The sequence below is a fragment of the Pangasianodon hypophthalmus genome, chromosome 15 (genome assembly GCF_027358585.1).
Source record: "Pangasianodon hypophthalmus isolate fPanHyp1 chromosome 15, fPanHyp1.pri, whole genome shotgun sequence".
NCBI classification, from domain to species: domain Eukaryota; kingdom Metazoa; phylum Chordata; class Actinopteri; order Siluriformes; family Pangasiidae; genus Pangasianodon; species Pangasianodon hypophthalmus.
In genome coordinates this window covers 18,506,357-18,774,027 of record NC_069724.1, presented here as the reverse complement: position 1 = coordinate 18,774,027, position 267,671 = coordinate 18,506,357, and the positions used below count along the sequence as shown (strand labels likewise).

The following is a 267,671-nucleotide window of genomic DNA, read 5'->3' as shown; positions in this document are numbered from 1 at the left end:
CTGTGATGGCATTTTGGTAACCTTGAAGCTGGCCAGCTTCTTCTAATACACACACACACACACACACACACTATCTCTCTCTTTGTTAGGTATCTTGTATTTTACTGTAGCAAATTAATACTAGGCCTACACTAAACCTATAAACCCAACCTCTTTAGTCAAAACAAAATCTTTTGGCTTTTACTTTTTTCTCTTTCTTTTAAATAGTTGTAGTATGTTAAATTTTAATGATGTCAAGAAAGAAAAATCCTCCAAAATAATGTCCCTAAGCTGCTGTGAGTCATCCTGGCCAGCCTGTAATAGTAATTTACAGTATGTGCTCACGTCAGGTTTGCCATAATTTTTGGATACATGCATCATTTCAGATATGCCATCTCAGATAGTAAAAGAAATGGCGAATACAGATCAGGTAATTAAGTGCACATACCAGTCGTGTGATTTCATACTCCCCTGATTTTTAGCTAGCTAGCTAAATTTGGCCGACTAGTTGCCAACGGCCTCAGAGCTGTGCATTGCCCTGTGGAGAGCCGGGACCCTGCTTGTACATTTGTGTGAGGATCAGGGCAAAAGGAACATCTTGTTTTTGCTAGCTAGCTACTGTTTTCTGGCTAACTCAGTCTGCTGGCTTTGTGGTGCTCTGATCCTGAAGAACAAGCTGTGTTTATCCATCAAATCACCAATTTCATTTCTGAAAGCTGCATTTTATTAGTTGAGGGGGTTGTGTTTTTTTTTTTCTTACTTTGAGAAGTCAAGGGAAAAAAGGCTTTGCTTGCCTCACTGCTTCTGGAGGAGTCAGACAGGAAAGGATTAATTCATAATCACCGGAGCAGACAAAAGGTGGATAAACTGAAGTAAGAAAATTTGTGGCACTAGTATTATAAGGCTGCTGTTTTGACATTTCTGTCAGCAAAACTTTAAAATACTGCAATCTATATTTATAGCTCGACAAGGGCTACATATTAAGGTACTTAAAATTTACACTATCAACAATCTGTGACATTCACAAGTGGATTTTTAAACACTGTTCATTTACAGATAAAGCTTTATGATTCTGTATCAAACTCTTGCTTTGATAAGCTTCTCTCTGGCTCTTTCTAAATAATAAAACTTTCAATCTTGATAAATAGTAACTAGTAAATGGTATAAACTTGGCCAGAAGACATTTTAAGCCTATTAACACATCTTTATGAATATATACACTTTTCAATGAGCTTAATGTTTATGAATATATGAATATAGTATGTGTCCAGTCTGCAGACCCGTGGTTGAGAATATATGCTTTAGCACCTAAGCTGTAAATGGCTAAACCAGGTTAATTTGCTGACATTGTCGTCAACACATGCAGTATAAAGCCAGCATTTATGGCGTAACTGCAATACTGCAAAATTAAATTCCCCACATTCACATGTCTAATGTTCAAACTTCAACATAGACACCTGCAACATAACATACTGTCCTCTAACACATTTTGGATAATGGTAACATTACAATAACTGGTACTATGAATTTAACACAGCTTTTGGGTACCCATGACACACCAAAATGTGATATAAGACACACTGATAGAATATACAGTAAAAGCGGCCCATGGTCTGTGCACTTCTTTTGGACAATTTGCAAGATTATTAGAAATAGTGTCTTATGCTAAAGGTACAGTTAACTATGGTGTGCTTGCTAACACAGTTATAGCAGGTGATTCTTGAATGTATTCAAGGTACAGATGATCTTTTGGCTCACATAAGAATTGTCAGGGACATTTTATGTGGATAGTCCAGTGTAGACACAAATATCTATAGACCATCAGCAACCTGGAAGATGACTGTCATCAACTAATTTTATACAATATGTCAACAGTTTATGGTTGTTAATGTTTAGTAGATATTCTATACACTCTGTCAACTTGTACGTTTTGTTCTTTCACTTTATTTGCATGGGCCTTATGGTTGTTGACGTTCAGTAGGTCATCTATAGACTATCGGTTAATGTGGACAAACTTTAAAAGTGATCCAATGTGATGCCCATATTTTTTGAGAAAAAAAATTGCATATGACTATTATACTTTCATTTTATTTTATTTTTTTGCAAATCATTAACATTGATGAAATGGAATGAGCTCAGAAAGAACCTGGTATGTAGTATGGTATCTCTTTGAACAGGTTGAAGAAAAACAAGCAAAATGCTTCATCTGCCAGCAACATCTGTCTTACTGAAGTAATACAGCAACAATGTGATGACACTGCTGTTCAAAGCATCCAGAATTTTCGAGTGCCAGCACAGCATCTGATGTTGGAGGATGCTCAATATATGGTATATTTTATATAACACCATATTTCTTTTTGGATTTAATTTATCTATCTATCTGCTCAACATTGTTTTCTACATGCAAGTATATCAACATTATTATATTACTGTTCAGCTAGACAAGGCTCTTTCTCGACTTCTAAGTAGATATCACCTTAAGACAATGGATATTCTTATCCAGAATAAGACCAAAGTGATGGCAGAAGTTATAAAAGACCTAATATCTGCAACTCAGCAGACATGCATGCCTACCGAGCAGTGACATGCCATTAGAGCAATGAGCAGAACAAACTCTCTACCATTCTCATGGGGGTGTCATAATTTCCTGAGAGACTCACAGAGACATCAACAAAGGAGGCCAAGACAGCACTTCTAGATACATGGGGAATAAAGGATGAAATCATGTCTTGGCGCTTTACGAGTTTCATTGCAAAATTCAGATTCTTTTTTTTTTTTGCTCAGATTGGTTCTGTTTATCTTAATAGTTCATAGTGGTAACTATAATTGACCAATATTCAATTTCAATTTTATTTATATAGTACTTTTAACAATGGACAGTGTGACAAAGCAGCTTTACAGAAATCCTGGCGATGATGGCAAGGCGATGGTGGCAAGAAAAACTCCCTGAGGCGACAAGAGGAAGAAATCTTGAGAAGAACCAGAATCAGAAGGGAACCCGTCCTCATCTGACACCAGATAGTGCAATTATAAATAATTTCTCTTCTATAACTGTCAAAAAGTGCTCATTGTGTTAACAGCAACTTGAGTTCCTATCATATCAAACTGAATATCTGTCTCAGTATTTGTCTTTATTCTTTACATTCACAATAGCTGTATTTATCATGAATGTCCCCTGAAACTCTCAGGATACACACATAGATATCAGTTTTACATCATTTACATGCATCACAAAGAACAAACAAAAAACCTCATAGGGAGATAATCCAATAAATGAATGCACTAGCAGGCCAAGCCTGTATCACAACTTACTCTGGAGGTCAGAAAACAGCTTGTCAGCAGTACAGTACATGATCAGGTTGAGAAGATGGAAAAAAGGCCAGATGGCTATTGCTGCCACCAAGTGATGTGTGGGTATGGAAGAGGAGCCAGGAACCGTGGGAGCACAGTATGAAGGGGCTCACGGGATAGTATTTCGTTGACATTGTAGCCATGTTCATTTCTGGCCATTTCGCTTTGCTAATTTTTGGGCAAATTGTTCGAACATTACTCAGTTTTGGTAGCAATCAATTCATTTCCTTAAAGATCAAGTAAATTACCAATTTCCCCATTCTTCCACTGCATATAGTCATTGCTGTTTCTGTTCTCCATTGTTGTTTTGCAGTGGTGAGAACACTGGATGAAGACGACGACAATGATTTGCACATGCACATTGGCCACATTCATTTTGATCTGACCATTCTCATTAATGTCGCATGGCCACCCCTACAAAAGTGGCTTACGTCTTATTTGAAAAGAGGATTTGTGTCAGTTCAACCTGATAATGTGAACGTAGCCTACGAATGCTGCTCATATGGTTGATTGTGCACATATTTTACATGTATGGCATGTAGCTGAAAAAAAAAAGGCTATAGATCTTTGTGATTCAATCACAACCCTGAAACATTGTTGGATACTTTAGGTCTAGTGCCACCACAAAGGAGAAGCTCTCAAACATCCAGGAACAGATAGGCAAACCCAAAATGAATCTTGTTCAAGAGAATGAGACCTGGTAGAACAGCACGTTTTCAATATTGCAGCATTTATTTGAGCAGCACGAGTTTCCGTAGTCTTGGCCTCTCTCAACACCTGTGTAACTCCAGTGGACATGAAATAGTCAGCCAATGGCTTCAGGTTCTTGCTCCTTTCAATCAACCCACTATTGAACTGTCAGCAGGAGAGAGTTTCCACATCTAAAATAAGTCCAATAGTACAAATGCTCGATGAGAAAGTTCAAGAGAAAAGCCAAAAGTTTACAACTGCATTACAGTTATTTCAAAAACTTCACAATAATTTGAGGGTCACTGCAGGGTTGAATCTGTGAGAGTCCTTGTAGTAGCAACTCTACTCGATGTCAGATTCAATGTTCTGGCTTTTGGACGTTTGGAAAATGCAACCATAGCAGAGAGAACTTGACATGAGCTCTGTACAGTCATTTGTTCAACATCCTAAGCACAAAACAGCCTGTGATTTATCTGACAGCATAGTGGGCAATTCTACCCAGGGTCAGAGTGTCACTGCTGATACCACTGTTGAGGGCCATATCTCTCAGGTCCATATCTGCTCAGAGGAGAGGATGCTCTGGATTACTGAACCAGACATTGTCCCATTTTCCCTCATTTGGTCCAGTTAACAAATCTCAGTGTCTTGTTAGAAAGTATTCTCCAAAGCAGGAGAGATTTTTGAGAAAGAAGAACCATCTCAGCCCAAGCACAGTGGAACAGATCATAATCAGTAAAAATCATAATCAATAAAAATAATTCAGTTGTAACAAGGTTGTTGACTCCCAGGCCCAGTTAAGCACTCACGCACAAATCATAACGCATAATAATGTATAATTAAAAAATAACAACACACTGACGGAAAGCATGAAATACAAGTAAAATATCAAATGGGATATAAGAGACACTACACAATTATGGAAGCAAGTAACTGTTTATTTACTTTTTATTTTTTGCTTTTGACAAAAAATACATCATCACTTTTGACAATCTTACATCATATTTTATGAATATGGACATTTATAAATGCATGACCTATATTTTAAAATAAAATAATTTGATGTTTGGCATCTCTTTGAATTATAAGTTGTTGTACTCATAATATTTGTCAAATGTACTCACTAGATATACTTTATATATACAATCACCATCCACTTTAATAGAAACACCTGTATACCTGATCATTTATGCACTTATCCAATCAGCCAATCATGAGGCAGCAGGACAATGCATAAAATCATGCAGATACAGGTCAAGAGCTTCAGTTAATGTTCACATCAAAGATGAGAATGGGGAAAAGTTGTGATCTCTGTGACCTTAACTGTGGCATGGTTGTTGGTGCCAGATAGGCTCATTTGAGTGGTTCAGAAACTGCTAATATCCTGGGATTTTCACACACACAGAATGATGTGAAGAACAAAAAACACTGAGAGAGTGACAGTTCTGTGGGTGGAAATGCCTAGTTGATGAAAATTGCCATATTTTCCTCGAACTGGCAGGAAGGTTATAAACTCATATAATCACTCTTTACAACCGTGGTGAGCGGAAAAACATCTCAGCATGCACAAAACATTGAACCTTGAGGTTGATGGGCTACAACAGCAGAAGACCATATTGGTTTCTATTCCTGTCAGCCAAGAACAAGATTGTGAGGCTATCATGGAGACGGACTCACCCAAACTGGACAGTTGAAGAATAGAAAAAAAAATCACCTGGTCTTTTTCAAGTCTTCAGTTATCCAATTTGGGTGAGCCTGTGTCCGTGATAGCCTCAGATTCCTGTTCTTGGCTAAGAGGAGTGGAACCTGATGTGGTCTTCTGCTGTTGTTGGATTTAATTTCTGTTTAATAGACACATGCTAATGTAGCTAGCCTCTTCAGTAAACCTTCCTGAGAACTGCATGTGCAGTGTTTTAAGCACTTTGTAAAACTAAGGAACATTTATAATTTGATGATTTTTCTCTCTTGTGAATCTTTTGGTGGTCGATGATCCAAAGATGTGGCATTTCAATGGGCTTAATTCCCAAGACGTCAACCATTTCCTCAACGTTCCTATAAACCCTGTGTGCTGATTTCTTCTGCTTGGGAATGTGGTTCTGACACATCCTACAGCATTATTCATCCCTGCGACTGTTTATGTTTGTGTTAGTAGTGTCCTACCTCACCACTCTAGTTCCCCTGTCACCTCAGGTACCAAAAAAGAGTCCCAAGACAGCTTTCTCTTGCTGTAATCTGTCTCGCAAAGCATTGACCTTTGTGCCTCTCAGATAGTATTGAAGACATTTCATCCAAGCTGGTAAACACAGCAGAATACTGATTCAGAACACTGTGAATAGGGTTGTCTCTGATTAACTGTCTTGTGGGACAGAGAGCTTTCAATTGTGAATTTAGTAAGCTTTAAAAAATCGATTGCATGCTCTTACCAGAAAGTGGGTTTTGGAGAAATAATGTCCCACAGACTAGACTGCTGTACACATACACAGACACACACGTAGAAAATAAAAAGTAAACATTAACCTGTCATGACATATTCAATATACACTAGTGTGCACATTAAACCATTTTAACATATGCATTTATCTGTTTCAGACATGATTGGTCGATTACATTAGCTAATACTAGCCAGGCCAGTGTTTTTAAAAAAAAGAAGTTCACCTCAGGCTTATTGTATCAGTGGGAAGTAAGTGTTGTACCATAAATCAAAGAGACAAGACAGCAGATTTGTCATTTTGATGCAAATGGTTTAAAAAAGGTAGGAAAAGAGGCTTGTTTTTGGAGAATTATCCGCACCTTCTCCAAGACCATGCTGCCACTTCAACACATACCTCTATTCTTCTTTAATTCATTCATTTTCAGTAACCACTTTATCCTGATCAGGGTTGAGGTGCACCTAGAGCCTATCACGAGAACGCTAGATGGGATGCCATACACACATTTTTGGGAGTTGGAAGAACACCAGAGAACTTGGAGGAAACCGATAAGGACACAGGGAGAATGTTTCCTTACAAACTGTAATGTTAGTTCAGGATTGTACCAAGGATTCTGGAGCTGTGAGGCAGACATGCTACCTGCTGCACCATATTCTATTTTTGCTCAAGACTGATTACTGGTTCAGTATTTAAATGCCTTCTCTTCACTCTGTTAGGATTGAGACAGTAGACGATAGTATTGGGAATCGCTGACAGATTCATCAGTCGCAATGGCTGTCAAGTTGGACCGTGTAGATGTCAGTCGGAAAATGTGGTGTCTGCAGCATTAAGACTGACAAAAACAAAGTATTTTGTATCTCATAATATGCATTTCCTTTTAGGTTATTTTGTAGTCGTGTCTGAATTTTAACAGTCTATTTTGTCTGACTTATGAGCACGGCAACAAAACATCTTTCTCTAATTCATCTTAGCTTCCCTTGTACAGGCTTGCCAAACAGATAAAGTCATGATAGGCTTCCATGCATGTAATGTCTGCTCGCAAAACATGAACCGGACTTAAATTAAGAAAAACAAGTTGTTGTTTATCAGGGCTATTTTGCTCCAAAAGTACTTCTACTGCTGTTCAACATAGAGCACATGCACATGCAGTTTACATAATTTACTTCAATTTTGTAGGGAACTTATTTACAGGTAGTAACTTGTTAGGCTTATTTACTGTCTCAACTTCAGTTTTGCAACATGTACACGTATTACATATTTCCTGACCTTGTTAACGGTTATTTGTGAGTGGTCCAAAAACTTGTAACCATCCATCCATCCATCCATTTTCCATACCACTTATCCTACACAGGGTCGTGGGGAGCCTGGAGCCTATCCCAGGGTCCTCAGGACACAAGGAGGGGGACACCCTGGACGGGCTGCCAACCCATCACAGGAACTTGTATCCAGCTTCTGGTGTTTTTTCTTTCCCTCTTATAACATAACATGTACACGAATTACATATTTCTGGCCACACCCACTTTTTGCCCCTGAGTCAGCACCATTGTAGCAATACTCTCCTCCAAAACAATCTCACAAGCGTACACTCTATACTGTAGATCTAAAAGGTATTCATTTTCCCTATCATTCATTTCCCATCTGTTTCAAAAGGATTTCAAAACTTCAAAAAGAACTTCAGTCAGTTATATATTATTCTACACAGTTGTACACCAGTTCACATAGGCACAGAACCATGTGTGAATTGGATGTCAACCATTTCAGTGCAACTTTCCACAGAAGATAAAGGAGATGCTCACTTCACCTCGCTTGGCACTAGTTCCTCGATGTTGACTTGGTGTGTCACAGCCCTCACACGACATATCCAGCTCATGTGGAATTTTATACCACGCACACATCTTTCAGTAGGGTGTCAGACACATATCACCCTCCTCCCAGCTGTTCCTCACCCACACACTTCCAAATTTGCATCCTCCTTGGTTGGAGCAAAGTTAAACACTTATTAAGCACAAAACAATTCCCATACGACACACACACAAACACACACACACAATGTTGCTGGAGGTGCCGGTCTCCACAGGATCCTACAGTTTCTGCTCTCACATCTATCCCAAGTTTTATATCTTAATAACTGTGTACAAATTCAATACACGGTGCCTTCAGCCTTCTCCACATTTACACACTTACACTCTCACACACGCACATACACACACAAATAGGCTCATGCTCTGTTGAGCAGGAAAATGACTGCAGCTTTTTTTGTCTCCAGCTAAATGATGACTCCTTTATCTGACTCTAAGCAAGAGTGAGTCCTATTCATGGGCCGATTAGAAGAAGGCAAGAGATACAGAGAGAGAGACAGAGAGAGAGAGAGAAAGAGATGTCTGTTGGAAGAAGAGCAGAAAAACGTACTGCATATAATTATGTATGTCAATTGGTATTTCATATAAGATCAGAACAATTTCAATGATGTAATTTTCAAAATTTTCTAAATTTGTGTGTGTGTGTGTGTGTGTGTGTGTGTGTTTGCATGTTTTCTGGCTCCACAATCATGATTGTTATTCAGCAAGACATTCAGCTAGAAACATAACACAGCAGCATTACATAATATAATATAATATGTATTAACTAGAGAGCTGTTTGAAAAAAAATTAACTGACACTCCACCAAACATTATGTCTGTTGTCACTGTGTGTATATATGTATGGATAACAGAAATATGACATTGTTATATCATGGGAAACAAATTGTCATGACAACTCATGAAAGCCTATGATATCTGTCACGATGTGTTTATAATATAATGTCAGTCTTATGTGGCTGCTCATAAGTGCTATCAGAATTTGCATGAAAAGTTGAGAAGTTAGAATTTCAGTTGCACTCCCAGGTGCATCTTTTTTCACCTTCATCACAGCTTTCTTCTGATATTCATCACACAGATGTTCAGCTTTGTGTCTCGAAAATGTGAGAAAAATTATTGCAATGATACAGAAGTGATAGAGGCATCAGGATTAATGAATATTAAATGTTTTGATCCTTTTAACAGAGATAGGAAAAATACTTTAGTTAAACGGTTATGCTTTAATAAAGTCCTCAATACAGTTTGATGTCACTCTCATAATGAACTCCACTGAGTTTGCTCTTTGCTCATGCCATGAATCAACACACCACATACTGCCACATGATCTCTCTCTCTCTCTCTCTCTCTCTCTCTCTCTGACAAAAAAAGCTGGCTGTATTTCAGTGACTCAACACATGAACCATCTCATCTTCTGTAGCAGAACCAATCATGGACCAGAGAGCAGCTACAGCACTAGAGACTTTCAGTCAGTGTCTGTTCAGAGTCTGTGACATTAGTCAAAATTGCTAATATGAAATGTGACCACTATGAAATAAAACATAATCAGTTCACATTAACCTATCCACAAAATTCGGTTCAAATTTCAATACTAAAGGTCCATCCACAGTCCACTCTCTTAAAGCCCAAGAACTGGTTAATTATATCCAAACATAAGAAGCCATTCACCGAGGCAAAGATGACAGAATGCATGGGAGAAGTGGCCAATACATTGCTAGATATGAAACAAAAAGATATCCAGCTACATAAATGTCCAGTTACATACAATTCCTTGGGTCCAGTTAAGCGAAAAATAGATACCATTTAATGCTTGACCATAAATAATTATTCTACAAATTTGAACCCAATTCAAAGTGGTTATGTTTTATTTTGTAGTGGTGCTTCATGGTGCCACTTGTGACTAGTGCTATATACTCTGAACAGATGAGACATATCTGTTTTATATTTGATGTGGGGGAAAATAAATCTTTACTTGTCCATTCTCCTTTAAACGTTCAATTTTCATCATCGAAATCTAAAAAATCATTGAAAACATTCCTGTTTCTGACCAAATCTTGAGCCCTATAGCTCTATAGTCTCTAGTCCAATGAGCTGTATACATGTGATTGACCGCAAAAGAGGATCTACTATAGAAGCTGCACTGGTTCACGCTGGTTCGAGTTTAGAAAACTAGAGTCAGTGAATGATGGCCAGGTTTTTTTTATGTTTATCAGTTCTTCTACAATATTTTTTTATGTACTCAGTTCAGTCCACTGAAATTCTTTGCTGGGTCTGCACAGGGATCACAGTCTGCCAGTGGACGACCCCTGCTCTATGGCATTTCAGCAGGTAACACCCAAAAACAGATATCAGTCATCAAGCTCATAGTGCAAATTAGCTAACATTTTCATTACGTAGTCAACTATTTGCATTAACTTTAGTAAATTAAAGTTGTGTGGCTTTGGCCAAGTGAGAAAATGAATAGGCAAAACAAGAGCAAGAACTAGTAGTTAAATATACTGTATAAAACAGCTGCCATTCCAGACAGATGTAGTCTACTAGTTAACTAGTAATGAGTGTAAATTTTCAGAATACAAGAATCGATATGCAATTAGCCTATTGATATTTATACCGTGTAGCATTGCATGAGGACAGAGAGAAGGCAGGATGGAGACCCCTCATATAAATTCAATGGATAATTTGTCTTTAACCCTCTGAAGTGTTAGGCTATTTTTGCCACTTTTTTGATACCTTGCGTTGACAGTGAATATTAAACAGTCAAAATGTCATGTGCTTGTGATAGTACAAACACAGAGCGGAGGAGGGAGGATGTGAAATGAGAGAGGGCTGGATGGAGAAATGTAGATAGAGAGAAAGAAAAAGCTGAGCCAAGCACCAGGTGAGAAGCAGTCAGGACAAAATAGCTCTAAGAGGAAGTTCATAAGTAGTGAGTAGATGGAAAGAGATGTGATATATTGCACAAACCCTTTTGCATTCAGCTCCAGAGGTGTTTCTAGTTCCTCACTGATTGCACTTCATACTTAAGAGTTAACTCTAGAATCGACCTTGCAGTGTGTGTGTGTGTGTGTGTGTGTGTGTGTGTGTGTGTGTGTGTGTGTCATATCCTATCTACGTATGTGCTTGTTGGAGATATTCTTTGCCTTTACACAGATTTTAATGTCAAGTGTCACCTTTAGTCCATGTCTGTGAAAAGAAGGGGTGTGTGTGTGTGTGTGTGCGTGTGTGTGTGTGGCGGCACAGTCTTGGAGCTTGTGTGTTAAAGCCTCTGTTTGTGTGAGTGCACAGAGTGTGTGTTAGAGCCTATATATAGTGTGACAAGCTGTGTTATGGAGTGCACAGTGTCTTAGAATAGAGTATTTGCAGTTTTTTTCTTGGCTATTTTAGGAATTTAGAATCTAGCAAAACAGATCAATCCTAATTTATCATGAGAAAAAATGCATTTCAGTCAAAAATGCAATTTCTCTATTAATCTACTCTGTTGTTAATGTGTGAGATGGAGGCTGTGTGTGTATGGGTATTCTAACGTCAGCTGATATGGATATCTTTCTCGATTTGCGCATATGTGTGTATGTGTGTGTGTGCATGCAATTTGAACCATTGTAAATGCCTTTAAGGCTGAGAGCCTCCATTTCCTCTATTAAAACACATTGCAGATGATTGGCAGGTATTCTAACATATCAACTGATATGGATATCTTTCTCGATTTGCGCGTATGTGTGTGTATGTGTGTGTCTGTGTGTGTGTGTGTGCACGCACTCATCCTGAGCAACAAACCTTATAAATGCTTTTGAGGTGATTTAACCTTCATTTCCTCCATTAACACACACTGCAGCTGATTGGTGAGTAACATCTCTTTCTTGATTTCTGTGTGTGTGTGTGTGTGTGTGTGTGTGTGTGCACCTGTGCTAGAGGAGTTCCTCTCTTTTTCATCATGAAATCCAATCTACATGTGCCATTGTCTCGCTCTGGAAACCCAAGGACAACTTTCATTAGTTCACTTTCACTTGGTGTTAGTGAGAGAGAGAGATTTTTTCATTCATCTGGATAATGATAGAGAGAGCGATTAAAGGAGGCAGATGTCTACCTACCGGTCTGTCAATTATCATTTCCCTTCTGTCTTTCTGCTTCTCTTTTTGTCCAGCTTTTCCAATTTCTCATTCCTCGCTTTGTGTATGTCTCATGCTTTCCCATTTGTCCACAGCCTTTTTCCTCTCTCTGTTTGTTTGTTTTGCTATATATATATATATATATATATATATATATATATATATATATATATATATTCGACATGTTTTGTGTTCTGAGATAATTTCCTGCTTTTTTACCCTGGATTGTGAATGTTTGTCTAATGTGTTTTGTATAGAGAAGAAGTCCCTTGTATGTTTTATTATGTGATATATGTGATATAGTGAAATTGATGCAGAAATCCAGATAATTTATATATATATGTATATAGACAAACATTCCACACATTAGACAAACATTCACAATCCAGGGTAAAAAAGCAGGAAATTATCTCAGAACACAAAACATGTCGAATCTTGAGGTGGATGGGCTGCAACAGCAGATGATCACATCAGGATCCACTCCTTCCAGCCAGGAACCAGAATCTGAGGCTACAGTAGGCAAAACTGGACAGCTGAAGACTGGAAAAAGACTAGGCAAGTTTTGTCCAGTTTCATTGAGGAAAAAAAATCATGTGCGACCTAGAATTTGTGACACTGGAGCAAATTTCCTAATTGCTAACATATTGGATACTGTTTTATTTATTTATTTATTTATAATATGTCACACTTCTGGCACATGTCAACGTTTGGGAAAAATGGAACACAGAATATTATTGACTGCTAAAAAATTAAGTTTGATATTGGAAATGACATTACACAAAACAGAATAAAAATGAAAAAGTGACTCCTTAGGGCTTCTGTACAAAAGGGAACCATTGCAGTCCGAGCACTGCTGACAAAGGATCAGCACCATGGCAGGTGACCCCAAATCACTGAGAGCAAAAATATGTGCACCTGAGGAAGGGTAAGACCCAATTGCCCACAGCTGGGAGACAATGATTACCCCAAACACGGCTTGCTGAGAGAAAAGAACTAACACACTCTCTTAGCACACCAGCGATAGATAATAAACTATTATATTACGATGTTACATAGAAATAATGCTATGTATTAAAGTAAAAAGATTTCACATGTAATTTCACTTAAAATATTATGTAAATGTACGGTTTTGTTTCAGAGATTAGTTTGCATTGTTCTTGCAACAATGATACTATTTAATCTCTTGAAGTTTCAGTTTACTCATCTTATAGCGTATTATTTTGTAACTGCTTTGAATTACTCAGTAACTTTGAAACTAATAGGAAGGGTATGTAGTTACAAGAATGAGGAATGTCTGGACCTGCCAATGAGTCCTAGGAGTTAAAGGGGTTAAGAAGATTGAGGTGGAACCAGAGCCTATCCAGCCTGCCATGCTTTTGGGAGGTGGGAGGAAACAGGAGAACCCTGAGGAAACCCACATGAACAATTGTGGATCATGCAAAACCCTGTGCAGGCAGTAATAAAAGGTCAGGATCGAACCGGAGACCAGTGCTGCACCACTTTTATCAAGGTTATTATATGAATTTTTATAGTTATGAATCTATTTGACTGGTCACTGGAATTGAATGGGTTTAATCCATACCTCAATAACTCAAAAAACACACCTATGAATGATGTAACCTTGAATCTAAAGATAAAATATTTAAATTTTATTAAAATAGTGTTCTGAATGTTCAGTAATTAAAAAAGCTCCAATATAATAGCTAAATATTATTAAAAATGTAAATAATGTGTCCGATAATTGAATATTTGGATTATGTTTGTAAAATAAATCTGTATTTCAGTGGTTCTAAAGTTTTTTTTTTTTTTTTTTTACTAAAGTCTATATGTTTTAGTGTGTTAGAGCTACTAAGACAAGGAGTTCAAAAATGGCAGTAAGTGTCTTCAAGTGTATTAATGTTGTTTCCTCCCTTGTTGTGAGAGTTCAGAGTAAGTTTCACAGCATGATAATAATTAGGTTACTCGATTCAGGTAACAACAGGCTTTGTTTTGGTTTCATTCCATGTGTTCCTGCTGACTACCTCCTAGTTGACATGTTTAATTAGCCAGGCACTCTTATAGTAGTTGTTAACAATCTGCCACAAAATAATTAGGAAGCCACCATGCTGACATGTAAGAATCAGGCCTCATATGTGAACAAGATAGGCATGCACATGAATTGTTCTCCATTTTCAATACCCACATCATTCCAAAAAAATGTTTGCCTCAGCCTTTGCTATAAGGTTGGTGATCATCAGCAGGCAGGTCTTCTCCCCACCTTTTTTTATACACACTAATCCACTATGTTCATTCCTCTCTCCCACAGAGCCATCATCTGATCAAATCCCGTCACATACAGTCACCTCCCCAGCACTCCTCGCTGCAATAACACACATCATCAACGAATTAATCATGAAAAGAAAATTCCCAACTATACTCAAACAAGCTAGAATAAAAAGATGCAAACATTAAATCTGTTAAAAGTTGACCACTAAGACCTATCTCACTTCCATTTCTATCAAGAACAATGGAACATATATTCTTTTCTTTTCCCAATTAATCAAGATTGTTGTATTTACTGTCAAGGGCACCCTTTGATCTGAAAGTGCTCATGGAAAATTGTCAGTTCTTATAATGTTGGGTTTATCTGTAAATTTTTATTCTTCTGGTCAATCTCTCCAACTTTTTGTTCAAAATGACTGAAGCTTCTGAATGGTCTTGGAGGGCAACCATTATATTCCACAATGACAAAAGTTAAATCCAGTGTGGCTTCAGATAGAAGCTCAATGATGCATTCACACAGTAAGGGTAGCTCATGAAATGGCTTTTGACTTACTGAATAGATCTGTAGTGGTCCTGTTACTGCAGAGGAATAGACTGAAGATTGGGAACTAGTGGGCTTTCAAAAGAGGAAGAGAACAGTGAAGCATGAAACCTTTGCAATCACTAAGATTAGTGTCATAATGCTCTGGTCTGGACACCAGGGAGTTCCAGATATTCCATAAGAAACAAAAAATATATAATCCCCAAGTTCTCAAAATTATAACTTGTGCAGGACATTGAACTGTTACTTTTCCAGTTAATGGCTACAGGCTTCCAGATGCAAGATATCAATGTGTGTATCTGTATTGTACCTTTAAATTGGACAGAAAACCATCAGCACTTCCTTAGAATCTTGATGTCCAATAAGTCTTAAAAGTTAAAGGTGCAAAATCACCAAACTGATTTGAAATAATTGTTCTTATAGTAAGTCAAAGTCAGTACCAGAGATACTTCAATATGCAGACAAATCCAAATCGCAATCCCAAACATAGTCAGAATACAGGGCAGGGTCAAAATACCAGAAATTTGAAATATCATCAAAACCACAGGGGGCAGGCAAAAGCAGTGACAAGACAAGGCAAAGGAAGGTCATACACAGAATAAAAATCCGTCATATTCACAACTCAGAACTCATGAGAATGCCTGGCAAGCTGTAAGGCTTTGCAATGAAAGGTCAATTTTATGGGGAACAAACAGGAAATGAGTGGAGTAACCAAAGAAGTGAAGCAAAATTTGAGGGAGGGCAAATGGTACAGATGTTACAGCCCCCCACTGACGGGTGGCTCCCAAAGCCAAACTGTTCCTCTGGGTCTAGGTGTTGGACAGTCAGGATGTCCTCAGTTGTCAGTGAAAGATCTAAGGCAGGGACCCATGAAGGTCCATAACCTTCCCAATGCACCAGGTAATGATGTTACCCCATCACTTGGAGTTGAGGTGTGTCTTGAAGCAGAATGCAAGTGTGCTCTCGATCTCCAGACAGGGAGGTGGTTCAGCTGGTGGTATGGCTTTCAGAGGCATCCACCTCAATAAGGAATTGCAGATCAGACTCTAAGTGGCGCTAGCAGTTGTGAACCTCTGTTTCAAGGTGTCGAATACATCTCGTGCTTCCAGGTTCCACTCGAGGGTTTTAGGTTTCCCTTTTAACAGGGGGGTCAAGGTGGAAGCCACAGAGTTGAAACCTCTGATGAAATGTCAATAGAAGTTGGCAAAGCCTTTGGCATTGGTCAAGAGGTGACTGCTTCTACCTTTCCCCCATCCATCTCCCTTGCACCTTGCTCCCCTCACCTGCTCGAAAGAAGTTGGAAGCAAGGTAAGGGATAATGATATTTAACTGTAACAGTGTTCAGGCCTTGATAACCAATGCAAGGCATTGCAGAATAAGATTCCAAGATATACGTGGCTCAGAACTCACAGGAGTGACAGGTAAACTGTAAGGCTTCGTGATGACTGAAAGGTCCATTTGGGGAACAAACAGGAAATCAGTGGAGTAACCAAAGAAATGATTCAAAATTCAGGTGAGGGCACCATCTGGATGTCTGGAAGCAAAGTATCTGGGCTAGATGTTACACAATGAACGTTCTGTAAGGAATAACACAAGACAAACCATGTAATATGACAATAATCTATGTAGAGTGGTGTGACATGATGCCTGAAGTGGATTTTTTTCATACAAAAGTACGGCCCAAAGTGTATGATTCCATTATACACCAGCCAATGATTACAATGTTTAATTTATTTATGAATGACAAATCATGCTTTTTAACTGTTTAAAGATGTTAAGACATCTCTGAAACGAGCTAGTTCCTGTTACTGCTTACGTTATGCTAGCTACAGTATAAACAGTTGTTCCTTCAGCAGCTTCTCCTCTCTGCACTAAAGACGTTCCATTGTTGAACAACTTACTGACTGTAACAAAGCACAGACTACTTCCATACATTTTACATAAATGTCTTCTAACAGAAAATTTCTCCACATCAATGATATGTTTTTCTTTGTTACACAACAACACAGTGTTTTTAAAAAATATGCTTAATATAGCCTTGGATTATCTAGAGTGTGCTTGTGTATGTGCTGTTTCTATAGAAATGGTAGAGCACATTAATATAAACCTATATTAAACCTAGCAAATGTATCTACACTTTCTGAATTTTTAATTAAAAACAGTATAGTATAAAATAATATAAGCATCATCAGCAACTACAGAAATGACAACATTAATACCTCTGTATTTTGGAATATTTGCATGGCATTTCTTGTGTTGTTTATTGAAATTTGATTAGTTTAATTGGCTGTTTGGTGAGGAATCTTCTTTAATCTAGTACAAGGGGCCCGTTCATTTAATTTAAAATGCATGCTGAGAATGTGCGAATGGCTTTGAAGTCAATTGAATATTGAATATTTTGAAATACTTTTGAATATTTTTGAAGTTTGGTAAGGAACAGTAAACTGCGTTATTATAACACTGGTGCATATGCGAGTTTTAATATGACCTCAGAGTGAATTTGGATTCTTCCAGCTAATCAATGATTTATTTTTCAGAAAATGTGGCATATTGCAAAAGCATCGGTTTAGGTTGAGAGGAAATATTTGCATATGATATTCTTCTTCTCTGGATTTTAAGTTGAGTGTGTGGACATATGAGGCTACAGAGTATTTAAAGGTTTTAGGAATATTTGAGGCTTATAATATAAATACGTGAAGCTAGTGCATTTAAGGCATTTAAAAAGTCTCTCACTATGTGTTTTTCTCTCTCACTCTCAAGTTAACAACTTTGATTTTTTTTTAGCACTGATGGCTGTTCTGTCAACATAGCTGTAATCAGCAGTGACAGATATCTCAATACCTCTCGTACACACGCTCACGCATGCATAATACATAAAAACGGTGGTGACAGAAAACTCTCATAGCCAATCCCACAACTGTCACTTTCACCTACAAGCGTCATTTGACACAAGGAAAATGGAAATCCATTTGATTATTTATTTATTACTCATTCATTCTTTCATTCATTTCCTGTTCAGGGTCGTGTTGATCCGGAGGAGGGAATACACCCTGGATGGGACTCATTTACATACATTCACACTCTCATTCCCTACAAGGACAAAACTGTCAGATACACCGCATTCAGAAAGTATTCAGACCCCTTCATTTTTTTCACATTTTGTTATGTTACAGCCTTAATGCTTTAAATTATTATTATTATTTTTTTTACATAAGATTGGCCAGACGGAAACCTCTCCTCAGTGCAAGACACATGAAAGCCTGCTTGGAATTTGCAAAAAAAAATTCAAATCATGTTTTCATGCTTTCATGTGTCTTGCATTGAGGAGAGGCTTGGCTAACCCTAGTTTGGCCACTCTGCCATCATGCCATGCTGCAGTGATGTTTGACCATCTGTAAGTTTCTCCCATCTCCACACATGATCTCTGGAGCTCAACCAGAGTGACCATCGGGTTCTTGGTCACCTCTCTACCCAAGGCCCTTCTCCCTGATTGCTCAGTTTGGCTGGGAGGCCAGCTCTAGGAAGAGTCCTTGTTGTTCCAAACTTCTTCCATTTAAGAATTACGAAGGCCACTGTGTTCTTGGGAAGCTTTAATGCAACAGAAATATTTTGTAGCCTTCCCCACAATCCTGTCTCTGAGTCCTGCAGGCAGTTTGTTTGACCTCATGGCTTGGTTTTTGCTCTGATATGCATTTTCAGCTGTTAGACCTTATATAGACAGGTGTGTGCCTTTCCAAATCATGTCCAATTGAAAAGAAAAATATTGAAATACTGAAATTGGACTCAAATTAATTGTGGAAACATCTCAAAGAAGATCCAGAGAAATGGGATTCATTCACCTGAGCTAAATTTCAAGTGTCTTAGCAAAGGGTCTGAATACTTAGGTCGATGTGATATTTCAGTATTTTTCTCTTCGATACATCTGCAAAGTTATCACAAATCTGGTTTTTGCTTTGTCATTATAGGTTATGGAGTGTGGACCGATGTGAAATTTTTTTTAAGCATTTTAGCATATGGCTGCATCATAACAAAATGTGGGGAAAAAAATACTTTTGAATTGGTCTGAATACTTTTTGAATGCACTGTATTCCTGTCCCTGTGGGGACATTTGGTTTTCAACAAGATATAGAAACATGACAGGGACAGGTGGCGTGATATTTGATTATTTTTCAATAACAGAACATATCAAAGCATTTTTTCCTCTTACAGCACAGGAATTTACCAATGATTACATTTTCTCATTAAATAAAGAGTAACGTCATACCTTTTTTATCAGTAGTTACATGCCATAGTTGATTTTTTATTATTATTATTTTTTTTTTTTTTACAAAAATATCTGCTATCATAAAAAAAAAAAAAAAAAGCCAAATGGATTCCTTTTGGTTTCTGAGGTTAGGTTTATGGTTAGGTTTAATTCTAGGCATAGCATTAATTAACTTCATTAATAATTCTGTCAGTGGAAGGTGAGACGTGTGAGTGTGTGTATGTGTGTGTGCGTGTTTATGAACTCAGCATTCTGTTGGGTATTCCCACTAAATATTTTTGCTTCTTGTGATTAATTTACAAAGCCATGGAAACACACTTCTGTTATTCACCCCTCAGACATACACAAATGCTCCTGTATTGCTTTTTCTAAGCATACTGTATTGAACTACAGTGCAGCCCATTAATCATCAGACAAGGGCACCAATTTTTTTATCCAGTATAATGGGTTTTTAATAAAACATTGACTATGAAGATAAAAAGCAGCTTTAATTTATGTACTTTCAGTGTGTGCTTAACCTAAACTATGCAACAGATCTTTTCTTCTGATAACTTTCTTCTCTTTGTCTTGTACTCATTTATTTGTATTATTTTACTTTTGCTTTAGTATTTGTTGGTGTGCATTGTTTTATAAAAAATCATTATATTATGATTAGATATCGTTACATTATGATAAATGCTTGTGCTTCTGTGAGTGTGCATTGTTGAAAGTTGAATAATGAACTTCAGATTTAGACAAATTGGAGGATATTTATGTCTGTCTTAGGTGAACTATAGAGCAATTACTGCTTTTTACTGCGTTCTTCTACACAGCCCTTCCATTTTGTTGGGTAAAAGTAATTGGACACTTTGCTTCTGTTCTAGCTGTTTGTTCATGCATCTTTAATTAATGCACAGAAAATGTAACAAAAATGTTGATTCAGGATGGTACTTGTATCTGGAATCTGACTTCTCTCAAGATGAGAACAACAACAACAACAAAAAAACGTGTCTACAGCAGCAAGCAGGCAAAAAAACAAACAAACACATGGAACGTTTTAATGGAAGCAAGTATGCACTGCTTATTTTAGAAAATAGACTGGTAGAACATTGGAGACTAAAGTAATGGAAGCTTGAATAAGAAAGACTATTATTCATTTGTGTTTATGCACAGGACAGCAACCTGGGAGCACAGGAGAGGTACTATAATTTGATATAAATCATGCCACAGAATAATGGTGATAACAATTTGGATGCAATACAGATTCACAGAAATACTTTTTTTCAAAAATTATTGAAAGAATTTAATTCTTTTGTATAGCACTGTCATGTCTGGGGGCATGTAGGCTGATAGGCCTTTACGAATTGCCCGTAGTGTGTGAATGTGTGTGCAGTTGTGCCCTGTGATGGGTTGGCACTCTGTCTGGGGTGTCCCCCGGCTTGTTCGTGGGGTGTCCTGGTTACACCACCACCCTGTGTAGGATAAGCGGTACAGAGAATGGATGGGTGGATTGTCATGTCTATGCCAGAATCTGCAAGGAACTCCTGCAAGGAACTTCCCAGACTGCTCCCTGAACTACAAATATGGCTGCCATGATGTCCAGTTCTCAGCGCACACACTCATTGAGTGCATCTCAGTCAGCTCCCTAGCTCCCTAGGTCATGAATCAGTATATTGTGTACACAAGTTCAGGCACTGGTAAGGAGCCTGGCTCACTACACATTGGCTCAATTTCCGGCAACATCACTACGTACTCTCATTGTAAAACATCACCTCTGGCATTTATCCTCAACAGGCAGGACCGATATCTTTCTGACATTATACGTCATATAAATTTGTTAGCTTAATCACATGCATTTTTGTCATGGTACTTCAAGCAGGATTGTAGACTAGCTAGTGGATTTTTTAAAACCATTAAACACTTAAAAGTCCTTAGACTCAAACAAACCATATATAGAACAACAAATAATGTTAAAAATTGCCAACATAAGTAATCATTTGAGAGCTACAGCAATGACAACAAGCTACTTACATTTGTTGACAAAGTTGCCTGAGAGTTCATCTGCCATTTTTCAAGCTGAGAGGCTTCAGAAAATATGACGTCATTTCCAGTAAGGGAACATAGTGAGCATCGATGCTCCCTGGTTTGTGCGGTGTGTTGTGGGATTTTTTAGGGAGCAAATGTTCAAGTGCACTGGAAGGATTTTGCGATTGAGACAGCCCTTAAAATGGCCGACTCCCTGATCAGTGCCCTGACTACTGAACTATGGAGCTGATTGAGACGCACCCATTGTCATGTTCACAGTCACCCAACTACTTATTACACACACGTGGACTTAATCACCAATCACCACGCACCTCTACATGTACAAGCAACAAACAGCACTCTGACACAAAGCATTGTTCAGTGTTTTTGTTCCTGTCATGCCAAGCCTTATTCACAGTGTTCTGATATCCTGGTTATTCAGATTTTACTACTGTCCTTCAGTTTTGAGATTCTGGTTTTCCTAGGCTGTTCCGTATGCTTATCGCCTGATCTCCGCACGTTTTTGACCACTGTTTTTGTCCCATATTTCTGGATTGTGTGCTACCTGCATATTGTTTAATAAGCACATATTTTTGCTTATTAAACAATAACTTCTGCTGCATGACAAGGACACGTTTGATCGTTACAGCAAAATATGTCCATTTCCTTAGTTTAGGCTTTACTATATCAGGTCCTGGTGGCCTGGGGCAAAGCCTCCTTTGCGCTCACTGCTGCAGCCCAGGTTTAATTCCCGGGGAGGGAACCAACCCTTTATCAGAAAAGAATCTTAAGATATTTTGATGCCAAAACTGATAAATGTAAGCTCTGAACACCCAACTGTAGTGGAATTTATTAGAAATATGTTATAATCATATTTCTATAATGTCAATGTTGAGAACTCCATATAATAACACGTAAATTGTATATTTCTATTCCCACAAGGGGCTTCATTTTTCCTTCTTTTAGTAGAGTTGTGTGTAAATGGTTTCACACAAGTTTAGGTAATGCTGATCTTCATGTGTGTATGTTAATAAATGCCAATCAATGCTGTAAATTACCAAGCATGTTCATGTCACAGCTGATTTACATTTAGCCTTTCCCACAGAACTGCATATAAGTCAAAGCTCACAGAGAAAATGGTGACTAAAGAATGAAATAATGCACTGCAGTGTGAAAACTACCAGAGAAATACATATAAAAGGTGTCTCCTTTTATGTAAATTTACACAAAATCAGGAGCAAAGGTTTTTCCAAATTAACTGTTTTTTTTTTTTTTATGTATACCACATTCCTTCTGTACAGTAAAAGTGCCTGCGGAAAATTTTGCAATTAAATTTGTTCGTATCGAGCTTGCTAGGGGTAGGGCTCTCCCCTTCCTAAATCCCAATTTAACCCGACAATAACCAAAACCACACTGCTAAAGCAGCCATGTCATTTTCAGGGGACGAAATTAAATCTTTTTGACTGGCTGCTGAACTGCATTTCAATTCCTGAAGATAAGACTGAAGGCAGAAGACAAACAATTATCAAAAATGGATCCATTATGGATCTGGCAGCATATCACCAGAAAAGATAGCCAGCATCTGGAAATGAATACGAGTCACAAACAACAACAAATAGCACATATGTAAACATGGTACACACCCAGGCAGAGCTTCTCTAGGGAAAATATTCAACATCTGGTGATGAATATGGCTCATAGCGTTCAGGCAGTCAAAAGTTGCACCTATGACACATTACAAACTTATTTATGAATATATTGACTTGTTCCCTTGTTCAAAGTCTCCTGAAGTGTGGATGATGTTTAAAATAGACTGTTATTTCCATATTTGATTAACCTAAAAACTAGAGAAAAAGAAATTAGTGTGGCATGTGCAAAAATCTGGATACTCTACTAAGTTAGTATTTAGTAACATCCCCTTTGGCAGATATCACTGCTTGTGCTTCTAGCCAGCTAGGTTTACTGAAATCTATTCTTTCATCTTTCTATGCAATGTTTCCCATGTCACTGGCTGCCACACAACCCCAAAGCATAACAGATGCTGCTCTTTTTTCTCCAAACATACCTTTGTTGATTGTGAGTTCCATTTTTACTTCATCAATCCACAGCACTTGTTTCCAAAATGCCTCTGGCTTATCTAGATGTTGTTTTGCATACATCAGATGTTGAATTTCGTGATTAGTTCGCAGATAAGATTTCCTCCTGATGACTCTTCCATGCAGATCATGTTTGTGCAAGGAGTGCTGCAGAGTAGAGTGGTGCACCACTACTCCTGGGTCAGGTGAACCTTCCTGTTGGTCCTTAGTGTCATATGAGGGAATTGCTTTGCATTTCTGCTGAGTAGAAGGGTTTTCTTGGTCTTGCTTGATCTTGCTTGACTTCCACATTTCTCATTAACTGCCATTTCTTAATGATATTTCAAACAGTGGAAATTGTGAGCTGGAAGCGATTTGATATCTTTTTATAGCCTTCCGCTTTGTAGACATCAATTAGCTTCATTTTCTGATCCTCAGTCAGCTGTATAGAGTAGCCCATGGTTGTTGAATGTTAGAGCAAGGTTTAAAGAATTGCCTAACGAGTCTTAATGGGTCAATTAAGGCCTAACAAGTTAATTAAGTTCTGAGGCTTTACTTTTGCACATGCCAATTACTATTTTATTTATTTATTTTCAATTTTTAAATTTCATCTAGTATAAAGTAATTGTGAATTTGCAGAAAATTTTTATTTAAAAAAAAGCTTGCTACAGAGGTTGTGTTTATTTCTTTTCACATCAAAAATCAATAAAATATGTATCTGGCCTGGGTTGCCCAAACCTTTGCATACAACTGTATATTTCCTCCTCTAACACACCACACAAACCTACCGGTAATTAGCTGATGAGATAAATCAAGAGGGCTAAATGAGGTAGAAGGCTAAACTCTGCAGTGCGGTGGCCTCCCAGGACTAGAGCTTGACAGCCTAGTAATAAGATCTCAGGAAATTATTAGCATGCCTTTCATTTCACATTCTTTTTGGCTCCTGTGTAAAAAGGACATTTTATATCTGCATAATCTAATTGCATAGTTATAATGTACATTTATGCATGTTATACTTTGATAATTTCAATTTTATTAACAAATTCACACTCTGCTTGCAGAAACAAGCCAAGTAAATCTCTTGAAATTGCAAATTCTACCTTTTCACTTAATCCCATGATTCTATTTGCAAGTAGATATTATTTTATTACTGTTTAGACATAACAAGAACAAAACTTTTACTAATTATTTTATTTATTACTAAGAGCTTGTTGAAACAAGCAAACTTAACAAACCTGCAAATGATTCTATGCTTATCAAATTATTATGGAATATTGTAAATATATTTTAAGCTTGTTTTGCCAAAAATTGAAACAATTAAAAAAAAAATTCTAAATCCAAACTCCCAGAGAGAGTTTATTCATCAGAGAATAATGCTGCATTTGTGGTGACTTGTAAGTGGTATTTTGCAAGTTGTAATAATGTCATTTCCCACCTCGGCATGTTCAACGTGTGAAGTGGAAGAAAAACATGTACGCCTCTACAAAAACGTGTCTTTTGTTTGTTCTGTCAGAGCATGTAAAACTACTCATAAAAAGCTATTGAACCACACTTTTACAGTTACAGGCCTGAGTGGCTACTGGCACTGTTCTACTATAGACTTCAAACATTCATGTAATATTTGGAACTGAAATTGCAATACAACAACAGAGCGTGTAGCTTAGCAACAAGCTAGCTGGCTAATGTTAGTAATAATTCTAATGCTGATGATTACCTTTTCAAAATAGAGATTGGTATGGTCAGTGTTATAGATTCAACCAAGTACTGTGTCTGTATATTAATTGATCTAAAGTGAATACTGCTATAAATTAATTTAAAAAGAGAAGGGGGACTTTACACTGTTCACAATGTGAGCGGCCATGTTGATTTGATGTCACTCTGTAAACGAGGAAGGAACTGGCAGTTGAGAAGCCTATTCCACACTGACAAGTTGCAGTTTCATGTCGAGGCGGTGTTTTCTGTGGTTTTTACCAGTTAGAGGCAAGGAATTACAAGTAGCTTACTAAACAAGTCAATTTCTGGAAAAGCTTTTGGCATTTAGCCGCTAGCTATGGAGTCACTGAGGTGAAATTGTGTGTAATTTAAGGAATGACCATTAATGAATACATTGAGGTCACAAGTAAATATTATTAAATTATGCTGTGGCAACGAGATACCAAAATCATGGCCACTTAAACCCACAACTTCATATGTTCTTGGAATGTCACACTAAATACATGGCCACCAGTGATTATCTGGTGGAATGAAAAAGCCTCTTCATTTTGAGAATTCGCTTAAGGTGGCTTGGGCGAATGATACCCATGTTGCAACACCAGTGACTCTAGTATGGCGTCATTCCAAGAGTGAAATTTACAGTATATTATCAGTCAACTCAATGTTTAGGTTCCTGTAGCCAAAATGTCTACTTCAATTGGTTTCTCTGTATATCACTCATTTTAAAATACAACAATTGCTAAGTTAAGCATTTTCTGGCCACAAAATAAATCTCAACAAACTTACGTTGTGTCCTTAATATATTAATTTGTGGTCACCAAATAACCACCATATCACCTCAGACCTATGTTCATACTAGCAAGCAACAAGTAGCTCAAAATGAGAAATAGTAGTAGCTATATAAAGGTAGCTAAAGCTAACTATTTGAGCACAAATTAAATAATGCATTAATCTGTGCGAAAACTGTTTTTTTGATTTATGTTATGTGCAGATTAGCCAACAGCCAACTAGCTAATGTGCGTACACTCACCAGAGGAACCAATCATTTCCGCTGCATCTTTCCAAGCTTTAAATGGTAATGTCACTGTACACATTTAATAAGAGGCTGTATATTACAGGAAAAGATGATCTTAATTGAGAAAATCTCAATTCAAGTAACTCTGGTCCCACTGTTGTGCAGGTTCATCTGTTGCTGTGTCACCTACTAGTGTGAACTTAGGATTAGTGGTTCGTTAGTTGGCAGCTAAAAAAAATTATTATTTTTGAATAAGGCACTTAGATTTATAGCTGAAATGGTTTGTACTGAAAAGATACTACAATGCTTTTGGAGTCAAGAGAGGAAGTCATACATGCACAGATATGGAGAGTGTGGCCAGTATTGCTAGAGAGAGTTGTGTTTACTGAATGTGAACGTGTGTCACAATATGCTTAATTATGCTAAATTGCTCTGCTCTGTAATTATCTGCTTCAGCTTGGGGGAAAAAAATGCACATTTGTGGGTGAATCAATAACAGCACAGTGATTCTGCATTCCCCAGTCCTGCCCTTACAGTATTCTCTCTCTCTCTCTCTCTCTCTCTCTGTGTGTGTGTGTGTGTGTGAGTGAGTGGCTGGAGGCAAGTTAGAAAGAGGAGCACTTTCTTGGAATACATCAAATACAGGTGAATAAAATATGGATCAGTATGTGGCCTGGCTGCTCGGACAGTACAGAATCTGCATGTTCGTGTGCAGGTGTGTCCTAAAATGTGTTCATGTATTTTTCACTTTTACAACCTTGAAATAATAATAATAATAATAATAATAATAATTACATTATTCACATGTGAAATTTACACCTGTGTTTTTTTTGACACTTGACATTTTCCACATGTGGACTTTTCACATGTAGGGCATGTTTTTTTTTTTCACATGATTTTTCAAAAAGATTCACTTACTTACACGTGCTAATTTCTCAGATGTAGGGCATATGGTTTTATTTTTCATTTGATCACATATTCACATGATGTCACACGTATACTTGAATTCACATACATATGTTTCAGTTGAATGCATCTTCATTATTTTCACAGTTATGTTATTATGTTCACAGTTTTTCACAAGTGATCATATTACTCACATAATTCCAAGTGAAAAACATATTAGCACATGGAATATATTCTTAGAACATAAGAACATTTTGTACAAATATATGATGTTCATATAATGTTCATATAATGTTCAAACAGCCTAAACTATCCTTCATATCTACTATCACTTTAACGTGAGCTCTTTATTAAACACGTCTGGAGCTTTACGTCATAGTTTGTAGCATAGCCAGTGAGAGTAAGCTAGATGGTAGTCTAAAATCTAAAAATCTTTTTTTGGTGGTTTCTTGTCCACACAATGTCTCAAAGGAGTTCTGGGACTGATTACAACAACTCCACAGTAGTCATTATAGCTGAATGAAATTAAACTTGTGGCTGAAACAAGAATTTTGTGACAATCAGCTGCTCAAGTAAGCATAGGGTCACTATCTAATGAGATACAGAATGTTTGAGCGCCATGTCTACATATTCAGAGCAAACACTCTGCTGGGTATGAGCAATTATAATTACAGACTATTTTTATATTTTTTGGGTTGCAAGTTTACTACAGAGTGGTGTCTTGGTTTAATCCTGAGCTACATTCTATCTAACTGACAATATAATAACCTGTATTTTTTAAACGTTTGTTTGCAAGTCAGTGCATTAAACGATTCTGCAATATTGTCTATTCTTCTCACTTTCTGTTTGCGTATTAATATACGTGTAAATCTATGCTGTTTTGTAATCCCCTTTTTTCATGCCTAAAATCATATTATCAAGTTCTGCATTGGCTTAATAAAAGCTCAGCACCTCCAAACAAAACCGCACGAGCCTCAAATATTCAGATATTCAAAAATATTCAGATAGCACTTCTCTGCAGTAATCTCTCCACAATGCATATGAGCACTGCATCAGGTTTTCTTTCATCCACACAAGGAATAAAATAAGATATTCATAAGCCACAGTCAATAAAACAATATAAACAGGAGATCTCATTTTAGATGCATTTACTTTCCAGGAATTGTTTATATTACCTATATAACATGCGATGTGGCATTCATAATTATAAACACTCCTGAAGACTTGGAAAAGCTGAATCAGATGTGTTAGATTAGCAAGGAATCACTTTGTTTAACTAGTAAGGAAAATCGTAAGAGATCACATAACATCCATAGTAACATCCATATTAACACCATATTAACAACACATAAAATCCATATGTCCATATAACATCCAAACGCTACTAATATGAGTTTCATAAAAGTCTTGTTCACATTCTTGTCATTCCTTGACTTTTTAATACAATTCATATTATTTATAGGTGAAATAGACATATAAAAAATATACTAGTACAAAAATAGGTTAATATGTAGAACCTGAGAAAAAATAATTGCGTAAGCCATGGCCTCAGCACATGTGCATTATGTGGCTGAGAAAACCCATTTGCAAAACTGTGCTCTGGGTCAGACTTCTTGTTTGTGTTTACATTAGCCTCTTGTCAGTCTTTTTATAGGCACTCTCCAAAGCCCTTTGACTCCACCCCATCTCAGTCTGTTTGGAAAGAAAGAAAAAAAAGGGGCCATTTAATCCTCAGACCAACTGTTTAACTGTGACGCCTGGGCTTCCTTGTCGAAACAGAAATTGGCCCACTGAGTTGTGGACATTGTGACCATGGACGCCTGACTCCGACTTTAACATGCCACTGTAAAAGGAGTGTTTACACATTAAGGGCATTACCCTATATTCACATTAGCGAGTGACAAAGCGGCAGACGACTGCTCATCTTGTATCTGCATGCATGACATGGAGCCAAGATTACAGCAACAGCGACAAGTGGCAAAGTGCCAAGCGACATTTAAATTGAGATTTGCTCAATTCTATGCAAATTAGGTATGGAGCAACAAATTCAAATGATTGGCTGGAATGATTCCTCAAACCTATCCTTTGGTGTGTCTGGTCCACCGTCGCTACCCCAAATATTCGTTTATACCTGCAATTATTTCCCATTTACTGTGATTTCATCTCATTCTCTCATTAGATGTTTACAGAGAAATTAATGTAGCAGTGAGGGCATGGTCAAGTGCCAGTTCTCTTGTTCAGGCTTTTTAGCGCTTTACTTCAAAACACACAACATAAAAATAGCTCACCATTAATCACGCATAGGTGACAGTGTTCATTTATTAGGTCACTCGTTCTCTATGTCTCCTTCCCCCATTCACAGTAGGAACACTGCCATGCCCTCGCCGCCACAATTACGAAGAAAAACAACACTTGGAAGAAAGTAGCAGCAATCATTGATGCCTCCTGTGAGTGTATGTAGTTAATACAGTTTGCTTGCAATTCTATAGGTTCTATAGATTCTAACCTGCCAACAAGCACCCGATTTTCACACTGATTAGCACATTATTTAACTGGTGTTTAACTAGATAGCTTTAAAAGGTATATATACATATATAGGTCACTCGTTCTCTACGTCTCTTCTTCTTATTCATGCTCCTCCCATTCCACTATGCCCTCACTGCCACAATTATGTATATATGCTATGTATGTAGCTAGCACAGTTTGCTTGCACTTCTAATCTGCCAACAAGCACCCGATTTTAGCACATTATTTAATTAGTGTTTAACTAGATAGCTTTAAAAGGTATATATATATACATAGCTTTAGTTCTCATCGGAATTAAAAAAAAAAACAGGCTGGACAGGCCACAGCCACAAAAGACAACAGTAACAGTCTCTCCATGATGAAAAGAGACAAGTAAAAGTGATATGCGTGCAAATGCTGCATCATACATGGCTTCGATGTGTTTCAGCATGCATCTGCACTCACACAAAAAGGTATCCATTTGCTTCTTATGGCTTTCCTGACAGATATCTGGGGTTTATAGGACCACAGTTGCATACATAACTAACTTTCTGGAATCCCACTAAGGTGAAGTACAAACTCGAATTTTGTGAAATCCCCCAAAATTTCCTTTTCCTGACATTACACTACAGTTATTGTTGTAGTGATGCTCACCTGAGTGCAGATAAAGTTCAGAAATGAAGAGACTTCTCATCCAAAGGGACTCCTGAAGCAATAGTCTGCCTGATCCATAACCTATAAAAATGTCTTGCTGTCTTGCAAAATGTCATGCCAATATTACCATTTTTCTAAAATCATGTTTCTGAAATCGATCAGGAAACGGAAAAGGTGTTTGTCGTTCAAATTATTTCAGCAGCCATTTGGACGCTAATTATTCTTCTTAAGTAGTGATAATGGTGCAGTCAAAAAACTGGGGTAGGATCTTCATGACTTTTTTTTTTACCAAAACAGACATTGCATTTATTCTTTTGTTTTGGTTCCAAATGTCTACTAATTTCCATGAAAATTATGTTATCCCAATAATAATAAAAAAAATTAATGTTGGAATACTAGGGTTAGGGTTAGGATTAGGGGTTAGGGTTAGGGCTAGGGTTAAAGTTGGAATTAAAGTTGGAATACTCACAGATATGAAAGACAGGAAGAATGCCAAGGCTAAAATCATGTTGTTTTTGTTCTTTCTTTGCAATGGGTGGCCTATATCTGATTTTAAATCAAACATGAATCATTGATTCATTGGTCCGGCTTTGAGTGAAAAACAACTGATCTGCTCAAAATGAGCTCCTTTGAAGACACTGAGTGTGTTTTATTGCCCTTGATGGTGTGTGTTCTCATTAGGGACATGTGTTCATGATGGGGTAATGAGGGGAACAGTGCAGCAGGTCTTAATTAGCTAAACTAGGATGAATTACGGAAACAGTGAACAACAGATCACAGACTTTGGACAGTATTGATCTCACACGATATGATTCAGCTTGCCACTGTGTGTGTGTGTGTGTGGCAATGCCAAGTGAAAACTGTTAAGTAAAGGCAAGATCAAAATCCGTACTGCACCAGTTGCTAATTTCTAATCTCTATGTTCATTCTTATGTAAACTGCTCTTGTTGAAGTTTTCTTTTCTTTTCTTTTTTTCAATTTTTCAGTTTTATTGAGTTTTGGCTTACATTAATGAATGTCTCTTTATGTGTGTGCTGGTCCTCATTTTTTTACTACCATGCTTCTCACTGATTACTGAAAAAGCATACATTAATAATGCTTATGTATGTTGAATACATCAGCTAAGGCTGCAGTCAAGACCATTGCCAAGTCCGAGACCAAGGCTACCCGAGAATGATTCAAGAATGAATCTTATTTGAGTTGAGGCCAAGTCACGATCAAGTCCAAAAATCAAATCCTTTTCCATGGCCAAGTCTTTACTTGAACTAGTTGGCTTCATTTGTACAGTACACCAGTGATTAGGCTGTGTTTTCTAAAAGCAGGAATTGCTTCTTGTCAAAGTCGTGGGGAACTACTCATCCTCACTGTTCTTTATTTATAACAACAGTGCTCTTTGGGGACTAAACTCTAAATGCCTGTTTTATTGTTTTGACACAAAACACATTTAGTTAACACAGTTTTTAAAATTCTTGCATATGCTTTTCACCCATTTACTACCATCCATTACTACCACTACCAACATTTGCAAATGTTTACATACTTTGTTTCAAAATGGCATCACACCTTGTGCAGTCACAGAGTGATTCACTGTCAATGAAAAAATCCTGTCACTTTCCTCCTGCATATTCACTATTGCTTAAGCACCCAGAAGATTTTTTTTTCTCTTGTATTTTTCTCTTCTTTTGCAATATTTTTGTGCCATTGTGATCATAAAAGGTTTAAAATAGTGCTTAAACTACCATCTAAAGAAGAAAAAAAAAAGCAAGGCAAGTCAAGTTTATTTCTATAGCACATTTCATACACAACGTCAATTCAAAGTGCCTTACAACATAAGCACAATCAAAATTAAGATAAAGAGCATTAAAGGATTAAAGAGAAATATAAAGATATAAGCAAAAAGTTAAAATTAAAATGCAAAAGATAATAAAAAAAAAGAATAGAAATTAAAGCTTGATTACAAAACAAACTAAACAAAAAATAGTGTCATTAATACACTCACTATCACTTTATTAGGAACACATGTATACCTGCTTATTGATGTGATGATCCAATCAGCCAATCATGTGGCAGCAGCACAATGCATAAAATCATGCAGATACGGCTAAAGAGCTTAATGTTCACATCAAACAACACAATGTGGAAAAATCTCCGTGATCTCAATGAATTTTACTGTGGCATGGTTGTTAGTGCCAGATGGGCTGGTTTGAGTATTTTTAGATACTTCTGATGTCCTGGGATTTTCACAGAATGGACAGGGTGATTTGAGCTGACAGGAAGTCTATGGTAACTCAAATAACAACTCTTCACAACCATGGTGAGCAGAAAAGCATCTCAGAATGCACAAAATATCAAACTGTGTTGCAGGTGGGCTACAATAGCAGAAGACCACATCAGGTTCCAGTCATGATGGTAAGATCAGATGCTGTGTCAACAGTTCAGGCTGGTGGTGTTGGTATTTGGTGTGGGGAATGTCTTCTTGGCACACATCTGACCCCTTAATACCAATCGAGCATTGTTTGAATGCCACAGCCTATCTGAGTATTGATAGTGCTGATTACGTTCATTCCATTATGGTCACAATTTATCCATCTTATAATGGCTACTTCCAACGTCACCAAGTACAAGTCATCTTTGCGATGTGTTAGAAGGGCTTTTGCAGCATAAAACACACCCACCTACACACACACATACACCTACTGTAATTCCATCAGTTAGTGCTTTCTTGGTCATTGTTCTCTGTTTGACAAAGTGTTCTTGTTAGAAGTCATCTTTGTGTTTTGCTAAAAGAGTCTATTATGAGATGTATTCATGGGGGCAGTCGTGGCCTAATGGTGAACCTGAAGGTCGTGGGTTTGAGTCTCAGGTCCGGCAGGGATTGTAGGTGGGGGGAGTGAATGGTCCCTGGAGATTCATTTGAGAAACAAACATAGCAGGTATTAATAGCTATGCATCTAGTTAAGTCAAGTGGGTTTTTACTGTCATTCCTCTATATGGCTAATATACATTGGAACGAAAAGTCGTTTCTCCAGGACCATGGTGCAACACATAACAGTCTGTGAGACTACACAGAGTGCAAATACACAACAGTGTGAGACAAGTGCAGGACAAAGAATACACAGAACAGAACAATAAATACACAGAACATAGGCTGTAAACTGTAAACTAATTAGTAACTAGTAGTGTAGCAGCAATAAGTATAGTGCTCCATAATTATAAAGTGTCTGATGCAGTGTGCAGAGTGTTGTGGTACTGAGGGAGGGGATCTAGACTAAGCAGATGGCTGTTAATACCATGTCTTAACAGTGGGGGTAAAAGTGGCATGATAAGTAAGATAAGATGTCTCGAGCAGTGAGAAATGATATATGTGAGAAAACAGGAATCCCTGCTAACCACTGTGGAGGGGCATGATCTGCAAAGCTCTAAGAAGCTCTCCATCTGACAGAGGATTATAATAAGAAATCCAACATACACAGTTTCAAGCCTCCTCTGCTCTTCTGCAATCCAAGCTGAGAGGAGTTACTGGTTAGCAGATAGAAAGCACAAACTGTACACTGCACTCTGCCTGTCTGCCTGTATATACATTACATATACATTAAGGATGTAACCAAATACAGATGCATTATTCTGAATGAACAGATAATGTGTTCTAAACTGATACAAAGGATGGTGTGCACTATTCACTGATTATTTTTTTTTGTTTTTTGCCAGAAATTTTCGTAAAGTATCTGGTTGAGTCTAGAGGTGTGCATCGAGGTTGGGATCCCATGGGATGCAACAAAAACGTCGTGTGATTGGAAGGTTTTTATTTTCATACAGATGTGAGCAAGAGGAAAGGCAGACTCATTTACAGCACACTTTGTAACTGTCTGGTCAGGGTTGTGGTGGTTTAAATTAGGGTACAAGTTTGTCTGTAGTTTGAGAAATAGAACCAAGTAAATTTGTTAGAAAATACTGCAAACAGGTACAACTAAAAATAATAACTGCTTGAACAGCCGGTGCTCTTATTGTAACATGTCTGTTTTCACTTCCTGGTCTTGTCTCCACCCTTGTCTTCTTTGTGTTTTCCAATTGTGTCCAGCTGTTTTGTTTTAGTTCATAATTAGTTTGTCTATTTATACCATGCTGTCCTAGTGCCAGGTCTTATGCTGTGTTTACGTCGATTAAATTCCTGGGCCGTGCTTCTTTGTTCCCTTGTATTCCTGTTATTTGGGTAGTACTTCCTGGTTTAGATCCTTGTCCATTTTCTTGTGTTTGAATATGGAATATTCATGTCGGTTTCTGCCTGCCCTCTGCTACAGATTCTACTCAACTCAAGTTACAAGGAGCACATCTCCAGTTGAGCAAATTATGAACTCAAGTGATGTAGCTGAGGTTGAGGAACTGTCAGAGCCACAATTTAGCCATTTTTGTCCAGTGTTTCCAGGGTGCATAGGGGTAGGGTTCAAAAAAAAGCTTTAAAATTCCAGTTTAGGCCATGCCCACTTTTAAATCTTAATACAGATACAGATATGAATATTTGGAGAACAAAACAGATACAGATACACACCAATATACACTCTATGTCTTTGGTTGTGATCATACAGTATGTCTAATAAAGACAGGGACCAATGAATAATAAAGCTTGGAAAGAGTGTTATAATAAAAGAATACTGTACTTTCTGTCTCTTCTCCTCTCTTCCTGCATTTTCTCTTCCAAAATGTTCATCAGCGTTACATCACCCACATACTACTTCTTCTTCTGTCTGCTTCTATGGCATGAATGAGTTCATTAATTCCTCTCTCTTCTCTTACACTCTTATTTTCTCTTCCCTTCTTTTATCAGTTCTACAGCACTCTTCATCTCAACTCATTTAATTTGGGATCTTCTCTTTCCTTCTTTGCTTTTCTGTTCTCTTTTTAACTGATGGCATATCGGCTTTTGCTTCCCTTGTTCTCAGCAATTGTTTCGCTTATGCTAATTTCTTATCACTTCACTTATATCACAAATCCCATGAATTCATTTTCATTCTCATTTTCTGCTCTCGTTTTCTGAATCTTCTCACCTATGTTCTCTTCTCTTTTGTTCTTCTGCTCTGCTTCTTTTCTTCGTCTCCACTTGTGATTTTGTCATTACACTCTAAATCAACGCTTCTCAACTTTTCTCTTTGTTGTTTTATCGTTTCCGTCTGTTTCTTTTCCTAGTGAAGTGATGATAAAAACACACTCTTGGGATTCAACTCAATCTCCATCTGCCTGTGTTGTTTCCCTGAAGAGTAACTAGGAACTCGTGATCCTTGAGTTGTGTTACTTAACCGTGTTATTCAAACATGACCCAAACATCAGTGTAACAAAGCTGTGTGTCTGAACCGTTTACTGCGTGTATTTGGAGATATTTAGGAATGAGGTGCATAGGATTAGTGCATTAGTCATGCAACTTGTCAGTATGAATGCAACACTCCAGCATAGTTTGTTAGAGGTTTTTTTTTTGTATTTCTTTCTCTTTCTCTTGGTTTTTGAGATCGTTCCCTAGTGTGAGTGTAAAAAAAAACAAAAAAACAAACCTTGACCCAGTGCCACACACACACACACACACACACACTGTCAGAATCAGTACCAGGGAGCAGTCAGTGAAGGTCAGATGTTACCAGGTACTAGTGCTGTCACTCTGTGTGTGTGTGTGTGTGTCTGTGTGTGTGTGAAGAGAGAGAGAGAGAGACAGGTGAAAAGCAGCATGTGAGATTCCCAGGGGGCTCGTTACCTCCAAGGTCTCAGAGATCGCTTAGTGGTCAGGGCTAAGGTCAGTGCTGGAGCTGACACACACACACAGACACACACACACAATCCTTATCCTAGCTCTTATATTACTATATATACTGCCAGTCAAAACCTGCTGTTTATGTTTTATTACAATGTAATAAATCTGTTACGTTTTAAAGTTTTTTTTGTTCTTAGTTGTAAATGGTCTAACAGTGTATACATACACAACAATAGCTACATGAAGTATCATTTATATTTAAATATTTGTTATTTAAAAAGTTGATAAGCAAATCATTAGTTAATCAGTGTTTAATGATTAGTGAATATTGTATATACTCATTGAAACCGACATGAAGTATCATTTAATAATAAACATTTTAATTGCCAAACCTATTGATTTGTTTATATCTGTTAACACTGTATTAATGAAAGCTATATAAGTGTCATAGTGCTAGTATTAACTGTAAAACATAAACATGTGCTGGGCATCAAGCTACAATGCAATAAAGATTTTGGCTTGGATCTAGATTGTTCCAATAAAATAAATCATTCCTAAAATGTATCAATTCATGAAACATTTATTAATAAATGCTTCTCAATTCACTTCACTCGTACGCAAGTCTTTATTTAATAGGAACATCATTATTAACGTATTATCTTTGTTCCTGTACTTAATTCTTATTCCTCAGCTTTTTTGACAGTTGATCATTATTTGAATGGCTTCTACACAACAATTTACACAATTTGACAGAGACGTAATGAGCGTCTGTCCCAAAGGCATTGTGTGTCTGTCCCAAAGGCATAAATGATAGCTAGTAAAAATATCATGCAAGTATATTTTGTGACACTTGGAGACATTTGTACAGGATATTGTCCCAGTCCTCGATGCAGAACTTTCCAGGATCTTTTATATTGTTAGGTTTGCATGTCTGCACTGCCTTTTTCTATTCCACAACTCTTTCAACAGCATTTAAATTGAGGCATTGATGCTTGTGATCAAAAGCATCAATGGAATTAATTCAGCATTAATATAGAGGTTAAGCAAAGGTTGTAGGAAGTTGAAGAGTCTTTTTAATTAGGTTTTCCCATCAAACAAGATCTCTAATCAAGATCAGAAAAGGCAGAGTGGTACAATACACTGATATCTATCATTATGGCCATTATCATAAACCACAATCAGGCACGTATTAGATTCAAGAAACAAGCAAAGTGGAAACTACAAACTAGACATTACAAAATGAAGAGACAGGAAACTGTAGTGAGGAAAATAGAAAAAGAGGAACTCAGAAACTGCTAACAGGATTTACCCACCTCTAGCATGTGTGTCTCAAAGCCTAGCATTTCTACTTACTTCTGGTTCTGGCTATGATGACTGTGTTTGTCATGCAGACACTGATTCACTCTAAAACACTCATCATAGCCAGAACCAGAAATGACCAGAAATCTCAGGAATAAGGGAACAGACAACCAAAGATACTGGAAATTACATCACAGCTTAGGATTGCTAAATCACTGGACACACTGAATGAGAAGATGCTAAGAATGTGTGATGCTGTTATTATGATTACTCTTGCATAAAGTTGTCATGTAATTCAAATTGCCATTTGAATGTTTATATCCTGTGACACAGGAAGTTAAAAGGGATCAGGAAGTTAAATGCTGTTGTTAAGCTTATTTTTGGGTGGCATTATGCATATGTATCAACATATTTTGTCTTTATATTTAGATACACTTTTTCTTGTCATTTATCTGTTCATCCATCCATCCATTTTCCTTCACATGGTTGCAGGGGAGCATGAACCCTATCCCAGGAAACCAGGGGAACAAGGCAGGGGACACCCTGGACGGGGTGCCAATCCATCGCAGGACACAATCGCACACACACTCACACACCATGGACAATTTGCCAATCAGCCTATAGCGCATGTCTTTGGACTGGGGGAGGAAACTGACGTACCTCAGGGAGGAAGGGATGGCATACTCTCTCTCTCCTCTATCAATCACAGCAAAACTAGCCAATCATGGGTGTCTACGAGCTCATTCATGTGGAAGTGGGTGAATAGTGCTTTAGTCTGCGTGTGTTACGCTGTCGCTTGATGTTGCATGTGCAGCAATTTGTTTGGCTTCATGTGCTTCAGAGGAAGCATGTGATAAATCGGAGGGGGAAATAAAGGAAGGTCCTGAAGTTGGTCTGAATTGAAAGTTTATGGTTTCATTTAAGATCATTTATAATAATAAGCTGTGTGTTTAATTTATCTGTGTAGCAGCCAGGGTCATGGTCTAGCATTGGAGTGAGCTGACAGCATGAGTGTGAGTGTGTAAGTGAGTAACCAGTTTACATTATGGTTTTAGTAAAAAAAAAAAAAAAAAAGCTCACGAGCACTTTTACCCTGGGTCTGCTGTGTTCCCTATCAGTAAGCCTGTGAATGAACAGGAAAAAGCAGGAGTCCATGAAAATGTTAGAACTCGAAGATCTGGTTTATGATGGAGAAAGGCTGATTATTTGACAATCATATCACAAATCACAAATTATATTTAAAATCAAATTTATGGCTCTTCGTATACAAACAATTGTCTTTCAGTCTACATTCTTAGAAAAAGGGTTTAATAGATTTGCTGGTAAAGGATTCATTCATTACAGGGATCTCATATAGGGATGAGCTGTATAAGCATTAAGGGTTTTAGATTGTTTTTCTCTAAGACAGTACTATCACAGCCATGATTCTTTCTCTATCAGCTTTTTTATTTATTTATTTTTTTACATTAATGTGTCTAGCAGTTTTCCTCTTTATTTGTTCTTTTAGATTTTTATATATGTGTAAGTGAGGTGGAGGTAGACAAAATGAGAGAGAGTAAAAGGTTGAAGGAACAAGGTCAGCTTGTTTCCTTCACATTCCAAAGAATGAGATTATGCTCACTCCAAATCACTGGCTTGAAATGGAATAAACAAAAGTATATCTGCACATTGCAGATTGAAATAAATTGAAAACAGCAATTTTATTTTCCCGAAAATTTTCTCATGGAGAGAGTTTAAAAAAAAAAAAAAAAAGATGTGGAAACAGGTGCTGCAATAGATATCTCACAGTAAACAGGTGGTTTACACAGATACACACATGCACACACACACACATAGAGGGAGAGAGAGAGAGAGAGAGAGAGTGAGAGAGAGAGAGAGAGAAAGAGAGAGATTTAAAAAAAATATCTTTTAGGTTTAAAAAATGTGGCAAAATCTCAAATCAAGCGTAAGATTGAAGTTTACACTCACACTTTGAAGTGGCACGTTCAAAGCTGCCAGATGTGATGCTCTGTGTGTGTGTGTGTGTGTGTGTGTTTGTGTGTGTATGTGCACTAGTGTGCATGTTTAATTTTTTTAAAAACCTATTTTGAAGAACATTATGAATATTGACGATTTCTAGTTATCCTTCCTGTGTTTTGCATCACAATCGTTTGTCTACTGTATATTAAAAATTAATTAGGAAATACTGATTATTTTGCACTGTATGTGGCATTATGATTATGTATCAACTTTACAAAAAAAAAGATTGTCCTCTTGTATGCTGTTCATAAAAACTCTTTAACAATCTTTAACAAACACGTTTATCGTCTCATATTTTTCAGTTACTTTCAATGACACCTTGTTTTCATGAGTGCCAGAGTGAGCTCATCTGCCTTGATGTTCCTGAACCCAAAAATGTTAATCACGTCCTTACATTTTAGTCAGGATATCATGTGACTCTCAGAAGAAAAGGTACTAAACTATACTACTCAGTGTATATACACTTGTCCCTGGGTGTGGCAGCTTAGCGGATGTAATGTACTTGTAAAACTCTTTTAAGATACATGATTTAAAAACTGCTGATGTACATTTAAGGGTATATTTACATTAACTAAATTTCTGTCTCATTTATTTCTGACTAGTTTATTTATATAGCACCTTAAAAGCAACGAGTGCTGACCAAGGTGCTGCACAGCCAAAACATCAGAAATATCAAGTAACAAAAGCAAAATTTAACAAAATTTTATATGTTTTAAATATAAAATTAAAAATTTTTAAATAATACAATACAATAAGTAATGCAAAACATCACCAAACAAAAGAAACAAACAGAAACAAAGCAAAACGTGTTTTCAAGTTAAGCAAAAGCCTGAGAAAAAAATGTTTTAAGAGATGATTTAAAAGAAGATAATGTAGGGGATGATCTGATGGATAAAGGCAAAGAGTTCCAGAGCGTAAAGACTGAAAAGGCCCTGTTCCCTTTAGATTTAAAACGAGATTTTGGGACAATCAATAACTTCTGAGAAGATGATCTAAGCGTTCTCACAGGAGAATAAAAAAATGGAGAAGATCTGAAATGTAAATAAGGGCAAGACCATGAAGTGCTTTAAATACAAAAACTAAAACCTTCAAATCAACTCTGAATTTAACAGGTAACCAGTGAAGTGAAACTAACAAAGGGGTAATATGATCTCTCTTTTTTTGTCCCTGTCAAAAAGCGAGCAACAGCATTCTGTACTAATGGTAAACGCGATAGTAAAGACTGATTAATTCCAGCGTAAAGAGCGTTACAGTAATCCGGCCTGGTTGAAATGAATGCATGAATAACAACCTCTAAATCATTCAAACTGAGAAAACGTTTCAGCTTGCGAAGCCCCTTAAGCTGCAAAAAACGGGCTCTGACTACAGAGTTAATTTGTTTGTCAAATTTTAATTCAGGATCAAAAATAACTCCCAGATTTTTAACCTTTTCACTGATGTTTTCTTCAAAAGGGCCTGGATCTTTTTTTGATTCAACTGTAGGAAATTATTTTCCATCCAGTTCTTGATGTCCTGGTCCTGATGTTATGGACCTTTGTGGTACATAATGATGTTATATCCTGCAGAAGATGTATTGCAAAAAAAAAAAAAAAGAAAAAAACCTCTTCCCTAATCTACTGATGATAGCAATGGACAGAATATACAGACAACTAATTAATACTGGTCAGTTTCTAATATGTATTTCTTATATTTCAAATGTTTTCCAAAGTAAACAGAACTCACTCAAATGATACACAACAATCACTCAAATGATATGCCTGCAAGAAATTGTTCTTTCATAGCGGCGCAGTCCGCATGTATGGGAAAGAGTGCACTTCTGAACATTTTAGGAGGTTGTTGTTTAGAATGATTTTACAGAAAGCCTCTGGCTACATTTGAGAATGTCAGATTCTGTGTAGTAGCAATTTGTTGGACCAATAGGCAACTTGAAAGTGTGTTGCAGTAGCGATGTACAAATTGGCCACTTGCATCTAGTGCAAAGCTGTGACGAGACATTAGTACTCAGGTTGTTGTTAGTAAGACGACTGTGCACTGCTGTGTTTACTTGGTGTTTACAGACAGAGAATGAGAACAGGATTGCGTACTGCCACACCCTATGCCATCGGTGCTGTGATGTGGCCTGAAGTTGGTTAGTTTCCTATAAATACAAGTGTTTTATTCCTCTTATTCCACAGCAATTTGCCAACAAGTACATTTTCATTACAAGAATGACATACGTATCATACTTTTTATCTGTTTACAGTTACATTTGTGTTATAGTGTTGTGGAAGGTCCACAAACAAGTTCCTGTTATCACTTACAGTGCACTTACTGTGCAAAAGTCTTAGGCACCTATTTTTTAGTACAAACTTAATTATAGATTTTTATATTGTACTGACTTCTACATTATCGAGTCAGTACAAAAACATTTTAGATTTCCAAACATTAGTTTTCCAGCACAAAATTAAATGTTACACAATAACGTTCTTACTGTATGTCAGTAAAGAAAGCAGCATATTACATAAGAGACCAGTTTTCAGACAAAAAACATAATGCAGCTTGCTGCAAAAATTGCAAAAAAAAAAAAAAAACAAACAAACAAAAAAACCTATGGCTGGTTCTGCAAGTTGCTCAGTAACACTTACAGCTCATTTCCTTATAAAACTGCACACATTGTACCTGAGACTACTAATTTTTTTAAGCAAAGGGTTGTCACACCAGTTATTGACTTTGTTTCATTGATTTCTGTTTACTGCTCTTTATAGTATTTTTTAAAATGTACAAACTGTTAAATTCTTCATTTTTAAAGGCATCTTTGCTCTTCAGCATTTCTTGGCATGTTGCATGCTTAAGACTTTTGCACAGTACTGTTCATTATAGCAGCTATAAACTATAAACAATGCCGTTCCTCACCAGCCAGTTAAAGAGAACTGCCTTACCAAAGCACTAACACTGGAGACTCCTTTCATAAATCCTGTCCTCTGTCCTGAAGACTTTCCGTGTTGAAAATCCTAAAGGAACAGCTTCAACTCTGACTGTTACAAGGTGCCGACACTGGAGACTCCTTCCAAAAAATGCGAAATAAATCTCTTCTTATAGAAAACTTCTCCATATTCATAATTACCCACATTTTTATATCTGTTTACATGGAGTGTCAACCTTAAAAGTCCCTGTGAAAGAGCTTACTATAGAAACAGTAGCGTATAATCAAAGGAGTGCATTGATATAAACCTGTGATTTGCCTTCTACTGTCAGATCTGCTGTTACAGAAAATCAATCAACACCTGCTGACCAATCAGATTCGAGAATTCAACGGTGCTGTGGTACATTAATTAAAGAGCTATAGCATCTTTAGAGAGAGAAAATGGAAGTGACTGCATGTTTTGAAAGCTCCATAAATAACTGTTTGACAGGCAAGATTTCAGCCTACTCAATATGCTGAACTAAAAGCATGTTTAACAGTTAACATTTGAAGTAATGATGATTCATTTGCTTTTATGGACATCTGTATAAAGCAAAAGTCTAGTTTGCTCCTTACATGGATTTTTTCCTTATTTTATAATTTCTTATTTTTTACCACAGGCACAGTGAGACACATGCTCATGATACAGTTGATATGAAGGAAGTCCAAGTGCCTCTGCTAGTAGCTGGTGATCCAGCCTATCAAGTATGTATCTGAATATGAATACATTATTCTGAATGAAAAGATAATGTGTGCAAATGGATACAAATATAGATATGAATCGGAGTTTGTGGGTTTTTTTCCCCTTATTTTCTATTTGACAGTTGATTATTGTTGCAGAGCTCCAGATGCAAGTTTGAGCAGAAGATTTTTCTTGGCCTTGATCATCCATGTGCAAAGTGTGTGCGCTGGCCGTGGACTGAATGCAGTGGCGTGTGTGTTGCTTTTGTCAATAGCAGGGAAAGTTGCTCTGCTCTGCTAGTTTAACTGCCTGTTTGATGCCATAGTTCTTGGGGGTATGGTGGCTTAGTGGTTAGCGCTGTTGCCTCGTACCTCCTGCGGTGGGGGTTCAAATCCCACCCCTGCCCTCTGTGTGCAGAGTTTGCATGTTCTCCCTGTGCTTTGGGGGTTTCCTCCGGGTACTCCGGTTTCCTCCCTCAGTCCAAAGACATGTGCTGTAGGCTGATTGGCATTTCCAAATCGTCTGTAGTATGTGAATGGGTGTGTGTGTGTGATTGTGACCTGCTATGGGGTTCCCCTGGGATAGGCTCCCTGCAAATCTGTGTAGGATAAGCGGTATAGAGAATGGATGGATGCCATAATTCTCAGTGGTCATGGGAGCTGCTCAGCCTTCGGTGCTCATTTTGTGTGGTGACTGTGCAAATACGATTTCAGGTTCAAAAAAGTCTTTTTAGACTTTTTATACATATAGCCAACGCAGACCACACACTGTGCACAGGGCAACCTATCTCTGCTGGTGTCTGCAAAACATGTCATTTAATTAATCTAAAAATGTTAAAATGTTCGTTGGTATGAAACATATGATTATTAAATGAAAATGTAACTGGGAAATCCTCTTTCCCACTATATTTATAGGCACTATATTTATATACTATATATATAATATACTGTTATATACTGTGTTAATCCAAAATGACTTCTTTTTCAAGCAGCCCTGTTTTTTTCATGCTTTCCAGTTCATATTTAATCAAAAAAGAGGGAAAGGGGGATTATGGAATGTATAATATCATGTGCACTATGGTGACCTTTGTTTCCCCATACAAAAACTGAGAAAAAGAAGAAAAATGTGTCTCCTTTGTCCAGTGCCTGAATTTTCTGGTCTAGTTTCAGCTATTTCGTGTGTGTGTTTAGTTGGGCTGGAAAACACACCTGCTGTATTCAACTCAGTTGAACAAAGATATGTCTAAATTTGCTCAAAATGAGCTGCTAGGCTGTATACTGGATGACATACTGTATGTTATCCAGGCTGCCTATTATGGCATTACTCAAAAAATTCACAAAATAGTAGCTTATAGCATAAGTCTCTCAACTTAATTTAGATTAAGGCTATGTCGTTATTAATGTTGTCCTGCACGACCAAAATCTATGGTCATGAGCCAAAGCTGGTGAAAACAAAAACAGCCTGGACCAATAAAAAGCCATGTTTATGCTCAAATTACAACATGCCTACTGTTACCATTATTAAATGCATACTGTGGTTGGATAAAAAAACATTCTGTATATTAAGCCTCTTTGAAAAACCCACAGTGAACACAGTTCAGTGAGTGACTCAGAGACTCAAAAGAATGTGCATGCAAGAGAAAGAAAGCATGATCAAACCTGAGAGATATTAAACTCGTGTGTGTCTATAAGCTTAGATTGTACAATCTTGTGTATTCTTTAGTATTGTATCAAACCTCATTTTACCTCATTTGAATCAGCCAATGTGCATGTATGAGACTTAACCATCCTGATATAGATCTAAGAGAGCAATTATATTTTATTGTATAGTTAAGCTTCTTTATAATAGTGATATTGATGGGAAGCAAACCCCAAAAGTCTTTCTAATGCTTGGGCATGTTGCATGTTGGGAAAAAAAGAATCATGACATCCAAGTAATAAATTTATAATGTTGGTGTTTAGACCATCTAGACCTCGTGATTGACGTAATTGAAGTTTCATAACCCTTTAAATTCCATCTTTAGACGACAAAAGGTTGTGTGACACTACTATTAAAGGTCAAGCATTTACTGTAGAACTTCTTTTGTCATTCAGCTTTTCTTTGGAAGAATATAGCCAACATACTCCAACCCCTCCTCCCTCTTTCTCTGTCTGACCACACATCGACTCTCTTTTATTTGTGGAGGATTTATTTCAGAAGCCCAATAGCCTTGGACTGCACTGCTGTTATTGTAATCGTTGCAAAACCCATTGGTGGCCTTGAGTGCTTTTTAATGGACTCCTAAGTGGCTGAACCTGCAGCGCCAATGAATCGCGGTGGTTATACACTCGTTTGTTTAGGGCATTAAATGCAAGCTCATGTTCTTTATCCACATTTCAGACAGTGGAGAGAAAAAAATGAAAGAAAAGACCAATTAAGGCAAAAATGGCCCTTCAGTGTGAATGGAGCCTAAAACCTTTGGAGTCCATGTGAACAGATGTGGAGTTATTATGTTCTTCCCCTGAAAAAAAAACAGACTGCAAAAATATATTCATCCAAAACATTATACTATTACCTGTTCTACTAATTAGTACTACAATATTATAATAATTAATATTGCTAATCATGTATGACCTTAGTATTATAAGGTTCTACCTCCCATAATACAAGTGCATAAACTCAGTGTGTTCTTTATTATGGAATCATAGTCAGAGGTCCAAGCAGGGGTCATAGGCAGACAAGGTTATCAGTTCATAGATCAAATTAAAGAAACTAGTCAAAAACAAGATAAACAAGAACTCAAAGACAAAGCGGAGAAATGGACAATTGACAATACTTTGCAATAAGACAGACACACCAGGGTATAAATACGAACGAGCTTAACCGTGTAAATACAATCAGGGAAGAAACCAGTCGACGTGACAGGGCAGAGATAGAACCAAAACCAAAACAAAAGCACATGAAGGACTAAAGAAGTGCAAGCAGCACCTGTGGAGCAGAGAACCACACCATGCACTGAAAGAGGGGAATTTGTGACATATTGTAATTACAGCATGTATTATATCAGGACCTGTTCTTCATACATGGTTTGGAAGTGATTTATGATAATGCAATTTTTTTTCCTGATCTTTGAAGCTGTCATCAGAGTCTGTAAGCTCAAACCTACTCAGCACATTCATATATATATATATATATATATATATATATATATATATATATATATGTATATATATATATATATATATATATATATATATATAATACTGTGTGAAAGTCTTGGCACATGCAAATTAATGCTGTTGAGGATAGATGTTTTCAAAAATAAGTAAATTAAATATTTCTACAGTTAAAAAAATACTATAAAAAGCAATAAACAGTAATCAGTGAAACAAAGTCAATTTTTAGTGTGATTAAAAAAAAATAGTAGTCTCAGGTACAGTGTGTGCAGTTTTATAAGGAAATGAGCTGTAAGTGTTACTGAGCATCTTGCAGAAGCAGCCACAGTTCTTCTGGAGACTTTGACTGTCACACTTTCTTCTTATTTTTGCAGCAAAACCCAGCAGCCTTCATTATGTCTTTTGTCTGAAAAGTGTCTCTTATGTAATCTGCTGCTTTCTTTACTGACATACAAACATTTTTCTGTAGCATTTAATTTTGTGCTGGAAAACTAATGTTTGGAAATCTAAACTGTTTTTGTACTGACTCGATAAAGTCATAAAATAAAAATCTATAACAAAGTTTGTAAAAAAAAAAATAAATAAAAAAAATAGTGTGCCCAAAACTTTTGCACAGTACTGTATATATATATGTATGTATATATAAATATTATAAAGCTTTCAAATCATTGTGGTATAAAAGGAATAAAACACTTCAGAATGTGAGAATGGGTTGCTATAGGAAAATAATCTGGTTGTGGATCATTTTCTTAGAACAGCATGTCCATTGTGTTCTATTCCTTTATTTGAATTTTCAAAAACATCTTCATGCTGTATACAGTGTTTTGGAAAAGAACCATTCCTGTTGCTTTTTTCAAAATGCAATATAATGATTTCTCAAAGAAAGAAACATGGACTTTCTTTATTTTAAATAATATAATCTTAAAGAATGAGTTCTAAAAGAAATCATTGAATAAGATGTTGTATGTGTTGTTAACTTTTGAAGTAGTAACAGTTGTTGGTAGTGGACTCGGACTTCTGGACGCTGCTGTAGATTATCATTCTTGTACAGACCGCAGACAGCATGCTGGGATTTCAGACTCGTCTGTATGTGTAGTGTTTTGCACTGATGTACCACTCTGTATTGTAGGGTTCCCTTTTTTTCAACCCTGTGGAATGAACGAGGGATCAAACAGAGCAGTACAAAGCTTTTTTTTCTGTCTTCTCTCCTATGGGAAGAATGAAGAACAAGTTCTTTGAGACTTTGAGCCATTGGACCAAAAAAAAAAAAAAAAAGAAAGAAAGAAAGAAGTATCTCCCTGTTTTTCTGGCTGACTAAAATTTTTCTTCTTTCTCTTACTTCTTTATCATTTTACGAAGTTTTTTCTTTGTTGTCTCGCTTGCTCACTTCTCTAACTGCCTTTCTGTGTTCTTTATTTCTCTCATGCAGCTACTGTAGATTAATAATGTAGTATGCATATAATTATAAAATGTAATACTAGTATTAATACAGCAATAGTAGATTTGCACCAATTTGATTTGTATTAATACAAAAAACTAAAATAATATAAAAAATATTAGTGTAAAATATTAGTGCAGTGGCCCGTATGTGCAAAACACATTAACAAACCTAAAACGCAACAGCAAATCAGAAAACACAACACAAACACAACAAAACTAAAACAACAGCAACAAATTCGAAAATATGACCACAAAACCAAAAACACAATAACAAAACAAAAAACAGCAAATTTGGAAACATGACAGCAAAACCAAAAACAAACAAATTGTCCCTATTGAACGTCTCATGCTCTTTGCTGATTGGCTACAGAGCACGTCATGGAAAATAGAGAGCTGAGGAATGATTACATTAAGAGAAAATATGACCTTAACAAGTCTACTGATGCTTTTATTCAGTTTTAAGGGCATTCACATGCTTTTATTTTAGATAGGCTGTCAATGGATTTTAATACGAGTATGCGAAAGCATATGCTAACTAGATAACGAACCAAAAAAGTGCAGTTCCTTTTTCTTATGATAGACAAACACTGTGTCCAATCAGCCATGAGCATGTCATGCTCAGTAACGATTAATCCTTTCTGTTTTGTGTTAATGTTAACGTATTTCTGAATTTGCTGTCATATTTTCGAATTTGTTGTTGTATTTTTGGTTTTGTTGTGTTTTTTGGTTTTGCTATCATATTTCCGAATGTGCTATTGTGTTGTTGGTTTTGTTGTGTTTCCTGATTTGTTGTTGCATTTTTGTGTTTAGGTTAATGTGTTTTAAAATGAGATGCAATATTCTTTTTTTTTTTTTTTTGGTAATGAGAAAGCTTTATATCAGCCCATGTCCATAGCTGCACTGTGCTCATTCAGTGTGTACAGTTTGTGTGGTTAGGGCCTAATTGAGATAGAAATAATATTGGGCTTTTTTTGTTTGGTTGTTTTTTTTTTAAACAATTTTAGAGACAATTAATTTTGTATTTTAGGGCCCGGCAGCTGGGACTGTTTTTTAATTGCCCAATGTGTTAGTTGTGTGGGTGGCACTGTAGCACAGCGGATAGCTCAAGGGTTCCAGGTTTGATCACGAACTCGTGTTGCTCTATGTGGAGTTTTGCATGTTCTCTTTGTATACATGTGGGTTTTCTCTGAGTTGGCTGGTTTTACTAAATTGCTCCTAGTGTGTTTCCCATATACAGGGTGTATTCCCGCCTCAGGCCCAGCGTTTCCGGACTGGCACTGGATCCACCTGACCAGGATAAAGCAGTTACTGAAGCTGAAGTCTATTTAGTTTAAAGTACTGAAACCATAGTCTGGTACAGCGCTCAAGCCTTTGAGTTAGTCTATTAATCCTCTCTCTCTCTCCCTGTCTCTCTGCTTCTCTTTCTCTCGCTCTCTCTTGCTCTGTCTCTGTCTTGTAATGTCCTCTCTGGTGAGGTTTAACATTCATGTCTGGTACAACATTTCCCTCCAGGATGTTTTAACAAAAAATGTTATAACAAAATAGATTTTTGGCTTCCATGTCCATGTAAGTGTCAATGTCAATGTGTGTGTGTGTGTGTGTGCACAGTGTGTGTGCTTCAATTTCACTCCTCTTTCCCTTGAACATGTTCACCTACCTTGTTTTTCACCCTGCATTCTCTCCAGAGATCGGCCTCTCCTTACTTTTTTAATTGAAGATGACTAGAGCACCATTAAAGTCTGCTCTAAGTGCCCGTCTGCTTTAAGTGTGTCACTCTGCACAATTTTATATCATCCTTCTCTAACACTATGTACATATATGTATATATATATATATATATATATATATATATACCCAGTTCACATACAGTTTACAACATACATTTTCCATACTGCTTATCCCACACAGGGTTGCAGGGGAGCCTGGAGCCTATCCCAGGGAACTTGGGGCACAAGGTAGGGGACACCCTGGACAGGGTGCCAACCTATCACAGAGCACAATTACACACACATTCACACACTACAGACATTTTGGAAGTGCCAATCAGCCCACAATGCATGTGTTTGGACTGGGGGAGGAAACTCCCAAAGCATAAGGAATTGAACCCCTGACACTGGAGGTCCGAGTCAAACATGCAAACCACTAAGCCACCGTGCCCCCTTTTACAACATACAACTGCACCAATATCAAACTTTCAGTAGACTGCTCTGTAGGTCATGCTTTGTATGGACGTAATTTGGCCATGCCTACACCTCCACTACACTATTTAAATAAGATCAATATGTATTACATGTACTTACCTTGTTTTGATACATATTTAAATATAAATATATATTAAGACTTAGAAGGCTCATAAAATAAGACTAATCTGTGCTCTTCTCAGTGCTAAAGGTCATACTGTAACATGGTATGTTTATTTTCAGAATTCAGTACTCTTTTTTGTAACCATAGTCTAATGTCAAAAGATCGTGGAGGTGCCCAATCCAAGAAAAAAGTTTTGAAAGTCAGGTTGCAAATCCAAGAGGTGCCTGAGGCCAGCAGAGGCCACGTCGATAAATGAGCCCACAGTATCATTGTTTTATTATGCGTTTGCAGTCGTTGAATAGTAAAAAAAAAAATAAAAAATCTTGCCAAATATAGGCTTGATACATATCACAGTGATATTGTGGGTGTGACAAATTTACCTCATTTATCAACCTGGTCATTGACATTTCTATCTGGTTGTCATCAACCTGTAGCTGCTCATGGCTGAGCATTTCTCTACACCGATTTGAGGCAGACATTTCATTGTATGTCATTCCATCATCAAACATTTCAACTACAACGTTTGTATATGGCTGCAATGATGCCATCTTTCCGACGTCTTTTAGTTATTTTTCATATGTCTTTCCTGGTCAAATCATCTCCTATTGTGTGGATGAAGCGTGTTTAGAATTTCAGGATTTTAATACCTCTTTAATATGAAACAGTCCGTGTTTGTTTTCAGAATTAAAATGGAACTCAAGAAAAGGTTTTTTTCATTTTTTTAAAATTTTTTTTTATTTTTTTAAATTTCAAAAGAGTTATAGATTGAAGGGATGTTACATAGAGTCACTTTTCTGTGATTTTTGTATGGACAGATTGTCATTAAAAGAATTATATAATTAATAATCTACTTAGCAAACTTGTTCTATAATTAGAGCCCTTTCTGTGTTTTTTTTTTTTTTTAAAGAAAAGCCAAAGCGTCTCCCTCTTTTAAACTTTCAGGTTTGTAATCTCTGTTCAGTTCTGCTGAAAGGTGATGGGTTTCTGCATCGGTAGACTGGGAAAATAAGCACTTGCATTTGAAAATTACAGCTCCATTGGATGAATCACGTTGTAGAACCTCGGTGTGAGAAAATGCAGGTCAGTTTGTTTACCCTAGTGAGTGGTTGTATTTCAGGGAGGAGAAAATACAGAAATATGTTCCAGTTCAATCTCAGTCAAGTCACGTACCGCCTAAAAGAAAGTGCTGGGAGATGAAAAAGCAAATGCGCTGAACATTTACGGGAGGAAAACTGATTGGTTGAGTTTGCACACATTGCTTATTCAGGATGAGTCATCTGAGTCACTTAATTTGACTCTTATCTCCCCGTTAAAACCCTAGCTTTTTTTTTTTTTTTAACTTTTTTTTCACCCATACATATCATATACTATTTTACCCCAAACCATTCTACACCCATTCCCACCATTCATCAATAAAATATAAATAAAATAAAATGACATGTCTATAAAATTTCTATAAAACATCTATAAAACATGGACGGTAGCAATGCCTAGCTCTGTTTTTACAATCCTGCTGTCCACAATCCACCTGTCTTTTTTTTTCTGGGACCCACATCATTTTAAGGCATAAAGCTTATGACAGCAAAATAACAAAATAAATAATAAAATATTGTAGAACATGAAAACTACTGACTCATGAAGTGATCTAATTTAACTCATTTTAATGAAATCGTTTTAGTAAGCCAATTTACTGTGATTAATTCCAGTAGACTCATCTGCTAGTGAGTGTAGCTGACTCATGAACATTATATATTATATATTAGAATAGACTCGTCTGAGTCAGGCCAAGTGATTCATACATGTTGACTCATCTGAACAATTTATCCCCTTCAACTCCTAAGGTCTGTTGGTGGATCCAAACTTAAATTCGTCACTCTGGTAACTTTCCTACTAATTTCATTATAGTTAATGATTAATTCATGAACATGTATGGATGAATAACTGGAATTTACTTATTCCATCCATACCGATTATCCTACACAGGGTCACGGGGGAGCCTGGAGCCCATCCCCGGGAACTTGGGGCACAAGGCGGGGGACAACCTGGACAGAGTGCCAACCCATCACAGGGCACAATCACACACCACGGACAATTTGGAAATGCCAACCAGCCTATAACACATGTCTTCAGACTGGAGGAAGAAACCCCTAAATCAAGGGCAGAACATACCAACACCACACACACAGGGTGGAGGCGGGACTCAAAACCCCAACCCCCGAGGTGTGAGGCAAACATCCTAGTTATAGCTCCCTTTTATATTATCTACTTTAATTCTTAATTGTCATTACCTTAATATTATTTAATTGAAAGTCTTTTTAATTCCTTTAAAAAATAATAAACAAAATACCTTATTTTTCACATTTAGGACATTTGTGCTGCTACAGTCAAGCTACCTGGGACTCATAAACAAGTATTCTTAGTATAAAATAAATAATCTTACATCTACAATCTATTGTAGCAGCTGATTTTTTCAGCAATAATTGAGCATTCCACTTATTGCTCCGATCAGTCTTTTACTTTTTTAGGCTGACGTGCTGTAATTATTGCTGGAGCGCAAGTATTAATCCGGGTATGAGCACCAGACAGGGTGCTGAGATGCTGTGCTTTTTTATTCACCTATTAAAAGCAACAGAAGCTGAGATGTGCAAAAGAATCACTGACACTCCATTCATCTCAGGCCTTGCATAATTAGTTCAGCCTCGTTTTTTGGAGGTTTGATGCAGCGCAGCAGGGAGTTCATTTTTACACTCGTCTGCCAGATGTTTACACAGCCAATTGATTTGAAACGTGCTACTTGTCTTCGCTAAATGTTGCTACCTAGTTCCAAACTGCAGGGGATGCAAATTAGTTTGGAAGGAGGGGTGTGTGTGTATAAGGAACTTATTAAAACTAGCTTATTAAAATGCTTCTCTGACCTTTTTGCTTAAACAAATTCAGTTATTGATATTATATGAGTGCTAGCTAGAGTTTCTTCATACTCACACTAATATGGGCATGTACTGTATGTTCAAATAAAGATGTACACTTCTTAAAAAAGCATAGCATGAGTTGTAAATGATTTAACAGAACAACACGTAGTGAATTAGTGCTGATTTGAACACCAGGTAGATGTGAAAAACGGACTTGGGTTAATTGGGTGCAAAGAAGCGTACAAGTCCTGCCATAATGTTTGGTTTTTGCAGGAGTAAACAAATTTAGCCCTAAAGCAGATTATCTACACAGACAGCAAGATTCCAGTATGTTCCTAAAATGATAAATTCAAGAAAAAAATCATTATATTTGAAAGTAAAGCAAGTGTAACTTGACATAATCTAATGCATGTGCAGTACAGTCCACAGCTTGTGTTGTGTCAGATGCATAGTAACTTATATGAAATATGAGCTCATGTGGTGCAAACGTGCCGTTTTTATGGCTTCATGCCAGCTCCCTTCTGAAACTTGTCATCTTTTTTTTTGTGTGTGGCTACACCATTCTTTATGGAGTGTAAAGTGTTTATCTCAATGGGTTGCATGCATTAAGGGGCACTAAGCAGCTATGACAAGCTGCTGTCACCCACTTTAAGGCTGAAGTCACACTGAGAGAGAGAAAAGGAGAAGGCAAGAGTGATTTGTTCCTTTTCTTACCTTCATTAATGTGTGTGTGTGTGTGAGTATATGTGTTAAAGAACAGCAGTGAGCAAAAAAGGACATTTTAACAGATGTGTCCACCATAATTATTACTGCACTGAACTGAAAAAAAGAGAAAATGAGAGCGAGAAAGAGCTGTATTTGCATGAGAGAAACAGAGTATGCATGCAGGCTTGCAGGCTTTTGTGATGAAAAAAAGATGAATCCTGTCAGATCTTTTTCCACCTTTAATGTGATATAGCATCCAACCAAAAAAGAAGAAGAAGAAGAAGAAAATAGAAATGTTTTGGTGAAAGAAAAAGAAAAAAAATATTTTGTTAAAGCCCATTTTGCTTATGATACAGCACATAGTCTTTTTGGGAGTTGATCTTGATTTGGCGATTTTATTCCACTCTATCCTTGCAAAAAATTATTTTTGCATACGTTTCATTGTTATTGCCATTGCTGTGCTGGAAGGTAAAATTTTTCTTCGCCTTCAGCTGTCTAACAGAGGTCTGCAGGTTTTGTGCCAAAATAAATTGGTATTTGGAGCTATCCATCATTCCTTCTATCTTGACTAGAGTCCCAGTCCCAGCTGAAGAGAAGCAGTTTCTTAGCATGATGCTGCCACCACCATGCTTCACCATGAGTATGGTGTTCTTTGGATGATAAGTATGAGTGTCTTGTTTTTGTGCCAAGCATATCTTTTAGAATTATACCCAAAAAGTTCTATCTTGGTCTCATCAGACCATAACACACGTTGCCACATGGTTTAGAGCAGGGGTGTCCAATCTTATCCACCAAGGGCCAGTGTGGGTGCAGGTTATCATTCCAATCAATCATGAGCCACACCTGATTCCACCTGTTTAATCACTTGACCTTGGTCCTTTCCGGATAAGACTGGACACCCCTGGTTTAGGGTCATTTAGGCAGGCTTAGACGTTATTTATTGGGAGAAATGGCTTCTGTCTAGCCATCTTACCCCAAAGCTGATCTATGTAAAGAATACGAGAGATTGTTGCCGTATGCAGGGAGTGACCAGTACTTGCCAGATATCTCTGTAGCTCCTTTAATATTGCCGTAGGTCTTTTGGCGGCCTCCCTGATGAGTTTTTTTCATCTTGTCCTTTCGCCAATGTTGGAGGGACAGCCTGTTCTTGGTAATGTCACTGTGGTGCCCTATTTTCACCACATTTTGTGCTTTTGTACATCTCCCCTGATGATACTTTTTGACAATGAGATCCCATAAATGCATTGTAAGCTCTCTGTGGACCATGACTTCAGCAAATGGATGCAACCAAAAAGATGTCAAGAAGATCCTACAGAAACAGCTGATCTTTATTTGGAGTTAATCAGAATCACTTCATCGAAGACTGGTGTATGAGTATTACTTTTAAACATGAGATTGAATGTGATTGGTTCATTCTGAGCACAGTCACATGCCCTGTTATAAAAGGGTGTGCACATTTACGCAACCAGTTTATTGTAATTTGTTTATTTTTCATCTTTTCTCTTTAAAAGAAATTCTATTTGTTTTCACTTGAATTTTGTTGGTTGCTACATTACATTAAAAATGATTAGACATGATTTATCTTGGTTATCACAAAAACCTGAAATTTTAACAGGATTGTATTGACTTTTTAAATCCATTGTATATGTGTGTGATGTGTATGTGTGTGAAGAATAGTTCAATTGCCTTTATTGTCATTGCAGAAGTACAATGAAATTGAGTTACACTGCTTTCCTCTATCAGTGCGAAATGTTCTATAAAATATTATGTTTTGGTAGGTGGATTTAGGGAGATGGTTACTCTATATTTGAGTGTGAATGAGTGTGTGAATGTGTGTGTGTTCATGATACCACTGTGCCATGGACTGGCATACCATCTGGGGTGTATTACTGCCTCACTCCCAGTGATCCATCGTGTCCCAGAACAGGATAAAGTGCTTACTCAAGTTAAATGAATGAACTTTAAAACAACTGATTTAAAAAGAGGTGGTAACAATTTGCATGCATCTTTTAAATCACAACCCAAAGGGAAAGAAAACATGGATGTTACAAAGCACTGTCACTGGAGACTCCTTCAAAAAATGCTAAAAAAAAAAGTCTGCTCACAGAAAACTGGCATAAAACTCAACGTGTAATTTGTTACTATAGAAACAATACTGTATTAAAATGAGCTCATTAATATATACCTTGTAGCTGGCAATACTGTCAGAGTTGTGCTGTTATAGAAAATTAATCAACACCTTATAATAAAAGTATAAAGTAAGATTGAACAATTCATTTACATCAATTAAAACACATTTCCTGTTTGGCTGAACCTACTACTTCAAATAAATGTATCAATAATTACCTTATTCTGAATGCAGAATCTGGATAAGTGTTAATGTCTAATTGTTATTTTCAGGATTCACAAAGGCAATCAGTTTTATTTCTAAATTAGGACAATTATTAACATGCATGCATAAGTTTAAGCCTTGTTCTTTCTGACAAATTGTAGCAGGGATGGCTATGGGCATTCTGGGATATTTAGAGCATCATTTTAAACATTAACCTTATCAGACATGGTCTAACTCACACTGCAGCAAACAAACACTCAACAAGCTAATCAAGCGTAATCAGGTCAGGCTGGGGTAAATTACTCAGGATATTAAGCAGGGCTTTGGCTGTATAATTCGTTTCCATCAGGGAAGTGTGCACCAGAGTATGTAGGTACTGAGGTCGAGTGTTTTTAATGATCTGAGGAGAAGCTGGATATCCTCCTGTTCTTCTCAGACAGCTAGACTTTGATTGCAAAATGAGCTTAAAGGCACATGATAAGTCCTAGCTATCAAAATTACCTAAAATATGTACTGCAGCAGAAATATGAAAGTTGATCTCACTGGACTAATTGAGAGCAGCGGGAAGTAATTTAAGCTTTAATCAGAACAATTTCTTGTTATTAAAGATTTTCCAAAAATAGTAGTAGAGTAGATTATGTACTTGTATTTTCATTTCTGGATTTCAGAACATATTTGACCATCAAAAATCGAATAAATAAACCTATCTGTATCTATATTCGGATTTAAATCCGAAGTGGGTATGGTTTATGGAAGGGTGTTTTTTTGTTGTTGTTGTTGTTGGTTGTTTTCTTTGAATTAAATATGAACTCCAACACGACGCACTGGAAAACACACACAAAAAAAAAAAAAAAAAAAAAAAAAAAAGAGGTAGAAATGCCATCATTGTGAATTCTGGATCTCACTTGAGTTCATAATTAGTCTTAGCTAGAGATATGAGTGAGACTGTTTTTTTTTTTGTTTTGTTTTTTTACCTTGGTTCTTTTCAACAAAATATACCAAAGTAGTAGCATAATGTAAACTGTACCACAAACCACCACACAGTTACTAAGGATGCTGTTAAAGCATCATATATTGTTGCACGTTCATGTTCATGGGATCCCAGTCCTGGTGCACACCTTTAGTTTCAGCCAGTTGCTCTGTGATCCTTTCGGGCAAGCTTTCAGGAAAAAAAACTAAATATATAAATAAATAATAAAAAAACCTAATAGTGCACCTCCTATTCATATATGTATTTGTATTCTTAACACATTAGCTGTTCATTTCTGAATAATGTATTTGTATTCAGTTACATCCCTAGTCTGTACAAAGGCTCTACAAACCTAGTCAATGATTACATGCAACGTAATATTTTTCGCTCTTTTATTCTCAATTTGTAGCTCTTCAAAGGGCATTTTGTTAGCAATCATTGCATTGCAGTTGACGGAATCGCTTTGGTCTGTTCCAAAGAGTGTGATGTGTTGATTATTTATGCTATGGCATGCTGACACCTTTTGAGGCCACTGACTCAATAACAGAAGGAAAAGCCTAAGGTCAATAAAGAAGAAGCAGAAGAAGAAGAAGAAGAGGATAAATGTCTGAAAATATGGAGTGTTATATTTCAGCAGTCTGCATGCATCCTGGTAAAATACTGTTTGAAGTTAGTTTAAATGACACAAACCTGATCATTAGCAGGAGATGATTTTAATTCATTTTTTAAAATCATCTTCAAATCCTCCAAACTGTTCATTTCTCTTTGTTGAAATGGTGGTAATCAACTTGAATTGCTTACGCACGTGGAGATAAAAATGACCTCAAGCCCGCCTCCTGTTTCTTGGTTCCAGATCAGCAGGATTTTGTGCCAAAAGGGAGCTAATTTTTCTTGTGGTGGATAAGAGCTAATTGGTTTGAGATTAGACACTGACTCTGACACAGAGTCAGAAGAAAAGCATGTTCTATAAAATATGGAAGCCAATGTCAGTTTTTAAAGCTAGGTTTTTGGATTAATTATTAGTTTTTTTTAAATTATACCGTATGTTGTCTGTTAGTATGGTGGTTAATCGAGTGATCTAGTATGGTGGTTGATAGCAAACCCAAAACGTCAGCTCTTTGTTCAGTGAATTCATGTCCAGTGTCTGTTTCTGCAGTCAGAACATGTGTTATTGATATTAGAAGTTCGATCATTAGCTGCTTAGCTTTTAGCTGCTAGTTAGATTACATTTATATATCCATGCTAATAGTTCCTACTTGTAAACATCACATTTGTCACTGAAAACCTGATTTTAATTAACAATATGGCTTCAACCTTCGTTATTCAAGCGCTTACAAAATAGCACTTGATCCAGCACATCCTATTATTTAAAATTTTATATTTTTTTGTTCTTTGACAGTTACTTGTGTGCACAACAACCTTTTCGTGGACTTTAAAGGGCTATTAATTAATTGTGTCATAATTATGTATTTAATATTGACATAAAATTCCATAATTTTTTTAAGTGTAAAATTTTTTTCAGAATGATTGTTTGTGGTTACATCAAACTATCAAACAGTGGCGCTGGAATTTATACTGCAAGCCAATATAGGCAAGAAAAATGGACTTAATTTCAAGTTAAAATTGTTTGCTACTGAGACATGCCTTTGTTTTATACAAACTCCACCCTGAAAGTCTCAAGCAACTTCTGAATGGCGCTTATGTTGGGAATTATGTTGTCTGAGATCTGAATTCTGATGTGCGCAATTTCAGTTTTAAATCCTCACTGTGCAAGCTTAATTCAACTCTTAATGCAACCCTCAGTGAGAAGCAAATAGCGAAAAGAGGAATAAGTAAACCAAATATAATAAATTTGGCAAGAGGGTGATTCTTTATCCAGCCTTCAGTTCCGTTTTAAATTAAATTATCTTTAAAGAACTTGTTTTGATGCACTGTCATATTCTCTAAACAAAGGCAGTGGTTCATGCATTGTATATCCTTTTAATTAAGAATCTAAGACTAAGACTAGGAGAACTACGAAACAGAAGCACAAAGACTGGAACACAGAATTCCTATGATCTAATGAAGTAACATATAGATCTAATGAAATAACATATATTAGCAAACAAATCTTCCAATTCTCCCAGCATGGGATGTATTACCATGTATCTCTCATATTTTTAATGGTTAGGTTAAATTCAGTCTAATAGTGATAGACGTGATAGAAAAAAACCTGAATATACCTGTCATGCAAACCCTGCAATCCTGACCTGTTTAATTCCACAATCATTTAGCGACGTCCACAAGTGCTGTCCCAATTATTTCACATACCCTTTCAATTAAATCTTCAAAATGATGTCCAGATGAATTCCCCAAGCCATTTTCTCTATTTCCTCACAATCAAATAATGACATTAATATAAGATTAGTTTATTTTTAGCTCAGTGAAAAGGAGATCGTTGGCTAAACAGGAATAGGAAATTACAGTTTAATTAACCCTAGAATGTATTCTGTTTGGGGCTTTGATTGGTCATTTCAGTGTGAAGACTTGGTACTAGAATACCAACGTACCAAGTAAGTGTTGAAATAATAACCACTATTTGTGAATTTGCAAATGTGAGATTCTATTATTTGGCTTATCATATATATATATATATATATATATATACACTATATTACCAAAAGTATTCGGTCACCTGCCTTGACTCACATATGAACTTAAGTGCCATCCCATTCCTAACCCATAGGGTTCAATATGATGTCGGTCCACCTTTTGCAGCTATTACAGCTTCAACTCTTCTGGGAAGGCTGTCCACAATGTTGAGGAGTGTGTTTATAGGAATTTTTGACCATTCTTCCAAAAGCGCATTGGTGAGGTCACACACTGATGTTGGTCGAGAAGGCCTGGCTCTCAGTCTCCGCTCTAATTCATCCCAAAGGTGTTCTATCGGGTTCAGGTCAGGACTCTGTGCAGGCCAGTCAAGTTCATCCACACCAGACTCTGTCATCCATGTCTTTATGGCCCTTGCTTTGTGCACTGGTGCACAGTCATGTTGGAAGAGGAAGGGGCCCGCTCCAAACTGTTCCCACAAGGTTGGGAGCATGGAATTGTCCAAAATGTTTTGGTATTCTGAAGCATTCAAAGTTCCTTTCACTGGAACTAAGGGGCCAAGCCCAACTCCTGAAAAACAACCCCACACCATAATTCCTCCTCCACCAAATTTCACACTCGGCACAATGCAGTCCGAAATGTACCGTTCTCCTGGCAACCTCCAAACCCAGACTCGTCCATCAGATTGCCAGAAGGAAAAGCGTGATTCATCACTCCAAAGAACGCGTCTCCACTGCTCTAGAGTCCAGTGGCGGCGTGCTTTACACCACTGCATCCGACGCTTTGCATTGCACTTGGTGATGTGTGGCTTGGATGCAGCTGCTCGGCCATGGAAACCCATTCCATGAAGCTCTCTACGCACTGTTCTTGGGCTAATCTGAAGGTCACATGAAGTTTGGAGCTCTGTAGTAATTGACTGTGAAGAAAGTCGACGACCTCTTTGCACTATGCGCTTCAGCATCCGCTGACCCCTCTCCGTCAGTTTCCGTGGCCTACCACTTCGTGGCTGAGTTGCTGTTGTTCCCAAACTCTTCCATTTTGTTATGATAAAGCTGACAGTTGACTGTGGAATATTTAGGAGCGAGGAAATTTCACGACTGGATTCGTTGCACAGGTGGCATCCTATGACAGTTCCACGCTGGAATTCACTGAGCTCCTGAGAGCGGCCCATTCTTTCACAAATGTTTGTAAAAACAGTCTGCATGCCTAAGTGCTTGATTTTATACACCGGTGGCCAGGCCAAGTGATTAGGACACCTGATTCTGATCATTTGGATGGGTGACCAAATACTTTTGGTAATATAGTGTATATATATATATATATGATAAGATATAAATAATTCAAAGTTGAACACATTACGGGATTATAAATCCAACATTACATCAAATCTCATAACAAATTTATTAAAATTAGATGTTAGCTCACATTAGTAACCAGTTAGATGGTGATCAGGTAAACATCCATAAATACAAGGAACATGCAAAAAAATGCATTAGTGTTGCATAAAATATACATTAATGTCCTTCTCAACTCTCATCTGCAGCCTGCTGTAACTGAATGAGATGCTGACCTCTTGCTAAATAGTTGTCACCAGTGTTTAAGTGTTGTATGAGGTCATTTATCTGCTTCTCTTTCAGGCAGTTTTACTGAAAAGAAAATTATGCATGGTTAACTTAGTATTTCTGCATGGTGCTGTGTGGTGTTGTGGGCCAGTGTTTTTGCAGGGAAAGTCTTAATACAGATTTAACAATGGTTCTCTTAGACTAAGCAGTGTTATACTTTTACTTAATTTTAAAAATACTTTTATTTAATTTTATACTTTTATTTAATTTTAAAAATCTCACTCACATCTCTAGCTAAAAAATAATTTTTACTTATTTAGTTTATACCTTCTAATAATACTCTTTAATTTTAGAGAACGCTTGGATCCCTTTCTGCTGCAATTTTTTTGTAATGAAAGTTTTTTTATATCATACTATACTTCAAATAGTGATGGAGACACATCCCCTGATTCCATAAACTAGAAAAGTTAAATGACTATGTCTACAGACTGAACTATGTAGAGCTATGTGCATCCACGCACAAATAACCTTGCTGCAGAAATAGTGGTTGGATTGGGTTTAAACTATGGGGATACAATCTCACTGGCAAGAAAAACCTTGCTAACACTGCCTAATTAACTCTGAATGTCTTTCACTGCTGTTATCATGTTTTTTTTTTTTTTATCAGCCGCTTACATCTTCAATTTGCACAGCACCATAACGCTGCTCTGTGCTGCAGATGAAAAGAGCACACTTCTACATCACCACCTCATCAGAAGCAGCTTTGCATTGGTCTAATTTGTTGATATAAAGAGCTCTGAATATGTCCAACGCTACTTGATGATCATATAGTGACATTAATCAGAGAGGAATGGCAAAGAGGCGTAGCAATTTTTTGTCATTATTTTTAAGCCTGTTGGAACTGCATCCCTTTGGACCCCTAAAATATTGCATTGCATAATAATAAGAGTGTGTAAAAATCAAATCCAAATCAAAGTTTGCTTGTTCAGCACCAAATATAGCCATTCTGATTAGGAACCACTAATTCCTAATCCATTATGTTTTTAGATTTAATATTAAAATGAGACTACACAAACATGCTCACGATGCCGAGAAGAGCTCCTTAATGAATGAATGTGAGTGAACATGCGACTGGAGGGCAGAGATATTTCCCATCAGAAATGTCATGCCAAATAAAACCAACCAGGATAATCATCATAATAAGAGGAAGAGGAAGTGCAGCTGTGTTTCTTTCAAATAAATATTTGAATCCATTTCACAATGTAGCAATATACAGTTTACAGGATTTAACTTGACATTTTAACAGATATCTATATCTTACTTTCCCCCTCCCCTCATTTTCTTCCCAGTTTTGTCCGACCCACCAGCCAGATTCCCACATTACATGACAGCTTCCAACCAAGGAGTGTGAAGATTAACATGCTTCCTCAGAGACGCGTGACGCCTGCCAACCACATCTTTTCAAATTGCTTCTCATGCCGCATCACAGAGCAGCGCAAGACGCTCAGAGGAAAACACTTTCTGCCCTATTGACAGGAAAGAGAGAGTATGCCACCCCTCCCACCCACAGAGCACAGCCAATTTTGTTCTCTTGGCTCCTGGCCATGGATGGCTGTGGCTTCGTTGGGATTCAAACTTACAATCTCCCTACCATAGGGCGAACACGCAAGGGCTAAATCCCACTACCTGCTTATAGTGGCGCCAGTGGGATTTAGCCCTTGCTTTATTTGGGCCTGTGAGTTTGAGAACACAATCCTATTAAAGCTATTTTCAATTTAGCTAAACCTAACAACAAAATACGTATTTATTATTGTAATACCAGGACAATTGACTTTGTTACCTAATTCACTCTTTAGGCTTCTTCCCTCACAACTCTAACTAACCTCTCCGGTCCAGGGTTGGAAAAAGTCCAGAGGAACTGTACTTAAGTAAAATTATGGGTATTGTGTAAATTTAAAGTAGACGTATGGCGGCAATGACCCACTTGAGTAAACGTCAAAAGTGTATACATTTGAACATAATCAAGTATTCATGAGTAAAAAGTAAATATTTTAAAGGATGAAAATAACTGGCCACAAGTTCACTCTACCCTAACCTGCATGACTAGCTAGTTCACTAACCAAACATTCACAAGGAATTTATTCCAGATATTAAAAAGTTATTTTTATTGTTTATCCAGACAATGTTTAATAATCTGGAAGGACTATTAGCAACAGAAACAAAACCTAACCAGCTAGTTAATTTAACATGCTAATTTACAGAGCTTAACTAGCTAGTTAATTTAACTAGCTAAATTTCAAATCCTAACTAGCTAATTTACCAAACTTTAGGTTAACTTTACTCAATGTAAAGGATGAGATTTCATTTTTACATGAGGCAAAGGAGACATCTCATTCTGAATGAATTGGTAAGTACAACAAAACATCAAAACACGACATCTTACTAAGAAAAAAAAAAAAAAAGAAAATTAAAACGGTATTTCCACAAAATCCAAAAAACAACTGGTTGACCCGTATTTAAGTATTAAGATCACATGCTTAAGTATAGAACAGCCTTATACATCCTTTTTTCTTAGCAATCAGTGGAACTGGACACACACCCAAAACACTCTTTACTTCTATCACTGTATTTACTTTAACAAGCTATTTCTACACTTTCTTTTTAAATGAGAAAATTAACATAAATATGTGTCTTCGTACAGTCTTTTCTTCGCACAAAAACAGTGATGCACTTCTTAAAACCCCAGATAAGCTCTTAACAGCTTTTTCACTAACTGAACCAGGCACCATCTCTGATCTTATCTCTAAACCTAATGCATCTTCCTGCCTGCTTGATCATGGTCCACTCTTCTCTCCTCAAGAAGTGCATCTCTTCACCTATCTGTCATCTCATTAACATGGCCCTTTCTTTCAGGTTCACGCCCATTCTTAAGAAACCTGACCTTCCTGGAAAACTATCAGTTCACTTCAATTACCTTTCCTAGCGGAAGTGCTGAAGAACCTTTTTGCTTCACAATTACAAATATATACATACATACATATCTATATATATATATATATATATATATATATATATATAGATAGATAGATAGTATGCATAGCAATGAGACTGCTCTTTTGCATGTCTTAAATGATTGTCTTCTTTCCGCTGACTCTGGGCCATCAACTTTCTTTTCTTTCTTGGTCTCAGTGCTGTCTTTGATTCGGCAAATCATGACTCTTTTCCTGTCTATTATCAGGATTTCAGGAGTCACTCAAGAGTTCAAATATTAACACTACTCTCGTGCAATCTGCAATCACAAATCCACCCCTGCTACCGTCACTCAGCATGTTCTCAGAGGATCAGTTCTTGTCCACCTCCTTTTCATTATTTACCTGTTAAACCTGGGTCACATTATACAGTGTCACCAATCTCAGTTTCCACCGTTATGCTGATAATACACAGATTTATGTATTATTTGTCTAACCATGCACTTCATCATCTTTCATTTTAAACTCTCTTCTTGGCTATGTTTTCAAGGGATAAAAGCAAGTTCATAGTTCAAGGTCATTCATAACCATTTCCTTCATAACCACTACCATTTTCCAGCGACTTACTCTCACTGCTCGTTTTTATCTACATTTTTGATAGTCATGATAGAACTAACACCCTGAATGGGACACCGGTGCATCTCGGGGCACCATGCACACACAGATTCACACAGATTCACACACTCGTTCACAACCACAGGTAATTTATCACACCCAGTCCACTACATGCATGATTTTTGGGAGGGTGAAGGAACCCAGAGAACCTGAAAGAAACCTACGTGGACGTGTGGAGAACATGTGGAACTCTGCACAGGCAGTATTCCGAACTCAGGGACTCTGGATCTGTGAAGTGAGAATGCCATTCTACTCTGATAAAGCTCTATTCTTTTCTATTTTATTGTGACTTCCTTCTTCACGCAATGCGTTTTGATATGCAAATAATCATGACGAAACAATTAGTATGCAAATTAGATTATGAGGTCACTGGGTGACTTCTAGTGACCTTTGAAGCATTGACAACACTGGGCCTGTTGCACCCAGGTGACCACGCCCCTGTGTGTGTGTGTGTGTGTGTGTGTGTGTGTTAGATTGAAGTATTCAATTGTTTAATAAAACTCAAGCGGCGCGTGACTGTAGAGCTCTGCTCTATTAATGCACAAAGCTGTTGCTCAGTCTCTCTCTCTCTCCCTCTCTCTTTCTCTCCCTCTCTCTCTCTCTCTCTCTCTCTGCTGAAGTGCCCCTGCGCAGCCCGAGTCGCAGCAGTGAAACCTCTCCCAGCTGTTCGCGTCTCATCCTGAGTTTCGGAGAGCTGTGATACACGCGGGCGGCTCTTTCTGCGACTCAGCAAGCTCGTAGCTGAAGGAAAGCACGCAGCACTCTTTCTCTCTCTTTCTCTCTCTTTCTCTCTCTCTCTCTCTCTCTCTCTGTGTGTGTGTGTGTCTCCTTGTCTTAATATATTTCCTCTCGTGCGAAGAAGCATCGCACTCCCGCACTCCTGCTCTGGTCCCGGTGCACTCCCGTGGAGGACTTTTTTTTTTTTTTTTTTTCTATTACAAGGCCCCACGCAGAGCTTCTAGCTTCTACACTACATCGGAACGGCGCGAGCGACCCGTCAAGGCGGCGCGCGCATACAGATGCATGCGTGCGCAGGGAACGGAGGCGCGAGCTGAGCAGTGATGGCGCGCTCGTGGAGCGCACACTGTCTGTGCTGGAGCCTCGTGGCAGCCTGCAGCGTGTTTCTGCCGCCCGTGGGGGCCAGAGGTGAGACACACACACACACACACGCACCACACTTACACAGAGGCGCGCGCGCGCGTGCATGGTCCTGAGGCTGTCCATGAGCGCGCTAGAGTTATTAGCGCGTGATGCGCACAAAAAGTTATTGCATCGTTTAAGACTGTGTGTGTGTGTGTGTGTGTGTTTGTGTGTTTGATCCAGTGCATCTAAGTGCTCTGTGTGTTTGAATGATATGCCACAGTGGCGTGATGGATATTTCTCAAGCTCTGTTTTAAAAATCTTACTATTTTTTGCTTGTCCTTTAATTTCATTTCTATGATGCATGTCTTGGAACATGAGCGTTGCTGAGAGTTGCAGTGTTGAATGAACACATCCAATGCTTAAGAGTTATTTCAGTGATGTAGGTGTGTATCCTGGTTGTATTAGAGTGGTTTGGGAGCCAGAATCAAGCTGTGCAGCCAAATGCTGTGCATTAATTCTGTTAAGTGAAATGGTAATGCTTAAAGGTGTGTGTCTGTGTGTGTCTGTGAGTGTATTTCACATCTTCCCTCAGGCTAAAAAATCACAATGGGTGTCATGAGATGCACACTGTGCAACAGGTTTTACACTTCCTTCATGCTGTTCATGCCTGCTCCCTCTCTGTCTCTCAGCCGCTTTAACTGTGTCTGTCTCCGTTTTGTTTTGTTTTTCCAGATATCTTGCATTTATCTGTCTTTAAATATACCAGGCTGGTAATGTTTGACACTAGATTCTCTTCTTGGAACATATCAGTTGGAAAGCAATCTAAATTTGACATGGTGTGTGTGAGAGTGTGTGTGTGTGTGTGTGTGTGTGTGTGTGTTGGGGGGGGGGGTCGGTGGTTCAGTAACCGCTTTATCCTGGTCAAAGTTGCAGGATCCAGAGCCTGAGCTAGGAACACTAGGCGTGAGTTGGGAATACACCCTGAATGGGAGAACAGAGCACCATACACACACACACACACACATTCACATCTAGGGGCAATTTAGAAAAACAGGTGGGAGGAAACCTGAGTACATGGAGGAAACCCATGAGGACACAGTAAGAACACGCACAGAACTAGACAGACTGTAACCGGAGCTCACGATTGAACCAGGGACCCTGGACCTGTGAGGTGGCAGAATATTTGTGGAAAATTCATAACTATATGTTTGTAACCATAAAATTCGTTTTTGAACTTTGTTAGAGTTTGGCACGGTGTGTAATTATAATGGCTCAGGCCCAGAATTGCAAATGTAAGATAACCTCATTTCAGACCTCTTTGACTCACGCCAGGCCAAAACCAGGTGTGTGTGTATATGTGTGTGTGTGTGTGTGTGTGTGTTTGTATGCTCTTACATTGTGCTCCCTGAGTTATACTTTCAATCACAGCCAACTTACAGAAGTGCGAAATGTGAAGGAGCCCACACAGAAAACTTACTTATGTGCCCTCAGTGCAGAAAATAAATGCCCCTTCAGTCAGTTGGTGAGTCGGCGGTGTCACTATTACATTTGCAAAATTACAAATAAGGCAGAAGTAGGCTTGTTACATAAACATGTTAGCACATGTAGTCCTTAAACTAGTACTATTGGAGTGTGTATTCACTTACACTGATTACAGCTGATTTATACTTCCATAAATATTTGTGTCACACGTACTGTAGATTGTAGACTTGTACACAGCGAGGACCAAACCAGAATATACAGAAAATAAAATGGTATCAAAATGTTATCAAAAACTGAAAGGCCCCTATTTCACCACAGTCCAATAAATAAATGAATGAATGAATGAATGAATGAATAAATAAGATTGTTTACATTAGCCACAGTTCAGTTTTCACTCGTTCCCTCCAATAACCTTTTTTTTTTGTAATATCTTGAAGTTGAGTTTTTTTTTGTAATATCTTGAACTCCTCATGAAATCCTCATCGATGTAGCCTTTCTTCCCTGCATAACCAGTGGGCGGTATGAAGCGATATCCTGGTTGGAAATTCTTTTAAGCTTTAGCTTTTGTCCATACTGTTATACTGGTACTTCACTGTAAGAAGTAAACAATAAAACACAATTGGACTTTCTGTTATATGGAAATAATCACTGACAGGGTGGTGTGATGTGGAGAAATAAAATTGATTATTTTCCAATAACAGCATGACATAAAGTATTTAATGCCTCTTATACCACAGCAATTTGCCAAAACAATAATAATGTACTATTAATTAAAAAATGACACTTTGTACATTTCATTTGTTTATAGTTATGTTTAATATTGTCGAACGTCCATGAAACAAGTTTGTTAATACTTACCTTAGGAGAATTACCTTCTCTCTGTCACCTCAAGTTAATAAGAAAACAAAAGTGAAGCTTCCCATGAAACCTCAAAGACATCCATCCTAAAGATGTTCCCGTGTCCGAAATTCTAAAGGAGAAGCTGCATCTCCGACTGTTACAAAGTGTTGACACTGGAGACTCCTTTCAAAAATGTTAAAATAAACATCTCCTCACAGAAAACTTCATCATGTAAACAGTAAATCTGTTTATGTGACAGGTCCTCCATACAATTCCCTGTGAATGAGCTCTTACTATAGAAATATCAACGTATTAGAAAGACCACATTACCTCTAAGGCCAAAAAATGGAATTTCCAGCTGTTTTGGGTGTGTGTGTGTTCAGCATTGAAATTATTTGTGACGTTACACTCCATAGTAGTGGTTAATGGCTCACATGAAAGTAGACACTCTTTAAGAATTTGCAGTTTTTCACAAGTGTCTCTAAGTATTACAATTTTAGCCTACTAGGTTACAGTGTTATAGTTGTAATGTGGCAGTTGTATACAGTGTTTTACTATCAAAAAAGCTTTAGTTGTGCTGTCCATTTGATCTCTATACCAGTGTTATTGTGGAGAGGTGTGAATTGTTTGCCCAGCAGTGTGCTCACAGTCCTACTGAGCAGCAGCTAAACACAGGCTACGTTTACACGACGACAATGTAGTCAAAAACGGAAAAGTTTTTCTCTTGCGTTTTAAAAAGTTTCCCGCATACACGACAACGTTTTCAAAACGATTCGCGTTTACACATATCCACGATAACAGCCACGCCAGTAGTTGGCGATGTCACCTTGTTAGTTGGTTATAATATTGGTGAAGTAAATCCACACTTTGCTGAAGAAGCGTTAGCAAACTCTTGAGCAGCAACAACACTACCATGTACTCCGCCATTGTTGTGTATGTTTGTTCGCGCTTGCCTTTACAATAGACACGTACTGCGCATGTCTACATACCTAACACGTACTACGCACGCGCATGACGTCACCGTTTTCAAACGTTCCCGTATTGAGTGTTTACATGGAGATGATAATGGCGGCGTTTTCAAAAACTTGCACTTTGAAACCCGTTTTCAAAAATATGCGTTTTCATTCCCCAAAACGCCGTTGTCGTGTAAACGAACAGGCAAAACGCATAAAAAGTTTCCCGTTTTTGGCTGAAAACGTTGTTGTGTAAACGGCCGCTCAGAGTCATGATATTTTACACACAAACCCAAGAGTGTCCTGATTAATCTTATAACAGACTTGCGGCGATAAAATAATTCATTTGTTTATACTGATTGAATGTTTCTGATAAGTCGATTTGAATGCCAGGGGACTAAAAAAAAAAAAAAAAAAAAAGTTCACATGCAACTTATTTGCAGCACCTTGTATACACTGAATATCAATGTTCTGGCACAAGCATACAATGCATAAATAAATGATTTATTACATATTGATCTTATTGAAATAGTATAGTAGTAGAGGTGGGCTTTGTTAAAATATGTTCATTTGAGTGAAAGTTTGAAACGTTGGTAATGAACACATTTTAATCAAAGCCCACCTCTACCACTATGCTATTTCAGTAAGATCAATATGTAATAAATCATTTTATTTATGCAACGTATGCTTGTGCCAGAACGTTAATATTCAATGTATACAAGGTGCTGCAGAAAGGTTGCATATGAATGTTTTATTTTTCTGTGTGACTAAGTTGAATATAAATGCTATCAGAGCTGCTGCTATAGAAAATTCATCAACATCCAACAGTGTTATGGTATTAAAAAGGAGTCTTACACATATTCTACATACAGTCTGATGTGACAGCGAAAGACTAAACCACATGAGAAAACCTGAGAAAACATACAACAGGGTTTCTGCTCTGGTTATGTGTGACAGCGAACACTCAGAAACTCAAATTAGCTTGCGGTGTGTCTCTATTTCAGCGAACTTTCACTCATCTGCCATCAGTAATCAGATTCATGTGTTGCAGTGTAATATGACAAAATACTGTCAAAATATAATTCTATTGATTGTGTAGTCCGTGCTCTCCATTACTGCACTGAATAAAAAGTGGCTGCACTGCTTAACAACGATGCTCCTTTCCATTTATGAAATGATATGAGCAGTATCGGAGCTACCTGCTGGGTAGTAATTGGCTCACACACTTTTTTTTGCTATTAAAAAAATGGAACAGGAGCATGTATGGTGTGAGGTTGGCACTTACTCGCAGCATGTGTGGAGCAGGTATGTATGTTAGTTACAAGTCACTAATGATGAAGCAGTGGTCATTTGATTTTATATTCAGCCTAACATTTAGTGTCCAGGTTGTTAAGGTTTATCTATTTAATGTTTGGTTCAATAAAAATATATTCCTACTGCCAATAAATATGGTCCTTGTGAAAATGAAAAGACATCCAATTACACTCTCTGAGCACTTTATTAGGAACACTGTAGTAATACTAGGTAGGGCCTGTGACTTTGCTCTCAAATCGGCCTCAATTCCTTGTAGCATGGATTCCACAAGATGTTGGAAACATCCCTTTGAGAGACGACTTTTCCTTTGGGACATGGTGCGTTATCATGCTTGAAGTAGCCTTTAGAAGATATGGAAATTGTAGCCATGAAGGGATGGACATGTTCAGCAACAATACTCAATAGGCTGTGGCTTTCAAGCCATGGTTGATTGGTATTAACAGGCTCAAAGTGTGCCAAGAGAACATTCCCCACACCATTACACCACCTCCACCAGCCTGGACTGCTGACACAAGGCAGGTTGGGTCCATGGATTCATGCTGTTGGCTCCAAATTCTGACCCTATCATCTGCGTGGCTCAGCAGAAATCGAGATTAATCAGACCAGGCTACGTTTTTTTCCAGTTTTGGTGAGCCTGTGCCCACTCAGTTTCCTCTTATTCATCTGACTAAAGAGTTTAACCCGATGAGGTCCTCTGTTGTGCATTCTGAGATGCTTTTCTGCTCGGCACAGTTGTAAAGAGTGGTTATTTGAATTACAAAATCCAATTAATTGCACTTTACCAAAAGTTTTCATGTGATTCAGTGAAAAAAGAAACACCTCCATGTTTACTATTAGCTGTGTTCACTACGGTTAGGCTTCCATTATAAGTCAGAATTATGTAAGTAAACATTTTGCCTGTTCTATTCTCAGGCCCGGGAAACAAAATTATTGTTTGTGGTAACTATGTATATGCTGGAGATGTGATAGATTGAGAGGTGTGGTCTTCTGCTGTTGTAGCCCATCCCCCTCAAGGTTTGATGTGTTCTGCATTTTGAGATGCTTTTCTGCTCACCACAGTTGTACAGAGTGATTATCTGAGTTACTGAACCAGTCTTTTCCTTTGACCTCTCTCACCAGCAAGGCATTTCTGTCCACAGAACTGCTGCTCGCTGGATGTTTTTTCTTTATTGTATCATTCTGAGTACATTCTATAGACTGTTGTGCGTGAAAATCCCAGCAGATCGGCGGTTATAGAAATACGCAAACCAGCAGTCTGGCATCAGCAATCATGCCACGGTAAAAATCATTGGCAGAACTTAGGCAGAAACTTAAATGGCTTCTTGAATGGTTTGCACATTACTTTTTTTTTTTTTTTAAAGATGAAAGTATTAGCACAGTTGGCTTCATTTGTGTTCTCAGTGTTTCGTGCTCATTAGACACCATGAATTTGTATCTTAACAGAAAATAAGATACAGACCTATTTTTTATCCTTTTTTTTTTCAAAATAATGAAACACAACTTAACTGCTTGCACCCATCGAGAAGCTAGTTGCAATGCCTATTCTGATTGGCAAAGCAACTTTATAGCTTACATTTTTAAATAATCAATAAAATTGATCATTCTGATAATTCAGATAATTAATTGCAAAAATGTAAAATCATAATTTTATGTCCTCACAAATTACACAGCAGTTGCTATTTTCAAGTTAAGTTTTTAGAGTGTTATCTAGGCTTGAGATGATTGATGATGGCATCAGGAATCGCTGATAGTTTCCATCTGGAGTGATAGCTATTAAGTTGAAAGATTTAAACGCCTGAAAACATGTCTGCAGGTTTAAGGGCTTTAGCCACCTGTTTCCCTCTGCTTTGTGCATAAAAGGTTGAAATTCCTGCTTAGCACAGATTTTGATACAGCAGGTGAAAAATCGCTTGTGTCTCTATGTGTTGTAACCATGGTAACAGCAACGCTACAGATAGCCCCTGTTATCTTAAACCTACTTATCAAGGATAGACAGGTCTCTGTGCTTCTGTTTTTTCTGTGTTTGTTGGTTTTTTGTAATTGTAAAGTGAAAGGTGTGAGAAAGGCACTATATAAATTCAGCTTAATATTATTATTATTATTATTATTATTATTATTATTATTATTATTATTATTATTTGAACATAAATAAAACTAAAAAAGTATGATGGTGGCCATGTGCTTGTCTTAAGGCACGCATAGGATGGTTTCTTGAGCCCTTTTGCCACTCTTTGTATACTGAGTTGCAGCCACAAGCATTTGGCTGAATGTTGTTGCCTTCCTTACAGTGAGGAAGAAGACCTTCCATCATGGTATTTTGTATTATGTACCGCATTAAAAGGCTCGGACGATAGCAGCAGCTCACTAGATAGAATTCTTCTTCTTCTTCTTCTTCTTCTTCTTCTTAGTAGCAATAGTAATAAACACATTGGGCAAACCCTACATCCCCTGCCCTGACCATATGTCACAAGCTTAGTCTTATCGGCAGGTGCAACTTAAATGTTTCCTATACTGCTCTGGTCCACTAGCTAGCACTGACTGGAGCTGAATGCAAATAAATGAGCAGTAGTAAGTAAAGCATTGGAGTTTTACGCACACTCTCCTACAAATATGAATCTCATCTATCATTTATCCCTATATTATTTCTTTCATCATTCATCATTCATATCACAAAACTACCATTAACATGCAAGTCAGTCACCTCATAATGGTAACAACTATTCTCAGTGAAACAAAATGTGTGAATTAAAAACTTGTGTAATTTGATTATCGTCTATAATTTTATTGAGTTTTATTGGTCTGGATCATTAATCACGATGTCAGTAGACAGATATTAGTCTTCAAAGAAAGATGAGAACAGAGACAGGAAAGAAAACATGTAGTCTGATGTAAACTAGTTTATTATTTGTATAAATTATTATTATTATTATTATTATTATTATTATTATTAGTAGTAGTAGTAGTAGTAATTTTTTTGGATGTAATGGGGGTGCAGCTGAAGAACAATATGATTCATATGATTTGTATTCTACAGCTGGTTTTCTTTTAATAAATTATTCAAATGCTTTAAGTCTTATGCTTTTCTTATCCTTATGAATATTCAGTACAGTATTTTCAGAATATTTAAATAACAAAATAATCAGTCATAAGATAAATTAATGGCTAGCGTTTTATTTACACCTTATAATGAACAGCTCCACAGTGAACATTTTCAACAGCATTCATTTTCAACTTCCTTCAGTTATTATAGATTAGTTGAACACGGAACCGACGTGTCAGATGTACGTTGAGGATTTTACAAAAAAAATTCTCGTCTTTCAGTGAATTTGAAAAGCAAAAGCACGCACACATACTCTGGAACTATTTAATTCCCATATTGGGGAGTCGTCTTCAAAATATTAATCTCGACAGAAAAGAGCTTTGATTTCCCGCACTAAACAGAAACTCTGACCTTTTGACATCCACTTAGCTTTAACTGATCCCTTATGAGCCATTTGCAAGTCAATTAGCAAATTAGCCCTAAGGACGTGACCCCTCCTACATTCTTTAGACTATGGAAATCAGATAGAGCTGGTCTAACATTTATAATTAATGAGTAATATTCATTTACAACATTCTGAGGAATGCTATGGGATGCACATACTGTACATGTGTCATGAGAAAGTTTTCCTTAGCCAGGACTCAGGTGAACGAAAATACACCATAAAGCTATGCAACTATTAGCCAAATTCCTGTCCCTCTGCTACATGACATTATCACATCATCACTTTGATTGTAGTGGGTTAAAAGTCATTTTGCAGTTATCATTTCAGCGCAAGTAATGTTTTATTTATCAGTTCTTATAGCAAGCATGTCTGTGCATGAATCAGATGTCTGTCTGCATTGCAGAAAGGAAGAATGAAGAGTGTGTGTCTGTGTGTGTGTGTGTGTGTGTGTGTGTGTTTGTGCACCACACTTATTTATGGGGAAATGAATGCCTGTAGTAACACACTTAATATGGAAAATGTAATGGCTTTTATAAAAGATCACATTTCCCAGAATGCATCTAGTCAATATATTCTTCAAACACGACTCCATCAGTCTCCACTTATACGAGTAAAAACAGTCCGCGCTTATTGATTAAACGCAATAGGGAAGATAATGCAGGAACATAAAGGACCGTGTTTTTGTCTGTTCACATGTCCGTGTCTACGCTTGGTGGTCCTAATGTAATGATGTCATCTGCGCTCGTGCACACACAAGACTGAGAGTGTTATTCGGGTGCTGTGCCTGGGTAAACAGATCTATACTCTTAATCTAACCCTTCACTGTGAGTGTATCTCAGAAAATCCCGTCCCACTAATGTTAAAAATATGATTAGTCGTGAAGCCCAACTGTCGAATTCTACTGCTGTGGCTTTGTTTTTTGATCTTCAGAGCTGCTTGATTCATTCTGATGCTCTAATTCTGCTTGTAACATCTGCACGTCTGACTCATTTTCTGCTGTTGTGTTTCTTAAAAACAAAAGTCCAAATCTCAACCTTTCTTTAGTGGATAATCACCTGGATACTGGAGACTTGTACCTAAGAGCTGCTTCTGTAATCATAAAGACTGTCCTGTGCTCATCTCAGGATTCTTATTCACAATATGCTCATACTGAACATCCTTTCAACACACTCAGTGCTGTTTGTTTACTCTTCTACATCTGTATACTGTAATGATATATATTCTCACCATCCAGTGCCACCTAGAAGAGGACGGTTCCTGTCAGTATTTCTTCATGTCCTATCACTTCTGGTTTGCTTATTAGCGATCTAAATCGACACCTAGATTTCTGTAAAGCTGCTCTGTAACAATGCAAGTTGTGTGTAAATGTTCTGATAGGACAAACTTTTTCCCCCTCTTTCGGCTGCTCCGATTCAGGGTCACCACAGCCTGCATATTTTTGATTCTGGCACAAGTTTTCCACCAGATGCCCTTCCTGATGCAACTCTCCCCATTTCCAGGCTTGGAACCAGCACTGAGAGTGCACTGGCTCATGCAACCCTCCAGTGGCTGGTTCCCTGACCGGGATTCGAACCCTGACCGCGCAATGAGAGCACCGCATGCTAGCCACTAGTCCACCAGGGAACCTTTTCATAGGCCAAACTAAACTAAAAGATCGAGCCAGCCAAGCACTGGTAGCATTGATTTTCTTCACACTTATGTGCATGATCATAAATGATGATAACTTATGGATAAATTACCAAATGCGGTCAATTTAATGACGTTCAGAAAACTCCATTGTAGGCAAAGCTTACAGAGCTGAAAAAAGACAAAATGATGACTAAAGAGTGAAAGAGTGTGTCCCAAGCACGACATGTTCTGAGCACAGTGCTAAATCTTCCAGTAATGCCAGCTTAGCCACTGCAGCGTGACAACTACCATAGTGACAAACTCACTCTTCCTCATTTTACAGGGTGCCATTTTTTTTCCTGGTTTAATTGTTTTTTTTCCATCATTGTACAGGGTGCTATTTTTTCCCTAATAGAATTTTCTTCATTTTTACCAAAATTGTGCATGAAATTAATTAGCTATATAAACTTGACAGTGTAATCTGTATATACATGAATTTGCAGTAACTCATCACCAACACTCAATACTATTTGAAACCAACCAATCGAGGGTATAGTGAGTTTCCTTATAAGTAAATTTACTCAGGAGCTCTCACAGGATACAGGTGCTTTTCAGAACTAAATGGATTTTCATGAATACCACATTTCTTGTAATGTGTAAATATTCCTGTGAGCGATCAATGAATAAAATTCATCTGTATCCAGTTTGACAAATGACGTGCAATGCCATTTTGAATTTTAAGGTTTCCCTCGGAAGAACAAACCAAATAATCTCTTTGGGTGCTAGATTTCTGTATTTTTTTTAACAGCATGCCAAATAATATGCTGTAAGATGATGAACTGAATAATACAGTAAGTTTAGGGGTTTAAATCACAGGTTCGTCAGTTTGTCAAGATGGCATGATGACACGTTTCTTTTTTGATACCAATACTCATACTGAAATATTGAGTATCACCTGATATCGATATCCCATGATATTTCTTTCTTTAAAAATTACTAAGCTTTAAAATGATAATTTTTTAATTAAATAATACAGGAAAAAATGAAGAGCTAAAAACATGACTTACATAGACACCTAACTTTTACACAAATCTATTGCACTGTAAATGCAGTATAATAAATCTAATAAAGAATAAAGTGCAAGTATAATAAAAATCAATCCTAACCAAAAGAAAAAAAAATCAAGTCTCTTTTATATATAAAAACTTTTTCAAATCCAATTCCAGTCTTTTCCATTTGTTACAGGGTCGAGTTATAGTGGTATCAGTCCGATAGCGTTCCTGGGTATCGGATCAGTGCCATCTCTCAGTTTGTTTTTATAGTCATTAGTCTATTAATTAATACAGAATTGCCCTCGTTGTTCAGTTAAGGGAGATCTGGATAATGAGTTAGGAAATTGGCAAAATTTTGACATACTAAAAAAAAAAAAAAAAAAAAAAAGACTTGGTGGTGTGTTTCCACTTGTTTTTTGTTTTTTTTTTTTGTCACCCGACTCTGAAACATTTTTGTTCCACCTCTCAGCTCCATCTTCATTAGATTTTTCTACGCACGCTCAGCGAAGAGCCTTGAAGACGAGTAACCCTGAGCTCCAGCAAAACACTCTCTCAGATCGTTAAGTAGCAGCAAGGACATCATGCGATCCCCTCTCACTCTTTCTCCCTCTCTCTCCCTCTGTCTTTCTCTCGCTCACACTCTCTCGTGCTCTCTTACTGATTTTCATTCATTTATTTTTACTTATTTTCACTCATTTTCTCTCTATTTCTATTTCTTGGTCTTTCTGTCATACAATGACTTACATTCTGTTCTCTTGTTCTATTACTCCCTCTCCATTGCCTTTTCCCATCAGTTTTTTTTATTCTTCCTGTCTCTCTTACTTCCTACTTGCACACTGTATTTCTGTTTCTGTCTATTTGCCTGTTTGTGCGCTCGCTCTCTCTCTCTCTCTCTCTCTCTCTCTCTAAGTGCTTCCATTTTCCAATCATGTCTCTCGAGGGCTTTTTTTCTCATCTTCCCTCTTTTTCCTGATGGCCTCTTTCCTAGTATTTTTTTCATTTCCTTTGTATAAAAAGGGGAGAAAGAATGAAAGCAAAACAAGGACATAAAGGTAATGAAAGGTCAAGAGAAAGAAAAAGAAAATTGTAGAAAGGGACCATTTTCTGGATATGTTTTAATTTTAAGGTGCATTAAAATGTTAAATCTTTTTTTTTTTCTTCATAGAAAACCTTCTCTATTCTCGATAAAAAGAGGAATAGCGAGGAGAATAACGAGTGGGATAATGAAAGATGGAGTGATAGAAATGCAGAAGATGAAGGAGCAATGGAAGGATGTGGTGTGGTATTGAACCTTGTTTTCATTTCTGACCAGTGGATTTGCACTGATAAATATTAAAGAGGTTTTATATAACAGTAGTAATATTAAAAATAATAATCGGGATTGGGAAGACTGCTTCCTGTGAAGAAAATAATTACATTTCACACACACACACACACACACACACACAGACGTAAATCCCTCTTTGACTGATAGCATCATTTCAATCAGAGTCTAATTACAGGAACATCCTGCTCTCACTTTGCTCCTTTGCCTCATAGTGATAACTGATAGATGAAGCCACATTTACTGCAGGTGGAAATGTATATTTTGCCCTATATGAATATTTAATGCTTCATAATCGATCAGCATTTTGACGTTGACATGATAAACCCCTCGTAACAACATAGAATGGAATTTAATCCAGGATATCTGAGATTAGAGGTCATAATTGTGCTGAAGAAGTTGACTTGCACTCATTTAGTACGGAGCAAGAAAGAAAAAACGATGTAGCTATCATGACAAATGGTTACATTCGCATTTTTGATGATCGATAATCCCAAAAATGTGGTCTATGACCCTCCAGACCTACTCATGACCTTCAGGACTTTTTTTTGATTTTAGTACTGAGCCATTTAGTGTCACTGCTAAGTGAAATAAAAATTTTAAAAATGCTATAAAAACAAACCAAAAAATACATAGAAAATAAAATATAAAAATAAGAAAACAAAATATAAAAATTAAGAAAAATAAAAAATAAATATATGAAATATAAAAATAAAAAATAAGAAAAATAATATTAAATATAAGAATATAAAAGACAGTTATTAGCATTAGACCATGATCATAAAGCAGGTTTATGGTGCAATTTTCAGTAATGGATTGTAGTAAAAAAAAAAAAAAAAAAAAAAAAACAGTAATGAGGTATTAAAGTGGCACATGTATAGAAATATATATTTTTGCCATTGTAGAAAATGTACTTCAGTAAAAAAATAATAAATGTGATCACTCTTCTCTGTATTTGTATAAAGGCATACACAGGAACTCTCTGTCTTTCAGAATAATGGTGATGAATATAACTCATTTCTAATATTTAGTGTTTAAAAATACGCAATAAACGTACAGGAACATTTTCAAGAATATTCAATAGCTTATTTTCTCACTCGCTATATTCCAGTGATGTTCAATGTCATATTAATGAGAAGTCTAATGTAGAAATAGTAGAGACAGCAAACGTCAGATTCGAAGTTCCAGAATGCAATGCTGCTATACGATATAGTCGCACTGAATTACAGGTGGACAGACTAAAGGACTAAAGCGCCGCTGCATCGCTCTTTTTATAAAGAGATGAAACAAGGGCTAATTGTATTGGCACCACTATCATCAGGTAGTCAGATTGCGTTGTGGGTAATGTAGGAATGCGTTAACTAAAGTGAAAATAGACGATTAAAGAAAATTAAGAAAAAATCAACCTGAATTTCATTACAAAATAAAACTTAAGCATGCCGCTGAAGATCACATGTTCATTATAAAGGTGGATTCAGGCTGGATTTTTACCTTTAGCTAAATCTTTCCTTCAACTATCCATCTCTAAATTTCTCACTCTTTGTCCAAGTCTTCCTATGTCTTTCCCTAACTTCTCTGTCTGTCTGTCTGTCTGTCTGTCTGTCTCTCTCTCTCTCTCTGTCTCTCACTCTCTCTCTCTCACCAGCGGATCTTCCTATTTTAAATTCACACCAGCTCTCACACATCTTCTATTAAACTGATTAGGATTAGTGCTCTCTGACTGCTTTATGGAAGTGTTTTGATGAACACACACACACACACATCTCAGCTCCTGCCTAAATAATGTTTGTCATTTTGTAATTTGCCTCTCCTCTTGCTCTCTCATATGCCTGTGATCATGTAAATGACTGCTTTTTCGCTCATATATGTCAATCCAGAGCTCAGGTTACAACCAGTGCAAGGTTTCACCTGTTCTCCCTGTGTCCTTTTGGGGTTTCCTCCACGGTCCCTGTTTCTTCCCACCTCCAAAAACATGAACATCTAAATTGGTGTGAATGTGTGTGTGTGTGCAAGGTGCCATGTGATGAACTGGTATCCCATCCAAGGTGTATTCCCACCTTGCATTCCCAGGAGAGGCTCTGGATCCACCGTGACCCTGACCAGGATAAAGCGCTCATATTGAAGATGAATGAAATAATGAATGCTTGTGTACATTTCAATTTCTCTCCACGGCTTTCAGAATCTGTATGGCTCGTTTGCTGGTGTGCAGGACTGTGTGGTTTGGAGGTTTTCTTCGAAACACACATCTGTTTGGTGCTAAATACACTATTGGTGCTCTGAGTTAATATTGTAATATTATAATATTGAGGTAATAATATTATACTGTATCTATACTCACTCATACACGCTGTCAGTATTGCGTATTTAAAATATGAGCATTTATATGAGAATATATGTAAGTGTGTGTGAATTAGTAGGCTGTGTGTATGTGTGTTAGTGTGAGGGTGACTGAGGAGAATCTGTGGAGAAATGTTCTAGTAGTTCTCTCTCTCTCTCTCTCTCTCTCTCTTGTATGTCGCATTTCTCATTCTGGGGCTTTAAAAGGTCGGTTTTATGCCTCCTTAATGAGCTCTTCAGTGAAGCATGCATAGATTCAGATTTAGCAGTGATTATTAGCTAGAATCGAACACAACAGATACATTTGTTGATTGCTGGAAGTAACAAGGCAGATGCAATCATATCACAGAGAATTAAGAAAAAGATATTTCAGTAGCTGTAGTTTATTTAGTCATTAATTGATCTTGTTATTTAGCAGTATGAAGGTAAAGTAACAGATTAAACAAAGTACAAATGATTGTCTATTTTTATCTACAACTTAGTGCAGGGGTTCCCAAACTTTATTGGCCAAATGACCCCAAATGGACATTATAAATTTTCTGCAACACTAAGCCTTAGCATTTTGGTTTCTATTTACTCATTAGTCACGCATGTATTCAAAAAATGTTTCAGCATATTTTTTGTGTGCATTTTCTTGACTTCTCTTGCTCCACTGTGTAAGAGTCACTCAATGTTGTTGAGGAAATAGCAGAGGTAATGGACATAGAAATGTGTCCATTTTTATTGCTGAACTCCTATGCTAGTGCAGTGTGTCAGGATAGCAAAAAGACTAATAATCATCTGCAATTGTGAAGTGACAGAAAGCTCCAGATTTCAATGACCAACATAGATTATATGTTATAGGATTACATGACCATTTTATAACCATTAGAAAATAACCCTTAAATAGCTTTCAAACAACACCACCCTGATGCCTCTGCGATCTATGGAGCCTGAGAAAGAGGCCACGAAAGTCGGGCATTTTAGCCGACGTTGGAGCTCTATTTTTGGCTAAAATGAGACTTTAGTTGCTCTGTGGAGCTTGTTTTGTTTCAATCAATCATTTTCAAAGTCCCCAGGTCATAAATTTCTTTATTCAATAAATTTTTTTGGAGAACAAATTATACATTTATTTTTTATTTTTAAGATATGGTTAACCTGTGGTGCATTCTGTTTACAATATTAAACCCCTGTTCATAGCATTTTTTTTTTACCTATTAATTTATTTAAATTAGTTTTATTACATTTTGACAAAATGCACATTGTTTTGCAATTTTTATTATTCAGAACTAAAACAGAGTTCCCACAATCCTCTGTGCCAGATTTACGACTGAGCGGGAGGAAGGACAAAAACCACCTCACTTCACTGCAGTGTAAATGTACCATCAGAGCAGGAGTTGGGACAGAGCATCTGTATCGCTCTTCATCTCACATTCTCACATTTGCAGCCACTGTGTGAAAATGAGAGCGATAGAGAGAGAGAGAGAGAGAGAGAGAGATGTGATGATCCTACAGGAGAACTAAAGCACAAATGAACCCCAGTGGATTAATAGAGCTTTCACTAATGAAAAGAAATAAGCGAAGGAAAGAAAATGAAAAGAAATGAAATAGGTGGAAAGAGAAAAAAAGAGAAAAAGAAAAGACTTAAGGAGGACGGATGAAGAGAAAAGAAAGCGCCGACCTGAGTGCCTTCACTGTGCCCTTGGGTCGAGATGCTCACTCCTTTTCCAATCAGTGAACACGCACACACACACACACACATACATACATACGTACACACACACACACACACACACACACACACACACAGACACACACACTGGCTCTCATAACTGCACTCAGTTCCTGTAATTTACATTTAAATGAGAATAAATCGCAACTCCTTCAAAAGCGAATTACCTGCACTGTTTCTGCATCTTCGTTACCTGCACTTTGCACCATATTGCTGACTTAAGTCCCAAAATTGCATCAATAATTACATGGGGAAAGTTACTTGTAGTCAGAAGCAGGTTATATAGCTGCTTAAGTCAATTTTCTGGGTGTGCCATTCAGGTTATTCAAATAAACTTTAAACACAACCACATGCTTTTTTAATCCTGAAAAAATTCAAGGACAGGAAATGTGGACTGAAGAAGAACTTTTTTTTCTCTTCTTTGCAGTCAAATATAATGCAATATAACATAAAAGCAAGCCCAATACGATGATATATGAATGGGAAGATGGCAAACATTGAAATAAGCGTGTAATAGGAGTCTGCCAAATTCTTGTACTGCTGCATGAATAGTTGCAAATGGTTTAATTTAACAATATGGCTTCACCGTCGTTATTAGGCAGCTTAATAAAATAGCACCTGATCCAGCACGTCCTATTATTTTGCATTTTATGTTCATTTGATATCCTCTAAATATAAAGAAAATGTGCCCACAGTTTAAAGGATAAGCTGACCAAGCACTCATCTGCTATGATTACTGTGCACTTTATGGGCGTGTAGTTCATAATTTTATCAATAAAAACTCTGTCCTTCAGCTAAGCAGTTAGATTATGATGCTGTATCCTCCTATGTCGTAAGTAGTCGGCATGATGAATTATCATCCCTACTGCACACAGATACTTTTTAGACCTATAACAGTTTTTAAAACTGTACTAGCTTTTTATAACTGATGAAATAACAAATGCAATTCTTGGTGGTGATGCACACTACTGCTTATCTGTGACCTTTCTAGACACTGAAGGATGCGCAGTTCATACACATTTAAAGAGCATAGGACACATCAGGTGACCATTTGTGTGACATTCTGCTTCTGGAAACATTGTCGGTGCAAATATGAGGTCAGAGAAGAAGCGAGGGATCGGAAATAGTTCAACATTTACACAGTGATATCTTTGTTTTATCTTTGCTCTTTGCAGCTCCAGGCTCTTTGTGTGATCCTGGCTTTCTCTGTGTCTGCCTGCTTCCTGACATTCGCTCATGTTCTGTCTTTCTTGAACTCATCTGCTTATATAATCACTCTCTCCATATTGCATTTCTAGCTCTCCCACTCACTCATATGCTTTCTCACTGTCTCTTTACTATTTATACATTCTCACCATCTCTCTGAGTCTCTTGTGAGTAGTCCACGAGTGAGTGAGAGAGAGAGAAAGAGAGAGAGAGAGAGAGAATGAGAGATCATCACTCTTCATCAGTCTGTTCTTAATGCACTTTGATGTGCCTAACCGCTCCTGCTCATATCTTTAGCTGCTGTCTCTGAATATCCTGGTCACACACTATTTGCTTCATTTTTTTTAAATACACCATGCTGATATTCTATTTATATACACTCACTGTCCACTTTATTAGAAACACATGTACACACACAACTGCACATTCATGCAATTATCCGATAAACCAGTCATGTGGCAGCAGTGCAATGAAAAAAAAACATGCAGATACAGGTGAAGAGCTCCAGTTAATGTTTCCATTAAACATCAGAATGGGAAAAAAATGTGATCTCAGTGACTTTGACCATTGGTTCCTGTTTCCAGAAGGGCTGATTTCAGAAGAAACTTCTGATCTCCTGATTTTCTTACGCAACAATTTATACAGGGTGTGTGAAAAAAAAAAAAAACATCAAGTGAAGCAACCACTCTTTACAACCCTGGTGAGCAGAAAAGCATCTCAGAAAGCACAACATGTTGGACCTTGAGGAAGATGTGCTTAAACAGCAGACGACCACATCAGGTTCTATTCCTATCAGCCAACAGAAGTGATCTGAGGCTACAATGGCCACATGTATGCTAAGACATGAGGTTTATACTTATCATCTCTTAACAACTTACACATGATATTTGATCAATTAATTCCTCCCGGCATTATGCAATGTTACTACTTTCAGTCAATAAAAAACATTTTTTTGGGACCTGGGACTCTTTGAGGTGTATGTTGTTGTCTGAAATTATAATATTAAGCAGAATAATGCCCTGTGCCCTAGTGCCCTGTGATGGACAGGCATTCCATCCAGGGTGTATTCCCATCTCACACCCAGTGTTCCTGAAACAAAATAGTTTATTGTACTTTTCCAAAAAACAAACAAACTTGTACTTCATCACATCTTTAATTAATTGAGGCCCTGATTTACTACCCCAAATAACTAATGCTAATTTGTATGTCCAATGGGATAAATTGTGTTTGCATTTTGTGGGTGATTTAGTAAGAATAATTGCTAGTCATGGGCAAGAAAGGGGGGGGGGGGGGGGGGTAAACAATGTGTAAATTAGGTAAGTTCTTAGTAGCTGTGGTGAGTTCAGATCTCTTAGAGACTTCCAGAAGAGTGAAACTAAACTGAAATTGATGTGAATCCAATGTGGATATCACATATAAAACCAAAGCTCTCCTGGTAATAATAAGTCTTCAATTTAAGAAGCTTTCTGTCTTCAAATGGAGGAAATTTCTTCAAATTTAATACATGCCCTTCTGTCTTAATAATTTGCATGTTAACTGTAGTAATCTCAGTTTAATATCAAAGAGACTTTTTTGGATTACTGAGTTACTTTACAAGCAATAAATGAATCAGTTACATTAGATACTGCCCTGTGTTTTACACTTTTGGGTAGAAATGCCCCAAATTACATTTCCATTAAGGCAAAACACACCAGAAGTGGTACAGTATGTTGCTCAGATAAAAGATACAATGCTACATACATATCCCTGTTAGCCTGGATAATTCTTTACAGGTCTTATCAAGATTGTTTTTACACTTGGACATGTTTAATATATCAGGGTCAGAATATTTTAAATGCTACATATAAAAACAAGTATAATCTAAATAATTAATTATGCTACCACAGCATGCAAACAAATAGTTGTCTTCCTGCATGCATCACTGTCTGTTCCAATGAGATTCAAGATCACAATATGTAACATATTGAAAAAAGTTTTCACGTATCACAATATTATATTTCTTCATTTGCATTCTATACTATTTTTTTTTAAAGGAATACTTACTTATTAAGGGCTCTGTACACACACACACACACACACACAAGTCTTCCTCTTCTTTAGATCATTGTGGCTTTTAAATTCGTGCCACTTTGCTCTTGCCTTCTGTATTTCCCCCAGAGAGAATTACTATATGTGTAAGTGTGTAAGAATATGTGCGTGTGTGTGTGCGTGTGTGTGTGTCTTGCTTCTCTTAATTCTGCATTACACTAATGGCATTTGGAGCTCACTACAGAAGCAGGGGATGGGAGAAAGGCTCCTAATGAAAAGGTAATGACATGCTGTCCATCGCTGTAATGGCCAATTATCTCTCTCTCGTTTTTTAAACAACACACACACACACACTCAGAGGTTGCAATGTTTCAGTTACTCAGTGATGAGATTATTTCCTTTCCTTTTTCTTTTCTTCAAGCACCCATTCTTAAGCAGAAAGGTCACATGATTAATCTTTCGAGAGCTTTATAATTGTGTCTGCGTTTGTGTGTACATTGACTTTTCCCACATTTTTTGCAGGTGTACAGTTCAGCATGGAAACCAAACCTCAGCAGTAAAAATCGGCATCAGATCAATTCAGTTAAATGTGCAGTTTAAGCACTGTACACGTGGCAATATGCCAAAGTGGGAAGATGAAGAAATTAGTCGCAACCATTTTTTTGTGTGAAACCAGGTGTAAATTAGCATGACACATTGCTCGGAGCGTGCCTAGTGTTGCCAGGTGCACAGTTTTCCAACGGAATTTACCTACTTTTGAACATGGACACCATTTTAATTTATTGTCATAGGTATTTTTAATTAGTCTAACAATATAAGACCATTTTAGGTCCTGGATGAACTACTGAAGAAACTAGGTCTTTGTCAATTGGGCAGTTTTTGTCAGCAACCCTGGCTATACAGAGCCTACATCCATTTCTTTTAACAACCACCAGAAGAAATTCAACACATGAAACAGGACTTTAGACATTGGCAATTTTCCAAATGTTATAGAAGCCACAGTCGACCACTGAAAAATGGAATAGAGTTCAGTTGCACACATTGACATAAACTATATGGCAAAACGCATGTGGACACATGACCATCACACCCATATGTGGGCCTTCCCCAAACTGCTGCCCCAAAGTTGTAAGCACACAATTATTTAGAATGTCTCTGTATGCTGTAGCATTAAGATTTCCCTTTAACTAGAGCTAGAGGGCCTAAACATAACAATGCCCCTATGCACAAAGCACAGTCCATATAGACATGGTTTGCCAAGGTTGATGTTGAGGAACTCGAGTGGCCCTAGCCCGACTTCAGCCCTTGGGATGAATTGGAACGCTGACTGTACACCAAGTCTTCTCGCTTGACATCAGTGCCTGACCTCACTAATTCTCTTATGGCTGAATGGGTACAAATCCCCATAGCCACACTCCAAAATCCAGTGGAAAGCCATCCCAGAAAATTGGAGGCTGTTATAATAGCAAATATATATATAGGACCAACTCTGTGTTAATGTCCATGGTTTTGGAATGGGAACATGGGTGTGATGGTCAGGTGTCCACCTACATTTGGCCATATAGTGGATCAGCTTTATAGTGTAGATGCAGTTTGCCTTCTACACTGTTTCCTAGTTTTGACCCCCCTTATTTCTGATCTCTATGGCTGACCATTTTCACGACTTTTCGTGGCATTTAAACCTCAATTTATCGTTCATGCAGAGCACATGTAGAAGGTGCAGGTTGCGTGATAAGCTACAGCCTTATTAAATGTTAATTTCTTATGCACTGCAGGCTCATTTTGCAGCCACATCAAGTCACGTTTTCCACTGCGCTTCCTGACGTACATACATCTGACCCTGCATTAGTAAACGAATCCACGTTTCTCTTTCATCTCTTCTGTTTCCCTCCGCTTCTCTCAATTTCCAAATGCCTTTTCAGAGTAATGAATGTTTACAGATGCTCCTGCTGCTAAACTCTCCCCCTCTCTGAGTTTCTTCATGGTTCAGACAATCTGAATCCATTTAGTATCATTTTTCATCCTTTTACATTCAGTTATTAGCATACATCTAAAACATCCTCTGAATAATTACAGTAATTGGTGTGCTTCACCTGTTTGTATGAGGATTAAAAAAAGGTTTTTGAAACCTGGTGTATGGATAAAGAAAAATGTAATAAAAAATAGTGGAAACTTCTTTTTTTTCAAATAAATAGATGTATCAAGAGTGTGTTCCAGTCTCCCAAGTCCCCTTTCAATAATATAGTCTTCGCTTCAGAATAGTCAATCTAACATGCGTTTTCTTTCTAAAAATTGCTTAACATTTGTGAAACCCTGATAATAACATACAGTTTAGCAACGTTTTCCATCTTTTCTAATTCCTATTCTTCTCAATGCAAGTTCTAATTCTCGACCATAACTACATAAACATAAGTTTCTAGCAGTGCATGCTGGGAAAATGATGAAGCTGTCTGTAAGAATGGAGAGGTTCAGCATCTGGAAGTGCTTTCGAGCTGGACAGATCAATTTTGATTTGTCAAGATTTGGTTTCAGGTGATAGAGCTCCATCCAGTAAAAGATATGGGAAAGGCAGTTAGATCTGATCAGAGAGGTGGGAGGAAGAAAGAGAAACAGAGTTGAGGGTCATCAGTACATCAGTGGTAAGAAAACTCTTGTGACTCAATAACTATAATAAAGAACTGTTAAATAGTTACTATAAATAAAGTTCATTTATATTACTAGCCATATATTTATCATTGAGGAGGAGGTTTTTATTTTTAAGCAGCCAGATATATAGCTCTAAAAGTAGACAAAGACCATGGAATGAGGCTACTAATTTGTGTATCTTTCAGAAAATAAAACCATTTATTTTTTTTTATTTTGAAATGTGGTACAACAAAAAAATATAACTGAGAGAGGGGTTAAGAAAACAGTCCCATGCATATCTCTAATTAAAACCAATTATGAACTCGAGTGATGTAGCTGAGGTTGAGGAACTTTCAGAACCAGAATTCACACACAGTGCTAACAGTGCTGGCATTTCTACCTCAGTTTTTCTCTACTATTGTTTCTCTACTACTATTTTCTCTACTATTGTTTCTCTACTACTATTTTCTGTTTTTTCCCATAGAGTTCATATTGAATTAAAAAAAAAAAAAAAAAAAAAAAGTGCAGTTTATGCCACGCCCACTTCATATTTATTCAGGTGTATTCAAAAGTGTTTCCTGGGCAAGAAATTAGTTTGAAAATTTACAAATATAATTGAAAGTATATAACATTTTTTTTAAACACTAAACAATACAATAATCACATCATGTAAATTTTACATTTCAGTTTATTTAAAGTGTGATTGATGTTCACTTGCAAGCACTTGAGTCTAATATACAGTACTGTACAAAAGTCTTAGGCACCCTATTTTTTTTTTTTTTTGTACAAATGTTGTTATAGATTTTTATTTTACATTATTGATTTTTTTTTCTACATTATTGATTCAGTACAAAAACAGTTTAGATTCCAAACATTAGTTTTCTGGCACAAAATTAAATGTCACAGAAAAATGTTTGTACGTCAGTAAAGAGAGCAGAATATTAATATAAGAGACACTTTTCAGACAAAAAAACATAATGAAGGCTGCTGGGTTTTGCTGCAAAAATAAGAAGCAAGTGCGACAGTCAAAGTCTCCAGAAGAACTGTGGCTGCTTCTGCAAGATGCTCAGTAACACTTACAGCTCATTTCCTTATAAAACTGCACACACTGTACCTGAGACTACTCTTTTTTTGTAAAGCGAAGGATCGTCACACCAAATATTGACTTTGTTTCATTTATTACTGTTTACTGCTCTTTATGGTATTTTTTTATGTAGAAATATTTAATTTCATTAAAGGCAGCATTTCTTTGCATGTGCCTAAGACTTTTGCACAGCACTGTATATGTATTCATTCGTTCAATCATCTTCAGCAACTGCTTTATCTTGGTTAGGGTTGTGGCGGAACATTGGTCTTAGAGGGCACCATACATACACACAAGCACAGTTAGCATAGCCAGTCCACTTACTAGCGCTTACTCCTTTGTGGGAGGTGGGAGGAGACCAGAGAATCCAGAGGAAACCAACACAAACACAGGGAGAACATGCAAAACTGGGCAGTAACCCGAGCTCAGAATTAAAAACCCGTGATTTTTGAGCTGTGAGGTGGAAACGCTACCCACTGTGTACGTTTACAATTAAGAATACAATTAAGTGGATTTTTTTTTTGCTAAGTCTAAATCCATTTCATCCAACAGCCATTGGGTTATAACAATACTAAACGCCTCATTGACTGGATGATGAGTTGAGTGGGATCCATCAGGACTTAGTGGATGTGTGTGGAAAATGCAAAGGAAGGCAGTTAGTTGAAAATCAATGACGTGAAATACTCCTTCATTCCCCAGGTTCCATTGTAACATTGTTAACAGCCCAAGTTAGTCAGTCACCTGGAAATTTCTGGCAATGAAAGAATCTCTGGAGCAAAAAGCTCAGTGTTGGCACAAGACAGCTCCTACTATCTCAGCCAGACTAAAGCTTGGCTGTTTCCAGCATGTTTATAGTGAAATAAACAAGTTTATTTGGAATGGTCTCTGTGTTTGTACATACACTGGGTAAGTTTGCTGTACGCAATATATTTTAATGTATGCTGGTGAGACAACATTCATGCAGTCCACTCTTTTACATCTGCGATGCCAAACACTTCAGATTCAGAATCTCAATGAGAGCAGACAGGAGTTGGCTTTCCAACTGTATTTTATGCAGATTTTGAAAACGAGAATATAAAAACCATGAATAAAAAAGCAAGTACATATTGCAAGCAAGTTGTTTCTCTTGGCTAAGGTGTAAAAGTTTAAAAGTTGGCCTGTGGATAAAGAGAAGATGCGCTGAAGAATGACACTGATGACACAGCCATCTTCTCATCCATATATCATCATATTGGGCTTTTTGTGTTTTTCATTTTTAAATTGCCATTTTTAAATTTTCATATTACATTTGAGAGCCAAAAAAAAGCTATTTCCTTCTTCAGTCAGCATTTTCTATCCCTTTAATTTTTTGGCTTAAAAGAGCTGAAGGTGCTGAAAGGAACTTTGCAAACTAGCTTTTTGAATATCAGCCCAAAACAGACCATTTCAGTGTCAGGAACTGGTAGTGGAGTTGGATGTAAGTGCAGATGATTTATTATGGAAAGTACAGCCACAATAAATAATACAGCGAAAACAAGAAGTATTAACACGAACGATGGATACGAGGCAAGAAACATACAGGCGTGGCGCACTCGACAACAAACGACAACTACAGCAAAAGCTTGACAGTGAAACCCAGAAAAACTAGAACTTAAATCGTTCCGCTAACAAGGCATTACTAAAGTGATTAGGTAACGTTTGACAAAATCATGTGACATGCAGGGGCTGATGGGTAGTGTAGTTCTGTGCCTTTCAGTGCTACCAAGACATTCAAATTTCTTCGGAAAAAAATTCTAAAATTAGAACCAAAATTATAATAATGCCATCAACTTTAATTTTATTTCTGTCTCACCAGCTTCCTGCATATTTTAGCCTCTATTCTCCCTTAAACTCCCTTTTTTATTCAACCTCTTTGTCTTTCTCATGCTTCATCTCTTTTAATGTCTCACTCCCATCTATTTCTGTATTTCTTGATCTCAATCGCCGTCTCCTTGATCCCGCTCTCGTTGTTCTCTCAATGTACATTTCTGCATGGAAGCTTTTTCCTGTTGTATGCATGAAATGACACTACGTGGCCTTGATGCGCCTTTGATCTGACAAAGCTTTAGGACAGAGCCAAAGACAATAAGCTAATATGTAGGGAGCGTGACATGCTGAGGGGCTAAATTTACTACAGTCTTCCTCTGATCAGAGTAGAAGAGTCTATAGCCTTGTCTATAGCCTCTCTCTCTCTCTCTCTCTCTCTCTCTCTCACTGTGTGTGTTCTCTGTCTTTTTCTCTCCCTCTCTCTTTATTTCTCTCACTGGTATATGATCCGCAAGATGCTATTGGTGTGTGACAGCTCAATTGTGAGCCCTTTAATGGAAGCTCAGAATATCCACCCCACTGAACAGAATAATGCCTCACATCCTAGATGTGTGTGTTAGTTTGGAAAAGCGAGTAGATAATATTCTTAATCGGTTAGATTCATTTAAGCAATTTATTTAAATCACACTTTTAAGACTAGTTATAATAGGGAGTACTTTTTACAAGTGGCGGGTGGTTGTGATATGAGATGAATTAAACTATTAGGTGTGAGCAGTACACTATATCATGAGGTATCATTGATGGCATAATCAGAATGATGTGGCGCAAATTAGTACAAACCGTTAAAGACAAATCAGTAGCTTAATTTGGGAATTTTTGTTAGTGTTTCAAATACCAAAACATTGTAAAAAGACAATTTGTATACCCGTCATTCAGATACTATTTTGTGTATTTTGTACTTTGTTTGGACAATGTCTAATAAACTAAAACTACTATTACTACTACCGTTACGTAAATAGTCCACCTTGTTCACGTACATTACACCCATGACTGTATTTCACATGCGCCTTCTCAGTCACTGATGATGATGTGTTACAGATGTGTCAATGAAGTGGCTCAAACGCAGATGAACTCTGTGGGCCGTTTCACTCTGTGTAATCACCTGACACGACTGTCACTGATAGGCTGAATGAATCTACAGACTGGCTGGAAAGAAATCAGGCCAGCATTGCTTCGTCAGAATGGATTTTACTTATGACCATTAGTGGTCCTGGTGTGCTTGGGTCCACAAAAAAATCCAAAATAATCAGCCTTAAGATTTTTGTTCTGATGCAGATCCCAAAAATGAAAGCTTACTGTGTACTGATGGTGTTTTATCATTGAAATACAGCTAAATTGTGTTCTACTGTCTATATAGTGTTCTATATAGGTTCAAAAACTCCATTGTGTTATACTAATATTGAGGATATGCAATATCTAGGACACCATTTGGAACTGTGCCTTATTTCTGTTGAACGGTTCTGTTGAAAAAATAAAATAAAATAAAATACTACTACCACTACTACTACTGCCACCACTACTATTACTACTACTACCACCACTGCGACTAGTAGTATTGCTACTAGAACTACTACCACCACTATTACTACTACTGCCACTACCACTAGTACTACCACCACCACCACAACTGTGACTATTACTGCTACCACCACTACTACTAGTAGTAGAATTGCTACTACTACTACTACTACCACTACTACTAGTATTGCTACTACTACCAATACTATTACTTCTACTATTACCACTACTACTAATACTATTACCACTACCTACTACAACTAGTACTACTACCACTACTAATAGTACTAGTACCATTGCTATAACTACTACTACTACTACTGCCACTACTACTACTCCTACTACAACTACTACTACTACCACCACTGCTACTACTACTGCTACTACCACTACTACTACTAGTCTACTTCTACTACCATGACTATTACTGTTACACTGTACAAAGTGATTATGGCCATATGTAGGTGTAGGTGTAGGTCTACATGTTGATATAATATCCATGTTACTACAATAAATTTGTAATATGTTCGTAAATGTATGTATTTCTGTTTACTGAGTTTAACATAAACCTGCCATTATTTGCATATTGATTTTTGTTGAACTTACATATTTTACTTAAGTGGAAATTCTGACCTTAATGTAAATACATTGAGCTAAGAATGATTTTTTTCAATGTAGTACACGCACACACACACGCACACACACACACTCACACGCACACAGTAGTTACTGCTTATTTGTTGTAATAGACTCCACATTAATTTCTGCTAGGTCCTGCAGTGACACGAGTGAATGATCAATGATATTTAAACTTTTTTTTTTTTTTTAAACACAGACAACCTTTCTCTGATCTGGCTACAAAACTATGATGAATTGATGTTTCTTTTTCTTCATTACCTCTGACACTGACAGTGACACACACTCAGTCAACAACAACAGGGTCCAAAAGTCAGAGAAACTTCTAATAAAAGTCCAAAATAATTTTGTTCTTATTGACTAAAAGCATTGGGGATGATAACGCAGAGAAGACTATACAGTTTGTGCAAATATCAGATGTTAGTCATTATTATCATCTTGCCTCTCCCTTCTTTGCATTGCAGCTTCCATGGCAACAGCGCCAAGTACTTGCAGTCAGCTCCAGAATTATTGGCACCCTTGGGAAAGATAGGTTAAAAAATAAAAAATTTAAAAAAAAACACTCCAAGGGTCTTTGAGGTTATTTAGCTTAAATTCACATTAAAAATGTGAGAAAAATCTAAATTTCAGGAATAGCATATCAGAAACACAACAGCAAATCGGAAAATGTGACAATAACACAAAAATCAGAAATTTTCTTCTCAGCCTGACATGTTGTAGCTAAACGAGTAAGGACCTACTCCTTCCATTTTGACTTAATATTGATGTGTTTCTGATCTTTTCCTGTTGGATTTTTGGTTTTCTTGTTGTGTTTTCTGATTTCTGATTGCTGTGGTGGTTATGATTTGCTGTACACTAATTATTTTCATAGGTAATTGAATGTATTTGCACTCCAGACACATAATTAAAAAAAAAAAAACTTATATAAAGCACTCCTGAGAAAACATAATACACTTGAGGCTTATATTATGCACACACGCACACATACACACACACACACACACACAATCAAATCCAAGCAACGTTCTTTTCTTCTTCTTTTTTTTTTTTTTTGGTTTTATTGTGTTTTACTGTACTCCATGCAGGCTTTCCTAAACCTCTTTTGTTACTTCTTGTATTTTTAAAATCTATCCCACCACATTTTTCTCCAGTTCAGTCACCTGTGATCTTCCCATCCGCCAGCTCTCCCCTATCACACGACAGCTACCAACCAGTGAGAATGAAGGCAAACACATGCTTCCACTGAGACACGTGAAGCAGCCAACTGCATTTTTTCAAACTGCTGCTCATGCCACATCACAAGGAAACATAACACCCTTGGTGGAAGCGCTATCTACCCTCTTCTGCATACATGAGCTCACAAACACCAACAATTGGCTAGTGTCATTTTGATTGACAAAGGAGAGACAGTCTGTCATCTCTCCTACCCAGACAGCATGGCCAATTATTCACTCATTGTCAAGATTCAAACCTCGCTTTTTAAATTGTTGAAATCATAATTCACTGGATGTAGACACCTTTACAACATATTTCTAACAATTTAAAGAGATAATTCAACATTTTAGGCTTTAATCAATCAGTTTAGTCTATAGTGATCATTTTTAGCCTATATGTCAATTGCAAAAATGTGTAATTCATCTTTAAGGAAATACATTTGGGCCTGCAGTTCTAATTAGGCCTTAGACTTTTTGCAGTGCTGTTTATAATATAGGTAACTCATGGTCAGGTCACTATCCTAAAGTTTGCTTTTGGGTTTAATTCATACAATGTGGCTCTTTAATATTAAGACCTTAATACAATCACGTTCAGAAATTTAGTTGAATGCACAGAAATGGATCAGCTTTTTTTTTTTTTTTTTTGTGGTATGGCGACCCAAATTATTCTCAACATATCAATATGTAATCATATGCTTATCTTATTTTTTTTTCATTTCCCCTATGTTGTTTATTTAATACAAGGCATCCCATCTCTCTTTTGCCAACAAAATTATTCCCACCCAATAATGATTGACTAATAATGAGTGTAAATGTTGAGTCATGTAACAGACAGATGACTGCTCAGTAACCTCATAGTGAGTAACAGGTTGTTTCATTGATCAGGGTTAATCATCTTGAGTACAATGCTTATGATCAGCCTACATTTCAACCACATTCCAACATTTTCAAATCTATAGGTCATTTTGTTTTTGAATAAACCTCCGTTAAATCATCAGAAGTAGAATCCATAACCATATGGCCATAAAACAAGAAGAAAAATAAAATTTACAATGTGTTGCGATACTGTTGAACACAGTTAATGTATGCTAACATTGTGGCTCAAATGAATTTTTATATTACTTTTTTTGGACAGATGTAATCACCATTACATGAAATGATGTGACTGCTTTATTTAGCTGTGGGCAGTTTGTGACTGCATACTGCATATGAGGGTAATTGATTTTTCCCCATATTCCATTAAACCTTTTCATCATTGTGTAAAACAATCAATAGCATATGGAGGGTGCGAGAGAGAGCGAGAGATGCTGAGGGGAGGTTTTATAGTCAATTTTGGAACATGTACAGTACACAATAGCCTGAGCAGAAGGCACACCATATGCTGGTGAAATGTATCCGTCACAGTTAGAGATGAGAGATAGGGCTGCATTTTAATAATCTGTGTCTCACTCTGCACATCTGAAAAAGTTTATGAAGTCTTAAATTCTAAGTTCACTACCAAAAACTATTTTTATTCCAGCAACAAAAAAAAAAAAATAGGGTGAATTGTAGGCTCTTATTCTTGATTGTGGTTACTTAGTAGGCCGCATAAGTATTTGAACACCACCACAATGGAATGAATGAATTTGAAATGAAGCAATCAAGATGTGATTGACGTGTAGACCTTCAGCTTTAATTCAAGGGGTTTAACAAAAATATTGCATTAACTGTTTAGGAATTAAAGAGTTTTTTTTACATACTCAGATTGGACAATTGACTATTACTAATTGGATAGTAATTGGACAATTGACGGATAACCAGCTTCATGGCCAGGTCCGGCCTATTACTGAGCTTTAGTAGCGACATAATTACCTTGGCTCATAAGTGCAAAACACATTTATGCAACAGCAACTGAGAAAACGCACCAACAAAACCAAAAAAAACGACAGCAAAACCAAAAACATAATAACATATGTAAAATATAGCAGCAAGCAGTGATTAAGGGGAACAAGGGGGCACGTTTTGGCCCCATTCATTAGCAATGGAGGAAGACGGGAAGCCATTGGGTCCACATTGGGAACAACATGGTATCGCATGACCCAGATAATCAGAGGAAAGTGGAATCATGTGAGTTAATGTAAATATATGTCCAAATTTGCCCTATTGGTGGAGCTAGAGTGCTTGATTGGTGTACGCCAAAGCTGTTGTGTAGGTAGCTGAGAGTGTTCTCTAGCACTGTTCCAAATTTCATACGATACTACAAAGTGTTCTGTGGGCCGGCATAGACTCCCATATCACAGTATAGTAATAATAAGAATTCCAATTCCAGTAAGGTGTCTACACACATTTGGTGCTTGGCCCCCTAATTAAATGCAATTAAATTGTTTTTGGGTCACCATATGCTGTTTCCAGCATTATTCATGTGTAGGAGTTAATACCAAAATTATGCATATCAGTAGGCTGTTTAGATCTGAGACTTAACTATGGTTGGCTTGGAGTATGCTGACAGCTTGAGGTATGTCTTATTTATCTTCTGTTTTGCCCTCAAATATAAGTGCATTTTTGAACTGTTTGTTGTAATTGCAATATATCACCCTAAACATTGTGAAGTACCATTACTTTTATTACTAAAACACACTGAACTGTGACACTTATCTACCACTACTATACAACCTGTTCTCATTTCCATTGTTCAATAGCTGAAACATTGATGGAAGCCATTAGTGTCACTGTAGGCACACCAGAGAGCTCCATTGGTTTTTGTTTATGACACACTCAGTAATCCAACTGTTATCAGTGTAAATCCCATGCGCTTCAGCTCCTTGCTGCAAAAGCCAAATGATTTTATTGCCAACACTGATCAACCTTATGATTATGATTATGCTTGATGCAAAAGCAAACCAATTTACTAGCCTGAACTTTTATCTATAATCGGTAAGGAATAACACATGACAGTCTGTGCTGTAATGCTAAACTAATCAACAGTGGGGTGGTGTGATACTGTTATCACCTCGTAGTGGATTATTTTCATATAGCAGCACAGTCTGGAGTGTGTTATTCCGCTTATACCACAGCGATTGACCCACTAGTAAAATTTTTCATTTATTAATATGTGACACATTTTTAACTGTGTATTCATGTGGTTTATAACATTTAATGTTGTGGAATGTCCGCAAGACAAGTAAGTCACTCCTTTACATCACTCATCTCATTTTCTCTCTTGACGTTAATAAGGCAAAAGAAAAAACAAAACTCAGCTTGTCATTATATCAAGAAACCAGAAGGTGTAAATTCCTCTGTCCTAAAGACTTTTCCTTCCTGGGAAACATCACAAAAGCACTGTAACTATTAAAAAACACTGACTCCTTCCATTAATATTATACATTATATGGCCGAAAGTATGTGAACACTTGACCGTCATGCCCATTTAAGGGTCTTCTCCAAACTGTTGCCACATATTCGAAAACACACAATTGGGATGTTCAACATGCACATATGGGTATGATTGATCAGGAGTCCACATATTTTTGGCCATATAGTGTATAAACGTCTCCTCAAAAATAAAACAACAAATAATTTCACCACATGAACAATTATATGTTTTGTTTAAAAGCAATATATATATAAAAAAAATCTGTTTATTATTAGGTTTAGATAAAGTGGCGCATCCGCCATACAAGTCCCTGTGTATGAGCTGTTACTAAAGAAACAAAACTATATTAGAATGAGCGGATAAATATGAATCTGTTGTTCACGTTACAGCTAGAACTCTTGTCTAAACTGTGCTGTTATATAAAATTAGTCCACACCTTCTGACCAATCAGATTTGAGAATTCAACTTTGCTGTGGTATAAAATGATATATTGTTTGTATAATTAGAATATTAAAGTTGTAAACCTGTGTAAAAAATAAACTTTTGATAATATTAATAATGAGCATATGTATGTTATAGGAGGTAATATTCTACTACTGGTATCACAGGAATTGAAGACATTCACTAAAAATGCCAAGGCATGTGCTGTAAGTGACATGAACAATATCAAAGAGCTAATAATAATAATAATAAAGATAGATAGAGCAGCGAGCAGTGAGTCTACAGAAGTGAAATGTATTTTTACTGTAACGAATTTGATTTATTAGTGATAATGTGTAAATATGCTAAGCCTGACACACCATGAGGTAAAACACTATATTAGTTCCCCCCTTCCCAAGTCGATCATCTCTCTTCATGAGCCAAAAACCCTTTTCTTTTAGAATTCTTTTAGAGCCTTGAACATGAAATCTCTCTATACTTTCACAGTCCCCTCGAGCTTTCATTAATATCTCTTTCCTTCCTTTTCTATCTCTCATCTCCCTTCTCTACTTTTTCTGCTCTCTTTATCTGTTATGCCTGGGAAATAGTGACCGATTCTATGACAAATCTTCTTCATGTCATGACTCAACCAAAAATGTGGAAAAAACTTTTTTTTTGTTTCATTTCATTTTAATATTTTAATGAATTTAGTTTCCCAGTCAAGGCCAGAATCTTCAGTTTTCATCTGTTCCACTTCTATCCCTCTACAACTCTATTTTTGCTCTCTCTGTATTCTTTCCAAGCTAATTAATGTCCTCTTCCCCTCTGTGTGTGTGTCAGTTTGTGCCTATGTGCACGCATAAACAGTAATCCCAGTTCTGAGCGTTATTAGTTTGCTCCAAACAGGAGCTGTCATTGTTTTTCCAACACTGTTCATCAATTATTCACGCTTGATTAATAGCGCCAGCAAATGGCTGAGTTGTCCATTCATCACTATTACAGAATATTACAGACAAACACAGCCAATAATTCAAACACAAGAATGAAAAATATAATCCATAATCAATGCATGATTGTATTATTATTGTCGTTGTGTCTGCGCTTTTCTGTAGGCATTAAACCTATTAAAAATGTTTTTAGTAATTAAATATTTTGTGCCATAAAGGGTGATGGGAAGACAAATAGGTTATGCCAGATTGTGTTTTTTTTTGTAAGCATTTTTTATGTAAAAAAAATGCTTTTCAATGTAGCATTTCTACTCTATCACACCAGCACTGTCATCATGTATGACAGAAATTTTTTTCATTACCCTTTACCACATTGCTTTATCCATGTGCCAACTTTTACATCAACCAAGCATCAGAAGTTTCTTTGTCCATGAACGTTTAAGCTGTGTACTATGAGTGTAAATCAGGAACCTCTCGTATCTGCTGAAAACGACAATGAAAATGAAAAGGTTAATCCTTCTCCTTTAGTGTGGATGTATCCAGAAAGAATAGGCACAGCTGATCATAGCACTACAGGTCCCAGTTGAGTACAGATCCTACATTACAATATAATTCTTAACGTGCCCTTGTTGACTCACCACCTTTAACCCTTGGCTGAATCCCAGCTACCTTTTAAAAGATTTTTCAGATCAAGTGAAGTTTGGATGCCGAAGGGATCCAGTCAAAAACTGTAAACATCAGGAATTGGTAGTGCCAATGGAGACGCTGTAGCTGCATTTACCTTCCCCATAGCACCCGTAAGCAAAGCTGCAGAGAGTTGCTCTTTGGTAGAATGGTTTAAAATGGTATTCTTTAGCAGCATATGAAGTTTCAGCTTGATTGGACAAAGGGTTGCAGGACTAGCACTCCTTCTGAGTGATAATGTCAAATTTTGATGCAGTAGCACAAAGCCTATTCTTGGTACATACCATACATTCTTAATAACGGCTGGCCAATTCTAAGCATGTCAGTTGCCTCCTGGAAGCTGATTGGCTAATACTGGCTAATGTTTTTTTAAACCAGTAAGATCTTAGCAGCTATCCCAAAGATACAGCAAGCAAAATTTCAACACTGTATGAATTTAAATTGGAGTTAATGCAGAAAATAACTGCTGGTGAAGTGAGTTTACTGTTTATTACTATTTAATGTTCAGCTTCTTAACTCAGCCTCGGTTCTTGGCTAATGCTCTTTGGTAATGCATGTGAAGTTTGGAAAGAGTTTGATTTGTAATCGAGTACCATCAACTTAGTTTGTCTGGTAGGTTATGTTTATTATGAAGGAACTGGTTCAGTTTTGATGTGCCTGTGCCCACTGAATTATCAGCTGTATATTTGCAGATTATTATAACAGCAAAGTGGGGACTAAATTGAGAAAGGGATGTTCGATATGCACATAGGTATGATGGTCAGGTGTCCACATACATTTGGTTATATAGTGCATTTTAAGAACTGTTTAATGTAGTTACATATTTTATGCATTAAATTGAACACCATTATCATTTAAATTTTTTTTATGATTAATAAAACAGCAGTGCCCTAAATTTGCTCTAACGGCTTTACTTCTGGCTTTGTTTTCTTCTTCTTCACGGAAACAGTAACCCTGGCTCTGTGTCAAAGTCTTCTCAACACTGTTCATCATTTGCAGTTAACAGCACCTGCAAAAGTCCAAATCGTGTATTTATCATTATAATTGGATTTCAGACAAGCAAATGCAATTATTCAAACACAATTCAGGGAAAAAAAATGCATAATTCTTTTGTCGGTTTGAAAGAAGTTATTATTCTTGCTTCAGCGGTTTTATAGAGATGTTGGCTATTAAACATCGTGCTTGGGAATTTGTAAAAAACAAACAAACAAACAAACAAACAAAAAACCCATTCCTGTTCCTATTTTTCCCAGAGGGTCATGAAGGATTATAGGAATGGACAGCTGATAAAATGGGCATGTATATTAGGTGTAATGATATTTTTTAAAAACATTTCAGTAAAATAAGTGGTGTATCCAGAATTTCTAATGAATCGCATCTGCTACATCATTTATTTAAAAAAAAAAAAGTTTCTATCAGAATTTGTAATTGTATATATGAACAACAACATCTCAACAACTCAGATATTCAAAATTCATAGAAAAACAGAAACACAGAAAAAAACGAAGTAGTGTTGGCTTATACGAGCTCAAGCTCTCTGACATGTTTTATGAATTGGAGCCATGGATCTTTAAGCCGTGTGCTCTGAGTGTAAATCAGGAGTCTGCTTAAAATCTCCACAGCCGAGCTGCTTTTCATTAGTGTTGCTCTGTTAGCTTTTATACACACCCAGGAACCACGGTAGATCAGTGCAAAGAGACGCAGTCGAGCACAGACCCTATGTTCCAATAGTTTTTTTTTTTTCTAATTTGCCCTTGTTGACTTCCTGTCTCCTTTTCCCAGTGATTGAATCCTCTCTGCCATTTTAAGGGCTGCTTAGCTCAAATATAGTATTAGATCTAGGTGCATAGCAAGAACAACACACAATATATGTCCCTACTCACAGAGAAGTGCACAGGTACATGTGTAATAATACACTATTATACCACAGTGCTGGTGATTTCTTTATATGAATATGATTGGTCAGAAGGGGTGGATTAATTTTCTATAAAACAAGCTCGGACTGTAATAACTCATTCACAGGGACTAACAGCAGATGCTGTATATAAGCTAAGGCTGATAATAAACTTAAAAAGTGTTGTTATTTAACGAAGAAAAACATGTAGTTGTTCATATAGTGCAGATTTCTGTAAAGAGCCATTTACTTAACATTTATGGATGGAGTCTCCAGTGTCTGTGCTTTGTCAGGAGATTGTTCAGGACTTTGGCACTATGACAAGCAACAATTTTTTTCTTACTCACTTCAGGATAAAAAAAAAAAAGACTGGTCAGGGAATGACTGTTTATAGCTGCTATAACATAAGTGACAGTAATAGGAATTAGCTTGTGTCGCAGATGTTCCATAACATTAAATCTAACTATAAGCAGTTAAAAAGTATGATGTGTGGCTCCCTAGTGGTGCAACAAATAGACATTCTGGAGATCCAGAGTTTGAACCTCAAAAATGCCATGGCCGGGAGCCAAGAGAGCAAAATTAGCTGCGCTTTCTGGTGGGAGGGACAGCATTCTCTCTCTCCCTATGTCAATCACAGCAACACTAGCCAATCATGGTGTTTGTGAGCTCATGCATAAGAAAGAAGGTAGATAGCGCTTTCCTCTAAGACTGTTCATGTGTCTTGGAGGAAGTACATGCCAACCATCACTGGTTGGAAAAAAAAATATCAGTCATTAATGAATAAAGATTGCAATCATTGGCAAATTGCTATGGTATAAGAGGAATGACATGTCATGTGATTGGAAATGAATCAACTATGGGGTGGTAATAGTAGCTCTGCTTCCAGTCGGGCCACATCTCACCACCACGTCATTGAATAATTTTGTGTTTTATTCCTTACATAAATTTTGCCGTGAAAATTACATCTAGTTGCTAATGGCAATAGGATCTCATTACACTTTGTTTGTATAAACCTAATTTTCTCCTAATTTAGTTGTTGCCAATTAGGACCCCATTATCTGTGTCTCGCCAAATTACCCAATAGCTGCCAATCTGGTAAGTGCATTCTTTGCATGATTTGTGAAACCAGACCATGTTTTTTTTTTTTTTTCAAAATAGGACTGCTAAACATGCTTGGATGACATAATGGCCTGTTTCTACTCTATACTCGAAGGCTTTGTTAAATGGCTAGTGTTACGCCATCCTTCCCATCCACACATCAGGGCAATTATGTTCTCATGAACTCCTGGCTTCAGGGATTCAATGTTGCATTTTTCTAACAATAGGGTCACTTGGAACGCCATAAAATCTAACTATATTTTCTGAACATCAAGATCACAGTCCAATGGGTTCCTTTTGATTCCTCTCAAGGTCTGATTCCTCTCAAGGTTTCTTCCTCATGGCTTCTCAGGGAGTTTTCTTGTGACTCCTCTGGTTTGCTCATTACTGATCTAAATCAACACCCAGACTTCTCAGATTTGTGTGTGTGTGTGTGTGTGTGTGTGTGTAACTAAAGTTGATTTGAATTGAATCAAGACAAAAAAGCCTAACTACAATGGGAAGAATAGTCATTAGAGACATTGCATACATTATTACGCTTTATTAGAGAAGTGTGATTTATGATTGTGTGACAGAGCACAGCAGTGAATATTCATTGCAGTCACATACATGAAGCGTCCATGATTCTGCAAGTCTCTGGAACTGTAATAGATGGAGGAACAATGTTGTTCTAAAAGACATTTCCTCAAGGACTTCAGGATCTTTCATATGTGTTCAATTGGGTTGAGATCTGGTGCAGGCCATAGCATATGATTTACATAATTTTCATCCTCATCAAACCATTCAGGAAGCTCTTGTTCCTTGCCAATGGGGGTGGGGTCATCCTGGAAGAGACCATCAATATAGAAATGTTTCATCATAGGATAAAGGTGATCAGCTTTGTATTGATGTACAGTGACCCTTCTATCTAAGAGGGACCCAAATCATGCCAGCAAAACACTTTATGTCTTCACAAGATGTGTGTACAGTCTGAGAAATCCATCCATCCTTCCATCTATTTTCTGTACTGTTTATCCTACATAGGGTCACGGGGGAGCCTGGAGCCTAACCCAGGGAACTTGGGGAACAGGGCAGGGGACACCCTGGACGGGGGGCCAGCCTATCGCAGGGCACAATCGCACATACATTCAGACCCTATGGACAATTTGGAAATGCTAATAAACCTACAACCCCTAAGGCACGAGTAGAGCATGCAAACTCCATGCACACAGGGCGGAGGCGGGATTTAAATGGAGGTGCAAGGCAAACGTGCTAACCACTGAGCCACTGCTCCCCCCGCCCCCAGTATGAGTTTGGATCAGCATCAATGATTCTTTGAACCTTTTAGTCATGTACTGATCTCGCTTTTGAAATTTCCTCTGTATGAACTCACATTTCAGAGTGTTAATTATCAGAACCATGCGTCATAGCCTTGATAGCATATTACTTTAATGCATTAATTTAATGTACAGCTCACTGCACTCAGTAATAACATGTGCAGGAAGTTAAAAAATCACCTCATAAAAAGGAGTTTCTGAAGGTGGCCAGTTTTTTATTTCATCATTTATTGAAAATGAATGGCAAATTGTACCCAGGTGATAGTACGGTATTATTTACAGCAGAACAATTACATTATTTAACACAGGAAAAATGAGAATTGAGAAAATTCTCTTTTTGCAGCATAGTATTGCAGCATAGGTTTCAGTTAAATGGTAACACATAACATTGTTGTCACTGTAGACGTCTTTTAGAACAACTGATGTTGACTCAAATAGTATTCTGCTCTTGAGTTGTTTATCATTTGATAAAGAAAGGTCCTCATTTTTATGCTTATTTCAAATGATGGAGTCGTGTTTGAGAAATATCATTTGACAAAATTGTTCCAGTGCTTGATAACAGTTTTTGGTAGTGAATTCAGACTCTTGGACCCTAGTGTACGAGGAGTTTATTACAATGGAAAGTGTCTCAATATCTTACCCTGTGGAAATGTTCATTCCTGGTGCCGCAAACAGTTCAATTTCAGCTGAAATGGCTTATATATGGAGATGGAAGTAAAGAGGATGGTGAGGTGTGTGTGTGTGTGTGTGTGTGTATGTGTGTATGTGGGTGTGTGGGTGAATGTCTGCTCTAATGGGCAAATTTATTAGCCAGAGTCTCCAGGTCTCTGAAATTGAAGTGTCACCTCTGAAGTCAGGCACATCAAAATGGCCCTTGTGGCAAAAGGAGGATGCGTGTGGGTGTATGTCTATGTGTGTGTGTGTGTGTGTGTGTGTGTGTGTGTGTGTGTGAGCATGTAAAAGAGAGTGAGATAACTTGTCAGCTTGGAAGACAGAATATCAGAAGCAAGGAAATATCATGGCTGTCTATAAAACAGAATACATCTGATACATCTTTCCTGATGTGGGTGTATGTGTGTGTGCTTGTGTCGTCTAAGCTCAGAGTTTAGATCCGAATGTCAGAGCTTTAAAAGAGTGAGATTAGCTGATTATGTCCAGTTTGATTTACTCAGGTAGTGTGTTAGAGGTGTGCATAAGGCACTGAGATCATACTATCAAAGGAAACATAGGTATACACACACACACACACACACGTTATGTCCCTGTTAGAAAGATGGCTAAATACACCATGTATTATTATTATTATTATTATTAGTAGTAGTAGTAGTAGTAGTATTGTTATGTTTTATATATTTATATAGCTCCTTTCTAAAACTCATGGTCACTGTACACATATGCAAAAAAAAAAAAACCTAGGAAAAACATTTATATTACTTTATTATTATTATTATTATTATTATTATTATTATTATTAGTCATAGTAGTAGTATTATTATTTTCTGTCCTGTATTGAGACAACATTGTTTTCCCACAATAAAAATTCAGCTTTTTTTTTAGATAATATAAGCAGCCTAAGGTCCATTGAGTGCTACAGAAGCATACAGGGTAAAGAGAAGTTCATGTGTTAATGTTGACGGTTGTTCTATTTTTAAAATGTTAAGTATTTTATTGCTCCACTTTATAGTTATACATCTCCTGACCTGCCATTTTCCTATAACGTTAAAAAAGAATGTGTATTACTTTGCAATATCCTGTGGGTAAATTGTGCTCCTGGTGTCAGTGATCCCTCAACGATACACTGATCCATCAGTGAACTTCATTTACAGTGATATAGTAGTAGAATAGCAGTAATACAAATATATTATGAAAAGCCTGTATAGGAGATTACAGTCTGTAATAGCTGAGCTCATGGAGCAGGGGCAACCTAGTGTTTCATCAAATGCATAGGTTTGGCAATTTAACAAAACATCAGTTTTAAAAAAAAATAATATATACATTTAATTATTATTATCATAGTCCTTAAAAGAATATATGTTTATGATTTTTTTAAAATCATAGTCAACCCATTACACTTTTTACTCATTAATTAGATATTCATCTTCAAACGTATTATTAAGTAACTACTATGAATAATTCAGCAACAAAACTACATTAGTGAAAGTAACAGAAATTGTATATTTACACGTCTTTCTCTTTTTTTTTTTTTTGGTGTTTGTACTTATTCAACCCCACTTCGAATGGAACCACCTTCCATTTGACTCTAGCTTTTTTCTTGACTTGACCCAGCATCGCTCAGAGTACAAGGAAGACATGCATCAAGACTTGGGATAAAAGAGTCGCTAAATGTAGATATAAATGTTAATGTCTGGAACCACCGACAGCTCCTGAGGGTTGAAGAGGTTAATGCATACAAAGATATGGTAAAAAGATACTATCAGGATATTGTGTGCAGCAGATACTGGTGAGAAAACAAACATCTTTCTTCACATGCAAAGCATTTTCTTGACATTTTCCATTCATCCACCTGTAACCGTGGCACTGACCTGAAGGGATAATGTATCCATGATGAGTAGCGAGAATAAACGTGATGTCTTTGATACGTGAGACCTAGCTGAATGTATGTTTCTATAAACTTGCAAAACTGCAAGATAGAGCTATGCATTGTGTAAACTAGAAACCCTGTTTGTTTTGAGCATACTAGTAGGGCTGAGTGATATTTCACAATGCACTTTTCTGAGATATTGTGATTTTTTTTTTTTTTAATAATTACAAACTGACTGGGAGAAGCTTATTTGATTTGTAAAAATGTTAAAACCTTTACATATTTTTGCTGTTAAATATTTGCTACTTATTTTTCATAAATAAAAATGTTACTTTTAAATATTAAAAATATAAATACATGTATTTTTGTAGTCATTCAATAGAGATTTTTTTAGCGCTTTGTTAGCAATACTACCGTTTTTTTTAAGCCTACCAAATAGGTGTCACAAATTCTCATTTATGTCACACTTTTAATGTTTTCATTTGATTCACCCTTGTGAATATCATGATACATGTCATGTATGGTAGAAATGTCATCGAGAATGTGGCTTTCAGTGGCTCCATAAAAATATAAATAAATAAATAATTGTAAAAAAGGAAAGAAACATTGTGAAATCCTTTTATTGTGTCATACAGACACAAATTAACAATGTTTTATGGATTATTTTCATTACAGCATCTTCAGAGCTCCCATGACAATCAGCAGGTCCAGACTTTTCATTGAATATGCTTCAGTGTGAATAACTGAATTACAAAGTGGCCCATTAACTGCAATCATTATGCCATTCTTGTCCAACACAACTTATCCTGCTAGCTTCCCACTGGTCCTGGCATGTGTGTGTGTGTCTGTGTGTGTCTGTGTGTGTGTGTGAGAGAGAGACAGAGAGAGAGAGCATAGACTCTTGTTTGCCTATCAAGGTCAGGGATAACTGCATGAGTGAGCAGTGTTTGAACTGACCTTAGGAAATAATAGAGAACTAGATCACAGTTAGTGACCAGGCCATGTTTGTGTGTGTGTGTGTGTGTGTGTGTGAGAGAGAGAGAGAGAGAGAGAGAGAGACCTTCACTCCACACCCCCTGTGGTCCGGCTGAAAGTGTGCCAGGAATAATCAGAACTATTTTTGCTGTGCCATCATTTAGATAAAAGTAGGGCACATCAGGAGCACGAGAGAACAATAACTCACAATCTCACCTGCAGCGTTCATGACCCATGCACTGTTGAGTCCAGCTGCTTCATGCTGGTTTGACATGTTTTGGTCTTAAATTTATAATGTGTGCATACAATCAACATCATAAAATCGAAATAAAGAGGACACTCTTTGAAAATGTAATGTTGCTCTGTGGGAACGTTTAAATGTTCAATGTATTTTCTTATCAGAAATGCCTGGAAACTAAGAATCATTATTTGTCCATAAAAACCTGTATGGAAGCCCTGAAGGGTGTTCCTGGGTCCCTTTATTTTTCTGCTTTGTTTAACCCTTTTGTTATGTTAGCTACTTAGAAACGGATGTATTCTTCACAGGTCAGCTTCACAGATGAGACAGAAAATACTCTAAGTGAACAACCTTCAAGTCAAGTCAAGTCAAGTGGAGTTTATTGTCATTTCAGCCATATACAAGTACACAGTGAAACGAAACAACGTTTCTCCAGGACCAAGGTGCCACATAAGACAACACAGAACAACACAGAACTACGGGGACTACATAAATTACATAAATTAAACGTAAAGTGCACAAGTGCAAACATGTGCAGACAGCACAAGACAGAACAGACAGTACATAACTACGACGCCGACCAGTACACAGTCCTGTTGAAAGTGATAAAGTTACAGTAGTGCAAATATTACATTAATAAGACATGTGCAAAACATATGCAGTGCATGTGCATAGAGGATGTTCTGTTGTGTGTATATATATGTATGTATGTATGCGTGAGTTCCTTAAATCCATCTATATTTTTGTGGAAAGATAAAGACACACAAAAAGACACACACTTCTTATGCCCGGGGATGATTGGAAATAAGGCATGAAGGTGAAATAACAGAGCGAATTCACCTACTTGCTTTATTTCTAAAAAGCAGTTGGTGTCAATTGATATTTCAACAACTTTTGTACTCTGTTTTACATAATGCATATAAGCTGTGTAATATATTGTAAATATAAAAAAGGGGGTAATAGCAGATGTGTCAAAGTAAATTTGGCTTTTTCATGTCTAATTTTCATGCTTATTCAAGAAAATGAGCCAAGCACATAAAATTTCATTTAGACCCTAACAGAACACAAGAGTTGATGCAATTAAATAGCTGGGAAAATACAGCATGACTTTTTTTTTTATTATTTTTGCCATAACAAATGGAAAAATGCACAGTAGGTAATGTTTGAAAAAAAAAAAAAAAAAGCCAACAAATAGTGTTCTGCAGGAGATGTGTAAGACTCAGAAAGTACTGCTTAGTTCATAACTACCAGACCATTATTTTATTATAACTTATTCAGTAATTACTGAGTAGTTAATAATCTTTTAGGCATTAATATAATACTACTTATTCATTCCTGCTTAGGCCCTGCATAGTTCCCTATAAGTTATTGAAACATTTTACCGAACGCATTAGTAGAATCTTTGCAGGCGACACTATCGGCAGAGCTGCTGTTAAAGAAACTTAATCAACGCCTACTGACCAATCAGATTCAAGAACATAACACCACTGGGGTATACATTTTCACTATGATGAATGAAGGTAATTTTAAAATAAAAGTTAAATTGAACCTAAAAGAAAGAGATCTATCTATCTATCTATCTATCTGTCTGTCTGTCTATCCATCCATCCATCCAACCAGCCATCCATCCATGCATCCATCCATCCATCCATCCATCAATCCATTTCTCATTTCCTTTCATGCTTATGACAAAAACCACTTCCTCTGCACAAGCGGGTTAAAAATGGCTCTCTTTCTCTCTTTTTGGCACATGGGATTTTTACGATGAGCCACAATAGAAATGAAGAGACTCATAAAAAAACCCCAGGGTTTTGTTATAGCAGGCCAGACAGCCACACCAATGTCATAAACTCAAGCAGGAGAGACATCATTCATATTTTGTGTGCATGTGGATGTTCTTATCTGTCCTGTGTGTGTGTGTGTGTGTGTGTGTGTGTGTGTGTAGTTCTCTTGACATTCAGCAGTGTGCAGTGTGTCATCTCAGTAGCACACAGTTCCTTCTCAGACTAATGGCCAGAGGTTTTTAGTACACTGAGTTCCTCTCCTCCTAAATTCCCTGTGATGGCCAGACAGCCTGCCTGTCAGACACACAGGGGCTGAGTCAGATCTGACGGTTCTATTTTGGCTCAAAATCGCAGTTTCACTGCTCAGAAACCCAATGTGGGTGTCTGACAGCAAGAATCTGTGCATGATTGTACAATTCCTGAAAGTCCATTGCGGATTGTTGTGGTGAATTGCAGCATGGCAGTACGTGTTTAGCAAAGTACATCAGGTTTTTTTTTTTTAAAGGCCAGTGAGCAACCATGTTTCATTGAAAGGTTTGGCCAAGGTGAAGGTGTGTAGGCTTCTGAAGCAATTAAATCCCAAAAAATTCAAGTGAAGGTCACATCATTAGTGTGACTCTTTAATGTGACTTACTGCCATTCAGTGTCTTGCATTGCATAAGCTAGTATTGCACTAGCATGTGCTATTCATTTTATGACATCAATAACTTCTGCTTGCATCAGTGATCACTATTTGAATTTTAATAAGGTTAGATTAGTATGATATTGAAACTGTACAGCAGTACAGATAGAGATAAACTGCTGATATGTGATAACACGAATCAGCACACATGGCTAATTTCTAAACATAAACACATTAATTATCAATATATGAATCTTAATAAGGTTATATCAGTAGAACATTGAACTATCTACAGCAGTACACACTGAGATTAACTGTCAAACTGTTCATACAATAGAGTTGTGCCCAGAATGCCAGTTTGTTGCATTAAAACATCTAAATCCTTTCTAGTCTAATCCTTTCTAGTTGGTTTCAGTTTTGAAAAAGATTATCATTTGTGTTCACAAAAATGAGCAGTGTCATCTTTTCTATAGTCAAAGCAAAAACTGATTCAGGACATCAATATTTGAGGCTTTTTATTAGTGCTGTTCATTGCTTATGAACAAAAGCAAAGAACACATCAAACTGCACTTCAATGAACAGCCATACACAGGCTACAAAGTACATTTCCAGCTACAATGCTTTATTTGACTACACTATTCATAATTAAAATAAATGAAACAGTTCAATAAATAAAAGTGCAAAGTAATACATTTGTGTATCACACAATTATGTTATTTAAGGCTGTTAATTAAAATTCTTAAAATGTACTCATTTATGCCCTGGAGGCTCAGCTGAAATAGTCGATTCTGGAACTGAGAGTGCGCAGCATGGAAGCTCATGTCCGTCAACAGAGCCGTCTTTATGGTTCAATGAGCAACCTTCCTTGAATTTAGCATGCTCTACAACAAACATCTGGGAGGATTTTCTACCACACTCAATTCCTTGTGATGTGCAACCCACGGCTGAATGTGCTCTTTCGCACAGTGCTGGTCACAACAAAATTCCGTGTTACGGACAACAAAAAATACCTGTGGGAGTAGGATTAAAAGAAACTCCTTCTCTACACTTCATACAAAGTGATAGTAAAAGATTTTTTTTTAAAAAAGTCCTTTTCCCAGCATAGTTTTTGCATAGTGTGGAGCTGACTGTAGAGTTGGCTTCATTTATTCAGAAATAATTTCAGACTAACAAGGTACATTGAGCCTGCTTTCTTTACAGCCTATATCTCCTTACCATCTGCCTCTTCGTTTGTTCCACCATGACTGACTCGTCAATAAGTTATTAGTCAACTAGTCTATGGACCCACTGTCACTGAGGAAGGATTTCCAATTTGTAGATTCCTGGATGACTGATGATAATATTCATTAAACTGAATCTTTTTTCACATTCTGTACTGCTTATACAGTACATATTAGAATATTGGTTAATGGGGCTTTTTGGAGTGAGAGTGGTCTTTTTGGAGTGGCTCTGGTGCCTTTTCTTATAATCCCTATGCTGCTCATCCATGTAACACTCCATGTGTTAAGGCCAAAGTGCTTTCCCGGCTGTTTGATAAATTTATCACTATTATTATCACATCGGGGGCAAGGCATTTTGGTGTATCCCAGAACTTTAATCTATTCAGGAAAGTTCATGTATTGGAACATTTTTCAACTCTTGGGGTTGGACATGTTGCTAATGCAGCAGTGAATCACCACTCCTCTATGTTCCTGAGGAGTGATTCAAGAAAGTTTTGTTGAATCAATTTGCCTTAACTTTGTATTGATTTTTAAGGAGACTCAATGGAACTCAGGCCTTCAGGAGGCATTGAGGACCTTCTTTTTTTCCGCTTGCAACGACTAACAGAAGACAAATGGCAGTGGTTTTCTACCCAACATGACAATTGCTCCATCAGATGCAAAAGCAGACTCATTCCACTTTGCTGCATGCTGAATAATGTACAACTTCAGGTTCTAGCGTACAATCGCAAAGAAATTTCTGTAGCTGACTAGTCTGTGAGTTTCAATTGAACTGAGCAGTTGAGGGTTAAGGGTCTTGCCCAAGGGCTCAGCCAGGGTAGTTTGTTTGTGCTATGACTTGAACTCTAAACCATTCTGATCAATAGTCCAGAGCCTTAATCACTGAACCACTCACTTCTAACATCAACCTCTGGTTTGAACTCATCCTGCGTAAACCTTAGCAAGTGGCAAGTCACTTGTGCCACTTGCAGTTGGTCTCTTCAATGTGCTGCTATTTGTATACAAATCAATTTTGAGATTATGTGACTGAGGCTGTGTCTGCATATGAGATAAAGGCATTTCTTCTGCAAGCAGGTGGCAACACCAGACAAAAAAAAATCTACACAACATGACATTTGCTCTATGTTGCTCCAAGTTGTCTTCCAGTTCCTACTTCTGGGGACAGGCCATTTAATTAATTATTCAGCTGAATGGTAAATTACAGCAGTCAAGTCCACAATTAAAACAGACTTCTTGCACTATTTTGTTGATTATTTTATAAGAAAAAAAAATTTCCATTCACTCATCTCCAGTAATTCATTTAATTTGGAGTCTATACCAAGAACATTGGGAGCAAAGCAGGAAAGTGATATTATATTCCTAATTATAATGCATTGTCCTCAACATTCTGTCTAATCTCCCTTGCTGTTTGAACAGTTACATTTTTGGCAATGTGTAGTGTGGAGTCCATAAGACCATTTTGCTGTTGGAGAATCACCAAGTCCTCATAGTCTACATATGGCATGTGGGGTTTTGCTATTGACGATGCAGTGCAGAGTAATGAGGGTATCTTCTTTTTATCAACTTCTGCTGGTTTACTGATTGCATGTTCAATTAGACATGTGGTGTTGGCTATGTTTTGATTGCATTTCCAACCGCCAGCTCTAGCTTGTTATTCAAACAGACTATGATCAGGATATTTCTGCCAAAAGCATGTGGTACACCAGTTTTTTTCTCTAGTTTTTTCCTGCAGCAGTGTTAAGTTTAAAAATTGACCTAGGTTGCAAGTTCGCAGAAATATAAATTATTATTTACCATTTGTACAAGACATAGTTTCTTTGATGGAGTATGGTAGATAGGTGAAGGTCTCTAAATGAAGTTTTGTTCAAAATTCCCATCATGTTTAATCAAAAAAGGAAGCCACTGGAGGAGAGGAGGAGTAAGGTTTTCCAACAAAAGTGTCTTCCTGTAAAAATTCCTAAAGAATCCCTAACAAACTGTATTATTTATTAGTTACTATTATGATTGTAATGCATTATAATGCTAACATGGACAACAGAATGTTATATATTATTGTATGTTATACAATATATTAGCTGGTGTGTGTGTGTGTGTGTGTTTAAAAGAGACAGAGTGAGTCGGACTTGGGATGATGCCATCAGTGCAAATACAAACACAACCAAGAGCGTTTCACTAGACTGAACTCTCCAAATATTAACACACCCAGATTTAATCATGACCTAAATACAATTCTGTGTGTGTTTGTTTATGTGTGTGTCTGTGTGTATTTGTACACTGTCTGTTTGGGGACTTGTCGCCTTGCTTTATAATTTTTTTGAGAAATGATTTTTTCTTGACCCCGAACACACCTTAACGCTGGGTAGAAGAAATTTGAGGAGAAGGAAGCAGTGCAGACTGTAATGGATTGCCCTTCTGATTCACCTAACCAAAACTCAATTCAGCTCCTCTGGGAGAAGTTGGATTGAAGAGTTCAAGAGAGACCTCCAACTAGGTCCACAAACCTCAGGCAAGAGGCACGGCAGAGCATCTCTGAGTAAAAAAGAAGGCCTGTATGAAGAAATAGTGAAACAGGTTTTTAACTGTAGAACAAAAGTTTGCATACCCCTAGACTAAAGGCATTCAAACTTAATTTTTCACAAGTTCACATATTTCATGTAACCATACCAGCAAAACAGCCCCAAAACATGATACCACCACCACCATGCTTCATAATTGAGATGGTGTTTTTTGGACTAAAAACCTCACCTTTTTTCTTCCAAACATATGCTGATCATTATGGCCAAACAGTTCAATTTTTATTTCTCCTCCAAAATACCAGTGATCCCCTCCAACTCCTTCATCAGTTTCTTTGTGTCATGTGGAGGAAAAATGGACTTCTATCCCAAAGCTGCAGATTAGCAGAAATGCAGCTAATTTAGCAGACTCAGCAATGAACACCACATGGTAAGGTGAAGCAAAACCATGCTAGCAGCACATTAGCACATTGTCTGCTAAATGGCTAGGGATGTAGAATATATGGAGGAGACAATGCAGAGGGAGAAATCGACCCGGAGGGGAAAGATGAGTTCGGAAAAGAAAACACAGTGCATGCTTGTAGCTATTACAAAGAGAACAATTCAGTGAGTGATTGCTAATACAGGTTAAATATGATTAAGCAGACACATAACCCAGTCTAGGGTACATTGCAACATATGTAAAAGACAAAATAACAATAAAATAAACTAGCTACTTAGCGTTAACAAAAATGGTACTTAGCGACCCTGTTTTCATAGTAAATAATTTTTATCTAAAGGCTGAAGAGTTGAGCTTGATTATAGCAACAATTAATACATATCTAGCTATTTTTTAGCATGAAACAGCCAACTAGCTTGCAATAGCTAGTTGTAACTTATTATTAATTATCTAACAATAGCAATAATGAGCTTTGTACCTCAGTGAGTACCACTGCTCTTTAATTTTTCTGCTTTGTGTGTATGTGTATGTCTGGCAAATTAATATGTATATGTGTAAGTGTGTGCACACCATGTATGTGTGTGTGTGTGAGTACAGTCAGTTTGATGCGAGTAGATTTGGGCCAGAAATATATTATCATAGAATTGGAAACACATTCATACAAATGATTGTTGCTATTTTCTGTTACTATAGCAATATTAACAGGATGCGACAACGAACAATGTGTAATGTTAATAAACATAGCTTTACAGTTAAATCATGGCTCATGCTCCCTCTACAGGCTGAAAATTCAAGTCCTGTTAGTGACAAAATAGAGAAGTTCTTAAATCTCTATTATGTATCAGTGGATGGCGACCTTTCGATACATGTAGATACACGTAGCTCTGTTTAGCTGCTCATTATGGACTGTTTCTGAAGTTAAATTTGCTACCGATGTTCTTCACCTCATTTATATATATCGGTCGTTTATATTAGAGCTAGCTACTGTTAGCCATCTAGTATAATAATTTTTCTCCATTTAAACTGAAAAATTTATAAATACCTTCTAGTTTTTAATAAATTAGTTCAGGTCATAACTATAGCACTAACGTAAAACTTGTGCTGGGAGGAAAGCGATAGGAAGATACACAAACTCCACAAACTGGCAGATCCTGCACTTTTCTCGAAACATTATTCATACCATAATAGACAACGTTGTGTCAGACACTTCTCAGTTTTATGAGGGAGTCTTTTCTATAAATAGACAGCTATACTTCTGTAATTAGAAATGAAGGCCAAAGACAGCCAACAAGACTTCGCCATGAAAAAGCTAAATTGAGAGGTATTTAATTTGAGGGAATGAGATTGTTTGCTATTAAATGAGATACTGTTTGCTTCTTCTTCTTGCTTTTGTATTTTTCTAGAAAAATCAGTACACAGTTTTGAAATACATATAAAAATAAGTCATTGCCATAAATGCTCAGTAATGTGTGTTCAATATGTTTTGGTGTACATGTGTTTGTGTGTGTCTTTTAGGCTGGGGAGGGGGTAAGATGTTTGAGTGTGTATTTCAGCATAAACGATTGCTCTCTGCTGTGTTGATAGTCCTCCTGGCAGCTCATTAATCTGCCCAAATCCATGTGAATTCACTATGAATTCACCATGTATCTCCATCTGTCTATCAAATATTCCTTCTTGGTGCTCTTACATTCCTCTTTCTCCCTTCCTTTTCCCCCTGCAGTGCGTATAGAGAGATTTAAGGGAAAAGACTGGCGGAATGAGGGATTTGTAGACGATGGGAGGATTGAGCAGAAGCTCTCTGATCTCTACGTTCTTACGCTGATCCTCACTCACACTATAAAGTCCACTTTATTCAATTCCATCTGTACTACAACTCCCATAATCCCTTACTTCAAAGACAGAGACACTCAACCAGAAAGACCACAGTGCCGTCTGCAATGGCAATGCTGTACAGTGAGATTTCCGTGTGACTTATATATATATGTGTGTGTGCGCATAAAAAGACCCGAATGCATGCACAACAAAACCAACTAACAAACACCACCACTACCACAACCACCACCACAAACAACAACAAGATTACCTTTCATACTGTTTTTTTTTTGCTAATTCACCCTAAAGCATTAAAGGTATATTTAGAAATAAAATCTTTATTTCACTTGTCTGGTTAAAAGAGCTTTTATGTGGCCTAAATAGCTCTCATTACTAAGACCTCATTTATAAGACTAGCAACAGTGTATCTTATTAATAGTTACCAAGTTGGAAATATTTATTACACTGTAGTATTATAGTCTTGTTAACAGACCTAACTAACAGACCACTACATACTGAACATAGCCCTATGTGTGTTATTACATCACTGAACAAGTGATGTAACTATTAAATAACTATTAAATAGCTAACTATTAAATAAATAAACTTCTAACTCAGCACTGTTGAATTCTTGATTGTGATTGGTCTGAAAGTGTTGATAAATTTCCTGTAACACAACAGTTAGGCTGTAAGACAAAGGTTAATCTTAATGCACTCATCTTAATACGTGATCATTTTTATAATAACAACTCATACGCTGTATATATAAACAGATTACAAATGTGTGTAATTTTTGATATGGTGAAGCTTCCTGTGAGGAGATGTTCATTTAGCCTTTTAAGGAAGGAGTCTCCAGTGTCACAAAAAAGTCTTCAGGATGGTGGGCTTTACGGTTTCTGTCTCTCTTTTTTTTGTCTTTTTATACTACAGCAGTATGTATAGTTACTTTTAATTTTGTGGATGTTCCACATCATTAAAGGTAACTATACGCATTGTTGTAGTATAAAAGGAATAAAACACTTTTATGCTGTTATAGGAAAATAATAACTTTGAGGTGGTAACACGTCACACCACCTTGTCATTGATTACTTTCCTTTAACAGTGTACCCATCATGTTTTATTCCTTATGTAATATTTTAAGAGATTGTTGCTTCTTTCCGCTTCTACCACCTCAAATTTATTATTTTCCTATAACAGCACAAAAGTCTTTTATTCCTTATATACTCCAGCCATATGCCAGTACTAACCATTTTTATCATTAAAGAATGACTTCTTGTACTCTCAATCCATTTTAGTTACCTTTAATGTTGTGGAAGAAGAATTAGTGGAGAGATTTGGATTTAGAGGACAATAAGATTTAAAGGAAGATAATAACTTTGAGGTGATAACACATCACACCACCCCACCATTGATTATTTTCCTCTAACCGTCTGCCCATCATGTTTTATTCCTTATATAATATTTTCAAGAGCTTGTTTCTTAGTATTAGTCGTAGTTAGGAGTGTAGATGTGTTACCATTTAAATACATGAGTTAATGACATATTCAAATTCACAAGGATTTCTCATGTAAAACAAAACACAAATATGAACAATTTTTACTACTGCTATTTTTTTATTATTTTTTGCTAATGTTTCTAGTTCAAGAAGTGTAGTTTCTGTTTCTGTTTTGTTTACCCTTCTGGTGATGATGATTTACTCTGCACAGCCAATTTTCTCTTCTTTTTTCTCTCTCTGGTATCTCACATGACAGATTTTAGCAACCTTTATTCCTTCTACCAAAATCAATAAATATGTAAATATATCGATACAAAGGGCAAGTGGTATTGTGTGCCTTTGTGCAAACTCATTCATTTAACGTTTCTACTTCAGGATTCAATGAATTTCCCTCTAGTTTGGCGAAGGCTAAGATTCGAGAGAATCTTATGATGAATGATGGCTTTGTGTTGGCAGCTGCATTAAAGCATTAAAGCAGCTGCACTAAGTACTGTTTTAGGGCCAAACTACATTGAAGAACGCAGACACGCACACACACGCAGACACGCACACACACGCACACACAAACTTTTGTGCACATACACACACAGACAGTCAGACCTGCAGCCTGCTATACGAAGTCTGCCATCAAATTAACTTCACCTCCTGCATCTTATATCTCTTTTCTCGTGGTATTTCCCCCCTTTTTCTACAGTTCTTCCTTCCTGTATCTTTCCCTTCTCTATCTCTCTCTCGTTTTATTAAACTCCTTGCTCAAGGACCAAAGGAAAGAAGGAATTAGGAAAGGAAACCCAGGCGAAGTGTAGCACCCATATTCAAACACACGATTTTTAGAAATAGGCTGTTGACCTCATCGTTGTTCCCTGAGGATTTTTCACTTTGAGCTATGTCGAGGGCACTTCAGTTAGAACCCTAAACTTCTAACCTATTTGGCAGGAAGGAAAGCCTACAGCTACACTGGCCCTATGTGGATAAGACTGGATGCCCCTGTCGTATTTATATTTTATTCATTTGACAAATGCTGAATTTTATCCAATTCAGTTCAGCCAATGAGTGAGCAATGGGCCTTGTTCAAGGACTCAACAGAGGCAGCTCGGGATTTAAACTCACAGCCTTCCGATCACTATTCCAGAGCCTAAACCACTGAGCCACATTCTCTTATGTAGAAGAGTTCAATATTTGAAGAAAAAAATGGAGGCCATTTATCAATAAAGTTACTAAAATGGTCCTTTATGTAGAAACATAGATCTGTACCGATGAGGCATATATTAAATTTGGACACAAATGTAATACAGTGAGAGAGAAAGTGGGAATGGTATATAGAGCTAGTGAAGTGGGATGTTCCATCCATCCATACATTCTCTGTACCACTTATCCAACACAGGGTCTCAGGAAGCCTGGAGCCTATCCCAGGGGACATGGGGCACAAGGCAGAGGACACCCTGGACGGGGTGCCAACTCATCGCAAGGCACAATCACACGCGCACACACATCCATTCACACATTACAGACAGTTTAGAGATGCCAGTCAGCCTACAATGCTTGTCTTTGGACTGAGGGAGGAAACTGGAGTACCCAGAGGAAACCCCTGAAGCACAGGGAGAACAAGCTAACTCCACGCACACAAGGCAGAAGTGGGATTCTAACACCAAACCCTGGAGGTGCAAGGCAAACATGCTAACTCCTAAGCCACAGTGCTTAATAATAATAATAATAATAATAATAATAATAATAATAAGAGGGTCAGCTCCTCTGGCAGTTTGTGTTAGTGTTGTGTTAGTGTAAACATGGTTTGGTTTCTAAAGACTTTATATTTTGTACTCTCTCTTCCCCACTCCTCATGCCCCAGATGATGATGGTATTTGCTGTTTGCCGACAGGTGCATCCATCATCGTAACACAATTGAATTTCTCTCTCTCTTTCCCTCTCCGTTCTTGATAAAGTTGCTGACTAGCACCAATCCTCCAGGTGCGACTCAATAGCGGTTTGTTTAGCATTGAGGGAAAAAAGCGAGCAGTGCTCTCAGTGGAGCGCAGTGTATTAATAGAGTTAGCACTTTAGTGGTGTATGGGGTGGGGGGGGGGGGACTTGAAAACTACTTTATTATACCGTTATTTAGGAAAAGGATATTTAAAAAAAAAAAACAGAAAAATAAAGCATTAATGAAAAGCTCTCCAGTTAACACCTCTGCATTTTCTAAATGCAGTATGTATTTATGTATGTATGTATGTACGTATTTAGGTATGCATATATGTTTGTATGTACACTATGTACTGCACTCAGAAAGTATTTAGACCCCTTGACTTTTTCAATTGTTTTTACTTTACTGCCTTATTCTAAAATGGATTTAATGCATTCGGCACCACATTTTTACCATTTTACACTTTTAACTTAATTGCAAAACAAATTTGTTAAGCAGTGCCTTGGCAGTATATCTATGATTTACTATACAGTATGAGTGTTTTAGCCCGTGGAAACATAATGTCAAGCTAAAGCTAAGCTTCAACATTAGCCTGACAGAGCAAGTTGGTCCAAAAACATACATGTTTGTTGCCATAGTTACTGAGCGGGGCTCAAGATTAGGTTTGTTTGTGGAACCAAAAATTGATGGAAATTACCCATTATTGAGTTTCAGCCCCCAGCTCGCTTGCTATTTTTCTTTATTTATTTTTTTAGATGCTCAGTGTCATCTGTAAGTACAGACACAAATACATAGCTCACCATCAAGACAGAAGTCATATAAATGAAGGTTTTGAAATGAGAGACAGGTGTCCTTAGACCTTGTTTTCATTCTCAGGCCACTCCAACAAGGTGCAGCCTCATGCTTATCTATCTCCACTTGCTACAATTGCATTTATAGTACCCAGGTTTTCATAACATCTGCTATGACACTCACAATTGAGCTCTTTCCATAGTTTACCTAGGGTAAATTTAATTGATTAGATAAGATATCAATAGGCATAACTTATACTATACTATACTATACTCAAGGGAATTGTGTGTAGATCTTTAAGACAGGATCGTGTTGAGGCACAGATCTTGGATAGATACTGAAAATGTTTCGAAGAACACACCCAGGTAGCAAAATGTAGTTGGCAAAGCAGCACTTTTCATAATAATCCTGCCAATGGTTGGATCGATGCTGGCCCAAGAAAACTGCTGAATTTTAGCCAACATCGGTCCAATATTGACCGAATACCAGCACCACTGACATTGAGCCAACGTTGGACCACCGGGGCTGACTGACTTTCAGCCACCTTTACGTCAACCTTACCTGGCAAGGTGTATTTTTATGTAAGAAGGTGGCCAAGTCATGCTGATGGCACTCCAGAAAGACAATCATCTGCAGCACTCCACTGATCAGGCCTTACTGGTAAAGTGGCCCAAGTCGCCAACCTGAGAGAGCTTGAGAGGTTCTGCACAGAGGAATAAAATAAGATGCCCAAATTCAGGTCTGCCAAGCTTGTAGCAAATTCAAGAACACTAGAGAACATAATTGCTGATGATGTGTTTCAGCAAAATAACGTAAAAGGTCTATTTATCTAAAATATGATAAATATATTTGTTTTTGTGCAGATTATTGCAAAAACGATTATTGTGAACATAATCACTGTCTATTGATGGATGGAGGTGGGATAGCAAATGATGCACAACAGATGGCCCCCATTCAGTAATTTTATACCTGCAGTGTTCTAGCTTAGGTTCTATATATAACGCCGATCAGATGGCCTTCTGTACTAGCAGAGATATAGGGAGAGAGAAGTTATGATTTGGACTATCATGGCCAGATAAGCCTTAAAGCTAGTCATCTAAGCTTGAAGTACATTCAGAGCGAGAGAGAGAGAGAGTGTATCTCCATGTGTGCAGGTCACGTTTTAGCCCTCATTCTCTCTCTGCAGGTTGTGTGTTCTGTCTCTGTGTGATTCAGACTGCATTGATTTCCCTCTTGGCAGATGTTTTCATGACTCAGGATGGGGGCTGGTGTCAATAAACCATAAAAGAGCAGACAAGGGTAATGAAACACAGCCAGAGAGGACAAGGTACATCAGAAACACTGAAACACTACTTGAGAGGACAACAAAAAAGAGTAAAAACATAGTCAAGGAGGACAGATCAGAGTGAATGACACACAGCCAGAGAAGGACAAGAGTAAAAAGGGATAGAACACAGCCAAAGAGGACATGATGGAACACAGTTAGATCAGACCCAGTGAAACACAGCTACAGTGGACACAGTAAACACACAGGAAGATTAGACACAATAAAACATAGACAGAGAGAAAAATGTAGAAAACACCAATATATCAGACACTATAAAACAAAGAAAAGAAAAGGTAACACACAACAAAACAGTCTCGTGCAATCTGACATCCTCAAGGATAGAAAAAAATGCCACTGCAAAAACAAAGGACATAATGGTGTTAGTGGCATTAAAGTCATTTAATTGTTTTCATTGTTTGTGATCATTGGCATAGGTGGTTACAAAGTAAATGTAATTATAAAAACATAGTTGTAAAAATGCTATAAAATGCAGTGGTTTAGAATGAATTCATTATAATGATATCCAATCAAACTCTTATTTTCCAGAACCGAGGCCCTGATTTACGAAGATCCGAAATAATGTGAACTAATTTGCATGCGTAATGCGGTAAATTAAGCATGCAAATAGTGCGAGTGATTTACAAAGAATAATTGACTAAATTGCATTATGTGAAAAGTAAGAGCCGGAAACAATACGGGAATGAAAAAGCATGTGCTTTTGGTTCTTGATATCCATGGTAAGTTCTAAGAGTCTCCACGAAGAGTAAAGTGAAGCTAAAACTTGCCAAACACACATAACTGCGTCTCCAGCATAACAACGTTTAAAACCGGTTGTCCATCATAAACACAGAGCTTGCAGTATGGGTTAGAATTGTTATTTTAATGTCTTGTATTAATTTTTTTATTATAATGTTCTGGGAAAATTCACTGTTGGTTCAAACGATATATAGACGGCTGACAAATTAAAGGAAAAAATCAGTGGCTCTGATATTTTATCCCTAAAGAAGGGAGGGTCATTGCAAGTCAATACAAAGTTCTTCTGACTGATCATCTTTATCCCGTGATGAAACATTTTATCCTGATGGGAGTGGTGTCTTCTAGGATGTCTCCGCCCCCATCCACAGAGCACACAGGCTCACTAAATGGTTTGGTGAGTGTGAAAATGATGTAAATCATGTGCTGTGGCATTTGTACTCACCAGATCACAACCCAGTTGAACACCTCTGGAAGATTTGGACTGGCATTTTAGACCAACACCAGTTGAGGAAAGATCTTTTGGAAGAATGGTGTTCTGGCAGCTCATGGAGGCACAAAACGTCATCCTGATTTTTCCTTTAATTTGTCACTGTATGTATGTTACTACTTAGCCCATAGATGTCAGAGTGTCTTAGTGCTTTACAGGTTTACTGAAAAAAAAATTAGTTGTTCTGAAATGGACCATTCAAATAGAGATTACTTTAGTTACTAAAAATTTCATGAGTCATATTTTCTTGCAGTTTGATCTTCTTTTCTGCTGTACAATAGCAAGAAGAATTTTGCTGTGTAAGGCCTAGAGGTGTAGGGAAAAGTTATCATTCAGAAGAGTGAGGGAAGTGTGAGATGAAAGCCTGCAGCATCAGAAACTGCATCTGTAATATCTGAGTCAAGAATTTTGAAGTCAAATCAATATTTTAACTTGAGGCTAACGTAAGTGAAGCACTCCAAAAACAACTCGTTGCTTGATATGATTAACTTCAGGCATGTTTACTTAGATATCATCTTATAAAGAATAATAAGCCTTTTAATATCAAGTGGAGTTGAATTCTTGAATCTGATTGGTTTTCTGTAACAGAATGGCTCTGACAGAAGTGTTAGCATTAATTCAACTCCCATGTTTTCGTATATTAATGTGCTCATTATAATACATTATCATTTCTGTAGTAATAACTCATTCACAGGGACATGTATGTATGTATAAAACACGTAAGCATTGATACAGTGAAGCTTTCTGTAAGGAGCTGTTTATTTAACATTTATGGAAGGAGTCTCCAGTGTCAGGGCTTTGTAATGCTAAGCAAGTTTTGTAATGTAAATTTACATTATGTAAATTTCTGTAATGTAAATTTGTAAATTTCTGGTTTCTCTATAACTTTTTATTTATTTATTTATTCTTTTTTTTTTTTTTTTTGCAAATTATTGTGGTATAAGAGGAAAAAAAAAAACACTGTAGAATGTGGTCCCCCGTCATTGATTAGTTTCCTATAACAATATTTTCCTATTGTGTTTTATTTGTTATTTAATACATTTACATAATCAAGCTTATCTTAAATTTTAGGTCTCTGAAAGTTATGAAAAATTAACACAGAAGGCTTACATTTCTCCTTGCTGTGCCACAAATATACGGTATTAGACTTATCTACTTATCTTACACCCAGATGATGACTGACTCCATGGATAAATAAATACATACATACATACATACATACATACAGTATATAACTTCATATAAGCTTAGTCTTCCCATAGTTCATTGCAGCTAATACTAAATTATTTCCTGTGCTCTAATTTGGAGCACGCTCCGATTACCTAAAATAGAAAGGATTATTTAAACTCTGTGGGATTGGAGCTGGAGAAAGAAGTGACAGCAGAATCTCCCATATTATTAATTACACTAATGACACCACAACAGACAGAGAAAACAGATTCTAGCCTTCTTTTCCACGTACAATGAGGACTGGGAAGAAACTCACATTATGAATTAAACTAGAGCTGGTGAAGACCAAGCAAGAGTGAATTAAAGCAAAACCTAAAAATGCTAATGTAGCTAAAGTTAAATGAGTTCTACTGGGACACATTTAGCATTAGCTTGGTAGGTAACATGAGCCTAATGCTAACCACAATGTTAGGATTTTGTGAAAAGCATTAGGTAAATTGTATTTCAGATATTTGTTCAGCAAGATTTAATAACATGGCAAGACACAAATGTTTACACGGATATATTGCTTCCATCTGAACAACTGTCCTGAGTAATTGCAGCATTTAATCCTACAGCCCTCACTGTAAAACATGAGTGATATCCATTAAAATTTAATCAGCTTCATGTCGAACTCATCGCAGTGGGGGTTGTCTTTTAGTAAAGGCTGTATAAATGTGTTTCAGCAAATGAACTGTGTCCAAAGCAATTGTACTTGGCTCTCAAGTCACAAAAGATAGTGATCGGTTTAGAATAATGTTGCTGTTAAACAGTTGTGATTATTTTAATAATGGTTGATTTTGATTGCAGTGTCACAGATTAAAATAAAATAAAAATTTACTTTAAGGATTATTTAGGAGGATTAGTGGGATCAGCAAAAGATGATCCTAACACAAAAATATTTTGGGCACAGGTTCTGAATTTGGACATTTAAAGTGAGTCTTTTTCAAAACCTCAGCCACTTTTGTAGCCTATCCGCCTCAAAGGTGCGATTTTAGTACCGGACCGCCATTTTCGAGAACCAAATTAGCTCCTACTCCGGAGCAGGGTCTAACCAGCACAACTGGTACTACCCGTGATGTAAGTAGACGTTGATTGGCCAAACGCGTACGAAAACGCCCTCACCCACCATGATTTATAACGCAGTGTAAACATACTGTAGTGTCAACTTATTTCGCAAGTATGGAGAACAGCAATAGATGGACGCGAGACACAACAAAAACACAGCTCCAATCACAGCGTCCTCCATCCTCCGGTTGTTTACGTTGTTCTTCTTTGTTTCCGTTGTTGACCGCCGCGCACAAATGAGGTCGCTGTTGACCGGCTTACGTCACTTCATAGTGCCCACTGTCGGTGCGAATGCAACCCTTTAAACGGTACTGGGAAATAGTTCGCGCAAAATCGCCCAGTACTTTAGTACTGTAAATGTAGTTCTGGAGCTAAAGTGGTGCGAAAGGCCCTAGTGAAAGTCACTGAGATCACATTTATTCTCCATTCTGATGCTTGATGTGAACATTAACTGAAGCTCTTGGCCTGTATCTGCATGCTGCATGATTGGCTAATTGAATAACCGAACTAATGTGGAGATGTACAGGTGGTCCTATTAAAGTAAACGGTGAGTTTACACATTTTGTGATAATGAAGGAACATCTGTAAATCCCACATTAAACACTAAATGTACATATGCAACAACTTGCAAAAGTAACACCCCTGAGATTGATCAGAATAGTCTGAATAAGAAATGATAAATACACTCTTAATAAATATATTCTTCCTGTCAGTATTTTTATTGCAAAATCATGTTCCCTTACAGTGAATTTTCAAAGTCAAAATTAATTACTGGTTAGCAAGTATTGCAAAGAAAATCAAAAACTGAAAAATGTTGCTTGCATAAGTATTCAACCCCTAGGTTCCAGAAGCTCTAGATGAAAGATATTGTCTTAATGATGAAAAATTAATTATAATTGGCCTTATTAAAATTTAAATATTGAAATATTAAAGCAGCTTCAATTTTCTGAATAAAACCAGCTCAGTTGAGCTGTCATCAAAGAAACTGTCAGTCTGAAGGAAAGGCATGAAAATGAAGACTAAGGAGCATTCTAAGGAAGTGAAAAATTTAAGGTCATTGAATATCATTAGGAATAGGGTGGAAAATTATATCTTAGAGGTTGGATATCTCATTAAGCACTGTTGGATCAATACTGAGGAAATGGAAGCTGCACCACACCACCCAAGCACTACCTCAAAACTCATCACAAGAACAAGATGGAGACTGGTGAAGGAAGCCACAGTGAGGCCAACAGTCACTTGTTGCAGAGTACAGTGGCTGGGAGCACCAGACAGCCATTTCAGGAGATCTGCATAATTGAGGACTGTATGGAAGCCATATGAAAGAATGAGAGTGACCCTGTGAAGATGTGTTTTTTGTTATGATGACACCAAGATCAAGATACTGTATTCAGGCAAGTTTCAAAGGGCTACGTGTGGTGAAAACCTGATGAAGGCCATACCTCAGTTAACATCCCTACAGTGAAATATGGTGGTGGTAGCATCATGCACTGTGGATGCTTTGTGGGCTTCTTTTTAAAATTGAAGGGAGAGTGGATGGAGCAAAATACAAGGGGGATATTACAAGAGAACCTCCTTCAGTCTGAAAAAAAAAAACCTAAGCTTGGGAGACACTTCACCTTTCAACAGGACAGTGGTTCCAAACACAAGGCCAAAGCAATAGAGGAGTGGTTACAAACAAAAAGGTGAATGTCTACAGTGGCCAAGTCAAAGTCCAGATCTGGATCCCACAAGGAATCTGTGGCGTTGGTTGAAAATTGCAGTCAACAAACAGCATCCAACCAATCAGAAGAAACTGGAGCAAATCTTAAAGGAAGAATGGGCAAAAAAAACAGTGTGCAAACCTGGTAGGAACTTAAAACAGACTTAAAGCTGTTATTGCAGCAAAAGGTGGTTCTTTAAATACTAAAGGAGACTAATACTTATGCAGGCAGCATTTTCCAGATCTTTTAAAGATCTGGTGACAAATAGCGCATTCTGACTTTGAAAATTTACTTTAAGATTTCTTTTTCGTTTGCTAAGAAAATACTGGCTGAAGTTGTCTGTGTATGTGTCATTTGTTATCCTGCTGAAGCTGATAGCTTTTAAAGGGGTTGAATACTTTTACAAGGCACTGTGTCAGGAAGCACAGTGCACAGCATGACTTGAGGCGACCACAAAATGCACACGCAGTGTATCTGACCTTAAAATTCAGTTGACTAAGGCTGTATTTCAACACACAAACTCCATTTGGGGCAGCTTACTAAATGTGCTCTGAAGTGCAAATTGCAGTTTAAAAGCCAACATAAAATGGTGGAAATTAGCAAGCATAAAGCTGTGAAAAAGCTTGGGACTAAAGAGGAAATGCAAGGTCAGTACTGATAATGTAAACTGTATTAAGAAGTGAAATTTTGATTAAATAAAAATCAAAAATTGATTAAATAAAAAAAAGATACTTTGTACAAACTGTACTTGGCAAAGTAAAAAAAAGTGCTGTAGTGTGTTGTATGTCTTTGTTAGTCTGAGGAAATTGATGTATGTGTTTGGGACGTGTATGTGCTATAACCAGGATTGCTGATCTGTGTGACACATGACGTTTTCGTAAATAGTTCTTTTATCGAGGTACTAAAATGCTTGAAGACAATTTACACCTGTCTTTTCTATTTCTCCTTACTTTTTTGCAGTGCTTTCCCACTTTTGGTGCAATGCTTATACGTATGCTATTTTCTTAAAGTCTCCATTGGGACAGGGATACCATCATGTGAGAAAGAAAGTCATGTGAATAGGTTTTAATTTTAATGTGAGAGCAAGCAAACTGTCAGATATAAAGCTTGCGGGAAAACCGGATGCCATGTTCATTAACATGATCGAGTGGTAGTCCTTAACACCTGCCTGGTCAGGGTCATGGAGGTTTCAATTAGGCTTCTGGTTTGTTTATTTATTTGGAAACCAACATAGAACCGACATAATTCATTACAAAATATCACAGGCAGGTACAAATATATATAATAACTGAGCGAGCAAGATTTAAAAAAAAAGAAAAACAGTGAAATTGAGTGAGACTGGCATGTTTGGAGCATTAAACAGGGCACTGATATACAGACAGTGGTATTGCATTACACCTCAGGTGCATAAACAGCACATTCAGACTAGTACACTAATTTTGAATGGTTTCTAGGGCAGAAAAAGGAAGAATTCTTAATTCTTCTGTAAATGAGTGCTATATTGCAATATTGATTGCATCATTTTGAATTAGGGTTATGCAAACTTGTGCACTCAACTGTATAAAGAAGGAAAGAAGTACATAAATTTTCATTCATTTCAGTTTATAATTAGTTAACATTTTACAATGGGCAATTCTGACAAATTAGTGGAAAAGGCCCTCTCCGAACATACCTGTGTCTAGTAACAGACACTACAGGGGAAATTTGGGCAGCCTTTGTCAAATATGTGTGCGTCTCTTCCTTTCTTCAAATCAAACTGGCTCACGGACGTGACGAGACACGAAATGCAGTCTTTTGCCTTGATATTTTGCATGCAACCGATCACAAACGGTGCACTGAGCTGCACAGTGAAACTCCTGAATCTGCACATATTCACAGTGCTCAGCGAATTCATTGACACAAGGAACACAGCATTACTATTTCAAATCATATCCGATCCACATCCATGGTAGCAACGAATACCAGTGAAAGAGTGCTCAGCCTGTAACAAAACTGATCCTGGTATTATATACTATATATTATACATATTATATATAATCCAGACTCTGCTACGCAGTGACAAATAGCAAGCATGGTAAACAGAAAAGGCGGGCTTGCTGTTTGTTCCTTCGTGTAATTTGTGTGCTTTGTTCATTTACTTCAAGCTTCTCCTCCGAAGGCATTTTGAAAAATCAATGATTGAAAAATGAATCCAGCTTATTCGTGTTTTATTCACCGATATTGTATTTCACGTCTTCTCAATCACTGCTGACGATGTGTTATGGATGTGTCAGAGAAGCGGGCTCAGGTGAACTAGCCCCAATGCAAACAAAATCGTGGTGGCATTTCACCAAGTGTATTCACTTAATCGACTGTCAACTACATGACGCTATAGTCTCGGCTAGAAAGAACTCCTTACCATTAAAAATACCATGTATTTTTACTTACAGTCGCTGGTAGTGCTGGTAGTTGTTCTTGGTTCCACAAAAGTCCACAAATAATCCACTTTATTTGTCATACTAGCCATCCCTGATGATATGGTGAAATATAATTTATAAAAAGGATACTTTTTTTAAGATCTAAAATCTGATTAGCTGAGCAAGCTTCGAACCTTCTGTTCATGGAACACCCAAATCATTGTCTGTTATGTTGCTTAGCAACAAAGCTTACTGTTAACAGGCAACACAGTGTGTGGGGAAACATTTTTTATTGCGAATATTAATAATAATAATAAAAAATTGTTTATTGAACACTGGACTTTATCATATTTCCAACACCCTTACCTTCACCCTAACCCTTATCCTTACTTTTCTTTTTACGACAGTGTTAGATAATGAATTTTAAGAACTGGGTGAGTTAAACATTGTTAGCGTTTAAAAAATGATGACGTAAAAACAGTTCTTAATAGTGAACTCCTGCTGTGAACTATGAAATGCTTGTTAAGTGTATCACAACATCCACATCAGCAAACAAAAGCTGTTAAAAGTTAGTTCATATGTGAGAGACCTTAAAAAGACTTTTAGCCCATGTAGAGCACTCACTATTAATCTCTTCTCCTTTTTATGATCTGTCGTTCTTCGACCATAAAATCTACGATTTTAATCGATTTGACCTTACCTGAGTTGGCATGAAATTGAATCCTGTCATAGGTGTCCAACAGCGATTAAAATATTAAGATGAATTTAGCACTTTTTAACGGTAACTAATTAATCTGCTAAGTTAATAGGTTTTTGCTGTCAGTCTGTAACTTGTGAAGTAAAGGTTATTGATGAGAGAGAAATAAAGGATAATGGTTTAAGCACTTGTTACTTATTTTGTCTGTGCCACTAGTAAAAGCTAGAATTTAAAATATCTAAAAAAAAATATACAGGGTGTCCCAGAAGTAATAAGGAAATACAATTCATTAACAACAACAACAACAACAACAGCAGCAATACTACTACTACTACTACTACTACTACTAATAATAATAATAATACTTTTTTAAAAATTATCTTTCTTTTTTATCCAATTAGCATTACCTAAACTCACATCTTAGGAACTCAGTATTGTTGAAGTACTTAGTTTTGATTGTCTATAATATTGTTGGGGGATTGAGCTTAGATACACTATATGGAGAAAAGTTTGTGGACCATAACACCTGATCATACACTCATATGTGCCTCATATGTTATGGTACACCACACCATAACACTCATATGTGCCTTTTGAACATCCCATTTCAGACTTTGCCCCTCCTTTGCTGTTATAATAACCTCCACTCTTCTGGGAAGGCTTTCCACTAGATTTTGGAGCGTGGCTATGGGGATTTAATAAGAGCATTGGTGAGATCAGGCACTGACGTTGAGTGAGGAGGCCTGGGGTGCAGCTGGTGTTCCAGTTCATCCCAAAGGTGTTCAGTGGGGTCGAGGTCAGGGCTCTGTGCAGGGCACTCGAGTTCTTCCACTCCAACCTTGGCAAACCATGAACCTCACTTTGTGCACAGGGGCACTGTCATGCTGGAACATGTTTGTGCCTCTTAGTTCCAGCGAAGGAAAATTGTAATGCTACAGCATACATAGATATTCTATACAATTCTGTGCTTCTAAATTTGTGGCAAAAGTTTGGGGAAGACCCACACATGGGTGTGATGGTTATGTCTCCACAGACTTGGCCATGTAGTGTATGTAGGAGGATACACACACCTACACACACACACACGCATATATATGTATATAAATATACACACACATATATATATATATATATATATATATATATATATATATAAAATTCAGGTCTTTATTTTATTTCATTTCAGTGCATTCTTTTACCATAAAATATTTTAGTATTTTTAAGAATAAGTATTTTGTAATTATGTGTGATTTACAGTTGTGATTATATATAGGTATAAGTATCTTTAGATATGAGTATATAAATCCCTTGCATTTCTATTGCTTGAAAGATGAGGTGGATGGAGAAAATTGCAGTACTGAAGGCTAGAAGTGATCATCTAGACAAGTCAAGAAAAATATTGCAATATCAGATGGCATTTAAGTGTGTCTTTATCAGTGTGACAATCCATACCTAATGTGACTCCGCATATATACAGGACAAATGTATACATTTGTGTGTATAAACATAGTCAATCTAAAAGGCAATAAAAACATGCCATGCCGTAAGCTTATCATTCTAAAATTAATCAGGCTTCAGCAATATTTTTATTATTTTTTTTTTCTCTCAAAATTGCTTTTTAATGACCAGACAATTTAATTGGTGGGCAAAGCATATCCCTAGCTGCAGATTCCTCTTTTCAAAAAAAAAAAAAAAATTACCCACAGTTGACTTACCAATAATTAGTACAGTGTTTGCTTGGGAAGTTCCAAAGTAGCTTAACTGCTTAGAGCGTTTCGGTGAGTAATACGGTCAAGCAGCTTCTGCCAAAATTAATATTGAGCTCTAATTTAACTGGAAAGTTTTAGGACATTTCTTCATTCTGTGTAATGCTCTTCTCTGCATCCTTATACATCCTCTGCATACTTGTTTAAAGTGAACTTACCATAATCATCAAACATATTATCAGAACTATTCGCAATGAATACATTTAGTAGATATATTTCTATTCTGGGCAGATGTGAACGCCAGCCGTTTCTTATTTTTCTTCTTGCCTGTTCTGCTATTTCCTGCAGCGCTATTCTGCTTTGGTGCTCAAATTTTATTGACAACCTTCAGATTCCCAACCACAGCTCTAGCATAGAGGATAGGTGGGGTATAGAGGGGAGGACGCTGGAGAAAATTCATTCATCCAACAGAGTTATCATTTCTGAGAGCAACGGTTGTTGAGTCAGAGGATCTAAGATCAAGGTCTTGTTGGGAGTACATGTGTTTTAAACAAAGTTATTAATAAGACAGAAAAATCATAAAAATTCACCTTGCTAGTCTGTGGAACATCCAGTGACTGATGGACTGTGTGCATTAATCATAATGCAACGCAAGCGTGAATTAGTTTCAACATGAGGAAACAGCTACTTGCAATGATTTGGGTTAGTATTCAAAGAGGAAGAAATACACTCACCAAACGCTTTATTAGGAACACCTGTATGCTGTTTCATGAAATTATTTAATCAGCCAATCGTGTGGCAGCAGTGATGGACCAGTAATCATGCAGATATGGACCAGCAACTTCGGTTAATGTTCACATCAACCATCAGAAAGGGGGGAAAAGTGTGTTTTTTGACTGTGGCATGTTTGTTGGTACCAGACAGGCTAGTTTGAATATTTCTATAACTGCTGCTCTCCTGGAATTTTCACACACAACAGTGTCTAGCGTTTACTCAGAAGGGTGCAATAAAGAAAAAACATCCAGCGAGTGGTAGTTCTGCGGGCGGAAACGCCTTGTTGATGAGAGAGGTCAACGAAGAAGAGCCAGACTGGTTCAAGCTGACAGAAAGGCTACAGTACTCAGATAACCACTCTGTACAATTGTGGTGAGCAGAAAAGCATCTCAGCATGCACAGCATATCAAACCTTGAGGCAGATGGGCTACAACAGCAGAAGACCATGTCGGGTTACACTTCTGTCATCCAAGAACAGAAAGCTAATGCTACAGTGGGCACAGGCTCACCAAAACTGAACAGAAAACATAGCCTGGTCTGATGAAGCTTGATTTCTGCTGAGGCACACAGATGATAGGGTCAGAATTTGGCACCAACAGCATGAATCCATGGACCCAAACTGCCTTGTGTCAACAGTCCAGGGTGGTGGAGGTGGTGTAGTGGTGTGGGGAAGTTCTCTTAGCACACTTTGAGCCTGTTAATACCAATCAATCATGGATTGAATGCCACTTCTTTGAGTAGTTGAGCCTATTTGAGTATTGTTGCTGAACATGTGCATCCTTTCATGGCTACAATTTACATATCTTCTAATGGCTACTTCCAGCATGATAACGCACCATGTCCCAAAGCAAAAGTCGTCTCAAACTGGTTTCGTGAACATGACAGTGAGTTCAGTGTTCTTCAGTGGCCTTCCCAGTCACTGGATCTGAATCCAATAGAACACCTTTGGGATGTCTATTGGAGTCGCAGTGCACCTGTAAAATCTGCAGGAACTGCGTGATGTAATCATGTCAACATGGACCAAAATCTCCAAGGAACGTTTCCAACATCTTGTAGAAACCATGCAATGAAGAATTGAGGCTGATTTGAGAGCAAAGGGAGGCCCTATCCAGTATTACTATAGTAAAGTGCTCAGTGAGTGTAAAGTGTATCCTCTGTAACATACTGTATAGCTTATATATTTAAACAAATATTACAACATAATACCGGTGTGAGATGTTTTCCTTGTTTGTTTGATTTTCCTTGTTCTTCTTGTTCATTTGAGTTTCACCCAAATCAATATGTCCATGATGACTTGAATATGGTAACTCTGTGACACGTAAACATGTTATTCTGAGAATATGATCATGGCCTTGTTGTGTGAAGAAGCGCTAAGAAGGTTCCCTCCTACTGTATCTAGTTTGGTCTATCTTTTTGTGGACTTGTCCCTGAAGATGTTTGTATTTATGCTGTGTGTTTTTAAAGACATGTCAGATCAGACCCAATCCAGACCTCCCTAAATCAGACCAGATACCAAACATAGCAACCATCGATGATCAGACCATTATTGCATGTCACTTCCTTTTGTTTATTCCACCTTTCGGGTGCACTTAAAACATTTCCTATAATTCTACAACCTGCCTCTTGGATGGTCTCCTGGTTCCTGATTCTGTCTCCTTAAAGATTTACAACACCTGTGATTATTCGAACGTCCTCAAATAACTCACTAATGCTGTGGCAATTAAGGACATTATTCATATTTTTTCTTCTGCAGAAAACAATTACATGGTCACTCATCCTGAAATGTATAACACCACTTATTGTATCCTTGACTTATCAGACACTGAAAGAAGGTCGATAATAGTTTGAGTGAAGAATGTACTCACATTGGTTCATTAATCGACTGATGTAGATCAAGTAGATGACAGAAATTCATTAAGCCCCTGTACACACAGAGTTGTGTCATCTAAAAGTCAGTATTTGTACTAAAGAGACTCGGCTGATGTAAATGCAGAGAGATTTATTATAAAACACAGCAAGTACTAGTCCAAAATCAGTACATAAACACAGCCATAAACACAACCATAACCAGAAAGGAGCATTATCTCTATATTTGAACTTTAGACCATGACATTTTCCCTTCCATTAAGTCGTGATTTACTGTTTGACAAAAAACAAATGTTTGTATGCAGAATACACTTCTCAAACTGGAAGATTATTATGAGTGTACATCAGCGTAGATTACTGATTTCTTTCAGAACTTTTTTTTTTTTTTTTTGTAAGTACTAACAGTAAAGTTGTAACTCATGACCATGACTGTGACCTCACATGTGCAGCCTATTAAAAGCCCCCGGAATGACAATCGTCCTCTGGCGTGACCCAGAGAGCACTGATGGCCCTGGCTGATATTAAAGATAAGAAACACCCACAACATCAAGTGGAATTTAATGGAAGTAGGTACAGGGAGAACCTGCGGAAAAAAAAGCACAGACAATAACCCAAACTGAAGGACAAACCATGGAACCTTGACCTATGAAGCAATAACACTATCCGCTGCACCACCATGCCCCCTTAGATACACTTGCATTAAATGTAATACAATTTCATTTCACTTCTTTCATGAATTCCTGGATCAGATGATGTGGATTATTTCCCATAACAGCACAGCTCTGAAGGTAGTTCTGCCTGTAACATAAATGATTTTGAGGTTGAAGTTTATATTAATGCGCTCATACTAATATTTTATCACTCCAGCGCATTCACAGGGATGGGTATGATGAACACTCCAAATAAATTCATGATTATTTTGCATTTATGGATGGAGTCGTGGGTGTCAGTGCTTTGTTTGCGCTTTGCAGTTTCTTAGTAACATGACTAACAAGAGAGGCTGGTGAGGGAATGAATATTTATTGCTATTGTAATTTAAGTGATGACAGGAACTTGTCTCACAGATGTAACTATAAAAGTTTAAAAGTGTAATGTGTCATTCATTAATAAATTAAAAATTGGCATCATTAGCAGGTTGCTGTAGTGTAAGTGGAGCAACACACTCCAGGATGTGCTGGTAATGGAAAATAATCCATTTTGGGGTGGTAACTGCCTTCCGCTTCGCATCGAGGTGCATTGTACTACCCCAGCAGTCATGGATTATTTCCCTACAACAGCATGGACTGTCATGTGTTAATCCTTACATATCCCCAATAACTTGGCAGCTAGATGTGTGAAGAAGAACAATCAACACAAAAGTAGACATACTGTATGGACATCAAATCAAAAATAAAAATATACATAGCCATAAGAATGCTGATAAAGTGCATAAATTGGGTCAATAGAATATCATTTCCAAAGGAAAAATGTATATCCACTGACCAAACTGACCACAATGCTATAGAACATGGTCAAATCCTTACAAATTAAATAAACACATTAAAAAGGCTTATTGCTTTGATTTCTTATTTATTTGATCAGTTTAGTGTGAGGATAAGAGGAGGTGGTTTAACAGCTGATCAGTATTCCCTCTGCAAATTTAGGCTTATTCGATTTTATATAATTTGTAGTGATGACCAAGCAAAGAAAAAAACTGTTCATCTATTGCACTTTTTAGAAGAAAGAATGACAGAGAGAAAGATTGAATTAGAGGTTTGTGTTGTGTGTGTGAACTGGAATTAAACTGTACAAGAAGAAGAAAAGAATAAAAAAGGTTCAAGTCAGATATGCTGTGACCAAACCACAAATCTTGTTCTGTACATAATGAAATCAAAAAAAAAAAAGAAATGAAATGTGCTTTCACTTTAAATGCACTGTGCTTTTAAATAGAACATATACTCTAGTTAATAGGTGCTTGATTTGGGACTCATACAAGGTGTACTGGTAATAAGCAGACACTTGTGGTGGTGTTTGTGTCTCATATAGTGAGTAAGTTGTGTTGTTTGGGACATATGATAATGGTAGAAGACCTGACCAGAGCGACAAAGGGGCAGGTGATTACACAGGGGGCAAGAGAGATGAATGAATAGCAAATCAGGCCCTTTTGTAAAATGTCCAGGTCTAGTGGTCAATCAGAGCCACAAGTTCTGTCGGCACAATGAAGACAGCTCCTTCAGGACTTGTAAGCAGTGATTGGCTGAGTGGAATCAGTCATAGATAACGAGAGAACGAGAGAGACAGATAGAGAATTGTATTTGTTCTAGTTGTTTAATAATGCTCTAGGCTATATACTTACAAAGAAATCAAGTTCGTATCTGAAAAGTGGCCTGTTACTTAATATGTTACTTTGGTTAATGACAACATTTCTTTTTAACATATCATTAAATCCTTTAACATTATCCTTGATATATGTAAATAGAGTTAGCTAGATATAAGGGTGGAGCAGTGTGATAAATTCAGATCATCAATTAAGTCGTGTGGGTTCAGTACATCACTACACTTTCGCACTTTAAATGAGACATCTTTGCTTCTGATATACCTGGAATATGTTAGTAAATACAAACCTTTTATTGAGTCCTTTATATAAATCCTTTTATATAACCTTGAGTGGCTCATCCATCCAGGGACCTGGGTAGTCATTTACACTATTTTCCCCGCAGTCATTCCCCTGCTTAACAGAAAACATGCCTACATGTTCATATTTATTACCAGCCTGGTAATTGTGATGAAATTAACAATACTGTTTTCTCTTGTGAAAAAAAATGCTATACTGTGTGAAAGATTGCACTGAGCCTTTCAATCAAGGATGAAGAAATGTGAAAATTACTCATTAAATATGAAGCAGGATGAGAAACACAGCCCGGCTCTAATAGGACACTTGATCATCGCGGCTTGAGCATTTATGTTATTAATTTAGCAAGGGCTCATTTCTCTGCCAACAAAAACACCACTTATATACCAGAGAAACAGAAGAGAGCCTTAATTATATTCATGAAGAGACAATGAGGCAAGACTCTGATGCTGCAACATCATTCTCTTTTAACTGGATTTATTCTGTACTCTTGTACACACACATACAACTGTCCGAATATGTGTGTGCTCTCTGGAGGGCTAATTAAGGAGGACAGCTAAGAGGTGGTGGCCAGATGGAGGAGAGATGCACAGACATCAACAGTGTGTGTTCAAAGCCACTGCACATTCAACACTGACCTCATTAAGCAATAAAGTGCCATATAAACTACTTTAGAAAATTTCATCAAACTGTATACAATTGTACAACACCTGATCCTATAAAATTACAACTATTAATACTGTATACAAAATTGTAAACTATAACTATAGTTTATTATAAATTCTGTTAAAACATAATTGGAAAATTTTACAAATGGATTTTAGCAGGCTTTTTCTTTGTACACCTCTTTTTTTTTTATACCAAAATGCATTTTTATTTGTAAATATGTTACCAGCTTATATACCATGATTATATAGCATATATATATATGTGTATACATACATATATATATATATATAGAGAGAGAGAGAGAGAGAGATAGATAGATAGAGAGAGAGAGAGAGAGAGAGAGAGAGAGAGAGAGTGTGTTTATGCACCCTTTGAACATCCTGCTGGATGAGTAACATAGCTGTCATATCACATGTATTATAAGGAAAAATGAGACACGCCAAATGTACAATTTGTTTGCGTTATTTTGAATTCCTTTAGAAAACGTTTTTGTGAAAGGGGTCTTTGGCTAGTTCAGGTTTCTTCACTTCTTAAAAGGGTTCTTTGTGAACATCCTTCTGATAGGAAACTGTTGCAGGGTTCCACATACAGTAGGTTCCCATAGAGCAGGGGATGATTGCCAGACACAGATGCAGATACAGCAAAGTATTCCAGTGAACTGAACCAAGCACTCAAAACATTTTGTATCAGCTCCAGTAAACATTTGGAAATAATTATAAACTAGAACAACTCTGATCATTAAACTACAAATGTTATAAACTCTATCACAATACAGATTGCTGTATTTACTGCTAATTCTGATTCCATTTAACTACCACATGATAAGCAGCTGTACAAAACCACCGACTGTAATCCAATTAAACTACAAACTACTGCATACACAGTCACCCATAAACAGCTGTTACCCATAAAGATATAATCTCCAGTATAAACCACCACTACTGTCCCTCTCAAACGACACTGATAATGCTGACCCAAATGAACTCCTCTTATTAATTTTGAGACTCCTTTATAAACAGAATGCTTTATAAACTGACTCTGTGCAACAACAGACCAGAAAGGGTATTGTGGGTCCATGTGCAGATGTTTATTTACAAAGCAGGCAGACAAATCCAACTCACAATCCAAGTCATTAAACAGGTTGAGGTCAATGATCATTCACTGCACAGTAAACAGGAACAAAAGGGATATCCAAATAACAAAGGTAAACAAAGGCAGGTAAGGTTCGGTACAAAGAATATTAGGGAAACGGGGAACTCAAACACAGCTTAGAACTTTTTTGGCAAGACTTCGCAAACTGTATAGGCAAACCTGAGTCCTTAAATAGCTTCTGTAAATGAGGTACAGGTGTAAATGAAGTGGACGTTTGCATCCATTGTGAATATTCAGTGGAGATTGCCATATGTTGGGCTGGAAGGGTAATTGCAGACATGGATTTTGACTCACTGACTCAACTGACTCGGCATTTTGTGGTTTTTTGTGATTCTTTTCTGCTCACCGCAGTGTAAGGAGTGGTTATTTGAGTTATTTGAGTTCACCTTCCTGCAGGCTCGAACCAGATTGGCTTCCTGTTCTTCTTAGAATCGCCCACAGAAGTGCCACCATTGAACTACAGCTTATCTAAGTAACACTGAGCCCATCAAACAACAACCCACTTTATAAACAAACACTGACTCAATCAATCTACAAACTCTGTTAAAAATGAACTACTGACCCTACTGACTTCATGAAACAAACAACCAAAAAAAACTATAAACCAATGACAACCAATTACAATGTCCAAATCAATCATTAATAAAACTATAAAATAAAACCATATAAAACACATATAAAAAAGTATTGTAAATGCTGACACAATGAAACTACACACTACTCATTCAAAACTACTACTTGTAAAACTACTATACAAATAAGAAATACTCATGCCAACAATCTATTTTATAAAATACAGCCATAAATACTTTCCCTGTTCAAATACAAAGCAATAAATCACCAATTAAGGGCATTAAACTACTGTACAACACAAAACTCTATGGTTTATAATGAACTACTGTATAAACTTCATTATAACTCAGCAACACTGTCAACATACAATATATGTATTAACTAGGGAAGTTTTCAGATAAAATTATATTGTCCCCCAATTTTATGATCCAGTCTACTACACATAACTGCAGACATGTAATTGTGTTTGTTCTTGAGTGTAAACTTTGTTAAAGAAAGAAAGAAAAAAGAAAGAAAGAAAGAAAGAGGTCACTGCTGTGTGCAAATAAAAGTAAGACTCCGGAAGTTTTTCCTTCCTCAACTCTTCTGAAAAGAGGCATTTCTTGTTATCTTCCCTGCTGTTCATCTCTTGTCCTTTGAAAGACAGACAGAGTGATTTTTCATTGTTCTTTTGAGACTCAGACATCCTCCATTCGATCCCCAAGTTATAGATTTTCTGAACAGCACTACACTCGGCTTTGCTCTATTGTATTTCAGCATTTAATTTAAGACAAATAACACTGATAAGCAGTGCTAGAGTGAAAAAAGTTATTTACTCAAATGCTGAGAAGCATGCATGGAAAACTTGAGCACATATCTAGAGCTGCACAGTCTTTCTCTTGAAATCTATAAAAGCGGTTGTCAGTGATCCCCAGACTGCTACATTCTCATTGTGATGACAGGAATAAAGACATTATTATGACCTTAAGGGGGCAAGGCCAGCCTGATAACGACACTATAGCTAAGGATAATAAATCCTGTCTTGTTAAAATTGAGTATTATATGTTAAGCATTATATGATATGTAAATCATTTGTTCATCCATAGTAACCACTTTAGTGTGTTCAGGGATCTGGAGTGTATTGTGGGAACCCTGGCAGAGGATAGAAATACATCATTGAATATGAAAAATGATAAGTTCGTAGAACTTAAGTTCTTTGCTAAATGCCACAATTTTGCATTAGTTTAAAAATGTCAAAAGTAATTGTAAAATTTTCAAATGGATTTTTTTTGTACCCACCTTTTTATACTAAAAATATGAATAATACAAAGAATAAACATGCATTTTTAAATAAATGTTACCAGCTTAAACAGCATGATATGTTTTCAATTTTTGAGTAAAAATCATTTATCTCTAACTAAAAACATGTCTAAAACAAACCAGCAAAATATATAAATGCATTTGCTGACAGCTACCAAAATCCAATATATCCTTATGGAAGCAGCCTTATTGTTGGAGGTCAATCAATATTATTGATATAACTGATAACAGTGCTGACGATTGTGCTTTTTGATATAACAACTGAGTTTTCATATACATCTGTATGTGTGTGTATGTGTGTGTGTGTATGTGTTTGTGCACCCTTTGAACATCAATGCTGGATGAGTAACATAGCTGTCATATTGCACATTTATCATAAGGAAAAAATAAGACACATCCAACGCACAAATTTCTTGCATTATTTTAAATTCCGAGGTTCTTCCAAGGTTTTTTTTTTCATCGCATTTCAAGTTTCATCGCTTCTTAAAAGCATTCTTTGTGAACATCCTTCTGATAGGGTTCTACATAGGTTCCCGTGGGGGTTGATTGCCGGACTGCACAGATGCAGATACGGTATTTCAGTGAACTGAACCGAGCACTCAAAACATTTTGTATTATTATGACTTGGTAACAAACATGATACTGTAGTTCATGTTTTTTCAACATGAACCATCACGGCTCCTGTAGCAGATGATCCTCCTATCATATGTATGTAGATTATTTTGCTGAAGGCAGCTCATTTAACTAGACACGAGCTACAGGGCTGGAGACACTGGAGAGAGTTTTTACAGAATTTTCATACACTTTCATTTTATTTATCCCCTCTGGTCCAATTAGCAAATCAACATGGCTTGTATAAAGAATAGTCAAAGACAAAAACAGAATGTTTAAAGACAACTATAGGTGATTATTTTTCCCATGTCCCTCGTGTCTCATTAGTTCAGAGTCCACGGTGCTGGTCAAAAGTGGTAACCAAAAGCATCACTATGAAACAAAACAACCTCTTTGAACTGTCTTATGTATAGGCATAAAGAAATCATTAATGGTTAAGCATTAAATGGTGACTGTTATCCTGTTATCACCCTTTGCTTATCCGAATTTTATGCGACTGAATCTTTAACAATTTGTAGTTGAATACCCCAACCTTAGAGGGACAAGCAAAGAACCTTTAAAAGTTCTTTATTTGACTTCATATACTATATACGATATATGAAATCTATCTATATAAGAGAATGAGTCTATATGTAATATGATTTTCTTTGTTGTAACTTCAATTTCTCTTTCTCTCTCTCTCTCTCTCTCTCTCTCTCTCTTTTTCTCCCTTCCTGTGATGCACTTTGGCACCCGCGACTGTCACCACGTAGGTAAGCTGATATTGTGATATTATAAAACTGCAGTGCTGCATGTGTGTATGTTTCCTTGCACTTTTTAAACGCTTACTGTGTGTGAGAAAGCTAGAAAAGCTAGATCATGATAAACACTCATCAATACACTTTGCTCAGCAGTTCTGTGTGAGTGAGTGTGAGTGAGTGGTTGTTGGTTCAATTGACACACTTTGTTTAAAACCAAATGATCAGAGTGCACTACACTGTGTCGACGTGTGCATTGGGGATATTAAGACTTGGATAACGAACAGCTTCCTTCAATTAAATGAAAACGAATCAGAGCTCATACTCGTCGGCCCACCCAAAAACACAAACGACTCTGTTAAATGATTTAGCAGTTTTGGCCCATGTTAGACTAGAACCTTGGTGTTTCATTTGACTGTGACCTCAGATTCAATCGGCAAATCGACGCAGTGGTTAAAAGTAGCTTTTATCAACTAAGAGCATTTTCGAAAAATGAAATCTTTAACAGCTAGTTCAAAATGCAGCTGTGAGATTACTCACCGGCACTAAGAAAAGAGCCCACATCACTCGTTTTTTTACGCATTGGCTCCATGTCCATTACAGAATCCAATTTAAAGTTTTACTGTTTGTTAAACTTTGTTAAGCTCTTCATGGACTAGATCCATCCTTCATCGCTGACCTACTGTGCCAGTACTCTGCTCAGAGTAGACTTCAGAGTAGTTGTTGTTGGCTGTTCAATGATCTCATGCCTTTGTTGTGGCTACGCTGAGGTTATGGAACAACCTTCCACTGGACATCAGATGTGCTCCCACTGTTACAGCTTTTAAATCAAGACTGAAAACATACTACTACAAACACTGTGTTTGTCTATTGTTTTATATTCGGTGGTTATTCTATTCTATGTACAGCACTTTTTTAAATGTGCTTTATAAATAAAATGTACTTACTTCTTGTTACAGAACCACTATTCAACCCTTAAACAAGGCTTTTAACTCTCAGCTGTTTAGCTCTTTGCTTATATTGGATTCTGCCTCACATTTAAGGCGCTCTGAATCGAAGTGTCTGCCGAATGAGTAAATATACACTATTGTCTTTGTCACAGACACGTGTACATGGCCCAGCTGGACTATATTTAAACCTTAATAGCCTTGCCAAAGAGCATATTTGATCTTGAGTGGCGATTTAAAATCAGTGTGAAACATGCCCACCAACATACTCATTAATACACCTGCATACACACACACACACACACACACATTTGAATGATTTACTAACCTTGTGAGGACCTTAAATTGACCTAATTATTAAAGCATCTATTTAATGCTATGCCTACATCTAATCAGAAAAAAAAAAACAAATGTGGAGACCAGTCAAATGTCCTCATAAGGCACACACACACATATATATATACACACACACACACACACACACACACACACACACAAAAGAAAAAAACACTCAGTTTGTTGAGCTTAATCCAGGCTGCCACATGTCACAACTCACCACAGTGAAGGGAGCAAGAGAGAGACAGAGATGGACAGAGTAACAAAAAGTGAAAGTGTGAGAGAGAGAGAGAGAGAGAGAGAGAGAGAGAGAGAGAATGAGGAAGTACTTCTGTATTATCTTACACTTTGAAAAACCCATTACTTTTCTGTAATCCAGTTTTGGTGTCACTTTCTCCTGCTTTTTGCTATTGGAGAATTTGAGATTAAAATAAAAGTTTAATAATGTTAAATGCTCCAAATTCAATATCCCTTAACTTGTTTTCGCTCGTTTAAAGAAGTTCTTGTTTGTCATTGTAAGTATTCGGGGTGTAACACAATGCCACTATCTGTATCTGTTTAGTGCTACATATATCTGTATCTGTATTTGATTTACCCTGTAAAATTTTCAAGCAAGCTTTCTTAAAAAAAAAAAACAAGAAAGAAAGAAAAACTAATAGTGTGCGCCCTACGTATTGGTTATACATGTCCAGTATACGCTAACTCAGATGCAGATCTATATTATACTGATAAAATACATTTACATTTATAGCATTGTAGTGTGAAAAAACAAAACAAAATCACGTCCTTGTACACTGTGTACTATCCATGTACAGTATGTACACCATGCAGAAGGTTCCCCATTGTTGAATGTTGATCCCTTTCTCACTGTAAGTGAAATTCATAGATGAGTGTTGCTTGAGGGATTGAGTTTACACCACTGTAGATCGGTGGTCCTGGCAATCCAGGTGCTCCAGTGGTTCAACTACTGCAGTGCAGCTTAATTCTTACAGCTGATCTTAAATGTGTGGAGACCTAGGAAATGTGATTTGAATTTCCTTTGCTGTTTATAGATAAGATAGTAATGGAACAATAAAATACTACAGATTTTGATTTGATGTAACTAAATTGGATTCCATTTAGCCATCTACTCCAAATTACTTCACCATTAGTTACTTCAAAATGACTTCCAACTACACCAAATGACTTCGACGTTAGCAAACTAGTTAGCAACCATGCTGGCTAGTTAGCAAATATGATATGATATGTAGAAAAGCTCATTATTGCAGTCTGCAAAGCACTATTCTCTTCACATTGCACTCCAAATGCACACACATATGGTGTAGATAGTATGAACTACTATAAGATGTAAGAGCATGTTAAAAAATGGCACTGCACTGCTCCTAATTATTCAGTTGTATATAATGTGATAGATTGATTTACATAATTATGCAATTACAAAGTGCCCGTGTGATTTATATAATATAGAATTGGATATACGGTGGATTCAGCAGTGCAATTTACATAATATTTGGAGTCCTGCATGTTAGCTTCTCTCCAGTGTGTCATAAAGATATATTTTTTTTGCTTTCTTCCTCTTTAGTCCTCATGGTAATCTGTATTCTTTTTATTCAGCAACATTTTTGCAAAATGTAGTCTTTTCAGAATTGTTTATCACTTTGAAAAAGGCTTCATAATAAATTATTAAAACTTTCTTTGTCAATACTGAACAAAAGAAGGGAAGAATTCATATTCAAGCCAAAATTTTGCTTGAGAAGAGTGAGAAGCCAGTTCGAATTGTGCCTAACTGAGGTGAGATCAGACGGTGGTGTCTATCTATGACACACTATCGCCTCATGTCTTCTGTATAAGGATAACAGCTAACGGCCAACACACACATGCACGTTTAGCATAAAAGGAAAAACTTGCCATACCAGGTAGCAGCAATGATCTGTATTTATAGTAAAATAAAATAATAGACCAAGTATCACAAGACAAATCTTAAGCTCCAAATTACATACTACAGTACTAAATAGTGTGTTATATAAGTACCCTAAGATACCTTTGTTGTATCAGTATCTGTACATATAGTGGCATATAGTGCTGGTTAGGATGTAGTCAGGCAAACCAGCTTACACACAATTTCTGTATGTTTAAATGGCCTGTTTGGAAAATAAAAATTTCGTTCATTTGTTGGGGAAAAACAGCTATCTAGAAAATGAGCACAAGTGTGTTCATCTCAAAATATCGAGCAGATGAGCAGAAGTTGAAAAGTGAGGAAAAAAAGTGGAACTATGTGTGTTTTCTTGAGAGTTTCATTTTCTTGCTTTGCTCACTTTCGTTTCCTGAACTGATTCGCTCGGCTGAACAGCCAATCAGAGAGCTCTCTCTCACTGCCAGCCTTCACAACACATTTTACACGCTCAAACGGCCCATCAGGTGCTGGCGAGAACCTGGCGGCTGACAGCTGACTTGGTGTCAGGGCCCTAAACAAATAGAAAACATTTGAAACAAAGAAAGAAGAAAGTGAAATATAGAAGTCCATTTTTTAAGCAAAGGCTTTAGAGAAAGGACCTGAAGTTTAAACATCAGTGTGATTGCTCTCTAAAAATAACATATTCTAAAGCCGTGTTCGTATTTTAAGAATATGTGGTTGACAGAAAACCATAAATTCAGCATTTTCAGTGAGACAGCAGCAGAATGCATTGCCTCTTCCAGTGTTGTATCTCTCATCTATTCTCAGAGAACCTTAAGTCAAAACTAGGGGAGAAAAAACTCATGAAACCTTGTGAAGGTTACATGAATGTGCTGATTTCAAACAATGGAATAAAATATTAAGAAGACATTTTCCCACTCCGTGTTCATTTACTAAACATGCCCAACTTTATATAAATCTATTATCAAGGTTTTTATTAAAATGTGAGTTAACAATCCTGGAGGTTTACGTGTACTGTGTATCTCAGTTTCCGAATATGTTATTTAAGACTAAGCATATAATGATACTCTGCTAGCTCAGCAGTCTAATTAAAAATTCAATCCGTTATAGTGGTTTGTCCGTGGTTCGTTTCGGCATGTCTAGCAGAAATTTATGCTCAACTCTCTCTCATTTCAATTAACTTACTATTTCCTACAAGGAATAACTGAGTGCTTAGGGATGTAATCAGTTAAACAAGTTTGTTATACAATACAAAGAGCAATATGTAAAACAGCAATGAAATGAACAGCCCAGAAGCAAGTATAGGATGCATGTCGAATGGCATTGGAGACGGATGGAAATAGTATCTTTACAAATAATGGTGCGGGAGATGTATGGAAGACTCCCTTAACATCTTATGCACAATGTATAATGAAGTCTTCTTCAGTGTATGTGTGGGATGTATCTTAACTTAAGATATGCATCCTTTTTGTACACATGAGTGTACCGTGAAGGCCTGATGTTATCACTGACCAAGCGATCTAAATGGATCAAGAAGACCATGAGGAAAACTGCATTTTTACAAAAAGTGCAGCTTTTATTTATACTAAATGTGGCTATATTGAGCTTAAGGTTGGGCTTTAGGTGTAGGAGTAGCATTAATTAGACATATTATTATTTATGCCAATGGAGGTCATCACAAGGACCTACTCTACTATAGTGCCATGAGGAACTAACTGGTACTAAAGCACACTATACTAGATTACTGCATTATTATACTAGAATACTTCAGATACCCAAATAAATAAATGAATAAAAAGCACAAAGCATGAGCCTGCGTCTGTTTTAATTTATCCCTTGTTCTTGTTCTAACCCAGAGATTGTGAATTCTAATTTCCGCATCCATAACTCTACTGTAGTGTCTTTTTAAAATAAAGCTCCGTCCTGCCATTTCACCCTTGCATCGTTTACATGACTTACTTTCATCCGTCCCGCATCGCCTCATGGAGTGATGTCAGTGTTAATGCAGCATAAAACTCACATATTTCTCTTTTCCTTTCTCTCCCCATCCCTCTATGGCTTTAATTTTTTGCAGTATCTCAGTGATGTAGGTCTGTAAGTAAGTGATGAAAGTGCCAACGCTACAAAGTTTGAGAGATAATCATTATTGAAAATGGAGTATCTCGGTATAGAAGCCCTGTGATGACTCGGTCTAATGGGCCTTCCATCAAGACTGTGTGTGCGTGTGTGTGTGTGTGTGTGTGTGTGTGTGAGATAGACCTAATGGGCCCTCCATCAAATGTGTGCATCTTTGTGTGTGTGTGTGTGTGTGTGTGTGTGTGTGTGTGTGTGTGTGTGTGTGTGTGAGTGCGTGTGTGTTTACCTCTCTCAGTTGAGCTGATCAACAAGGAATGTCTTTGTTTTAATGATGTCTTCAAAAGCACACATTCTACAAGTAAAATGAAAATTATAACAGAAATACAGTTCGTTCTTTTTCTTTGTCTTGTCATTTGGCAAATAATTATGCTCACAGGTTTAAAGAAATGAATGTCAGTCTGGAAGCCAAATTGTCTCATAAAAGAACAAAAATGAGTTTTTAATTGCCTTTTTATGCACCTTAGAATTCTAGAAAATCTGAATATGACAACTTTTTTTTTTAGAAGCACAAAGCTGTCAAAACATTCAAACTGGAACAATAAACTCGGAAGTTGACAGGTTAATAATTACAATCACAGTTCACCATTACTGAATTGTGTTTTGGTTTTTTTTATGTTTTCTATTTCAGTGGGCCTTTTAGAATGTAATAAATGATATTGCCACCATGAAATGCACAGAACTCAGAGTAGCGCCTTAGGGTACAAAAAAATTAAAGTCTCTGTCAAATACTGTGCCTTATTGAACATTGAAAGCTTTTTTTTTCCTGTCAGCAAGGCTAACCGTTATGGCTGATTTTTTATATATATGTATGTATGTGTGTGTATATATATATATATATTTATATATATATATATAAAATTAAAACCACTGACAGGTGAAGTGAATAACATTGATTATCTCATTACAGTGGCACCTGTCAGGGGTGGGATATAGTAGGCAACAAGTGAACAGACAGTTCTCAAAGTTGATGTGTTGGAAGCAGGAAAAAAATGGGCAAGCGTAAGGATCTGAGCGACTGTGACAAGGGCCTTGTCAAAAAAATTGTGATGGCTAGAGGACTGGGTCAGAGCATCTCCAAAATGGCAGGTCTTGTGGGGTGTTCCTAGTATGCGGTGGTTAGTACCTATGAAAAGTGGTCCAAGCAAGGACAACCGGTGAACTTGTGACAGGGTCTTGGGGGCCCAAGGCTCACTGATATGTGTGGGGAGAGAAGGCTAGCCCGTCTGGTCTGATCCCACAGAAGAGCTACTATAGCAGAAATTGCTGAAAAAGTTAATACTGGCTATAATAGAAAATAGTCAGAACACATAGCACATTGCAGCGTGCTGCATATGGGGCTGCATGGCCACAGATCGGTCAGAGTGCCCATGCTGACCCCTGTCCACTACCAAAAGCACCTACAATGGGCACATGAGCAGCAGATCTGGACCATGGAGGAAGAAGGTGGCCTGGTCTGATGAATCACGTTTTCTTTTACATCATGTGGACGGCTGGGTGCTTGTGCATCGCTTATCTGTGGAAGAGGTGGCACCGGGATGCACTATGGGAAGAAGGCAAGCTGGCGGAGGCAGTGTGATGTTCTGGTCAATGATCTCCTGGGAAACCTTGGGTCCTGGCATTCATGTGCATGTTACTTTGACACGTACCACCGACCTAAACATTGTTGCAGACCAAGTACACCCCTTCAACAGGGTAACAGTATTCCCTAATGGCAGTGGCCTCTTTCAGCAGGATAATGCGTCCTACCACACTGCAAAAATTGTTCAGGAATGGTTTGAGGAACATGACGAAGAGTTCAAGGTGTTGACTTGGCCTCAAAATTCCCCAGATTTCAATCCAATCGAGGATTTGTGGGATGTGCTGGACAAACGAGTCCGATCTATGGAGACCCCACCTCACAACTTACAGGACTTAAATGATCTGCTGCTGAAGCCTTGGTGCCAGATACCACAGCACACCTTCAGAGGTCTTGTGGAGTGTGGAGTCCATGCCTCGATGATATTTTGGTGGATCTATCTACCTATCTATCTATCTATATATATATATATATAAATATATATAGCATGACCTACATATTTTGTGTGAGATTAGCCTTTTCAATGCTGGAAACGATCAGTAGTAGATTATTCTTTTGACAAAAACATTTGCCAATATAAAGTTAAATAAGAAACTACATAAATGAATCATCATAATTTATTTCTAATAAAACGACAAGTTATAGTTTGCACAGAAATCCAAGAAGGGTGTAATTACATGTGTGGAACTCATAAAAGCTTTTAGGCTCATTATCTTGCAACACTAGCTAGATTCAATGTCCTTTCTTGAATTAAATCAAGTTAAGCAATACATTATAAATATTTTGGTAGTTAAACATATGACACCTGAAATGATAAACAGGCCGATTTAGAAGTGTGTAACATCTTAAATTACAGTCGACACAAATCAGGTACCTCGAGTTTGTTGATTCAGGTCATTTTATACCAGAAGTGATACTCCAGCAACGACTGCTGCACACTTGTGTGTGTTCATTATCTGGTTTAGTAAATTTGATGTGCAAATATTTGTACTGAGCGTCAGATTACTATAAACATGCATAGTCACATAGTTTTCACATAGAGCATTCAGATTAAGCATTTTAAAGCTAAAGAGCTGCTAGAGAAGTCAAATGTTGACCTGTACAGATTCTGTACAGATTTTTGCTGCGCGTTTGATATTTCTGATCACGAGCTCCTCTATGGTATGTCTGTCAAACACATGCGCCCCCTACAGGAGTAAATTTAAATGCAGTGGCAAAATGATACTTGATTACGCCACACTAAAGACTTTTCCCCCTACTCCTAGAGGTTAATTGAATATCAGCTCATCAACAATTACGCATATTCAACTATAATTTTCCTAACATTAAACTAATGTCCTTATTTCCTACTCCTATTGACTGCTAGATAGCTAGCTTTCTTACATTTGCATGTATTTCTAGAAATCTGGGAATGTATAGAAATAAATAGCTAAATGTTCTTCATGAGCTTGAAATGATTAAGGGCTCAACGATCAGTGCAGTAGGAATGAAGAAACAGTGAGCCAGTAAGAAATATTCCTTTATATGGACAGTAACACTGGAAACTCTGGAATTCTGCAAAATGATGCTTTCAGGTCCTTTCCCCCTTCTTCAATTACATCCACAGCTCTCAGGACTATGTCTGCACAGTGATAGCATTTCAGTGTGGCATGACGGCAGTGTACTGATGAAAGTGAAACGCTGTGCAACCGGAATTATACTCACTTCCGATTCCCCACTAATGTAATTAAGTTTTTGCTTTCCGGTGTGGCACATATCCTCCAAAAAGATATTTTCCTTACTTCCTATCTCAATTCTTACAGTTGGGTTTTGTGGATGTACAATATTTATGTCATCCCACTCAACTACTACCTGAACATAAGAATCTGAAGTATGTCATGCATACAGTATACTAAATATTAATCAGATGCAGGATTTACACTGCTGGAATATGCTGAGATAATTTAAAAATATGCTTCACTTAAACAATCTTTTATGACTCCTAAAATCTTTTTTTGAGTTGTGGCCCTTAGTAGAGTCCTTAATTTAATTTGTATTCTAATGCTGCATTTCTTTAGTTTCACTGTTTCAGTATCAGTATTCAAAAGTGACTCGTGACCATAGATTTTGGAGGGAAGGATGACGTTAATAACGACATTGCCTCAAGTAAAATCAGGTTGAGAGGCTATCACACCTGATTTTCTGTATGCTATAAGCTACTATCTTACTGACTTACATTTTTGCCTTTGTTTGAAGAAATGTATTAGATTTACTTCTGATTATTTGTTTTAAAACACTATCTTGGTAGCCATGAAGTATTTTAAACAAGCCCAATTTGAATGAAAACTGAGAACCTGGCAACCATGTCATTAACTGTCCTGTCTGCTGATCCTTCTCCACTGGATATGTTCACATTGTTGCAGTTCCCTTTTTAACCATTAGATAATAATAATAATAATAATAATAATAATAATAATAATAATAATAACTGTATGGAGCTAAATGGGGCAGTGAGCATGCCCCATGAATGCGCGACATCAGTCAATGGAGCATCGATTTGACATATCTGTCAAATAGCAGCATTTTTCAAATAATTTCTCAGTGAAAAGAGGTAATTAGGATTTTAACTGAATTTAAAATATATAGCGTTGTGAATCTTTGTGAATATTAACATTTCTTGAGTGGCTGATATACAGTATATGGGGGGTTCTGACACACCTGCCTTTATAGACGAGTTTCCATTGGCAGTATTTTATATTTCTTCAACCTCATGTTTTCATTAAACCTTTGCTTTATATAATATAACATAATATCAAATAATGTAATATAACTTACTGTATATAATATATAAATAATATAAATAAAATATAACAAATCAGGTTCAGTACTACATAAACTTCAGCGTAAATCTTTCATTTTACATCATTTCCTGACGATATACTGATATAATATTTCATTTGATATGGTTAATGAAATTCCTGTGTATGGATTTTAACAGACACTAACTGATAACACTCGCTTTTATGTTCATGCATAAGTGTTTTGAATTCAATTCAAGTGTTTTGGATTGCTACTTTCCACTTAGAGTTCTCTCAAACTATCATACATGCTAAAATAAACTTGATGAATGATTGCTAGTCCTTCACCTTTAGCAAAAAAACTGCATAATCGCAAACCAGAATTCAAGAGGTGCCTTCAAACTCCTCAACCATGTTGCGGGTGTTAAGGGTTTGTTAAGTGTATTGTCTTTAAAACCACACACACACACACACACACACACACACACACACACACACCTGACATGTTTATACGTTTTGTTCTCTCCATATCTCATTTATAAGGTACTGTTTTGGGGTTTTTTTTAGGTGAAAAACACACCAGTACTTCTTAGAATACTATGTCTAGCCTGTTTTTATCAATCATGCTCGAGGCCTGAATTAATCGGTAATGTTTTGATTTATAGCTCTGGCTTGTGGTGTATGAAGGACATTAGATGTTTATGAATATTTTGTTTGCAATTAACTATGCTGGAGAAGCTATATCGACACGGTGTGCCTGAATAGTTGAACGTGCAATTATCTCTTAATATACGCAATAAATCCTCAGCTAAACAAAGCCTTGTTCGCCTTTGTTTTTGAAACCAATTTGCTATCCCTGGCAGCAGGTGTAACTGACCGATAAATTGAAAAGATGTCTTTTACACATGCTTTTATTTTCTATCTAATAGCCTTGTTTCTCAATCTGTGCACCAGGCTAAGAATAACACATGATTTTATACGACTGTTTATTATAAGAAATTTTACTCGATGCAGCTACTACAAAAAAAGTGTTACTGAAAATTAAGAAAAAAAGATGTTTTAGATATTTGAGAACAATCCATATAACCATAAAATCTATGTGAATATCCTTTATCGTGTATCATTTTTCTTCATTTTTTGTGACTCCATATATTTAATTTGTACACTATACATTCACCGTCCACTTTAATAGGAACACCTGTACACTTGCTCATTTATGAACGTATTCAATTAGCTAATCATGTGGCAGCAGCGCAATGCATATAAAATCATGCATATAGAGGTCAAGGGCTCTCTGTGATCTCTGTGACTTTAACCGTGGCATGGTCGTTGGTGCCAGATGGGCTGGTTTGAGTATTTCTATAACTGCTGAACTCCTGGGATTTTCACGCACAACAATCTCTAGTGTTTCTGGAATACTTGCTCGTACGATATTGCTTAAATGTTGGGCTTCTTGAAAATGTGCTCTAACCCTATACCTTTGTGTAGAGAAACCCATAATATCAGGTCAAACACTTATCATCAATTTATCATAGACTCTTAGTATCATAGACTCTTAGTATCATAGACTCTTAGTTCCAGAATTCCAGCTCTAGCACCAGTTGTTTTACTTTTGTCCTAATCTGTGTCTCCCTTGTCCTTCCTGTATCTTTCCCATTTAATTTAGCAGTAAATGGTGAGTGTCCACTAGTGCTTACGGCGTTGCTTGTTCATTTCACCCCTGCGTGAGCATGGAGACCTTTGAGGCATTTTTTGTCAGGACTGGGATCTCTGGCAGATGTTCTGTTTGTGTGTGTTATCTCTTGCTTATCTTCCACTTCCTGATATAATTAGAACCAAAAGAGTGGAAAATTGTATATTGACAAGTTTGTTACAATAACCAGTGTTGTGCCCTTATACTCTCTCTCGCTCTCTCTCTCTCTCTCTCTCTCTCTCTCTCGATCTGATTTTCACTTAATGTCCAACATACCTACATAATATTCAGAAGATTATATGAACCTTTGTGAGTACCTTCACAGCTAAACAAAGCTGCGGTATAAATAAACTAGGAACCAAATGTACCTAATCTTCAATGATTTATTTTTTTTTAATCCAGGTATCCAACTTTAGTTTGTTCTATATACAATACAATACATTATGCCTTATCACTCAACCATTCAGGTGTTTACTAAACTAATACTTCTATCATTACAAAACATTTTTTTTTTCTTAAAATCATGATTTCCAAGACATACAATGAAAGGAATAACGATTACAAACTTCACCATCTGCCTGATGAATCTACAGTAACTGCAATCCAATATGGCTGCTATGCCCTTTCGCTTACATCACGTGACTCTAATTAACCAAATGAACATTTCATTAGGTTAAGTTAAGCTTCCCATTAACAAAATGGTTTAAAATATCCACTAGATCACACAACTGCACACTCCACATCTGGTATTTAATAAATACGACTGTCAAACCCTTACAGTGTCCAAAGGATGTTCTTTTCCCATTCACCACAAAACATTTCACATGTCTCCAAATGATGTAAGCATTATCACTTATAACAGGATTACAGCAGGACGTAGGAAGATCTTTGAAGTTCCATGTTTCGTAACTTTAAGTCCAATTTTTCCTCTATCACTGCTAGGGAACACCTTTGTGACCACAGCTAAGTGCCAGCCAGCCATCATGAGAACTACATCCCTTTGCTTTATATTGGGCTTATCAGTTTGCCATTTGTAACAACTCTGGAGAGGAGCTAAGATCCCTATCAAATATTCCTGATGGAGGAGAAAGGGTACCAGTTTTCTGGGTCAGAAACATAGCTGGATAAAAGGGGGCAGGTGAGTCAGGTTCACAAGATGAGAGCTAGAGGTTTTGCATTCATTATTGCTCCAACTTCTCCTATGAATGTTGACAAGATTTAATGAGTTAGCTTGTCTGAAAGAGCATGTAGTGTCCTATCCTTCATAACACTCCAATTAGCCTGTCCAAGGCTCCTCCCGTATGAGATGCCTTTGGGGGGGTTAGAATCCAGTGACAGTATTGATCGCTCGAGTAGTTTTTCATGCTTGGTTCATCTGAAAGTTCATCTGAATGTTCAGAATGTTCCTTACAAAGTTTGTGCTGAAATCAGACCTGCTTCTCAGGACCTCTTAAGGCAAAGAAGTGGAACAGAACATTAATAAAGCTGGATGTGCCAGGAGACTCAATTATCTCAAAGTGCATTGCTTGAATGCTTGGAGAGGTTAATATCACAGCCCGTTGCTTACTGTTTGCCAGTTCATCTCATGTGTGGTGGTGAACTGACCATCCATGGTCCAAAGACATCTAAGCCAATATACTGTAGGTGAAGATTGGGTTTGTGCTGAGGCAGTCATGAAGAAGTTAAACCAACCTTTGTTCCATTGCACTTTCCCGCAGCTCCAATTTGGCAGATGATACACTTGACACTGTTAATGCTCTAACAATCCAGAATCCTGCATTCCCGATAGCACCTTCAGTGAATAGAGGGCATTGGTGCGATACTTACTCTTGAAAATGCCTTGCAATGTGAATTTACCCAGAACAGTGATGGGATGTTTTTCTTCTGTTTATAGGGAAGCATGAGTGTGTCTTCCACCCACACTGAAAAAAGCCCTTTCTGGACAGTAATGGGATTTGAGCCTACTTGTCTTAAAGATTTCTCTCCTTCATGTTATGCAAGTGAAATAATTTGTGTACACCTCTTATTGCACAGATTCAATTATCACAGTCTTTACTTGGAGAAAATCCCAGAAGTGTGTTGTATGACACAACAATGACAGTTCCTTGCGTGCTGAGTTTGCGGGAGCATGGAATGGGGATCAAACAGGTAATAGTTCATAAGAGAGGCTTCTATGATGAGAACTGTTGCACAAACAGCAAGTGGCTAAAATGGTGCAGTTAGAATCAATCAGAATCAGCATCAATGAGATTATAGGGTTCGTCTGTATGGCACCTTACAGCAAGGTGAAAAATGAAAAAGCCAGGTGGATCCCTCCAAGTCTGAAGCAAGCATTGATAAAGAAGCATGACCAGCTGGGCTGTGGCTTGGTGGCAAAAAGTGCCACTGTTCTGGCTTTGTTGACGTTCTTATCTGTTTTACCCTGTTGCTGACATATAGATATACACCAGCACCCCTTTACTATCCCACGAAGAAGGAACTTTCCCTGAATTTTTACAGGTTAGCCAAAATACATCTGTATGTAAAGGGCTTACCTTCTGATCTTATGAAAGTGTCACTCCTGAGATTCCAGCTTAAGTCTAGACTCTTTTGAATAGCAAGTCTGCCAACTTAGTTATGCATCCATCACCTCTGGACTGCTGAATGTAAATTTCTGGAGCCTTAAGTTGGAGCTTGAAAGCATCCGTTAGATTCTTGCTCACAAGCATCTGTTGGGTTCTCTTTTGCTTCTTTCACAGTCAGCATTCAATTAAGGCCCTCATCCACATAGAACAAAGTCCTTCACATCTTTCTTGAGATCAGATGAAAATACATGTGCTGAGAATGATATGGCCATAAGCAATGGTATGGCCACAAGCATCCTTCACATCCTTCCAGAATTCGGCTTCTCCATGCTGAGCTGCGCAATAGTCCTGAATTGGCACAAAAGTCCATAAATTAATTAGTCCATAACCCTTCCTCTCTGTCTTCCATGCGTGGTGCCAGTTCCATATTATTTTGGTCTGCATGAATGGTACAAAATACTCCTGCATCAGTAGAATCTTCTCTAATGTCTGGAAGAGGGACATGAAGAAAATCATTGCATGCTCCCTGGTATGATGAGTACAGATACGTTTGTCACTGCCACGTTCACTGCATTTAATGTATGTTTGAAGGTCTTTACTATACGAGTTGTACTATATGAGAATAAAAATTTTGTTCCTCCAAGGATTTTACTCTGAAGCCCTCCACAATGTTTCAGATTTTGTGTTTTATTTACTTATGCTTAGGGCTCTGCCCTTCCATAATAGGCTGGCCAACAGAACTACTTACTTACTTACAGATTTAGCTGCTATTGTGAGGACTGTCTTGCGTGTAGACAGAGTAACAGAGTTTCTGTGTGTTGGCCATTTAACAAACTTGTCTGGCCAGTAGTCAAAGAGCTCAGACTGAAGCTTTCTATTTCTCATTTCTAGCTTATGCTTCTTCATCAATAAAGTCAGCAAAGAATGAGAACAGTGGGAATGAAACACTTCAGTACTTCAGCTTGTACTGGAAGACAGATCCTTTTGTCTTACAAATCACAGAGCAATTTCTCTACAATTGGATTATCTCCTCTAACTTAACTCCTGCCAAGTGGCCTGTTGATGTAGCTGGCTTAATTTCATGCAGTAGACACCCTAGTTTCCTTGATCTTAGAGCATCTTGTTTGCTTACTTTACTAAAGTTTCCTAACTTGCCAAGAAGAGGTTTCTCAATCACTTCTTAAGAGCCACATGTCGTTTCCAAGTGCTTCCAAGCTGTTCAACATCTGGGTATTTGATGTGGACAGCCCTACTCCTTCACGTATGATCTGGTGACTAGCAGCTGAGCCACCATATTAAGGTCAAGTTCTTCACTACATATGAGGTTCACACTTTTTGGGGGGGATTTTCCCCCCGATTTTCTCCCCAATTTAGTCATCTCTAATTCCCACCCACCAGTCAGCTTTCCTTCCTCTGAGACACATGAAGCCAGCCAATTTAGCTCTCTTAGACTCCTGGCCACTAATGGTTATGGCATCATCGGGAATATAACTAACAATCTCTGGACGATAGGACGAACACTCTTTTTGTATTCAAGAATGAAGACTTTTATGCCCAGTAGTTCTCTGCATACAAGGCCACAATTAATAAACTTACAGGAATTTAGCTATCTCACTTATGCCTGTCTGTCATTTAGTAGTAGTATTGTGGAAGACATTTATAATCAAGTGTTATCATCTGTATGTCAAGATGGCTGTTCTCTGTTTAGGAAATGTGTTTTGTTTGAGTCATTAATACATCTCTGATGTCTGAGAGAAGTAGGGGGAATGCACCAATCAGAACTGTAATGAGTCTGATTGCAATATAGAAATTGTCTCTATCATTAAAGGCTATATTTTCACTGTTGGCATGATAGGATTCTGGTCCTTTGAACGATGGACCTCATTATCACTTGTGCACTCTGTAAGATCTACATGAGGGGCTATGTCTTGGCTAGAGTATAAGCTACATTCCTCAATCATGAGCTGTGCAGCCTTTTAAAGTACTTAAGTCAAAGCTATAGCAACAGCTGCTTCCTTTTCATGTTCTCCTTCCCATCCTCCATGCATCCTCCTCTAATTTGAATGAAATAGGCGAGCGTGCATGCAGCGTCTCTGCATGCATGTGCTTTAGTAGCAACCATGCTAGTAGTTGATCGCTGTGAAAGTGACGAGGGGGTGGATGAGCATGAAGCAACTTCTCTCTCTGCCTCATAAACTTACAGTAACTGAAATCCAATATGACTGCTATGCCATTTACCCTACATCACATGACTCCAATTAACCAAATCAATTCTTTTTAACAGGAATAACCTTTCCAGTAACACAATGGTTTACAATATCCACTAGAGGGCGGAACTGCACTCAGTGATAACAATAGTAATAATGATAAAATTCTCTCCTATTTTAACTCTTGCATTTTTGCTTATTTATTCCATCCCTTTCTCTTGGTTTTGCTTCAGTCTTCCCTCACCCTTATTTTCATGAAGATTAATTTTCTATCAGCATATATCCCTCTATCGAACCACAACACATTATCAGATGGTAATAAAAAAGAAGAGCAGACAACAATTTATCACACTCTTTTGGCAATCACATTAAAGGAAGCTGTAACTTCAGCATCCTTGGCAATGTTATCAATACCAATTAAACCATATACATACTGTATAGAGCAATATATAAAGCATATATAACTATGTCATATTTCCAGGTGTGATTTATAAATTGAAATATGTAACAGGATGCCTTACTTTTTGAAGAAAAGTGAGATAAAAAAATATTTGGATGAACTGCTGAAGGCTAAGGTGGATAAACCTACGGATATTTATATGGATAAAAGTGAGCTGTAAACCTAGCAGACTCAATCAGATTATGCTTTAAACTGTAGGCATGTTTTCTTTACAAGAGAGCACATCAAATTAACAAAAACATATATATATATATATATATATATATATATACACACACACACACACACATTATATATATATATATATATATATATATATATATATATATATACATATATATAATGTGTGTATATATATATATATATATATATATATATATATATATATATATATATATATATATATATATATACACATATATACACATATATATATATATAATGTGTGTGTGTGTGTGTGTGTGTGTAGAAAAATATATATTTTTCTACATTAATAAGCATTATTATTTTATTGACTTGACAACACAAAATAACAAATTAACCGCACAATAAAATAGCTTACGTTCCAAGCAAATATATACGATTTAATGACTAGCTCATGGCCACATAAACTTCTGTGCAAAAATTATCTGTCAGTGCACAATACAGAAAATATACAAGTAAATTTCTAGTACAGTGCTGGATCAAATGTTGTATGTGCCGTAGGTCTGTAGTACACATTTCATCAGATGTTGAAACATAGCCAGAACACCAAAAAGCCTCAATAGCAGAGTGGAGTGACAAATTGTGTAAACTAGATTAGTTGGAGAAGACATTTTTTTCCTTGCTCTTTGTCGATAAGGGAATCCGCAAATAGCCTTTGGTCAAATCCAGGGTTGAATAAAAAAAGCTGTGCACAGCTGAACCAAGAACAAATAAGAGGCACCGGATTTTGAAACTGCATTCACCTGTGGAAGTCCACACAGAAATGGGCCACCATGGGCACAAGGACAATGGGGCAATCACTGCATGGCTTCTCTATTACTTCGAGCTCTAGCATTTTTCCCCAATTTGTCATGAACAGTTGTGGTGTTCTGTGAGGTCAGTGCGCCCGGGCAGGAGAGATAACGTCTGACTATTCAGCTTGCCACCTGGCAATGTCTATTCTCTGGGATGGTCAGAGATGGTCTCTAAGTGGGATTTGATGTTTCCGAGCTCACCCCTCTCTGCCACTGTCATTGCAGCAGAGACTGACTCCATTTTTTAAGGATTTTGAGATGGTGAATCTGCTGTATGTTTTTCAGTACATCAAAGTCCCGTACTCACGATGTTGCCGCAAAGGATCCTTTATCTCTCAAATGCAAATTGCTGTGATGTTATAGAGCCAATGTTGCCTTTCCTGAGTATGTAGCAAATTCTCACATGATAAATTATCCATAATGTACTGAATTTTATTGGGTGTTTGACCCTCCTCCCAGATTTCTTCAAATATGATCCACACCCCTCTGTGCTTCCATCCATGCTCTCACATTTTGTCACGATGACTTCCAGTTCTCAGCAGAAAAAAAAGATTTTGCAAAAAAGATCATTTGACTGAAAAAAAAACCCAAATAGGCCTATGTACTATGTTATATTTTTGCTGTTTACTGCACAGGTTTTGACTGCACAGCTGGTAATATTATTCTGTCCTCCTGTATTTGTTTTCCTCTCTACGAACAGTTAGGCAACAAAGAAAAATAGATTTAGGCTACCATGTAGTCAATTTTCTTTTTCTAAAGTGTGTATAATACACAGAATTGAAAATAGAAATTGTTCATTCATGTCCTGCAGAAACCTGCTGTCAAGTAATTCATACAATTCATAATGTTTGCATAGTGTACACATTGTAAATAATGTGCCCTGATCAGGTAGGATCCCAAACCAAGCAGAGGAGACACCAGTGACAGTGACACCAGTGACAGGACAAGGGTGGAGACAGGAAGGAAACAAAAGCGCATGGCATAACAAACGAAAGCAAAATGACGTGAAATCAAAACAAAATGACATGAAAGCAGTGCTCTTCGTGTTGGGAAAGATTAAAGTGAAGTGAAGTGACTTGTGGCCAAGTATGGTGACCCGTACTAGGAATTTGTGCTCTGCATTTAACCCATCCAAGTGCACACACACACAGTAGTGAACACAAACACACGCACCGTGAACACACACCCGGAGCAGTGGGCATTCTTTTTTGCTGCAGTGCACGGGGAGCAGTTGGAGGTTTGGTGCCTTGCTCGAGGGTCTCACCTCAGTCGTGGTATTGAGGGTGGAAGAGAGCGCTGGTCATTCACTCCCCCCACCTACAATCCCTGCCGGACCCGAGACTCGAACTCACAACCTTCAGGTTCACCTTCGGGTTGCAAATCCGACTCTATCCATTAGGCCAGGAGTCAGTAGGTGGAGTGATTATGTCCTCTGTGGAGTCTAGAGGTGGAGCAATGTTGCCAGAATCAGGAGGTAGATCAGTAATGCCCTTGGCAGAGTCAGGAGGTGGAGTGACAACAGCCTAAGCACAGACCTTGGACTGGACTGGAGGGTCCATGAATTGAACATTTGGGTTCATGGAGTGAGCTAGTGGGTCCATGGTGTTCAGGAATGGTGGTGTCCACACTGAGTCCCCACTGGGAAGCCTGAACCATAAAGTGTCTGCAGGGGCCCTTCTTGGCAGATTGCACCCCACCCACATTTTTTAAGTGGAAACCATCCCTCTGGACTGAAGAGAGCACCAAACGCATTCACTGATGAGTTCAGTTTGAAAGATTAGGTGAAAATTCTAACCCATCATATGGACCTGATGCAGCCAAAGGGACTAAGAGGGGAAATGAAGGCATAGAGAGAGGAGTGGGATGCAGCTTACCGGGTTTTAATTCTGGAGTACAGGATCCCTGCTATAAGGGAGTGTGTGGTGCAAGTTTGTTGTTCAAACAGAAGAGCCACATCTCATCTTTAATAAAGGCATGGAGGCTTTTAATCATCTGCTCTCACTAATTGACTGGCTAAAGAAATGTTGTGCCTTCAAGAATATGGACTTTGGGGGAAACTGGGACATTTTTTCCAGACCTACTCTTTGTAGACATGGACTTTGTAGACAAGCAGACAAATCCAATAGGAGAGTCAGAATCAAAAAACAGGAAACAGTCTCAGGTTGGGCAATCTACAAACAGCAATAATAGGGATGATACAAAAATACACAAATGAGAAAAAAGAACTAGGTCAATAATTTGGAGAATAACACCATGAAAAAAAAAAAACCGCTTGGCAAAGTCAGATGGCAAAACACTGAACATTACTTCCCCACGAACAAAGCCACAGGGGGGTTTAAATATACAAACTAATTAAGGACAAAATGAACACAGGTGCGAATGATCATGACACACACACGGAAGGCAACCAATAACAAGACAGGGGTGGAGACAGGACATGAATCAAAAAAAATATGTAGCAAAATAAACAAAGACGTGCACAGAAGCACACATTGTCACGCTGCGGGCGCTTAAGCGAGCCGAGCGCTTCTACACTCAGCGCTCGGCACGAGGGGGAAGTACCTGACAAGTTCTTTATATCCTCACACTTTCTGTGACTACACATGGTTGTGATCAGCATATGATGAATGTTAACAAAACTGATCCTTTTAGCCAAATGCCTGTAGTCAAGTTCAAGCTATAGTATTGACCAGAAAAAGAGAAAGGAAACTAAATACAATTAACAGTGCCCCTTGAGATCCTTAATATCCTATAGCTGACTATAACATGACAACATGCTCTGAAAGACATCAATACCTCTCTAAGATTATAACTGACAATGCAAAAAAAAAAAAAAAAAAACTCAGGATTGTCTTTCAAACTATTGACCATCTCTTAAACCCACTACCAGTCACTGTTGACAAATCACATAGAAGATTTTGAAGACAAATATATATTGAATATACAGCCCTTGCCTGGTAGTGCAGTATACTTAATTCAATTTACAGTATACACTGACTACCTTCAAAAAATGAATGAAACTGAGCTATTTAGTGGTGTCTCAGTGATTCAATCCCAACATCAAATTTAAAGTTGATTTTAAAAGCCTTTGCAGCTGTGAACATATTAAATTGCTCATTAGGAACTGGCACTTTTTCAGAGTCACTCGAGATTGCTGCTGTTAGACCACTAATCTTAGACCAATAGCTAGGTAGTAAACAACTAAATGATTTATTCCTTGACAAAAACATTTCTGAAAAATTTCAATCAAGATTCTTGTTTGATTACTTGCTGACCACTGCTGCTAGAAAAGAGTCTTGGCAAACTACATTCATTCATTTATTCATTCATCTTCAGTATATTTATCCAGGCTAGAGTCATGGTGGATCCAGAGCCTATCCCAGCAAACACTGGGCACGAGGCAGGAATCACTGGGCACCATGATTGCACACATAATCATGCACTGATTCACAGTAATTTAGAGCTTGTCTAAATATTGTGCAGCCCAAGTTTTAACAGCACACCTACAGCACACCAGCAATGGCCCAGTAATATATCCCAATCCATTCTCTAAGATACAGTACAGTGGACTTGCTTAATGTGCAAAAAGTTAACAAGAAAAGACGTGGTGAGGCAGCCTTATGTTTTAATGAACATATAAAAAAAATCAAATCTACCATTAAAAAACTACAGTATATAATTTTAAGAAGTAGCATACAGTATATCTAAAGATGTCATTTACAAATGCCTGGAACACAGTGGGGGTGTTGATCAGGCTGAATGGCATTAAACATTCACAGTGGACAGACATGGTGCTAAGACAGTTTCCATTCATCTCCCTCTTGAATCTGGATCAGATTTTGTTGTCTAATTTTGTGAATATGGCAGCTAATTCCAATTGTTCAAGAGCAGAGGAAACAAATTGCATTGGATAACAATATTTAACTATGATATAATTGAGGCAGTGATAGTCAATACAAGGCTGAAGGCCCCCTTCCTTTTTCTGGACAAAAACAAATGCTGCTGAATTTGGTAATATGGAAGTTGTAACCTTCTTTGAGTACATCCACTATATACTCTGACCAGGACTTCTTCTCAGAAGGGGACAGAGGATAAATGTGTGACCTAGAGGGCGCAATACTAGACAGTAAATCAATAGCACAATCATAGGATATGTGAGGAGCCATGCCTTAGCCTTGCTGAAGTGATAGCAGGGCAAAAAATAAATTTGTTATGACATTGACATGACCAGGTTAGAATTTCCTGTCCTGGCCATGGGATTTGTGGGTTGTTGTGGGTTGTAACCAGTCCTAACACAATGTGGTAATTAGGTAATGAGGAGAGATGTCACCTCACTGGTATCTAATGACTTTGTGGATAGGGATTGTTTTTGTACAAGGCTTTGTAACATCCAGAAGAGAACGAAATTGAAATACAATTTTTGTTTCCATGTTATATGACATCACTGACTTGTTCGTTGTATTTTTAACTGTTTTTGTCTGATGTAAAACATGACTTATGAAAGATATTGCTATTCTATTCTCTAACTTTACTGCATAAATGCAATTTTCACATGGCTAAGTAGCAGAGATTGGATATAATAGTTACGTGACTGAATCCTTACAACTTTACAATCCTTTAAATACTCTCAAAATTGACATGATACAATAGTTATAATAGTATATTATTATTTTAACTATTATACAATAGGATATAATAGTTACGTGACTGAATCCTTACAACTCTACAATCCTTTAAATACTCTCGAAATTGACATGATACCCTTTATCTTGAGTTCACGCTTAATCTTGAGTATCTCAACACATTATCTTGAGTTCACGCTTAATCTTGAGTATCTCAACACATTATCTTGAGCTCACGCTTAATCACTGGCATCAGCTATTTATTATTCTTGCAAGTTATTCAGTCTTAGTGACTTTGGAGTCCTCTGGACTATCTATGAGTTTCCACAAGTTTAGTACTTGCTTTTAGAACTAAAATGCGTTGTGAATTGTTCTTTCACAAATTTATCATAACTTCAAATAAAAAAACATGCAAAATAATATTAGCAATCAAAACTGGCAAAGTTTAATTATGATATCTATTTAAAAGTATATATACTGTCTTGCTTTAAGGATCTCATGTTAGCACCTTTCCTTGCTAATTGTATCTGCCTGTGAAGCTCTGGCTGTGGTCGTTGCTCTGTCAGGGAATCTTGTGTGATGGATAGAATAGAAAAAAAAGAAAATATAGAGCCAACAAGAAGTTGCTGACAGCTCAAAGTCAGCTGGTTGCGTGGTGAGGGATGTGCAGGTTGTCATGCTGAAGTCGTGTGAAGAAAGCTGAGCTGAGGCGAAGGTCGATGTTAATGTGCTAATGGCAGAAGGACTTGTGGTAAATAATGGTGTGTATGTGTGTGTGTGTGTTTATATGCTGTGTCTGAATGGAACAACTAAGATGATCTAAAGCATCTAGCATTGGGTGAAGACTGAACCGCTTAGAAGGTCAATGGTAACGTGATAATGTGCACAGGCAGCAAAAAGTCAAGAGCTGCAGAACTAATAAAAACTATTTTCATTCTTTCCTCTGTAGTAAGTGATGGGAGTATGTGTGGCCTCAGACATGAAGCACTCTATCTCCTCCCTGACACACTCCACTGATAGCATTGAGTGGACAGTGAAATTATTGTAATGTGACTGAGCCAAGATTATCATCCTCATCATCACTGCACAAGTTCAAGGGAAAGCAAATGGTCCATGAAAAGTGCTTATGTGAGATGTATGTATGGGGAGTTGTGTATGAGACAGAATGTAAGGTCTTTAAGTGAGTTTATGGTGTGTGTGTGTGTGTGTGTGTGTGTGTGTGTGTGTGTGCTCCAATCCATTGTGCTTGGAATTTGGAAAGTTCCAAATGAGAATATACATATATTATATATATATAAAATTTTATAGTATAGTAGTATAGATGTATTTCCCCTAAATTAGATATCTTGGGGAAAAAATTACTTGCTAATTCAGAATTACCTTGAGTTTATTACTCTATTTTGCCCCCTAGTGGAATAAGAGAGACTAGCTCTTTTTTTATTATTTATTTATTTATTTTCAAAAATTTTGATTCAATTTTGGTCCACAAGATGATTTTTATCTAGATTTTCACCACAGATTCTAAATTTGGGGGCCCTGATTTGAACCTTTATCGAGCCAGCCCAGGCCTATGGGCCATATGTTTCCCATCCCTGGCTTAGATCCTGTATGTAATGTAATGTAATGTAATGTAATGTGTTAATAGGATGGACAGAAAGGTTGTTTTCACATCCCTGTATTTTCCATAACCCTCTCCTTCTCCTTCACTTCCACATGTGTTCATTGTTCATAATTATATATATGCTCACCATCCACTTTAATAGGAACATCTGTACACCTTCTCATTTATGCAGTTACTGTATCTAAACAGCCAATCATGTGGCAGTAGCACGATGCATAGAATCATGCAGATGCAGGTCAAGTGCTTTAGTTAATGTTCACATCAAATATCAGAATGGGGAAAAAATGTGATCTCTGTGGCTTTAACCATGGAATGTCTGTGCCCATGATAACCTCATGTTCTTGTTCTTAGCTGACAGGATTGGAACCTGATGTGATTTTCTGCTGTTGTAGCTCAGCCTCCTCAAGGTGTGATGTGTTATGCATTCTGACATGCTTTTCTGCTCTCCACGGTTGTAAAGAGTGCTTATTTGAGTTACTATAGACTTCCTGTCAGCTCAGACCAGTCTTGTCATTCTCCTCTGATCTCTCTCAACAACAAGGTGTTTCAGCATGCAGACTGTCCATACACAGGATTTTTTTTTGTTTGTTTGTTTTTCGCACCATTCTGTGTAAACTCTAGAGACTGTCGTGTGTGCAATTCCCAGGAGATCAGCAGTTTCTGAAATACTCAAACCAGCCCATCTGGCACCAACAACCATGCCATGGTTAAAGCCTCAGGGATCAGACTTTTTTTCCTCATTCTGATATGTGATGTGAACATTAACTGAAGCACTTGACCTGTAGCTGCATGATTTTATGCCTTGTGCTGCTGCCACATGATTGGCTGATTAGATAACTGCATATATTGATTAGATAAATGCATTCCTATTAAAGTGGACAGTCAGTGTACATATGCTGTACATAGTAGAATAAAATATACAAATATGCATAGTTAACATTTTAACATATTTATTAAAGCTGTATTTCAGAGAAAGTAGAAGAAGAAAATCAAATGACGGGTGACATAGTGGCGCATTGTAGCGTTGTTGCTTTTTTACATCCCCAGGGTTCGAGTCTGAGCTTGGGTTACTGTTTTTGTGGAGTTTCTGTGCATGTTCTCCCCATGTCCAAGTGGGTTTCCTCTGGGTTCTCCGGTTTCTTCCCAGTAGGTGGATTGGCTACTGTATGTTGAATTACCCTGAGGTGTGAATGAGTGTGTGAATGCTTGTATGCTTGTGTGTGTGGTGACTGGTGGCCAAACCAGGGTGTATTCCCGCTTCATGCCGAGTGTTCCTGGGGTAGGCTCCAGATCCGTAGAGACCCTGATAAATGGATGATAAATGGAGGATAAAATGCGTAGTGAAGATGAACGAACGCATGATGTCATGGGGTTCTAAATCCTAACGTACCTTTTATTCCTGGAGTTCGTGTTAGAAGTTTTGAAATCTTTCATCCAGCAATATTAGTTCATCACACATATCATAGCACTTCACTGTAATTTCTGATATTACACATGTTCCCTTTACTGTACACAGCTGTTAAAACAAATCAACCAACGTCATGAAAATAAGAGAAGTGACTGATAGAAGATTAAGCTTCTGCAGTTTGTGACACTGGGTAATCCAAGGGTGGCCTCAGCAACTGATGACTGATGGGGAACTAAAAGCACAAAATAGCAGGCTAACAGGACGAAAGTATCACGACGCGCCATTTACACAACATTTCGAGAAGAGAAATACAGAGGCCATGCTATTCAAAGCCAAGTCAAGTCTCTGAGAATCAGCTTTATTGGCCAAGTAAAAAATCACTCCCTTGAAATTGACTTCACCTTGGATTCAGATGTCACACGAAACAAAAATGAATAAAAGAAAACCATTAAATTAACATATAGTTCAAGTATTAAAGATTACAATAACTGCTCTTTTCTAAGCCTAATAAAAAATATATATAATAAAATTAATAAATAATAAATAATAAATGAAGGAACTGCTTGTGATTCAAAGCAAACCAGTTCATTTGTGAAGCAAATTCATTTTGACAAAATTATGATATTTTTCTGACATTTCTGGGTTGTTATCATTTGTGTGTGTGTGTGTGAGTGTGTGGCTCCTAATGTTTTACTGAGTCATACTCTTCAAGCTCTGAGACACCTGGAAAAATGTCAATAAAATGCTTCTCATATGTATTAAACTATTCAGAGTAAATAAAGAGTAATAAATCCTGTAGTCTTTTGAAACAGTCTTGGTGTTTTCTAATATAAAATACTGCACAAAATGATCCATCACAGGCCAATATAGGGAAGAGAACTGCAGTCAGATCCATATCTTATACAACCACATCTATAAACTTTAACGACTTCATGTCATCGGGTTATAGTGTGAATTTTAAATAAGAATTGAGATGCATTCACAGGATATTTGGGATAAAACAGTTTTTTACACATCTCTATAGCTAGTATTCTGGCTTCAGTACGCTGTCACAGAGGTCTTTGGTACAATCCAAACAAAATAATTAAAAAATAATTAAAGATATTAATGACAAATTAATTAATTAATAATTAAAGATATTAATGACAAAAATATTTTTGATTTTGGAGAGAATATTTTTCAGATATCCTAACTGAATTGTGGAAAAATAATTGCACCACACAAGACCCTCTAAATGGTTATTATTAAAGACCTAACTAATGGACATGTTGCTTCTGAGGATTTTTGCAATGTTTTTTTTTTTTTACACTATGTGTAAAAAAGTTCAATTACATCACATACTAGTTTACTAGTACAATATGTAACTACACCTGATGTAACTATGCGTAGTCTTAACTAACATTATACTCTACCACACTTTACCTATATATTAGGGCATAACACAAAACAACTATCTTTATCTGTTTAGTGGCCCAAATATCCAAATGTGTATCTGTATTCAGGTTTAAATCATAAGTGGGCGTGGCCTAATCTGGAAGGTTTTAATTTTAACTAAATATGAACTACGTCTCTGGAAAAACTAGAAAACAACCCAGAGGTTGAAATGCTATCACTGTCAGCATGTCATAAATTAATGCTGTAAATGCATCGCACAGTGTGGTCTCTGTCCTGCTAGCTTGTTATGTTCCACACTTCAGTGTAACAATGCTATAAATTATGTAGCCACAGTTTTTAAAATCTTTTACTTAACAATTTCCTTGTTACATAAATATTGTTGATTGGATCGTTGGGCTTACGAGCTATTGTGTTTTCCTAGTATCCCTTTTTTCCTAGTTAGTTTGCTGGAGTGTGTGTAGTAGCTTCCAGTTTGACCTCTGATGAACATATTTGCCTGTGTTTTCAGCACACTCTTAAAAACGAAGGTGCCAGAAAAGTTTCTTTAGAGCAGTGCCAAAGAAGAACCATTTTTTGGTTTCCTAAACCTGAACCTTTTAGATTGATGGATATTTAAGCATTTTTGTTGGCTCTACCAAGACCTAAAAAAACGAAATGTCGAATCCTGGCATGTGTGGGAGGGAAGAAGGACTTTGGAGACAGAGCTTCGAGCTTTGACTTTTGACTAAGCTTTATGCTTCTTTTATTTTTAATTTATTCAGCGAGCGATTTTCGGTGTTTTCTCACTCACGGACACACACATGCACAAACGCAAACACGGAGTTCAGCTCAGCTCTCTCTCTCTCCGGTTCACGGGCTCCCTAAAAGACAAACAAAGCACACGTAAGTAAATTTGCCATGATTACACACAGGTGAGAATTGTCACGCTTTACCTGCCAGGTCATCCGCCTCCTCTCCATCCACAGCTGATGCCCCTGCTGCCACATGAGATTTCACCATAAAGGCAGAAAATAATGCTGTTTATTGACAAAAATGCCTAAGGAATCATGGAACAAAAGTGACCAAAAATGGTTCTTTAAGGATCCAAAAAAAAAAAAAAAAGATTCTATGCCATCGCTCCTGGCAGCTTTATTTTTAAGACTGGACCTTGTTTCTCAGTTAACACAGAAACTAATAACATCCTGAGTCTAACTTTTGTTAGAACATTTATGTCTGTAAGCTAGGAGGTGAAATATAATGATTGAACTTTAAATGTGTTGTATAACTTCAATGATCTACAACTTGAAATATAAACGTGTTGCATTTCCAGTAAATAATGACTTGATCTGTGGTACTTCAACTACATTAAAAGAAAGAAAGAAAAAAGGCTGTCAAATGTGTAGAAAGTATATTTCTGAGAAATATGTTGAAATTTTGTTTTGGTTTATAACCCAGAGCTATACGGTAACTTCCTCACTTCCTTGGAGGAGAACCATTACCTAAAAGAATTAAGAGTCTTATCTCAGTTTTTGCTCTGTGGAAGATTATGAGAGGTAAATCGCTGCACCGTATCTTGCTTTATAACCACAGTAACAAATACTTTTTCAAAAATATAAATTCCATTCAGGATTCTTCATGACAACATAGAGAAAAATGACTATATATGCAACCTCTACCATTGGAAGTTGTTTAATATCCAAAAGCTTATTTATCCCGTGGCTTCAATGCCGGGCATAGCGCATAACGGAATATTATTATTTTAGATGATTACCTAAAAGTGAATAAAACCTCTGACCCACTTTCCATGTGTTTTTCTCGCACTGAGCGTGCCTATTTTTCTATTTTACCTCGTCTTCATCTCTCTTTATTTCTGTGTCACTTGATCTTTTTCTGTCTCTGTCTCTCTGTTATACTCAAATGCAATCCAGAGAAAACATGCTGATTTATTGGTTGATTGATTGGTTAATTGACTGTAAGAAAAAGAAATCATTCACACAGTGGATAGCTGAAAAAACAACCATTAAGATGATATTTTTCCTCCAGCTGTCCACTCATTCCACATAAAGTAATGAAAGGGGATGAAATTGCTGTCTTTGTCTCTTACTGTGTGATAACTTTCAAGTGGTTCTACTCGAAATGTTAAAAGGGGCACAAGCTCATTCGGTCACATTTGATCACTTCAGATGAAATCACTTCATCTGAATTCAGAACCTTTGTAGCTCTTAATAAATCAATAATATGGAAACGCTTTATTGATTTATTAAGAACCACAGAAGCTTCTGAATTCAGATGGAGATGCAGGCAAAACAAATGAAAGCATTGAAAGGAGAGCCTAAAGTGATGTAAAAGATCCCACGTTGTAGCTTTACAAACACATTGATGAGTCAAATGTAGACAGTCATATGACTTCCAACATGATCACTTCCTATGTTTATTTGCTTATTTTTTGATGCACCATCATATGCTGGTTTCGCCAGTTAACCAGAAAAAAATGTAGGTTCATACTAAGCATTACATCAACCATATCCTTCAAGTGGTATTTATAATTGTACGGAGAGTGGTTAAGAAATTTGTGTGTTGAACCAAGTTGTGAGCGATACATTTAGTGATGACTTTCTTCCATTTAAAAAAAAAAATTAACTATGGATTGCCAGATCTTTGCCTTTAACAAAGCTGACCGTTTAGTTTTCTGTTGCACGCTCAATAAATGCACGAAACATTACAGTGAGTAGTTGAAACCAGCTGAAAAGGCAGAGTTTTTAAGCTTCTCTTAGTAACTTCTCTTTAGTAACTTGATAAGGTTTGAAAGGAACTTTCTTGATACAAGTTCTACATTTGCCTCCCCTCTTACACTATATGGCCGAGAGTTTGTGGACAACTGACCATAACACCCATAGGTCGTTCTTTCCCAAACTGTTGCTACAAAGTTGGAAGCATACAATTGTATAGGATGACTTTGTATGCCGTATCATTAGAGTTTCCCTTCACTGGAACTAAGGGGGTCGAGCCCAAACCTGTTCCAGCATGACAATGCCCCTGTTATTAAAGCAAGTTCGATGAAGACATGGTTTGCCAAGGTTGGAGTGGAAGAACTCAAGTGACCTCCACAGAGCCCTGACCTCAACCCCACTGAACACCTTTGGGATGAATTGGAACACTGACTGCACACCAGGCCTCCTCACCTGACATCAGTGCCTGACCTCACTAATGCTCTTGTGTCTGAATGAGCACAAATCCCCAGATCCACGCTCCAAAATCTAGTGGAAAGCCTTCCCAGAAGAGTGGAGGTTATTATAACAGCTAAATCTGGAATGGCATGTACAAAAATCACATTTGGGTGTGATGGTCAGGTGTCCATAAACTTTTGACCATATAGTGTATGTTGTCTGTTACCATCTGTTTAAGTCTCTCTCTCTCTCTCTCTCTCTCTCTCTCTCTCTCGGCTGAGTGGATATACTTAAGGTTTTTGTGGTTGGAATTCTCCAACCTCTAACCACAGCACCAGCTTTCTTCATTTCTCTGAGGACAGTTTGATAGCTTTTGGTTTAGCCACATCATAGACATGGGAGATGTATTTACAAGAGTGAGGAATTTGGCTTTAAGTGAGCAGAATGCCAGTTGTAGTGATCCCATTTTAGCAATCTGTAGCCTCTTCTGATTATAATTTAATGAACCCCAAGAATACAGTAGGGTGTTTTCACACCTATTAGTCTGAGGATGGAATCAGAGTGAAATTGATACCTTTGGTTCCTTTGCCATTTGGCTAAGTTTGGTTTCACACTGCACATAATGAAACAAACAAACAAAAAATAATAGAGGGGGCAGGGCTTAAAAAAAATGTTCCTAAAACTCTTTTACTCATTGTTCTCAAATACATAGATGGGGGGAAAAGGTAAATAAACCACTGGCAATGCTTATGGAGTACACAGAGCACTTAATAAATGGTTAATAATACAGATCACTAGTTTAAAGGATTTTGTGTATCTTATCTGGTCTTACAATTAGAAATAATGTGACATGGCATGTCACTGGCGGCTGATTTGGTTCCATTGCTACCAAACACAGTCAACGACGAAGTTCTGGCAGTGATTAAATCTCCGAGTGTGACAGCTGCTATGCCATTTGTGCCAGTGCCATCAACTGAATGATGCAAAACCTGCAAGACAGCTGCAAATACAGCAGTAGCATTGGCATAAACGAAACATGGGATTTAAACGAAGTTTGTTGAATTGTAGACGCAGAGAGAATGTCTCTTTGAATATCCACTCTTGCACAGCCTTGAATGATTCCAGACTCCTCTTCTATACCTTTTAAAACGTTTTCCCGAGATATAACATTTCTGATATTATACTCAGACCTTGTTTCTGTTTATATAATTCCAATATCTGCACAAGCCCAGATCACGACGTTGATGATTTGTTTAATAGCAGTTCTAGCGTTAGAGGATCATCATGGTATGATCTGACATAGAGAGCACTCATTATCACAAAGTCTGTTGTAGAATTCAGCCAAGATTTTTTTGGTATCATCTCATACATTGTGACAAGTAATAATCTTGAAATCACAGAGTGAAAAAAATGGCTCTAGTTTGTGCCCCATGAGTCACACTTCCTTCGTTCACTTCTTGCAGTTGCGTTGATTCGGGTCCAAATTGCCACACTAGAGTTTGCTTGGAAGTGGAACGAGCGTGAGCGGTCTTGGATCAGTTGTTTTGGTTCACAAAACATTTGCTAAAATAAATTAGCAAAGATTGCTCTGTTTTCTCCTCCCCAAATAAACCACACCAAGCAGATAAATGTGCCGGGGTTAGATTCAAAAGGACCAAATGTTGCATATGTGAAATAGCCCTTAAAGTGCACAGTTCTGGCCAGGACAACACTACCTCCACTTTTTTTTTTGTTTTTTGGTTTCTCTACCTGCACCGTATTCTTGTTATTAATATACAGTAAATCAACAAGTAACTTTGGTTTCTTCAATTTGAGTGTGCAATCACATCAATCACATCAGTCACATCAATCACTATGAAAACACTGCTGTGAGTTACTATGAGTTATTCAGTAGCTATAGTTCAGCTAATCGGAAGGTTATTTAGTTACAAGTAGATGGAAGATCAAGATGGATTCGCCAAAAGAGTATTGAAGTTTAATGGGCTGAGATTTGGGTTGTTCGTTAATTAAATAACACAAAGATCTGTTTTGTTTTTCATATTTTTTGACCGTTTTCTTGTGTCTCATGTGTATGTCTGTGTGTGTCTGTGTGTGTGTGGGTGGTTGTTTTCAAGAGCATGAGAGGTTATAATAGCAGAACAACCACATTGTTTGTGGGCCCATTTGCCTCTATGTGTGTGTGAGTGTGTGTGTGTGTGTGTACATATGTGTACAACAGTTAGGTGAGTGGACTGCGTGACCCCTTCTGTTCCCTCATATTTATTTGTAGCACTGCAAATCTGCACTCACTCTAACAACCACATTTAACGCTCGTTATTTGTTATTTGGCATTTAAACCTCGCCATTATCATCCCACTCTGCCTTCGTCCAAACAGCAAAATAATTGGAGTGTGTTTCCTCTCCTGTTAGATTTCACATTTACATCCTTTATTCCGTGTCTGCTTTTTGTTTGTGATTCTGATAATTGCACGTGTAGATAAACATAAATGAAGACGTATTCATTAATCCGCTTTTATGTGAAAATTTGATTTGGCTTATCTATTATCCATTTGCCGGGGTTTATGTGAATGTTTATGTGTGAATGGATAATGGTATAATGAGCGCTGATGGAAACAGACTGGAATAAACCTGGCTAGTGCTCCTTTAATAACCTTATCCTGTGGCTCGTCTTCCAAAATATGACTACATCACCGTTCATATTTGCTTTACCTGTGTTTTTGGAAATCTGCATAAATTATTTGAAATGATTAATGATGTTCTGGTGAACATGCAGACTAAGAAGCAGCTGGCCTAGAGAGAAAAAGGAACATGGCAAGAGAATCTGAAAGAAACAGGACAGAAAGAAAAATGAAAAAAGAAAAACTAAAGAAAAATGGGCTATAAACATATAAAATAACACATATGCAAATAGACATTAAACAAAAAGCCTTAAATACATTCAAGCTTCTTTATCTATTAAATTAAATTAAATGTATTTTCCTTCAGTGTAGCCAAAATGACATTATCATAAAAGGCTTAGCGCATAATCACTCAAAGAACTCAAGAACTTTTAGTGCCCTTCAAGGGTTAGGGTGCATCTCAGTCAGCTCCCTAGCTCCCTAGGTCGTGAATCAGTATATCATGCACATGAGTTCGGGTACTGGCTCACTACACATTAGGAAACTGATGACTCTACACATCACCACTGGCATTTATTAACAACAGGCAGGACCAATATCTTTCTGACATTATATGTCTTATAAATTTGTTAGCTTAATCACATGCGTTTTTGTCATGGTTCTTCAAGCAGGATCGTAGGCTAGCTAGTGGATTTTTTAAAATCATTAAACACTTAAAAGTCCTTAGACCCAAAGAAACCATATACGTAAAAAGTCAAATAAAGTTAAAAATCGCTAACGTATGTAATCATGTGAGAGCTACAACAACAACACAACAAGCTATTTACATTTGTAGACAAAGTTGGCTGAGAGATCGTCCACCATTTTTTTCGAACTAAGAGGCTTCAAAAAATATGACGTCATGTCCAGTAAGGGAACATAGTGAGCATCGATGCTCCCTGGTTTTTGCAGTGCATTGTGGGATTTTTTTAGAGAGCGAACGTTCCAGTGCACTGGAAGGATTTCGCGATTGAGACAGCCCTTAAAATGGCCGACTCCCTGATCAGTGCCCTGACTACTGAACTATGGAGCTGATTGATACTTCTCTTTTCTCTAACAAAAACCAACTCTTTTGTAGCCTGTTTCATCCATCACCATAGGGGAAATCCAAAACAGACAGTTAACGTTGACCTGCAAAAACAGATAAAAACAGTGAGTAAGCAGTTAAAATACAGATAAGCCCAATCGGGCTTATAATAAAATAAAATTTCAAAAACCTGGAACGGTTAAAAAGTTGTGAGTTAGAGGACATGTCAGCATAGTTAGCAAATTAGACACCAAAATTCTAGCTCCAAATTGCAGTTTAGTTGGTTCTTGTCTATTAGACATCACCTCTTTGGTTTCATGGAAGGAGCTCTTCAAAATCAGCAGAGGAAATAAGACTGCAAAATCAAAAAGACCAGATCAAATCTCTTGACTTCTTCGTATCATGACTCGCTCCATCACTCGCTTGATGGAGCGAGTCATGAGTTGATAATGGAGCCAAATGAAAAAAAAATCACACTGTGAATTCTGGGGGTCAAGGGGTTAATATGTGTAAGTATTGCTAAAGTTATACATATACTGTACATAATAGTTTACAGTTACTGTGTTAAGGCTTTGAGATTACATATGTGAAACTATTTAGTTGTTATATATATATATATATATATATATATATATATATATATTTACTATCAAAAAGCTACATTTTGTGTAACACCTCAGGAAATTGTACCTAAGCGCAGACCATAAGGGAAGTTAAATTTTTACCCATGTACAAGAGTTAAGTGCAAAATCTAAAGAACCTTTCACAAATACAGTCATAAAATGCACAAATATACAGGACATACTAATAATGAATAAAACAACAATATAAAATACTACGTACAAAAAAAAGTTACAAACACAATGCAATGTGCAAATGCACGCTGTGCCAAAATAAATACACAACATGTTTTGACTACAAAGCATATTTTTGCATTGCCATGGTTGATGAAGTGTGAGCAGGCTGATCTGTTAACAGTCGGCATTCGCTTTTTGCTAATGTCAAAGCAAATAAAAGCCCAGCCCCTACTGTGACATACCATTCGACAGGAGTGTCTCCTCTTTATGGGCATTATTTGGAGGTGTGCCACTTCAGGGCACCTTTATCAGGTTCTACATGGTTAAGATAGTCTCAGTGGCATGAGTATGGCAGTCATCCCTCCACCTTTCCACTTAGTCCTATGGTATGAGAGTTTCCTCGTTACATTGCGGCGTACGTTATCCAGATGGTTCTCACGGCCCATGGAAGTTATGAGGGGTGAGATTGAATGGTAGTTCTGTATGAAATGGCACTTCTATGATTACCAGGGTTCCTCGTAAATCGGAACCAGCACAAATCTGGTGAGAACTGAATGGAAGCGAGAATGGAAAGATTTTGTGACTTGGAGAATGGAAAGATTTTGGAAAGATTTTGTTGGAAAGTGTCACAAATGGGCATGCACACAAGAGGGTATACAAGTGAGGGTATCACAGCCCCTGGCAGTTATCCAGGGTTCATAGAAACACAATTACAAGTGTCTTGTCTGTGAGCTAGGTAGACAATTTTCCACATAGGGATTCTGTATATTTGGAGAAACCTTCTCATCAGCACTGAGCCTTTATCTGTAAAGTCTAACACTTGGAGAGACACTTGGAGAGTGATCTTGGACTATACCTCCATGCAGAATATTTCAAGCTTCTTTTGTATTCTAATTTTCAAAATACATTCTGGTCTGAACAGATCCTACTTGGTTGAAAATGAATACTAATGACAAATAATTCTGGCCTAGATCAAATGTGTCTTAATCCGAAGGAATCCTGCGACAAAAGTGAATCCTAATGCATAACAATCCTTGTCCAAATGAGTCCAAAAATGAAATTCTTACAGGAAATGAATCTGGGCCCAACATTTATTATGATTTACTGTCAGTCTCACCTGTTTTTGCCCTGTGGTAAAATCCTTGTACACATAAGAAATATTTCAGTGTTCATGTGATATAAATCACAGCCCAACCTCCTACTGAGTATACCATCTGTCAATCAAACAAGAGGCATGAAAGGTGGAAAATGCCAGAAGGCAAATTTCTTCTGGGTTCAGGCTTTGAACGTGCTTTAATCCTCATCTCTTAATCTGACATTTGGGTTTCCCATATTCCCGTCTAATCTGTTTCCTAGAGTTTTAAACCTGTGATCTAATCTAAAAATATTATGCATTGATGTTCTGCTTGACGCCTGTTATCTGCATCCTCGAAATTGGTACAGTAAGCATTTAAAAGTATCTGCTTTGGCCAGAATTCATGGCTGCTCCTTTTAATCCTGTTGTATATTTAAAAGAGGAGACTTTCTTTTGTTTTTTTCTTCTATGCTCTTCTGGTATTTTAGTGTGCTAGAAAATAGTTATTATTAAAACTTATTAAAATAAGTTATTAAAATAATTCTGTCTGAAGAGTATCTTAGTCCATCATTCAAATAAATCTTAATCCATATACATAGATTCTAATACAAATAAACCTTGGCCAAGAAATTGGATTCAAATTAAAAATTAATTCAGGTGCACATGCTAGCAACAAGCCCATGAGCCAGAAGGTTGGTTAATGCAACACAGGATCGCAATCTTACAAGCATTAAAGTAACATCATGCTGTGGCATATGTAAGAAAGATGCCAGGAACACAAAATTATCCCTAAATTTACTTACTAAGAAAAAAAACACTCTAGCTAAATTCTGCAGGGTATATTTAGGTTGCTCTTTGAAAAGGATGGAGTTTAGCAGAGTTAATGGGCCATTTTTTTCCCCTGGTGTGTGTCATTATGGGAAATGGGTCATTCACTTTGCTATTTTCTTTCCAAGTGGATGTCATTGGCCAGATTATACGTCCATCACTCACGTCCCGCACCAATCCGTGCGTGTCATGTAACCTCTTCAACTCCTATTAGAAGACGCTTACTCGCTTTTTCTGGAATTTAATGATTTGCTTCATGCTGTGATGGATTCTGGGTAAAACTGGAGGTAAAGAGTGGAGCAAGCCTTTTATGAGTGACATTTTTCGTGAGCGTGCTGACAGCAGAGTAATGATATTAATAAATTTGCCTGAACAATCCACTTTGGCTTTTTTTTTCCTTCAGAATATTAACTTCATTTTATGGGAAACCAGCCTTTCTGGCCTGCCAGATTTTTTGAAATGAAAATGACAAAATGACTGCATTTAAGGTATATTTTACCTGCCCGACTTCATCAACGTCTACACACAGAGATGTACTTTTTAGATAGGTTCAGTTAATCATATTAAGGAAGGAAAAGGATAGGAGAAGACGAGTCTCTATGTCTTTATGAACCATCAGGTGTACATGAGATGGAGTGACCAAGATATAGAGAAAGGACATTAATGATACAACACCTCTCTCGCTTTAGTAAAGGCTTTAATTACGAGAGCTTTCCATTTAATGAAAGATAAACCACTCGGTAATGAAGAGCACAGGATATTAAACAGGACCAGCAAGATGAAGTTCTCAAACACTATTTTAATTAGTTTGTCAGTGAACTGACAGATTAGCATATATCACTTGCCTGCTACAATGACACAAAGATTAAACTCCCATGATGCTCTTTTACCATTGATTTAGGACACATTTCCTTTTTCCTCTTAAGTTCACATCCAAGTTTATTGGGCATTGTAATATAAATGTCGGAATTCATTCATATACTGCTTTATTTAATAATTAGATCTGAAAAGTTTATAACTGGTTAACTATGTGTGTCAGAGGGACAACGACATACAGATGAATGTGTATTTATGTGTGTACATATGTTTTTTTTGTTTAATTATGTGTTTAGGGGCAGTGTTTGCAGGACCTACATAAGCAGGGGTGGACAGATAATAAATTCATTAGCTAGCTCAGCAGGCAAGTAAATGGACTAATGTGTTTCCCAGTCCCATTCTATGCCTCCCTGGAAGTCCAATTACCTAGGCTAAAAAGCTGCATCTACCATAATGTTAAATAATACCCCCTGTAGTAAAATATGCAAGTACTTAAATCCCTAAGAGGGGCAAATTTATGTAGCTACAGCCTTTATGTTCTTCTGTTAATGTCTTTGGTAATGAAGCATCATGTTTTCACCCTCAGCAATAAGGGAGAAAGTGAGAGAGTTAACTTTTTGCTTGATGAAGTTTTGCAGTGTGAGGTAACTGTATGTTTTGTTAGCGTTAAAGTTGTATAATGGGTTTTATGCTACATTATACTGTATTTTGCTCATTTTAATCAGGTTTCCACATCCCTGTATACGCCTGATTCTGGAAAGCATGTTTAGCATCCGTTCAACTTAATTAATACGCTTAGTAAAATAGTCCCTACTAGAGGTGTAACACATTGGAACTACCTGTATCTGTGTATTGTTCTCAATATCTGTATTCAGATTTAAGATCAGTTGTTTTATGATCAGTTGTTTTACTGGTTTTAGAAAAGGAAGGTCATTTATAAAGTTTCCAGCATAATCCCACATTGAACAGGACAAGAAACCTCCGCGGCCCGGGTTCGATTCCCAGCCAGGGAACCCCTAACCCCAGTCACTGGGGTTGCATACAACAGTGTGCTCTCAGTGCCAGTCCCAAGCCTGGTTAAAATTGGGGAGAGTTGCAACAGGAAGGGTATCCGGCACAAAAACTGTGCCAAAAATCAATACGTGGACCAGTGATCCGTGGTGGAAACCCCTAACAGGAGCAGCCTAAAGAGGAACAACAACAACAATGATCAGAAATAAGTAGTTAAGAAGATTAAATAAAGGTCTACCATGATGAGTAAAAAAAAAAAAGATACAAATTGCAGTATAAGAACCCTAGGGTAAGTAAATGTAGCACACAGATCAGAGGTCTAATCATCCTAATTTATATCCCATTTAAATTCTGCCATCTTTAAGCTTTTTTAATAATATGAACCATATCACTAAGCTCCTGGAAATATTGGAAAGCACTGGAAAAATAAACAGATGCAGGAATGCCAGCGCTGTCAATATGGTATGTGAATTCTGGCTCTGACAGTTCCTCAACCTCAGCTACATCATTCGAGTTCACACTTGCACAATATTTTCTTACAAATTTAGTTGGTTCTATTTCACAAAATATAAACAACTAATAGCCTCAAATCCTTTGCTGCCAAATAAATGTAATATGAAAGCAACATGAAAACAAGAGACAATTAGAATAACATGATATATGAATAAGAAGATGGCATGCATTGAAGTAAACAACTAATAGGTGTGTCGTTTATTACCAGTACTATATATTGCTGCATGAATAGTCCTTGTAGTTGTTATCACATTAATCACTGCAAAGTTGGTTTAATTTTACAATATGGCTTCCACTTTCATTATTCAGAAGCTTATAATTTAGCACTTGCTTAACACTCTAGATAACATCTGAATACTAATGTGTGCAATTTCAGTATTAAATCCTCACTACACGCACCTGATACTGATGTAATTAGAAAGGTCCTTGGTGTTATATGTTTTATTCCTTACTGCCTTCAGTCAGTGAAACACACTAGTGAAGAATGATGGAATCTTCTGCATTAGTCCACCCCACACCCTCTACATTCCTGACCGTGCATGGGCCATATTCATATTGCTTGTTTTTCAATTTATTCAGTTCAATGTTATTTTTCTGACCCTTTGAGAAATGCGAATGCAAGCAAGAACCAGGGAAAAGTTTCATTGTGCCAGAAAGGTTTTGTCAGTTTGACACTCCAATAACCCAATTCTGTTTCAGAACCAATACAGAAAAAGAGAGAAAGGGGCAAATTGTTGTTTTGCTGAAAAGCGCTGGATAGCACACTGTCAGCAGAGAGGAAGAAAAGATGTCTGTGTGAAGACCGAGGATAGGCACTCAACCTTTACAGCAACATAAAAAACTACTCAGGGCCAAGAATGCTTCTGTTTGTGATGATAGTTTGTGAAGAAATGGAGAAAGATGTGGGCGTTTGCCTATTGCCTAAAAAAAAAAAAAAAAATCACGTTTTTATTGCTTTGGTGTGTAGATGTTTAAAGGAAATATTGTGATATATTGTGAAATATTGTGACCTATTTACTTTGTTATATACAATAATCTAAATATTTAATACAGAAAAAATATACACTCGCATTGTCCACTTTAATAGGAACACTTGTACACCTGCTCATTTATGCAGTTATCCAATCTTGGTTTGCGTATTTCAGAAACTACTGAACTGCTGGGAATTTCATACCCTCTAGAGTTTACAAAGAATGGTGCGAAAAACAAAAAAAAAATTAAGTAAGTGACAGTTCTGTGGGTGGAAACACCTTGTTGATAAAAGAGATCAGAGGAAATTTGGTTCGAGCTGCCAGGAAGGATATAGTAACTCATATAATCACTCTTTACAACCGTGGAGAGCAGAAAAGCATCTCAGCATGCACAAAACATTGAACCTTGAGGTGCACAGGCTACAACAGCAGAAGACCACATTGGGTTCCTCTCCTGTCAGCCAAGAACAGGAATCTGAAGGTACAGTGGGCACAGGCTCACACATACTGGACAGTTGAAGATTAGAGTCTTTTTCCAGTCTTCAACTGTCCAGTTTCCATGAGTCTGTGCCCATGAGGAGAAAGAGGAAATGACAGAATGAAGCCTATTAGCAAGCTTGGTGACAAAAGGACGCTGAATACAAGAAAAGATCCAGAGTTTGTGGCTTGTAAAGACTGACGGCATCACGAAGTGCTCGAATATTTCAGCCCATAACCTGGTTGCCTCTGCCAGGAGGTTCAGAGCTTTCAACAAGATGATGCCAAACACACTTCCAAATCTACAAAGAAATGAGCAAAGAAAAACACATTTTTGAATGTTTTGCAGTGACCATCTCAGTCTCTGGATATGAACCATACTGAACTTTACGCTAGCTTCAAATGTACTACACGGAAGAGTGAACCAAGATCCCTCTACAAGTATCTCCAACCTGGCTTGAAATAGATTTTTTTTTTTTTACAGCAGAATAATTGAGGAGTAGCAAGAAATAGCACTTGATTTTCTCTGTTCTCTCCTCTATTTATTCCCATTGAAAATCTAAAAACTGAGCACCGAAGTCATGTTTATATGAAGGTTTTACGCTTGTCTGCGCTTTTTAAAGATACTGAGCAGAACAGCCATCAATATTTAAACACAGAACCAGACACACTCAGAGATACTGTTTGGTCTTGATATGCATCTGGGTTTGAAATCATTGTTTGGGTGTCAACACTTCAACACACACACACACACACACACACACACACACACACACACACTTCTGAAGCGTGACAGAGACTTTTATAATCTTTCCTTTGGTTCTCCACTGTATTTATTTATTTATTTATTTATCTCATTATTTTACTAAAACAGAAAATAATAGTAGATTTTAGAAATAAAAAAAAACATTTTGCATGTAAAACTAACAATAAAACAGTAATTACTAGCAAATCGTCTAACTATCGGTCATGCTGCATGTGTAATTGCACAATAAAACTTTTTGGATTTATAGGATTTTATTTATTGTGTCTATCATCATTCCGTGTTTTTTAGTCCACCTGTACTCATTTAAATTTTAAATGATTTAAAGTGGTTATGAACAATCCAATCCTCATGGATTGCTGGATCAATGGATTTTTGTAGTGATGGCTGATTCTAACAAGATTGGAGTTTTAGTCCACTTTTTTTTTTTACTCACTTTGTGATTTAATGAAATCAGCTCCATGGATTTGAATCTGTCTCATTTGAGATTAGAGGATCATGTGTTATCCAGAAGTTTTTAACCACAGACTCATGCTAAGCTAGCTAGCTAACTTGACTAATCTTAGTGACAAACAAAATCACAGTTGTTTTGGCATATTTTGACAGGTTTTCTGCTGTTAAATAGATGAATGAAAAAATGGCAATATAAAATAAAGACTCACTTGGACCACAAAAAAAATGACTTCTTAGCAAGTGAAAAATGTGTTGAATATAGTCAGATTGATCTAGAATTTTCCGTTATAAGATTACGATACGATTATTAAACCTATTTCTAGACATTGTTACCAATTTCAAGCTTATTCTACTGACAGGTAATTTTGCTTAATTGAAGCATTTATTTGTAGAACGAAGCAAAATGATCTGCCAACACATCAAGAAAAATGAAGAATCTTCAAGATATTTCCACTTGCTAAGATGTAATTTTGTGCAGTGTGGGTTTATTTGGGTAAAATGTAAGCTAGTTTACCAGCAGTTAGCTAGCCAGATAGCTAATGCCAGTTATGGTAATGTATTTGGGATGGTGACTGTAAGGAGATATTCTCTATATGGATTTCTAATGGTCGAAAATGACATGTTTAGTTTGTTATTGCAGTGGTAGAGGAGGACTAAATAAGAAATCAGTGGTTAAATAATACCACTAAATTATGCGACACAAAAATGAAGCCCCCTTTCTTGTCTTATGTACAGAAAACACTCACACACACACACACACACACACACTTTTCATCTTACTCCCCACTGTTAATATATTCGTTCGTTTGATCTCCTAATGGGGTGTTTTGAACAAATTTTTGAAGTGTGGTGCATCACAATATAAGGTTTATAAGCTGGGCCATTTATGGAGGGCATCCCGCTGAGCTCTGTGCACACACACACACACACACACACACACACACACACACATACAGACACATACGAATTTGGGTCTGCTACTTCATGATAACATTAGGTTATTAGTGTTAGCTTGAAATGAATGTGTGCAGTGTGGTTTTATTCATAATGTGCATCAGGGTATGCGGGGTGTGTGTGTGTGTGTGTGTGTGTGCGTCTGTGTGTGTGTGGATGTGTGTGTGTGTGTGTGTGTGTGTGTGTGTGTGTAATGTATGTATAGTTTTACATGTGCATTGTTGCCCCCTCACTTTTTTTTCGGTCCCCAATCCTGAACTCACGTTACAATATCTGTGTGGAGTTTCTATTGTTTCTGTTTTCTGTGTCCATGTAGGTTTCCTCCTCATTCCTACCTCCCAAAAACATGCCAGTAGGTGGATCAGCTACTCGAAATTACTCTTAGTTGTGAATGAGTGTGCTTGTGTGTGTGTGTGTGTGATAGCATGTGAAATACTGGCATCTTTTACATGGTGTTATCTTACCTCGCACCGTGTTTCCAGGATGTCTCTGTAACTGGTATCTGTGTGTGTGTGTGTGTGGTGTTTGTGTAGTGTTTGTTTGCTGTTTATATCTGTTATTAATCTCTATATTTATGAGTCAAGCGTATGTATGTGTATAATGTGTGTAGTTTGTGTGGGTGGACCAGACAGATGGATTTGAGTTAGAAGTCCATTTCTCAGCATCTCTGGCAGTGACATCTTGTTTGTCTCAGTGTGTGTGTGTGTGTGTGTGTGTGTGTGTGTGTGCGTGATGTTATTATCGTCAGGCCGGACTGATGATCATATATCATTGCCACGGCAACCAGCGCTGATGTGACAGGGCAGGAGATTGAGCCTTTGCTGTTTGCAATTTTTGGATTTTCACCATACAGACAGACAGACACACAATCTTTCTTTTGGTTCCTACTACTTTGTTAGACTCAATCTAAAACACACAAACACACATACACACACACACAAACACCCATTCAATTAATGACATTGGCCTTTACTAATCAGACTATCAGACTTCATACAGCCAAATCTGTAAAAGTGTGAAATGAACATACTAAAAAGAGTTTTCACTGACAGTTTTGGTGTTCATCAGTGTCATCAGACCGTGTAAGTCTGAGCATAACATTTTTAACAAGCATGATTTGTATTGAAAGATGTTGCACATAAAAACAGCTTTGTCCGTTTCACATATGAAAATGTGCATGATTCACAATGTAAGGTAGTTCTATCTTCTAAGAAAAAAATGGTCACTAATGCCACAGATCCTTGGAAGAACAAGCAAAATACAGTATATGGCCAAAAGTATGTGGACACCGGACCATCATAACCATATATGGGTTTTCCCCAAACTGTTGCCACAAAGTTTAAAGCACACATTTTTCTAGAATAGCTTTGTAGCAATACAGTTTCCCTTCACTGGAACTAAGGGGCCCAAATCTGATCCACCATGACAATGCCCCTGTGCACAAAGCGAGGTCCATTAAGACATACTTGCCAAGGTTGGAGTGGATGAACTCGAGTGACCTCAACCCCACTAAACACCTTTAGGATGGATCAGATGCTGACTGCACCCCAGGCCTCCTCGCCTAACATCAGTGCCTGACCTCACTAATGCTCTTGTGGTTGAACGGGCAAATCCCCACATACTTATGTATCCCTTCACATACTTGGCCATATAGAGTATGCTGACAGTGATATTTTTAATTGAGTAATTTTTAATTGAAAACCATGTCACTATGGTGTGTTTTTAAATGGTCAGTCTGTTTTTAATGTTTAATTTTAAAAATGATGCAGGAAGACATTTTCGGCCCTAGTGTGCAAGTTGTTATAAAGTGTTACATGTTTGTAACGAATTTTCACTGTACATAATTTTCATGCCAGTTATGCAGCTTTTTTGGTTATCTCATTATCAGATCAGTTTCTTTTCTTTCCTCCTGACTTTCTATCTTACCTGTCCATCTGTTACTGATCTGCCTGTTACTCCTGTTACTTCTGCTTCAGGCTTTAACATGAGCAGACATTTACATTGGTTTCTCTTTTTAGAGACGCATAAGTTGATACATTTTTAATGCTTTCAAAAGCACTACTCCTACCTTGGAGCGAACCAGAGAAATATGATTTTGATGCTTCGGTGCAGGTTAGAAGAGAAGCACAGGAGGGTTTTTTTCATCTTTTATTGAGTTTTTATGCTCTAGGAAGGAGGAAGACAGGGTTCCAGGAGTAAGAAATTGTTCTATTTTGTAAGTATGTAAGTAAGTCTTTATTCACTGAGTTATTTTGCATTGGGTGAACTTTCACTCTGTTATAGTATTAGGAGTGTTTAAAGTGGGATTACATTCACAGTTGTAAGAGATGCAGATTAATTCTTGGCATTGGCATGCTTAGTGTTCTTGTTGCCTAAAGTACCTATTAAGCCCAATTCTTTGATTTTCTCAGATGAATGCAAACTATAGCAAGTTTCTATATTTTTCTATTTTTGTCAATTTTGGTGAGAGAGTTCATCTGTAATGAACGAGACTCAGGGATGTTGTGAGAATCCATTTGCATGAGGTTTACTAGAAGCCAGATCCACAATCCAATATCCACAATCGAAAGACAGGCCAAGGTTAAACACAGAGATCACAGTATTTCCAAAACCAAATGGCAGATTCAAAGAGTAAACAGGTGAACAGGCAGATGTCAGGCACAGTACTATACACAATTTCCAAGATAAAGGGCAATATGTAAGATGGGAGAACAAAGAAACATATGGTCATATACGGAAATCAGAATACAAACAATGGCTCAGATGATTGGCCAGGCTTCATGTTGTGTGACTATGAACATGTGCTATACAGTATATAGTTCATGACCCAGAAGTGTATGTGACCAACAAGTAAGAGTCCTGAAGTGTATATAGCTAATTTGTGCTATTTGAAACAGCAAGGCCAATCATTTTGTTTTTGCTGTACACTGAAGACATTTGGGTTTGAGATCAAAAAATGAATATGAGATGACAGAATTTCAGCTTTCATTTCCTGATATTTACATCTAGATGTGTTAAACAACTTAGAACATGCCACCATTTCTTTGAACTCACCCATTTTTCAAGTGATCAAAAATATTTAAACATGTGACTGACAGGGGTTTCTTGTTGCCCAGGCATGCCCTGATTGTTTAAACAATGAATAGCTCTGAATGTCTGCTCTTGGGTTGAGCTCTCGTTTTTGCCTATGAAGACTGCATTTATTGTTAAAAAGGATAAGCCAACATGAAGACCAGAGAGCTGTCTACAGGAGAAAAGCAAGCCATTTTGAAGCTGAGAAAAGAGAGAAAATCAATCCGATCCATTGCTCAAGCACTGGGCATAGCCAATACAATTTGAAATGTCCAAAAAAGAAAGAAACCACTGGTGTACTAACAATGAGACATCAAACAGGTCTGCCAAGGAACACAACAGCAGTTAATGAAAGAAACATTGTGGGAGCTGTGAAGAAAAACCCAAAATCAAAGCCATCACTCACATCACCACATCACCAACTACCTCCACAGGGCAGGGGTGCAGGTATCACAATCCACCGGTCGATGATGACTTTGAGAGCAGAAATATAGAGACCATACCACAAGATGCAAACCACTCATCAGCAGTAAGAATAAGATTAAGGCCAGATTGGAATTTGCAAAGAAATAGAGCTACAAATGTTCTGGAACCAAGATTAACCTCTACCAAAGTGATGGAAAGGCCAAAGTGTGGAGAAAGCATCTGCTCACGATCCAAAACGTATGAGCTCATCGGTCAAGCACGGTGGAGGTAGTGTCATGGCTTGGGCTTGCATGGCTGCTTCTGGAACAGGCTCACTAATCTTTATTGCTGATGGATCTCCTGATGGTAGCAGCAGAATGAATTCAGAAGTCTACAGAAACATTCTGTCTGCCAATTTACAGAGAAATGCATCCAATCTAATTGGATGGAATGTCATCATGCAGCAAGACAATGACTCAAAACACACTGCCAACACAGCAAAGGACTTCATCAAGGGAAAAAGTGGAAGGTTTTAGACTGGCCAAGTTAATCACCGACCTTAACCCAACTGAGCATGCAGTTCACCTCCTGAAGAGACTGAAGAGAGAAACCCCCCAAAACAAATAACAACTAAAAGAAACTGTGGTAAAAGCCTGGAAAAGCATCACAAAAGAAGAATGCACAAGTTTGGTGATGTCAGTGGGTCTCCAGCTTGATGCAGTTATTGCAAGCAAAGGATATCCAACCAAACATTATGTTTCATTTACTTTAAGACTATCTGTTCCAATACTTTTGCTCATATAAAATTTGGGTGGTCTACCAACAAGGGTGCCATGTTCTAAGTTGTTCAATACATCTAGATGTAACAACTGTGCTCAGTATATAGCAAAAACAATATAACTGGCTGTGCCGTTCTAATACTTTCAGAGGAGACTGTATTTATATAATTTTAATTGAATTAAAGTTTAAAGATGAGAAAAAACGAGAGATGAATAGAGCAGTAAAAGTGTTTCTAAAATAATACACAGTGTAAGTTGAGAGTGATGTGTTTTTCTCCTTACTAATGAAGCAGCAGTGAGCATTGGAGCAGCTACTTAAGCAATGTAATAGTAATGTTATGTGTCTGTTATGTTGCTCAAATGTTCATCCCCTCTGGAAATGAGGAAATGAAGTTATTCATTTCAATGTCACAGATCAGCTAAACAAAACAATTAGCTAATTTTCTCATGTCTCCAATGAGCACTATAGACTCATTCATCTTCAGAAAACACTGATAAGGTCCCCCCTCCCAAGAATGCATGCTGATGGGCCATTACCATAGGAAATGTGTAACAGGAATGATTATAATAACTTAATTTACATAACACTTTTCATACATTTGAAATGCAGCAAGTGCCTTATAGTATATGCAAAATTCAGGGTTAGACTTGATTTGTGGACAAATAAAACGGCTGTACAAATGCTGACAAGGCAGCAGGATTAGGGAATAAGGAAGTACGATTCTAAAATGAGGCATTTATTTATTCTAAGTAATCATTCGACTTGGTTGGACAGGGAAAAATGTTCATGGTGCTCTGTGGGTTTAACGAGTTGTATAGAAAGTTGAGAGAAGCTGTCCGTGCTTCTGAAATTCTGCGTCTAATCTCATTGAATGTCCCCAATCTCAGTGTCTAAAAGACTAATCAGAAGTGAAGGCAAGCAGAAGCCAATTAAAATTATGCAAATTGCATCATGGCTGACTGCGGACGACTTGCTTTCACTTCTTATCGCCAAAGTCAGCATTTTGGAGAGTGTACATGCTGCTCAGTGAGAATTTAAGCCATCCATTCTGCTCACAGAACTGTCATGATACCATTTATTTCATTCAAATGGTAACACAAATGGTACACTCCTAACACACAGTGTTAATTGCTGTCATTCCAGGAAATCGAGCCGGGCTTTCAGCTTCATCTGGAACCCTGCCTCGCTTCCTTCAGGAGCCTGATGACGCTTACATCGTCAAAAGCAATCCAATCAAGCTTCGGTGCCGAGCTAGACCTGCGCTGCAGATCTTCTTCAAGTGCAATGGGGAGTGGGTTCACCAGAACCAACACACATCCCTGGAACACATCGATCTGGGAACAGGTAAAAACACACACACACACACACACACACACACACACACAAATCAATAGATAGATATTCATATACAGTAGCGTAGAAACGTTTGAGTCTGCTACCAAGGACAATTATTATTTTATCTGTTAACAAACACTAATACTAGTTTAAAACTAAAACCAATTTTTTCAACCACGATTTTGTAATATCAGGCCAAAAAGTGTTTTTATTTACTTAAAACAATTGTGATGTAGTAAAAAGAGCAGTAATAGCATTCTATCTATAGATATATTTAATAGATGTATTTAATAATACATATATAATAGATATATTGCAATCTACAGATAGATTGCTGATAACTATGGAGATACAGCAGGGGAAGTAAGAACACAAGCAAGAGTTAGAACTCGAGGAAGAAGAACTGCTCCTTTTATTTCATGTTTACAAAGAGAAATAAGACGCAGGTGGTACGTGAGACCATTCAATAAATTGAGGGTTGAGGAGGGTTGAGAAGGTTAGCATGCTAGTAAAACCTATATGAGACGCTGACAGTGAATTTAAAACCATGCGTATGTATTTGTAATCCCTCTGATCAAGAGTTTGTACCAGTTCTTGAGAGCAGATGCTCAAAATCACCCGTCTTGGAATCAGTCCGGTTGGAAACGCCTCGTTTGTAATGACTAATCACAGGCTAGCATGTTTGTGGGTGAAGTTTGGGCCCAACATGGCGAGCGAGGCCTTCATTTTCTCTGCATTTACATCATATTGTTCATGGAAGAAAGCTGAACATCATCTCCCAATGAAGACTTTAGTTAATGACACTTTGTACTAGGAATGTACGTTACTATTTAAATGTATTATAAGCCATCATACTTTGTCAAAAGTAATCACCTTCCATATAAACACATTCAATTAGATTTCAGATTCATACAAAACAGCTAAAACATTGATTTGTTTCAGTTTTAAGTGACACACTCTTAAATATTAGCAATTGTATAAACTGTTGTATTACTTTTGGTTAACTATGTGTTAACTCTTGAATAATATCACTGGTGTAAAATGGTGTGTTACTTTTTGATAGCTATGAGTTTGAAGGCCATGAAAGCAATGGTGATGCAATCGTGAGAAATGTTATTCCTTTTACCTTCAATGTGCCAGACACCAATTGTTATTTTCAATTCACAACCCCTGAAAACAGCCCGCGGCTCTTCACTTCACACACTGGGTCCTTTTTTTTCCCTTTTATGAGGTTTATTTTATTTATTTCTTTACACTCACACTGTTTTGAATGAAAGAAACAGGGAGACAAAGCTGATATTTGAAGCTATTCAGCTACTGGGAATGGTATAATAGTGGACTGTGGTTTGTGATGATAGACGATGATAGCTTGTCCATGAATGATGGCTATTTAAATTCAAAATGCAAAAACTCACAGTTACAGAAACGGCAATCTGAAAAGTTTTCAGCCCATCATGTGGTCTCATTATAAGTGTGTCTTTCTTTGAGTAGGGCTTTTGGAAAAGGAAAAAAAATTATACATTTAAGCCAGTTAACACTTATTATCTAAGAATACTTTATTAAAACAGATAAATCCATTGACAAACATTTTGTTAGCTAAGAAATCTTTGTATGAATTTGAAATATGTGTTTATCATGTTAACACAATTTTCATTTATTTAAAAAAAAATGGAAAAAGGAAAAAGGAAAAAATATACTTCGGTTGGACTTACCTAAATATGGAGGTGGACTTACCACATCCCTAATAAAACTATTACCTTCAAGCATTATTCCGTGTGACCCAAAGATGGTGATTAGCCACTATTTGGTTCTCAGACAAATTTTAATTGGGCATTGTGGCAAATTCTTCTCTGTTGCATTCAGTGTAGTCTTAGCAATATTGAAAATTTTCTAATACTTTCTTTCGACATCCACATTTTCCCATTAAAGCCGATAAACCTTAGCTCTTTTGCTCTGTGTGTATGTGTGTGTGTGTGTGTGTGTGTTAGTAAGGTAAGCTAATCGACTGCAAATCTGCAACGTGCCATTGATTTATTCTGAGGTCCCACAGTGCAGGACAGATATACACCGATAGCATCTCCCCACCAGACAGGGCGATAAATCAAGCTCAGATAGCGGGACTGCCGTTGTCCTTGGGCTGCATGCACACGCTGTGCTTGATGATTTGCTCTGCTGTACTGTCATTATTTTTAAATTCTGACAATCTGATAATAGTGGTCAACATTATAGTGATGTATAGTAGGCTGTCCTGTAGCCTAAACAAGATATGGTAACACATACAGAAGTTGCAGCTTAAATGTGTGAGTTTAATTGTAGCAGGGAACAAGCATGGTGTTTTCATCTTTTATTTAAAATATACTTACAATTTTTTTGAGAAGGTTGTAAATACCCAAATACATAAATAAACACATTCATATACTTAATTATACTAAAGATATATAAATGTAAAATTTGTGTATTTATAAATACAATATATAAATTATATAAATAACATTTTAAAAAAGTTAGATAATTGTTAAATTCCATGTCTTGTATGTTTTGGTATATTAAAACCTATTACTATAATAATGCACTTAAGCTCAGTTAAGCAAAATTTACTTTTATCACTCAGCATTTTACTGTGGTATATTTTTTAAAAGTGAATTTTATAACACTTTATATAAATTATACATATGTTATAAATACGTATATATAAATTATACATATGTTTTGAAAATGCTCCTAGGATATATATTAAAACAATATTTAATTTTTAAAAACTTTACAGATTTACTCACTCAAATACTGACTTGATGAATGACAGAGAAGCAAATCTCGGAAATAATTCATTAACTCAAGGGGCGCAGATCACTGTAGGCAAAAACCAATATGCACTGCGAAATATATCCGTTTGATAATTTAATACTTTTCAGTGATTTGCCAGTGTGAAGCCCATCTGCACTAACTGATACTGATTCATTCACCTTCAGTTAAAAAGAGTGCAACATTCATGAAAAAAACATGACATGTCTTTTAATACATGCAAAATGATGTTTTCTCTTTGGGAATTTAGTTCCTTTAGAAGTGGAAGTGGAAGTAGAATGAAAGAAAAAAAATTAAAACAATACAATCTTTTAACAAATAAATTAAATGTTTAAAGAATTCTTTATTTAATATTTTGGTATTTAAAATAAATTACAAGAATAAATATAGGTACGCTATCATTTTAATAACAATATATTTGCTCTGTATTTTATACACAATATATTTTTAATATACTTAATGTTTAATTGTAATGCTGTTGTAATACTTCTAAAAGTTTAAAATTTAAGGTCTACCTGATTGTATTTAAAAAAAACTTTAATTTTAAGTTCAAGGTCACATACACAGTTAAAGTTAGGGTTTAATACTATTTTTGTATAATTAAAAGTTTCAGTCATTATTAAGCATCAATCATTACCATGAGTACAATAAAGTGGTGCATTTAGTGTGTAGTGAACTTTCTTTTCACCAAAGCTGAGTTTGTTTTAATATCTGCCAAATATATACAGAGCGGTATAACGAATTAGTTACTTAGTGTAGCTGACTAACGATTCTGCTACACATTGCTGACTAGCTGCTAACTCTTCTGCTTAGCATTGTTGACTAACTGTTCTGCTACACATTGCTGACTAGCTGTTCCATGTAGCATCGTTGAATAACAGTTCTGTTGCACATTGCTGACTAGCAGTTCTGTTACAAATTGCTGACTAACTGTTCCGCTAAGCATTGTTGACTAACAGTTCTGCCGTACACGTTGCTGACTAACTGTTCCGCTAAGCATTGTTGACTAACAGTTCTGCCGTACACATTGCTGAGTGACTGTTCTGCTTAGCATTGTTGACTAACAGTTCTGCTACACATTGCTGACTAGCTGTTCCATGTAGCATTGTTGACTAACAGTTCTGCTACACTTTGCTAATGGTTCCACTTATTGTTGACAAACACCTCTTACACTTTGCTGACTAAATGTTTCGCTTAGCATTATTGAGTAACACACATTGCTCAGTGACTGTTCTGCTTAGCATTGTTGACTATCAGTTCTGCTAAACATTGTTGAGTGACGGCTCTGCTTAGCATTGTTGACTATCAGTTCTGCTAAACATTGTTGAGTGACTGTTCTGCTTAGCATTGTTGACTAACCATTCTTCTTAGCACTTCTATCTAATAGTTCTTCTTAACATTGCTGTTCCACTTAGCATTGTTGACTAGCTGTACTGCTTAGCATTGTTAACTAGCTTCACTGCTTAGCATCTGTTCTGCTTGACATTGTTGACTAACTGTTCTGCTTAGCATTACTGACAAAAAGTTCTGCTTAGCATTGCTGACTACAGAAAAACTAAAAAGTACAATAAAAATATACAATACTCTGTCAACCAGGTTGAAACCTTACTACCTAAGTCAAAATGCTTTTCAAAATGGGTTCTATAAAAGCAGTCACTTCCTGCTTTCCACAACAACTTAAATGCCCATATTATTTTTAGAGCTGTAGATGAAACAATGTTTGTGAAAAAAAAAGAGCATGAACTGATGGCGCTGTTTCCAGGAACAAAAGCGTTTCGAACACTTTGGGAGAATTAAGGATTCATGCTATAAAATATGTATAAGGTCTCTTCTGACAGGTGAGTCGAAGACAGGAAGGCATTGTCTGGGTTCATAAAACGGTCAGGTATTTATATTTAATTTCAAATCCATTATGGCTTTTGGAAAACCATGGCAAGTGACGCATTTTTAAAAACATCTTTAGTTTAGAAGTTTAGAAAGTTACAGAAAAGACAAATAAATTGATATGAACTGGTTGATATGACAAATATGATTCCTAGGTTAATGTTTAGTTAGAGAAAAAAGGTCATGAAGAACATTTAATTCCCCTGCTGTGTATAGAGTATAAATGTGTATAAATGTCCCCACAAGGATAGGAATATCTGACAGTTACAGTTTTGACCTTCTGGGAACATCTGGCTAGTCCCCACAAGGAAAACTTTTTTTTTTTAAACAAAAAACTTTAGCCAAAAGGCTTCTTTTAGGTTACTGAGGTTAAGGTTAGGGTTATTTTAGGTTTAGCATAGAATTAATTATAGCTGTGTTAATAATTATGTCAATTGAACGTCCTCACAAGGGTAGTAAGACAGACATTTGTGTGTGTATGTGTGTATCTTGAGGAATTGTTGAACTTTTGATTCCCCTGCTAGCAAGAAAGACAGAGTGGACAAGAGATTTAAAGAGTTAGTGAAAAGAGGAATAAGCTTTAAAGTGAGATTTAAAGTGGATGAGGAAGGATTGAGGGATGAAAGAAGACAGATAGGACTTGAGGACTTGTGTACTTGCCGAGTAATAGCTGAGTAGAGAAAAGGAAAGGAGAGAGAGTGTGAGAGAGAGAGTGAGAGAGAGAGCGAGAGAGAGACTGTCTAAGGGACTAACATTTCCCTTAAGTACCATGCTGTGTGTCTGCGTGTTTGTATGTGTACATTCCAATCCGCCTGATGAATCAAGCTTGGTAATCCCTTTAAGTAAAGCTGCACATCCCTAAACAACACACACACACAAAAACATACATAAATTGTGTGCCAAATGGGTCTACAGACCTATAAATCCTCTTATCAGTTGAAATCTCTCTGCAGACCAGCATGATTTGTCATAGCTAATGCACAAACACAGACACACGATGCAAGAAAGAGAGATTTTTTATCAGATCTATCATATATTAAGGTGACTTGTACCTTTAACATTTGCCTTTTTTTATTAAAATTAGATTTAATGGCGTGACCATACAAAGATACAGTATTGCTAATGCCCTTCAAGTCTACATCATAGAAGTAGACAGACTTAGAAAGGAACACTAAAAGAGGGAGATAGATGTGTCCTTGTATCTCGCTTGAGGCACTCTAAATAACGAGTGAAAGAGAACAGGACTAGACAAGTGACTTCATTGCACCCAAAAGTCAAGCTTATGGAATTGGGGGACTTTATGGGAAAATGACTTCACTGACCAAATTGTTCAGGTCTAGTTGACTAAAATCAACTAATCTACTGAAAAATCTAGACAAAAACTAACTATAACCAAAGGAGTAAAATATGACTCAAACTATTACGTACACTATATGACCAAACGTATATGGACACCTTAACCAGAACACCCATATGTGTTTCTTACCCAAACTGTTGGTACAAACTTGGAAGCACACAATTGTCTAGAATAATAATATGTTATAATTAAACATGTTAATGTTTAACAGGAATTCCTATTATTCTGATCATTTAAAGCTACTCAAAGAAATTATCAGTCAATCTTTGTTTATTTTTTTTCCATGTAGCATTGAGTGCAGCATTTGCCAGAAATACAGTACACAGCTCTTTTCCTCTCATCTGTTTTATATCTAGAGTAATGTATTATGGTCATAAATGACATTGTATTACACCATGGCTAGTTATTCACAGCTTTTGCCAAATCAGTAGTATTGGCACTGATGGACAGACTCTGAGCCAAGGCATATTTATATCCAATTAGTCATGCTTTAGTTTTGCTTCATCTGCATTTGGGCCACAGGCACACCGTCTCTTTTTACACATTCTGAAATGATGATTTATATTGTTTGTTCAGAGTCACTCCAGCTCCACTGTTCTTTATCAGTGCAGCCAAATTTCCCCAACACTGAATGCTTGATTTGCATTTGATTTAAAGCTGGGACATGATGAAAAATTCACGATATTATAACCATATGACTCAATAAAAAGACTGGTAGTAAGCAATGTCTCATAACAGCACAGTAGCATTTTCCATTAAATAAGTGTAGGTGTGCAGTGATGTTTGTTCTAGGGTGGGAGTTCACAAGGGATTCGACTAGTCCTTTTGGGTGTTGGGGGCAGTAGTGTGTTGAGTAGTCTGACTGCCTCAGGGAAGAAGCTCATGCGAAGTCTGGTGGTGATGACAGATGACAGGAGGGTTCATGAGAGAGGAATGCTGGAGGCCTCATGAGAGAGGTATGCTAGAGGCCTTGCAGATGCAGTGTTTGTGGTCAGAGGAGTTGCTGCTGGGTAGAGAGACCCCAATGATCTACTCAGCTGTCCTTATGATCTGAGGTAGTGTAGTTCCCGTACCAGACCATGAGACAACTGGTCAGGACTATCTCTATGCTTCCCCTGTAAAAAGTGGTAATAATGAAAGGGAGGCGGTTTGCTCTCCTCAAGAAGTGAAGGCACTCCTGGGATTTCTTGGCTAGGCAGGTGCTGAGGATCCAGGTGAGGTCCTCTATGCTGTGCACACCTAGGACCTTTTCACTCTACCCACAATGGTGCCATTGATGCCATGACCAGTTACCAGGACTACATCTCCTGAAGTCTATCACTGAGTGATAGACTGTTGTCTCTGCACCAGTCTGTGAGCCCCACCTCTTCCCTGTATGCTGACTTTTCATTGTTGCTGTTGATGCCCACTACCATATTGTCATCAGCAACAACAATGACTCCTTGATGACTGTAGTGTCATCAGCAAACTTGTGGTTTGAGCACAATCATCAAACCACAGTATTGTAAACAGTAAACCTTATTACTTTTAGTAAAACAGTCAGCATTGTAAACAGAAGGGGACTGAGCACACAGCCCTGGGGAGTGCCATTTTTTTGGGGTGCTGCTGGAGGTGGTGTTGCTGATCCTGATGGACTCGGGTCTCCCAGTCAGAAAGTCCAGGATCCAGTTGCAGAGGAATGTGTTCAAACTCAGCAGGCTACTCAGCAGCTATTTCTATAACTCACAGTGGGATGATTGAATTGAATGCTGAACTAAACTCTATGAAGAGCATTCTCACACATAATTGTAGTTTTTGTCCAGGACAGATATAGCAGAGGATATGGTGTCTGCTGTTGGCCGGGTAGGTGGACTGAAGTGGATCCAGTGAGGTGGGAAGACTGCTCTTTATGTGTTTCTTGACTAGTCACTCAGAGCACTTCATGATGATTGGTGTGAGTGCTAGGAGCTGGTAGTCATTGAGGCAGGACGCAGATTATTTCTTTGGCACAGGGATGATAGTAGTCATCTTGAAGTACACAGGGACAACTGCTGGCTTAGTAAGAAATTGTTAGATATCTGTTAGAACATCTGCAAACCTATCAGCATAACCTAGCCATATAACACTATAGCAGTAGTTCAACAGTTAAACTGTGTGATTAGCTATTTTTCAAAGTAGACTTATTAGAGTATTGTATTTAGCCTGCATTATCAATTTAAAATTACAGTTTAAGTCTTTATTCTTAAATATTCTTTGACTGATAACTGATGATAATGTATGAAAAAAAAACACAATAGTTAATTGGCAAACAATTAAAGTTTCACACCAACGTTGACCACATGGGCCAGCTGTTTTTTCATCTGTGATCAAAAATGCACGGTAATAACTAATATACAGTATTCACAGTTTTAAGATTTGTATCTATACTGGCTATTTGGGACAAATAATTGAAGTTGTCCTGCTTATTGCCATTAATCCCATTTCATTAATAAATCTCAATTCTTCATATACATAGCTACAGTCTTTCAGCTCTGATATCTGAGCTGATATCTGATATTCAGCTCTGATATATACATAGCTACAGTCTTTCAGCTCCGATATTGAGTACAGAAAGCAGTTCTTTTGCCATGTTTGCGAATATGTTCATGTTCTTGACAATAAAAAGTCTCTCAGCTGTTGCACTGATTAATACCAGGTGCTGCAATGGGGACTTATTCCACTTTGGCTGCATTTGGTTAAGCTTTGTGTCAGGCTGCTTGCCAATATGGATGGATAGAAAGTGGGTTTTTTTCCCCTCTTTTTTTCTCAAGGCTTCTATACTGATACTATAGTGTTCATACTGTTGATTTTTTTTTTTACTTTATTCTCGACAGGATTATTTTCAGAGTATGTATCCCACCTCAAGCTTGAAAAAAAGGTGAGATATACAGTATAAGAAGTGAAATGGATAATCAGTGTATAACAGGCCCATAAGGGACAGTAACACAATGAATATCACATTGCATCCTGTGCAATTTTAGGACACTTTGATCACTGTCTCATTAATATACTCTTAACTAACAGACAGATATGAAAACTTGGCAAAGCACCAATTAAAGACATGCCTGAAATATACTAATTAGGATGTCTTTGAGTCTTCAGGCACCATTCATACATTCATGGTCAGTAACCACTTTATCCTAGTTTGGGTCACAGTGGATCTGTTGCCTATCCCAGGCGCACTGGACGCAAGGCAGAAAAATGCGCACACAAATTCATACACTCTACACTACTAAATTCACACCTACTACACTACTATATACCGAACAGCACTTACACTGGCTTGCATAAGGTTGTAACAAGAATGGGGAATACTTACGCAGAGACACACTACGGCAGCACATGAACCACAACAGTATTTACAATCTACAAAATGACAATAACACATTCTTTACTATATAATTATAATATTGTGTAGACCCCCGTTGTGCCACCAAAACAGCTCTGACCCGTCAAAACATGGACTCCACAAGACCTCTGAAGGTGTGCTGTGGTATCTGGCACCAAGACATTAGCAGCATATCCTTTAAGTCCTGTAAATTGCAAAGTGGGGCCTCAATGGATCAGACTTGTTTGTCCAGCACGTCCAACAGATGCTTGATCGGATTGATATCTGGGGAATTTGGAGGCCATGTCAACACCTTGAACTCTTTGTCATGTCCCTCAAACCATTTACTGTTGCCATGAAGGGGTGTACTTGGTCTCCAACAATGTTTAGGTAGGTGGTACGTGTCAAAGTAACATGCACATGAATGCCAGGACCCAAGGTTTCCCAGCAAAACATTGCTCAGAGCATCACACTGCCTCCACCGGCTTGCCTTCTTCCCATAGTGCATCCTGGTGCCATCTCTTCTCCAGGTAAGCGATGAACTCGCACCCAGTCGTCCACACGATATAAAAGAAAACGTGATTCCTCAGACCAGGCCACCTTCTTCCTTTGCTCCATGGTCCAGTTCTGATGCTCACCTGCCCATTGTAGGTGCTTTCGGCGGTGGACAGGGGTCAGCATGGGCAATCTGACCGGTCTGTGGCTATGCAGCCAGATACGCAGCAAACCACCCTGCACTGTGTGTTCTTTCAATCATAGCCAGCATTAACTTTTTCAGCAATTTGTACTACAGTAGCTCTTCTGTGGGATCGAATGAGACAGGCTAGCATTCGCTACCCACGCGCATCAGTGAGCCTTGGGCGCTCATGACCCTGTCCTTACTTGGACCACTTTTGGTAGGGACCGCTGCATACCGGGAACACCCAACAAGAGCTAGCGTTTTGGAGATGCTCTGACCCAGTCGTCTATCCATCACAATTTAGCCCTTGTCAAACTCGCTCAGATCCTCACGCTTGCCCATTTTACCTGCTTCCAACACATCAGCTTTGAGAACTGACGGTTTCACTTGCTGTCTAATATGTCTCACCTACGGTAAGGTATATATATATATATATATATATATATATATCCAGATTATATTAAACTCAGGTAGCGTTTTGAGTGTGTCTGTTATCTATAAGCTCTCTCTCTCTCTCTTTCTTTATCTGTCATTCTCTCTCTGTGGAGTTGGCACAGGCTAAGAGGAAATCAGTCAGATTTAAAGGATTATAGATGCTCTGAGTCCCAACCTGACTGAATTCCCCATTTATTTAGTACTCCTCTTTTCATTTCCAATCCCCCTGTTATGCTTTCTCTCTCTCTCTCTCTCTCTCTCTCTCTCTCTCTCTCTCTCTCGCTCTCTTTTCTTGGTTTATCCTACTGAAAACAGACTTTTTTTTCATGTATTTTTATACTAGCCCTTCCTTTCCTACTCCATACTGCTAAATTGCTAAATAAAGTATACAAAATACAGATTAGGATGTGGACTGGATTGATTAATGACCATTTAACATCATATACACTAGTAACAATATGCCAGTATGTGCTACTACAATTGGCAGATAAATGTTTTTTTATTTTATACTTCCTTTTTTAAACACCTAAACACTGATTAACCTCTAAATACCTAACTACCTTATTACTTTTAATAAATCACGCATCATAAACACTGGACCAGGTTACTGCATGTATGGAGTTTATATGTTCTCCCTGTGTTTGCATGGGTTTCCTCTGGGTTCTCCAGTTTCAAACAACCTCCCAAAAATATGCAGGCTCCAAAGGTGTGAATGAGTGTGTGAATGAGTGTGATGGATTACATTTATGGCATTTGGCATCCCATCCAGGGTGTATTCCTGCCTCGCACCCAGTGCTCCTGGAATAGGCTCTGGATCCACCACCAGCAAATAGGATTTTAAAAAATAGGATAAAGCGGTTACTGAAGATAAATGAATAAATGCTAAATAACTGATCATAAATATACATTGACAGCTCAGAACCGAGTGTGTAATAAACCTCACATCCCTTTCTGAATTCCAGTATCAGTATACTAGAGAAAAGTGCCCAAGTGTACTAACATGAATGATCCAACAGAAATGGACTAGTAGTAGTGTTAAGTGTAAATGCCATGATTTATTTTGCAAATTTGAGCTCACAACCAGACATGAAAATGTGAAACCTCTTCCAAATGGTTACTTTTTAGTGTGTGCAGTCTAAAGAAGCAGGCCTGCACAGCGTTGATAAAACTACTATAACAAATCGGTGACGGCTGTGCTATGAGCTGTGGCAGTGATACAGTTGTGCCGTGACTTGCATGGAAAAGTTTAAATGTTCAATCCCACCCTGATCCACCAGAAAAATTGTGCAAATGTCCTGGGAATTATAAGTCATACAAAGGTGAAAAAGATGATGATTGGTAATGATTGACTATGTCAGACAAGTCCAAAATTAATGGGAGGCTGTTCTCAGTCAGTTGAAACTGTTGACTTTTATCTTATTCTGCAGTTCACTGAAACACACTGATGGTTCACTGATGGGTGTATTGAATCAAACAAAAAAATGTTAGCCTTTATCTTCTATGCTTATGAATACACAGGTTTATAAAAGAGATTTACCAAACCTGTTGAATTTTAGCTTCTTTATTGGATTGAAATCTATTCATCAACTTTTCAGTTGTTATTGACTTTTATTTCCTACAACTGTTCACATAAACATTTGCATAACTTGTAGTCTAAAATGGTTTAATTTCAGCTTTTACTACATTGAACTGAAACAGACAAGGCTGTTATTTTTGGTATCTACTACTTTTTACAACTATTAGATAGATAGATAGATAGATAGATAGATAGATAGATAGATAGATACTGGGTGGAATGGTGGTACAGCAGGCATCCTTGCTGCTTTAAGGGATATATATATATATGTATATACTGTGCAAAATTCTTAGGCATATGTAATGAAATACTATAAAGCAAAGATGCCTTCTTCTTCTGAAATAATGAAATCAAACATTTTTGTATACGTTGTCTTGAGTAACCGCTTTATCCTGGTCAGGGTTGTGGTGGATCTGGAGTCTGTCCTGGAAACATTGGGTGTTAGGCAGCAAATGAGAACTGAGATGTAATGCCCCTTACTCTAATATATTATTATCTAACTGAGGCAGAAAATTCAGCCCCGTCAACTTTTTCCTAAGAAAGACAGTTCTGATATTTTGAAATTTCCATGATATAAATATGGAGTCTGTTGAATGTTGAACATATTGTATAACCAATTACACATATCTACCCATACATATTTTCTCTCTCTCTCTCTCTCTCTCTCTCTCTCTCTCTTCAGGTCTGAAGATTCGTGAAGTGATGATAAATGTCTCTCGGCAGCAGGTGGAAGATTTTCATGGTCCGGAGGATTACTGGTGTTTGTGTGTGGCCTGGAGTCACCTGGGCACGTCCAAGAGCCGCAAAGCCACAGTCCGCATCGCATGTCAGTGCCTCTACACATCATTTATCTTTATCTGGCTAAACGTTTCATATTTTATATATATATATATATATATATATATGTGTGTGTGTGTTTCAGACCTAAGGAAGAACTTTGAGCAGGAGCCACAGGGGATAGAGGTGCCGATTAAAGGCATGATCGTCCTCCACTGTCGTCCTCCAGAGGGAGTTCCTCAAGCTGAGGTTAGTTAAACAAACAAACGGTCAAGACATACTAACAAAAAATAAATATATAAACCCCCACACACAAGTTTAATTAATGTTTTATCCAGGGACAAGTTTAGTCGCACTGGTAAAAAGAAAATAATTTGACAGTTTTATCTTACCCATTTTATATTAAATAAGCATGCAGAGTGTTTTTTTTTTAATGTTATGGGGAGCCAATGGTTATTTTGTTTGTTGTTTTCTTTATATGTATATATAAAATCTATTTTCTTACTAAGATTTTTCTATTTTCTTACTTTTTAAGTATGACCTCATATTCATTTTCCATTTTAAAGCTTTGCACTGTTCATAATGGAGCATTGTGGTAGCATGCAATGTCTAGTTTTCCTCTTGTATTCCTGTATTTTTCTTTATTTTTTTAAAATATAGAATACCTTTCAAATATATGACTTGTATGCTGTAGTCGTCCCAAAATGTAATTTCCGAAAATGCATTTAAATCCAATCCATTTTTAACATTCTTTACCTTATGAAAAGATGAAATGTTTGGTTTTTCCACAATGAGGGTTAGTGGCTAAGAGCTGGTCTGTGTTATCACGATAAGGAATGTGAACTGCCAGCCATTCTGAGAATAATACGCTCTCTCATTTTCTCTTTGTCTTTCTGTCACTCCCTTTTAGGGTTGTAAGGACAGAATGTTTCACTCCTGTCATGTATCATTGAAAATTACTTTCACTTGCTCTGTTTTTCTCCTTTTTGGCTACATTTAGCTTCTCATTAACTTTTCACTGGTTTGAGTGGAATATGAAGGCGTGTGTGTGTGTGTGTGTGTCATTTGTCGCACGTGCTTCTACTTCCCAAACATATCTCCCACATACACTCTCTCTTACAGATCCCTGGTGTGTGCAGTTTAGTTTAGCAAGGCCATGAGGGGAAAAAAATCGAGGCCACTCTCTCATTTCCCTATTTCAAATTCTCATATTAATAAAATTGCATGTTTTGGATAATGCGTACTCTCTTCTACAGATAACATGCCCACAATTCAGTCAGTTATTGATCATAAGTCATTTATAGAGTATAATTTAAAGTATACTTTATATATAATTAAAGCAAACTTTATAGAGATACTGAGAGCATTCAGAACACACACCTTCCATGGCATTATTGTGAGCAAGAGAACTCATAAGAAGACATTAAAGGCATATGTGCTTTACCACGTTCACACCAGCCCCAGTAACGGGGCATTTTGTGAGCATTTGGAGGAGAGTACAAAGTGACCTAAACATGGGTTTATTCATGTGAGAACCTAAAATACAAAAATTGAGAGCATGAATAAAGTAAAATGTGCACACATGGCGATTTCGAGACCTCATGGCTGTTAGATTAAGCTGAGCACATGAAATGAACAACAAAAAAAAAAGATTTCTTTTTGTGGCCTCTCCAAGGCTCAATACTCTCTTTAGGCTTTTTGCTATAATAAACAATAAACTGGAATCCATGAACAAATTTGAAAAAACAGACACATCAAAAATAGACTTACACAGAAACTAGAAAATGGGACTTAGAACTTAATGATACAAGAATGCACAATAAGAAACAATAGGGTATAAAAAAACAAACTACTCAAAAGCTTAACACAGAACAGGTGAACACATTAGGGTAGTCAACCAATGACAGGACAGGGCAGAATCAGGACTAGAACAGAAAAAATGCACGTAGCAATGCATGCGGAACATGCGGAAGACACAGGAGCACAGGATCGAACCAGGGACCCTAGAGCATAGAGAGTATCCTGGGGTACTGTTTTTAAAAAGCAGACATTTTCTTTATGATTATATTTCACTTTAAGGTTTCTAACTTGTTGTGCATGTGTGAGCACTCTAGAACGGAGCTTACATAAATTAGTTCCTAGTTTCAAAAACACCCTGTGTTAGATTTCAAATGCCACACCCCCTGTTGTGCCGTTCCATCCACATCAGTGAACATGCTGTTATTTCTAACTAGCAAATTAGCAATATGCTGGCATTATACCAACAAATTATGCTTTAACTAGCACAAAGATAGAGACCTTTTTTCTTGTTTTCATTTTCAGTTTTCTTTTTGTATTTGATGAAAACCTAGATAAGTTGTGTTGTGTTAGTGTGTTCAGGCCACTGTGGCCTCGGAGGTAGGAATTGGTGTCTCTCTATCATGGAATTAGGTCTCTGAGAGCGGGCAGTTCTGCTAGCAGTGGGAGATCAGATAGAAAGTGATAACATCTACTTCACTTCTCACGAGCAAAGCTGTGGTGAACAGAGAGAGTGGAATATGAAGAAAGTTATGTGTTAAGCGGCAGTACCATGGCAACAATCCAGCATTTATTAGGAATAAGAATATTGAGTTATAAATCCATCATTTATTAGGAATAAGAATACTGAGAAAGAGCTGGTCTGCTTCAGGAGGTTCTTCAGTTTCATGCAAATGATTTGACCTGGTTGTAAAAGATCATTTGTGAAAATGTGTTCTCTTTTCAACAAGGATTTCTACTTCTTATGACAGTAAGTCTTTGGATGTCACCTTTTATTACAGACAAGGCGATAGCTCATATATTGTGCTGTCTAGAAGCACTGCTTTTAGTTTGGAGATATCAGGCATAAAATCTGCAGCAGCAGGGGAGCTCGGCAACTGAAATGTCTGAATTACAGCAGGGACAGATTCTCAGCTTGGATATGTCTACATCTTGGCACAGCTTAAAAGGTTTTAGAAAATGAGTAAAAGTAGCCTTTTTGATTTCGCCAAATTTCACAGATCATTATACTAAATTACTAAGACGTAAGACTTACAGCATATCATTTATCCAGATTTTTTTTTTTTTTTTTTTTTGGATCGTTTAAAGAAAACCTAATCACTGATTGGTCTGTTTCTAGTATGAATGATGTAATTGACAATCCCCCACAGTCATCTTCTTTTCCACTATGCATGCCATTTTCAGTTACTTATCAATAGAAATTAAAGAAGATTCAGGCATTGGAGACATGTATGTGCTTTGAATAATGTTCAGATGAAGTATAAATACCTAAAATAAGAAAGAAAGTACAAATACCCCAGTTGCTAGGAGTTAAATCCTTTAAATGCAAAGTGTACCTCTGCTTTATTCATTCATTCATTTTCAGTAAGCACTTTCGCAAGGCACCATGCACACACACACACACACACACACACATTAAAACACTCATTCACACCTAGTGGCAATTTACTCTAGCCAGTTCACCTAGCAGAATGTTTTTGGAGATGAGAGGAAACTGGAGAACTCAAAGGAAATCCACATGGACACAGTAGCTCAGGATTAAACTGTGGACCCTGGAGTTGTGAAGTGTCAATGCTACTCTGTTTCATGTTCAATAAGACTATTTCTATTGTTGTACAGTGTTGGGTACCTCAAAGTACCCATAAAAAAATCGAAACATTTAAAAAACATCATTTGAAGTGATAAAAACCCCTATTTTTTCCACGAGGGCATCATAATGTGTGCAGTAGATGCCAAGAAAAGCTTCAGAGAAACTCACTAACAACAGCATAGAAAAGTTTCCTCTTCAGTCTTCACTTTGTGGAAATCTGACAAATGGGTTCCTTAAACATAAATAGCAGTAGAGGTGGGTGTAAATGTGAACTGCTTTAGCAATATATAGACCATGAAAATATGTGCACTGTTGCTGCCGAAAAAAGGATCAGTGATGAACTGCAGTGCAAGATGTGGTAGAAAGATAACATTGGTACCTTGCTGGAATATTATTTCAGCTGTAGCAGAATTGTTCTCCTCTGCTATACCTTTGTTTATAACGTATGTACATATAGATATGTATTTAATTAACATTTGATAATAGTCAAATGTTGGTAAAAAAAAAAAATCTTAAATACACCACAGAAAAAGAAAAAATATATATATTTAATGTGTATATGACGTGTAAATAATACAAATATTAAAAATTCATATTCAAATACTTTTGTAAAACCATAAAGCACCAAACAAACTTGGGTAGAAACAAGGAATTTACTTTATTTGTCCAAGCTGAAAGTTATTCCAGTACAAATAAAAATTGTTGTCAGTAGGAATATTGAGCAAAATCATGCTATAATCATGCTTTACCTGTATAGTGCAATTATCTGTTGAGTTTATTGGAAATCAGCCTACTAGAAATGTAAGGTACAGTTTTTACAAGATGCAACTTTTAGCTTTTAGCTTCAAATCAGGATGTCTGGAAAATTTTACCTGCTAAATGCATGCTTGGTCCATATCCTAAGAGTTTGGTGGAAATGCAACAGAGGACTGCTGAATTTTTAATTATGCTTAGCACAATATGATGCTGTATGTTCCTATTTGCTGTGGTATCAGAATTGTCTCTATAACTGTCCTAAATATTCCTAGAATAACAAATGCTGCATTTGTGGTCTTCGGGTAAATATTTTTACTCAAATCAGACAAGTCGAAAAAGTTAAATGCGTCTTCCACTCGTTCTATCTTCTTTCTCTTTTGTCTCTTTCTTTTCTCTACTGCAGTAAGTTCCTTTCCCAAGATAAGTAAGAAATACCACGTAACATGACAGGGCGTGCTGTTAAATTATTGATTAAACATAGACAATTAATCAACATCACACCTTCCGAACAGTCAGAATTGAACATTCAATAGTGCAATTTTATAATTCTTTTAATATTTGCATCCCTCTTGTTATCTCTTTTCCTCAAAGGAAAAAAAAAGAGTAAATTCTCTCTTCTTTTCTGTCTGTCTTCCTCTACAAAAGTTAGTGAATGCTGCACTGGGAATCACGGTGTGACACAGTCATCAATAATTTATACTTTAGTGCAAACCCTGGGTAATAAAACCAGACTAGAATAAGCTTTGAGTCTGATCTTTCTGACATTTCCACCGTGGTGGAAAGAGCGTAAGGCACAGTGACTTGAGTGAAAGTACTGTTACTGTAGTAACTCACTTGAGTAAAAGAAAAAGTAGCCACTTTTACTCAGGTAAGAGTAAAAATTACTCAAGAAAGAGTAACAAAAACATCTGGTAAAAAAAAAAAACACGAGTAATTACTTTACAAATGACTTTTTTACTTGTCTAAAATTGACGCAACTAATGACAAGTCTTCTGAGATCTGAGAAATGGATTTTTGAATGATTATTTTAAGTGCGCTATACTGACGTGAACATAACCTTAATTATCAACAGTATATAAATAAAGGTAACATTAGCTGGCTAGCTTCCTTAGCCAAATGCTGTCGGGGTTTCAGGCAACAAGGTCTCAGAAAAATTAGTACATAAAGCACTAAAAGACCAGTCAGCTTGCTAGGTTTTATTTACTGTTAATTCATACATGTTCCTAGCTACATAGGGCATTAATCATAATAATAATAAGAAGAAGCAGAAGAAAATTAATTTATATAGTGCCTTTCTCATACCCATGGTTGCTTTACAGTTACAAAAAGAAACAAAAACAGAGCCTTCCAAAAGTTCCTAATTTCAATGGTGTAGCTGCTCTTAGTCGCACTGAAGGCTTACACACAGGTATATCCCACACAGCCTGTACAGCCACAATGCCACTGGGCAATACCGCTCGGAGCACCGTACCATGGATACACCACTGCACAGAGCGCTGAGCAGCCCCGAGACCACTCGGAATGACCATAAAAAACGCTCTGCCATGGACGAGAGCAACAGGCACACCGTAGTCCATAGTGATCGGGCACACACACATCACGGATGGTGGATCAAGGCCTGGGGAAACCTGACGCTCAATATTGGGTCTGGAGTTCCGCCACGACTGGCAACCAGCAGACAAAGGGATTAAAACAGCAAAATATTAAAATAGATAACAAACATCAAACATACAAATGCCAATGCATACAAACACAGAAAAAAAGAAAGAAAAGAAAAAGCAAATGCTCCGGTACGAAGTGGCAGCCAAAATGAGCACAGCGTACTCTTAGCGTACCGGAAACGGAAAAAGCAGCACTATAGCAGATATATTTAACACAACAGGCAGTTGCTACAGAACATCCAAGTGACATCTTAAGTGTAATACAGAGCTTTCATACTGTAAAACATCATAAAATATGGCTTGCTAGTCTAGCTCTAGTCTATCAGTTAGCTAATGGCTAACCTGAACATGTTTCTGCAGGTTGGATGTTGAGCTGTGAAGCATTTGAAACTGAAGATACCTGATAAATTGGGTCAGGGATGCTAATCTATCTTCACTGTCTCAGATATTGCTGTTGCTGTTTAATTTGGCTCGGGAATGTAGATGTCCAGCAGGAAACTGCCTAATTTTGATTGGGTCTGGAAAATGAATTATTTAAAATTTGCACATACTGTCATTTAATTGGCTTACAGTCTCCCAGGGTTGAACGCATACATATTTTTTTTACACTGTAAACAGTACTGTATAACAGTACCCTAACAGTGAACCATGTACTCAAGTACTATAACAAGAGCACATGTATACTGTAATTTTCTAACCCTGCTTTTCTGAGATGCTTTCCTCATACTTTGATAGTCAGGGTTTTACCTCAGTTCAACAACTGCACTGTATGATTTTCTACAGCACTATGAGTTTAACAGCAGGTGTGATGGAAATTTGTGGATACAGCTTCAGATCTCTTTGCAGTGAAAGGATGACGAGGAATGAAGTAATAGCCTGAGGACTCACAGCTGAGATGTGCCATTCACACTTTTTGCTATTCTTAGGTTTGACCAGTTTCCCAGCATACCAGAACTCAGGTCTCTGACTATCCTTGCCAGCTGAAAACAGAAAATTTGGCTAAATGTACCGTATGTCATGTTGGAAATAGTGCCAAAATGACTGCTGGGTATGATTTTGGAAAGGAAAAAAAAAAGGTGAAAAAGAAACTGACACTGGGGCTAATCAACAGTCAGTAGCAGAGCCAACATGGCACCTTTTAGTCAAGAGAAAGTCTATCTGTGTGAACACAAGCCAGATCCTGCTATTAAAATGGAAACTTAGCCAAAATGGTTACAGCAAATAGAGCTGATCAGTGGTTACCAGAACCAATGTGAGCTTTACTATCAAGAGAAAAAGCTCTCTGTTTGAATGGTACACCTGGATTGCTTCCAAAATGGCTTCCTTTATGGGTTGTTCAAGGAAAATATGGCTACTTCTGTAATCAGAGACTAAAGATCAAGCAAATAAAAACAATGGAACCATAATCACTTCCTGTCTGGTTGAGCCATACGATGTTACACAGCTAAATGTGAATAGATGCTAGTTCAGATGGAGAGTTCAAGAAATATCACCAGATTGTTGATCATATAAAATATTTCTCTGACCCTTATGGCTTAATTGCTTTTCTCTCGAAAACACAAAACATTGCATTTGCCAGTGTAATTTTTTTTTTTAAAGGTCACCAACTCCACTCTTGTGAGAATGTTTTGGCACATTCTGACCTTTGCTTTTTTTCGTTTTTCTATTTAAAGTTGTGTTGATTGTTATCACCCGAGTCATGAGATCAACACTGATGAATAATAAGTTTAGCATAATGAAAACTGATATGCCACTGCGGAAATTAAAGTGCCATATTATCTGTCATGGTAGAGATGACTGCGATCAGTCATGATGAGGAAGACAAAAAATAAATATCCCAATAACGTTGAAAACCCATAATTGCACTGCACAGATTTCTCTGTGTAATGCAATTAATCATTCTGTCTGATGAGGCAAAAACAATTTGTAATTATTTAAGTCATGAACATCTGAGGAGGATGAAGTAGTAGCGGGTGTAAGAAGCATCGAGCGCCTGTTGAAGTTCGTTTCTTTAATGCGGTTTTGGCAAAAGGCGTTTTAAAACATGGACGTGAATAGCAGCAAAATGATATAGCCCTATCACACAAACTGGGGCTTAATTGAGCAAGGTGCAGTCCTGTAATTGCCTTCCTGTCACTTTCACTTCCCTTATGAATGAATGTCAATGGATTCCAGCTCCAGAATGACAATATTATGAGCTCTTGTACCTGACACTAATTGTATTGACCTGTTTGGCAATGTGCCTTGTTTCGGTGCCAAGGTTAGCACTGATTCATTGCATTATAAAAAAAAAAAAATAGCCTTTATGCTTGTCAATGTCTCACTTCTCTTTACTTATGATGATGCAACCATAACCTGTAACAGTTTCCAGCATCTGCTTGCCTTAATCTCTCTGTGTCTCTGCTACTTGAAAGCCATTTTGGCCATCACCCCAATTGCTCTGGGTGCTTTGTGATTCGGTTTGATCCTTGTGCAATCCCATAGGTTAGATATTCTCTCTTATTCCTAAACAGCTGCGACCTCAGATCTCGACTCTTTCATCTTCATGTGTGACATCAAAGCTGTAGAGCTCTCTGATGGCTACCTGGCTACCAGTAACTATGGAAAAATTAACACCAAATTCTCAACTGTATTGCCAGGTGTTTAAAAGCCGCTTGAGTTGCATGGTTGTTGGGTGCGTCATCACGGGGTAGGGCATTAATTTGAATGAATGTGGCACTTAGAAAAGTGCAATTTACTTCATTCCCCAGGTACAAAGAAGGGACGGAATTCCTCTGTTTCTGTCATCTCATCGGCCCATCATCAGCCTCTCAAAGGACCCACAAAGACCTCAAAAACAGGTCGTGAATACAAAACAGGGAGACAGAGAGAGACCTTGCTACCAAATTAGAGTGTTTTCCACAGATAATGGTGGTTATACAGGAATAGAGAATTGAATAGAGATTTGAATTAAGAACGAACAATAATAATAATAATAATAATAATAATAATAATGATGATAAAATTATAGTAAATATAGCAGCAAGTGGAGATGTACGGGGTCCAAGCACCTTTTGCAAATAGCACCCTCAATGACCAGTTCTAATTATTTAAGTCATGAACATCTGAGGAGGATGAAGTAGTGGCGGGTGTAAGAAGCATCGAGTGCCTGTTGAATGCAGTGTTGGTGAAAGATGTTTTTAAGAGACCATTAAGAGAACGCGCTTTTCAAGTATCATGATGGTAACTCAATGCTACGCCTGTGAAATGCTTGCTGAAATCTAATGTTTTCATGTTTGTTCAGTAACCCAGTCATCGTTAGAAATACAAGTGCAGGTTAGCACAACACTGCAGCACCACCAAATTTCAACTTTATCCTGCCCTCTTTAAAAAATCTTCCAAGGGCTCTCTGAAGGTTGGTTAAGGGTTCTTAGCTTCCCAAAGAAGAGTCATTAATGATTGGTAAGAGGTAACAGGTATCTCTTTTTGCCATTCAGTCACGTTAGTTGATTATCTGGACCTTCGAATGGAAGGAATTTGATGTACCTGGACCGTTACAAATTTTAATACTTACTCTAAGGGATCCCTGAGAGGGACAACTGAAGAACCATTGAAGTTCTATATTCATCATTTTTTCTAAGACTGTGGCAAGATTTGCTTTGGATCCGGAGTCTATCCCAGGAACACTTCGCACAAAGCAGGAATACACCCTGGATGGGATGCCAGTCTATCCCAGGGTATCACACGAATATACTCATTCATTAACACACCCAAACACACAACCAGGGGCAGTTTACCACAGGCCATCTACCTACTAGCACATTTTTGGGATGTGGGAGGAAACCACAGAGCCCATACAGACACAGGGAGACTGTGTGTGACTCCACACACACAGAGTTACCCGAGATCAGGATCTCAAGGCAACTGTACCTGTAGCACCAACATGCCATCATCATCATCATCATCAACATTATCATCAGTGTATTATGAGTGTACCTAAGTATATATGATGAATCACCATTATAGTAGGCTTTAAAGAAAGGCATCTAACTACTGTTCTAGAGAGAATGAGTGAGCGGAGATGAACCAGTAGCTCTTCAGGACCTTTGGAGTGGAACAGAGAAAAGAGTGAAATTGAAAGCTTGTGATGAAAGAGTTCTCTCTGGCCATCAAACAGGGCACGAAACACATTTTTCCACTCACAAGCTGACAGTTGAAATATCGATCCTTCTATGTCCATTATTATCTGAAACCTCGGAGAGAGAGAGAGAGAGGGAGAGGAGGAGAAGGAGGGAGAGTGAGCGAGAGAGAGAGAGAAGGAGTGTCTCTGCTGGTGTCTGCTTATTTGCGACCTCAGAATTCTCTTGCATAGAACAAGGACACGAAAACGTCCTCACCGATCCGCTCCAAAGTCACAAAGTTTTTAATACTCAAAACACACACTCATACATCAGCAGGTGAGAGGCCAGCTGTGGGAGTGAAATAAATCAATTGCAATTGGACATAACTTCACCTCTGCACTCAACCTATGAGCTGTGGAATTCCTCATGCACTCCTTAAACCACACACTCTAACCTGAGAGGCACCTGAAATGTAATCAGTACAGCAACGCTTCGCTTTTTCTTTTTCTCTCTTGTCAAGTGTTCAGCAGACCTCTTTATCTCTGTCAGTATGCTACTGATAGAATGATACTGATGTCTTGATTCATGGTGGATTCTGCTGCAGATGTCTCTGCCTCTTTGCTAGTTAGGTACACAGTTGCTAATTAGCCAGCTCTTTCCTTCTCTCTCTCTCTCTCTCTCTCTCTCTCTCTCGGGTATGTGTTGGTGTGTACAATAAATATCTAATAAATATCTAATAAATAATTAATGGTTATTAATAAATCATTTGAAAGTGATGAAGTTTTTTTTTTGCAGAGGAGAAATGGCAGTGTGCGTGTGATTGCTTTTTTAATCCCACACAAGCCTGCTGCCACAGAACATTTGTCCAGTCCCGCTCATGCAGAACGTATAACCAATCTGGTCTGCTCCCACAGTTAATGTTTTTGATTGTACATGGCCACAGTATTCAGGATTTTCTAACAGTTTTAGTTGGTTCTGTTTCCTGAACATATTAATCATTTAAACCACCATGACCCTGTGTTTAAATGACTGAAGATGAATGAATGAATGAATGAATGAATGAATGTGTCTCATAGAGCCGTGCAAGCGACCTGTACATTGCCATGTTAATGAACCTGGTCTTTATTTGTCCAGCAGGCTTCATATCTGACTGCCTAGACCACCTCTGAACTTCTGAAATCCATCTGTTTTGAACTTGAAGTGGAGAATGAATGCATACTTCTCTGTTCAATTGTCTTAAAACATTCTGTTTTCTGACCTCTCTTGCTCTCTCCGGCTCAATGAGCTGCCTTCAGCTCAATATTTTGCATAAATATGTGTTTCATTTATGCAGATATCATCTATCCATCATCATATACTGTACATAAGCCATATTTTCATAAATGGTCCATTTTTTATAACATGTTCTTTGTCATGGGTCAAAATCAGAGACAGATATAAGTGCAGTTTATGCAGTTCCCATGAATAGGAACAGGCAAAAGGTCAGGCAATCAGCAAAAACACTTTGAGGGCATTTCCAAAAACCCAAAAATCAGAATATCTAAAAACAGAATGCAACACTTGGTAATTTTAGATAGTGACACACTGCACATTACTTTACAATGAGCCGTTAGTGAGAGTCTGTATTTATAGGGTGTGTGATTGGGATCAGGTGTGCATGATTAGAACTCGGGTGACTGTGAACGTGATGGTGCAGTGTTGTGGTGGGGATTGTAGTCTTTAGCAGCTATGTTTGTAGGCCACAGTGTGTTCTGGGAAGTGGAGTTTCTCACTGATTCTGGCACTGACTAAACATTGTCATGTATATTGGGTTGACATATCATGCCTCTAGGATCATGGTATAAAAAGTCAGCAGTTCTATATACAATTGTAAGACAAACAAGATACGAAAAAGGTTTTTTTCTAGTTTAAGTTTTTTTTTTTTTTTTTGATGGTGGTGGTCATAGAATGCATAATGTGTCATGCTCACCAGTGGTCAATTTAAAGTTCTGGGAGTGTCAGAAACTTTTGATTAAAATCTTATGGTGTGACACTTATCTAAAAGCCACCAAATAGTAGGGTGACCATACATCCTCTTTTCCCCAGACATGTCCTCTTTTTTGGGACCTAAAAAATTATGTCTCCAAAGCATTTCTTTGACCCTTCTCTTTACAAGCAACCATTGGTCAAACTGCTTTTCAATCATTATCCTCAGTATGTGTAGGAAAAGCCACACATCACAGAAACAGCCAAAGACAGAGCAGGAGCATGTTTGATAACAGTAGTTGAGCATGGCACATAAACACAGCTTAAAAATTGTCCAAACGCAAATGTAAACTCATAGATGAATTTCCTGTGTTTTCGTTTCAGTCGTGATCCAGGGGAAGCAGAATGCATGACCATGCAAAGCTGGCACGTACATGTCAGTGCAAAAATGCAATTTAGAAGCCCACATAAGCTTCACGAAAAATAAAACTGCAGCTAAAGGAGACAGTTTAATTTCATTTAATCAGCTAAATGAAATGAATCACTGAAGGTTTCTATACAATATAATTTTAAACTCATGCCTTGCAAAGACTTTCAATCCTCAAGGAAAGAATACTTGGGCTGAAAATAGTGTAGTAAAATAGTAGATTTTTAATGCCAACTGGCTTTTCTGGATTTATTTTATTTTATTTTATTTTACTTTATGGCCATGAAAATAAACAATGTTATTTAAAAGCTGGTAAACTCATTTTTTATTCATTTTATTTGAACATGTAAAGAGTTGAATTGAAAGGAGTAAGATCATTTGTCCATATAGGCTATTGAGGCATTAACAAAATACCTGCTAAGTATTAAAGTTTATTAACAAAGTCGCATGGATTTGGAGGCATTGGTCAACTATCCTCCCCCCCTCCACCTGCATACACATCGCCACATAGCCACAGTGTCACCACTTATTTGATCTCTCCTGCCTCAACCCACCACCCACTGTGGGTACCTATCTGCCCCATGCCACCCTCCTACACTGAGTGTCCTCTTTTTTTGAAAACCAAAATATGCTCACCCTACCAAATATTAGTATAGCACAGGATGATGTGAAACTCATGGGACAGCCACAAATATGTAGTGTAAATGGCAAAACATAAACAAAACAAAAATATCCTTATTACCTCAAGCACACTTTGAAGAATAGTTCTTACTGCTGCTGAAGATGGCATCCACATGGACAGTCTAAAGTTTGCTGTGAGGTTGCTGTAGAAGATACCACATGGATATCCTAAGGATGCTTGTGAATATTCTCACTTGGACAGTTGAACGATTGCAACTGCTAAAAACTACACTCAAGTCTCATTCATTATATAGTGGATGACTTCACCTGTTGGCAGAACAACATGCAGCTAGGCTTTGGATCTCCTCCCTGAAGGCCGACTCAGTGTTGCTGATGTGACCTACCACCTTGCTGATGATGTTGGAGTTATGCAGAGGCACACAGTCATGGGTAAACAGGGAGTGGAGCAGCGGACTCGGCACACAACCCTGTGGGAGGCCAGTGTTGAAGATGAGGGTAGAGGACATGTGATTGCCCAATAGACTGATAGACTATAGACTGAGGTCTATTGGTTAGGAAGTCTAGAATCCAACTGCATATGGATTCCAAGTTCCAAGTATGGGTCACCATACTTGGCTGCACGTGACTTCACTTCACTTCAAATGCAGAGCTAAAGACAATGAACAACATCCTTATGTATGTGTTGTTGTCCAGATGGGTGAGGGCTGAATGAAGATCAGTGGAAATGGCATCCTTTGTCAACGTGCTCAGGTGGCAGGCAAAGTGACAGGAGTTCAGTGTAGGTGGTACACCCCCTATGATGTGTCTCAGAACCAGTTTCTCAAAGCATTCATTACAATGGGGGTGGAAGTCATTCAAGCACACTGCAGTTGAATACTTAGGCTTGCTTAGGTTGTTGTCTTCAATGTGGGGCATGTGGGGACAGTTGAAGATGTCAGGAAAGACCTGTGCCAGCTTTCCTGCACATGCTCTGGTATGCCATCAGGGCAAGTGGCCTTATGTGCATCTACTCTGCTCAGTTGAATGTATATCTGTTGTGGAAACTTAGAGGGGATGGTCAACAGTAGAAGGGTCACCATTTGTAGTGTGCTGCCTGCTGCCTTGGTCAAAGTGAGAGTAGAAGTGATTGAGCTCATCAATGAGGAAAGCATTGACGGTCGGGAGATTCCGAGTTGTTGATTTGTGGTCAGTGATGGTCTGGATGCCCTTCCACATGCGTCTGGGGTCAGAGTTGTTATGGAAGTGCTCCTCAGTGGAAAGTTTGTATGACTGTTTAGCTTTCCTAATGCCCATTTTCAGGTTGGCCCTGCCTCTGCTATAGGCCTCTGCATCACTGGATTTAAAAACAGCATCTCTTGCTTTCAGCAGTAGGTGGACCTCAGAGTTCATCCACGGTTTCTGATTAAGAAAGACTTTCACATGTATGGGGGTTGTGACATTGTCTATACAAGTGTTAATATGATCCAGGACAGGTGATGTGTAAGTGTTCAGATCTGTGTGCAAGCCCCAGGTGGCCTGTAAGGCAAACATGCTCTAGTTAGTATCTTGAAACTGGTGTTGTAGTGAAGAAACCGCCCCTCTTGCCATACCTTCGCTGTCCTCACTGATGGTTTCACACATTTGATGAGTGGCATGTACTTGGGCAGCATGAACAAAGAGAGCTGAACAGACTGACCCAAATGAGGAAGGGAATGGCCTTGTACATCTCAGCAATGTTTGTGTGAACAGGGTCAAGTGTATTATCCATTCTGGTAGAGCAGGAGACATTCTGGTGGAATTTCCGAAGTACAGTGTGACAAGTAATAATATGTAATATATGCAGTAATCGCACCAAATTTTAAAATAAAAGGCTTTACTCTTTTACTCAAGCATTCTATTTCTCTTTTTTTTTAGGTGGAATGGCTGAAGAACGATGAACCAGTCAGCACACTCGTTGACGTTAATTTTGACACACGAGCAAATCATAACCTGATTATTAATGAAGCACGACTCTCAGACTCGGGAAATTACACTTGTGTAGCCAGCAACATCGTGGCTAGAAGACGTAGCGCCTCAGCTACTGTTCTTGTTTATGGTGAGTTTTTTTTCAAGGCTTGTACTTCCAAATCCAACTTTCCATTCAATTTCCATTCAAACGTTTTACAAAAAGTTATCACAAGAATATGTGAATGGTCATGTTCTTCCATGAACTACTCTAATGAAGTGGAACAGTAAACACACAGTAATAGACAGACTATAACATACACTCACTACACCAGTATATATTTTAAAAGCCTGTTTCTCCTCATTGATCTATATGCCAATACTGGTTATAAATCATAATCTGTGGCATGCTACACGGCACATCTTTCTCATTTTTCAAACGGCTAATGGTTTAGCCTGAAAGGCATGATGGAGAAACAGGGGTATGTATCTATGAGAACTTGCTTCAGATTGGTTTTGATCAGTTGTTCAAACAGTACATCTAATGAGTTAATGATCCTTTCACCCGCTGCATATCCATGCTCTACAGATTCCAAGCACCATTAGACTAAGTATATTTTGAAGCAGATGTTAGCTAAAGCAAGCCTGATTGAGTACAGTGATGGTTTCAGACATGAGCTGTCACAACTTGCTAGATTGAGGAGCAGCACTAGTTCTTAGTGAGGTGCCTAGGCATCTTTTTCTGTTTTTTTCTCAATTATTTCCATCCATAAAGATGTAATCTGACAATACAAGGCAATACTGTTCTGCAAAAATGAATACTTTTGGCAATGTTCGTGCTCTGATTGAGCCAGATGCTGATAATAGTGTAGCACTTATCAGCCTCAGCAATGGGCATGAAAACTTTTTACCTTGTTATTTTGTAAGAGTAACTACACCTTAAAGTATTTTTGCCAAAAAAAGAAAAAAAAAGTTATAAATCTTTTATTTATAATAAGATTGAGACCTTGGAATTAGATGGTTCTGAGTTAATGTTTTAAAATATGCTATATACATGGCACTGAATATATGAGTTACATATAGATTTGAAACAAAATTGTGTATATAAAAAGTTATAAAATGTTATGAATTACTGTTAGTGAGAAATAGTAACACCAAGATACTTTTTTTTACAGTGGCAGCTCATCCATCCAAAGGGACGGATGGGGCAGAGCCCCACTGTTTATATCAGCCATTCAACTAATATTAATCTTCATAAAGCCCTAATTCACAACTTCATACATTTTAAATTCTGTTGAAATATTAATTACCTCTTTTGAGTAACCAACCATTTAAAAAATGTGAAATTTGACAGATATAAGCCGATTTTCCAATGATTTCTTTGCATTTCTAGATGTTGCACAGTTGTTTAACTCCATAGAGTTATCGTTCTTTTTTTTTTTTTTTTTAAGAAATAATTTTCCTTTCTTTTTTATAACGAATTTTTTAGGTTTATTTTGTAAGAGCCATCAAATGAGAACATAATTTCATAGATGAAACCACAAGAGCCTACATTTGGTTCCATTTTCTTCATTAAGTCTTCAGAAAGATTGTCAGTAAACAAGTGCGTTTTTCAGTGCATGTGTCTGAGAGAGACAGCCTGCAATTCTCTGGGGATCAGCTAGTTCATCGTGTATAGGATATAATTATGTATCTTTCCTATGCCATCATAATCTCACTTGTCAATCTCTGCTTTTTTCTTCCTTCATTTGTTAGTGAATGGAGGATGGTCATCATGGTCTGATTGGTCAGACTGTAGTGTGCAGTGTGGCCGGGGTTTTATGAAACGCACGCGCACGTGCACCAATCCAGCGCCGCTGAACGGTGGAGCGTTCTGCGAAGGTGTTTCAATACAGAAGAGCAGCTGCTCCTCACCCTGTCCAGGTGAGCTGGGATGTCACTCTGTGTGTCTGTGTGTCTGTGTGTGTGTGTATTTCCATTCAAAAGAGCACCGAAATTCCCAGACAGTCTCACATCACCATTTATATCTACTTCCTTCATGTCTGTCTAGACAAACATAAACAGATATAAAATAGCTCAGATAGACAGAATAATTGTAAAATAAAAGAAATCAGCTAGAACAATCAAATATTAATAAAAAAAAAAGAATTACCATGGAATGAGGCTAATTGCAGAAGGCTGGCTATGTGATAACTTCACCTTGAACCACATCGAAAAAAAAACACACGTCTTAATTCTCATCAGAAATTGAATCTTCAAAACATCCTGTTATCCAGCCAAGGCAGCCTGATCAATCAGCCACGCATTATTAATTTGTCTCAGTTGTCTGGAATGAACCCTGTCATGCTGTGTTTGTGCGTGTGTGTATTTTTTTGTGAGTGTTTGTCCAATTGGCCAATGGCTAATTTATCTCTCTATTAAATAACGCTTTTGAAGGTGTAAGCTGACTTTACTGAAGTAATTTTGTAGTGATTTGGGTTGTGTAGCACACATGAAACAATTTATATTAAATAAACTGATGATTTATCAGGTAGAAGAGAAGAAAAAACATGGGAATGAGATGTTCCCCTGTGAGCTAAATGTACAGTATGTAAATGTTGTGGGATTGAACATGGAGAGGTGAAGAAAGCAGTAGTGTTTGTATGAGTAATAAAGGAGGCTTGTGTATGGGTGTGGTTTTGTGTGTGTGTGTATGTGTGTAGTGGATGGTGGCTGGTCCGGTTGGTCTCTCTGGTCTGTGTGCAGTTCAGAGTGTGAACATTGGAGAGGTAGAGAGTGTGTAAACCCAGAGCCCAAACATGGAGGGAAGGTGTGTGACGGAAGTGCGCTGGACACAGAGAACTGCACTGGCGATCTGTGTACTCAAGGTAAGTCATCTTCATTTCCCTCCTCATTATAATCAAACATGCTTTAACATGCTTTAAAGAAATCCTAATAAATGTACATTTGGCATGAAGCATTGCATCCTCTTATCAATATGGTATGGGTGTGTGTTTTTGTGTGTTGGTGCATGTCTTTTTCTATTTGCAGATAAAAAGCTCCTGCATGATTTGAAGGTTCCTCAAGGTAAGACTTCATTTTGAAACATGTGGTTATTGAAGACAGGATGTAAGTGCATGAACTCAATATGTGTTTTATTTCAGGCAATAAAAGAAGCATCATTAAATTCTATAGCAAGGGTCAGAGAAGAGGTAGACAACAAAATACAAAAAACTTTTAAAAAATCCAGGGTCCATCAGTGTCAAATCCAGGAAGCAGAGAACAAGGCTTGGATGTAGTGGGACAGAAAGCACAATAAGACTTTGCAGGGAGGAACAGAAACACAAATAATCAAAGTGAGACACAGAATAGGTGAACACATTAGAGTAATCGACCAATGACAGGACAGAGGTGGAGACAGGATTAGAAGAGCACATGACATAACATAAACAAAGGATCAAAACAAAATGACACAAAAGCAGAATGTGTTGCGCTGCAAAATACTATGAGGGGTATTTGTGACCCTTTTTTTTTGTCATGTGTTATTTGACTTCTCAGGAAAAAAATAAAAGCATTTCAGAAGATTCTGGAATTTCATCCTTACTGTTGGCAAAATGCTGTTGCAAGCTACTTGCAGAAGGACATTTCCAAACACGGGTTGTACTTGTACAGCGTGCAGTATTAAAGAAGTGTTATGAGAATAAAATAACTTTGTGTATTTCCTTTGTTGTTGTTTTTTGTCTTTTTTTGGGCACAAACCAAATAAGCCAACACTTGAGAATAAAAAGACACAATTCAGGTGAACAGAGGGCTCTATTCACTCACTCTTGCCAGATATAACCGTTTAAAATACAGAATTACAGAGAAACACGCCAACATCTCCGGTTGGTCACTCTTGGCAACCATGAGTTCTCTAGCTCAGCCTTATTATCAACAATGAGGAAAAATTGGCTGACTATCTGTTTTTTTTTTTTTTAACTTACTAGCTTCCCATCAAAATGGGGAACAAATAGGTCCCTTACCTGTTCAGCTAGAAAAGGGCTAAAACTACATCAGTACTGAATGCTTCTTCATGTCATAGTGTAGTGTATTGAATTCTAACTCTCTCTCTCTCTCACACACACACTCTCTCTCTCTCTCTCTCTCTCTCTCTCCCCTAATTGGCTTCTGACAACCATAGTGTAGTCAGACTTATTTCATGCCTGAAGTTGTTTCATATCTGAGCTGGTGCACGACATATGCAAATTTCCTGTCAAATCCGATCCAATACCCCTGACACAGAGCTACCAGTGTTACTTTCACACTAAAAACAATTACAATGCCAACTGTAGTTCAGAACTCTGATTAAACATATCTCAAAATCAGTAATCAGTATGTTTGTTTCTATCTATCTATCTATCTATCTATCTATCTGTCTATCTATCTATCTATCTATCAATCAGCGGAGGCAGAGGTCAGCAATGATGTGGCTCTATACTCAGGCCTAGGAGGAGGTGCAGTCGCCGTGGTGATGCTGATCGTCATTGTGACACTCTATAGGCGGAGCCACAGTGAATGCGGTGTTGATGCTATTGACGCTTCTGTGCTCACTGGAGGATTCCAGTCCTTCAGCTTTAAGAGCAACACACAGGGTGAGACCATGACTTATTAACTTTGTTTACTGATTATTTAATTGATTGATTAATTATTGATTCATTAATTTATGAAGAACTCTGTCTATCTATACGTTCAAGCTACATAAAGCTACAGGATGGACGATGTGGTACAGTGTTTCTCCAATATACGCATTAATCTCACAGCACACATATAGACAGAATTCATGGTCAGGTTCCAAACTGCACAATGCACACTAAGTAGTTAACCTAAATAGTAATGACACAAGTGGAATGGTGACATACTGTTTGGTAAGGTAGTATACAGTTTGGGATGCAGTCAAAGTATACGAGCTACGTGATTGCTCAGTATTACAGAAGCGTTATGAGAATAAAATAACTTTATAGTGCACATCAATGTGATTGTCACAGTTACTGAGTTCACTCTTATAGTGATATATTGAATTCTTAACTATAGTGAGCTATTCACTATAGTGAATATTGAATCTATAACTCTCTCATTCATGTCATTCACTGTGCTCTTCTCTGTCTCCTGATTAGCTGTGGCTCCTGCCAGTCACTGTATTGACAGACTTGTTTCATGCCTGAAGCTGGGGCATGATGACATTTGATGTATATGAGCTGCCATATGATGTATGCATACAAATTTCTAGACAAATGCAACCAGACCGCCGACACAGTGTTTTACATGTCTGTGTGTGAGTGTGTGTGTGTGTGTGTGTGTGTGTGTGTGTGTGTCACACCAGAACTGTAAAGGACGGTCACACCAGAACTATAAAGTATTTTTTTTTCACCTCTGCATTTTTTTTTTTTTTTTACAAAAATCCTACAAATGTAAGATTAACTGAGAAAACAAGGTGTATCAAAAAGTCCTAGATACTGTAGATGACAAAGAGATGAGAATGAGACCTGGAAGTATTTCTGGAAGGGTCAGAAGTCTGTCAAATGTCTGAGAGATTTATGTTTTATTAAAAAGTATTATACTGATTATATGTGAATAAAAAAAAGAAAAAAAATGCAGCTAACGATGAATGAAAGCTGCTAACTGTAACCAGTTAGCATCATTTATGATAATTTACTAGCTTTCATTAATGTTTTGCCTCCAAAATATAAACTTAACTTAATCAAATGCTCATTTAAATTTGTAGGACCCAACACAATACAACAAAACACAATCTTTTATATCTGTTAATTTTGTTTTAATATTGTTTGTGTCACTGCAGGATAATAGTGCCCCAAATGGCAGTTTTCAGAAACGTAGCACTACTAAATCTCTTCACTGTGTATCTGTACAGGCAAGCACACACACACGCGCACACACACACACACACACACACACACACTGCTCTAAGTTGCTCTATTCTTCTCTGGGTAAACACTCCCAGTAGGAGGCTATGATGTTGATGGAGTTCTGTAATGGACTTTGTTTACTGAAGCAGCAGAAGAACATGCAACACACACACACACACACACACACATACACACACACACTTAAAATCCACTATCATGCACAAAACACTAGTAAACTTTACTGCGCACATCTGCACACACACACACACACATACACCATTAGATTTTTCCACAAACACTAAAGTTCACTGCCACACACTAAACTGTGCCATCACCTACTACCAAATTCTACCACCTGCTCTACTAAAATTTACGTATTGCCATCACACAGATGCACCATGAATCTCTACCACCAACAAAACTGCACTTTACTGCCATCAAACTGTTTATAATGGATGCAGACACAGGAATACACACACCATTAATTCCCTTTGCCAACATCTTCTATTCACAGTTACACAGTTCATCAAGCCATTAAACTCTACTGCTATCACACACACAAACATAAACACACACACGTGTCTTACTATTATAGTGAAAACCTTCCACATACATAATGACATAGTTAAGGCTAAGCCTACACCTCACCCTACCCTTAACTTCAGTAACCAAAAGAAATCTTCCTGCATTAAGAATTTCTTAATATATATTGTATTTATAAACATATTTTTAATGTCGGTAGAAAATAAAAATTCCATACGTGATGTACCACAACCAACAGATGTGAGTATTTAATCTGTTTATTTAAACTGATTTGTAAAATATATATAATAAAATTCATAATGCAAGATGAATGAAAGATAAAGTTAATAGTAAGTTATAGTAATAACATAGTTATACTCTATTATATTTCATCAAACACATTTCTCAGTTTTTCAGTAAAGTTGTGTGCAAATATATTCGTAGGTCAAACCAGTCTACAAATTCCAAAAGTTTTGGTACCACTCATTTTCTTTGTGCGTATGTTGATAGAAACTGTCACCTGTAAAGTACCAAGCATGTTCATGGCACAGCTGATGTACATTTAGCGACACCCACAAAACTCCATAAAAGGCAAAGATTACAGAGAGCTAAAAACAACAAAATGACAACTAAACATGACAGAGCATATCCTAAGAGCTGTATGCGCTTAGACTTCCAGTAATGCAGCACAGTCATTGTAGTGTGTCAGCTACCGTAGATGCACACTAACTCTGTCTCCTTTTAAAGGGCATCATTATTTTTTTTTCCATAATTAAATGACTAGATATACAGTATTTGTCTTAATTTACAGATTTTGGATTGCTTTCTCCCAAGCTACAGTCATAAATATAAACAGGGCTGAGTTTCACAAATTTGTGTGTAATTGAAATAAATTAGCTATTTAAACTTGACAAGCATAATTTGTATATAAAATTTGCAGTAACTCATTGCCAATGATATGATTTGAAGCTGATCAGTCGAGATCTACAGTACATTAGGATGAATCTCCTTATACGTAAATTTACACAAACTCAGTAGCTCTCATAAGATATGAATGTTTTTCTGGTACTAACTGGATTTTAATGAATACCAAATTTCATCTGTAAATGCTCTTGTGAACATTGTAATAACATAGAAGAACAGAGGACAGAAGATATTACAGCAAAGGGAAGAAGAAGAATAAAAATACTCCAACAATAACAGCAAAAATGTGTGTTAACCACTGGCATGCATCAGACCTACAAAACAATGTGAATCAGATAAGTTTATAAGATAATCAACTCTCGCAGATGTCTCTCAGGCTGTGATGCTGAATATCTCTCTCTCTCTCTCACACACACACACACACACATTAAACATGCCTTTCAGTGTGCTGTGCCCAGATTTCTGGCAAAACACTGAAGTGTCTGGCTGAGAAGATGTAGCTCGGGGATGATTTTTGTGATATTGTTGCTGTAGTACCAGAACATTTCTTCAGGGAACATTATTGAGGGAAGGTAGAATTGAATCTTCCCAGCACAGCTCATTTTATCCACTTCATACTGATCATAAACAATCTGGTGGAAGAATAAAGGAAAACTGCAAAAAAAATATCTTTGCTTTGAAATGAACTTTTTATGTTAGGAGATTGACACACTGGTGTAAACTGAGCCAGATTGCAAATCTATATCATATTCCTAAAGGAGCCATATCGCCAATTTCATGATGACTTTTCTCACTTTTACAGTTTCCTTGTCTGGGAAACTAAACACCAGTGCAATGAAGAGGTCAGATTCTTTTCTACAGAAGCAAGACATCACTCTTACTTACTCACCTCACGATGTACAGAGTTCTATGTAAAAAATTTTACCTACCTATAGTTCATTGCATAATTCTTTGTTTGCTCCCAATTCACCTGATGATGGGTGAAGATCCATTCAGGGTTGAAGGGTTAATGGGTTAATGGGTTGAAGGGTTGATGAGTGTTCATTTCAGAAACATTCGTGATGCCATGTTTGCTGGTTTTAAAGATCTTCAGCTGTTGTCCACATCGTGCTACCCTTTGATTAACACATGTCCCAGGAGCTCCCTTTCCACGTGACACTTCAGTAAAATTTTAGCTAATATACTTAAATCCTCTCATGAAGGGGACAATGAAGGTCAGGTAGAAATTGTTTCTGTTCTGAGCAAACTGGAGCAAAATAAAAAGATTTTCCAAACTACAGCAATTTTGTCTGATGTGTTTCAGGTAAGCCCTTGTAGCCAGCGAATCATGTCTTAGCCACAAAGACAGTAAAGGAAGGGACTTGAACTTTTCCTCAGATAAGATAAGTCACAAAGTAAAAGGTTGAAGAATTAAATTTATACCTGTTGAATTCTCAATCCCGATTGGTCAGAAGGTGTTGTTTGATTTTCTATAACAGCACAGCTCTGACAGTAGCACTACAACCGATTAAACAATATATAGTTGTTGATATGGTGAATATCTTGTAATCTTTATTTAGCATTTTTTTGAAGGAATCAAGTGGTAAAGTTGTAACTTTAGGCTTTCTGCTCCTGGAAAGTCCTCAGGACAGGTTGCTTTGTGCTTTATGAATTATTTTTTTGAATTATTATTAAATTGAAGAGAGAGAAAAACTGAGGCTGCAAGCGATAACAGGAACTACCTTGTTTCATGAACATTAAATGTAACTATTAATGGATAAAAGTTTCATTCTTTAATAAATATATATTGTAATCACTTGCAAATTATGTGGTTATAAGATAAATAAAACACTTAGGGACATGCTTTTATTGGAAAATAATCAGCTTCAGGGTGGTAAAGGATTATATTCCTATAACAATTTACCCATTGTGTTTTATTCCATCCATAGTCAACATTCCATTTGGGCATTTCACATGGAACACAAATACATATTTACATAAAGTTTAAGTTAAAGAAGTGGTTCAGCTATTATTATTAAGGCATATGAGCGGTGTTTAGCCAATTTATTATAGTATCTTTGTGCAAGGATCTGTACTAACCCAGAATAATTTCCCTTGTCAATTTCCATACTCTCCATTCATATATTTCATGCTTGCATTGTTCACACAGAATCTGAACCCAACTCGTAACAACTTCTTGACAAAATATTTCATGGAGCTTGCAAGAACGCATTTTTATGTCTGATATGCTTTGACCTGGTCATCATCCAGAATGGCCATATCTATCAAAAATGAGCTGGAGAAACCCTGAGAACTGGATTTCTAGGCAGAAATATTAATGCAGATATCTAAAAATCTGTCATGCTTTTCAAAGGATGATGGAGTTAGGTTAAGAATATGGCAATCCTTTTCTTTTAGGGTGGTACTTAGTTGAGCTGTGCCTCAACTGTTTTCTTTTCTGACTAACATGTTTTGTGGTTAGCATGTTTGCCTCGTACCTCCAGGGTTGGGGGTTCAATTCCCACCTCCGCCCTGTGTGCGTGGAATTTGCATGTTCTCCCAATGCTTTGCTGGTTTTCTCCAGGTACTCCGGAGGAACCACCCCCCCCCCCCCCCCCCCCAGTCCAAAGGCATGCATTGTAGGCTGATTGTCTGTAGTGAGTGAGTGTGTGAGATTGTGCCCAGCCATGAATTGGCACCCCATCCAGGGTGTCCCCTGTCCTGTGCTTCAAATCCCCTAGGATAGGCTACAGGCACCCTGAGATCCTGTGTAGGATAAGCGGTACAGAAAATGGAGGGATGTTTTGTCTTCACACACACACACATATATATATATATATATATACTTTTGGGACTTCAGCTAAGCAACAGGAAGCATAGTGGGTTCCTCAGCCACTGTTCAATAAAAGAGCTGTTAATGTTTTATTCTTATGGCACAACAATTTGTCATCAATTTCTGGTCAACTGGTTTCTATTAAATTTGTTGTTGTTTTGTTGTTGTTAGTTGTAGTAGTAGTACCATGACAGTGTGTCCCTGTCCCAAGCTAATTTCCTCTTCTATCACTCAATACTGCTCCTCTCCAGGTAACACATTACTGATGAATCCAGGTCGCTCTGTGTCATATTCAAGCCCAATGTGTTTTCCTGACTCGGTGGATAAAGAGCTCATTTTCCACCCACTACCTGATGTCAAAGTCAAAGTTCACAGCTCCTTCATGATGTCGCTAGGTGTGTCAGAGGGAACAGCCCCTCACTCAAAAGCTCCACACCTTACATTTCCCCATGATGGTATGATTGAGGGGAGAAGCAGGAAAGCAGAGTTTCTGGTGGTTCCACCCACTAGCATGCCAATACTCAAGACCAGTGGGCACTTTGGGCACAATGGAGGTCGACTTGTGCTGCCACACACAGGTTTGTATGTGTGTGTGTGTGTGATTCATCAGAGAAAAGTGTGTATGCACATATACACTGCTCATGTCTATATATGTACAGTGTATTGGTACAAATGTCACGAGTGTGTGTGTGTGTGTGTGTGCACGTGTTTGCAGGTGTGAGTTTGCTGATTCCTCATGGGGCAATTCCAGAGGACACTAGCTGGGAAATGTACATGAGCATCAATCAGGAAGTCACCTGGTAGGAATACATACACGCACACACGCGCACACTCACACACACACATACACACACACACTAGATTTAACTGTTGTTTTATTGTTTAAATCCCATTATGCTAGCATCTGTGTATTAGTGTTTGTTTTGGGAGATAAACTCATTCGGGGATCTAGAGCAATCAAGACTAATAACTCTGTGTGTGTGTGTGTGTGTGTGTGTTCAGAAATGTAAGTTCAGTGATGAGGAGATTTGTCCATTCATTCATTCAACTTCAAAAACTGCTATATCCTGGGTAGGGTTGCGGTGGATCTGGAGCCTCTCCCAAGAACGCTGGAGGCAAAGCAGGAATAGATCCTGAATGAGACTCATTCAATCGCAGGGCATCATGCACACACATACACACACTCATTCACACCTAGGGTAAGCCAAGCCAATCCCCATACTGCCATGTTTTGGGAGATGGGAGGAAAATAGAGAATACAGAGGAAACCCACACATACATAGGGAGACCATGCAAGGCTGTAGGACTCAAGTCCAGTCTCAAGACATTTTCAGAATTGACTTGGACTTGTCTCAAGTGTATTGACATTTGTACTTGAACTTGTCTTGGTCTTCACTAAGAGTTTGTTAAAAAAATGTTGTGTTGTCTTTTTATTTCTCATGGATGAACTTTAACAAGACATAATTCCTTCTTCTAGAAAACATAGCCTAATCATTGGCACAATGAACAAATTCATCAACTGAATTTTTGGCCTAGGCACAAAGTACTATGTTTTATTGGAAACCCAACACTTCTCATCACCCGGAGAATCCAATCACCACAGTGAAGCATGGTGACGGGAGCATCAAGATGGATGGAGTCAATACAAAGCAATACTAGAATAAAACCTGTTCCAGTCTACAAGACACCTGAGACTGTCTACTAATCTAATAGCTGAATTAGTGAGACAAAGCATAATTAACTATTAAGATACTCCATCAAGATTATTACATCAAATTTACTCTGAATACAGCATGGTAATGCTTTTATTCATTCATTTTCATTAACCACTTTATTCTTGTCAGGGTTAAGTCCAGCGCCAATCCCAGGAACACTGGGTGCAAGGTGGGAGACATCACAAGTCCATCATATGGCACCATGCACACACTCACTAACACCTATGGGTAATTTTGAATTGCCAATCAAAATGCCTAAGTGCATGTTTTTGGACAGTAAGATGAAACCCATATGAACAACTTGCAAAACAGAGAGTAACCCAAATTCAGGACCAAACCCCTGACTCTGACGCTGTGAGGCAGCATTGCTACCCACTGCAGCACCATGCCACCCTCTGCACTTGTTTCGGTGGATTATTATTTTTTTTTCATTATTTAAAGCAAGTCCATAAATCTTTTTTGACGCGTCAAGACTTTGTACTCAAATCCACTGAGCTCAGACACCCTAACACACCCAGCCAGCCACCTGTCGATCAAACTGTATCCATTCAGCATAGCCGTCATTCACAATTGTATCGGCTAAAGCGGCAGGATTGCGAATGATAGACAATTCAGAGAGGAATGTGTCACTATAAAAGCAAAAGGGTTATAGAGAGAAAATGAGGAAAAAAGAAAGTATTAAGAATAAAAGAGAGGGAGAGAATTTGGGGGAAAAAAAGAGAGAGCATGAGAAAAATAGAATAAAAGGGACTTGGAAGGTATAAAAGCAGCAGATGGTATGCAGTACTCTTGAGACTCAATTGCTTCGCCTGCATGTTTGTGTAGTAATTATATAATAGATTTGCATATTTGCATTCATTATCATAATTAACACTGTTCATATGCAATAAACCGTTAGATATTGCATACACACACTCACAGACAGAGAGAGAGAGAAATAGGAGAGAGAGTAAATACTAGAGTTTAGATGTTAAATTATTGCCTGTCATCTAAATTACATGATTATGTGAGGCCATATACTGTATTTGAGTGCATATTTTTTGTAATATACTGTATGTATGTGAACACAAAGAGCTAATTGTTGTCATCTCACAGAGAGAGCTATATAAGACTCAGTAATTATTGCTTAGTTCATACTGGATTAACAAAACATTAATTTAGTGTAACTTACTGAGTAATTGCCTAGTATTCATTAGTAGTTAATTGTAGTGACTTGGTTGTTAATATAGTATTATTCATTCATTCCTGCTTAGTCCTTGCATAGTTACCTATGTGTTATTGAACATTATTGTGAACTGTAGCACTGAATCAATTAGTATAGTCCTCTAAGCTACCAAATTAATATGTTCAGTAATTATAAAGAAGTCAAAAGTAGAATGATTCTCTTTTAATGGTCTCCAATTGCACAAATAATAATTGCATTACTGAAGTTGTTTCAGTTCAATTAGTATGTTAGAAATGGATATAACTGACCTTGAGCATTGTTTAGCAGTGCATGCAAGGTTACTCTTTATCATAATGTAATATTTGTGTGTGTGTGTGTGTGTGTGTGTGTGTGTGTACATATCTCTGAACAAGAGAGAATAAGAATTAGTGACAGTTGCAGTCCATTCTTCACATCGCAGTAATTAACAAACATTTCTTTATCTGACAAGCGCAAGGACAATGCACACACACACTTTGTAAATATCAACTTGCAAATGTATTGACCTTCAAGCACAGTAATTCAGCTGAGTAACTTATTAAGGCTCCCTTTGTTCCAGTCCTCAGCAAATGGAAAAACTAAAGACAAACCTAATAATTTCTGCAGGTACCCAAGCATCATCTTATCATATCTAGCTGATAATTACAATCAAACAGCTGTGCATTACTCTCACTCACTCATTTCTCTGAACAACAGCTTCTGCTTGTTCATCGAGATGATTGTCTTTGTACACAAAAAAAATTACAAGTGCAGCATCTTTGTTCAATGCCTCTGTAATTACAGAGAATAAATTAATCAACAAACGCTAAACAAACCAAAACATTGTGTGAGGGAACTGAAGTGGAAATTGTTAAATTGGACAAGTGTTGAAAGACACTGCTTTATTTTTTTAAAGGCACCCTAAATCTTCTAAATTGGGGTTCTACTTCCTTTAATTCCAGACTGTTAGTGCTGTTTCTTTCAGAGCTGGAGGAATTTTCCCTTTGGCTTCTTTCCTTTCTGAGTAGAAATAGCAAAGACCTCACCTCCTCAACTAAATATGGCAGCAAACTTTTTTTTTTTTTCAAAAAAAGAGGCAGCATATGCCTGCGATATTACAGCGATGTCTATCTGGTTGGGACTATAATTATCATACCACCACAGAATTAGGGGAAGAGAGACAAATAAAAATCACAAAGTGGCACCTGCCAATGATGGAATTAGGCCCTCAAATCTAATCCTGGCTGAATAGGGCTTAAGACACAACAAATAACACTACTTTTTATTCATTCATCATTATCCTAGTCAGGGTCACAATGAATATCCTGAGGACACTAGTCCATTGCAGCACACCGTGCGCACACACATTCAGACACTCCTTCATACCTAGAGGCAATTTTGAGTAGCCAATGCACTGGTGTGTTTTTGGACAGTGAGACGAAACCAAAGAACCCAGAGGAACTAGAGATGTGAGGCAGAAATGCCACCTGTCACTAATTTTGTAGTTTTCCGAAAACCCCATCTTAGTGGTCCGAGATATACTGAGCCTTCAAAATGCAGCTGAAGACCAGGAGATCTTACATCATCCCACCACACACACACCTGATCAATCGTACCACATGTGTAGTTACCAGTTTTGATCTGGTGTGTTTGTAGTGGAGCTGAAAGACTCTTCTAGAGTCTGGAGATGTCATTATTGGTGTGTTAAAAGGGATATTATATATATATATATATATATATATATATATATATATATATATATATATATATATCCCTTATGTTTTTTCAGCTTTGCTGCTTTTAATTATTTTAATGAAAGTGTTTGTTTACTATGAAACTAGAGATACTGGGCCAGTTTAGTTTATCATTATGGACCATTTCATCATTTTAATATCAAATTGCCTCATAAAATCATAGGAAAACATACTTGCTCCTGAAGCCTGTTATGTTGCTTACTCTAGAAGCTGCTGTGATTTGATTTCTTCTAAAAGGCCAGTGCAAAAACAAGAATGATGCTGTACCACAGATTAAAAAAATAAAGATTTAGGGAGCACATTAATGTTTGGTAAAGTGGAGGCTTTTCTGGCGCCATTTAGTTCTTGATAGTATTTGGTCATTTTCATTAAGATTAAAACATTAGTCAGGTACTAATTAGTCAGATAAATAGTGTATGGCCTAAGAATATAGTGCATCATGCACAATTTGAGCTACAGCCTTAGTCATCTGTGATAATATAGTTTGTTTGTAACGTTTTAAGGATTTAATGTAGGCCTGTGGTTGTCCATTAAATAATGAATAATAATCACTCAGACTGTGGTTTCTATTTTTCTGCTTTCTGTTTTCAGTGTTCTCTCTGATGATGAGGTTCTTTTGGGTCCCGAGGTCTCATTTGGTCCACCAGGTGTCATCTTGTCATGTCCCGTCGCCATGACGATATCACACTGTGCAGATATCTCAGAGGACTGGAGTGTAAGACTGAAGAGACAAACACATGGAGACAACTGGGAGGTCAGTGAATTATTGTTATTACAGAAGGACAAACTATGTCATGTAATTTTTTTTCTTGTAATTTCAGTTACATGATTAAATAAGGCTATGATTTGCAAGCGAGCAAGATTTATGCTGGTCATCAGACTCTAATTATTGCCATCCAAGCTAGTGAAGTAAGTTTGAGTATACTGTGTATTTGTAAGGAAGAGTTTGATAGGAGTATAATCTGAAAATGCTAAAGGACACACGTTCAGTTCTGCTACTAAAATAGCTCTGGGCCAGCCTGCCTAACTGTGATACAACAAAGTCTCCATAAAACTGCTAAGCTGTTGGTGGGAAAGTTTCTCTTTGTTTATATTACGCTGAAGTGTGGTTTGGTTTAATCAGACCAATTTCCTGGATCACATTTTTTCCCCTGGAAAAAAATACTAATCCTTCAAAAGGTGGGAAAAATTTAAATGTATCCCTGAGGTATATACAGCATCTACTATCTACTATTTCTCTCCAGTTTTTCCATTATTGTGGTGTGCCAGAAGGCTAATGTGAAAGAAGAGTGGAACTTCATTCATTACACCATATCAAATTTCACCACAAGGAGTAAATGATTGTTTTTTTTTTTTTTCCTGCTATACCAGTGTTATACCAATTTTAACCACAAGGAGCAGACTTGTTTAGCATTTTGCTACAACCTGATTTTTGTTTGTGGTTTTGGGGGTTGGACGTTCTTCCAATATATCAATGTTTTTCAATCCTGCGAAAAAAAACAGTAGACATTATAAGAATTTTCTAAGAATTTTAAGAATTTTATAAGATTATTATAGGAATCTTCTTGTTTTTTTTTTTTTTTACGTATTTTTGTGAGTGTTCTTTGTTCATGAGAACATTTATGACAATATACCGTATGTAATATCACAGAACATTTTTTGTTGAAAAAATTATTTAGGTTGAAATAATGCTTCAACAAAAATCTGTGCTGGTCCTTCAAAAAAAGTACAATACATTTGACAATGGTAGTCATCATTCGGAGTTACATGCAGGTAGTGTAGTGAGTGATTAGTGATTTAATGTTTGTATTTAGACCTCAGATGTTACTACAGAGTTAAGTGCTATTCAGGCCATTACACAAGAATTATGCACTCTCACTCTCTTTGTTTCTCAAAAACAAAGGCATGTCTTAGTTACGCATGATTCTGACTTGGACTTAAATGCATTATTCTTGTGCGATATCGGCTCAAGCAAGGAGTAGTGTTATGTCCTGTGCTCTAGACGCTATTAAAAAAACCCTGTCTCTGATACTTCTACTCAAGAAAAATCTGGCAACCTCAGAGGCATGAACTATACTCAATTTACATTTACATTACATGTACCGACTTTCCCTGTGCATAACGTTTCCTGTATATATATTGACCATTCATATATATATATATATATATATATATATATATATATATATATATATATATATATATACAGACAAATGTTGACATTGGTATGCAATGTCTCTGAATACAGCCCTTGGAGTGTGGATTACAGAGTTTGGGATTCTGAGTTTAATTTTCTGAATGTTCACTGGGTTGGATTTGTCACCTTTGTTTACCTTACTACTGTTAGCCCATATGTGCAGCTGTAACAATAACTGTCAAATGTTGCTTATTTAAAGTCTGCTCATTTAGCATAGCTGTGCTTGTTTATGTTATTGTGCATTATCAAGGTCAGTTCTAATTACTCTGTGAAATGAAGCTGTTGTTTTGCATAACTATATAACAATTGCATCACTATGCACCACTGTGTCTGGTCCTTTAGTCACCCTGTAAACGTTGTTTCACTGAAATTTCAAGAATGGGAAAGTATGCATTTACTGAGGCAAGGATTGAACAGGAGCCTGTCATTATGAACTAGTGCACCCTGTGAGTAAACGTGTTAGTATAACCTGTCAAATATAATTACCAAAACATCAGTTATGGGCTGATGAGTCACTCTGAGTTGCCTTTCAATCCACTTTCCCTGTGTGTGCTTGTTTACTGGGTAGCACTTCTTTTAAGATTTTTATCTATACTTATATTATTATACTGTTATTGAATTAAAAGTAAGTACACTATCTTTTACAGTAAGATGTGCTATTTGTCTACAAAATATGTCCTATATGGATTACTACCTTGTCGTTACTATTTAATATAATAATCCAACACTTTGGCATGTGCACCTGCTATAATAATAACTCCTGTAATGGCCTGAATGTACAGATGTGTTAATTGAAGTAATTAAATGCATTAAATTAATTAACATTTCTATAGTAACAGCACATTCACTGGGACCTGTATGGTAGAAATAATCAAAGGCTAAAAATGAACCAGTTTAAAACAAAAACATGTTATTTAACAAAGAAAATTGTATGATCATTGATAAAGCGAAGGTTTCTATAAGCTTTATTTAACATTTATGGGTGTCAGTAAGTTTTCCACCATGGGAAAGTCTTCAGGACAGAGGAAATATGACAAGCTGCATTTTTATTTGTTTGTTTTTTTCTCTTATTAATTTCAAGAGAGGATAAAAGAGGCTCATGAGGGAACACCTTTTTATAACTGCTATAATGTAAGAGAGAACAGGAGCTAACTTTTTTTGCAGATATTCTAAACAAGTCGATCACACTGGTAAATCGGTGCAATATATGAGAAATAAGACATATTTGAGATATATGAGCATATGAAATATTTGACCATCGCCTTCTGCAAAACAAGGTAGTTCCTGTGTTTTTATTCCATACTTGATCATGACTGTTTAGATGTACTGTATGTTCTTGTAAGTGATAGCATTAAACAACATGTTCATATGTGTGTTTTCGCAGGATGTGATGTGGATGAAAGAGGAGAGCTCTTCATGTTACTGCGTGCTGGAGTCACGGCGCTGCTTTGTGCTTGTGGATCAGCCGGGCCGTTATGCTCTGGTTGGAATGCCGACCAGTGAATCTGCAGTGAAAAGACTTCGTATTGCTGTGTTCGGAAGCTCAGACGGCGATGTTTACACACTCCGAGTTTACTGCATGGACGACACACCACATGCCTTCCAGGTGATATGCAAAAACCCAAACACTTTCAGTCAACAAGCAACCTGGTCTTACAGTATTTAGGTGTGTATATCAAGTTTTTTTTTAAATTCTGATTATTCTATGAATTGAATGAAGAAGTTGGTGTTAAAAACAGAAGCAGTTAAGTGGGCAGCCTGTCAATAACTGGCACAGCAGCTCTGTAGGCTAACATGAAACCCAACACTTAACCGCAAAGTGAAACTGAAATATAAACTGAATAAACAAAGCATTCAGACATTTCAGCTGTGCCTTAGGCTCAGCAAAGTCTTTAATAATTTGTGCTAAGTCCTAATCGCTGCATTGAGGGTTTTCAGTTGACAAAATTTCATCACCGCTGACCGGGAAAGGCCAATAAACCTCCTCCTCTGCTTCCAGCTCACCTTTCACATCCACAACAGCATGAGACAAAAATGATCGATCTTTGCCAATATGTTTACAGCTTGTGTGAACAGGTTTGTTCTACTTGTGCTTGTACAGTCATGGAAAAAAAAAAGTACACCCTCCTTGAATTCTATGTTTTTTTAGAATGTTTTTTTTTTCTGGACTTGGGGCCAATTTGCCTGCAAGTGGTCCATAGTGATCTGATCCCTGGTCCTCTTGAAAACAGTGTTCTGGGGTTTGCTTCGACGGAACAGTGGTTTGGACTGCACAAGGCATGGAAGCTATCTACTCTCAGCGCTGCATGCTGAGTAACATGATTGGTTCAACTAGTCTTCCTGTTTCAGGGGCTCCTGATGGTGGGAACAGGTTGTTATGGTCAGCTGGGAAGATGGAAATTCTTCTCCACATATAAAACCACACTTTCATAAGACTTGAGCAAGGTTACTGTAATTGGCTCAACTTTGTGGTGCAAGTGCTAGCACTGAGAACATAATGAAAAATGTACAACTCATGCTGGTCTGCATGGCCAAAAACCTTCTTATATGAGGACGGCTCCTTGTTTGCATGTATTCCTGCACAGTGACATGCCATGCATCCAAAAAGTGCTGTTCTTCATCTCTAGAGATTTGATACCAAAGGGGAATCATTTTAAAAAGTATTCTAGATGCCCTCAGGCTGAATTGTTGGACCCATTTGAGCAAAAAAAAAAATTTCTTTCTGTTCACTGAACTCCATAAGTTAGAAGTGTGTTGATTTATGGAAGCGTGAAGTAATCGATTTTATAAACCTTTGCTTATTCATTTCATTCATCAGTTGCTGCTGAGATTTCATATACAGGAAACCTGATTATGCTTGATATATTGATTGTGGAATATTCATTTATAGGTTTTTGAAAACATTATCTTCATTCATATTCAGTAAGAGCTTTATCCTGGTTAGGGTTGTGGTGGATCCAGAGTCTGTCCCAGGTGTGACACTAGGTGTGAGGTGGGAACACACACTGGATGGGATGCCAACCCATTCTCATTGGAGCGTTCCCTACAGACTGAAGGTTTCTGACCTTGGATTATTACACAATTTTGTATTTTCCCTCTTCTATGGAGATTTTGGATATTAACCCTGAACTTTGTTTTGGAACTTTGTTATTGTAATTCCATTAATTCCATGTCTCTTTTAGACATGCAGATGTAGATGTGACTTCAGGACTTGTGTAATCATGAGTCGGAATAGAAATCCAGAGACAATTGTCACAGCAATCGAGAGAGCTCATGATACAATATCAGGAAAAATGAACTCTTAATGACTATTGTATGATGAGTTAACAACATTTGAGGCACCTGATTTACCTACCAGCTATTTATGGCCTACTGGCTATTTATGGCCCTCAACAAAACTCCACTAAATCCACTGTATGTGGCATTTGTTAAACATCATATCCTGTGTAATGTGTGTATCTTTGAAGGCTACATGTTTGATTGACAGAAAGCTTGAATCAAAGGTAAAGGTATGCTTTTTTCAAAGCTGTGAGTGTGAAAAGGCTCAAGGCCAGTTGTACGCGGCGCCAGTTTTCAGGTCTAATTAAAACATTCTAGCACAAAAAACCTCCAAGTAATTTTTTTATTTAACACTTTTTAAAAAGAAGTAGCTTGTTCTTTACACATCTGTCTTTTATTAAAACCAGGTAGCAGTCACATAGCATATCAGATATATTCAATATGTGAATATATTTAATAAGAATTTCATTTATTTACATTCACAATGCACATCAAATTCCTTTTAAGGTCTATATTCGGGTTACAGCCATATTCCGAATATGATGTTTATATGCGTACAGGCATCGGAATATTCCTGTATACATCGTTGTTGTAAGTATGTCTGAGTTGCCATTCCTAAATATCTAGCCTACAGCTAAGCATCTGTTAACACCCACAATTCCTTGCGGACTGAGTATGCACATATATGTCCTTTCATTGGATTTTCTGAATAAGGTGTTTACATGCAACAAATTTCTGATTAAAACAGACATATTCCAGGTGTGGGAATCGGAATTTGGGGAATCGGAATATTGTCTTAATCTGAATCGGGCAATCAGTTTGCCGTGTTTACATGACTCAATACTAATTAGATTATTGCTAAATTCCAATTAATATCGGAATATTGATGTGCATGTAAATGTAGCTATTGTCATTTATTTATATTTTGTTCGTTACTCTATGTGCATTTCATATTTAGTCCTGAGATTTTTGACGGCTCTATCTATAGCTGAGCATTTCACTACTTCACAGAAAGCCGCAATTTGAACCTCATACAGAGGTAATGTAGTAGGCACTCCCAGGTGCAGTTTGCATGATGAGCTACAACTATGGAAAATTGAACATTAATTTCAGAAGTATTGCGAGCACCTTCTGCGGCTGCATCAAGCTGCTTTCTGCACTGCGCCTGATCACATACATACTGGCTCCCAGCCTCACCTTTTCCCTCAATCAACCTGTATTTCCTTGTTTCTCACCTCCGTGCTTTTCAACACACTTCTCTCCTACTTTTTTTCTCCCCACACTCTCCTCTCTCATTCACTCGCTCACTCTTCCACATTCCTGCATACACTCTCCTTTTGCCTCCAATTAACCTGAAGTTCGCTCCCTCTCTCGCTTTCTCTTGTGTGTAGGAGGTGTTGTGGCTGGAGCGTGCTCAGTGCAGTTGTCTCCTGGGAGAGCCGTGCACTCTGTTCTTCAGTAGAAGTTCCTCTAACCTGCAGATCTCCATCCAGGATGTTTCACCTCACTTCGTTTGGAACATCAAACCCTTCACCACCTGCCAGGTCCTGCCTCAATCTATGTATATTCATTACGCCATGGAGGGTGCTCAGCATTAATATGCAAATTAGTATGTAAATATTCATGAGATTCTGGTAGAACGGGATGCTAGAGGGACAGTTGTTGTTGCTGTTGTTGTTGTTGTTGTTTAACTTTAAGTTAAAGTATCTCTCTCTCACACACACGTGATAGTGAACGATTAGGGAAATGTATCCGAGAGATTTACGAGAGTCTGAACTTACACAGGAAATGAATGGACACCTTTTGCTTGGTCACTTGCTTGTAATGACACAATGTTATAGACACATCTATTAAGAGAGTGGAACACACACTTACCATCCCATCATTTCTCTTCATTCATATTTTAACACTTTTATACCCCAAACAACCAGGTTTTATTAATGCTTCAGGTTTCCTTATTAACAAATTAACAATAATAACAGCTGGTTAAATAGGTATGATGGGAAAAGTAGAGGAGGAACAAATGGGGAGAAAAAAAGTAGATGAAAAATAAACAGAGGAAAGTACATGAGAGAAAAAGATAAAAGAAAGAAGAAAAGAGACAGGAAATGAGTGAGGAGGGAAAGAGAAGCGTTGATTGTTTCACAAATAGCACTTCATGTTGGGCTCACACACACACACATACACACACTAGCCATTTTATAAGGTACACTTACTGTACATATAGATGCACTTTGTAAGTGAACTCCATCCATCAGTGCAAAGGGACCACCATAGGACCACTGCTGACCAGATATTATCTGGGTGGTGGACCATTCTCAGCACAGCAGTCATGCAAAATTAGAGTGTTTGGGCAAAGCAGTACAGAATTACTGGGTTTTTAAGAACTTTGTGTCCTTAAAAAACTTGCTGTCCCCATTATTACACAAACGTACCTTGTTCTTCCACAAACCTGTGTGTAAATTTCAATTCATCAGTGGATCTAACCACAGGAAAAAACATCCACAGGCCAGATGTGTTTTGATTGATGAAGGGTTTCTCCATCCAGTAGCACACCTCCACTAGGTCCTCCACTTGTACCAGCGTCACACACACACACTACTATGCGAATACCATGACAATGACATTCTTGCACTGAGAATATCTAGTCAGCGGTCAGTCCATTTCCATGGATGAATGGGGCAGAAATAGTCTAAAATAGTAACTGTGCACCTACTTAGTGTGGTAGGTGGACCTTATAAAATGGTCTTTCTCTCTCTCTCTCTCTCTCTCTCTCTCTGCAGGAATTCTCTTTCACTCGGGTCTGGTGCAGTACTGCATCTCCTTTGCATTGTGCCTTCTCTCTGCAGTGCCACAACCCAACAGCCAATCAGCTCTCATGTAAGATCAGCGTGCGGCAGGTCAAAGGTCATGAGCAGATCCTGCAGATCTGCACCACCGTGGCTGAGGTGTGCAGCATACATAGACACACACAGGAAAGCACAAACAACTGTTAGTGTGTGTATACTGTATTTATACATATATTATATGTATATAACAGTAGATACACAGTTTTAATCCCATATCTGCTGCTGTACTTCTCATTCAACATGCAAAAAAGAGTATGTGCCGGATCACGTGCTATTTTAAAAACTGCAAAATAACAAGGGCGGAAGGTCCTTTTGTTCAATAAAACCAAATTTGAGTGATAAATAAATTATTAAATTAAAAATAATAATAATAATAATAATAATAAGGACTATTCATGCAGCAATATATATTTTTGTCAGGATTAAAGGCACATGTTTCTGTTTAAAGCCAGTGAGATAGACACTACTGAAAAACCCATTCCTGGAACCCTCTACTCAAGAAAAACCTCAGAAGTGAGAACTACATGCAGATCATTTTAATAATTTGAATGGGACATACCCAAAAATGTGCAAGCGACTCTAAATATGGAGAACTATCCATGTTAAATAGTCAACTTTGAATGCATCCCATTCAGAAGCACTCACAAATATGGCACACCCCCTAGAAAAAGCACCAAATATACTATAGGTACATGCATGACAAGACACCACTCTCACAAAAAAGACAAACACATATACAATTACCCACGTACAGAAACACTGGGCAATATTTATTCATAGTTGTACACACACTCATTTTGTAAGTGTGAGTATGTAAACATTTGCATTAGGGTTTTTTGTTGTAAAGAACATAGTAATTATCAGTTCTGTCCTCTGTCAAAAATGTTTTTTTTTCTTTCCAGAGCCAAAAGGACGTGGTGTCATTTTGCTCTCAGTCAGATTCTACCATTTCCTCTCAGACGGGGGACAAAGCTTTTAAAATCCCCCTCTCCATACGGCAAAGGATCTGTGCCACCTTTGACACAACCAATGCCAAAGGCAAAGACTGGCAGCTCCTAGCCCAGAAACTGCACATAAACAGGTGAGATATGCACGCAGACACACACACACCAAACGTGGCCACATTAAATTGTGAATGGTTGTGTCCTAATCACTCACTGTCATGTTCAGTGTCATGAAGAAAGGAAACCAGATTAACATCAATGAAGTATCAATGAAGAAACTGGGGCACACTTCCTATGACTTGATTTATTTAAAAAATTTTCCATTACCCATGGAAAGTTCTCACAAAGATATTTATTCCAGTCCTTAAGGAGTCCTGTGCTCTTTAAGGTGCAAATATTGCAGAAATGTTCTTTGCTCATATGCAGTATATCATTTGCTTTTTTCTGATTGTCTTTGTGAAGCTTCCTTCATTCAGAAAAATAATGAGGTCTCTATTTGAATTATTGATATATCTGCCAATTGCTCACAATATGGATGAAATAAAAAAAAAAATTCATACCAGCTAGTACATAAATTAAACAACCAAAACTGCACCAACTGTTAATTTGTTTATCTTGCTGACAGTGTACAGAAATCCAAAAATCTATTTCAAAAGGAAAAACTGTCACCAGTATACCAGGGATTTTTCCATGCACTGTAACTTTTGAGCCAATATAGGCTGTCAAATCAAAACGGTTTAAGAGGGAAAGTCTGCCTGTTTTTTTTTTTTATTTTCTTTTTTTGAAAACCACACACATCCACACACACGCTTTAAAGATTGGAGGATTTTACTGGATTTTCCACCCGTCCAGCGCTGCAGGCAGCGTGTAATGAGACATGCTTCTTTTTAAGCGGATTTCAGCAATTAGCTCTCCAGGATGTGTGTGAGGTGATTTACCCAAAGAGAGGTTGTAATGCTGAGAATAGTGCAGCACTGTCTCCTGCTGGAGAGACATACATATTACAAGCTTTTTTTTTTTTTGCAAACTGCTAGATTTTGTCTTGGATAATCCTCAGTAATGAGGAATTGAGTGTTTATAGTAAATTTAGCTAGCAGATAATTTTACAGTATGGAAGGTACCTAATGTTTAATAGGCAAATATTAGTAATTATTTGTAATTTCCTCATATTAAGTGCTAGCTATTTACCAGACTGTAATCACAGACAGGAAGCCCAGCAACACTATACTTATGACCTTATTCTTTTGGTCACTTCCCACTCATGACCATAGGTTATTGATTGGTTAACAAAAAGTTTCATCTGAAAACTGAGCTACTGTTTCACCTCCACAGATCAGTATAGTGACTCTAACACTGCTGCTGCTAACCCAATCAGTTTGTCACAATCTCACACTCTCTTTTTCGAACACTTGTGAATAAGGTACTTAAACTGTTCCAGCAGGAGCAAGGTCTTCCACCACACCTGAAAAGAACATCCCACCCTTTTTGAGTAGAGAACCATAGCCTCAGACTTGGAGGTGCTGACTCCACCAGATGGTCTACACCAGATGGTGCCAAAAAACTTATTTTGCTGCAGCCCTTCTGCTTCTCCTATAGCTTCCATTTGAATCAAGAGAGCATTATTCAGAAGGCCTCTTTCAACTTGAGGGCTTCCCTGATCACAGGTGTCCACCAAAGCATTCTAAATATCTTCCTAAAGTATCCTTCCTGACAGTCACTGACAGTCTTACAGGAATGGCTTCTTGCTGCTACCTCTATGATTGAAGACTTGAACATGGTCCTTTCAGACTCAATGTCTCAGACTTCACTCAGTAAAATGGAGTCTTTTCAGAAGTGAGAATTTGTCTCTCACCAAAGCTTCTGCCAGACACTCCCAAGCCACCTGGAAGGCTCTCTGCGGTTTAACAGATACTTGGAGGCTTGGAGGTGCTGACTTTACCCTCAGCAGGAAAATGCTTGAGTGAATATCAGTGGTCTACACCAGATGGTGCCAAAAAAAACAACTTCATTTGCAAGTAACAGGGATGCTACCTTAGCCCCCCATACTGGAAACCACTCCAGACTTGGCTGCATCTTGATATCCTGTCCTTGAAAAACCTTGAAGGAGATCCAGACCAGCATTAAACAGTTTCAAATTAATGCCAAGAATGTGGCACCACAATCATACAGAGACCAAATCGCACAAAGTGACAACACTGTGCTCCTGCAGTATCTCCCACAACACAAGTCACACAATCTCAAAGCCTTGCCCAACATGTCGGTTAAGGAGTTCCTTAGTACTCCTTCCATCACTCAGCAATATCCCCAGTAGAAGTCAACACTCCCTCTAGAGTGTCCACATGGTTTGCCAGAACATCTTGGAGTCCACCCTTTTTCTATGGCCTTTCAGAAATCCTCCCATGCCTGAGCTTTCGATTCTGCAACTTATTTTGCTGCAGCCCTTCTGCTTCTCCTATAGCTTTCATTTGAATCAAGAGAGCATTATTCAGAAGGCCTCTTTAAACTTGAGGGCTTCCCTGCTCACAGGTGTCCACCAACGCATTCTAAATATCTTCCTAAAATATCCTTCCTGACAGCCACTGACAGCTTTACAGCAATGGCTTCTTGCTGCTACCTCGATGACTGAAGACTTGAACATGGTCCTTTCAGACTCAATGTCTCGGACTTCACTCAGTAAAATGGAGTCTTTTCAGAAGTGAATTTTGTCTCTCACCAAAGCTTCTGCCAGACGCTCCCAAGCCACCTGGAAGGCTCTCTGCGGTTTAACAGATAAATCTGGCCAACAGTGACACAGCATCATGACAAAGTCATGATCCATAAAGGGGCTCATTTTAGTGATAAATTCTGTTGCTGTTGTATTCTAATGTTTGTATTGCATGTCAGCTCTAAAATCAATTTATCAACATAATGCATCATTATGTTTTAACATATTTATGAGTTTTGTTCCTGGTATCTCTCATCATACCATTTTGCACTGCTGAACGCTGAAGTCTTAGTTTTTCTATAACTGGTTGGAGTACAATATGGTAATGAGTATGATAATTAATTTGTTTATTAATTAACAACTTTTGTTCATGCTGTCCAAATGTACATGTATAAATAATATACTAAAGAATTCATTTCTGTCTGCTGTTAAAAATCTTTATTAACACAATCCACATTGTTTGTTATAATTCTCATTCTACAGGAATCTGGGTTACTTTGCACGGCAATCAAGTCCCTCAGCGGCGATTCTGTGCTTGTGGGAAGTTCAGCATCAGGAACGTGGAGATCTGGACTCTCTGGCCAGTGCCTTGGAGGAAATTGGACGTGTCCAGGTCAAACAGTCTGGCATTATATGTAATCAGGACCACCCCAAACAGCAGGGCATCATAGGTAACATGGACGAAACCAAACACCCAGCCAATTCCCTCACCCTCAACTACTCAAAAAACTCATCTAACATCACTAGCATGTTGGAAAAGTCTGAAAAAGTGGATGATATTCTTATCCTGGACCAGTCAAGACACAATTCTGGCAAAACTCCAACCACTGACCCAACTATTGGTCTGTACAACAATGACTTAGACTCAGACCACACCTAGGAAATGTTATGCAGAAAACAAACAGCCAATAGCAAAGTCTACTGAAGAAAAGGGGTGGAGACTAAGAGCAGCTCCTCCCTCTGTGAGAAAAACAGGTTTTGAGAAAATCAAGGTTAAAGTGATACACTGACACAGTGTTTGTGTTTTTGTGTGTGTGTGTGTGTGTGTGCGAGAGAGAGAAAGACACACACACATGGAAATGTTGCAAATATGAAGTAACTTTTCACAATGGATTTATAGGTCTGGACGATGCAGGAGCCTGAATTGTGGCAAAGAAATTACTCAAGAAGTCAGAACTGGATTTGTTGAGGACCCATAAAAAGGAGTGGGATCACACTTTTTAACTCATGCCCCTTAAACATCCATCTCTGACGCCCCCTAGTGGTATTCTAAATATTTACACACTCTGTGAGTCCCAGTCTTGTGTTTGAAATCATCTTGTTTTACTTTCTGTGCTTTCTTTCATTCACAAATGAGACAGAAACATAGAAAACAATTGAGCAGATGAAATGGATGGAGAGATGAACAGATTAGACAAGAAGAATTAGCATTATAACACACACTCACATGCATTCCTATAGAGCAAGCAGTAACTTTAACCTGCTATGATGTCTGAAGATGGACACACACTTCTAAAAACTAGAGTGTGGAGTTTATTTATGGAGTATTATGGAGAGACAGAGAAATGGCACTGTATTGTATTTTTAAAGAGATTAATAAACAGAGATAAAGAGAGATTAAAAAGAAGAAATTCTCCAATGGCATTAAATAAGAGTTGTGATAAGAGACTACAAGCTAAATTATGCAGTTACACACTTTCTGTCCCTTTAAGACTAGTAAATGGTCAGTCTTTCCTGATTGGCAGGTCAGCTAGGACCTGGAGCACTTTATGACTTTAAGGTTGAAGGTTCAAGGCTCTTTATTTATCACGTACATATTACATACATGTGACGTAGTGAAAATGCTTTTCCTTAGTGCTTATGTGTGTATTTTGGTGCAAAGAGTATATGTTTTGGATCAGCGTTATATCTGCATACCCAGATCTCTTAATTTTTCCCAAACAAATGCTCAGACCAAATCCTGAAAACTAGCTGATAAATTGATCAATTTCTTAATCAGAGAGAATATACATATATAATGCAGCTTCACAAAGGCTTCACATTTATTCAGAAAGAAATTATTCAGTGAGCTATTCACAAAACAGAGCTTTTATCTGACGCAAAGATTTTCCAGCCAACACAGCTAGAAGCATAACCAAACTGTACAAATATTCCTGACTTCAATAAGAATTCTAATTTTTTTGCCAAATAAATAACAGTAACAATATATAAATTGTAATACTTAGATTTGTTGAATAATATCTAATCTAATTTTACCAGTTGTTTTAGAGAAAAAGTTCCAATCTGCAGTACCACCACAACCCACTGTGGGGCTGCAAAATCTTTGGTGTTGATTGCTGTACACTATTCTATGAACAACAAAATGAAGGGGGGGAACAAATATACAGAACACCATAAATAAAAAAAAATAAATAAAATGTAATTATTTTAATCAGAATATACAAAAAAATAATATATTATACAAAGAATATATATATATATATATATATATATATATATATATATATATATATATATATATATATTATATGCAGAAAACAGAATAGAAATAAATGCAAAAATAAATAAATTAGGAACAATTAAGAGCACACAAACAGATTTTTTGTAACAAGGATTTCTTAATTATTACTTTGTTGATTAAGTTATTCGCTATCTTCATTGTAATTCTGGTCCTCCATGCACACACACACACACACACACACACGCACACACACAGTGAAGTGTCATTATTATATTTATCTTATATTCTTTTATTTTTACCAACTTTATCTAAGAAATAAAATGTATCAGCTTTTATTCCCATTTAAACTACTGAAATATGTGTCTATGTGTTTAACACACAGTCATTTACTTATACTAATATGTTATCATTAATAATTAATGATCAGATCACTATGATCAGTCTTGAAATGGCATTAAAAGAAGTAACACTTACTATTGAAAAAATATATAATCATGCTGGGATTTCAAAATAAAGGCCAATACCTACTAATTATCATGAAAACATCTATATGATGCTAACTGGGGCCTGTTAGTGTCCATATCTGTTTCAACAGCGTTACCATTTTTCTCATTTTGCCTTTATAAAGTTAACACTGCTAATCAACCTGAATTATTTATATGCAGGTGTTTTGTAAATACTACAGTTTAAAACCTCTACAATAAAAGTACCAAACCATTTGTACGAAAACAAATTAGCACTCATTAACAATTAGCAGTATTTGCCATGTGAAGTCAGCAAACAATGTGAACGGATCACTGATTTGTGTTTACATTATTAGGATGATAACCTCTATGATTTGAATAATTAGGAAAGTAAATTGTGTTGAATGTAAGTTTGGGAATCTGTTTGGAAAATGTGTAAAAATGGTTTGTCATGGATTGAAAATGGAAAATGGATTGTCCACTAACGAGGGCAAAATATGGATTTTGAATACAGCCAGTAAAATGAGTAGGAGGTCATGCTTGTGAAGATGAAAACCATGCAGTTTTGACTGAAACAATGAAACATACCATGTATGCACAGAGTTTTTGTATGCAGTGTGCGCACGTTTATGTGTGTATGTGTGTGTGTGTGTGTGTGTGTGTGTGTGCGTGTGCATGCGTTTCTGGCTGCATGGCCGTCTGTATGTCCATCTATGCGGGGAAAGAAAGCAGGCTAGAGCTGAATTGTGTTTAAATCAGGTAAGAACAAGTGTGTGTGTGTGTGTGTGTGTGTGTGTGTGTGATGCCACATCTATTCTCTGTCATCTCTACGTTCTCCTTGGGAAAGAAACTCTGTGTGGCTTCAATATGAATAAAGAAATATTTGTTTAACAACAGCAAGCTATTGGTTTTTTTTGTTTATTTGTTTGTTTGCTTTTCATTCTTCAAATTACTGTAAATTCAGAATATTCCATTTATCATGTAAATTATATCACCATAATGGAGGAATTTAGACTTTATTGTATATTGTAAAGCTTTGGGGGAGACTTGCTATTGTAGAAAATTTCTTAATAAAATTTCTATCACTCTTAGTCCCTACTAGTTTATCAGAAACAGAGTAGAAATACAGTTTTCTCTAATTTTATGCAAATTAGGCAATCCTGTTTGAAAATTCCTGATCCATCATGACTAAAAAGTTATAACTATTTCCTGTGTCTTTATCTGTATATCCACAGTCCACCAAGTACAACAGAAAACATGTTATAGACTTTTATTTATTTATTTATCTTCAGTAACCACTTTATCCTGGTCTGGGTTGCAGTGGATCCTGGGAAAACTGAGCCCAAGGTGGGAATACAGCCTGGATGGGACGCCAGTCCATTGCAGGGCATCACACTCGCACATATTCACACACTTATTCATACCTTGGGGCAATTTAGTGTGGATCATCACACTGTTATCAAAACAGGGAAGCGTGCTTAGACACTCTGTACACATGACAGTGGACAAGATTTTTAAAATGTTTAAATGATAATAAAAAAAAGACATTAATAACAAGAAATTTAGCCAACGGAAGTAACCGAGCGAATATGTGAATTTTTATTTCCACATTGATGTAAGTGTGAACAGAAATCAGTTGAATAAAGGGATGATGTTTAAATGGCAGGAGTGACTTTGACCTCAGGTGACAAGACAGAGAGTGATGTGGATGATGCTGATAATCAAAGCAAGAACTCAATTCCCATTGTTATATATATATATATATATATATTAGAAAAAGTCCAAATTTGTCCATGTAAAGGGTTTTCCAAGGCCATATACATGTACCTCATTCATATGAGCACTCCTCACACACAGTTTTACTCTTTGTTGTCTTTTAACCACTAACTCCTGATTGTTACTGTTATTATTTCTTTCAGGCAATAAAAACCTACTTACTCATATTAGAAAATATTAGAAAAGAGCTGAACCATGCTGTCCTGCTGTTGCGATGACTGTGCTAACTCAATTAAATATGGCTCTTTTCCTTCTCGTCTTTTTTCCCCCTCTCCCTTCCTTTTCTCTCTCGCCTCCTTTTCTCTCTCTCTCTCTCTCTCTCTCTCTCTCTCTCTGCCAGATGAAAGGCTTCTCAGACACCCACTCCATTCGCATACCATTCAGTCCAGCACACACAAGACGCCTGTGTACTGCTGAGAGGGAGACAGAGAGAGAGATAGAGAGAGAGAGCGGTGTCAAGGAGTGTGAAACAGAAAGGTCACAGCTCAATGTGCAACAGTGCTTTTCAGAAAAAGACAGATGGAGAGAGGAGAGAGAGAGAGAGACAGAGAGAAAGAGAGAGAGAGCAGCATAACACCCAGTCAGACAGAGAGAAAGAGAGAGTGAGATGGAGTGAGAGATTGACAAAAAGAGAGAAAAGCAGAGTCATGTGAGGCTCATGAGTGTCTGAAGAAAGGCCTGAATCCCTCACACACACACACACACACACAGAGAGAGAGAGGGACAGAGGGAGAGAGGGAGAGAGAGAGAGCACTGCTTTGGACATGTTTTGGAATTTACTTCCTCTGTAGCTTGGATACAAGTGCCTGCTTCACTTTCATCCATTTTATCACTGATCTTCTACATGAAGAGTCTCTTCTTTTCCTTTCTTGTTGCTCTTTTTCAATTCAATGACATTCCTGCAGCAAATTTAGACACATTTTATAAAACTTGCCATTTTGACCTTTCATTCTTTCTCTTTTTCTCCTTCTTTGACTCTCTCCTGTTCATTTGATTTGTGGAATGCATGCTCCCATGATCTCAGTGGAAATGTGACTCAGAAGAAAGAGAGAGAGGAAAGAAAGAAAGAAAGAAAAGAACAAAGAACAAAAACTTGCGAGAAAACGTACTACAGTGTATTAATGTGTACACTGTTGTTAGAAACAAACTGCTGATAAACAAATTCAATTCTTGGAGATGCTGAAACAGAGAGAGGAGAGAGAGAAGGAGAGAGAGAGAGAGAGAGAAAGAGAGAGAGAGACAGAGAGAGAGAGAGAGAGAGAGTATTATCAAAGAGCACGATCTGTTTTGAGCCCCTGTTTCAAAACTCAATTTGTCATAATTTGGTAAACATAAGAATGCTTTGGGGGAGTGAAGGAGAGAGAGAGAGAGAGAAGGAGAGTCTCACTGTGTGTGTGTGTGTGTGTGTGTGTGTGCATATAGTGCACACATGTTCAACGTCTCTCTCTCTCTCTCGCACACACACACACACACACAGCGAGTCGCATGCTTTGAATTACTGTACATTTGTACCAAGTGCCAACTGCTACAGACCAGACCAGACGAGTCTCTCTCTCTCTCTCTCTCTCTCTCTCTCTCTCTCTCTTTCTTTCTGTCACACACACGTTCCATTGTAAGTTTAAAGTCACACACATGCACAAGTAATTATGTACGCATAGCGATCCAGCAGGCTCCGTCTCTCTCCTTATTTGTTCTCTGTCTATGTCTGTCTTCTTAGTTCATTACATTGGCACCTAGGAAACTAACTCTCGCTCGTTCCCTCACGCCCTCCCCCCCTCACTCTCTCTCTCTCTCTCTCTCGCAAACTATGTATCTGTCTTAAATATCTGTTATCATTTAATATTTGTTTGCTTAAAAATTTAATTCAACTTTTTTTTTTTGAATGAACCATGGAAAGTTTTGTATGTAAAAATATAAATATCAAATTTGTTTTAAATATTTATCCAGAGTAATTTTTTGCTGATAGCTTGGCTGTACATTCCTTAGAAAAGGTTAAATTTAAAACCCTGAAATGTTTTTAGTTTGTCTTTCTGCGGAAACGATTATAAGGTTCTATGGAAAATCCTACACCAAACACAGAGAGGATTCCACGGAGAACCCCCGCTGAAAACAAACCCTTGATCAATCAAATTTTCGTCTTCTTCTACTTCTTTTTTACCCCCATGTTCTCCTTATTTGGTCATTTGCATATTCCCACCCACCAGCTAGATCTCTCCTATCACATGACAGCTAATACAGAGAATGGAGGCTAGCATGTGCTTCCTCCAAGACATGTGAAGCCAGTAACCAAATGCTAGGTCACAGAATGGTTGAACACACTCAGAGGAAAGTGCTATCTGCCCTCTTCCACATACACGAGCTCACAGAAACCTGTGATTTGCTAGTGTTGCTCTGATTGACAGGAGAAGGAGGACCAACATCCCTCCCACTGAAAGAGCACAGCAAACTACGCTCTCTTGGATTCCCAGTCATGGAAGGCTGTGGCATTGTCAGGATTTGGGCTCGCAATCTCACAACAACAGGGTGAACAATTTTCTGTTGCACCACTCCGGAGAAAAAAACAACTTTTCACTGAGCCCTTGAGCACAGGAAGTGGGGGCGGGGTCATCCTGGAAGATATCGCTCCCATCAGGATAGAAATGTTTCATCATAGGATAAAGGTGATCAGTTAGAAGAACTCAAAATAACTGTGCTGTCAAAATCCCCCTCACAGCATAACAAAGAACACTGGTTGTATGTGTAATTAATAATACATGAAATCATTACTGAAACAATATCAGATAAAGGTCTTTCATTAGCTTCACACACAAACACACACACACACACACACACACACACACACACACACACACACTACAAAACTGTAAAACTGTAGTGGAAACATTGTAACATTATAACACAAGGAGGTTTTCTTAATCACCCTGTCTATAAAATTCCTTCCCCCAATTCCAGGTTGCTTTGTGTGTCAAGATGGGTATGTGTGTGTGTGTGTGTGTGTGTGTGTGTGTGTGGTGTCAGGTGACTGATCAGCCCACATATCTAAGTATGTTTGTTAGTGAGACTCCACCCAGGATTCATGCTGTGAATTGCCTTAAACTAACAATTGACGTCACACAAAATACCACCCCCCCCGCACACACACACACACACACACACACCTCTTAAACATTTTTTTTACAGTTTCCTGCTCTCCACTCGTTCTCTCCACTCCCTCGTTATTATCTCCTCCTGTCCTTTTTTCGCCCACACAAGCATGTCAGCTTCTTATGTAGCTGTGGCTGTGTGTGTGTGTGTGTGTGTGAGTAACTTGAGGCATGCTGGACACAGTGACCCATGTTCAGCAGTTCTCTATAAAGACCTCAGGCCTCAGTCTTACAGCCTGCAGGAGGATGGATGGACACACAAACACACACACACACACACACACACACACGCACAGGGACTGAATGGGGTCAAGGCCAGTGAAAGGGGTACTGCAATGCTGTTTATTCTGCTCCCTACTGATAGGAGCTAATGCGTGGGTCTCACACACTTATAAACACACACACACACACACACACACACACACAGGATATTAAATAAACTAACTCATTGCTCTTTTCCTTTTTTGGCATATTACCCTGGAATATTTGGAATATTTCAGCGACAGATTAGATGTCTTTTCAGACAGACAGACAAACAGACACACACACACACACACACACACACACACACACACTAGGGGTCGCAGAGAAAAAACAGTGAGACAGACAGTAGTTTTATTTTGAATGTACTTTGTTAGACTAGATGAAGCCAGTGCTACAATCAACTGCACACAAGTTCTTTTGTTTCTTCTGCTTTAATGGAACGTTATCACTTTGTTATCACTTTGTATGAAATGCACAGGGTTGTTTTTTTAATCTCACTTCTCAGGAATTCTGATCAATCCCTCTTAATCCCACAGTTATTTTCATTGTTCTTCAAATCTAAATAGAATTTAAATACAAATCCGAAGTGAATACCATAGTGACCAGCACGGTGCAAAAAGCAGGCGTTCATTATCCAATCCCTCTCAGCTAGGTTAGAGTCAGACTGAGTCAGAAGCTGAGTCATTTTTTTTTTTTTTGGATGCTACTGATGAGCTGGCAGTTCAGCTCCTGGAGCCTGGTCATCAGCCTGGACAAAGCTCCCACAAGCAACTGTAGACATTGCATCCTCCATCCAAGGATGCTTATTGAGCTATAAAGAGGAACCTGGTGATGGACATGAGCTTCCATGCTGCACACTCTCAGGTCCAGAATCAACTATTTCAGCTGAGCTTGTCCATATGAGTGCATTTTAAGAATTGGTACATCTTGAATAATGTAATATCACACAAATTTATCATTTAGCACATTTATCGCACTAATGTATTTATTTTTTAATTAATAGTGTAGCTGGAAATATAATTTGTATCCTGTGTGTGGCTGTTAATACCATAAAAATGGCAATCAGGTTTTGCTTTAACTATGGAAAAGATGACACGTATATATGGTTTCTCAGGGATCACAAATCGAAGCAGCAATATTGCTTTAGTAGACCCAGTTTGTTCTTCTGCACTGGTATGTCAGTGGTGTAGAGGGCAAAGGTCATGATTAAAGCCTATAGCATCTGTAGCAAAGCTTTATGTGGACGTGCATTTGTCCTTGCATATGTTGGTCAAGATCGCTGTTTCACATGTCACGGCAAATTTTCCTGCTTTGATTATGAGATGGACGTCTAGTGGTTCTTAGAATAGATGACTGAATGACACACAAACTTTCAATGCCCAGGAAACTACTATAATGGTGTTCAAAGGCATCTGCACCTGTAACATTATAGGAAAATTCAATGCAAATAATACGCAGATAGGAAACACTTCCCTGTCCTCTTGCCATCCAAACTCCACCCTTCTTACCATTACCTTGTTTACACTTTGCTAGTAGCTGCAGCATACAATGCTGTTTAAAAATGCAAAAAGCCACGTTGGAGATTCAGAAGCACAACACGAGACATCTGTCCACCAGCATCCAGTAACTGTTGACATGCCTGAATCTGAATGGCATTTTCAGTTATCGAGTTGCGTTTATTGAAAATGTCCACTGCTCCTGTACAACTGTACTGCGAGTAACATTATCACAGAGCTAGCTTGGATTTGTCGAGATAGACATGAAAGGGATTTGGCCGTCTCAGTCTTGTTTGGTCACATTATCAGCAAATTTAGTTTACAGTAGACAAATCTGTCCAAACAAATTATTTGTGGTGGCCTGGGAAACCCTTCACATGGTCAGATTTTGACATCTTTCTACTATATGAAAACTAGGCTACAGGTTTCTCATTAGCACGTCCTTCAACCAGAGCTTAAGTTGTAGCATTTTAATGTGCTTAGTACAGAAAAATCAACATTAATGCCAAATTTTAAAGAATTAGCATGAGTATGATGGTTTGCATTTCTTATTAAAGCTGTACATGGGCTTTGAGTGCATTCATCTACTTTTTACATACAAATGTATTCATTTGGTAAAGGTGTCTATTCTTATAAGCACCTTATAACTAGAAGTAGATATAACAAACGACATGTACCTTCGTTACACTACTTGTGTAGATGATTCACTGTAACGGTACTTTTTATTACGATTAAATCATAGTATTTTTTAATATTTTCAATAAACATACTCAACACTAAATACATTTATTTTTGATCACCGGTACATAGAAAAACTATTAATAATGCATTTATTTAAATAATGCACTGTAAGCCAGTTAAAAGGACTGTACAGTATGTGCCAATTTTAAATACTTCCATTCTGTTTCCTGCTGAATGTCTGCACTTTCAAGTGCGAAATCCGTAAGCAGCTGCAGCAATGTCTGAGACAGTGGAGACAGATGAGCATCCCTGACCCTATTTATCAGGTCTCTTCAGTTTTTAAATGCTTCAAAGCAAACAGCACAGCTACAGATAATGATCTGTAAACTTTGCAGGCCAAAAACAGCTCAACATCCTACCCGTGTAAACATATACAGGTTAGCCGTTAGCTAGCTGAGTGAGCTAGACTATCTAGCCAGATCTTTTGATGTTTTAAAGCTCTGTATTAATCTTACGATGTCACGTCAATGTTCAGTAGTACAGCCTGTAGGTAAAGCTAAAGGTAAAGGTAATGTGTAAGAGGAATCTTTGCTAGATGTTAGATTTGGCTACGTTAGCTAGCCAGCTAAATTTATCTTTGTTATCTGTTGTTAATTGAAATGGTGTAGGTACAGAACATTTCTGGATTAGTTGTGGCAATTCCAGACAAGTAAAAAAGTCTTTTGTAAAGTAATTACTGAAGTAGTTTTTCTACAAGATGATCTTATTTTTCCGCATGAGTAACTTTCTCGATCACTACTTTTACTTTTACTCAACTGAATGATTCGTAGAGTAGTAGTAGACCTTTACTCAAGTCAGTCTGCATAACACACACCTGTCTATGAAATAAAATATTTATGGGGCTTTTTTCTTTGACCCTGATGTATTCTTCCAGCTAAATTTTACTGAAGTGTTTTGCTATCTACCTGTTCTTATATACATTATATGTATAAAACAACTTCAGTGAAAATGGCAAGGGGAAAAAATACTTGGCTGAGGTGTAAAAGTTGTCATACGGATAAAGCGAAAATGTAATAAAGTGTGATGGAAAGAAATGAAGTGTGTATTCCTGTGTCTCCATGACGGTGTGAGCTTGGCTGCTGCTCATCTGATGACGTCAGCTTTTGCTCCTCTATAGAAGCCTGAACATAATGTAGTTGATGGAAACACATGACCTTTCACGTTCCTTTTGCACACGGTTTTAGAAATTGTCTTAAAATTCACAAGACGTCTGGAAGGAAACATGCACACAGTGAGAGACTGCCAGTGTTTAGGGATGATTATTTAATGAAATGTTGATGTTGACGTGCTCAGTTTAAGAATAACAGCTGAACAAACGACGTGACACAGGAAAAAACACGAATGAATCACCGGCAGCAGCTCAGGAATAACAATCCACTTGCTCTCGGAAAATGGCTTCCTCTTTTGGCCATGACTTCTTCACTTTTCTGGAGAGCCACCTGCTTTCACTGATAATAAACACACACTCTGTTTCTTAGAAGGAAAAAGCAAATGAAAAATGAGTCTCCTAAAGAAGGGTCAATAGGGTGTATTTTTTTTGTTGTTGTTGTTTTTTGTATATGTTTCCTAGTCCAACTGGCTCAATTTTATGAAAGAATGATCCACTAATCCCATAACAATAATCTATAAAAGCACTCTAACGTGTGTATGGTTTTAATAATGAGTTTGAATATTGAAAACGCTGAGAATTTAGCTCCTGATTATGGTCACCATCTTTAAAAAAAAAAATGCAATCAAAGTCACAATCAATTTCAGAAACTCAGTTTATGGAGGACTGACTCCTCTTTTGTCTACAATGAAATAATATGAATATAAACAGATTATGATGAAAATTGACTTTGGGGTACCAGTTCAGGTGAAGTTCAAATTAAAAGAAAAGCTTCATGATGTTAAGTATTGGCACTTTATGCAGTCTTGTGTACTGTACTTTTGTATTGTTATGTGTTGCACCATTGTCCTTGAGAAACAATATTTCATTCCAATGTATACAAGCTGTATAGAGGAATGAGAATAGAACCCACTTGACTTGACCTGACTTAAAACAAGATTCTTTGTTTTTTTGTTTAACTAGCATAATAATGGAACGAAGCTAGCTAGTTAGCTAGTTCTATCTATCTCTGATACAGCATGGCTATATATAATTGGCATTGAAAAGAACATTCCAGGCAATTATATTTCTGAGAAGCTTTCTGAAGCCACTGAAACAGTGAGCCATATTTCTCACAATCTACATTTAACTTTCAGAACAGCTCATATTATTAAGGCTCATCATTTGATAACGTGTTTTTGAACAGTGAAGTATATTCTAGTGTATACTTTGTAGGGATGTAGTACAATGATGAGATCTGTATCTTTATCTAGATTTGGATTTGAACCAAGTGGGTGTGGAATGAACCTGAAGGTTTGTTTGTTTGTTTGTTTGTTTGTTTGTTTGTTTTAATTAAATTGGAACCCTACAACTATGTCCCTGGGAACACTAAGCAAAAACAGGGAAGAAGTCATTTTTAGTTTAATTCCCAAAATATTAAAACAAATTTACTTTTTTGTTTGTTTGTTTGTTTGTTTGTTTGTTTGTTTGTTTTGCGAAACATAACTTTTACAGTTCCTTAGCTACATCACACGAGTTCATAATTGGTCTCCACCAGGCACCCTGTGGAACTTTCTGGCAAGCTTTATATTTAATGTGACTGAGGAAGCAATCTAGCTGTCATTTAAAACAAAAATGTTTGAATTTCTCAAATTAAAGAAAACGTTCATAGTTGACTGCAAGAGCCATTTCTTAATGCTTTATCAGATTTACTTCAGTTTGTTTGTTTGGTACATTCCAGAAAGCTCGCTGGACACACTATCAGAATCTACTATGAAGCTTGGACACAGTGCTGCTGCTAGTCAACATGGAGTCCTTTAAGCTGCATTTCATAAGAATTCATTTATGATTTTCCAAGAAGACTTCCAATGAAGAATTAACAATGATAAATGCCAAAAAAAACCATGCAAAATGAATGTACAAGTTAATATTTTTTAAATGAATTCCTTTTTTTTTTGCAGACCCAAGCAGAGATGTGCCACCCTGAGCACAGCGTGGGTTATATGGAGCAGGAGATGTAAAATAAAAGCCTTTCTTTTGTGAAATTCAGGCTATTTATGTGAAAAAAATGGTAGAAGATGGTTTTATTTTGGAGCTCAGCTCAGGCTAATAAGTGAGGCTACTGGAGCAGACCACAAAAAAAAAAAAAAGGGCGTCCCCTGAGTTTTCTCTTCATTCCAAAATAAATAAATAAAAATAAAAATTACAAAATTTGTAGTTTTTTTTTATATGCTCTTTTTGTATCAAAATATGTATTAAAAAATACAGACACATCAAGAAATTACTTAACTGTTAACTTATTTTCATGCTTAACTTATTACTATTAATATGCAATAACTCCTGTGATGAATTTATCATCAACTGCAAATGTTTTTTTGTTAAGAGATTTCTGGATTTTCTGTTTCTGCCTTTCACTTCTGGTCAGTTCGATTTGGCCGGGATTGTGTTTGGTAGAGGTGACATCAGTTCTACCAATCAAATTTATCCATTTACTTTATCCTTCCCTCAACCACAGAAACGAAAGGGACCCCTCTTGAGCTTTAGCCCGACTGCATCTAGTGTGATTTTTTTTTTAATTATTAAAAACAACTATTTTTAGGTAATAGTTCTACTTCATGTAAGTGAACAGGATGAAAATGAGCAGGGTGACTGCACTGTGATTGAGATAATCATGATCTACATATAGTACTGTAAAAAAAAAAATATGCAAGCTGTAATTTTATCTCACATGATGTTTTACTAGAGATATATATTTAGTGCAGTATTTGGCAATTAGCGATGTGTATTTTGGCTCAGCTTACAATACTCATATGAGCTTACTCTTTTGGCTCATTGCCTGCTGTTATTTTTTTCCAAAATCAGCACGAGCTGTTGGTCTTTGCCCATAAATTGTTTAAATTGGTTAGTGAAATCTCTTTGTAATTATCTAAACAGCATTATAATTTGCATTGTGCTTGTTATGAAACATGAAATGTGAAACCAGCAAGGTGCTACATATTTGCATTGCTAAACCACCTCTCACGCAGAGAAGAGACTCAAACACGTCTTCTCGTTGGAACTGGCTGTACAGTGTTATACCATGTCAAAGATGTTGATGAGGTTTTTTTATTATTGCTGGATTGCTTTTTAATCACAGTTTTTCTGTATGCGATTAACGGCAATAGTGAATCCTGAATACAGAATGTAAATGAATTTTCACTGAAAGCATCAAAGGAACTATTGTCTTGTCCTTATTACAAAATGGCTCTTTAAAGATGCAAGTTGACTCATAATGTTTCCTAAAAGATCCAGATAGGTCACTTTATTAATCCCAGAGGGAAATTAGCCAAAGCAGTGTGTAACCCGACACGGACCTTTACCCGAGCAGAAGCTCGACCCTGGATTCTGATGTCGTGAAGCAGCCACGCTGTCCACTTCACCACCGAGCCACTGATTCAAAGAGTTGATTCGTTTGCAAAAGTCACGTGATTAGTGGGAATTCAGCATGTTGTTGCTTCATAGGCCACTAAACCATGCACTTTATCTCTTTCACAAACACACACACACACACACATTGGTCTTTCCATTGGCACGATTATTAAACTTTTATGTTTTATTTATGTTATTATTTTTAACTTTTATATGTGGGGACATTTGGTGTTCACCAAGATATAAAAATATGCCCACACACACACACACACACACACACACACATACATTAAACACGAGGGCCTCTATAGGAAAACTACTTTAGCCCAACCTCGAACTCCACTTCTTTTTTGTCTCTCTCAAACACTTGAGGAACAATGAAGTGCAGGCGTCACTAGATAAATCACTGACGCTCAGGAAGTCCTAGCTTCCGTTTATTTCCACTCCTTCTTCCTTAAACCCCCTCCTCTCTCCAACTCCAGTCCTCCATCCCTCCACCCCTCCCTCACTCCCTCCCTCCCTCTGTCACCACTATCTGTTTCCCCATCTGTTCTCAGAGGAAATGCGAATTGATGGGTTTTATCCAATGGTATTGCTCCAGACCAAAATTAGCAACTTAATCAGCAGCCGGAAAAAGGAGTCACTTTACTGATCATGTGTGTCTTATGTAATATGACTATAAGCATGTTTTCCCACTGTTCTTTGTGTGCTTCTTTTTATTTCTTCTGTCAGCATAATCTCACAGGTTTTGGAAATAAATTTGAATGAATAAATGGTTAAGTTTAGGCTGGGGGATAGGTTGGCACTCATACTTTTAATAATAATAATAGCATGAATTAATTTTCATAGCTTTAACTGAAGCTTTTAATTGAAGATGCAATGAAAACACTTGTTAGAATTCCTAAAAAATATGCATTTAAAAAAATTTAAAAATTAGTTTAAGTTGTTACAATATTATTGATGAAGATTCAATTCCTTCAGGGCAAGAAAAGAACAGGCGATGTTTTTTTTTTTTTAATCTTCAACTATCTAGTTTCCACTGTAGCCTCAGATTTCTGTTTTTGGCTGATAAGAGTGGAACATGATGTGGTATTCTGCTTTTGTAGCCAATCTGCTGCAAGGTTTGGTGTGTTTCGCTTTTTGAGATGCTTTTCTGCTCACCACGGTTGTAAATAGTGCTTATTTGAGCTACTGTAGCCTTCCTGTTAGCTGGAACTAGTCTGACCATTCTTTTCTGATCCCTCTCATCAATAAAGCGTCGCCACCCATAGATCTGCTGCTCACTGGATTTTTGTTTGTTTGTTTGTTTGTTTGTTTGTTTGTTTGATTTTCACACCATAAACTAACTAAACTTTATAGATTGTCATGCATGAAAATCCCAGAAGTTCAGCAATTTCTGAAATACTCAAACCAGCCCATCCACAACTACGCCACTGTCAAAGTCACTAAGATCACTAGATTTTTCCCCATTCTGATGTTTGATGTGAACATTAACTGAAGCTTTTGACCTGTATTTGCATGTTTTTATGCATTGTGCTTCTGCCACATGATTGGCTGATTGGATAATTATATGAATGAGCAGTGTTCCTATTAAACCGGCTGGTGAGTGTATGAATGTATGCAACTTAAAAATTACTTTTTTACATGTTTTTTCAAGTGATGACAGCAAGTATGTCTGAAAATTATTATTAAAAGTTCATGTCGTACAATCACATTGTTGAAAATTAATTCATTCTTCCTCAGTAACCACTTTTGCCTGGTCAGGGTCATGGTGGATCCCAGGAACTCTGGGCACAAAGCGGAAACGCACCTTTTATGGGATGCCGGTCTATTGCAGGGCTTGTAGATGCAATAACTAGACAATTGTGTATGTGATTGTGCAATCACGGGCGAAAGTAAACTTGTAGGAGTGTGAGAGAGTGTGTAGGTGAGTGAGTGACTCATTCCTTGACACTTTACAAAACAGGAAAAGACCAGCCTTGTGCACACACACATACACACACACACACACACACACACCTCAAAGTTTCCTTCCACATGTCCACATATGAATGCGCTAAATATGTTTCTCTGTTGACAAATGATTAAAAAAACTCTAACATGCAATAATATATGTATATAGACGTGTGAGATTAGATTTAGAATGAGGGATGAACATTTTTATGATAATTTGTCAGCAATTTATCATATGAAAAATGGAAAAAAAGGAAAATCCTAATGTCACTCTTAATACATGATTGTCTTCAGGCATTCATACCCCTAAGATAAGTTTCATAAAATGGCGTGTGTTGAAAAAAAAGCTTGCTTTCTCCATGGACAGCGCTTGAGATGTCTCTCTGTGTTTTATGACGTGGTATCTGGACTGTAGTAATGTCCATGTGCCTGTTCCTAAACTTGAGAGAGTGTGTCCAGGGCTGTATTCAGAAAGCGAATTAAAAGCTTGATAAATGTCAGTTTAGATAACCCTTTCCCACCAGCATCCAACTATCACGTCTCCTCTTCCCTGTAAAAAGAAAAATATCGAAGAAAAATGTTCTTGTGTCCATTAAATCTTCATAAACCTACTAATGTGAAATGTCATGAACGAGAGGATAGTGTTAGCACCAGCTAAAGTAGAATAATAAAAAAAAATAAGAGCTGTAAACACTTAAACACGGGCCATTCCATGTTTTACACTGTAGTTAACACGTCAAACTGTGACCTTTTCGTGCTCACCAAAACCTGGAGTTTAAGAAAAGAATTTGTACTGTTTGTGGACTAAACATTAAAAGAGATACCGAGGAACCATTAAAAGGTATGTTTAGAACTGAGTGTTTCCTTATAAGAAAGGTTTCTGAGTAGAACGTTTGGTTTTACAAAGTTAAGTACGCCATAACTATCCAAAGATCCCTTGAAGAACCCTTCACAGGTTCTTTTTTTCTCTGAGTGCACTGACATTTGACTAAGATTACCATAAACAGGGAGAAATCTGATCATGGATAAGTTTACACTATTACAAAAGGGTTCCTCTGAGGTTCTTTGAATAGGTCAAACCCTGAAACCCCATCTGAAAAGGAAATCCTCTGTTGTAGGGTTCCCTTCAAGTGTCCTAGATCCATGGTTGTTTATACACACCTCAGGATGCGTGATACACATTCAAGCAAATGGCTTTGTTCAAATGTTACATAAAGAGGAATGTAAAAGCCTGGAATCTAATCTAGATTTAAAGGGTTACTCTACAAATAGCTAGCTGAGCTGGTTAGACGAGTACTTCATGGTACAAAGCTAAAACAGCTAAAAAAGAGAGGGAAAGATACAAGAGAATTTGATAGTAATGTAATTTTTATTCCAGATGAGGAACTCATAAGAAAATATTGCAGAAAATTGATTCAGGATTCATTTTTGACCAAGATAACCATAAACATGAAGTATAGATCCTATAATGCCCAGACACATGGCCTAATTAAATCTTAAGTGCATATACAAAGGGATCATGGTTCTCAGGATCTTAATTTTGTGGATATTTTTAGACCTGGCTTGCTCCAACACGCAAGATTCTGGTGATTATCAAATCCAGCAGTCAGGTGTAGACTGAGTCAGGAGGGAAAACCCAGCATAAGTTACACACAAGGATTAGGTGATCATAAAAACTCATTAGCAGTAAGATCCGTTGACTGACATCTCCAGTTAAGGATATCGCTGGAGAACGTTCTGAAATAGCTCTAAAGAGAGAGTAGGATGGAAGGAATGTGCTACATGAAGGTCTTTGGATCCGTCTATGAAAGTCATCCCACTCATTCTGAATTGTCTGGTAGGCAATTCTGTCTTGGGTTACGCTTGCAGATGTTTCAGGACTCATCTGAGAAGATTTGTCCATAAGGTCCACAAATAAACATGTGTTAAAACTTAACTAACGCTTTCATAATGATGAACCAGTGCATGCAGTAATCCAGAAATAATCAAGAAATACTGAATAATATTCGTTAAGAACCAAATACATATCATATATGACAAGCCATTAATAATTTTAATAATGGTAATAATTAAAGGTGCAATAGTCATTTTTAAAAATGTCTTACTTGTAGAAATAACCTGAAAGAGAAGTAAAACATGATAATATATAAAGGTTTAAGCCGTGGCCTCAGCCTAAGTGTATTATGTGGTTGAGAAAACCCATTTGGAAAACTTAATTCTGAACCTGAATGCTTCTTTGTGTTTGGATGTGCCTCCTGTCAGTCATTTTATAGACACTCTACTCTACAGGCCACCGTAGATTGTGGGACCGGAGCTTCGTGAACATGGGTAAATAAAATCATTCAAAAATCGAATCCACCTACTTAACTGTTAGAGAACTAATCTTACCTACCCTTTAAGGATTGACATCTTGTTAACTCATTCTGTTAATTAATATCATGACGTGCAGTACTAATAATGATAATCCACATCATGAAGTGTGTGTTTGCGCGTATTATAGGCTATAATGCAAGTTCCTAACACAGGATATATTATAAATACAAATGAAATATACACTGTCTGGGGGTGCCAAGAAAGTTTTCACCCCCTAGTGAATATTTCTCTTCTTTTTTTTATTGCAATATGGAACTGAAGCATATCAGAGTGGGGCTTTTTCTGCTCCTGTTGAAATGAATCTCTACAGAAATCAAAGTAAATAAAATATTTAGATGTCCTTAGAATGATTTGTAAATTAGAAAAAAAAAATCTAAAAACTGCTTAATTGATAAGTATTCACTCACAATACACAGTGTGAATTGTCCTTTTGCAACAGTTATGGATTTGAGTTGGCTTGGATGTGTCTCTATGAGCTTTGCACATTTTGATTTTGTTCCTCAATGCAAATTTTTCTCCAACTCTGTCAAATTAGATGGAGAATGTTGGTGGACAGCAATTTTCAGGTCACGCCGCAGGTTTTCGATTGGAATCAAGTCTGGGCTTTGACTCAGCCATTCCAAACCACAAACCTTCTTTTTTCAAGCCATTCCTTTGTAGTTTTTGCCCTGTGCTTTGCCTTACTATCCTGTTGGAAGATATATTTTCACCCTAAATGCAGATGTCTGGCTGACTGGAACAGGTTTTCCTCAATAATTTGCTTATTTGGTTACATCCATGTTGCCTGTGATGGCAACCAGCTTTCCAGTTCTTGCTGGCGAAAATCAACCATAGAGCATGATGCTACCACGAATATGCTTGATCATAGGAATAGTGTTACCTGGATTTTGGACTGTATTTTGTTTGAGCCAAACATTATGCTTTGGTTTTAGCCCAAATGGCTCAAGTTTTGTCTCATCAGACTGACCACAAAATCTTTTTTTCAAAAGCTCTCATGTTTTCTAACTTGGCCTGTGTCACCCAGAGAGGCTGGATCTGTGAAGAGCTGATGATATTGTTGAAGTCTGCACAGGTTCTCCTATTCATTCAGTGTCGTAGCTGGACTCTTGAGCACTTCTCTGACAATTGCCCTTCTTGCCCGAGCACTCAGTCTTGGTAGTGTTTGGGTTGTGCCATATTTTTTCCACTTTGTTTTATGAGATTTCTTATTGCGCCTAAGAAGGTTCAAAACTTTCTTCCTAACAACATCATGTTGAAGCTTCTCAGGCAGTTCCTTGGTCTTCATGAAAGCAGGATTGATCTGATCTGCCATGTTAGCTGTGAGACAAACCAAAGTCAGTGATATTTATTGTGCAAGTATACAACTGGACACAGGTGAATTTAAAATGAACACATGTCTAGGGACTAGAATCTACATGAATATTTTTCATAGAAATAAATGTAGTGATGTAGCATCAGGCCTTGACTTGGTCTCCATTACTATTTCTAACTATTCATTAACATAGAAATGACAAAACCAGTGTGATTTATATGAGCAGCTCTGACAATGGCCTTGGCCCAGAGAAAAAAAAAAGAAATAAACAATGGGGGAGTGAATACTTTCTACAGGCACTGTACTTATTGTTAATATTTTCATGTGTGGTAAAAAAATGAGATAAATGTAAGTCGCTCTGGATAAGGGTGTCTGCCAAAATGCCATAAATGGTATGAAATGAGTTAAGTGTGTTATAAAATCACCTCAACACACAAAATTAGCATTATTAGCATATTCCATTGTTCTTACAATGTGCTTGAATGGATCAACTGCAAATTGTCCCAAGTTACTTAAGTCATTTTCACACTTGCGTTTTTGTTTGTTTTGTTTTTTCCAGACTTGGGGTCTCGGAAGTTCTGTGGACAAGATCCCAGTTCCTCTTGAAAATGGTGGTCTGGGCTTCCCTTCAACTGAATTGTGTTGTGGCCTGTATCAGATGTGGAAACTATCTGTAACATGATTGTTGAACTAATCTACTTATGTTACTTCCTGTTTCTACCTTCATAATGCTGGGGAAAGGGATGTTATGTTTATGTTTATATAAAACCACATTGGAGGAGTGTGATTAGCTCACCTTTGTGGTGTGAGTGCTAGCACTGAGAGAAGAAATACATGTCTCGTGCCAACCTGCATGGCTAATGATTCTTCCTGTACGGGTGTTCCTGCAAATAAAAAAGAGTGGTGGTATTTGCCACTTGAATGCTGGTACCACAAGAAAATAAATTTAAAAAGACAGCAAATGGGTGAAATTAGAGTGTCCCAAAAGTTTCCATACATAGGGGACTATGTTTGCCAGCACCATTTCAGTTGTGCCTTCGTCAGTAGATGTTCATGAACGTCCATTTCTCGCTTGGTCCGCAACACTTCTAGGGTTCATCTATGTATTAATACTTCAATGTAATCACAAGCATACACATTAACATACACATTCACACCAATCGACAATCTAGCATAGCCAATCTGCCTATCTGCATGTTTTGGACAGTGGGAGGAAACTGGCTCAGGAGTGAACACAGGGCCTGTGAGGTGGCAATGCTACCCGCTGCACCACCATGCTACCTTCTTTGGATTAGCGTATGCATTAATTCATCATTGCTTATCACTGGTAAGCAATTACTTACCAAATTACCAAATTGCTTATTACTGGTATAGCTTATATGTGAACCTTATAGTAAAGTGCAATGATTTAAGCACTGTTCAGAAAAGTCCTAGATCAAGTCATCTGTTTTTCATCTCTCTGTTGACCACACACTATCAGCAGGTGATCAGCTGCTGGAATAGACATACGGAATATGGAGACTTTGACGAGAAGCTTTTGGGAACAGGATACTGTTCCCTGATCAGAATTTTTCTCCATTAGATATTTTGGCCCAGGAACAGCACTATATATATGTTCCCGTGGTGTAATTGTGAAGTTTCTGGTAGTAGTGGTAAATCAAAGAAAGACCTGAAGACCTTTTTTCTGATTAGAATAAGTGATGAAGGCCGTGTCGTTATTTGGGTATAGAAGGAACCACACCATGGTTGCTGGATCAAAGTGAAATAATAAAGAAAAAGCTATATGTTTCTCAGTATTTTAGCGAAGTAAAGAATTAAACACTGGGGGCATGCTGCTTTAGGAAAATAATCAACAACAGCACATCCCATTCTTCTACTATTCTATTACATTCTAAAATTTATTAAAATGTGACACATTCAAATATATTTTATCTATTTAGAGTCACATTTAATGTTGTGGAATGTCCAGCTTCTGTTTTTTCCTGTAATCAGTCTGTTATGTTACTGAGAAATCTGAAGACCTTCCCATGTTATTAAATTTGATGTTACAACTTCACATCACATCTTACAAAGTTCTGCAACTAGAGATTCCTTCCTAAATCATTTAAACAAAGACCTTCTCACAGAACATTTCACCATATACAGTAAATAATTACATAAGTTTTTAATCCGTTTATGCAGAGTGTCTGCTATAGAAGTCCCTGTGTAAGTTGTTACTATAGAAATGATAGAGTTGATGTGATAGAAAGTTAATCAACACCTTCTCACTAATCAAGAATTCTATATTGGCTTATCTAACTACAAAGAATAGATTTTTTGAAGATGTCTTATTTATGTTTTAAAATTTGCATAGTGTTTTTCCCCCCTTGTTTTTGGCAGCAGTATGTCAACATTTTGACTTATTATCTCAAAGTTCTGACATATTATCTCAATATTCTGACATATTATCTCCAAACTCTGCCCTCTGAGACAATAAGTCAAAATTTTGACATACTGCTGCTACCAAAAATAAAGAAATTTGGTTATTTGTAGAAGTTTTTGAAATTGCATTGCATGTAACCCATCAAATGTCTTCATGACTGTAATAAAACTCTGATTGTGGATCATCTCCTCTCCTCCCAGAAGCTGGACTAGAATACACATTAATTATTTTCATAAAGATAAATGTAGTGATGTAGCATCAGGCCTTGACTCGGCTTCCATTACTATTTCTAACTATTCATTAACATGTAAATGATAAAACCAGTGTGATTTATATGAGCTGCTCTAACAATGGTCTTGGCCCAGAGAAAAAAGAAGGATCTCCCTTCCAGAGAAAAAAATGAAGACAAGGAAAGAATGAAGAAAATATGGAAGGAATCTCCTCCCGGGTCAAACCACAATGGTGGGAAAATTTTGACTTACTCCAAACGAGAGAGATTTGTCTAAAAAGTTAGCGTTCTTCCTTTTCTTCTTTATCCGAATCTAATTGCTTTACTCTGTTGGAAACAAACAAAGCTGCTTTTGTATAAAGTGAAAACTTCAAAATAACCTTAGGGATATGTGTGTGTGTGTCTTTGTGTGTGTGTGTGTGT

General features: G+C 37.4%; 1 protein-coding gene across 1 annotated transcript; it reads left to right on the top strand.

Moving 5' to 3' along the window:
- The first annotated feature begins 65,105 nt into the window (after window positions 1-65,105).
- Window positions 65,106-246,508, top strand: unc5da (unc-5 netrin receptor Da). Its single transcript, XM_053240305.1, has 17 exons — window positions 65,106-65,777; window positions 189,226-189,426; window positions 202,179-202,322; window positions 202,419-202,522; window positions 217,325-217,505; window positions 219,110-219,277; window positions 220,057-220,221; window positions 220,385-220,420; window positions 221,776-221,964; window positions 227,746-228,072; window positions 228,210-228,294; window positions 232,738-232,900; window positions 235,728-235,949; window positions 239,014-239,166; window positions 240,406-240,570; window positions 241,374-241,552; window positions 244,603-246,508. Exons 1-17 carry the CDS (start codon window positions 65,693-65,695, stop codon window positions 244,997-244,999), a joined length of 2,964 nt encoding a protein of 987 aa, XP_053096280.1. The 5' UTR covers window positions 65,106-65,692; the 3' UTR covers window positions 245,000-246,508.
- Window positions 246,509-267,671: the final 21,163 nt, after the last annotated feature.

Bases quoted from the DNA above. Each gene is read 5' to 3' on its own strand.
- unc5da (XM_053240305.1), top strand. From the start codon at position 65,693: ATGGCGCGCTCGTGGAGCGCACACTGTCTGTGCTGGAGCCTCGTGGCA. The intron at 220,222-220,384 runs GTAAGTCATCTT...TTCTATTTGCAG, and splicing joins TGGCGATCTGTGTACTCAAG to ATAAAAAGCTCCTGCATGAT. The intron at 241,553-244,602 runs GTGAGATATGCA...CTCATTCTACAG, and splicing joins CAGAAACTGCACATAAACAG to GAATCTGGGTTACTTTGCAC.